We start from the raw sequence: 288358 nt of genomic DNA, 5'->3' as shown, positions 1-288358 counted from the left end.
ATTAATAAGGACAATAAAGCAGGTTTTGTAGACCGAGGTAAAGGGATAAAAATGAGGGAGTCGTGCTGAAGGCGGAGAGGCTGCACGTCAGAGGTAACGAGCATATGGGATAAATGAGGAGAAGAGACAAATGTAGCAAAAGGTGAATCCGAGCCCCTGACTTATTTCCGGGGAGGGAGGCCCACCGACAGATGGCGGAACATCAGGATGTGGGATTAAGAGCGATTCTCAGAGGACAGGTGTGCAGGACAGAGTGGCCTTTTCTGAGTCGGAGACGCGTTCCCTCCGTAATATTTCACTGCCGGCTGGATGCCAAGGTGCACCCCCCAGCCCTCTGTCCAATGTGCCCTTACAGCTGTGCGCCGTGTCCTGTCTGCATCACAGGCTGAACTTTCATCCCTTCCGAGATGTACGGCTCCCTCCCCACTTTTCAGCAGGATGTTCAGGCTCCTGAATTCAGGGAGAAACTCCATTTGGAAAACATCCTGCTGGCGCGTAGCTGGGCTGTAATCAGGTATCAGAACAGAGTGCCTGCGCATAAGACGCCAGACGTCACAGAAAAAGACTCGTCTGACTGTAAACAGATGCAGTAACACTGAGCATCAAAAACACTGTGACAAAATTAAATGGCAGATGAAAAAATACCTGGTCCATGTAACAGATCAATGTCCTTAAAATATAGAGAAATCTGACAAACAAATAAGAACAAATGACTGACAAGGAAAATAAACGGGTGATTGAAAATATAAATGGGCGATAAATATGTGAAAATGTTCAAATTCATTAGAAATATAAATCAAATGAAGATAAAAGTTGTGCCCTGTGCCTATCAAGTTGATAGAGACAAATGCAAATGAGTAAAATAAACGCAAATGAGTATTTCAGAAGAAGTGGAAAAATAAATGTAATTCTCTTGGATGTTTGTGGTGAGACTATAATTAGTATAGAATTTCTGAAGAGTAATTTGGCAGCTACTATCAAGAGCCATGTAAGCACCCACACTGTTTTGCCTAGAAACATTGCATTGAAGAACGTACCCTAAGTTAACCCCAAAAATACACCCAAAGATGTACATACATGTGGCTTGGTGCATGGCACTTAAAACGTGTGCCCGTGGAAGACTGGTTTTATCCATGCGTTCATCCAACAAGTATTTGCTGGGTTTCTATTTCTGTGTTCTGGGGACACCGCAGTGGAGAGCCTGGCTGTGGTCTGTGCTGCTGGGGTCTCTCTTTCAGCTGAGGACACAGACGAGAAACAGCTAAATACACCGTAAAATAGCACCACGAAGAAAAACGTGAAAAGGAAAAGAGGTGGAGAGAGACGCGATTGTTCCTTAGCAGAAATACTAGGCAGCCACAAAAATAGTATCATAGAGACTATTTAATAATGACACAGAAAGCAGCCCAGGACATTTTAAGGTATAGAAGGAGATTGTGAAGCAAAAACTTTATGATGATCGCATTAAAACGCACACAGAAACTAACTCTACAAGCAGGAGTCGCACTCACTGAAACGCTCCGTTAGCTGAGTGATGAGGCCGCGTGTGATTCTTTCAAAGCTGCTTCCTGTATTTTCCAAGGTTGTGTGCTTTCCCAACGATGGCGCCTCTTGTGAAATAAACGTGTTTCACACTTCACATGGAATTTTCAAGTTGCCTGTGGAAATGGGGAAAGTAAGCCCATAAAAGACCTCAGGCTTCTTCGCAGATTGTGATGAGCTTCTCTAAGGGGCCTGTTGTGTGTGCACTGCTGTGTGAGCTGGTTCAGAAGGAAAAGCTTGAAAGGCCAGAGGTGAGGGGACAGCTTGGGAGGCTGCGTCTTCTCCTGTCTGTCAGGCGGAGCAGGCGAGACAGAGACCTCTGCGCAGCGGTGGAGGCCCCGTCAGGGCAGGGTGGGGGGGGTCCCTCCTGGGGACAGGCCGTGCCTTTGCGGGATGCCTGGGAGGACCCGGCACGCGGTGAGAGGACCCAGATGCTAGGATCACGCACAACTTCGGGGTCCAGGAAGGGGGTCCTTGTGGCTCGACCTCAGCTCAGAACAGCCCCAGCCAAAGAGCTTTCGCTCGCTCGTCACCAAGAGCATCCTCAAAGCTGGCTGTACTGCACCACTGCACAGGCTGCAGAAACATAAAACTATGAAAAACATGTGGATGGAGACAAGCCTGGCTTTTAAGGAAATATGAGTGTGCGGTGACAGCCCAGCCACGTGGACAGACTGTCCACCCAACCTTCCAGACGTTAGTAACACCTCGGTAGTCTGACCACGTCAGCTCGCACTAGCTGTGCACATGCACAGTTGGATTTATCTACGAACAGCAGTGCAGGTGCAGAGACTCCACAGGGGGCACCTACCCCAGGGATCCTGACTCTTTGCACCTATGCGGCGGCAAAGTGATAGACGCTGGAGGCCAGGACCTGTCTGGCGGTGCTGGGTTAAGAGCGAGAACAGATCAAGAAGCGTCCAGGTGCCAGGCGGAGGGCTGTTTACCTTGTGCTTTTGTTTCCTGTAGGGTTGAACCTGGCATTTTAAATCTTCAGTTGTGGCCTCTCGGGGCTCGGCGTGAGATCCTGAGAAAATGGATCTGAAGCCGGGGTATCCCTGCCCTGTGCACAGGAGGAAGCCTCCAGAAGGGCTCGCCTCTCACCCTGCGTCTCCATGGACCCCGATTGCAGAAGCTCCTTGGGTGGGGCTGCCTGCCGCCCGCCCCCCTCCCGCCGGCCCCAGTGCCGTGCAAGAGGCCGTGGAAGACCGCCAACCTCGGCTGCTGTTAGCACTTGGTGGGAGGTGACTCCTAACACTGGCTGTAGACACTGCAAAGGAAAGGAAGGCTCGATGGCCTTGCAAAGGCAGGAGGGGAAATCCAATATGCCCTTGGGGCTGCCTGTAAGGAAGTGTGCGTGCTGAAAGCATGCAGGACCTGCTGCAGGCGGCGTTGAGCTGCAGGGAGGCAGCCAGCAGCGCCTGTGAGGAGCCTGGTCCCTCCTTCCCTTTGCCCCGCCCTTGTCCTTCTGTCCGTGGGATGCCTTCCAGACTCGCCTCTGGCTCTTGAATCTTTTATTTCTGCACTAACGCCTGGAGGGGCCTGTCCAGCCTGGGATGCCAGGGAAAGTCATGGGTGGCACACGGCTCTGAGTGCAGACCGGACCCCCCGCGGTCCTGAGCTCTGTGTCCTCGGCCACCTCCACCGGGATCAGCTCAAACTCAGGACATGGAGCTGGAGCCGCACACACACACACACGCACACACACACACGCCGCCCCCTCCTAATAGCCCGGCGCCGCCTGCCGTGCCCCACAGTCCAGCTGCAGCTCAGCGTGTCCCCTGAGCCACTCCCACTTCCCAGGAGCCGCCTTCAGTCCTCACAGCCACCCACCCAAGAGGAAGATTCAGAGACCGGCATGTTTGCCCAGCGTCGCAGAGCAAAGCGGCCAGCGTGGCATCCGTCCTCCGAATCCCTGCCACCTCTGTCCCCCGGCCCACGCCCACGCAGCCCTTCCAGGACTCAGCGGGGGCTGCGCTTCCCCCAGTGAGGCTAATGCGGGCCAGGGGACATGGCCTGAGCACCTGGGGACCCAGCCCGGCCTCACACCCGGTGGAAACCCCCGATTTCTGAGCCCCCTTCTCTCACTCTCCTGGGGGAAGAAGCTCACAGAGCAGGAAACTCCCCTGATGTCTGCGGTCTCTGCGATCCTCACGGTGACCGCTGTGCCCGGCGGCCTGTGCCCCCAGGCCCCCTTCGCAGTATCGCCTGTGCCCGGGCCAGTCACACCCACCTACTCCTGGTGTTAGTGGAACTGAGCATGGAGAAGGCCCGACGGCTCTGGAGCCGAACAGTCGAAGCCCCGTCTTATCCCTTCCGGACGCAGGTTCCCCCTCTGTTCACAGGGTGGCCATAGCTCCATCTGCACGAGCCGACCGCAGCCCCGAGGGAGGGGGGTTACAGTCCCTACAAAGGGGAGAATAGCAGCAGCTCCGACCGCAGCCCCGAGGGAGGGGGGTTACAGTCCCTACAAAGGGGAGAATAGTAGCAGCTCCGACCGCAGCCCCGAGGGAGGGGGGTTACAGTCCCTACAAAGGGGAGAATAGTAGCAGCTCCGACCGCAGCCCCGAGGGAGGGGGGGTTACAGTCCCTACAAAGGGGAGAATAGCAGCAGCTCCGACCGCAGCCCCGAGGGAGGGGGGTTACAGTCCCTACAAAGGGGAGAATAGCAGCAGCTGCCCGGGGGCTTTCGGCTGCACATCACTGTGGGGGAGTGAAATGATGAGGGTTAAGACTGGCAACGTGATCTATTAACATGTTTAAGTTTAAAGAGTTGTTTCAAACTAGGAAGGCTTAACAAGCCAAGAGAAGAGGGGCTTGCACCAAAAAACCCAGCAGAACCCCAAATACAAAGATGGTGAATAATAAAATAGGTCAGACTAACAGAGACCAATTCTATAAAATACAACGGGAAGAACGCAGCCGACCTGCCCATTTGAGTCAGAAATGCACCGGCGTTTGTACTGGACAGAGAACCAGCCATACCAGGGGCACCCGCAGCCAGGGTCTGCTCTGGAACAAGCAGAGGGGCTGGTGACCGGCAAGGCTCTCCGGGGCACGTAGGGTCCACGCGGGGGCCCAGCCCGGGCCCGTGCCCCTTGCCCAGGGCGCTGCAAAGAAACACTAGAAGAACACAGAAAATAGTCCTAGCCAGAGGACAGGCTGGGGAGTCATTCCCAGGGTGGCGCAGGGCCGGGCCGGGGGTCGCTGCCCCAGCCCAGCTTTTCAGGCCATGTGAAGGGCTGAGGCAGGCGACAGAGCAGGGACAGATAGCAGCACGGGGGGGTGCCTGGCTCACGGCAAGCGCTCAAGGCCCCATCATCTTCGTGCTGCTGTCCGTCTATGTGCTGTGAGTCCGCCCTCCCCGCCTCCAGCCCAGGCTCCCAGCGCCCGCCCCAAATCACCCCCAGCAACGGGAGCTCGGCCGGGCTCATGGTTGAATCGTGTCCCCAGGGTATGACCAGGTCCTGGGCCCCGGATCCTGTGATGGGAGTCTGCTTGGAAACGGGGTCTTGGCAAACGTAGTCAGGATAAGCTTAGGGTGCGCCTAAATCCTGGGGCGCGTCCTTACGAGAGGAGGAGACATGGAAACGTGCACAGAGGGGAGACAGAGGCAGAGCCGGGGTGACGTGGCCACGAGCCGGGAGCCCCTGGAGCAGAGGATGCAGGAAGGTCCCTCCCACGGGGCCTCCAGAGAGGGCTCATCCTCACAGAGCCTGCACTGGGGACGGAGGCTGCCTCCCAGACCGCGAGGCTCGTGTGCTCCAGCTGCCGGGCAGCCCTTACAGCCAGGGCCTCCTCGTGTCCAGCTGAGGGTTTGCTGACCCTTCACTGAGGCCTGGCATTCCTGCCTCTGAAGCCTCCTGACCCAGGATTTAGAGTAAGACCACTGCCCAGAAAGCAAGGCCTGGCCTAAATGCTGCCCTGGCCGCCTCTGGAGGAGACCCTTTCTCCATCCCCCCGGAGGGCCGCCAGCAGCCACCCTGCACTCCTTCAGCATGGAGAGGCCACTCCAGACGCACGTCCACCTGCGTACCCTGGCGAGGGTGACGGCTCCCACTTACCTGGGTCCAGCTTCTGTCTCCCTCCCTCTCCCACCCCCAAGCTCACACCTGCACCCTCCACAAAAGAGCCAGCTCTCCTGACCATACCGTCCCCAGGGAGCTCACCGTCCAGGCCGCAGCCACCCTTCCAGTCTCTAGCGGTCACACCCTTACAGGGCAGGGGCAGCCCTGTTGTGAGGCTACCCCCCCCCCCCACCAGGGACCCAGGCTTTGTGTGACGGGAGTGGAAGCAGCTCAGGAGGGACCCACTTTCCCACCTGGTGATTCAGCTTCAACTGCTTGAGGCCCCCAGGGAATCTCCCAGGAGAGCAGGCCTCGCCCATCCTCTCCTGGGTCTTGAACTCCAGAGGCCACCGTCCCCCACTGCTGTCCCCAACCACTAGGCAGCTCTACCCATCCCAGCAGAGGCCACACCTGGGAGCTCTTTCCCAGACACTGTCCAGGTGCTCCCAGACCCTCCACAGTGCTTCCTGCAGCCTTGGCAACCCCTCCCTCTTCAGGCAGCTCCCCAAGTTCTGGAATCCCATTCAGGGGGCGGGGAGGGGACAAACAGCTGCATTCAGTGGGACACAGACCGGGTCCCCTAGAGTCTCGGAGTCTCTGCTCTGAGAGGAAGCCATTTTCAGGCCAGCCGCCATCAGCCAGGACTTTCTCTCCTGACGCCCGTGCAGAGCGCTGGGGAGTCACCTTCCGGTTCAGGAGCGCCCCACCAGCGTCTTTCTCCCCATGGACTGGGGCTCCCACGTGCCCATCCCCCTGGTGCTGCGCCCACACAGGTGGGAGGGGGTGAATACGGCTCCACCTGAAACTCAGCACCTCCACTTTCTTTCAATGGAAATAAAAGAGAGTGCGCCCTCCGTGGACCACCAGGGAAGAGTGCCTCGGATCAGAGCCAAGGACGGAGAGCCTCCACCTGGGCACTGTCCCTGCAGGCCAAGCCCGTCCCCCCTAAAATCTGAGCTGCATGTTGAGGAGGTGGGAAGGTCTAACTCCCTCCATCACGGGCTCTCCCCAGGCCACCTGGACGTGCCCATCCTCCCACTGTTATCCATACTCTAAATTGTACCTGCTGCATCTCACTTATTTCCTTCTTCTTTTCTCCATTAATTTATCCTCAAATGGCATATTTTAGACACAGCTAAGCCACAGGAAGATTTCTATTACTTATCTTCCAAGATGTGAGCTCCAGATTCTCCCCAGAGCCAGATGTGGGGTGTATTTATAGCGCACCCTGAACGGTCTGAATCGCAAACGGAACATGTGCGACACACCATCCTGCAAAGGTATCCCTCCTCCTGGGAGAGGGACGCAGGCTCCCCACCGAGGGTCTGGCCCGGCGCCTGACCTCGAGGACCACAGCTGCTCTCCCGAACTTGAGCTGCTTCGACCATTGCTGGCCTTCGGAATAACCATTAAGAGTCTGAGCTGAGACTGGCCCACTTCAGTGAAGTGTGGATTGTTCATTGAAGCTGATGGAAAACTGATGGAAAGCTGAGTGTAAAAATGTGAACTTGTTCGATATTTCTTCTTCTTATGTGAAGACTACAGGGAAACCCGTCTTCACCTGCGCATCCCCACACCCTCCAGCAAGGGCGTGCTCTGAGCCCCACAGGCAGTCTGAGGCCACGTCCAGTAAGGCCAGCATCCTCCCTGGACGCAGATGTGCCGTGCAATTCCCGACCCACATGGGTGCTCAACGTCAGCCCCTGCTATGGAACTATGTGGCCCATGTTTGGGAAGATAACCCCGGAAACGGGGAAACATCAGCTTTGGGGTCAAAGGATGTTGCATTTGGAACCTCCTTGCTGCCAGAACTTCATCCCTCTGGGTCTCAGCTGTCTTGTGAGCCGTGAAGGTAAGCCCCTCGCTCAGTCCTTGTTGAGATTAACTGCGAGGAAGCCGCGTGCCTGCTGCACAGAGAAGTTCCGTAAACAACGACTTCCTCTCCTTACGGAGAGCGCAGGTGCACACCTGGCCACTCTGGGCAGCATCCCACTGGGTAGAGCCCCTGTCTCAGACTTGGCCCCTTTGCACCATCCTGGTCCATTATGTAGCCCTGAGCCCCGCCAGCCTGGTTAGCCAAGCTGTCCCCTGGGCTCTGGCTGTGGTCCGGGTACCAGGTGGCCCATTGTCACGTGCAGAAGAGTCTAGACATCCAATGAATTAAGTGCTTTGCTCTACCCAAGTCAGCCTACCACAGGCGAAGCCGGAAATCTCAAGGAAGTTAAAAAACAAAACCCTTAAAGGACCAAGATCTGGGAGACTCCGGAGTCACCCTATTCGTCCCTGCAGCTGTGCTGGGTACAGGCCCCCAGTCATCCTCCGGAAGAGAGGACAGGTCAGGCTGAGGGCAGCTCAGTGGCTCAGGAGAGAAAACTGACGTCCTGATTAATTCCCCTCTCAATGCCAAGTGCCCCGAACTCTAGGTCACCTGCAAAACATGACTGGAGCCCCCTCTGGGCGATGCCTGTCCCCGATTAAACTTGTTGTCTGGAGAGAAGCCACACAAGTGAAGAGGCTGGAGAAGCAGCAAGGGGCCACCTGCACCGTTGTCCACACCAAGGTTTTGTCAAGAACAGGGGTCTTCAGTGACAAAGGCCACCCTTCAGCTCACGTCACGGTGCGCAGCCCACCATGGGATTTGCTCAGAGGAATCTCCACTTGCTCTAAAGGGTGGCCCTCTGACAGAGTAAAACTTTTCCTAAAACAATGCCCAATGGTCCCAAAGAGCCTGGAAGGAAACTGGTCAATGACTCAGTCTCCAGGGGCCTCCATGCCCGGGACCGGAAGTCACACATCCACGCAGCCCGCAGGGTCTGCCCTGCCTGGTCAGTGTGTTCCCGCACACACACCCCTACCGCACCCCGCCTCACCTGCCATTGGGCTGTGCGTTTGCTTTTACAGAAGCAGGGTCCTTGTCCTCCAGCTTTCCATCCCCAGTTCCCGCCCCGAGGCCATGGGCCGCTGTCCCCACCTTGGACTCCACACGCCATCCATGCCCTTCAGTCACACCTGCTGTGGCTCTGAGCTCACCCCAAACCCAAACCTGAGACAGACGGAGAACAGGCAGTTTGCGTGAGGCAAACACGGTGGACAAGCCCAGGGCTGCCGGACGGACCAGCAGGAAGGGACTTCTGGATGGAAATGGGCATCCTGGCCCTGACCTAGTGTCCCCCTAGCCCTCATTGCAGGGACAGCCTCACTGTTGCCCCTAGGACCAAGGCCCACCATAGCTTACCCTGTGAAGAGACGCGTCCACCTGCCCACCACCGCGCCTCCCTTGCCTGGGTCCCGTCTGCCACCTGCATCCGTCCCTTCACCACTGCGGCCAGCCAACCTCCCCCCAAAGCCCCCTCTCACCATCTTTACAGGCTCCCAAGTGTTCAGAATCGGCCTCAAGGTCATCTCTGTGCCCTGCAAGGCTGCTGTAAGTCTACCTCTTCCCTGTGTGCACTCCCTCTCCCGTCACCCCCGGTCTCACCCTGTCCAATGCTGGAGCCACTCGCCCCTTCTTACTCAGGACACATCAGTGCACATCACAAAGGTCCTGCCTCACGGAGTTGGAAGGCGCGGAGTTGGAAGGGATTTGTTGGAAGGCACCTTGTGCCATGGAAAAGGAGACACAGAGCCGGCGAGGACCGGCACGCAGACGTGGGGTGACGGGACCCGTTAACTAGGGTGGTCAGAGCTTCCCTAGCGAGACAGCGACCCTGGAACAGAGGCTGGGAGGGCAAGGGGCGAGCTGGGGGATGTCGGGACAGCGGCCAGGCAGACAGATACCACAGGGACGGCCCCACGGGGGGCGCGTGGTCTCACAGCGAGGCCAGGGACGAGCGCGGAAGGTGAGGGTGGGAAGGTGAATGCCAGGGGCCGGGAGGCCATTACGGGCCTTTGGCTTTTGCTCAGAGAGAAATCAAGGCCATGAGGATTTGAGCAGAGGAGTGAGATGGTCTCACTGGCCTTTTGAGGAGCGGTCGCTGTGCTGAGACCAGACTGTTGGTGGGCCAGAGCGGGCAGGAGGTGGGCAGGTGCTGCCGGGACGCGGCATGACACGTTGGAGCCTGGGCCCAGGCAGGGCCAGGGCAGGAGGTGGGGAGTGATCGGAATCAGATCCCCTCCCGTATCGGGTTCCAGGTGTGAGACACAGACCAGGGAGAAGGCAGCGCCCCGGCTTTGGCCTGGGCTTCGGGGAGGTCGGCGGAGGTGGGGAGACTGGAGGAGGTGCTCGGTCAGGGGACAGCAGGGGCTCCACCTGGGGCACAGAGAGCGGGACACCCCGGCAGAGATGCTGAGAGACACTGGGCTTGGCGGAGTGGAGGGTGCATGGGAGCCAAAGGAGCGGCTCACAGATCCTCGTCAGAGTCGTCCCTTCAAACCGGGGGACACAGCAGGAGGGGCAGGGGTTGAGCCCAAGGTCAGAAGGTCCTAAAGGTCAGGAGGGACCAGTGAGGACCCCAAGAAAGGGCAGCAAGGAGGGGGAGGGAGACCGAGATGGTCTGGAGCCCAGGGAGCCGGGGAAGGACGTGTGCCGGAGAGGCCTCGGGTCACGACCGCAGGGTGGGTGAGCAGATGCCCAGGGGAGTTACTCCTAGAGCTCAGAGTCCGGTCGGCACCCAGCAGGTGTTGGAAACGGGCTGCAAGAGTGAAGCTCACGGCCTGGCAGCTTGTGAGGACTCAGCTACCAAGCAGCCCAGCCCCTGCACCTGCTGCACCAGCAGAACGAAGGGCAAGGAGGGAAGCAGCTTGACTGAGCCGACACAGGAGCCACGGCTCAGACCCAGGCCCCGACCACGACATCACAGCTCTGACCCCAGCGTCACAGCCAGACAGTCAAACGCGCGGACCCTCGGCGCTCCAGTCCGACTCCCGGTGTGCCGGCTGCTGGAGGGAAGAAGCCTCCCCGCACTGGTTCCCTGAGGGGCAGGCCCCCACTTCGGACTCAAACGTTCCTTTGGCCCCAGACTCCGGGGCCTTTGGAATCGGCTCCCCCATCCCCCGCTTCCCTGCTCATCATTTAGACAGCAACACCCTCCCTGGCTACTCCCCAGCGTCGGGAGAGGATGGACAGAGATAACGCATGGAAATGTCTTGCATATTGTGAGACGCAGAGATTTTTTGAACTGTCTTCTGTTCTCCATCTGCTTTATCTGTGTTCACTCCATATTCTCCTCGGCGGAAAGCCAGCAGCCTTCTTATTCGTTTTGAAGTCACAGGAGCTCCTCTTCCCGCCCCGCCCCAAGTGGCTTCTGCGGACGGGACCATCTTTTGAACGATCCATGTTCGGTGACAGCCCCGGTGCTCACCAGCTAGGTCTAGAGACCGTTCCTCAGCAGAGAGCCCAGGACGCTATTTTAAATAAATGTGCTGATTTAGAAAAAGGACAAACATCAAATAAATCTTGTCTATAATGGCCCATCAAGTAATATTCGTGAAGATTAGCTGCTGGAACCCGTGAATCTCAGGACGTGTAAATAACCCTGCTTTTGACAGGCAACACAGATACATTTTGTTTAAGAGCTAAATGTCAGGAAATTCATTTCTGGGGAGTACAGGGAGACGTGCACGTCAGCATGCTGCTACCTCTGTAATAAATTTGGGGACACAGAATGCAAATCCTGCCTTTGAACTTCTCACAGCCTCCTCAGCAGCCTGGAAGACTCTGAGCGGGGACTGGCCTCACCTACAATCAAGGGGGCAAATCCCCGGAAGCAGCCTCCCCTCTGCTGTTCTCTCTCCCAGACCCGGGCCATGAGAGTGGGAGGGGAACGAGGAACGGAACCAGGTTCGGACCTTCACAGGCGAACACTCGGAAAGGATGCAGGTGGCCTGCGGCCTGCACGGACTGGGAAGGACAGTGACAGGGGACACATGGCCCAGTTCCCACGGGGAGAGGCACCAACCAGCATGTGAAGATTTTTCTGTTGACCGTGTTACCGAGTGCACGTAAGGTGGATGTCCTAAAACAAAAATGCCAAGTGTGAACCCTTTCACCTAACAGCCTTTAATTTGCAAGTCCAGATTCAAATCTCAGTCCAAATGGACAGACATAATTCTCAAGTTTAAAATGTTGGTAATTTCTAACCCTTCTCCTTTTTAAACTCTGAAAGCTCTAACATCACCCTAAAAGCCTTGACACCTCCTCCTTCCTTAGGGGAGTAAAAAGATGAAGGGAATCTACAGAAAGCCTTTTGCAAGGCTCCCGAACGGGTTAATACAGGACACTTTTACTTTTAGTACGTAGACGTTTTTAAGAGCTGCTAGCATGTGGCTTAAGTCACACAGCGAGAGGGAGTTCGTGGCTGATGAAGTGGCCACAGCTGCCGTCCAGGCTGTGTCTGTTTGCTCACTCTACTTGGTTTTGCTCCTATCTTAAGGAATCCTTCGTACACGTTCGTTCATCTAGCCATGCATCCATCCTTCCATTTATTCATTTATCAAACACTTCTCCTGCTGCTGGTGATAACAGGGCCATTGCCACGTTGGCTGAATTCTTATAACCAGATCTCATGCTGGCAATTGTATGAGGTTGGAAACCACGGCTGCCCAAGGTCAGGGTGGTGCCTGGCTCGAGGAGTCTGACAAAGGGTCACGGAAATGCAGAGGGGGAACTGCCAGGGCACAGGGGCCGGGAGCACAGAGACGACGGACTGAGACCGGCAAGTACGGAGACTTCCGACCCTGCAGAAGGCTCAGGATCATTTCATCCCGAGGAAACGCTCAGAGGCGCAAACACAGACATGGTCACGCGCGCTGCTTCACATTAGCAAAAACTACAAACAACCAGTCGTCCGACCATAAGAGGAAAGTTACAGCAAGAGAACAACAGATCCACAGAGAGACGTTCTGTCACGGCACCGCGGCCAGGGCTGGGGGGCCACCAAGACAACAAGGCCGCTGCAGCCAGAGGCGGGAGAGAGGCAGCGCGAGAAGAGGACGTTTCAAGGTCAGCTGTCAGACGCGGGGCGAGGATCCGCAGGACTGAGGCTGGGACACACCTGCCGTCTCTACCGTCGTCGAGGACGTGGTGGGCTCAGCAAAATGCAGCAGGGGAGCTGGGAGGAGGAAGAAGGGGGTGGCCGCACTGGATGGGAGGAAGCAGACGAGAGAGCAAAGGACCCCGCAGGAAACAGGGCTGCGAAGACCAGAGACGGCTGCAGGTGGAGGGGACCCGGGGACCCAGAAAAGTCCTCAGTGTTCAACGTGCTAGGGGCCCGTGAGAAACACGATGGGAGCTGCAGGGATGCTTCCGACCTGGGAGCAGGCAGCGCAGGGGAGAGCAAAGACTGGCCTCAGGAAGGCGGCCTGGCCCAGGACGGAGGGGATGCCGCCCTCGGAAACTGCTCGCCCACCCACCCCCCTCGGCACTCCTGGTGGTGGAGTTAGTGTAGGTTCCAACTGCATTCCACAGGTAAGTGCGTCTGTCTCACACTTCCCTGACCGTTTCTAAGCCCTCGGGTCCGGCCCTCACCGGACACCCCCCCGAGAACCGCCTGCCCCCCCTTCTGAGATGGAAGCTGGCTTTCCAGGTGGAGCCCACCCTGCACAGAGAGCCAGGAGTGCGTGGAGGACAAAGCCCACAGGAGGGCCTCAGGGAAACTTTCTTAACCAGCTGAATGGAAAAGAACTTTGGGACAAATGTTAGTAAATAAAACCAACGGAACGACCAAGGATAAACTTGTTTAAACTGGTTTTTTTAGGAGTAAAACCCAAGAGAAACTAGAAGTTTTGAGATATGGTATTGCAAGTAAAAACATAATCGTGTGACTTGGATGTGACCCCGGTGAGCCTCAGAGTTGTACTTTCTGGGCCATTCTGTGTGACGGGTGGACAGACTTAAAGGTGGGACACTTGGCCCCAGCCCCTCTGGGTTCACGCCGTGTGAGACCCTCCACTCTACCCCACGGAAGATGCTGCAGGTGGGGGGACATCCCCTGTGTAAGACTCCTTTCTGGCAGGCCCTCCGGAGGCTGACCTTGCTGACTTGAGGGAATGTGGGGAACGGTCACACGGCAAGGAGCTGCAGATGAGCGTCAGAGGTGCAGGTGACCCCTAGAAGCTGTGGATGGCCTCTGGGAGCAGAGGGCAGCCTCCAGCTGACAGCCAACACAGGGCCAGGCCACTGGTCCTCCCACCACAAGGAAAGGAATTCTGCCGACTCCCGAGGGCGCTCGGAAGTGGACTCTTCCACCGCCAGGCGTCGGGGGGGAACGCAGCCCAGCACATCGTGGTGGCAGCTCTGCGAGGCCCTGAGCAGGTGGCCCAGCTCAGAGGGTGGATTTGTGGCCCAGACTCCTGACCGATGCACACTGAACAGTAAACGTGTATAGTTTGAAGCCACTAACCTTGTGGTGATTCGTTACACAGCAAGCGAGCCAGGATTCTCCAGAGCAACAGAAAAGGAGAGAGAGACAGAGAGAGAGGGAGGGCCCCAGGCACGGAGGATTAGATCATCGGTGGCTCTCTGCCGGGCGAGTGTTCCCTGGAGCACGTGTGTCTCTGCCTCGTCTGGTGTCTCTGCCTCGTCTGGGGCCCCGTCTTGGGAGCCGCACGCCCCCCCAGCGAGGCCTCAGCGCCGGGCGGCCTCGCCCCCGCCCTGCTCGCTGATTATTCTAACAGCCATCCTCCTCTGCTCCCCCCCTTGACTCCAGCCGCGCCCCGCCGCCCCCGGCTCCGGCCTAGCGATGCCCCACCCCTCCCGTGTCCTGCTAGTGTGTGTGACCCCGTCCCACTGTCGGCCAAATCAGGGGTTAATATTTATTACTTATTCCCACGGTTCCTCCTAGAAGCCGGGTCCTGTGGGTCAGGGTTTGGGTGGGCAGGTGCTCCTAGCCCTCCCGCAGCGCTGGTACGTGTCCCTTCTGAGCACGGGCGTTTCCTCTCACGTGTCCTTGTGCAGAAGCAGACATCAACACGGGACCTGAGATGGGCGGCGGCGCGGACGGAGCCCCCGATCTACAAAGAGCAAGGGTCGCGTCAGGACCCGCATGACCCGACTCGGAGTGGGTATTTGGAGAAAGGAATTACCCTCCGAACCCACCTGATGCAGAACTCCCATTGTCTGAATTTCCCAGACAGCGTCACCCAGGGCGTGGCTCTGGGGCAGGGGCTGGCCAGGGACCCCAGGGGAGGGCCCACGTTGGCCACCCCAGGCGGCAGCCTCAGAGCAGGGCCCTGCCTCCTGTTTCTGGGTTCAGGCCCCATGTCTCAGGGTGCAGTGGGTTTTCTTCCTGCCCCGTCAGTCTCCCCTCAGTGGGGTCTCCTAGTCAGGGTCCCCGATGACTGACGGGGCCGCACGGCTGCTTCAGGCCCCCCCAGTGCTCAGGTACAGACCAGGCCGACGCGTCCTTGCTGGGGTCCAGCCCCTTAGACAGGCACTGGGTGGGGAGGGGAATGTCCTGCAGGCAGGGTCAGGAGCCCCTGGGTGCCCTCGCCTGGGGAGCCGAACTGAGGCTGGGCCCCGATCCGACGGGTGGGCGGGCCCCAGCGCTGAGGTCTCTGGGCTGCCTGGCCCCCAACTCGTCACACCCAGTCATTCACGTGTCCCTCTGCATATCGGCTTCAGCACCCGTCAAGGAGTTGGTGCTCGATACATGTCTGAGGGATGAGTTGCCAGGACAACAGCCAAGGACACGGTTGGTTCTCAGTGATTTCTGAGTCCTTTTCAGTCTCAACCTCAGACAGGGGGTGGAGAAATGGGAGCAGTTGCCAGGGCCCCACCTGAAGCACTGTCTGTCCAAAGCCTTTTCCTTGTGTGTCTGAGCAAATGTCTCCCGGATAGAATCTGACTTTAGTCCCCTTCCTGGGTGAACAGGAGCTGCAGAGACCCCACGTGTGACCCATCCTCCTGGCCCAGAGCCCCACTCTGAACGCATGATCAGAACTTGACGCCTGGCTGGTAGATCGTTCAGGCTCTGGGGATGAGAAGGCTCTGGGGTTAGTCTCTCTCCCCAAACTCAGGCCCGTCCGCTGGGGAGTGCTGTCGATCTGCTAGACTGGCCTTTCTTTTCTAACCAAAACAGCGACCTTCTACCCCAAGCACAGCAGGGCTGGGGAGAAGCAGCCCGCAGCGACGGCTTGGGCTCCTCTGCCTGTATCCCTTGGACCAGGAACGCTGCTGGGGAAACAGACCAAGAAAGCCGTCAGTGTGGGCTGAACACACAGGAAAGGAGCGCTCATGCCCACACTCTCCTGCGATTCTATTCGACACGCATTCACTGAGCAGCTGTTCTGCCAGGATACGGGCTCTTAGGAGACGCTGCTGCCAAGGCAGCTGTCCTGACACTTCCTTCAGCTCGGCCTCCCCGGGTTTAAAGCAGGAATCCTTCACTTGCCTCCTACACGTCTGTCCCAGAAGGAGAGATTATGTAACAGAAACAAGGAAGGAACGGGGAGGAAAGGAGAACCCAGAAGAGACCAATAGGAGCCGGAAACTTAGGCGAGGCCTCCTGGGAAATTCCTGCTGAGGTCTGGGCTGCTCAGGGAAGGTGTCTCCGTGGCAACAGGAACACCTCGCGGAGGGAGGTGCCCAACCTGGCCTGTCCAGAGTCCTCCCTCCTCCTCCCCTGGGCGGATGCCTTCTCAACACCCAGACCTTCCAGGCAGCCGGATGCCGTGGGCTACCAGAAGTAAGACACAGGGTGCGATTCCCCACACGTACCTGTCCTCCTCCCCCGTATGCCTTCCATAATGGTGGCAGGTCCCACCCTGCACACACATCTACGTAGACACAGATGCCTGGCCTGATCCCAACTGGCTGAGCAGAGTTGGAACCCAGCAGACACAGTGGCTCTGTCCTTTACTCTCTCCCCTTGGTGAAAAGCAAATCTGACCTCATCCACCTTGGGAGGTCTAGGGACACCTCTGTATTCCAGTTTCCTTCCTCACCATTGTCCTGCCTCAATACTCCCGGGGGCTTCCACAGCAGCAGAAAGTCCTCTTGGATGGATTCAGCCAATTTTTCAGCTTTTGTGAAACTTTGTGCAAAATCATTGGTTCCCGGAACCCTCCATCATCCAAACCGTCTGCACTGTGGGTGGGGACACATTTTCTGCCTGGAATGTCCACTCTCACGTGGGATGAACTTGGAGTGAGGCGTGTGAATCTTCCAGCCCAGTGATGCGTGGCTCCAGCCACGGCTGCCGTGAATGACCACCACACAGGGACGCTGCCTCGTGCTCTGATGCGCCACTGAGACACTCTGCTGTCACACTTGCCTCTGTCACTTCCAGAGCACAGCTCTTCCCAGAGCTCCTCCCACAATCTCCCGAGCCCCTGACTCCAGCCTGGGCCTCCAGCCCTGGACCCAGTGGCCGTGCCTGTCTCTGTCACCCGTAAGTCCGAGAGTTAGGGCAGCATAGCTGCGATCACCGGGGCTGGGGTCCGTGCCCAGTTTCAGCACCAGATCTTAAGCTGACATGCAGGTGACAGTTCTCACCACATGCTTTCTGATTTCTAAATCTCTCTCTTCACTTCCAACTCAGAATTAATTGAGAATTGTTCTTCCTTAGATCCGAACTCTCCTATGGTTATAGAAGCCCATCTGCACAGGTAAGCAGTTCTGTGTACATAACTTTGCATTTTTTTATATCCACTTTTTCTCGAGTGGTCAAACGCCCTTTAAGAGCTTCATTTCTTCCTTCTCACAACATCGCCCTGCCTCAGCCAGGAGGAAACGTTAGACTTGGATGCAGTCCAGTGTCAGCCGCTGGGGCGGGGTCGGCCTGGCCTGTGTGCTGAGCGGACCTGTGACCACTGGACTGGACGCGGCTGGCAAGGCTAAGGCCTCTTGTCCTGAAGCCGAGCGGCTCAGCCTGCAGGCGTGATGTGGCATCAGCAGCTGAGTCCACAGGCACGCGTCGGGCTGGGAGAACCCACATGACCAGGGATTTCCAGTCCAAAGGGTCCAAGAGCACATGGTGGGGCATGAGAGGTGCTGATTTAGAAAAAGGGCTGGGCTCCCTGGGAGGGGAGCCCAGTCTTGGCCCTGGCTAGTTGAGGGGTCAGGGAATTGCAAAACAAACAGTGTCAGCAGTGGGGACAAAGATTCAGTTCCGTGACCTTGGGTTGAAGGACACGTTCGACGTGGGTGGACCGAGACGTGTGCAGCTGGGATCTTGTCGCCTCGGATGTCAGGCCTGGAGCAGCCGGTTAGTTCCATGCCCACTGGCTGTGGGGCTGAGTCTCTGATACCATGCTGCCTGCGGGGGGCGGAGGACCCCGAGGGGGAGGAAGGGAAGGCTCGTGGAGCTGCAAAACCATCCCAGGACGCTCTGGGACGAGAGCAGTGTGCTTTAAAACGAGGCACTTTCTTCTTCACCATCAAGTTAAAAAGAAGTCATAATACCAGTTGTTCCTAATGAGAGTGCGGCAATAAAGACGTTCCCGAACATCCCGGCGGAAGTGAACATTTGAAATAGACAGTATTTCTGGCAAACAGTAGGTATCAGGGAACTCAGCGTTCGTATCCTTTGGCCCACTCTTGGTAACTTTTCCTAATTATACAAATCTAAACCGAGAACGTAGACAAACCAGGACATTTATCACAGTGCTCCTCATGGCAGTAAAAATGGAAGCAATACAAGTGTCCACAGTGAGGGAAGCGATTAATTAAATGACAGTACTTGGTGCCGCGATGGAGAAGCAGCCACTGGCTGTCCTGCAGTGGCCGGACCCCCCGAGCCCCTGGGGATGTGTCGGGGCTGGACCCAGACTGCAGTGCCCTCCAGGCTGTAGACACACACACCCATGGGAAACGGAGAGACAGCGCAACACACACCAGCATGTTGATCTCTCCCTGGTGCACGTGTGCCCGCGGCTACTTTGACTGACCTTGAGCTGGAAGTAGTGGCTGTGTTGTCCCCATGTTATTTCCCGGGTTGGCTCAGTGCTTGGTGACAGCAGCAGACAGACACTCATGGACACGATGGGGAGAAACCCAAGTGCAGCTCAGAGATTTCTAATTGTTTCCACCACGCCCTCGAGGGGCCCATCACACTTTACTCATTCCAACAGCTCTCGCACACCTACTCTGTGCCGGGCACAGTGTCAGGTGCCAGGAGGTGCGAGGCCGTGCCCTCTGGTTTCAGGGAAGCACACAGGGTTCGCAGCTGGCTCTTCTGGTCGGGGCGCCTGCCCAGGGGTCAGAGGAGCCTGTAACCCTACCCCACCCCGGGAAGGGAGCTGGTCCCTCTGCAGACAAGATGGCTCCCGCCCTCTTTGCACAAGGGAACCACACACACAAGCAGGTGCTTACACTCTTGTAAGGAAAATAGACACAGTCAGGTAAATCCCAACAGAGCGGAATGTGTTCTGCTCTGTTACAAACTGGCCTGGGGACCCTCCGCGAGCCCCTCCCTGATGCTCAGTCCTGGCCCCCCGCACGGCGTCTCCGAAGAGCCGGGGAGAGAGCCCTGTCCAGGCAGCTCGTCTCTCCTCAGGCCCCAGAACATGCTGGCTGCTCTTCCTCTTCTCGCCAGGCCAGGGAGCTGGTCCAAAGGGAGAGCCCGGCGAGCACGTTCCCGGCTGGCCCTGCTGTCCTCGGCGCCACCCAGAGAAGAGTCTAGCGAGCACCGTCGTGACACACCCACCCCACCACGGGTTCCGAAGGGACGCAGTCAAAACCATGTGCAACTGAAGTGGACTGTTTCTCTTTCCTTTTCCGTTTTTCCTTTTGTTATTATTTTTTAATTCTACTCCCCAAGGCCGAGGGCTGCATTAGTGAGCAGAGAGCGGGATCTGTGGTGGCAGGAAAGGCTGCTGGTCGCCAGGGAGAGGGAGACCCCCAACAGCCAGAGCCATCTCTGCACGTCCTGCTCTAGGGAGATCCAGGGGCTGCGACAGCCGAGAGCTGGCCTGGCACGTCCCTCGCCGGCCCGCTGGGGATGCAGGACCGGGAAGTGGCTGGCAGGAGAGAGGGCCACTCAGAAAGGCCGGTGGGCAGGCTGAAACCCCCTGGATGCAGTGCAGCGAGCTGGGAGAGCGACCCCCACGGCTGGCAGGCAAACTGCTGCGTCTGGGTCAAGGGAGGCTGTGCTTCACCTCCGGGTGAGCAGGTGGGTGGGCAGGTGGGCCCAGTCACAGGGGAGGTCCTTTCAAGAAGACAGCCCACCCACGTTTCCTGCTAGAGAACTTGGGACCCTTGGAGATGTGGGCCTCTCCACGCACGACGCACAGACAGCTTCCAGGCTGGAGAAGGCTGCCGCCCGCCCCCCAGTGATGCAACAAAGACGAGCCCAGAGGTCTCTCTCAGAGGGTTTGGTGGCGGGTACTTCCTCCCTTGCTCCCACTCAGTCCCGCTTTCTTCCGCCTTAGAGCTCATCTCTGAGCTGCCCTCAGATATGCAAAAAGGGCGATTAATAATTAATAGGACAAGAGCCTCTGTCTGCATTATTAAATGCCCCAGCGCTGGCACAGACCAGCCCAGAAAGTAGCTGGAAACCTACCGCTCCTGCAGCTGCACTTAGCGGCTTCTTGAATTCTCTGATCTTTCTTCTGGAGACAGAGGTGAACCCAGGCGCCAGGCACTGGGGGGCTCGCGGGAGTGCTCCCCGGGACAGTAAGGGCCTGCCAGGCCAGAGCACCGCGGGGGCCTTGGGACTGCCCCCCGGAGACCCCGCTGTCTGCCCACCCGACAGCGGCCACAGGGTCCCCCCAGCACAGAGAGCTTTTGGTGGGGGTGGTGACCATCACCCCCAAAGGCTTCATGCCCTGGGAGACCACATCTCACAGCCTGTGAGATCCACAGAGGGTGGGACATTGTTATCTCTCCCATTGAACGGATGACGAAATGGGGACCTAGCAGAGTCTACCCAAAAGGGTGCTGGTTTGCCCCAACCGCGTACTGCTGGGGAGGTACTGCATCGAGTCCGAGGTGCACATGTTCTTTTTCATAGGTTAACATCAAAGGCATCTCCAGTTTTTGATGCCGTCTTTTTGGAGGAACATAAACTATGCATCTTAGGATTGATGGCATGAACCAAAAGCCACCCTAGGTCCCTAACTGCGCCCCCTCCCCCCTTCCTGCTCTGGTGCTGCATTTACTGGAAAGTAAGGAAGCAAGGAAAGGTTGACCCTTGAGCTTCCCCTCCCGCCCTCTGCCCCGAATCTCCCTCCTTCAGAGAAACCACAGTAGGGTCCCTCTGAAGAGGCAGCGGGCCGGAGGGGGGCTGTGGACTGAGGCTGTCAGAATCAGGCTGCAGGTGACCTTCCGTCACAGGCTCTGTGACTTGCGGTGGGCGGGGGGGCTGTGGAGGGTGCTCCTGGGCTCCAGAATTAACAAGAGCGCCTCCCCCTGGGCGAGTAGGGAAAGGCAGGTCCCTCTGCGCAGTCTCCCTGCTGCCCCCGGGAGGCCTCAGGCATGTTCTTAGGGCCCACAGGGGGGCAGACTCCAGCGGGTGGTCTCGCCTGGCCGTGAGCTCCTTGGCAGGGTCCTGACCCTGACCCTGACCCCAGCCCGCCAGCGCTCTACAGGCCCAGGACGGCACTAACACACCTTGCCCTACAGCTGGGCAAACAAACGCTCCTGGACACGGCCCTGCACGTCGTCGCGCCTAACCTCTGCCACCACCAGGCTGATGTCAGCGTCGTTTGTGTTGGCCCTTCCCGGCACAGGGGCAGCGCTAGGACAGCGTTTCATCCACAGGACCCCGCAGCAGCCCTGCCGGGTGGCCTCTGCTCTCAGCACTGAGCCCACTGCCCTGCCGCCCTCACTGGCACCGTCCCCATCTCCACCCACAGGCGTCTGGGGGCTGGGCTGACTCTGGAGGAAACGGCAAAGAGCTGCCTGAGATGACGTCCCCCTTTCCCCAGGGAGGGGCCGGGTAAACAGCGGCCCTGAGGCTGCACCTCAGCCCAGGAGAGCCGGGCGAGGGTCCCAGCTGGTGACGTGGCACAGGTGACCCAGCCCTGATCTTCTGCTCCAAGTCCCGCCCCTCTGAGAGTGGAGCCCAGGCCACTTAAACCTCACTCCCAGATGCCACTCCCGGCGCCCTGGAGGCCCTGCAGCGGGGTCCCGCCCCATCCAGGCTGCCTGGGGAAAGGCTCCCGGCCTGCAGCCAGGCACCCAGCTCCATCCTTGAGATGAGAGGCCCTGCACTCACGTCCCTCGGGAGAAGGGGAGGGCGATGACACCACCCCGCAGGCAGCTCTGAAGATCAAGGGCGTGACATGACCTGGCACCTGCTCGGAGAGGGGGCGGCGCAGACAGAGGTGCCCGCCGGGCCACAAGGACGGCAGGGCTGTCGACACCCCAGGCTGGGCCTCTGCTCAGCATGCCGGACTGTATCCATCCCGGCAGCTAACTCAGCTCCCACTGGCTCCTTCCAAGGGTTCTCAGACCAGCCGCGGCCAGTCTGAGGCGCTCTGAGCGGGGCAGCTAAGACAGGATGCAGGGAAGTGGCGGCCAGCTGAGCAGAAGTGGTCAGGGGCGGAGTCTCCAGTCCCCTCCTCTCTGAAGAGCTGGCCATTCCTCTCCCTCCTCTCTCTCTGCCTCCGGTCTCTCCGCCTCTGTCTCTGTCTCTCTCTCTCACACACACGTTTAATAACAGCTGTGTTGCCCCCAGCGGCTGGCGTCTTGGCGGGAGGGCCTGGGGTCCTGGCCAGCAGGAGCAGAGGCTGGTTTGACCACTCGCAGGCAGGTATTTCCTACCCCCGTTCCCCCTTCCCCGCTGGGGTCTTCCTTCCTCAGCGTGTGTAACGCTACCTAGAACTAAAGATGAGCCTAAGGTGTGGGTGCGAGTAAGATGCACATTTCTGAGTAGTTGCCACACGTCGGGCGCTGCTCTGAGCGCCAGCGACGTGGTGGGAGTCAATGCCCCCACTTCACGGACGAGGAACCTGAAGAGCTGCTGAGGCCGCACATCCTTTGAGGAGGAACAGAGCCCACCTGGGTGTCCCCAGGGTCTCCCGATCCCTGAGCACGCTGAGGCCCGGGGATGGGGGCTGGAAGGGGGGGCCGGCTGGTCAGAACCAACCAACCCCGTAGCTCACAAATTTCGCTCTTCGGGTCTGAACCTCCTCCATTCCCAGCCCACGCCCTTGGGCTGAAATTCCCCTTTTCCTCCCTTTTTATTCTAACATGAGACACCCTCCCTTCCCGGCTTCTTCCTCAGCAGGTGTCCCCTGGCGATGGAGAAGCGAGAGGGTGATGGCCCCAGGAGGAGGAACAACTGACGGAAACCGGTGGGTTTCACCACGTTCGGGTTGAAGCCACCAGCCCTCCTGCACCTGCTTTGTCGTCCTTCTTAGCAGGCGTGTGGGTGCAGAGCTGGCCTGCACGTGGTTCTGGGTCTCGGGGAGACAGCAGGCGCCCTGACACTCAGAGAAGGCGGCAGCTGCTAAGGACGTAGTGTGAACAAAGTGCTCGGAGAGCCAAGCGGGGAGGAGAGAAAGAGATGGCTCATGTCCCGTGTGGGGCCCAGGCTCCACGGACGCGCGGGTCCTGACACCGGGCCTTGGCACCAGAGCCCTAAGGAGGCAGTTACACGAGTACCGGCGCTGGGGTCCCGGTGGCGGGGCCGGTGGGCAGCAAGAGCAGTAGTGCCGTCAGCACCTCGGGGTCAGGGGAGTGAAGCCGCTTCCACGTCCAGGGCACCACGCACGGGTCTGTCTGCACTGTTCTCCGAGCTCCTCAAGAATGGGCTTTGGACAGAGGGTGGGCGCCGTCCAGGGGCAGCCACGTGGAGGGATTCTAAACAGGAAAGCAGGGACGAGAGAGGTGCCTCTGGGGTCCAGACCTGAACTCCAATAAGAAGATGCCATGGGGGTTCCTAACGGGCTGGAAGGAGAAAGAGCTGTCAAACCAGCAGAAACTGGTCTTTTGAGAAGCGCTTAGGGAGAAGGTCAACCCCAAAGGCCTGGGCGGAGAGAGGGAAACAGGGAGCAAAGCCCTCAGGGCTAGTGATGGGGCAGCTCCACCACTGAGACCGCAGGGAAGAGGTGGGCAGGCGTACGGTAAGGGCCCCGATGGTGTCCACACCCTGATCCCCAGGACCTGTCGAATATGGTCACTTCTGCAGCCAACGGGACTCGGCTGACGGCAGTGAGTAAGGGTCTCGAGGTGGGAGAAGAGTCTGGATTACCAGGTACCGTCACGGGGCCCTCACGAGGGGGAGGCGAGGTGAGGACGGAGGCTAAGGTGAGAGACACAGAGAGGGAGGGAGAGCCATCTGAAGACACGCCTGGCTTTGAAGATGGAGGAAGAGGCCACAAGCCAAGGAAGGCAGGCGCCTCCCGAAGCTGGAGAAGGCAGGAAGCGGATCGTCCCCTGAGGCTCCGCGAGAAGAACAGCCCTGCCAGCGCCCTGCGTAGGGACTGTGGCCTCCAGACCATAAGGTAGCCTGTGTTCACGTTCCGTGGCAGCCGCAGGAAGGTAACACCGAGGGGTCACGAGCACGCTGCTGGGGGCTGTGCCCTGCGGCTGAAGCACGCAGACGTGGAAACCCCGCAGCAAGGAGCCAGCACCGCAGCGGCGCTCCTGGCAGCGACCCCGCATAGGGCTCCCGGCCCGTGGATGCGATCAGAAGCCCGAGGCCGGCAGGGCCGAGGCTCAGGTGCAGAGCAGGTGGACAAGGGGGCAGGGCTGGGACAGATGGAGCTGGCCGGCTGCGCAGAGAAAAGGCACCAGCGTGCAGAGGGCAGAGTGGGGGGCCCACGTGGTCCAGGGGCAGCACCCGCCTGGAGGCTGTCTGGGCTCAGACCGACCGTGCTGCTCCTTGAATGTGGGGTTAAGCATTTAGCCTTTCCTCTCTCAGCAGTGCGACGGCTGTGCATCCTCTCCAGAGTGGGAGTCGATGCTCCACCTTGGGGATGCTGCAAGGAGACCCAGGAATTCCAGGAACACCACTTCTGCAGCTTCTGCCTCTCCATGTCCAGCTGGCAGCCTTTCTCACCCTGGGAGTGGGGAGACGGGGAACAGACCTTTCAGTATTTCCCATAATAAGTAGAGCTGGCAGCTCCAGGAATCAATGGGCATTTCTTGCAAAGCCATTAGCTATTAGCTTTGAGAGCTGAGGGTGGACACGGGGCGTGTCTGCAGACAGGCAAAGCCAAGGGCACACTCTGAAGCCCCCAAGAGAGGACCGCAGAGCCCGGGGCACTGCCTCAGCCACGCTTGGACCCCCAGAGAGGTGCGACCCACCAACTCGTCAACACGAGGAGGGCAGCCCCCCGAGGGCAGGAGGGATGAAGGGCTCTTCCAGCCACAGTTCCTGGGAGACCAGAGGACCTGCGCCCTAAGCTCTTCTCTGCTGGTGGCGTGACCTCTAGCCCTTCTCCAAGCCTCCCTCAGCACGCCAAGCTCAGTCCCCCTCCCCACGAGAGGACAAAGGGCAAGATGGGGCTTCTCAAGGCTGAAGAGCTAGAAACACAGGTAATGATTCAATGGGAAATCACATACACATGCCCACGTGTGCACACGCTCACACGCACACACACACACACACACACACACACACGCTCAAGCACACACACACTGGCACGCACAGCCCCAGGCTGCGTGTCTTCCTCCCCCGCGTCCTTCTCCCACCCCTTCCACTGCGGGCATCCCTATCAATTACTTATGTTCACAGATGTGCTCTCAGTAATCTCACCCTTTACTTGTCACGCTGGGAGAATGGTTAAACGACCCCAGGCAGCTTGGCAGGAAGTGGGGAGATGCTTTGAGAACAACCTCATTTGCATCACGCAGAGTGCATCCCTGTGTCATCGCAGAAGATTAAAGTTTGCCTCTCTCTACCTCTGCTCCCCAATTCAGACACCTGACCAGGCACCCGCTCTTACAGGGAGGAAAAGAACCACATCAGCGGCCTCCTCCCTCTCCTCTCTCTCTCTCTCTCTCTCTCTCTCTCTCTCTCTCTCTCGCTCTCGCTCTCGCTCTCGCTCTCGCTCTCTCTCTCTCTCTCTTTCCCCTTCTTGCCCAAATATTCTTTGACTGCATAATTGAAACCGAGGGAACAAAAGTGCACAAAAGCAAGTGGCACAGATGTTTCCATCACAGGTACCTCAAATAACTCCAAAGGGCCCTAACCGAGTAGCGCCTGTGCATATATTTCATGCCTGGCTCGCTGAGAATTAGCATTGGAAGTCATCGCCGTGAACGCAGGGAGCTGGAGGAATTTCAATCCAGCACAGAAACCAGCCGCTTCTGTTGCTGGCTGTCAGCGGCAGTCACATCACTGCAGATATCTTTTGCAAGACCAGCAGAAGCCAGCGTGTCATTTTTGACATAGCTGCTTGTCCCTTTTCACCGCTCAGCTGACAGCACGCCTAGCGCCTGCCTGTTGCTCTGTACTGAACAGACCCAGGTGCCCAGGCTTGAAGCTCTGGGGCTTCCCTGGAAGATGTCAGCTCAGCTCTGTGTCTTGGGCGGCGGAGCTGCTGGACCAATTGATCTGCCTGCCGGCTGCAGCAGGCGTCCAGGAGAGGGATGGCCGCGAACATCCGCGGAAATCTGATGCGTCTCTCAAAGGACAGTCACACCAGTTCTGGGAAGAAGGCGGGTGATGGGGGGGGGCGTGGCCTTGCCAACGCTGAGCTTATGTCCTACCGGGGTGCCTCTCATCTCTCCTTATCCCTGGAATAGCGGTTGTACCTGGGGAACCTGAAACAGAGTTGCCACGGCTGGTACCTCCTGCTGCACTGTTTTTCACCCTTGCTATGTATTTTCAGATTCTAACTTATTTATCATCTTTAATCGTGTGGAGAAAACATCAGCACAGAGGGAGGAAGAACACTCACAGAATCAGAATCTGATCAAGGACTGAGTCCGCTGCTGACTAGCTGTGTGGCCTCAGGCACGTGGTTTGGTGTCTCTGAGCCTCGGTAGCTCCACCTGCACGGTTGAGGCAGTGCCTCTCCCTCCCCAGCCTCATAGCATCAGTGCTCTGGGGACTGTGCAGAGGACATGCATTTCAGGAGCAGGACATTTGCTGCTGCAGCCTCCCCTCCCCTTTGCTCCACTCCTGGGAAGTTCACGGTGCTGCCTTTGGCCCAGGCCCAGCTTGGGGAAGGTGCGGCTTGGGGACCGCTGTGCCTGGCGCTCTGCCTGTGCCCCTCCCTGTGCCCTCAGGGTGCCCAGGGCAGCAGCACCTTATCTCCACCTGCAGGTGCAGCTCATGCAGCTCACGGAGAAGCGGTGACGGCAGGTCTGGCTGGGGGGTCCCTCGTCCCATGGCCCCGCCCCCACCCCGCCCGCTCTCTGCCCACAGGGCTGACCACACGGACCGCGGCGGCGGTGGGCTTCCTTGTTCTCCGTCTTCTCCTTGGGTCTGACCGGAGAGGAGCCCTGGCAGGAGACCGTGGGGAGAGAGCGGGTGGGGAGCGGGTCTTTGTCCCCCGGATGCATTCCTGCGTGGTCTCCGTGGACACCGTCACCCAGCCAGAGGCGGCCTTCCCTGTGAGACCCTCGGCTTTGACACCTGCTCCTTCCCGTGGTCCCTCCAGGCCCGGCAGCGCTAACCGAATGCCAAGACCAGCCCTGCGGTCGGTCAACCACTGTCACCTGCATTCCCCAGCACCCTTCTATGTGGCCCTTGGTTAAACGTTCCCTAACGTCTGTGTGTCGTCTGTGCCCCGTCGGCCCCGACGGACACGAGGAGGGGGCTGGGCCCCTGGTGGCCAGGGGACACTCAGGGACTGTGCCACTCCTCCAAGGACGTCCACGCCACCAGGAGGGCAGTGAAGGGGTCGACCGCGTGTCAGAGGAGAAGCAGAGCCCGGGGCTCAACACCGTGAACAGCCCGGGCGAAGCCGTGAGCACCTAACCGCTCCCATCCCAGACGCACCTCCCATGTCATCTGTCTCTGCATCTTCTCGCGGCCGCACCCGCTCCCCAGGCCTGCTCGGGGAGGGGCAGCCCGCTCAGCACCCCGAGTCCACTTCCACGTCCTGCTCCCTGTGGCGTCGGCTGAAGGGTGGGCTCCACGGCCGGCCCTTGGGGCCCCGTCCCTCCTGCTGTTTCCTGAGCTGCAGCGTCCAGCCTGCACCCAGCTGCTGCCTTTAGTGGGACTGGACGGCCCGCTTCCTGAGCGGAGCCTCTGGGACCTGCTGCCCATCTCCCTGGTGGGAGCAGTGCCCGAGCCTGCACAGAGAGGCCTGCACGTGTCCGGGGGCCTCTGACCCTCCGCTTCCGGTGGGGGGGGGGGGGGGACCTGATTGCCTTGCAGGTGTTTCAAATCAGCCACGAAGCAGAGAAGAATGGGGTTTGCCGTGGATTTCCTCTCTCGGCCGGGAGCAGCTGTGCATCTCCCCAGGGTCTGCTAGAGATGTTTAACTAGAATCTGGGAGCAACAAGAGAGAGGTTGTTGAAAGATGATTCCTGTCCTGTGATTTTAGTTAATGAAAAGAGGCTGACGGGTCAACAGGGAAGGAAATGGGCAGGGTCGACCCCGCTCCAGCGTGGATGCCCTGTTCTCTCTGAGGCCTCCCGGCCTTTAATCCATACACAGGAGCCCCAGCAAAGGGGATTTCCCTCCCAGCAAATGGCTACCTGCTCCCCCGGGGAGATGGAAAGAAGAGAGTCTGTATCCTGTGCTTCCAGTGGTCAGGAAACTAAGATCCCACATGCCACACAGTGCAGCCAAAAAGTGGAAAAAAGAAAAAGATAAAAAAGGATACTGACGTTAAGAGGAGGTAAGTGATTTGCCCAGTAACACATGTTTAGGTTGGGGGCTACGCGGGGCACGTGCACAGAACTGACTTTCCCTGAAGGGATTCGCAAATCCCACTGGAAATGTAACGGGGCAAAACCACGTGGACCCACGAGCTCACTGTGGGTGAGACACAAACAGCTGTTATGCACCAAAGCTCCATCTACATTTTCTTAAATCTCAGCCTCTTTGCAGCTCCATGGGGACACGAGTCCTGTCCTGACCACTTCTGGTCTGAAACACAGGAAAATCAGCACGAAAGCCTCTGTGTCCACGGCTGCAATGACTTCAGAGGTTGTGTCGCAGGTTTAGGTGCCCCTACGTCCCAGTGTCCTGAAGCATCCCCGTTCACACTTGTGCCCCACACTTGTGCCCCGCCTGAGGTATTGCCCCCAAATGTGCCTGGAGCACTACCAGTGCACACACCACAGATTCTGAAGCTCTTTTGGTCAACAGGAGGGTCTGTCCCCCACCCCTTGAATCTGGCCTGGGTGTGTCACTTGGTTTGACCCACAGGATACGGCAGAAGTGATGCCTGTGGGGTCTGCGTTCCAGGATTTCTGTTCCTGTTCTTGCTGCCCTGGGTCACCACGCCGCAAAGCAGCCCAAGCCAGAGGAAGAGAGACCAGACAGAGCAGAAGCGGGTCACCCAGTCAACACGCAGAAGCACCAGCCAGACAATGGCCGGAGCGAGGCCACCGCGACTCCTGCCCCAGCGCACGCCATCCCCGAGATGAACACAGACTCACGTGCCAGCCCAGGAGAAACGATGCGAAATCTAAACTGCTGTTTGGAGTGGTCTGTTGAACAGCAATAGGTAAGCGAATCAGTGCCTCATTGGGAAGATAAATGACAAGGACTTCTTAGAGATGGTACAGGTACGGAATGGTGGCTCTTTCCTTAGCCGGGGACCCTGAGCGCTTGTACAAAGCAGACTGCTCCCTCCACTGACCTGCAGGGGGGATGAAGCGAGTAACACGCCACCCGCCGTGTGGACGCCACCTGGCAGTAGAAGCCGGCTTCTCCTGGGTGGCACGCAGGGCATCTCCCACTTAGCATTAGTGATTGATTTCTGAACATCAGGTTTGTGTAAAGACACTAACCAAAAGTTTTTCTTCAATTATTTTAAGTTTTTTTTTTTTAATATGTGTTACCTGTTGATCCAAAACTCCTGATTGATTTTCCAAAGCAAAACTAAAACACAAAAATCTTTTACATGCGAGTAACAAAAGAACACACTGGTACACAAAACGCTTACAGTGTAACTCCATGTCCACAAATGGTGACCATGGCGTCAGCAAACAGGGCCAGCACCAGTGACTTCCTGAGAAACGCAGGTCTCCCAGGGACGCCTGCGCGCGCAGCTGACCCCGCACGGGCTGTATGTGGGGTGTCACCTGAGACCTTCCCCGGCACATGATCTGTCTGAAGTGCTGTGCTGAGTTTGGGAAAAATGTTTCTATGCAACATCAGCAGAAAAATACTACAGTAAAATTTGGTTTTTAAAGACCAAGAGGTATTCTATCAAGAATATTAACATTAACTGAGGAGATAGACTGACATCTGCACACGAGATATCAAATACTTTCCAAGGTCCATCACAGGCGACAGAAGATCTAGTGACTAAAGCAGTGAGGGAGTTCAGGGCCGAGAAGAAAGACCAGGACTAACGGGAAAGGAGTGGGGCAGAGAAATAGATGTGGTTATGAAGTTCTATTTGCAGCAGGGGAACCGTTTTAAAGGGACTAAAGCTATACTTAAAAATATAAAGTATTGAATTATCGAGATAACTGTATGGAATTTACTAAAAGATATATAAAAATGATGACTTTGAAGTCTTAATGGCCAAAGGGAAGAGCTGAAAGATTTCTCATCTTCGACCCCACGTGTGCCTGGAGTGTTCCTGAGGTTTAACACAGTTATTTGAGCTCGTGGATAACACCTATTAAGCTCGCCTTAATTACAGTTCTGGGGATCTGCAGTGGCTCTCGATGCCTGGAACTCTGAACCATGCAGCCTCCCCCCACCTAGGGTGTCGCGCAAGGGTTACGGAGAGCCTGCTGGCCTTGGTGCAACGTACACACGATGAAGGTGGGCCTTATCCAAGGCCAAAGGCTGAGCGGGGAGCCAGGGTGGAGGTTCATCTTCAAGGCTCTGAAACCCACACTGAATGTGACCCTGTTCCCTAATCACACTTCTCTCTCTTAGAGGAATTCACCCCGAAATTTTGCATCTCTGAACATCACTGTCAGCCTCTGAGACAGGCTTCCTTACTGAAGCCCCTCCGGGTTCATGGTTCTCTGCAGAGTCTCCCTATTCCACTACCAAATATTTCCTCTATTTCCCCAGAGGTTTCCTGTACCTCCATTAGCACCTATTTAATTTAAAATAAATAGTTCCCACAAAAGAAAAGTGCACACCCTACTTATTTTTAAAAAAGAAAGTATATCACCCATAAACCTACCACCCAATACTGTCTACAGCTTGTCATGAGATATGAGAGATTGAGCCCATTGAAAACTCAAAAATCATAAGATGTCTAGGCCGACACAGTTCCATAGTTGCTAACTAGAGCACCTCTGTTTATAGGATGGAATAAGTGATATTTATGACATCATCAATGAAAGGTTAAATTACGTTTCTCATATTCTGTATACAAGAAAGGGTGCAATCCATTTTAGGAATATTTTAATTTAAAATTCAGACTGGGGGGCTTCCCTGGTGGCGCAGTGGTTGAGAGTCTGCCTGCCGATGCAGGGGACGCGGGTTCGTGCCCTGATCCGGGAAGATCCCACATGCCGCGGAGTGGCTGGGCCCGTGAGCCATGGCCACTGAGCCTGCGCGTCCGGAGCCTGTGCTCCGCAATGGGAGAGGCCACAACAGTGAGAGGCCCGTGTACCGCAAAAAATAAATAAATAAAAATAAAATAAAATTCAGACTGGGGTGTGTGTGTGTGTTTAAGTTTTGCTGCCCATATTGGTAAACTTTAGTTATCTGCAAAATTCAGTTGGTTACAGCATCTTGTCACTCCCTGAAGTGGTTACAGCATCTTGTCACTCCATGAAGCTGGACAACTGAGGCATTTCCAAACAGCATTAAGCAGCGGGATAAATAGCTGTAAATATCACATATTTGGACTCTAATGAAGTGTCAATTATATAACCTTTCAGAGTTTCCACGAAGCTGATTATAATTGTATCTAAAATAAATGCAATGTAATGACTTGTGAACTGGCCTCAGTATCAAAGCAACGATGCTTTCACCGTGAGGCTGAGAGGGGCTCAGAGGCAAACGTGTTAACAGAACATCAGACTGGGTTTACCATTTTATTAATGATCTGGAAGAAAGAGCAAAGATGCAATTAGTGAAAAGCACAGATTCCAAGGTCATCCAAGAAACTGAAATGTTGAAGTGATGAGCGGGTGCATTTGTAGACGGTTCCCGCTGCTCCCAGAGCATTCCCCCCCTCTTCTACCTCCCTCTGTGACAGGTGTCACTGCCCCGCAGAAAGACTCTCAGGCACAAAGACGGCGGAGACTTGCCAGGACTCTTTCCCTTCCCCAGAGAGCACGCGCGGTGAGAGAGAGCCTGCCGCCCAGTGGGAACAAAGTAGGGGACGACGACCAGAGGCGGCTGACGGGCACAGCCCCAAGCTGCTTCACAAGTGGAGTTCATTTCCCATCTCACAACAGCTCGGTGACTGGCTGTCACTACCTTGTTTTCAAGACGAGGAAACAGGGGCTTAGAGAAATTAAACAACGTTTTCAAGTAGAGAGCAAATGTTGTGTGGTGTAATTAACTCACGCCGGTGTTTCTTAAGAACAGCGCTTAGGTGCGGTCAGAGGCCAAAGAAGGGAGGGTGTCTGTGTCACGTGCACTCCGAGGACTCAGCAAGGCCTGTGCTGATGCAGCAGAACACACCCTGGGCCCGACCCGTGCCCTCCTCCTACCCAGCCGTGCCATCTCGGGCGCCCAGACCCTGCTCTGTCGCCTGCAAGAGGAAGGAGTCTTTGAGAGAAGCCGGTGAGCTCCAGCGGGCGGGCGAACGCGTCCCCTATGGAGTGGCTGCCCCCCGCCCTCCGTTTCCCATCCCCAGGGTGAAGGGTTGCGGTGAGCACCCCATCTAGGGAACCTGGAGACCTCGATCCATGGAGCTCGGCCGTGACCCCAGGAGGCCCTGCCGGCCCCCCCTTCCCCCAGGCCCTCGTCTGTCTCCCTTGTCCCTCCTGGTGTGACAAGTTCCCTGCCGGGCTCCTGTCCCGCGCCCGGGGCTCGCCTTAGTGTTCTCCTGCCTCCGTGCTCTCCGGGGCTGGCGGGTGTGTCCTTCCCTGTCTCCCTCGGCTCCAGCCTTGATCGAGCTGGTGTCCCCAGGCAGGGAGGCGCAGCTGGGCGCACGCTGCCCAGGCGGGCGGGGGAGGCTGGGCGCCGCTGCCCTGACTCACCGGCCCGGGCCTGCCTTCGGCCCCGGTTCGCACTGTCGCCCCGGGGACCCCTCCCGGCCCCCGACCCTGCTACGGGAGGGCGGGACATGGCGCGGCTGACAACAGGCCGGCGCAGAGGAGGCGTCCACACCAGCCGGCAGCGCCTCCGGCCCCGCCCCTCAGACGCGACTCCTCCAGGCACTGATGCAGGAGGGCTCGCGTGGCGCAGGCCGCGCAGCGTGCATCCACCTGCGGGGCCCTGTTACCGCGAAGCGGCTGCTTCTGCTCACAGGTCACGGCACACTGGTGACAATGACACCGATGTCCACACTCAGTGACCTCATCCGTGAAAGACACAGCTGAGACCCAAAATACGAGAAAGGGGGGCTCCGAGCAGTCGGAAGGGAGCTAAGCTACGCAGCTTGTCCGGGGAGAGACTCCTGGGCCTGCGTGGAATCCCCGCTGACTGCCGGTTTCCATGCAGTTGTCACACACCTGCGTGCCTGGTCCCCAGGTAGACTGTGATGACACACAGCAGCGTAAAGACCGACAGACCGACAGCAGCAAGAAAAACAACTGACAGTGGAAGACAAACGAGAATGGAATCGGTGGGGCGGAGGCGTGGGGGAACCTAACCTGGATCCCGGTGGTTTGGGAACAAGTTCTAACAGCGAATGCCCGGGAGCATCACAGATTCACCCAGTAACTGAGGCTCCCAACCATGGTCTCGGACAGCAGGACGGTGAGCTATGACTCACGCATGCCATAAAAGATGCCAGGGGAGGGGCAACCAAACTTGGAAATCATTGAAAATTGTTAATGCAGTGAACAGCGCACTGTGGGTTACAGAGGGAAAATCCACACCGGTGGAGAAGGTGGTGCCTGCGCGGTCTGGGAGAGATGAAGTACGGCCTCTGTCCTTCCCGTGTTTAAGAATCCCCTCCAGGCCACGTGGTCCTGGAAGGAACCCAAGTTCAAAGTCTTGGTTTGAGTCCTGGTTCTGCTTCATAACTGGCAGCAAGATTGGATCTATGCAAGCCTCAGTGTCCTTACTTGTAAAAAGCACAGGCAGTATTTCTTTGTCTACTGATTCCTAAGTGTTTTGGTGAACCGTACGAGGCAGTAGCAAGGAGTACAGTTCGTGTGGCATAAGTTGCGTTGCCCAGTGAGGGCTTTTTATAATCGTACAAATAAATGCAACTTAGGCAGTAGATGAAACTAAGCCCGCTCAGCACTGGGGCGGAGGCAGCTGACTCCACAGGCTCTCCCCTGACCCCCCCCTCCCCACACCACGATCCTATTAACTGCATGCATAATTAACATGGTCTTTCAGCAGCCGTTCCCTCCGTGAAATACAGGGGCATTATCATGATATATTGTGAGATTTTGCCGCTTTGAGGTTACAAAGTGCATAATTAGCTTATGTCACTCTGCGTCATTACCTGAGAATAAGTGGCTTCATCCATTACCGTGGGCAGTGCCGTACCACAGTGAGGAGGGAAGCAAAGATCCCGCTCCTTCATTACAGGGACAGCAAGAAGCTAATTGTGAGAGTCCATTTAATGCAGGCGGTTTGGCAAATAAATTTTTCATAAAATAAAACCAAGTGTCCTTACAGACCACCCCTTGGCCCGAGATTCTGTGCCGGTGAAAGTGAGACCCGGAGGGCTTGAGTCCCACGTCCACGTCCGGGTTAGAAGTGAAGCTGCCACACGTGAACGGGAGACACACAGGTAGCACGTGCCAGGTGCTGTGCTGCGTGCTGCTTCTCGCGAGCTCACCTTGCTCTTGGGAGATGCCTGCAAGTGTGTGCAACGTTGCCTCCACTGTGTGCACGTGCTCCCGGGCGCCACGTCCCTGCTCTAAAGGAGCCTGGATGCGACTTCCAGCCTGGCTGCCGCTCTGCCCCCACTACACCCAGGAGGGAGCTGGGTCTCACCAGATTCTCCCAGAGTCCTAGCAGCTCTGAGCCACGTGAACCCCCGGAAAACCCACTCCCTTCCATGGACCCCCGGGAACAACTCTGGGCCATACACGCCCAGGGCGACCCGTCATGTGTCCGCTTAGGCCTCGACAGTAACGCCACCCGCCACGGCTCGGCTGTGTCCGTCCCCCTAGTCCACCCCCGCCAAGGGTTCTGGTGCCACTGGGGCAAGCCCAGCAGGGGCACAACGGCTCCACAATGTGCGGGGGCGGTGGCTTGGCTGTGTGTACAGATGGCCTTTCCAGTGCTTTGTAAATACACACGGCAATGTCATTTGTGACACTGGTCTGTAATCCCCACCCCAAGGAAGAAGTAAGTCCCTTGTTTTTGAAAGGCTACACTCACAGAGGCTCAGATTAAAGTAACAGACTATCGTAATTACTTTAAAATCATGCAGAAGGGCAGGGTGGTACTACGGGAAATCATAGCATCAGCTTTATTGTTTTTTCTTCCACTTCTATTGAGCTATAATTGATGTACTGCACTGATGAAGTTTAAGGTGTGCAGCACGGTGATTAGACTTACGTACGTCATGAAATGAGGACCACGGTGTTTAGTGAACATCCGTCATCTCACTTAGACACAACGTTTAAAAAGTAGAACAAAATATATATTTTCCCTGTGATGATAACTCAGGATTTAATCTCTTAGCAGCTTTCATATATAACATACAGCAGTGTTAATTATATTTATCATGTGTACATTACATCCCTAGTACCTACTTATCTTATACCTGGAAGTTCGTACCTTTTTACCCCCTTTATCCAATTCTTGACTGTATTCCCCACACTACATTTCATACTTGTGACTTTTATTTTGTAACTGCAGGTTTGTACCTCTCAATCTCCCTCACCTCTTTCACTATGGCAACCGCCTGTTGGTTTCCTGTATCTATGACTTTGTTTCTGTTTAGTTATGTGTATTTTTTTTGCTTTTTAGATTCCACATCTAAGTGAAATCATACGGTATTTGTCTTTCTCTGACTTATTTCACTAAGCACAATACCCTCTAGGTCCAGCCATGTTGTCACAAATGGCAAGATTTCAAGTCTTTTGTGGCTGAGTAATATTCCATTGTATACATAAAAAACTTCTTTATCCATTCATCTGTTAATGGACACTTCGATTGTTTCCATATCTTGACTATTGTACATAATGCTGCTATGAACATAGGGGTGCATGTGTCTTTTCTAATTAGTGTTTTTATTTTCTTTGGATAAATACCCAGAAGTGGAATTGCTGGATTGTATAAAAGTTCTATTTTTAATTTTTTGAGGAACCGCCATATTGTTTTCCATAGTGGCTTCACCAGTTGACATTCCCACTAACAGTGCAGGAGGGTTCCCGTTACCTGATATCCTCGCCAACACTTGTTATTTATTGTCTTTTTCATAATGGCCATTCCGACAGGTGTGAGGTGGTATCTCATTGTGGTTTGGATTTGCATTTCCCTGATGATTAGTGATGTTGGGCATCTTTTCATGTGTCTGTTGGCCATCTGTATGTCTTCTTTGGAAAAATGTCTAGTCAGGTCCTCTGTCCATTTTTTAATTGTATTGATTGTCTGTTTGTTTGTTTGTTTGTTTGTCTTGATGTTGAGTTGTATGAGTTCTTTGTATATTTTAGATATTGACCCCTTATCAGATAGATTGTTTACAAACATCTTCTCCCATTTGGTTGGCTGCCTTTTCATTTTGTTGATAATTTCCTTCACTGTACAGAAGCTTTTAGTTTGATATAGTCCCATTTGTTTACTTTTGCTTTTGTTCCTCTTGCCTGAGGAGACAGATCCAAAAAATGATTGCTAAGGCTGATGTCAAAGAGTGTACTGCCTATTCTTTATTCTAGAAGTTTTTTGGTTTCAAGTCTTACATTTAAGTGTTTGATCTATTTTGAATTTATTTTTGTTCCTGGTATGAGAAAGTGGTCCAGTTTAATTCTTTTACATGTAGCTGTCCAGTTTTCCCAACACCATTTATTGAAGAGGCTGACTTTTTTCCATTGTATATTCTTCCCCTCTTTGTCATAGACTTATTGCTCATGTAAGTGTGAGTTCATTTCTGGGCTCTCTATTCCATTCCATTTATCTGTGTGTCTGTTTTTGTGTCAGTACAGGACTGTTTTGATGACTATAGCTTTGTAGTATAGTTTCAAGTCTGGGAGTGTGATACCACTAGTTTTGTTCTTTCTCAAGATTGCTTTGGCATCTTTTGTGTTTTCATTCAAATTTTAGGATTATTTGTTCTAGTTCTGTGAAAAATGTCATTTATATTTTGATAGGAATTGCAATGAGTATAAATCGCCTTGGGTAGTATAGTCATTTTAACAATATTAATTCTTCCAATCCATGAATGTGATATATTTTTCATCTGTTTGTGTTGTCTTCAACTTCTTTCATCAGTGTCTTACAGTCTTCCAAGTATAGGTATTTTACCTCCTTAGATAGGTTTATTCCTAGGTATTTTATTCTTTTTGATACAATTGTAAATGAAACTGTTTCCTTAATTTCTATTTCTGATAGTTCATTGTTAGTGTATATAAATGCAACAGATTTCTGTATATTAATTTTATATCCTGCAACTTTACCAAATTCATTGATGAACTGGCGGGCAGGACCAGGTCCTGGCATAGCTGGCTGAAAGGCCCAAGGTGTCCTGGAGCTGGTGTCAACCTGATGCTGGGCAGGGCCAGGGCCCAGGGTGACCCAGGCTGGTGCCGGCCTGCTGGTGGGTAGAGCTGGTCTTGACACGGTTGGTTGGTGGCCATGGTGGTCCTGGGGCTGATGTCGGCCCACTGGTGAGTGAGGCTGTGTCCTAGGGCTAATGATGGCCCACTGATGGGCAGAGCCAGGTCCTGGGTTCTCTGGCTGCAGGGCCTGGTGATCCCTGAGCTAATCCCAGCTCACTGGTGGGTGGGGCCAGGTCTTTGGGTTTCTGACTGCAGGGCCCTGGGGTTCTGGTGTTGGTGTCAGCCCACTGGCGGATGGGTCTCAGTGGTCCAGGGCTGATGTCCCTCTGCTGGTGGATGGGGCCATGACCCATCAGCTTTCGGGGCTGATGTCCACTGACTGGTGTGTGAGGTTGGTTCCCAGGACTAGTGCCAGCCCGCCAGTGGGCGGAGTGGGTCATGCGTTCTCAGACTGCACTGTTGGTGGAAATATAAAATAGAGCAGTCACTGTGGAAAACAGTATAGATGTTCATGAAGACCTTGAAAATAGAATTACTGTGATCCAGCAATTCCACCTCTGGGTATACATCCAAAAGAACTGAAAATAAGATTTTAAATAGATATTTGCACACCTATATTTGTACAAGCATTATTCCACAAGGTGTGGAAGCAAAACCCACGTGTCCATGGACAGATGAATGGCTAAGTGTGGGCCATCCATACAATGGAATATTATTCTGCCATAAAAAGAGATAGTATTCTAACACATGCTACAATGTGAATAAACCTTGAGGACATTATGCTAAATGGAATGAGTCCATCACAAACAGTCAAAAACCGTGTCATTCCATCATAGGAAGGCACTTAGAAGAATCAAGTTCTTGAAAACTGAAAGTAGAATCGTAGCTGCCCAGGGCCGGGGGAGGGAGAATGGGAGATGCTGCTTGACGGGGACAGGGTTTCAGTTCTGCAAGATGAAAAAGTTCTGGAGATCAGTTACACAACAATGTCAGATCACTTACCACTACTGAGATGTGCACTTAGACATGCTTAAGAGGGTAAACTGTATGTTTGTGTATTTTACTACATTTTAAGAAAAAGAGACCCTCGTGTGTAAGGTTGGGAAAATAATTCCCTGCTATGCTATCATGTTGGAAATTGTTTAGAACATAACAGGTGCTGAAGAAATGGTTGCCATTGTCATTTACAATAATCAAAGAGCAAGTCCACTGGGTTAAAGGGAACACGTGCAGGTGGAGTGCTAATACCTGCCCGGGGGAGCTGCCAGGAGGTAGCCTGGTCTGACTGGGGAGGCACATTCCAGAGAAATTACTGGCTGGGGAGATAAAGTCACTGCTGAAATTTGGGCAACCTGGACATATCTCATCCCCGGGCTTTTTAAAAAAATTCTGGGCCAACAATTGAGGAGAGCAGAGAGTGTGTCCAGAGACATCTGCCCTGTAAGTACACAGGGAACAGTAGGACCTGCAGGGTGGTGACAGGGAGGAGCTTAGAGCAGAGACCAAGACAGATGGAGCCTACACTGCAAAGGCGTTTGAAGTCCCAGGGCCCTAAAGACATGGAGAACCATTCCTCCCTCATATATAGAGGTCATTTTTAGAAATAAAACAGAAAAACAGCAGATCCTCAGTTAACAGACATCAGACCAAGACAGAATTTTGCCACAGTGGACAATAATTAACACCAGAGGCTTTATGAGAAAACTGTCCAAGGGAGTCGCTAATAATCCTGGAGAAAACAGACTTTGAGCCATGAGAAAAGGTCAGGAAGTCAAGAACCAGCTCAGACGTCACACCTGGTCTTGCTTTCGGCCGTGGGGGTCATTACCCCCGTGCTGTGGCATCAACAGTGGCGGCAGCAGGAGCTGTTTCAAGGGGACTCACTGGTTGTCACAGAGCAAAGTCTCACTGCTCTGGCCTCGCATTTGTGCAGCAATAATGGGAGAGAGACAGACAGACGAGGACAGGCGTGCTCGGTCTGGGCACCTGGGCCTGACCTCCCTCCGTGCAGCTCAGGTGGCTGCAGGCCCACGGGTGGACTGAAACAAGAATGAACAACAAAGGAAGATCTAGACCGACACCAGGGATGGCAGTGGGCCAGGGTCTCCAGCCAGAGAGACTCTTAGCACCAACACCCTCCATCTATCCCCAAGCAGGAGTCTGTGCCGGAAGGAATTCGTTCCTGCTAAGCCTTGGTATTAGTCCGGGTCTTTGCAGGCAGGCCGTAGAGTCTGCTTCTGCCTCATTTAAGACACAGAATTGACTGAAAGCATTTTGGAGGGTCTGCAGGTTGGTGAACAGCGTTACGCTTGTGTTGATGCCTGTGCCTGGTTCTCCCTCGGAAGCTCTGCAGACGCAGACATGAGGGGCTCCTCGGCCAGGCCTGGAAATCCTGAGGGCTCTCAGTCAAGTCCTGCTGACTGACGGCTGGGGAACGAGCAGGTTGACCTCAAAGGTCTTTGCAGGGATCTAACTGCTACGTCATAGAACCGACTATCTCTAGGACATAGATTCCTTGTTTTGATTCTTACGCGCAGGTAGCCATGTCACGGGTGCTTCTCCCAGCCCGGCTCCAGCTAATGTGTGACTTTGACCCCTTCACGTCTCTCAAGCTCATTCCTCATCCCTCCCACCTGAACAGCCCATTATCTGCAAAGCCAACAAAAATTGTGGGCAGTAAGATGTGGCAGAGCCTGGATCGTGGGGATTTAGGAAGCCTGCACTGAATTCCGAGCACCGCCGTGGTCCCGTGGCCTCCGGCACAGCCAAGGGAAAGCCAAGGACGCGGAGGGACGCCCGGCCAGACCTTTCCTGACAAGGAGGCCATCTCTCAGGGGGCAGGGAGACAAATCAGGGACAATTGTCAATAGCAGCTAATGGTGATTTGCTCCAATCTTCCCAGTAATAATTACTCTGCAGTGCACTGCTAGCTCCAGCCATGAATATTTAACAAGAAAATATGTCATCAGTACAAGCCCCCATAGCAAAGGAATTAATATTAATGGGACGAAAATTGAGCCTCCTTTTGAACCCTTGGAGAAGACGGTGAAGGTAGTGATTTTTAAAGAACTCAGCCAGTCTCAGAGCTGACCTTGACCTGGGCAGGCTCAGCAGAAGCCAGGAGAGAAGCAATTAAATATTCAGTGTGGGCCTCCCTCCGGCCCTATTTGGGGCTTGGGAGCTCCCAGCATCTCGCATTTCAAAGCTGCTCTGCACAGAGGCTGAGAGGCTGGGATGAGGAACGTGGAGGGGCCTTGGAACAGAGCATGAAGCCAAGAGGCCAGCAGGTGACCGATGTCGTCCTGGGCCCAAAGCTGGATGAGGACCCAGTGGAGCTGGAGGTTATTCCAAGCCCTCGTTGGAGGAGTCGCCCATTTCCTCATGCTCTGATGGTGAGCAGTGCCCACACTTCTTAACAACAAGCCCAGATCTTCACAAACGCCTAAAATAGTCCCTGGCACAAAGTGGATGCTAAGTAAAGATGAAATCACTTCTTTACCGAAGTGATTTGAGACTGAGACTTGAACCTCTCAGTTCTCCTGCAAGATAACAGAAGGAGTGGAAGAGCCCTGAGCTCACCTCTTGCAGGGACAGCCAGGGACAGCCTTTGGCATCAGTGGTGTCGGAGGTTCTCCATCCTGCACGTGGCCATTCGGACTTCTCCCACTTCAAGTTTTGGTCAAGGGATTCCCAGGCAAGGAGAATCTGACAAATTTGATTTTTCCACACAGTAAGTGCTCAGCAAATATATGTGTAGTCATTCAGTTACTTATTCATTCAATAAATATTTACTGGACACTTAAATACTTAGATCTACTGATCTAGAGTTCAAAACAGACCAAAAGCATTTCCGTCGTGATATACGGGAGGGGAGAAAAGGAAGATAATGAATGTAGACTCCTCTTTCCAGGGAACTAGATAAGTGGGGTGTTAGCTGGAGGACAAAGAAAAGTCAAGGGAGGTTCTTCAGAGGATAAAGAAACAAATCATTCTATTTCATTACTTCTATTGGAAATAAGACAGTAGAGAGGGGGAAATTGACAATATAGGAGTTAGAGTGGAGGGTGTCTGGAAAATAACATCTCTGAGGAGGTGACAGTTGCGGGGTCTAAAGAGTGATGGAGGGGGTGTACTTGGCTAAACACATAGAGACCATCCTCAGTTGCATGGACGAGCGGGTAGATGGATGGGTGAGTGGCTGGGGGGATGGATGGATGGATGGATGGAAGGGTAAAGAATGGATGGTTGGACGGGTGATTGGTTAATTATTAATTCATTAATACTCACTTAATTAATTATTCATTCATCTTGGTGGGTTCCAGGACCTTAGCTGTTGCCTCTCACCCAGAGCACACCGAGGGCTCAAGGACCTAAAACCTAGAGAGACTGATAAAATGTGGCTAATGAACACCCAGGCAGCTGAAGAGACAAGGGGTCAGGGGTCGCCTCCTCGGGTACACTGGTGACGTCACCCATGAACTAAAGAATGAGACCCTCCTGCATGGCTGCGGCTCTCTGAGTGCTCAGAAATTATCTTTTTAGAATGCCAGTTTAATCCTATCATTTCACTGAATGAGCTCCTTCGCTGACTTCCCTTTGCCCTTAAGATAAAATATAAAACTCTTACCGTGACCTACAATTCTCACTACTGTATCCCTGTTTCTTTTCCATGTGGACGGAGTAGCTACTGCAGCCTAAAAATCTACTCCAACATTCAGTAGATCAAAATAACAACAATCTCTTATTTCTTACTGCATCTGTGAGTCAGCTGGGCAGTTCTTCTAATGAGGGCCAGGCTGGGCTGTTCTCAGCTGGGTTCACACATGAATCTGTGCCGGCTGGTGTGTCAGCTGGGGGCTGGCTGGTCGAGGATGGCTTTGGCTTGTGTAACTGGACCTCCGCCTGGGCTTGTTCACAGAACTGTGGTGGAATTAGAGAGAGAGAGAGAGAGAGAGAGAGAGAGGGAGAGGGAGAGGGAGAGGGAGCACAGTGGCCTCTTGAGTTGTGGTCACTTTCACCGTATCCTCATGGTCAAGCCAGGCCAGCCCAGATGCAGGGCTGGGGAGGAAGGCAAGCAGACCGCAGCCCTAGAGGGAGAAGCTGCACTGTCAGAGTGAGAAGACTGTCCCTGCCGGGAAGGGTGGACCTGGCGTTGTGTCCACAATCAGCCCTGCAGGCCACGCTCGGCACCTGCGCCCACAGCCCTGCCCCGCTGCCTTCTCTCCATCTGTCTCTCCTCAGAACCTTGGTGCACATTGCTGTGCATGCCTGGAACACCTCTTTTACATCCTCCGAGCCCCCATCCCTCCTCACAGGACCAACTCTCATTCGACCTGCAGGCCGTGTTTGGACCATCACTTCCTCAGGGAAGCTCCCACAGCTACCCTCAGACTGGGCGAGCCCCTGCTATTTTCCCACAGAGAGCAAGATATACATTTCCTTTCCAGAACTTGGCAGAATTCTGCTCACATACTTACTTGAGAATGGTGTGTTTCATGTCAGTCCACTAGAATGCAAGCTCAATGAGGGAAGTGTCCCTGTGGGTTCTGGCCCCAGCTCTTCAGACAATACCTGGTGTACAAGAGCTCCACAAATATTTGGACTGCAATCACATGAATTAATAAAGGAAAGACACTTCTTATTATCACAATAGGTAATAAACTCGGTTCCTATTTCAGGCGGTGGCTTGCCCACTATTTTTGTCTTTGCTCTCCTAAATCAGTTCTCACTGGAGAAAGTGAAACATTTCAGCATGGGCCCTTCTTTAAAGGATTTTATCCAAATCAACTCTACTGAGTTGTTCCTGACCTTCTACCCCGCGCTGCACTGAAAACCCTTAGGTGTAGATGAGTGTAGATGATGGTGGAATTATGCTTGGAATTTGCATCCCTGGGCTTCGATTCAGGTCAGGCCAGTTCCTAACTGTGAATACGGGAGGGGACTGACCTTGCTAAGTGAGCCTCAGTTTCTCCTCCAAAGGGAACAAAAATGGTGTCTCTCAGAGTTTAACGATGGCTAACTCTGCAATGTGTCAACAAGCCCATCCCATGGCAGGTAATCAATCAGTGTGAGTTCCCTTCTCTCCTGCTCATCTTTATTTTCTTGACGATCTGGGGGGGGAAAAAAAAACGCAGCACACAGGAAATGCTCAATTTACAGCTGGAGAATTAAACTGATGGCTCTCTGCTGTGGATCGAAACAGCAGAGCCAAGCGCACCCGTTTAGAAAGAACGGAGGTCAGCTCAGCTTCGGAGGCAAGCAAGATGAGGTGCAGTGGGCACGAACACTGGCGACACGGGCCTCTGTCTCCAGAAGCAGGTCAGGGCCACGCGGACAGACTTGGAGGGACCCACCTGGGCATGACAGTCGGGTCTGGACTGACACCAGAGGGAGAACCAACAGAGGATGTTCCCATCTTGCTTTTCTTGGCAAAGAAAACCAGGACTGGGATGCTCACGTAGGTGGAATGTCTCTGCCCCACTCTGGGGCCAGTGTCTCCAAAGAAATCCCAGTGAGTCAGGGGCTGACTCTGTTGTCCCCACGATGGGCTCACGACCTTCAGGTGGTGAATGAATCCCGGCTTTACAGACTTGGGGCTGCAGGGAACTTCCTCGGCGCTCACAGCTCCGGATGCAGAGGGGAGCACGCCAGCAGTGTGGAGTGAAAGACAGCAGGGGCACAAGTGGGGCCACCACAGGCCTCTGGTCGTCCCAACGTGACCTGATGTCTGAGAAGGTCAAGCCGCCAGTGCTGAGAGCTGGACCAGTCAGGGAATGAACACACCCTCCTTCCTGGGCCTGTTCTGAAAAGTTCGGTGGGACCCCAGGTCTCATCTTTCTATGGTTTTCCTCTCCTCTCTTCCTTGTGTTCCCCAAGCCCAGGGCTGCTCAGGGTACAGAGGAGGCCATCAGTGAGAACATGGGGGCCGCGGAACTGTGTTATTTATAGCTGATCCACTGATTCCTCCGAGGAAGTTCTCCACTTGTCACTGTCTTGGAGGCCTCCCACGAGACCTGAACCCGCAGAGTAAGCCTGGGCCTGGCAGCTCCCCCGACGACCCCAGCTGGTCTCACTGGACCGCACAATCCCCTCTCTTCCATCCACAGCTGTCTGGAGCACTTGGGGATTTTCAGAAGCGGCAGCAACTCCCGTGCGTTTGACCTCTTGCTAACCAGCGCCGTCAGCCATGTCCACAGCCCTCATCTGCACTGCATGTATCTCTTATTCACATCTTCTTATATGAACATAGTGTAGGTCCTGTTCCTCCTACAGCCCCCAATCTTAAGACTTCAAGAAAAGTAAAACTAGACTCTAGTAAGAAAAAGGCTGAGGACCCCGGGTCATGGAGGTCCATAACATGCCAATATCTCTGCTATGATGGGTTCATCTTTTTAATAAACATAAGACATGAAGATACTATGTGAAAGCCAGGGTTCTTTTTTAAATTCCCATTTTTAGGTTTACTCGTTTATTTTTGTTTCCATTTTTAAAAAGTTTTATACGTCCAGAAAAGCTGTGAAGAGGACACAGTGTTCCCATACCCACACTCCCCTCTGCAGGTTCACCCTGTTCCTCACATCTGACGTTAGTGTAAGATATCTGTCACCAATGATGATGAATGAACCAATGACGACGCATTATTGTTGCATGGACGGCAGTCCGTACTTCACTCCTTAGTTCTTACCCAGTGTCCTTTTCTGGTCTGAGGCCCCATCCAGGATCCCACATTACACTTACTTGTCATCTGTCCTTAGGCTCCCCTGGACAGTGGCAGTTTCTCCGAATTTCCTTGTTTTCATTGATCTTCACGGTTTGGAAGAGAACCGGTCGGGTGTTTTGTAGAAGTTCCCTCGGTTGGGACTTGTCTGATGTTCTCCTCACGATTAGACTGGGGTGATGTGTTTTGGAGCAAAGACCGTCGAGGTGAAGGGGTGTTGCTATCGTATCATGTCCAGGGTACAGCTATCGACCTGACTCATCACTGGGACGTTGACCTGGCTCAGGTGTGTCTGCCAGGTGTCCTGGCAGTGAGCTTATCGCATTTCTTTCTTTCCACCCTGTCCTCTTTGGAAGTGGTCAGTGCACACAGCTCACACTTAAGGAGTCGGAGTTACGTTCCACGTGCTTTGGGGCGGAATATCTACATGAATTGGAATTCCTCTGCACGAGAGATTTGTCTATTCTCCTCCATTTACATATTTGTTGAATAATTCATTCATATCCATGTGAGCTTGTTGGGTATATATTTCATACCTTGGGTTATAATCCAGCATGACTTTATTCTGTTGCTCAAACTGCACCAGCCTTGGCCCCTGGGGGTTCCTTCGGTTGTGGCTCCTGTGCTCCTTCGTCACACCCACATCACTGTCAGAGTCTGTTTTTATTTTTGTTTTTGAGCTTCCTAGCTTTCGGGCTCATCATATTTCCTGGAAGGAGCCATTTCTCCAAGGAGCTTAATGCCCTTTGAAACTACACATTGCCTTGAGATTCTCTGGGAGGGGATAAGCTGTGACAATGGATGATATCATCGTATTCAAGGCAATGGCTTCCTAGCTCCATTAGCAGGGCAGCTCTGCCTGGGAAATCTGCAAACACAGTCTTCTCCAGCTCTGGCCCCGCTCCCCACAGGGCTCTATGGCTGTGCGTCCAAGGGACAGTCAGTGAGTCTGCAGCGGGAAACAGGTGTCGGCACTATCACCAGTTAGCAGAAGCGCACACAGTCTGCATATTGGTGACTCCAGGACGTAACACCGATTCCTTAGAAGAATCAATGAATAACAAGGCTGACCAGGAATTGCATACAATTTTTCAGGAAAACAGATCTTGTTTTAAATTATGACTCCCGATCACTCATGTTGAGATCTGGCAAATCACCAGCTTCTCAAAACTATGATTCCCTCATCCTGAAACAGGGGCAGGTGGGCCCGTATCAAAGGCGTGATGAAGAACAAGCTCGAAACTGCGGCCCACGCACCCAGCGAGGACTTCACACGTCGAGGACACGGAATAGGTGCCCAGTTGTTTTCCTCTGTCTCACACTTTAAAGGAGCCTTTAGTCAACACCATCTGCAGGAACTAAACTCAGAGGAGGCCGAGGTGTCTGTGGAAGAGAACCTGGCTTTCCATGGGGTCCCTGGCCTTCCAGCGGGGACTCTGGGTTTACCAGGGCGTCCTGGGCAGATGTACCTCATCTCGGGAGGAGGAAACAAGTCCCCCAAATTCTCCCGGGGTAGGAGCACCGCTGCTCTGTGGGGCTGGGCCATGTCTGCCAGGGAGGAGCCACAGCCTGCAGCCCTGGCTTTGCCCGAGCCAGCCCAGGGGCAGCTCAGCTCGCTCGGTCTCTCTGAGACTCCGTTTCCCCTTTTGTGAGACGCAGCAGTTGATGGGCTTTCTGTGAAAATTGAATCGGCACGTGCGGAGTGCCTGGCAGAGGAGACCCTGGCAATAGCGGGGCTGGTGTCCCTCCCCCTGTGCCGCCCACGCCTGGGACACCAGTGCCCAGGGTCCTCCGCTCCCCCGCGGCTCAGCGGCCTGTCCCACCTCTGCCGCTGGATGAGTGCACAGAACCCTCACGGCCCCGACGGCCAAGGTTCGTGAATGCGGGTCCACGTTGCCGCGGGCAGGACCAGGCTGCAGGTTTCTCCTCCAGGAGACTCGTGCAAGGACAGCCAATGTCCTCAAAGCCAGCTGAAGCCCAGCCTCCCCGGCGAGCTGCCGGGGGTCGGGAGCGACTGGGTGTGTGGGCGCGGGAGACGCTGGGGCCGGAGCCCGGGCGAGGCCGGGCGGGCAGCATAGCCCAGCGGCTGCCAGGAGGGTCAGGAAGACGGGAGGCCCACGTGGGCACTCAGGTGGAGCGCAGAGCCTGCTCTGAGGACTGGGGGGCGGCCTGCCCGGTGAGGGGAGCTGAGGGCCCGGCCGTGGCCTCAGACCCTCAGCTCAGTCCTCAGGCTGCGCCCGTGAGGGCCCAGGCCCCAGAGCCTGCTGTGGAGTTGCTGCCACACCGTCAGGGTTCACGTGCGTGAGACCCGGGGGCTCTGAGGGCAGGGATGAGAGGTGACGGGGGTCCTGCCCAGCCCTCCACCCCGCACACGCTCCACCCTCCTCGCAGTCTGGGGCCAGGTGGGGCGGTCACAGGACCCGGGACCCCAGGAGCCCTCAGCCACGTGAGGCCTCCACATCACCAGCTCAGGGCGGTGGCAGGGAGCTTCTGACCTGGGCTCCCACAAGGGCCGTACCAGGCCAGGCCGTCCCCGGACCACTCGGGGCGGGGAAGTGGCCGGGCCCTCGGGGAATCAGCCCAGACTCACGCGCAGAGTCCTTTCCTCCCTGAAATCCCCGAGCCTCTGCACTCCCCGTCCTGCTGCTCTGCACGGCGTGAGGACTCTGACTGCTGGAGCCACGGTAGGCTTGGGGCCCCGAGCCTGTCCACTCCCCGTCCTGCGGCTCTGCACGGCGCGAGGACCCTGACTGCTGGAGCCACGGTAGGCTTGGGGCTCCGAGGCTCTTCACTAGTGAGGGTGTGCGCGTGTCTGTGTTTGTGAGTGTGTGTGTGGTCAGCAGCGTGTCCAGGGCAGACACCGAACGGTCAGTCAGGCTTTATTAGGTGAACTGAATTGCCCAAACTAAACCTAGACGCTACCGTGCTCAGCTGGAAGCTCACCTCGTTCAATAAGGAAAGAGAGAAAAACAGAACATTTGTGGAGCATTGCACACCAAACTCTTCACAGACATGATCTCATGTAACCATCATACGAACCTGGAAGACACATACCATGTGTCCTGTTTAATATTCCTCCCAAAGAAGCCGGCTCAGAGAGCCAGACCCACACGCTGGCGGGTGCCCGCGCGCTTGCGAGGCTGGCGCCAAGGACTCAGGTCTCCAGGATGCGGCAGATTCATTCGGTGACACCGTCAAAGAAGGCAAGTATGAGGGGAAGAGTGGGAAAGAGAGGACAGACCAGAGCTGGAGGAGAGGAGCCAGGTGCACCGAGGAGAAGCCGCCTCCGGCTCACCTAGACAATGTCACCATAAAAAGAGGAGGGGCTTCTGGATTTTTCTAACATACAATGCACAGAACTGAATGGTTCAGGGCTACAGGGAGCGGCCAGCGGGGCCCTTTCAAGGGAGCTGTCTGCCGTGAGTGCCTGAGGGCTGCAGACCAGGAGCACAGGTCTGCCCGGAGGACGGTCCCCTCGGAGCGGCCGCACAGGGCCACCCACAGGACACATCCGGATGCTGAGAGCCAGCAGGTCAACAACAGCTGGGACGTGGGTACCGGATGTGCGAGTGGAGCCGTCTGGGAAGGGAGAGCACAGGTGAGGGTGGAGGGGTGGGGACGAGGGTGGAGCCCCGTTCCTACTAGTTCCGGCGGGTGGAGGCTGCCACTGCCGCCTGAATACAGTGACGCGGGTTCTCAGCATCTGGAAAACAAGGACGTCATGAGGTATTTACTAATAAGACTACAGAGAGCAGGGAAAGACACGGGGGAACCTACATGCGCATCGTCAAGTCAGAGACGCCAGGCTGCAAAGGCTGCAAACTGTAGGATTCCCACCATATGATGTTCTAGAAAAGGCAAACTGTGGAGACAGTAAATGATCAGCGCCTGCCAGGGGGAGGGAGGCTGAATAGTGGAGCTCGAGCGGAGAGGAGCCTGTTCTATACGATGCTGCGACGACGCCGCACGGCGCCACGCATCTGTCAAAACGCACAGAACGTACAAGCGTAAACCCTGATGTAAACATGTAAACCATGAACTTAGCTAATAGTAACGCATCAGTAACGCTCACTGATTGCAACAAACCTAGATGCTAACGCGGGACGTGAACACCAGGAGGAACTGGGGGGGGGGAAACGTGGGGAATCCTCTGACCTTTAGACCCAGTTTCTCTGTACACTGGAAACTGCTCCAAAAATGAAGTCTATTAAGTAAAAAATTACATAGAGCAGGATTTAATTTTGCTGACAATTGAAGTGGTTCTTTGGGAAAATGCAGCCCTTTCCTTCCGTCACTCTGACCACCACCCACGATGTGTGAAGAGAGCAGCGATTCAGGGTTCGGGGGTTCTAGGGGTTCTTGTCTCTCCACTCGGCTAAACCACGATGACCAGCATCTGAGCTATGAAATACTTTTGTGTGTGTGTGTGATTATTGGTTTTTGGTTTTGTTTTTTTTTTTACATCTTTATTGGAGTATACTTGCTTTACAAAGGTGTGTTAGTTTCTGCTTCATAACAAAGTGAATCAGTTATACACACACATATGTTCGCATATCTCTTCCCTCTTGCGTCTCCCTCCCTCCCCCCATCCCGCCCCCTCCAGGTGAAATACTTTTCCTCAAGCGTAGGTGTGTCAACCTCGTGTCTGCACTACTACATTTTTTGTTAACTTCCCCAATTTTCCTGTTGCCCTGGAGGAAGCTGGTTCAGAGAACGTGGCACAGGTGAGACTCTAACCCCAGGTCTCCACCACTCAGAGCCCAGGTCCGCTCAGTGGATTCCCTCCCACAAGCCGCCCACACCTCCCACTTCCAAGTCCAGGGTCCCTGGGGCAAGCGTGACTCCGGCTGGCAGCCCTGCAGTGTGTGTGCCTTCTGTGCATCCTGCTTCTCTGGAATTATTCCCCTCAAAACGCCGCCCCCATGACCCTTGCCGCCCCCCACTCAGCCGCCCTGGACGGCGGCGCTGCCCGTGCACCCGCCTCGTTCCTGCCTTGCTACCCTCTTTCCACAGAACTCTCTGGTTCCGACACTACGTCAGCGCTAACTTCTCCTGCAGGGCAGCAGGCAGCCGCCCCTTCCAGGCAAGCATACGTGGGTTCACTGCTCTCATCTTTTCGTCCTGCCACAGTCCTTGAGTTCCTGCAGTTACTGCAGAGGGACGACAAGCCAGGTGCCAAGAGCACTGGAGAGGAATGTGATTCCCCCGCCGCCTGCCGTAGAGGCCCTGGCAGACCCGAGGCCCAGCCGGCAGAGGCTACGAAGGCGGCCGGCAGTCCTGGGCCCTGGCAGTTCCCCGCGGCCGTCCACCGCCGAGCCTGCCAAGACCCCAACCCAGGACGAGGTGGGAGACGTGCCAGCGGCAGCGGGGGCCGCCTCCAGGCCTTGGCCGCCCCACACGGGCGGCGCTGAGTCGTGGTGCCGGCTGTCCGCGGCTGCAGAGCACATTCCCCCAAACTTTAAAATGTCGTTCATTTTTAACTTAAAATTATTATTTTATTATGTCTCATGCCTTTGCAGGTCAGGAATTCAAGGACTGCTGGTCTGCCCTACATGGCAGCAGCTGGGCTCAGATGCTCCATCCACAGGCCTGGACCTTGGCGGGCACAGAGCAGGGTTGGGCCCCTGTGGGCCCCTCTCCTTCCCGGGAGGCCCAGTCCTCTCCAGGTGACTCCCAGTGGGTAGCAGGAATTCTTACTTAGTGTCCCAGGGCCGTCAGAGGCAAGCTTCCAAGAGGCCGAGGCAGGAGCTTCAAGTTTTTCTGAACCGGCCTCCGAAGCTCTGGAATGTCCCTCCTTCTGCATCCAATGGATGAAGCAAATTGCAAAGGCCCGTCTAGAGTCAAGAAGCGGGGAGAGGCTCCCCGCTGGAGAGAGGAACCGCAGAGGGCCGGGAACGCAGACGTAGGCTCTGGCTGCCGTGGAGGGCCGATCGCTGGAGTCCAATACAACCCGAACTGGCAAACCCCTGCAGAACCACAGAATACGCAAGAGGAAGGACAGTGACCCCAGGGAGCGCCCAGCACCCGGTCCTCCTTCAGGGCTCACCCTCCGCTCCCTGCCCGGCTCAGAGAATAGGCCTGGAGCAGCCCACACTGGGCTGCATAGCAAGGACGCTCAAAAGCCCTTTCCTGCAGGGGCTGGAGTGTGTCCCAAGTAACAGGGCTGTGGACACAACGCCCTGCAGATCCTGTTTCCCAAAGAGGCCCTGGCAGGCAGAGCTGAGGGCACAGTGTGCTCACAGCTTCTGAGAACCCGGAGGGGAGGCCAGGGAACTGGTGGGTCCACCCTGAGGGTTTCCTCGGAGCCAGGGACAATCTGCTTTCTAAGCCTTTTAGGTCTTTAAAAAATTCAGCATTTGAAAGGAAAAACTGGAGCTATATGATGAGATTAGCAATAAAGCATCTAGTAGAAACCACACACTTCCTACAGGTACGAAGCTTCCCGGGATCATGAAGACGGCAGGGAGCCGCAGGCGCAGGAAATGCCGCTCCTAACCTCCAAGGCCCCAGAGCCCCGCTCACCCCTATGGATAATCACCGAAGTCCTCCAGGCCCCGCTGTGCACGGGAAGAGCCCGGACCTCCCCCACCAAGGAAAGGAAAGGCCAGGAGGTGGGCAGGCAGGGGCACACGAGCCGGGATGAAGCCTCGGGGGGACTCAGTGCCCGGGGACTGGCAGGCTCTCTTCCTCTTAACACCGCCCACTCTGCGTCTCACAGCCAGGCTCCCACCAGCACACCTGAGGAACTTCTCCACACAGAGAGACTCTGGCAGCAAACGGAACTCTCCCCCCTCCCGGTCTCCTCTTCTGGACCCCACAGAAGGCTCCTAACAAGCCTGTCCCTGTCATGCGGCCACCTGAACTGCCTTCGTCACAGAGGAGATGGGCAGGTGGAGACGAACCTACCACTTCTGGCAGCAGCTAGAGCCTGTGACCTAAACCCCCAAACCCAAAGCCATAACCGCTGTTCTCAGTGACTTCAGACTGAATGACGTGGCACATGGAAGAGGCTGGTGGGCTGGGCTCATGGTGAGGATGTGTGTAGCATCGAGATGCCGGGTTAGAGCAGGATGGTGTCCAGGCGGGGAGCCAGGCTGAATGGAGGGCAACACGTGGGCAGAGAACACGTGGGCAGGTGCATACAGAGACCGGCCAGCCCCAGACGGTTACTTGCTATCGGGGTGAGCCCCGTGAAACCCAGGGCTGCAACGAGATCAGAAAGCACAGGGAGGGAGGAGCAGAGGCCACAGGGCCAGGCAGCACCTGAGGGCAGGTGGCCAGGTGAGGGGAGGTGGCCAGGTGAGGGCAGGGGGCCAGGTGAGGGGAGGGGGCCAGGTGAGGGCAGGTGGCCTGGTGAGGGGAGGTTGCCTGGTGAGGGGCAGGTGGCCAGGTGAGGGGCAGATGGCCAGGTAAGGGGATGTGACCAGGTGAAAGGCAGGTGACCAGGTGAGGGCAGGCGGCCTGGTGAGGGGAGGTGGCCAGGTGAGGGCAGATGGCCAGGTGACAGTCAGGCGGCCAGGTGATCAGGTGAGGGGAGGGGCCCTGGTGTCTCTTGGTGCCCATCCTCTCCCTGACGGCCTGAATCCACCAAAGCATTCCCCTAGACACAGCACCTGCACGTAAGAGGTTTTCAGTAACAGCCTCTTAGTCTCCTTCCCCTGTGTGCTCAGCTAGAGAGGGTGGGATGGTGCAGGGGTCTGTGTGGGTCTGTATTGGTGACGGGATGTGAGCATTTAAAATCAAGCCCTGTAACCGGTAGCAAATACTATGCATCTTTGGAGAAACAGAAGAAAAAAAACTATACCTTAACTCTACAATTTTCCCAAACTACCAGACAAAAAGATGAACATAAAACATCTTTTCTGTAAGATAATGAAAACAGACAAAAATGAATACCAAGCCTGTGTGATTGCTAGTTCCTCATCTGACAATACAGAAGCTTATTTTAAAGGGTAATATTTATCAAATGTCTATGAAAATACCTAGCAAATACTTCATGATGAGGACATTGCCTATGAGGCTGCACCACTTGAATTTTGGATCTAATCTATGACTTAATCGTGTTAATTACACATCTACCATTAAATAGCAAGTCATCTCAGCCTATACAGTGTATAAGAGGTGGTTCAAAATTGTATTTGTAATATGTCCACAGGCTTATTTGCCGTAAACTAAAGTATCAAATTTTATCAAATAGAGAATGTAGATGTTTAATTGGAAAACAAAGAGAAAACATAGCTGACTTTGCTTTCCATAAAATAAAACGCACACTCACACTCGTCACAAAGAGTCTTTCTTCTTCCCAATGTCAAGTGAGATTCTCCAAAACACATCACGTGCAGTCACTTATCGCGAGAGCGTCACCCGCGCTGTCACGTTTCCCTCACTGTTAGGATTATAGAGTCCTGGCCCGTGAGCTGCCATTTCCTGAGAGAAACAGCTTTGCCCAACAGCAGAATTAAATCCTATTACTGCTGCCCTTAGGTTCATGAACAGCAGGTAACCTACTCACGTCAGCGTTGCACCCACGGTTAAGGAGGACAGAGGGGCTGGGCTTCACGGCCTCCTGCATGGGGTTTCTCGGGCTCGGGGGAGAGCCCTGGGCGTGGAAGCTGGCTCAGTTTCTGTTCTGCCTCCTTTTCTGTGCACAATATTCACTCCCTCCCTCGCTCGCTGTGTGACCCTAAGCGAGTCTTTTCCCTCATCTATAAAACAAGGGCTCAGCTTGCAGTCACCAAGCCCCCTTCCAACAATTCCATCCTGTGTTTCTATTTAAGACAAGGAAATGCCCTTAAAATGAGGTTACAGAAAAAAGAATAAATAACTATATGGGAAGTCACTGCTGTGTCTGCAGAACAGAAACATTCCGCATTTTGCGGCCCATAATATTTCTCCCCTTATCTATTTCTTATCTGCATAAAAGCAATGAAATGTCACCTCATTCAACACACATTCACGGAGCGCCTACAGTTCTATGTGTGCTCAGGCCCTGGAGATGCAGCAGAGCCAAGGGACAAAGGTCTTCACCCTCTCAGGCCTCCCTGTGCTGGGGGGACAGGCAGCAGAAATAAACAAGGGAAACACGCCGAGGTTAGAAGGTGCAATGGCTCTTTATCACTGCCTGACAACCACCGCATGCTCAGCAGCTGCAGACACACAAGCTGACCATCTCCTGGTGTCTGTGGCCAGGAGCCCTGGCACCGCCGGGCTGGGCTTTCCGCTCAGGCAGCAATCCAGGTGCGGGCCAGGCTGCGTTCTCATCCCCATCTTCACTCACTCAGGCTTTGGCAGAACTTGCTTGCATCTGCAGACAGCTTAGTTATCCAAAGCAAACCACAGCAAGGCTCTAGGCTGAGTTAGCAACAAGGGGTCTCACGTCTGTCAATGAGCCGCGAGCGAGGCCCCAGCGCCCGGGGCACCTTCTGTAGGCAGAGGTGGTCACAGGTCCTGCCCACACCTGGGGAGGGGCTCACCCCAGGATGAGAGCACCAGGAGGTGGGCCTGCTCAGGCCTGTCTGCCACAGAGGGCCCGGGTCCCATGGAGGAAGGAAGGCCAGGGAAGGTGGGAGAACCCAGGAGAGGGCTGCGCGTGAACAGGGAGGGCACCTATCACAAAGAGGCAAGAAGGATGTCACAACTGTTGCTGCTCCAGGCGGAGGAGAAAATGCACAGCCACCCCCCCTTGGGAGAAGCTGCCCCATCTGTTCAGGACAGCAGGTGCCCATCCTTGCTGCAGGGCGTGGCCAGAGGTAGAGGCGTGGACGACGTCGAGAGCAGAGAGGCCAGACCATGAGGGCTGGTGGGCCCCGGGGTTTGCTTTGCGTTTATCGTGCATGAGACAGGAACCCCTGGGAGGGGCCCCACGGTGCAGTGACAGAGCTGCTTGGTTTTTACAGGGTCCCTCTGAGCGCTGGCAGAGACTCGCGAGGTGGGCACAGTTGACTAGCCAGGACACCATTGCAGGCTGTCCTGGCGCTGAGGGAGATGTTGACCGCGGTGCCGACTCTTGGGTGGGGAGAGATTTGCACGATGGCTGGATTTCAAAGATGGCGCCCGCAGGCTTTCTGGATGAATTAGAAGTGGTTTCTGCAGCAGTCAAGCCCCTACAACAACTCTGGGGCTTCAGCCTGCGCCCTCCTGCAGCACCATCACCGTGTCCCCACCACGGCCGGCAGTGCCCGAGCCGGCGGGCACCTGGTCCAGTCAACACGGGCATCTCGCTGGTCCCACTCTCACGCCTTCTCATGGAAAACAACCCTCACCTCCTCTCTCCTTACACCCTGTCCCCTCCAGGCCTGTGACAGGCCGTTGTCACTGCAGGGGACGCTATTCCCCAGGAACAAACCTTCCCTTCTCTAGGGCTCCCTCGGCCTCTCTGGGCAGAAGTAGCAGCCCCTGCTGCCTCCACTCATCACGTGCCTGTCCTCCTCCAGGCTCTGGGGGCACCATCTTCCCTCGTTCCAGCCTTCAGGGGCTGCCTGACACAAAGCAGACACACATTAAACCTAATAACGGCGCACCACAAAGGAAAGGTTAATGTCACCCCTGAATGACTAACCCAGCTGACTGGAGAGCTGCGTCTAGGGCCTCCAGTTCCCAGCTGACTGGAGAGCTGCGTCTAGGGCCACCAGTTCCCAGCTGGAGGCAGCAAGCCTCAAAAATTGGGCTTCAGTTTCCACCTGGAAGGCCAGTTAGGGACCAGGAGAGGCCACCTGGAAGGCCAGTTAGGGACCTGGAGAGGCCAGGTGGAAGGTCAGTTAGGAACCTGGAGAGGCCAGGTGGAAGGCCAGTTAGGGACCTGGAGAGGCCAGGTGGAAGGCCAGTTAGGGACCTAGAGAGGCCAGGTGGAAGGCCAGTTAGGGACCTGGAGAGGCCAGGTGGAAGGCCAGTTAGGGACCTGGAGAGGCCAGGTGGAAGGCCAGTTAGGGACCTGGAGAGGCCAGGTGGAAGGCCAGTTAGGGACCTGGAGAGGCCAGGTGGAAGGCCAGTTAGGAACCTGGAGAGGCCAAGGGAGTTCGGTGAAGAGAAGCTGGGCTGCAGGCAGGGCAGGACAGAGTGGGCCCGACGGGGCTGTGTCCACACCTGGAGTCTGGGGGCGGAGTGTCCACGCTGGGGCGAGAGCTGGGACGGGTGCCCCTTGGCCACACTCAGCCCCCATGGGCTCCATGTGCCTGGCAGTGTAAGCAGGTCTGGTTCGCGCTGAGCCCTGCAGCCTGGAGGCCAGGGAACTGGCCCCCCGAGAGCTCCCTGTCTGGGCCTTGCTCTGGGACACTGGTCACCCTCCCCCAGGACCCCTGCGCCTGGGACCTCAGCGCGCCTCCCCCAGCTGGGGCCCTCAGGCACAGCCCCGTTAAGCCAGTGAGTCAGAGTGACACCGGGACACCGTGGGCCGCTTAAAGGCCCCACCTAAGGCCCTCCTGGAGGGTTCACAGGCCGCACGCCTCCATCCCATGCCTGAGGGCAGCCTCCAGGAAGGTGCAGGGCGGTCACCTCACAGGACGTGGGCAGGTCCTCTGATGAGGAAGCCAGAGGCCCCGTGGGAGACTCGGCCACCTTCCCCTCGGCCACGAGGATGCCAACAGCCCGGGCCAGATGATGCATGAACCTATCTCTCACGCGGGCGAGGGTCATCCATCAGACCCGCTTTCCTCCCGGCAGGACGAGCCGGCTGCCAGGTGCCCGCTGCTCCACCGGGGGGCCGCCGGCTGTGACTGTGGGCAAATCCCGTTCCCTCCCTGGGCCCCTGGAAGCAGGCGGTATTTGACAGGTCCCTCTCCCTTCCCAGCGTCCAGCACAGGCTCCCCCAAAACCAGATATAAATAAATATGGATTTAAAACGTTCTTATTTTTAAAGAACCATAATTTCATATTATCCCAGGCATCTTATTTTCTAATATTAGAGGAAAGAAAACACTTTCAAGAAAACCCTTGCTCACCCTGAAGTCTGAATGGGTCTGGACAGGTCTCTTTTATAGGAACTAAAGGTACAGCCGAATGCCCATCTTGACTTTATCATGTTAAGCCCCATCCCTGGACGGCCCACCGAGAGCTCTAAGCTGGTGGAGCAGTGCCTCTACTGATGGGCATCTTCTGTGGGTTTGAACCCGTTCTGAGCACGGCTGCTTCCAGGACTCCAACAAGGTGGAAGACAGGGTTACTCACCCCAGACGTTATTGCTGGGACTAAAGTAATTTGGCACTCAACGTAAATTCGTGCTCACATGATGTGTCTCTTTCTCCTACAAGTAGAGGGCAGCCTCAAATGCAGGTTGATGGAAACATCTCACGTTTTCCCAGACAATGGGAGTTTGGGGTGTCTTTCTAGTTGATGCGTGTTTACCCCACAATAGCAGCTGGATCCACGTTTAATGCAGTGCAGCACACGGTTCCTCACAGAATCGCTCTACCTGAGGAATCACACAGCAACGTGGAATCTGGAGTCAGGTGTCACTTCAAGCCCTCGTTCCTCATCGTGTTGCTTAGGAGTCTTCCGGGAGACTCAGGCTCTTTGAATCGCTCTTGATCTGTAAAATGCGTCTAAAGACACCTGTTCTGTTTATTCCATAGACTTGCTTCAACGACCAAGATAATGCAAGTGAGGGCGTTACTGACGTATCCTCTGCAACAAAGAATCGTCTCTAACCGACAAGATCACACAGCACAGAGCAGGTTCTCAGGGACGCTCGTGGTTCCCCCTCCACGGAAAACTTGCGAGGCTGATACAGGAGCGAGAGCAGAGCCGGCCACCCTCCGAGGCAGCGCTGCGTCCCGAGGCCACTGCCCAGAGGCCTCTCGTCAACAGCCACTTTCACCAGGGCTCGCCCAGGGCTCGGGTCAGAAGTCTCGTCAGCGGTTCTCAGCGTCCCTGGGTGTCGTTCGAGAGCCCCTGAATTTACGGCCAGTTGATCAGACATGTGGCGACCCTGGGCTTGTGCCTGGCGTCTGGAGTGGGAGAGTCGTGTGGGCCTGAGCCCCGACCCGGCCGGGGGCTGACACGGAGGCCGGGCGGTTAGGTCAGCGCTGAACCGACATCAGCTGGAGTTGCAGAACTGCCGTTGGAGGAGTGCACCTGCACCTTCGGCCCAGAGCCGGGCCCTGCCCACCGGCTGTCATGGCCCGACTCCGCTGCCATCCTCCAGCAGGCCGCACAGGGTCCCCGCTCCATCGCCGCGCCGGCGGTCAGCTCCCGGCTCTCACAGTACTTCAGGGCCTCCCGCCACCTTCAGGACAAAGGCCAGGTCCGTAACGGTCACAAGAGTCTCTAAGAAGAGACCCCAGCCTTGGCATTGGGCGCGAGCGGCGCTCGGTCGCCGCACTGGCAGCGGCCAGGCCTGGTCCAGGGCTGTGGCCCTCTCTCCTGCCCCCAGATGTGGTGTGATGGGTGATCCCACGCGTCGCCCTGACTGGCCACGGGCCGCCCAGAGATCTGCTCAGCGTGACTTCCGTCAGCCTGTGAGTGAACTGAGCTCGTCTGCCCAGGGAGGGCCTGGAGAGCAAAAGGGCAGGGAGAGCACAAAGTCTCTCTCTCTTCTCCCGCCCTCGGACCTCGGTGCCTTGGGTCTCTGTTTTCAGACTCAGACAGGGCCTAACCCCAGCAGCTCCGCAGGCTCTGGGCCTCTGCGCTGTCCTGGCCTCTGGCTTGCTGACCGCAGGTGGGCCGTGGGACTCCTCGGCCTTCGTAATCACGAGACAGCTCCCGAAATGCTGTGCTGTGTCCCGTTCAGGTGCACTTATATGTATATATACCTCCGGTTGGTTCCGCTTCTCTGGAGACCCCTGGCCACCACACGCCACCATGCCACAGAAAGCCCCAACCAGGGCCAGGCGGTTATAGGTTCAGGGTTTCCTGGGACAGAATCCAATCCATGCAGATTGCGTGTGCTGGGCAAGCAGGACGGGGGACTCGGGGTGCCGTGCCCCTTGGTCTAGCTGACGCGACCAGGGAATCCCCAAGCCCAGGGTCCCGCCTCCCCGATCCCCATCACGTCGCCGCGAAGCTGTTGTCTCCGGCCACCGGCCGCCAGGGGGAGCCCTCTCAGACCCCACTCCAGTCCCGCGGTCACGTGTGTCTCGTCTCCGAGGAGCAGCCTCCACGCCCCCCTCCCCACGATGATGCTCTCCCCGACTCCTCAGCAAGCCCGAAACCCCCTACCCTCACCTGCCCAGCTCTTCCGAGACGTCTCCCCTGCCTGGCCACCATCCTCCGGAAGCTTTCCGCGAATCCCCTCCGGGGGGAGCTGCCCCACTTCACCCTCACATGCCCTGGGCCCACGCCCAACACGTGAGAATTTGCCCAACTCACCTCCTTGTTAAGAAGCGTGTGACTCTCCTCCGAGGCCTGGGCGCCTCCCAGGAGAGATGCTGCGTCATAGTTTGCACCCTTCCTGCACCTTAGCGCCCTGCACACTGGAGCGCTAACACTGCACGTCCGACAAAGGTGTGCTGAGCTCCGCCAAGAGTGACCAAGAACTAAAGGATGGGCAGGAACCAGAGCTTTGGCCGAGCCCAGATTACCGCAGCCTACCTGCAGCCAGCCAGGAACCAGCGCTGTGCTCCAGGGCCCACCAGGCACCACTGCCAGGATATCACCTAACCATCGCCCTGTTCCAGAGCTGCTACTAACCCAGCTGCCCCCCACCCCCAGATTACGAGCCCTCCAGGGTAAAGGCACCACCCCTGTGGGTGTCTTACTCGCCCCTGTATCTTCCAGGAGGGGGACTAGGGACCAGGAAGCGCCCCACACATGGGTGTGGCTGAGTCAGGTACCGAGGGCAGGTACCGCCCACAGCTGCGCTTCGTCTCTCATCCCCGTGGAGGCAAGAGGAGCCTGGACTTGGCGTCCAGAGGCACTGACTTGGAGCTGGTCCATCAGCGGGGCTCTGCACACCGGGACCCTTGCTGTCCACCCCTGCCACAGCCGGCAGGTGGCTGTGTGCAGAGCCGACCTCAGCGACGTACCCTGGTCGCAGAGGCCTGGTCACCGCTCTGCACCGAGCCCCGCCCCGTGGTCACATAATTAGTGTCCTAACACCATTCACTCGCTGACAGTATGCTTCAATTCCAGATGTTGCCACTGACAGCTCAGTCTTTGCAGGGTTCATTAGGTTAGGCTGTTCATCGAATCCGCCTAACTTCCAGCTATGCCCTGTCCTGTCGGAAACAAATGATAATGTGTAACGATTACACAGTTCGCTTGTTTAATGGAAAACAGATGTGTTATCATTCTCTTGCTGAAAATGGCTTTACCTCCAGAGAGTGCTCTGCACGTCCTGTAGTGGCCCTGGTGTGGGGTCCACGGTCCGCCCAAACCACTCATCAGACCCAATATCCCTCCTGCACCACGGGAGTCCGTCTCTGAGCATTGCTTTTGTTGGGTGTTTTCTGTGGAAAGAAACACCCAACGTGTTTCTTGCTCAAGGTGAACGTTCTTGTTCACCAAGAACGTTCATCGGTGTTGAGTGAAGAAAGGGTTCCAAGGCCAAGTGTGCGAGAGGATTGGCTTGAAAGTAAGTGTATGTGGTCCAAGATGCAAATGCACCATCGGCGAGCGGAGCACAGGGGGCAGCGCTCCACACAGCTGTCTGTCCCTAGCAGCCCCTCTGTCCCCCCCCCGCCCCGTTACTGGGGACCAGCTGCGGGGACAGAGGTCTGGAGAGCATCCTTGCAGGATCAGTGCCCTCGCCTCTCCAGCTCACGGTCAGAAGGTGACACGTAAGCAAAGATGGTGCCACATTCCTCCACGCCTCCGACGGCTCTTCATCCAATCATCCAATACTTCCTAGCAGCTTCTGTGTGCCCAGACGGTCTTCGGTCGGGCTGTCCGGCAGCCGGCCCTGAAGAGCCGCTCTGTGTACAGGTGCATCGTTAAGGAAGTGTCCCCAGAGGAAATCTGCATGGAGCAGGGCACATGAGACAGGAGCAGGGGGCCAAGCACGGGGGTCCTCAGAGGGCGGAGAGGGCTCCAGGGGAAGGCATACCTAGGTGCCCCTAAGTCTCAGGGTGGGGCAGCCATGCTGCCATACCAGCAGGTGGGAGGGGAGGGTCTGCAGGACATGGGGTGGCAACGCTCCAGGCCCCCAGCTCTGCATCAGCCTCCCGTCTCTCTGTACACACAGCGCCCTCCCAGCTGGAACCCACCCCCGTCTGCCCCAGAGCTGCCCGGTGTGTCCTGAGCTCTCTGCCGTCACGAGTCCTGTTTTGCTAGGACAGTGGCGTCTGCCTTCTCGCCCTGGATCCCGCACAGCTGCTGGTGAGGCACATCGCTCGAGGCGGTCCCTGGGGTCGGGCAAGAAAGGGGAGGGATAAGCTCGCCGGGCACCGGCTGTGGGGAGCGAGGACGGCCTGATGAGTCCAAGGAAGCGCTCTCTGCTTTCTGAGGCATCCGAGGAGGAAACCACGAAAGACGACAAGGTTTCAGCATCGTCTTGTCACGAGGTCAGGGGGACCTCGGTTCCATCATAACTGCATTTCTGAAGCTCTACAGTCTCCAGAAGACCAGACTCGGTCATTCAGTGTGGAGGCCCTAACGTCCCTCGGAAACCGAGAAGAACTCATTCAATTCTACCCGCACTTCTCGGAAACCTGCAGACGCCACCAGAGTGTTAGGCGGTCCGGACCGTCAGGACGGACAGCCCGCTTGAATCCACATGCATATTTCTGTTTCCGCAGACACAGCCATCTGCGATTCTGTTCCAGACGGCGGAGAGCCACCAAATTGAATTCCTGCCCCACGATCACTTCCCAGAAGCAACTCTGGGGCAACTCCCAGCCCTGCACAGAAGCGGGAGCCGTCGGGGGCCCTGAGGAGGAAACCAGTGCCCTGGCCTCGCCCCGGGTCTCTCCCCCTTGCCAGCCCCCGAGCTTTGGGGGAAAACGTGATCAAACACACAAAGGAGGTGAAACCAGGCGCGTCCCTGGGCTCCGCTGCGGCCCCTACCTGGCTGGAGATGTCCCTCAGATGGGGCATTAAAAGGACTCACGTGGGGCAAGGTCGTACCCAAAACCCAGCGTTCATCTGCCTAGTGTTTTTGACCTTATTCCAGGCACCAGGGACAATTCCAGCCGAAGGGCTTTGATGGGAACGATGCCACAAGGGCCTGGCCTCACCCGGTGGGTGTCCACTGGCCGTGAGGGTGGGGACAAAACAGTCAACGCAGAGCCTCAGTGTGTGGCTTTGGAGACCAGGAGGGCAGCGAAGGGCCTGAGTGGCCTCTCCCTGGAGCTGAGGTCTGAGCGGCTGGACCCCACTGGGCCCACATCGGGGCGGACGGCGTCTGCCCAGGGAGCAGTCGGTGCAGGGCCCCAGCTGGAAGCCCCCTGGCATGTCTGAGGGAAGATGTAAGCCAGGAAGAGGACTTCAGGTTTTATTTGAGTAAAATTAGAAGCATCGAAGGGCTATAAGCAGAAAGGCACCATCATGCAGTTTATGCTTCTGCAAAGCTCTCCTGGCTCCGTGGAGCACAGGTGTGGGGCAGGAGGGGAGGTGAAGGCAGGTGAGCAGGCCGGACGCTGTCCTGGGTCAGATGAGGGCATGGCCAGGACAGGAACAAGGCGGGGGGGTTGCGGGTATTTGGTGGAGGGTGTCACAAGAATGACAGACGGATTTGAATTTCAGGGGGACAAGGTGTTTTAGTTTACACAGCTTAGAGGATGCTGAGACGAGCTACAGAGACTAGGGGACATGCAGGAGAGGAAAATTTGCTTCTTGGGGGCTCGGGACGCACCGACATTTTACCACGTGAAAGCGATCCGCTCTGACTGTGAGGCAGCAGGCGCCTGGCTGTGACCCCACGCCTGGCTCCGCCCGGGGGACCTGGGCGTGTGTGCTCCATGGCCCCAGCTGGAATGACAAGATGCTCCTTCAATGAGACCGTCATCCATGCCTGGAACTTCGCCTGCTCCTCTGCTGTGGGCAGCAGGACAGGGTCCCCAAGACGGGCTGAAGTTCTGCGAGTGGGTGTGACACATCATAGGTCACACAAAAGCCTACCCCCATCCACTGTCACCTCAGTTAAGAGGAGAAGAGGGGACGTAGCCCAGGGAAGGAGAAAGAAGTCCGTGGGGGCAGTGACGCGTCAAGCACAGAGAGAAACGCCAGATTCTAGTGGAACGAAGACACGAACAGTAAAAAATGAAGAATCGTGAAACAATGGGAAAACAATGGGCTAATTCAATAAACGGCACTGAGAATTGTCTAAAGGGGAACAATTCAAATGCCAAGCTTTGCTTCACTTCATACGAAAAATAAACAGGAAGCCGAAAAACAAAATGAAATCCTATAGATGCAGGTGGTTGCCGTGTTCCCTAAAGAGCCTGGGAGCTAGAGGGTGAGCTGAGAGTGTGGGGCTCTAGGTCAGACAAAGGCAGGCTCCACCCCGGGACCCATTACACGTGACGTAGGAAGCCGCTTCACTTCCTTGCACTTCAGTTCTCTTCTATGTGAAAAGAAGAGAAAAGGTATCACAAAGACTAAATAAAATACTCCCTTTAAAGCACTAGCACATGCCATGTAGCTGGCAGGCTGTAAGCACCCACTTGATGTCAGCTATGTTACCGTAACTGTATGTATTTTATAAAAATTTTCAACAATAACGAGGACATTATTATTTTTGCCAGACAGTCCTCAGACCTTCGGAACCTTCCATCTGTCCGATGCCCATTGTGGTATAGTCAGATGAGCTTCGGACCCCCGAACACCCACTGCAGGCTCAACAGCTCCAAAGGCGCTCCTGACGAAGGGTCCCGTCGGGGGTCTTCATGGTGACATGTCAGGTCCAGAGCTCTGAGTCCCCAGCTCTGGCGTGAACATCTTGGCTAGGAGGGGCTGGGAGGAAGGGGAGGGGGTTAGGGATCCCGTGGTGGGCCCCGTGCTCTGTGATTTACAGACCAGATGCTGCTAGATCTCCATGACAACCCAGCCAGGAAGGCACCGCGATCCCTGCCTGACAGATGCGGAGGCCAAGGGTAAGTGGGTAACCCATGGCGGGTCAGCGCTGAGGTTAGATGCAGAAGGATCCCGGGCCGAGCTGTTCACTCTGACACATTCTCCTTCACTCTTGGGCGGAGCTACTGCTCCAGTCAGGCCCAGAGCCAGGGGAGCGGTGGGTCACTCGCACAGAACCTGGGCCAGCAGGAGACACTGGCCCCAGGCAGACCCCTAGACCAACGTTGCAGGAGTGTGGAGACGCTCAGGTGTGGGGGGACGGCAGTGACCATTTGAACTCAGCGTGGGCAGGGTCAGGGAGACTCTCATTTTAAGGAGATTTTTTTAAAAAGGAAAAAGCTAGGTTTCCTTTAAAAAGAAAATTGTATAGTACATGCAGTAAATAGGCTTTTGAAAACCTATAAAGGCTGTTCCGACACAGGCTGGCATCATCCACCCCAGGGAGCGCCTGGGCCCCTGGGAAGCTTGGGTGGAGTACAGCCCGTCTCAAACCCCCAGTTTCTGGTGGGCAGAAATCGAGGACGCCAGGTGGGGGGGTCCCCGGGATCCACGCCGCAATTCCAGGACGAACTTGATTGTGAAATAAGTCAGAGCCCACCTGTGCTGAGGGTGCGCTCGTGCATCTCAGCCCCGCTCCTTATTCCCCAGAGTCAAGGTCCCACGGGTCCGAGGCCTGAGCGCACGCGGTGCCGTGTGAGCGGGCGGGGGGCCCCTGTCCGAACACTCAGAGAGAAGAGAGCTGAGGCCACAGAAGAAGGTAGCTGCCCACGCCACCGTGAGGGGCAACCACGAGACCAGCGTGTCAGCCACCACCCGGAAGGACGGTACCTTCAACAAGCTGATACTCCAGCCAGAGGGAGCAGACGGCGAACCGGCCAAGCAGGGGTGGTTCCCATCGCAGCCCCCAGCCAGGACCCAGGCCTTGAGCTGTTTCCCCGATTCCTGCTGCAGGGCTCCCGGTGCGCAGTTCTGGGTCCCACTGGGGTGACTCGTCAGCCTCCCCAGCCCTGCGATCTCACCCAGGGCACCTGAGCCGCCTCTGTGCTGGCCGGTACCGCAGTGTAATCCGTCCCGCAGCGATGACCTTATTTAGGCGACAGAATCTTATAACTCAGATAGCTGCAGGATGGCCTATCTGTGCAGCACAGATAACGTATTTTCTGTCAACTACACCGTGAACCAGTTTTTCACCTCATTTTTTTTTTAGATCAGAAGCAAATGGAAAAGGGGACGACGGTATAAGATCTTGGCGGCAGCGGTGACTGAGTGTCTGCTCCTCGGAAGGGAGAGCTGACTCATGGGGGCCGCACATCGTGAAGAGGTTTGTGCAGGAGGGTCTGGCCCAGCCCATGGGAGGTCGTGGCCTGTGGGAAAAGAATAAAGCTCGTGGCAATACCAGCAGAATCAGGGCTCCCAATTTCCAGGGCGCGGAGAGGGGCACGGAGCGACACGAATTCGGAGAAAGGTGAGGAAAACCGTGTATGGCCGGAGACTAAAGGTCCTCATCGCTGGGTGGTAACCACCTAAGGGATTACCCTCACCTGAAGTTTACCCCGAGTTTCCTCCAGAAGACGGTACCCGTCCATCGCCAGTTAATGCGAAACATGTCTTTCTGTTTGCAGACGTCTGAAGAAAGCGTGCCTGAGACATGGCCCAAGGCCAGGCCCGGGTCTGGGGACCACGTCCAGGCTGCTGCCGGGGTCCCTGCAGGAAGCGGCGGCCCTTCCCACCTAACCGCCTCGGCAGCTCCCTCGGGGCCGGCGCCCTGGAGCCACACGCCTGGACTAACGGCCCCGTGGAAGCGACGAGCCAGAGACCTGCTCTAAGTATCAGCAACCACACCGCACGCTCCGACAGTGGACCTGCACGTGCGGCCCCGCCGGCGGGAGGGCTCTGTGCCGAGACCTGCTCGCCGGCAGGGCCTGGGGGGAAGAGGGAGGCGGCTAGTGACGAGGGACAGGACGGATGGAGGGGGACGAGGGGACAAGGGGGCCGGGAGATGGTGCATCTCCACCCAGGGGCTCAGCAGACAGGAGCCCGCCCCCCCCCCCCCCACCGGCCCGGGCTCGGCCTCCAAGACGTTCCTCGTCCCTTCGGGCAGCACCTTCCCACCACCCTCTGCCCTTCTCGGGCCATCTGGAGGTTGCGCTCCAGCCCTGAGGGACCCCACATGCCCCCGCCGGCCGGCCAGGCTCACCTCGTCTGGGAAACACCTGCTGACGAAAGCAGCCCTTGGCGCTACCTAAGCCCTGAACGCAGGGACACCAGCCCTGGCCCCTGGGGTCCCGCCTGCCCTGAGGTGGCCTCTGTCCCCAGCCGGGCAGGTGGGCTGCCTTCCAGAAGGTCAGCTGGGAAGCACAGTGGGTGGTTCTGCACCCAGCTCTACAGAGAGTGTCCAGGTCCCCGAGGAGCAGGGCCTCAGACACTGAGCCCCTTGTCCCAGGAGTCTCATGGGCCCCGTCAGCCCCCATCACGCTCAGGAAGCGCCCGCGCCCCTCCGCGTGGCCCGTGTGTTTGTATCTCATCGCCTCCACCTCCATCCCCATCACTGTGGCGTTAGCCCAGCTGTGCTTTTGCACCTGCCCTGGTCGGTTGCCAAAATCTGGTCCCCTCCTCCCGATGGAAAACACGTCTATTCAGTCTTCCAGAACCAGCCTGACCGTCACCTCCTGACAGGACACCCACCCCACAGAAAAGCTCCCCTCAGGCCTAGAACCGTGTGTTTCTGGAGGCAGGCGGAGCCAGGCAAGTGTGGACTCAAAGGACAGCCTGCCACCCTCAGTCGGCAGCACCATGGGTGCCGGAGGGCAGGGGCGGGACCGTGCAGGGCAGCTCTGCTGGAGGGTCCCCATCGGATGGAGACGTGCTCCCAGGAGCCCCCTAAGAAACGCACAGACTGCGAGCAGAGCTGATCCGCGGATTGGAGCTTGGAACCCAGGGCGGCACAGGACGGTCAGAGGTGCACAGGCCGCACCCAGCCTGCTGTCCATCCCAAAGGCGTTACCTGCAGGTATTCTTAACCGGCCCACGAGTGGGTGTTTAGATGCTCCCATCAACATCAGAAACGGGCCAAGCACGTGCTCCTTGACGTAATGGAACGCCACGAAGGAGACTCTCCAACACAGGCTCTGCCGTCACTCAGACGTGACCTGGCTGGGGCTCAGCTTCCGTGGGAAAGGACTCGCTAAGCGAATCGGTGCCGGAAGCAAGATTCCCATCACCATCTCCCCTCGTCCTTGCCTCACGTGCCCACTCCCTTTAAGGTTTCCTGAGCAAGGAGGTGCTTTAAGAACACCTGGCAAAAGCCTTAGCAAAGGCCGCCGGGCTCTATACATGCAGCTGTTTCACTGGGGTGGGAGGGAAGGAGGGAGGTCGGCGCCCATTCAGTGTTTGAACCCCGAAGCCGGGGTCCCGAGTATTAGAACTGCCCTGCAACGTGGCAGTGCCACTGGCCACGGGCCGTCCCTTCCGCCCATGCCCGCTATCTCCTCGGATCTTCACGGCTGCCCCGAGAGACCAGAGTACGTTTGTATCTGGATTTTGTACCAAGAAAACAAAGCCTGAGCCAGACCATGTGATTCCTCGAAGGCACACAGCCGGTCCAGGGAAAGCTGGACTCGGGCTCTAATCCCTCCTGACAGCCTCTTAATTCCAGGCCCAGTGCGGCTGTCACGGGGCGGCTGGCGGTGCTCTTCAGAATAGCTCCTATGTGATATGCACTGATCGATGGATTCGAATCAGTGAGATGCTCCGTACACAAGGTGACCCACACACAATAAAATCTAAATGCTGGACCGGCACCCCGAGTTCACAAGGTAACCGCAAAACCCACTGCTGAGCACAGGGCAGGGGCCACACACACTCCAGCTGGAGGCTCTCAGGACAAAGAGGAGGGAAGAGGGTGTGTGACAGTCACAGGCTCTCACGTGCACCTGTGTGAGGTCCCCTGAGATTCCGGGGAGGCCTGGGGGAGACGCACCAACAACGCGAGGGCAGCTCTGTGCTCGGCCACTGTCCAAGTCACCCTTTCTTTCCGCTCGGCGCCCGGCCAATGCAGAGTTCCGAATCCTTGGGGGCTGCCCCCTGCCCTGTAGGTCACTTCCCTCCTTTATAGCTGGGGGTGGGGGGGGGGAGAGGGCAGGCAGAGGCACGGTGCCCGGGGCAGCCTGGTAGCAGAGCCAGCGGGTCCCCGTGCGCCTCCTTGACCAGAACGGGACCCAGAGCCTGCGGTGCAAAGGCACCTGCTCCAGTGTCTCTTCCGCCAGGATGAGGAAGGACCAGGAAGACCCGGAGAGAACGTGAACCACGACAGGCAAAGCGAGGGGCCACATCCTCATTGCCTAGAAACCACTCCTTCTTTCCTCCCATCAAAACCCACGAAAAATCTGGTGTTTCCTTAACCCCAATTAGAACAAAGTGTAAGCATATGGTCTGCTTGAGTCGTGATTACCAGGAAAATGCTCACCTTTCACTGGTCATTCATATTTTCTCCACACCCAGAGACACCTAGCATCCCGACGTTTCCCCGTGTTCCCAAAATCACCACGTGAAGCCCCTGACATTTCCACCTAAAGTATAGCACTAAGGAGAGTGAAAGCAAGTTATATTGTTGTTCAGTGAGCCTTCACTCCACCTCGCCCCTCCGCGGGAGGGGAGTCTCTCCCTGCCCCAGTCCTGGGCACGACCACGGGTTTGCTTTGGCCGACGTGCCCTGCTCACCCCGTGTTGGTGAGCCTCTCAGGTCTGAGCCTTGGTCCACAGTGGCAGCTGACGCACCAACAGAGCAGACGCGAGGCTCCGTGTTTAGGGGGTTCCCGCTGCAACTCACTGACTCACGCTCACCTGAGGGCCCTCCCGATGGTGGACCACGCGGCAGGTGCAAGTCTGTGTGCACATCACAGGCTTTGAAACAGCTAGAAAAAACATGGCAACAGCAATTCATTCATTTTACTAGACAGGATCAAAGAGAAGTAACTCTCACGCCAAAGTCAAGGATATTTATGTCCCAACACCCTATTTATGTCCGGTTATTAAACTAACTGGACCTACCATGCTGTCAGTCCTAAAGAAAAATGGGAACTACACGCCCATATCTGCGGTAACTGCCCAGTCCCCTCACTCCCTCAGGCCCATCCCTCCAGAGCTATCTCCTCGGCATCCCGCTCTGTCCAGCCTGCGGCCGTCGGCCTGGGGCTTGGACCTGGCCTTGCCCCGAGGGCCTGCGGCGGGCGAGCACTTCTGGTGCTCTGAGCGGCCTTGAGTGCCGCGGCTGCATCCGCAGGAGAGAACTCAAACCACAGGAGGACCTGCAGCAGGCCTGGCCACTACAGTGGAAACTGCAGAAGAAAAAGGTACACGAACTTCAGAATTTCCGCTTCTGGGAGGCGACGGAGGGAGTGACTAGTTTAATTTAGAGCAAGTTTCCCGAAGGCATTGTTGTGCAAAATGTGATAAATCGGTGCTGGCGATGACCCTGCAGACATGAGACTGTGGTCCACAGTCTAATTGTGAAGATATAGAAAATGTAAAGTACGCTAGGTTGTTTATTTTTAATGAAAAATTATGCTTAAAACAGTTCATCTTGGTCAGCTGGCGAAATTATTTGCCCAAAGTATGTTCTTCCTCAGTGACACCTGATCAGCACGGTGTCCGCATACGCCCCCCCACCCATGAAGGCTCTTCTCAAGGACCCTCAGGTCTAGACTCACGTCCAACACCCCTGCTGGGGGAGGAGCGGTGGGCACACGCTCATCAAGACATTAAATGGACCACGAATGTCCCCAGCTTCACCAAGACTGTTCCCTTTCACTCCCTTCCTCTTTTCTGATCCTCAAGGCATCCACGCTTCACAGAAGGACCTCACGGCCCCTCCAGGCTGTCAGCCCAGGCTCCCCACCCGCTGCTGACACGTCGGGCAGGTAACTCCCGTGGGGACTGCCCTTTGCATTATAAGATGTTTAGCAGCGTCCCAGGTCCCTCCACACTAAATGACAGCAGCGTCCCTCAAACACACCCGGGGATGTTGCCAAATGTCCCCTGCGGGGCAGAAACGCCCCTGGCTGAGAGCCAAACATATTCGACGTCTTGAAGCAATTTATCAAGCTGGCTTAAGACGATGTTTCACATATTTTGGCTGGTAAAAAACCTGTATGTAAATTCCCAGGGCAGGTTGCTAAAAACACAGTTTTCTAGATTCTATCCCAGACTTACCTTGCTGATCCCTGGAGGCGGGTGTGTGAGCAGCTCAACGGTGTTCTGACGGGTCAGGGCCTTCCTGCTGTCCCCCGGGACAGCCCTCGACGACGGCCAGAAGTCCACAACCGTTCTAGACGCCTCTGTCAATGAAACATCCAGAAAGTGAAAATGGGTCCTGGTACCTCAGCATCTTCTTTGCTCTCCAGGGAAAGCCTTTCCGGGGCCCCACCCCTCTGGGCCAGATCACGCTACAAATCTGAGTCTAAAATACCCTCTGGCAAAGGGAAGGACCTGTTTCACCCCTGGGGCTGGGGAGCAGCCCTTTCCCTAGAGGACGGAGCCAGCCCAAACTTGCATTAAACTGGGGACCTGTAGGCAGGAGAATGAGAATAAATAGAATTTACTTAAGATTTTTTTCAGAAACATCTCGCTACCAGACCAAATTCCCACAGATGGTATCGCTTTGGACTGGGATTAGTTTTTTTTTAATATTAGGCAAAATACAGGACTGGTGAGATAAGGATGTGACATAAGAAACGGGAAGACGGCACACAAACGCCGGGGGAGCTTAGCTTCAGCCTCCAGGAGATGTGGCCAGAGTCCCAGGACATGAGCCATGTGACTCCAGTTTCCGTAAAGATGTGACAGAAACAAGTCATTTTCTGAGTTAATTTTAATTAGGAGAGAAATAAGAACACGTGTATTCCTCCGCATTCTTACGTGGACCTGGGTCCCCAGGAGACAGTCTGGGCTCAGGGATCCCCAAGGATGTCGGATGCTGAGGGGCCCAGGGTGGGGGAGGGGAGGAAATGGGGGAGAAGAGAGACTGGTGGTCTCTGGGGAGCAGGAGTTCTTGTTCCTGCCGCTCGCAGGTGAGCTGCTCGTCTGGACACACAGCCCTGGAGGTGGCAGCAGCAGCGTCCAGCCCGACAGGGACCACATCCTGCGCCCACCCTGGACGCCTGCTCCCCAGCCACTTAGCTGTCCGAGCAGCAGGAGGCCTAGGAGTCCCCCATCCCTGCTCTTTACTCCTGCGAGGAAGTGGTCGCCTGAGGATCGTAATAAAAGTGTAACTAGCTACCAAGGCCCACAGCACTTGGCCGACCTCCCCCTCCAGGGTGGGGAGCCCCTCGGGGGAAGGTCCCCACGGCGGGGACTCTGTGACGGCCACGCAGGAGGGACCAGAGGGTGGGACAGGCGACTCGGGACTTCGATAAACTCCATGCATGGCCTGGGTTGCGGACGCTCACTGGGACGCTGCCCTCTCCGTAACTGACCAGCCACATCACACGCTGTCCCCTGTCACCTACCTCTACCGTGTTTTGCCACATAATACGCTGACTGACTCAAAACCAGCTGATTTTGGATGAAAACACTCTTGCATTTTCAGAAGAAATAATACTAATTTGGACGGTGAGCATTTGATCGGAATTCCCTGTAAATATTTGGATCAAGCGCTGGGGGAAGAGAGAGACCCGGTTGACTGTAATTGATCATGGAAAACCTATTCCTTACAGTGTACATGTCGGTATCTCCACTGGGCTCAGCAGCTTAAAAGGCCCCAGGATGAAACTGGCGTAGAGAAGGTGGTGTCCTCGGGTGCCGGCTGACAGTGACAGATGGGAACGGGGACCAGCACGCTTTCAGCCCCGATGGAGGGCAGACAAGAAGCAGACCTCGTTGTGGGTGGGTTGTAATTCATTTCAAGATGCAGAGCGGCTCAGAGCTCAGAGGTGAACAAAGGGCCAGGGCTGCAGTCCCCAGAGAGTCTCTGCTCAGATCTGTCCCCGTCTGCTGAGTCTTCAGAAGGGCTGCTTAGCCATGACCTCCGCCCTCCAATACCGCGAGGAAGCTCTGGGCAGGGATGGGACCGAGCGTCACCATCGTTGGTGGAGAGGGACCCGATTTATTAAACAGGAGTGACAGGTCTGAACGGAATCGTCCCCCAAGACCGAAGGAAGAGGGCCCCTTTTGTGGACAGCTGCGGAGATTCTGCAGCACTTCAGACGGGGCGTGCGGGGCAACGCTGGGATGCGGAACACACGGTCCAGGAAGAGCGCGGGGGCTGGGGCGTCTCCTGGGGAAGTCTGAGAGGAGGAAGGAAGCACAGCTGCTGCCGCGGGTGTGGAGGAAGCCTGGGGAAGGTGCTGTCAGGATCCGTGGTTGCAGGGCTGCAGACACGTTCTGTTCCAGGGATGCAGCCCTGAACCTGGGTACCACAGAACCTCTCCTCGGCCTCAGCCTCCCGCGGGGCCTTGGCCTCCCCCCGACTCTCCTCCCAGCTCCGCACCCCCTGCCCCCTCATAGAGCATCACCTTCTCTCACTGGGATCCCAGAAGCAGACTTCATCAGGACCCCCCAGGTCCAGCACCTCCCCTTTTCATCCACTTTTATAGATGAAAACATCTACACACATCAAAACTGCAAGGCAGATCACCACTTGCTTTCCAAAACTCTTCAATCACTTCCAATAGCTGAACCCCCAGTCCAGGCTCAGGAGAAAGTCCTTTAACCCCAAGCGTGTCCCCAGCCCTGCGCTGTCCAGCTTCACCTCCACGGCCACCCCCGGCTCCACCCGATCGTGAGTCACCACCAGGCGGGCGCACAGCCGCCCAGCTTCATACGCGGTCAGTCCTTACTGGTCTGGGATTCCGTGTTGGTACATCTGCCTGCGCACCAAGACCTATTAGTGACCTGCAGTCAGCACTCGTGGGGCCTTCGTGGGCGTCCTCAGACATCGCAGAGCAGGGAAACACGTGCACGTCCAGACCCACCGCCCTGGCTCCACTGGGACAGGACCACATCCCGCCTTCTCCGTCCAGCTCACACGCAAACAGGTGTCCTCCTCGTGGTCTACTGAGAGCCGCGCTCTTCACATCTTGGTGATCTTGTTCGTGGTTTTCTGTCTAAAATGGTCCCCAGGCGTCACGCTGCAGTGCTGTCTAGCGTCCTAAGCATACAAAGGCTGTGCTGGGCCTCCCAGAGGAGCTTCCATACAGCACGAGTTACGGGCTGTTGGCCCCGAGTTCAATGTTAGTGCCTCAGTGATGTCTATTAAGTTGGGTATCTTCAAACAGAAACACAGAGAACAAGGTGGTGCACTGTTTGGTGGATGAAGCTGCTGTGACCAGACGTCGGCAGGACTCTGTGGTGGTTCACTGTATGTGTCCACTGGGCTGGGCTGCGGTGTCCCGATATCTGGCTAACCATTATTCTGGGTGTTTCTCTGAGGCTGTTTTTGGATGAGATTCCCATTTAAACCAGTGGACTGCAAGCGAAGCAAACTGCCCTGCCCAGGGTGGGTGGGCCGCGTCCCATCAGTTGACGGCCCGACCTGAACAAAACCTGACCGTCCCGAGCAAGGGGGGGGTTCTGCGGCCAGCTGCCTTTGGACTTGAACTGCAGCGCCCCCTCTGCTCTGGGCCTGAGGCTGCTGGCCATGCTGCAGACCGAGGACTCACCCGCCTCCACCGTCACAGACAGTCTGTGCATATGCACATCGTGCTGGCCCTGTTTCTCTGGGGAGCCCTGACCAACACACGGACCCTGTATCTCCCAAGAGCAACGGGCCAGGTTCACCGACTCAGCGCTTGGGCCCACTTTTCGGGAGCGTAACTGCCGTGAATAATGAGAAGAGACTGCGTCGTCCCCGCCGCCTGGTTGCTATTATTCAGGTCACACAATTATCCCAAGCCCCCATCCCCACCTCCCACCACGTGAAGCCCTCCCTGGACCCCTAGACCCTTGCCCTGGGGTCCCACAGGAGCCGGGGTCTCGCCCCTGTGGCAAACCTGGCACAGAAATGGCACAGAAGTACCTGCGAGTTCCCTTTCTCAGCAAACCATGGGCACTTAGGATAGCGCTGTGCTTCCCTGGAACACGGAGGCTCTAGGCGACCCTCTGATGCGCGACTAGCCCGTGAGAGCAGCCCTCGCGGGGGGACGGTGGCTCCCGACTGCAACTCCAGGCTGCTTTCACGCCTATTGAAACTGGTACCGCACTGTGCGCACGGCCACGTGGTTGAAGGTCACCCCATAGCCCTCCTACGGAAACGTCCCGGGTCCCGTTACAGTGCTGGAAATGCCTGCGTCTGTTCTCTGTATTTTGAGGCCTTGATGGGCACGGCGAGGACAGAGGTATTTTCCGGGCCAGGAGCAGGCAGGGTCTTTCATCAGCACTTCAGCTGTTCAGACCAGCAGGGCCTTGAGGAAATGAGGAAGGCGTGTTTTCATAGGTTGTAAACCAGACGACGTCATCAGAACTTGGGGGCATCTGGGCTGAGACAGCCGCTCACTGACGCATCTTACTGATAACCCGGGGTCGGTGGAGTGGCAGGGAGGGATCCGCACGCAATCTCCTGTGATCCCCGCCACGCGCCTCCTCTCCTGACCATCTCACCCGGAGCAGAAGACAGGGTGACAGGGCCAAACTGCTCTGGGGACAACATCTAGAAGCAGTGAGCTGTGAAAACTTCAAGTCTAGGGAGAACTTCAAGGAAGTAGATTTGGGTTCACTGACCTTGAAACGTTAGGAAGGTCTGTAACATTCCCAGCTGCCCCAGTGCGGCCGGAGAGAGAGGACGCCCTCCCAGAGGAGGGGCCAGGAAGCGGATGGGGCTCTGGAGGGCCCTGGAGAAGCTTTACGCCCCCCTGCGTCCCTCTAATGCGGAGACCTGGGTCACATCCCTCCTGGGAACCGTCAGCTTTGATCTGCTCCCTGGACACCGGGTTTGGATCTCAGAGCCAAGCACTCGATGCCTGTGCCGTGGAGGGACCCGTATCTCGGGGCAGGGAGACATGTGGCGGTCACACGGCTTGGCCGGCTTGCCACCTCCCCTTCCTCCACGCACAGACCACTGGGTGGGCCTCAGCTCCCCCCATCCCAGCCAGGCCCTCGGCCAAGCACAAGCACAGCCAGCCTGGCCGCTCTGCCCGGAGGTCCTGTTCTACCTTCCTGACTTATCTCAGACTCTGGCCCCAAAGCTCATATTGACATTGGCGACAATTTTACATGGACGGTGACAAGATCTGACAGAGCTTAAAGTTTCAGTGAAAAGATGACACAGCTGCTGTCCAAACACAGGCTCAAATCCGGGGCCAAAAATGTAACGTCTGCGTGATGCACACAAGTTGCGTCATCCCTCTGCCCTCACTTGTCCTTTCTATAAAGTACACGGGGTTGGTTTGCCAGGAAGGGAAGATGAACTCACACCTTGAACCATGAAACACCAGGCAGATGTCTGTTCGTTAACGGTACCAGGAGACGTAACTGTGTTGCCCACCTCAGCATCCTTGGTCACACCTGCAGCTTCATTCCATAACCTCTGGTCCATGCACAGAGCATCTTTTCCTGCCACATTCTCCATCCACTGGGGACAGGAGCCCAGGGCGCAGGTGCCCCTGCTTTTTACATGGAAACCAGCATCTGTCATATTTCTTAGGCTCTATTCACATCTGGTCAGAATAGCGATCCTGCTGGGAGTTTCAGCATCTTGCTCTTTGACAGTTTGAAGACTTCAGATGGCAGAGATCTTTTGCTTTGGGGAAGAGTCGCTCAATACTAAGCTGGGTTCTAAGGCTGGGTTTTGAAAAATAAAATCCTGGGAACATTCTATCTATTTTTTCCTAACTTTTCCTCTGCCATTTTGGGACCCAAAATGGAGGTGATGACTTATCCCCAGTGGCAGTGTTTGCTGTAACGCTCCCCAGTGTAACAATGGATAACTCTCACTACATATCACTGGTTTCTGAGCGGTACTGATGAAAATAATCATAATAAAGACCAAGGTCATTGCTTTGCGATGTGAATAGCTATTGGTAAAACTGAAATGCCAACTAGCCTTCAATGACCTTGAGGTAAAACCGTATTATAGCTCTGATGAATTTTAACGACCCAGTGCACACGACAGGGCCTGGAGAAAGCATGTGTCCTGCAGACTCTCGTGCTTTAGGCCAAATACACCTGCAGCACCACTTACCAAGAATATGACCGTGAAAACGTTACATCCACTCTGAGCCTGTTTCCTGTCTGGAAAAGAAGGGGGTTGATGCCATCACAGAGAGCTCAGTGAGCACTTGTGGACTTAGATGTAGGGGTCCAAGCTCAGGGATGGTCACATCCTCACACGCAACAGGGATTAATGTTCTCCCCCACACCGAATGCAGGGAAATCGTTATGGAAACAAAGTTACTAGACCTACTGACTTAAGGCTCCAGGGAAGTGAAACATCTAGAAACTTCGATGGAGACACCCATCATAGGATGGTCCACAGAGCAACAGGGAAAAGCAAGGGAGACCAGACACCTCACTCTGCACTGAGCCTCCGCTGGACCCTCTGTTTGTGAGAACAGGGCAGCTGGGAGCAGTCGGGTTATCCTGGTGGGTGAGGATTAGAGATCATCGTGCCTGGATTGGAGGACTAATTCTACCACTAACCAGCTGATAACCTCGGGCAGGTTACTCATCTGTGCCAATGCCTGCATTTTCTCAGAGGATCATTGAAAGGGTTAAATCAGTTATGCATGGATAGTACTTAGAGAACATTCCAAGGGCTCAGTTAATGTTAGTTATTTATCTATGTCAGGACTCGGCAAACTCTGGCCCTCTGCCTGTTTATATAAATAAAAATTTATTGGAACATGACCCTGCTCATTTGTTTAGGTGTCGTCAGTGGCAATTTTCACCCTACAACAGAAAAGCTGAATAATTCAGACAAAGACCACATACTCGCAAACCTAGGATTTTACTGTCTGGTTCTTTCTTGAAAAAGTTTGCTGATCCCTTGAAACTGTTACTTTTATGTGTCAAATTGACTGGGCTAAGCATGTCCAGATATTCAGTCGAACATTATTCTGGCTGTTTCTACAAGGGTGTTTTTTGGATAAGATTAACATGGAAATTGACAGACTGAGTAAATCAGATTGCTCTCCCCAGTGTGGGTGGGCCTCACCCAATCAGGTGAAGACCCAAATAGAAGAAAACGATTGACCCTCCCCTGAGCAAGAGCAAATTCTCCAGCAGATGCCCTTGGACGGCATCTGCAGCATCAGCTCCCCTGGTCTTCAGCCTGCCGGCGCACCCTGCAGACTGGACTCCTCGGGCTCCATGACTGTGTGAACCAATTCCTTAGACATGTATTTTACAGATTCCGTTTCTCCAGAGAACTCTGTTCTCAATCTATCATTCACTGGAATATTCAGGACATCTGAACACGGCCCTGAGACTGTTGTAAAGGACCTTTCATCTCTTTCAGGATGGCTTAAGGAGACATGGGCCTGAGCCAATGCCATCCCAGAGGATAGGACCCCTCACAGGTTGTACTCGTGGGCAGTGGAGGGAGGGGCTCCTGGCTGTCCCCACGTGACCTAAATAACTAGGTCACCAGGCCCCTTCAGGTCCCACCCTCCCTCTCTTTCAATCTTTGGGACTAGGAACTACAATTGGAGGTCTTAAACATTCTTAATTAGCTTGTTTCATTATCACATTAACACTTACCACTTTTTATAAAACTATTTTAGTTTTTAATCATCTTTTATGATGTTACTCCAATTAACTGTGTTGGAAAAATGCTGAACCTGAGCTTCCAAGAATAAGGTGCTAGTTTTTGAGGTAACTGTGTTTGATAGTGGGGTCTTCTCAGATTTCAGCACCTGGAAGTGGGCTGGTGCATCATTTTACGCACTGATATATGCATAACAATATAGATCTATTTGCACAAGTAAATGCATAGACACAATATGTATTGTCATCTCACCACTAGTCGGCATCTGAAGAAGCCATTGATATATACCTTCTACATTTCTGTTCGTTCACTTAGCCACTTCTTTATCACTTCTCTTTAGCAAAAATCGTAACATTGCGATTTCACTGGAGCCTCCTTCAGAGATCACTTGGTATCATGGAGTGAAGTTAGGAACTACTTAATGAAGCAACCCACCAGAAGCATGATGGCTCAAACACAGCAGAAGGTTACGTCCCACCACGTAACAGAGCGTGGAGGGCAGGGCCGTCGGGGGTCTCATGCTGGGGCTGCTCTGCCGTCTTCAGCAGGTGGCCCCCAAGGCTGTCCAGGCCCGTCTCCGTGTTGCGGGGAGGATGGGGCCGTGCGTGGAGCCTTCCTTGGGCCAGGCCCAAGCACTTGTGCTCACATCCTGTGAACTAACCTTAAGTCCCGCTGCCGCACCTCATTGCCGGGGAGGCTGGGAAACCCCATCTCGCCGGGCGCCCGCGAAGAAGAAAACAGGAATTTTGTGAACAGCCGGAAATCTCTGCCATTGCCGCTCAGCCGAAGTGGGGAAACAGAAGATTCCTTGAGTCTAATCACAGGTGGAAATGAGTATTTTCATGATGCAGAGAAGAGCTTCATGAATATTCAAGCAGCCTTATGAGAGAGGTAAATCAATACTAGTGTTTTTGGGGGGTGTAAAGTGGGGACTGTGAGTACATAAATTCAGGGGCTCCGTGGTGCTTTGAGGTGTCGCTGAAGAAAAACATGAGACTAAACTCCTGGGCTGAGCCCATCCCTTTATTCATGCCGATGTGGACCGGCAACCTCAGGGTTCGACATCGATCTACGCGGTAAGGACAGAGGACCAAGTCTCTAGCAGCTCGTCTTATACGGAGGAGGACTTGGGTCAAAGTGACCCTCAGACCAACGGCAAGCCCGTGGTCACTGACACCAGGACACGCAGGCACCTTTAAGGTACCTGCACGCTCAGAGGGAGAATCTGATTCAGGGGAACTTGAGACCTGAGACGTGAGATGCAGTGGAGCGAGGAGGAGGCACTGGAGCCCGAATCCCTGTCCTGCTGTCACATTTCTTCCATCATTCATTCATTCAACAAGCATTTGTTGTCAACCGCATACTGCAATGCTTCAAAATCAGCTCAAGCCCTGTTCTGTGGCACTTATGTTCCAGTGGGGAGATACACGGTAACAAATACACAAGCCAAGGGGAAACGGCAGACTGCTGTGTCTGTGCAGAGGATGAGCAGAGCCGACCTGAGGCCGGGTGTTGTGCGTGTCCACAGCCCCTGCCAGCCCAGCACCAGTTTGTCAGCCTCGTCACACTCTGCCCTTTAGAGACCCATCCCTCCTGCACCCTCAGTCCGAGCAGATCGGGGGCTGCGTGCTCGGCTCTGGGGTGGGCGCACACCTCGGTATGGACGGTCGGAGCGCAGCCTCCCTTCATGCTGAGGCTCCGCTCCAGGACAAACAGGCCAGGCGGCTCCTCCCGGGGCCTTTCCTCAGGAGAGCAGGAAAAGAGTCACTTTCTACATCAGCTGCTAGTCAGGGGCAATGCAAGCCTGAAGCCATGAGATCTCTGGTCCTGAGCACTTGGAGGGAGCCCCCCGCACCCCCTGCCCCAGCACAGGAGGAAGTCGGGCCCCGCCAAGGGCCCAGCCGACAGGAGGAGAGGGGCGTTCCGGTGAGTCCCTTCGTGCGGCCCACTTCGAACCAGCCCTCCTCTGGCTCCCCAGTTACGGGAGCTGATGATTCCCATTTCCCTCAAGCCTCTTTGAGCTGTGGTTTTGAAATTTGCAAGGAAGAGGCTTCGAGTACCCAGAGAGGATGGGGGCGGGGCCTAGGGGTGGGGAGTAAGGAGGGCAGGCAGTGGAGACTGAGAACAATGTGGTCAGGACGGCCTCTGGGAGGGGACAGCTGCTCTGGGCACACGGATAACAATGGCACTGCTGTGTGATAAGCCGGGTAAAGCAAATTCTAGGAAGGAGCGGCAGAGGAGAACACTTGGGGTGTTTGGGGCTCAGCGCGGAGTCCCCAGCAGCTGAGCAACAGAGCCAGGAGGACCGGGGGCCCACGTGCCGTCCTGGGGTAACGGGCAGAGACGTGGCAGGATCTCATTGATGTCGTTAAAGGGTCGCCCTGATAAGCAGAAACAGAGTGATGGTTCCAAAGACTAGACGCTGCTGAGGAGGGCTGACGCCGCGCGGGTCAGGTGGAGGTGGGAACGGGGTAGGCTTGAGTGGACGGAAGCGCCCTTGGCAGGTAGAGCCAATGGGACCTGCCGGTGGCTGTGCGTGAGGGGGAGGGGGGAGGAGGGGTCCAGAGGGACCCCGAGTCTCAGGTTGGTGGGCGCGGGGGCCTGGTGGTGCCGACTCCTGGGAAGGGACGGTGATGGAGAGAAAGGGCTCGGGAGGTCTGGGGTGGCCACTGGATTGAGATTCTGATTCTCAGGCCACAAGCTTGATAACTGATTAATCACTCTGAACCTTAGTTCTCCGAGAATGAAAACGTAAGCTCTATCGTGAGAGTAAGGTTGAGGCAGGGAAAGTAAAAGTGACAGAGGCAGGGCCCACGTACAGCAGGCACTCAGTGAACACTGATGGGCCTTGGATGTGCGTGGAACGGGGATCGCAGAGGCGGGGCAGCCCCGTCAGAGCCCAGACGCCCAGCACAGCGCCAGGGGTCCACGGCCGAGCTGGCCAGGGATTCAGACGCATCTGGGCGCGTGGGGCTGCCTAGTTCTGTTTGCAGGCGGAACTGAGCCGCCCCCAGGGAGAGGGCTCACGCTGAGGAGAGTCCGATGACGTTGCCGTTCAAGTTCATCTCACAGACCGAGACAGGAGTCCTAGGGTGGGGCGAGGAAAGGGACGGAGAAGCAGAAAAGCCATCTCCCTGCATCTCTGCTCCCCCGTGCCAGCATCCCCTGGTTCTCACAGCCTAAGGGCCCTGGAGCGCCCATGGGGCCCCAGCCAGCTTGGTGAGCTGCCCGGACGCAGGTGCCCAGCAGAGGTGGCAGCAGCCGGCCTCTCAGGCAGAATCCAGGTGGATTCCAGAAAAGGAGCAGCGCCCACCGCAGGCCTGGTGGGGCCCCCAGCACACCTGTCATTTCAGATGAGACACCTGTGGGGACCCAGAAGAAGAGGAAATGCCAGGGAAATTGCGCAGGGAGCAGAAACCAAGCAGCCCACCAAGCCGCATCCCTCTTCAGCCCCTCCCCACGGAGCGCCCCCTCAGCCCCGCCCCGGACCACCTCTCCTTCCGGCAGGAGCCTCTCTCCTTCCAGTTGCGCTGACTTCCTTGGGACGCTTTTGTTAGCTGCCTTTGTTCCCGTTCAACAGTTTCACATCTAATCCCAGAGACAAAATCATCCAGGTGTCCTCAGGGCTTTGCAGAAGTGTGTGAATAGCCACTTCCGCAGAGGTCTTTCCTTTGTACATTTCTTAAAACGTTCACGCAATTTTTTTAAGTTCCTTTGTAATAAAGAAGCTATTTTTAACCAGACATAAATACTGGTCACTTTATTGGTTTGGAGAAAGTATTTTTAAACAAGTCATAATGATTTCCCCGTAGAAATGCCTCAGCTGAACGCTGGGACCTAGACGGAACCTGACCATACTGAGATGCACTCAGCCCTTCAACAGGGGCCCGCCACCCGGTCTCCATTGTTGCCACCTCCACAGGACTGTCCCCAAAGAACGAGTGCCAGTCTGTGCTCCTGAAGTGTCTCCCCCTCCCCCCAAGGACCCCTCGAGGGATGGAGGAGGAAGTACCTTGATAAAGCTCTGCTTCTGTAAAAGCCATATTTGCTCATGGCAGAATGCTTAGGAAATACAGAAAAAAAAGCACGAAGGAAACAAAAATTACCCATCACCCTAAAACCAAAAAGTAACCTTAGCCTTTGTGAGCCTCAGTTTCCCTAAGTAAAGGGGGAATAAAGGTGTCCCAATCGATCATAAGAAATAGGGCGCCGTCCGGATGGGTAGCCCACCTCTTCTGGGGTGAGGCCCAGCTCACAGCGGTGCCCTTTTCTGAGGCCTGTCCCAGAGGTGAGTCAGACACACGTCTGTGTCGGTGACCCTTGGCCCCGGCCCTACCAGGCAGAGTGGGAACAGCGGCCTGACCCAGTGACGGGGGGTGCCCAGGGGCAGCCCTCTTCTCCACATCTCAGAGCATCAGAGGAGCCCTGTCTGCAGGGACAGACGGACAAGCAGACAGAACAAGGAGCAAGAGGTGAGAGACGGTGCAGCTGGGAGGCCGTCTGTCCGGGCACCGTCCTATAGGTTCCCCGGGCCTGTGCTGCCCCGGGGCCCCGTGCCAGCTCCAGTCAGCTCTCGTCGGCCATGAGGACTCTCCAGAGCCGGGACAAGGCCCAGCTGTGCCCTGGCTGAGGCCTGGTGCAGGCAGGATGGGCCCCGGCCTGCGAACCTCTCTGGGTGGGTGCTCGCCCAGGCCCCACGTGCAGGGGCACGGCAAAGCCCTCTCACAGCCTCCCCAAGGGGGATCCCTCCCCATCTCCACGTCCCCACGGTGGGGAAGCCCATCCTAGGTCACAAAGCCAGGGAGTGGCTGGTCTGGGCCCCAGAGCCTGTCCTCAGAGCTGCACGCTTCACGGCCAAGAGCTGCAGCTCCAGGGACAACAGATGGTACAGGTCTGTGTTCTGGAACATGCTCTTTCTTCTCTCTCTTTCTTTTGGCGCTGCGGCCTGTGGGATCTTGGTTCCCCGACCAGGGATTGAACCCGCACCCCCTGCATCGGAAACGTGGAGTCTTAACCACTGGACCGCCAGGGAAGTCCCTCTTCTCATTCTTCTAGTTTAGATGGGCTGCCAATCACCCGCCCGATCGAAAGCTTTCAGTGAATTCTGGCAGGAAACCACTCCATACCCATCACCATCCTAGACCCAGGAAATCAGCGATGAGATGGTGCTGCCCTGGCCCCGGAGCAGGCAGGCCCACGGGGAGGGGGCCGGCTGGTGGACATGGCAGTGGAGGGGTGGGGGAGGGGGCTGGGAGGAAGCCCAGGGGACCAGGCGAGCTGGCTGCCCCCACCCACGCACGCGAGCCCAGGACACCCCCTCCCTTGCAGCCCTGCACTGCTCCCCCAGGTGCTGGGTGGGGAGCGGCCACCAGCCCCAAGGCCCCGGCCTGACCTTGGAGGTGCTTCCCTCCAGGCTTGCCGACCCCAAGTCTCCCCGCTAGCCCCCCATGTCCCGCCCCAGCACGGGGCTGCCGACACCCACACCTGTCAGCCCACCCAGCCTCCGGGCGACCTGTGCCGGTTCCCGCGGGGACACTCGAAGCCCGAAGGGACGATCACTCGAACAGGTTTTCTCTCCGTGTCAATATTTTCGGGAAACAGCCCTTTTGCTTGAGTGCTCTCAGGAATACGATTAACATAATTTCCTTCGCTTTCTCGAAATTTGATGTTTACAAGGCTATCTTGGCAAGAGCATACCGCAGGCTGGCGGGACCCGATACTGAAACGCTGCTCTTACTTTTCATATTGACATTGCCATCGAATAACCTGGTGCTCTGCTGTGCTGTTCCCAGCCACTTCTCTGGGGCATTTTGAAGGGAAATGCAGGTATTTCCTGAATGGAAAGGAGCCCCACGACCTTTGGGTCTGCCAGCGGGGCTGGCTCTGTACACGCCTTGGCCATCGTACCCTCTGTCCAGCACTGGGGAGAGGATTTGTTCTTCAAATGTCAGTTCGTGCTTCACCTCCTCCAGGAAGCCCTCCTTGCCTTCTTGCTCTTGGCCCTTTGTCAACAGAGTTGAATCATTCTTTCTCTGAGCTACCATTATACTGCCTCAATATTTGTGTTATTTTGCTCATAACACTATACCAAAGGCCTCTGCTTATATATCTGCTTCTCATACTAAATGATAATGTCCTTGGGGCCAGAACCGAATCTTACTCATCTCTGCAGCCGCACGGCTAGAAGGGTACCTGGCACCCAGTGAGCTCCCCCGGCCGGCAGTCTGTAAACCGGCCCCAACACCTCCTGGTGCTCACATCCCTACGGAACCCCCTTGTCTTGCCTGCAGGCTGGACCTAGGGATGCTTCTCTAATCGAGAGAACAGAGCGAGAAGTGACCGATGACACTCCTGAGATTTGGTGACAAAAGGCGGTGACTGTCTTCCTCATGGGCCCACTGTGGTCCTCAGGGCCCGGCCCCGGGGAAGCCGCCGCCGTCTCATGCTCTCTAATGACCAACCGAGTCTCTGTCTTAGTGAGACTCTAGCATCTCGCTCTGATGGGAGCCTGGCAGCCGGGGCTGGGCCGACACAGAGTGCAAGCCCCCCCCACACCTCCCCACACGCTTTGTCGCGTTTGATTTCCACTGTGCAGTGAACATCATACCTAAAGACTTTTGATTATTTCATCTACAAAAACTAGTATGACCGACGGTGAGAAAGTGACCTTCTGTTCCGCACCCAGGCAAGCGCTGAGGGTCAGCCTGTACCCAGACCCAAGCCAGGGAGCGGGGCTCCGGGGCTCGATGGGCCGAGCCTTTCCCGTAACGAGGAAAGCGGTGCGGCCCAAGCACTGCTCCCCCTTCTCCCGAGGTCTTATCAGAGTCCCGCTGGGGTGGGTTTCTAGCGCAGCCGCGTCCAGGCTGGCGGGGGAGGGCGGCGCAGGGCCGCGATGTCCGGCTATGCCACCACCCTCCTACGCCACTGCCGCCTGGCTGCCAGGAACACTGAGAACAGCGCCTCGGGCTTCCCCCAAGACAGAGCTGAGGACCAGGGAAGTGGGGGGAGACTGCTCCTTCCCAGGGGCCCAGGTAGAGCCCCCTGCCCTCCAGATTCTGGAGGAAGGTCAGTGGAGAATGTCGGGGTAGCAGTCCTGCCCCGCGTGGGCCTGCCCCAGGCCGGAAGCATCCCAGAGGACCAGGCTGGAGCACAGGCTGGCGTTACATTTCCAAGGCAGAGTCTCTGGGCATGAAACTCACCCTCCAGTTACTTCCTTTCCTGCCAACATCGCAGTTCATCATCGGATAGTAACAAGGGCACCTCCCATCTTCCCAGCACGCTGACCTCGGTTGTCTTTTTGGAGCAGCTGGTGAGTGGACAGCAGGACTTGGAAGCACACGAGGGGGCCGCCCCCATTGCTCCCCGGCTGCCCTCTCACTCCGCCCGGGGCCCCATGCCATCCGTGGACGGAGGGACCACAGGCTGCCCTGGGAACGGGCCCCAACCCTGCTTCAGACGGCGTGGCGGGAGGGGGGGGCAGGAGCTCCAGAGCACGGTCTGCGCCTCCGGCAGGGGGTGGGCACAAAGGGCTCCGGAGGCCTGAGACCCAGGCCTGCCGTGGCCGCGCGCCCGGGGCTCTCGCCTCTGCCTGCGAGCCTCTCTCCCCTCCCCCACGAGACAGAGTGCACAGGCTTCCAGCCTGACAAAGAAGACGGCCACATGCGTGGACCGCCTCTGCTTCTTAGAACCGCACTGCCACCGCGGAAGTTCAAAGGGAAGAGAGGCAGAGAGACATCAAGGACTCTCTGGAAGATGCAGGCCGGTGAGGGGGCGGCTTGACGGAGGAGAAGAGAAGGAAAGGAGGAACACCCGGCGCCCCAGGCCAGAGCGAGAAGCACAGCGAGCCCAGCCCGTCCGTCCGGAGCCCAGGGAGGCCCCGCCACGGCCGCAGGTAGAGACAGTGGCGGTGCTGGGGCAGCAGAGGGCTTCGTGCAGAAGCCACAGCTGCTGCCTTCCGGCTCCGCTCTCCACGCTGACCACGTCGGGTAGCACACACAGTCCCTTGTTGTCACCGAGCTTGGATCCCAGCTGGGAAAATCAGATCATAAGTGAGCAAATAAAAATGTACATAAAATGGAATGAGGAAAGCACACGTGGTGCTAAAGCCGGTGGAGATTTCAGAGGAGGGCAGAGCGGGGACAGGCTCAGGGAGCGCGACATGCCAGGCGGCTGGGCAGGACTGGCGTCCGGCCCGAAGGGAGTGTCGGGTGTTTATTCTCGATCAGTGGGCAAGGGAGCCTCTCCACAAAGGGGACATTTGGGCCAAGAGCGGGAAGGAAGAGGCCAACCGGGTGGAAATCAGGGAGGAGACTCATCGGAAAGCAGAGATGTGAAGCAGAGGCCCAGGAACATGAAGCAAGACACGCTCAGCAGGCTCTCGGGGCCTGAAGTTGGGCCCAGCGTCCAGCAGCATCTCTGCACACTTTGCTAAGTGAATACCTCTCGAGGAGGCGCACACAGCTGGGTGCCATGCGTGAGGCCAGGCCACGCGGGCTCTGTGAACCGGGGTGAGCAGGCCTCACACCCATCGCAAACCGAACTGGCAGAAGCCACAGTCCTCACTGTGATGGGTTCTCCAGGTCATCGGTGGAGATGGGGGCATGTCTTGACCACGGAAACACACCCTCTGTGCCCTGCGGCACCTCTTCCCGGGGTCTCTCCCAGAGATGCTGTGAGAGAGAAATCGTATTTCCTGCCCCGTGCTCTGAGCACACTCTGCTCTGGTCCTCTCTACCCCTGCAGCCCTGGGCCGGCTGCTCCAGGATATCTGAGATGAACGGCCAGGTTTTGCTGGAAGGAGGTCGCTCTGGGGCACACAGCTAGATGCAGAGCTTGGCCTGGTCATGGGCCCACCAGAAGCCCTTGGCAAACAGACCTGCCAAATCTGGCAATTCAGCTGCTGGCAGTGATGCCGGTGATTTTTGCCTCCATGTCATTTGCTTATTTATTTTTTCATTGTGTTTAGAATCTAGATGGAGAAGGAAGGCACTATGTACTGGAGACGCCCTCAAAGATGCCAACAGAAGTGAAAGGACCACGACCCACCTATGGACATGTCCAACCACAGATGCTATCACGTGGATGAGTAACGTACAAAGGTTCTCACCGTGGTTGTTTTGGCCAAGAACTGGAAGTAAACTGAATTACATCAATTAGAGAGAAGCTGGAAAAATTGTATTACATCTGCACTAGAAACCATTATATAGTCATTAAAAATAATTAGCTGTACTGGGTAATTTAAGGTGATTTCCACAAGTTGATTTGGAGTGAGAAAACAAGAGGTTGAAACTATGTATTAGTGATACTATTTTCATAAATAAATCTTGAGTATATGTTGTACGTGTATTATATGGGGGAGATATGAAAAGACAGATCAGGTTATTGAATACAGCTTACGGCTAGGGAAGCAGGTTCACTGATCTTCTCATTTCTTTTGCTCTGTTTTGATAGATGTAGAGTCAGAACTCATCGTTTAGAGGAGAGAAATCAAGTAACAGAGACAAAAAGTACATTTAAAGATATAGAAGTAAACAGAGAAAAACAAGCAAATAAAAAGGTGATAATGATAAGAAGCAGAAGATGCCGACCCACCCTGGACCCACCTCCGCACACTCAGCCAGTGGGCGACCTGCGGGGCGCACGGAACCCGCACGGGACGGAGCACCCAGGGCACCCTGAGCTCAAGGCCGCCGTCCCACGGGCGCCTGGACACGCAGTCCCCTCTGCACGTCACCCTGGACAGGGTGGAGGGAGGCCTGGGGAGTGAGCCCTCCTGTGTGACCACGTGGTGAGTCTCCACCTCACTCCGTGGTGTCTGCTGACCAGAAGCATGTTATTAGGAACAGAAAGATAAATATTAAAAAGTCTAGGAGAGGGGCTCCCCTGGTGGCGCAGTGGTTGAGAGTCCGCCTGCCGATGCAGGGGACACGGGTTCGTGCCCCGGTCCGGGAAGATCCCACATGCCGCGGAGCGGCTGGGCCCGTGAGCCATGGCCACTGAGCCTGCGCGTCCGGAGCCTGTGCTCCGCAACGGGAGAGGCCACAACAGTGAGAGGCCCGCGTACCAAAACAAAAAAAAGTCTAGGAGAGGCGGGAAAAGACAGTGCACAGAAACTGCTGCTTCCGTGAGAAGCCGTTTGACACCATTGGTGCTGCTGTAGGAGCCCAGCAATCAGCACCCTTCCTCTTGCCAGAGCTCTGAGCTGCTGGGGCGCCGGACAGAGCCCGGACAGACGCCGGACAGACCGCGGGCAGGGCAGAGGAAGAGGGTCAGGAGTGAACGGCGGGCTTCTGATTCCCAGACCCAGCCTTAGACCGACAGCCCCGCGCAGTGACCTGCTCCTACACACCTCCCGGCAGGGAAACCGACCACTGTGGGAGGCCAGGCCCCAGGAGGGAAACAGAGGGAGCTCAAGCCTCATGGCCAAGTCACCAGCTAGTCGACCTGCCGCCCCTCTCAGAGAGGAGAGAGCCAGGGTGACGTGCGGGAAAGGCCTCTCTGGGACAGTCCTCCCAGCTGGCAGCAGGAGTGGGACCCCACGTTTTCCCCAAAATATACAACTTGATTTTCTCCTCTTTGCATATGGATTACTTTGCTTTCAACAAATATTAGCTCAAAAACGATGAAAACAAAGAGACTGGCCAGACCATTTCCTGTCCCTTCATCACTGGCCTTCCGTGAGTAACTGGGAGCCGTGGGCTCGCACAGCGGGAGCTCTGGCGTCCTCCCGAAGGACGTCCTGCTCCAGACCCCGCCCCCAGCGAGCCGACCTCGGTCCCCTCGGCCAGGCCTCCCTGATGGTTGTGACAGTGGCCTGCTGCGTCGTGGGGAAGCCGGACTTGGAACTCAGTGTCCCTGCCGATGTGAAATCGTGAGCTGAGCCGCCCTCGTAGGGTTCAGAGGGATCTGAAATGACCGCCGTGGCGGGCAGCCCCCGGCCCCTGCCACCTGTCCCAGCAAGGGCGCCCACACGCTCGGGAACAAGCACTTGCCGCCCCAAAACCAGGAGTGATGAGCAATTCATGTGAAGATCCTGGAGGAATCTGCACTAATTAAAAAGCAGATGGAGTTTTAAGAAAAACCTACCCAGGCTACAAGCTTCAGATTATTATAAACCCGGGTGCATTTTTATGAAACAATCCAAAATGCAAAGCAGAACAGAGGGCCCGTGTGGTTTCCGCGCCCTCGGTGCACAGCCGTCCTCAGACCCACTGACTGAGCTGGACAGGGCCCCAGGCCCTGCAGGAGAAGCGTGGCTCCCAGAGCAGCCAGGGCAGCGGGCGGGCGAGCCCCAGGGACGGCTGCACCAGGACACAGGATCCAGCTGCACGTTAGCACAACCTTCTAAAGAGAAAGCTCCCACCAGGGTGGGCACCACCTCACGGCCAATCCACCCCCAGCCCTTGAAGACCTCCTGGCAGAGGGGGGGACACCGCAGGGTGAGTCCTGAGCTGACTGGGGGAAGTAGGACGTCCCGGCCCTTCCTGCAGCCTGACCCCAGCCTCTGTGTCCCCAGATCCCTGCGATTCTCCTCTGGACTTAACATCTCACATCCGGGCTTTTCTTTCCCTTCACAAGCTCTTCTTTCGTCCCTGGAGTCCACAGCCTGCCCTGCAGTGACAAGTTTCTGTGTTACCTTGAGCCCAGGGTTGAGTAGGACACCCCCGAGAGCACCCAGACCTTGGGGTCGGCCGTGGCCCTTGGGTTCCAGGGGAGAGCGGCGCGTAGTCGACCCCTGTCCTCAGAGCACCCCCCGCCCCCCGGCAGGGAGATGCCAGGCGTGATGCCAAATACCCCAGGTGCTGTCACAGGAGAGAGCGAGAGTCATCAGAGCAGCAGTCTGGGTGGGAAGCACGGGAAAGGCTATTTGGAGTTGACAAAGGAAGGCCATAAGGCTTGGAAGCTGCACGGTGCTGGGAAGGCGGCGAGGGGAAGGGGGCTCCCTCCCCACTGGGGCTCATCCGCCCACCAGCCCTAAAAGCTGCCCCCACTGCCCCGCCTGAGACCCCCATTTTCCACGAAGCTCTCCTCTCTCATCCGACCCTCCCCTGAGCAGAGATTACCTGCTCTGCGAGAACTTTTCATGCCTCTGAACAGACCACGTGCACATTTTCACAGTTCCCTCGCAAAAGATGTACTGGCAGACCCCAAAATGAACTCGGGGGAGGGGGCGCGGGGGGACGTCCTCAGAATTCCTGGGCTTCCTGTAATTGCCCACACTCTTTTCTCGGCATCAGACATGCCTGGCCCTGCCCTGTGGTGTATGTAATAAGGCCCCAGGGCCCCGGAGGGGCACTGCGGGTTCTGCCGGGGGCCAGGTCACCCATCGGGCAGAGCCACCTGCTTCGGACCCGAGTCTCCTATCTACCAGCTGTGGGCCTGCGGGCGAGTTACTCGGCCTCTCTGTTTCAGCTTCCTCTTCTGCGACGTGGGGCAGATACCGCCCCCCTTGAGCTTCCCTGTGAAGCCGTGATGGGCACTGTCAAGCGCTGGGCTGGAAGCAGGGCTGCCGTTCATTCCTGGGTTTTTCCTTCCAGCTGCGCTGCCTGCGAACCTCTGCGCCCACGCTTCCCAGAGAGATCGCACGTCCCCCCCCCCCCCCGCCCCGTTGCCATGGAGACAGAGACGAGCGCAGAAAGGCAGGCTCAGCACAGTGGCTGGGCTCTCCTCCCCCAGGAGGGCTCCCTGTCAGCTCAAGGCAGTGAAGGCTCATTAGCAGGGGAGCCGCAGGCCGTCTGCCCACAACTTCCCAGGGCCCAGCCTGGCCCCGAATCGCCAGCCCCTCCCTCCCTGGTGCAGAGCTGGAGGTCACCCAGACACCCTGCTTCCATTTCTCTGTGTAAGTCCCTCCCAGAAAAGCCCAGACCTGCGTCTGCGTTGGCCTGAGATACAGCTAAACCAGCCGGAGCACCTCTAAGGGGGGCCTTGAGCGATCGGGGCTCAGATCTGTGCAGGGGTGCGTGCGTGTGCGTGCGTGCGTGTGTGTGCGTGCGTGCGTGTGTGCGTGCGTGCGTGTGCGTGCGTGCGTGCGTGCGTGTGTGCGTGCGTGTGTGTGTGCGTGCGTGTGTGTGTGTGGCACTCTACCAGACACCTGACATGCGTGCTCTCGTAAAACCCAGACAGCAGGCTGAGGACACAGAAGTAGCACCCCCAAATGGATGAGTAAAGTGAGGCTCTGAGGGCCCAGCGACGGCCCCGCTCACACAGCTGGGATTCCCAGTCCAGTTCCGCCAGCCCAGGAACACACTTCCACCTTGAACTCTGCCGGCAAAGTCAAGCTTTTTGTTCTCAGGTGCGGTCTCCGCAGGCCTCCGTTTTGGAGTGAGCTGAACAATGGCCCCCAAAGATAGCAGATCCCAATCCCGGAACCTGTGGATGTGACCTTACGAGGAGGAAGGGTCCTTGGAGACGTAATGAAGGACCTTGACGTGGAGAGACTGTCCTGGATTATCAGGGCGGGGCCTAAATCCAGTATAAACCTGCTTAGAAAAGAGCAGCAGAAGATTGAAGATTCAAATCACAGGGAAGAGGGTGACGTGAAGACGAGGCAGAGACGAGGGATGCGGCCAGCAGCCCGGGACACCCGGTACCTAAGAAGCTGGGGAGGCGGGAAGGACGCCCCCGAGCCTCACACGTGGACTTCTGCCTCCGCAGCTGGAAGGGACACAGCCTTGCCGTTCAGGGCCACCCACCCTGTGGCCATCTGTGGCGGCAGCCACAGGGCCATCGCGCAGAGGGTAAAGGTGCAGGCTCTGAGAACTAGCGCGGGCCCATCCAGCTCTGTCGCCTCTCCCCACGTGGCTCGCAGCGGCCAGCCTGCACCCTTTGTGCGGGAGCCCCACCTTTGTCCAGTTCAGAGCGTTCCTCTGAGCTCCAGGTGCAAATATCCCCAAACCAGCTCGATATTCCCATTGAGATGCATGAAGGACATCCCAGGTATGACACGTCCAGAAGGATGGACACACCTTTCCCCACACCCACACCTCAAAAACCACATTTTCTCCATTTTCCTGGAGGTGTGGGCTCGCTCCCCTTTCTTCACGCCCACTGGTCAGCCTGAGAACAAATTACAGTGATTCCCACTCCAGAACAGGTCTTACCTCCGATCCCCGCTTCGGGCAGCCTTGTCTCCTCTGAGCAGCCCCGAGACACCCCCAGGTGCCTCCAATCCCCCTCTTCCACCCGGCAGCCGGAGGCCACCCTGAAGCAAAGGTCTGGGCAGGCACCCTTCTGCACCGCTGGTAACACTGCCAGCTCCCTGACGCCCTGCCCCCTTCCCCGCCACCCCCGTTATCCCTCAGGGAGGTGACAGCACCGCCTCCCTCCTCGATGCTCTGCTCACAGCATGGGGGTGAGACCCCCGCCTCGGGCGCCCTAAAACCACACTGCCCTGGATGAGGGCACTGCTCCCCAAGGCCTGGGAGACCTCGAGAGGATGGCAGTGGAAGCAGGGTGACAAGAGATCCCAGTCAGAAAGGCCATAGCCTGTTTGGTTAGGGACAGAGGAGACTCACCTGCCGGCCCGCTCAGACCCTCGTGGCGGAACACGAGGACCGCAAAAGGGAGAGGACTCGACCCGCCCCCGCCGGCAGACTGCTCTGGGAAGCGGTGAGCACACGGGCCAGAGACCTCGGAGCGGACGGCCACATACCCTGTGTTTAGGGAACAGCGTTCACGCAGTTGCGCCCCTGTGCATCATCTAGCAAAGACTGTTTTCTCAGCAGAATCTGCTGCGTGAATGAATGAGGGGGCCCATCGAGGCAGCTCAGGGCCCCTCTGCTCTAGGACCAGCCACCGATTTCCGGGGAAATCGGGGTAAAGCAACCCCTAATTTACCAAACTCAGGATTGATTCTGTAGGTCGGGCATTCGGACCGGGCACAGCAGGGGGGCCAGCCTCTGCTCCCTGAAGACTCGGACGGCTGGGAGTGACTGGAATGGCTGGAGGGCTCTTCCCTCACGTCTGGCACCTGAGCTGGGATGACTCACAAGTGGGACTCGGCTGGCCTGTTGACCCAGTGTCCACACGTGGCCTTTCTCTGGGGCCCAGGCTCCCCCAGCTTGTAGGGTCCCAGGGGCCGTGTCCACACGAGCACCCCCAAACCCGGGCAGAGCGCCCAGCTTGGAAGGTCACCTTGCTCCCAGTCCTCTGTGGGTCAAAGCAGTCCCACGCCCACCTGGACCCGAGGCAAGAGGCCACAGGTCCCATTCCTGGAAGACAGACAAAGAGCCGTGGCCATCATTTTAAACTGCCAATACCAGGAGCCCAGAGGTGGAGGCACAGAGGCCTGCGCTGGGCGGCCGCAACCACGCCCCCTCGGCCCCTGTCCTCTGACCCCTACAGCTCGGAAAGGCAGGGAGAGGCCCGGGAGCCAGCGATGCCGCCTGGATTCAGAGCACACGGTCACAGGGAGCTGCTCCGTCCTCCCACGTGGAAGCTAAGCATTGCACAAGGCCGGGCAGGCTTTTGCCAACAGCTCGGCTTGTGGGATCAGAACCAGCGTTCCACCCGTTGCTCTCCCAGCGTCCCAGGCTGCAGCACAGATTCTGGGCAGGACTAAATCCGTCCCTTAGCTCCTCTTTGGTTTCCCCTACGAAATGGATACAACGGTTACAACAGTTTCGATCTGGATGTGTGGATATCTTCAGGGCAGGAATATAGAGGTGGACCCCACGTTGGCTGGAAATACCAGAGAAGCAACAGGATTCAGATTCTGCTTTCCAGACTTGGGAGCCTTGCTTGCTTTGACCGACTGTCAGCTGAACTGCTTGTGTGGTTCCCAAAAGCTACACGTGAAAAGATGAACCATAAGTCAGCAGTACGCCCTAGAAAGATCCTTAGCCTGTGAGCACTGAATTTTTTAAAATACTCATACCCAGAATCTTAAAATGCAGCTCCTCTAAAGACACAAGCGCTGCGTGATTGTCTCTTTTTAGATCTGCAGGCACGTGGCAGATTCACATGCCCGTATCTGAGCGCAGGCGCTCTGGGGCAGCTGGTCTCCGCGGTGTGCAGGCTGGCAGGGCTGGAAGGGAGACAGTTGTGTGCCAGGGCCTCCAGTGCCGGACGCCTGTCAAGCTGTCTGCCGAGCTCAGGCTCACGGAGCAGCTCTGCGGTTGGGGGTGGGGGAGCTGCCCCTGGCGCCATCCTGCGTCCTGGGCAAGGGAGTGGGACCCTCTGTGAGGCCCGGCCACTTGTCCACTCTGCCGCCCACTCCCGAAGGGCCGAAGTTGCCCTGGTTTGTCAAGATCAATCCTCTTCCTTAAATCACTATTGCTTGAGGGAGTCCATCACGGCTGGCCAAAATGACAGAGGTCAGTCTTAAAACATTAATTTAAAGCTCTAAAATGATCTGCTAAATTTAGACACAATTCCGATGAGCACCTAGTTTCTCTCTTAGAACATCGTTGGCTTCAGCGGGGAGAAGGAGTGGAGAGCTGATGATTTGCACGTGGGGAGCTCAGGACCAGCGGGAGCCTGTCTGGAACAGCTCCGTCTCCGGTTTAGAAGGTGCCCCCAAGAGTGGGAATCATAGATCAGTAACTTGGTGCAATTCCTTAGAGCTGAGGGAAAGCGTGCTGGGTGGCTCTGCGTGATGGGGAAGGGGAATGTCCTCCTGGCTTTGGGGGAGTCGGGGCTGACCAGCAAGATGCCTGCTAGAGGTGGGACACGTGGGCTCGAGTGGTGGCTCTGTCACAGCAGGCTGAGCTCTGCGGGCTCTGGGTACCTCGCCTCCCCCCACCCCCCACTCCCGGGCAGCACAGCAGAGGCCCTGTGCACGCTCGTCTCTGATGGAGACTTACAAGGGAGGCGAGGCCCGGGGACGGTGCGGAGAGACAGCCCAGCCAGCACCGCAGGGCAGGGAGCCGGGGGACGGCTGGACAGACTGACCCTGGGCATCTTCCGGGCGGCACGGGCTCGAAGCCAAGACTCCTGTGCGCCTGCGGCAGCCTGGGTGTTGGATGCAGCCCAGAGACAAAGGCAAAGCCCAGTATCCTGTCACCTTGCTTCAGGGAGGGAGCAGGTGGGAAGCAGATCTCGGTAAGCGATGAAGGTCGACATTCACGAGATTCAGGTCAGCCAAGGAAGATAAGGCAAGAAACAGAAGCCCACACACGTGCCAAGGTCAGTACGCAGGGGCCCACCCTAGGAGAAGCTTACCAGGTCAGCACACGGGGAGTCTTCTCACAGGAGGGCCCGGAAGTCCGGGAGCAGAGACTGGCAACCCCTGCTGTGCCAGGCAGAGCACCTGGTAGATTCTCCTAGTGCGGAGGGTTGGGGGAGGGAGGGAGGGAGGGCGACACACCACGGACCAAGGCAGAGGGGTCTCTGCACCACGACTAGAGGTGCTCCTCAAAGACGGAGAGCTAGGGGGGACCCTGGAGACGGCCCAGCTCCCTGCCACCAAGTGTGCTTGTGAGAAATGCAGGCTCCCAGGCCCCACCCAGCTCTGCCTTTGGACAGGGCGCCCAGCAGTTTCACATGCACTTCAAGGTGTGAGAAGCACAGACCCAGGTCAGCCTCTGGGAAAGAGGTAGGGCACATGCCCGTGGCCTAGAAGAGAGGGGAAGATTGCCCCCGGCCAGCCAGCAGGCTGTGAAACCCAGCCTGCGTCTCCCTGTGTGAAGGGGAGCTCGGCTGCAAGAACACTCAGGGGGACACCACAGGGCTGTGCAGCAGGAAAGGAGCTGGACACCACGTGCCTCAAGGCAGGTGACACGGACACAGAGCTGTGTATGAGGGAACAGTTCCAACAGAGCCACAGCGGAGGGAGCCACCTCTACAGTGGGTTAGAGCAGGGGTCCCCAACCCCCGGGCCTCAGACTGGTGCCGGTCCATGGCATGCTACGAACCAGGCCGCACAGCAGGAGGTGAGCAGCAGGCGGCGAGCAAAGCTTCATCTGTAATTACAGCCGCTCCCCATGGCTCCCCACCAATCCCCACTGCTCCCTCCCACTCCCCAGCGCTCCCCATCGCTCACATTACCGCCTGAACCATCTCCCCGCCGCCATCCGTGGAAAAATTGTCTTCCACAGAACCGGTCCTTGCTGTCAAACAGGTTGGGGGCCGCTGGGTTAGAACACTGAGCCCCATGCCTCGTGGCAGGACATGGCAAGAGGGTGGTCCTGCCTTTCCTCCAATCGCGGGTCAGGGATACAGGGTGGGAACGGTCATTGCACCCAACCACAGGTCAGGGACAGGGAGGCCGTGGAGCAAGCAGAGGACAGGGGTCACGGAGCCAGACACCTTCTCCGGGGCTGCGCAGCTGGGCTGTGCGGGGAGTCGGGAGGGGGCAGGGTGGACCCGAGGTCCTGCAGAGCCTGCGGTAGTTTCTGAAGGTCACGGAGAGCCCAGGAAGGATATCAGGCAGAGGAGCCCTAAGGACGGGAGGAGAAGGAGGCTACGTGGAGGCTGTGTGGAGCGTGGATTACAGCGTGTGTATTAGCAGGAAGCGGGCTGCAAGATGCGGCGGGCACAGACTGGGTGCAGAGACCAGTTTAGGGGTTTCAGAATGGTCAAGACCTGAGGTGATGAGCGTGGAGGATGGAGAGGGAAGGGTGCCCGCAGGAGAGCAGGACATGGGGCTGGGCTGCCGGACCCCAGTGCACGGGGCATGGGTGAGGGGGACGGTGGAGCCTTCCCCAGGATGGAATGCAGGGAGGGGCGCAAGTGGAGGTGAAGCCAGGACAAGCTCGGGCCCCTGTTGGCGGCTCCGGAGGCCGCTGGGGGGTCTCCTCAGCAGAGAGGTCCCGGAGGCTGGACGTGAAGTCCGGGGCTCTGCAGAGAAGTCGGAGGGGTGCGTAGAGACAGAGGTGGGGTATTTGCGCAGGTGTGACTGCAGCCAGGGGTGAAGCTGAGATCCCCAGACTGTGCCCAGGGTGCAGAGACCAAGCATGGAACCAACCCCAGGATCAGACAGAGAGGACGGACGGAGTGGGGGGCGACAGAGCGAGCATGGTAACCAGAAGCCAGGAGAAGGTTTTTCCACAAGGACGGAGTGGACGAGTGTCCGACACTGCAGGTCACTTAGGATCAAGGGTCCACTGGCAACCGGGTGACACCTGAGGCTCTGCCTGAGCTCCCACTCTCCTCCGCCCTCTTACAGGAGCACCCGCGCCTCTTCCCGCCTTCTCCGGCAGCGTCCGCAGTCCAGCCACCTGCACACGGGGGACCTCACACCTAGCGATCGTCACGGAGCGGACGACGCGTCTACACATCGCTTCCTCCCTCCCGAGGGAGCCCGTAGCAAGCCCCCAGCTCCAGCCAGGCGCAGGCAGGCCCCTCGGCTCCTGCTGTGCACAGACCCAGAAGTGCGGGCACACGGGTCCGGGGCCCAGCTACCCTGGGGGCACGGCAGGGGGAAGGGCCTGAAGCAGATTTCCTATGTCAAGGCCAAGGCAGGTACAGGTGCCACAAGACAACTGCAGGGACTCCAAATAGCCCGGGAGAGTTCCAATGCCACACCAGGCACCAGGCACGCGCACACACACACGCTTAAACCATACGTGCGCACACGTGAACCCTCACATACACGCACACACACGTGTGCACGCACACACACAGACACGCTTAAACCATACGTGCGCACACGTGAACCCTCACATACACGCACACACACGTGTGCACGCGCACACACACGCTTAAACCATACGCGCACACACACGCTTAAACCATACGCGCACACACATGAACCCTCAGATACACGCACACACACGTGTGCACGCGCACACACAGACACGCTTAAACCATACGCGCACACACATGAACCCTCACATACACGCACACACGTGTGCATGCGTGCTCGTGCACACGCTGTGGTATGGTGTCCCCCAGGCACGGGGACGTCCCCCACACACACAGCCCCTCACAGCCGGGACAGCCTCCTGGCTGCCGCCGCCGTCCCGGGCGCTGCTCCTGTGCGTGCTCCCTGGACGCGCAGCCCTCCCCGGCTCAGAGCTGCTCCCCTGTCATCTGGTCAGAGAAGCTGACAAGCGAGGACAGGTGGCCAACTTGGCCTGAACTCCACTTGGAGGCTGGACTGGCAGATAAATTGGTCCAGAGGCGGGTGAGGAGGGGGAAGCAAGAGGGGGGCCCAGAGGGGAGATTTCAGATTCGTTTTTCTGCTCACCAAGCGTGCGCTCTCCAAGGTTCACAGCTGTAGTCGGGAGGCCGACAGGGCGCCGGCCGGGAGCAGGCAGATGGCACGGGAGGGGCCGGGGCCCCGTGAAGATGGGGAGGAAGCTGTGGCTCTGGAGGAACGGGCTGGCCGCTGACCTTGGGGCATCTCTAGAGGCATGACGGCTCATTCCAGGTCACTCCAGGGCCACGAGAGCCAGGCCAGAGTCGCATCCAGCCTGGGAAGCGCTGACCTCTCGTCCTCATGCTGCTCGGGAGAGGACAGGCCCTCAGCCAGGGGCTGCTCGGACAGGCTCAGCACGCGCCCCTGAGCCCCGGCCCTCGATGAACTGATGGCTGGTGCCAGTGCGGCCGCTTACAACCAGAGAGGGAACGCGGACAACACAGAGAGAGCAGCTGCTGAGAACGCTTCTTCCTGCCGGTCGTGCTGAGAGGCTGCCCCAGGCCCTGGGTGAGGTCGGGGTGGCGGGGGGCGGTTACTGGGCTGGGTGGCCACAGGCACACAGTTCTCGCTCCACGGGGCGGGTTCGGTCATTCACTGCTCATCCTCTTGTTGTTTCAGTAAGGCCCAAGATAAAAGGACAGGACCCCTGCAGGAATGGCTGTATCCAGACACCTGAGCTCGCGGGACGTCACGTGACAGTCACCAGCAGTGACTCCAGGCCAAGGGTAACCGGTCCGGCTGTTCCTCCCAGGGCTGAGCCTCCCACGTCCCCCGGGGAGTGGCCGGCTCTGCAGGCGGGGGGATCCCAGGGCTGGGGGGAGCACGTAGTTACGGGACAGGCTTGGGGGCGTCCCCACCACAGGGGCCCCTCGGGTGCACCTGCCGGGGTAAGAACGGCCTGTTTCCACGTCCTGCCTTCCCGTCAGCGCCGCCCGAGTCCCCGGCACACGCGGCTGCCTCTCCTGGATCCTCCGTACCGGCCTCTGTCTCCAGCCTCTTCCCCTGCAGCTCACAGACTGCACCCAGTGGCCAGGAGAGGTCAGGGTGGGCTGGAAGTCTAGTTGGGGCATCGAGACAGACACTCCACAGACAGAGTGATATAAAACCGTGTGTGTGTGTCTGTGTGTGTGTGTGACGCCATCCCTTGGTCTAGGTGCAGATTTGGGGGTTGGGGGTCTGTGTTTACCAGGAGGTACCTCGAGTTTGCTTGAGCAGAACCACCGGAGACAGAGCCTGAGAAGACTGGGCATCCCTCCAGCAGCTCGGCTCCCACAGAGGGAAACGCCCACAGGAAGATGCGCTGTGAGCCACGTGGCGCCCGAGGGCCGGGGGATGGCTGAGAACCGCCCCCCTGCAACGCGCTGGGGACCTGGGTGTGCCGAGCAGGAAAGTAAGCACGGCACCAGCCCCAGACCAAACCGCCTTCCAAAGCAGCTGTGCTTTCACCGTTGACCTCCCCGGGTACCGATGGCGTCAAGGCCTTTTGCAAATGTCAAATCCATTCGGTCATCATTTTCTTCCTTGAAACAAACGTTGCAGATGGGAGAGGGGATGAGAGTAAAGGTCAGGTTGTGGTAAAACTGTGTCCCCCAAAAAGACGCCTCAAAGTCCTAACCCCCGTGCCTGCAGACTTGACCTTGTGGGAAGTAGGGTCTTTGCAGACGATCCCTGGTGCGACCCTGATCCCCTACGACTGGGTCCTTAAGAGAAGAGCAGACACACAGGAAGGAGATTCCACATGAGGACACAGACACAGAGGGAAGAGACCGGAGCCCGAGGGACGCCCAGGGCCTCCAGAAGCTGGAGCGGGCGGGAAGGACTCTCCCCACGGGGGGAGGGCGCGGCCTCCAGCGCTGCGAGGAGATACACTTCTGTTGTCTTAAGCCACCCTGTTCGTGGTCCTGTGATGCAGCAGCCCCAGGACACTAATCCAGGGAGCAAATAAAAGTGGGTGGCTGCAGGCGGGGTCACGCAGGAGACAGAGCAGGCCGAACCACCCACAAGCCCCTGTGGTGAGGGGGCTGGACGTCCGCGCCAGGTACACCGGACGTGCCGCGGGCACGGGATGAATTAACCCCACGCTGTGTCGCGGGGGCCGCAGGGACCAACAGCTGCAGTCCCCACCTCCGAGGGAGAGTCCCCCCGCCCCGCGAGCGCCCGATGTCACTAAACAGCTCCTCCCCAACCCGTCCTCCTTCTGTGGGTGCCGTCGGCTCACCGGCTGAAGAGGCACTCCCGGAACGGCCCTCTGTCACCTGCCCACCGTCTGATCGATAGGTGAGTGGGCTGCCGCGCTGGGGTGACCTCGAGATTGGCAGCGAGATCTCAGCCGCAGTCCCAGGCCGACCTTCCGGCGCTGAGACCTCGTGCCAGCGGCACTCCCTGCCTCACTCTGGAAGTCAGGGTCCCCTACTCACTGGAGGCTTAAACACATGTGAATCTGCCTCCTAAATTATAAAGCGGGATAACATACCGATTAGCATTTTGACGTGTTTATCAAAAATACATACGAAGCTCCCCTGAGTTCCCTACGGCTCACAGGGCAACCAGGAGGCAGGCGACTTCACCGCCCGCCACGGAGGGGATGGGGCAGGGGCCGTCGGCCGCCTCATCTCAGATCACACCTGAGATCGCGGGCAGAGGCCGGTGTGCGAGCCCACCCCGCTCCCAAGGGCTTGGCCCAGGGAAACGAGCACTCGGGCAGATGCAGTCTCTGTCCTCGAGTTGGGATGCCCTTAGAATCGTCAGGGCCCAAGCAGACTGCCAGCCCTTCCACCCCTGGGGAGGAGCCTCCACGGGAAGCCGGGCCTCAGTTCCCCCACCTCTAACGGGTGAGGCCAGAGCACTTGCGATGCTCACGGGGCGAAAGCAGGTGCTGCTGTGGACACGTCTCCCAGGCTCACGGACACACAGAGAGAATGAGCACAGTGCTGTGTGCGCATCACGGCAGCTTCCACAGGCCGTGGCGGGCGGACCGCTGGGCTTCACCCACAGAACATGAGCCAGGGGTCCCCACAAGCACCGTCCTGGGTGTGAACAGATTTCTTCTCCTGGTCGAAAGCTCTTCCCCTCGCAGGCAGAGCCCAGGCCTCAGGCCAGGGTGTGCGGAAGGGGAGACACAGCAGGAAGTCTGTGCTTCCTGGGGGATGGCAGGAGTGATAGAGGGTCTCTCCTCAGCAAGCAGGCAGACAAGCATGTGCCAGGGGCGGCAGACGTGAGATGGGGAGGAGAGCGGGTGGGCACCGGGGCCTGGGACGGATGCAAAAGCAGGCCTGCTGGATCCCGGAGCTCTTGGGGTCTTGCCTCAGCTGCTCAAAAGTATTGTGTTTTAACTCCAAAATATGCCAAGACCCCTGCCCGCCTCTGTCCCTGAGCCTCTCCAGACTGTGTCCTCGGACGGCAGAGAAGCACGACATCAACAGTCAGCCCCTCGGCCCTTCTGTCCTCGACGGGCCGCCCAGGGCAGGGGAGACCGCGGGGCCGCGCTCCCAGGTCCCCAGATCAGAACCACTCCCTCTTGTGCACGAGAACCCCTCGGACCACACGCAGGGCAGCAGGCCACTCGTCCTGGGACAGCTGAGTGGACACCAAATGCAATTGCCTTATGTTTGGAGGGTGGGATGTCGACCCGTCTACACAAGCACCCACGGCTCTGTGCCACGTGCACTGTGAGGGGCACGTGGCAGGTGGAGCTGACCTGGGCCGTGGCACGGCCGTGTCTCTCTGCCCGTGTCTGTCCATCCATCATCTCACGCTACAGACGTGCAGCTTGGCCTCTGAGCACAGGGCCGGCGCCCCGCAGCACCGTGAGATGCTCTCCCCTGCCTGTCTCTCTCTGTCTCCGTCTGTCTCTGTCTGTCTCTCCCTCACACACACACACACACACACACGCCACACGCCACACGTGTACACGTGCGTGTACTCACACGTGCCGTTAGTCCCTGGGGGTTACATCTGCGTGGCCACCAGGCACACTTCAGCAGAGCTAGGGAGGGGAACTCACCCGCCTTCCCAAAGCTTTGATCCATCTTCCTTATTTTGAGTACGTCTCAAACGAAACCCCCTGGAGATCACCCCTTCTCTTTATTCATCTCCCCTCTTCCTCTCCAGGCAGCAAGATTCAAAGGGAAGAACCCAGGTGAAGAAGAAGCCAGCAGGGGGCGGGGGCTGTCACTGCCCTGCACAGCCCACTTCAGGGCCTCCTCTCCCGGTGGGTCTGGGGGACGTCTCCCTGCCCAGAACCTTCTCCAGATAGGGGGCTGTGTCTGCTGGTGTGGCCTGGCACACTCCCGGTAACCTGCCCCGGGCTCGGTGTTGCGGGTTCTCAGCCTCCACAGTGAGGCAGGACCTGGAGCTCTTCCTGCCCGCGGCTCTGCTGCCCCTGCCAGGAAGCCCTCCTGCAAAGCCACCAGGGGGGACAGACAGGTCCCAGGTGAGCGGGCCGTTGGTCGCTTCCCTTCCTGCGGGCCCTTCAAGCTCGGCAACGGGAAGGCTCAGCCCCGAACGGTGCCTCTGACCCTTAGGCAGCATCTCTGACCCCCGGAGGGCAATCGAAGCCCACCCACCCTGCTCTGCTTCTGGGGCTCCGGCCCACCTGCATCTCTGCCCACCTGGGAGGACCCTGGAGGGGATGCTGGGCCCCAGGACGCCATCCAAGTCGGCGGCTTCACTGCAGAGCTGCTGGGAAGCGGGGGGCTGCAGCCCCACCAGGCCTGCAGAGCTGAGATGAAGCGCAGTGGCTGCCGTCCTGCCAGGGCAAGGTCTGTTGGGTTCCCACAGGTGGCCGACAGGGTGGGGACGACAGTCTAGGGGCTGCTGCCAGAGACCGTGACGGGCGAGGAATCGTGATGCTCTTGGCGGGCTCAGGTCTCACCCTGGGCCACCTGGCAGTGGGAGCCGACATCAGCAGCTGTTCCAGAGTCTTCTCCTCACGTCCCACCACGGGAGATGCACAACTGCAGGAAACAGTCTAGGCAGGTGGGCACAGAGGGCACAGACCCCGGGCAGAAGCCTGGGGTGGAGGGGCCTGGCCAGCGTCCAGGGTCCACAGCGGCAGGGGCAGAGCAGGGGCACGGGCCAGGGATCCACCTGGTCTGCGTGGCCTGTGCACGAGCTCCCAGGTGGGCCAGTGGTGGGGCTGACCCTCTCTGTCCCCGTGAGCACAGGAGTCGCCCAGGTGCTGCAGCTGGACCCGGCCCGGATTTGGTCCTGTCCACGCTGCCTAGTCAAGGCCCTATTCCCCAGCACACACGCGCACACACATGCACACACAGCACACACGGACACACAGACACACATGCACACACGCACACACGCACACACGCACACACACACTTGCGAGTTTGGGCTGGAGATTACGGGCCTGCCACCTTTCCTCTGCCCCTCCGTTGACCTGTGCCCTCTGGCTCCCCTGGGTCCAGACCGTGGGGTGAGTCAGGGCGTCACCAGTCCCTCAACAGCCCTCTCCCTGAGGGTCACCCCGGCCCAGGCTCAGGCCAAAGGCACAGGTCCCAGCAAACACCAGCGCCCAGGGCTGCCAGCTCTCTGGGCGTAACCACGCCGTCAGGCTTGGGTGGTGAAGGTCCCGCCCGCAGCCCACCTTCCGGGACAGCACACTCCATCGGGTGGCTGCTTTGCGACACCTCGCGTCTGCTGCTGGAACCCTCACCGATGCAAACCGCAGCTCACTCCTTTCCTTATTTGCTGTTGGGACACCCAATCCTAGGGAAGTCAAAGGATTCGCCCAACTCCCAAAGCCGGACAGGGACAGGGCTTTCCCTGTGCTCAGCGTGATTTCGGGACTGGCCCTCTCTCACCTCGCTGAGAGAGCCCCGTGTGTGTGTGAGAAACGGAGCGGGTGGAATGAGGGGCAAGGCTTGTCTGAGATCAGGAATTCTAGGCACAGAGTAAGGGGCACCTCAGAGGCCCAGCACTCCACCAGCTGAGAAGTGGGGACCGGCACTGGTACGCTGGCCTCCTCCGTCACAGGAGACTTTGTAACCTACAAAGCCAATCACATCCCACTTGATCCACAGCAAAGATTCTCAAAGAGAAGTGTTATTTCCATCATTTTAAAGATGGTCACACAGGCCCTGGGGTCTCCCCGTCAATGAAGAAAGAAGCGAGGAACAGAGGAGGGCACCTCCTGCCGGTACCCGGCTGACCCAGGAGTGGTGTGGCGCTCCGCGCGTCCAGGTGTGAGACGGGTTCCCATCAGACTATAAAATGAGGGGCAGATCCGATGGCCTCCACGGCCTCTCCCAGATCAAAGACGAGTGTAGGAAGTGACTGGCTGGAGACGGAACAGAGCTCCCAGAGGTCTCTCTGGACGTGCGTCCCTGTCGCCACAGGATGGCCAGAGCCCGGCTCGCAAGCTCTCCTCCCTGCCCAGGCCAGGCCCAGCGGGATGTCTGCGGTCCGGCCAGATGGCCAGCCGGTCCAGGGGCGAGTCAGTCTCAGCCCAAGGCCGCGCTCTCCAAGTGTGATGAGAGTTTCCCTCCTTACCCGCTGTGGTGAAGCCCTGGGCGACCCCGTGTGGAGCGCAGGTGTGGGCCTCTGGGAAGTCGGGAAGCGTCCCCTCCCCAGCCCGCCGCAGAGGAGGCTTCTGAGAGGACTGGACAGCACGCCGGGGTTTCAGTGGGGGGCGGCTGCTTACTCTTCCTCCTTCCACAGCGCAGAGCCCTAGCTGTGCCAGGCACACAGATGACTCTTCACCCTCCAGCCTCCTCCCCTGGCTCAGCCTCCACCCGCTGTGCAGAACCCGGGGGGGGGGGGGAAGAAAAAGAAGTCGAGGAGAGACTGACTCCAAAGCGATTCCCCAGGATGACGCTGAGCCATTAACGAAAAAGAAAAGAAAGAAAGAAAGAGCAGAACACCCTGAGCTAGGTAAGACCTTAGGACCAAAGCCGTCGCCACGCGCAGCTTCCTTCATATCCTAAGCTGACGTAGCAAGTCTCACTTCATGATTTCAAACACTCAAGCTTGTCTCCCAGGAAGGTGTTTACAAAGCCGGGCGTTTTGATTCAGCACATGTCCCATGAAAGCCAGGGCGCGTGGCGGTCAGCCCAGGGGTGGGTGGTGGGATTCAGGACACGGTGCATCCCCCGGGAGGGCAGGGCGGGAACCACCCTGCCCGCACCCCTTGCCCTCCGCTGCCCCGTCCCTGCCCACACGCTTCAGCCCCGCACGTGCTCTCCAGAGCCACCCTGGGGACGTGAGATCCTGCTGGCTCCCACAAGAGGCACTCAGCCAGGCACTGACCTCAGGGTCACTGCTGCCCCCACCATTTTTATTATCAGGGCCCCGAGGAGGAGGAGGATGCAGCAGCGTGGAAGCGGGCAGGTGCTTCCTTAGCTCAAGTCCCTGGTGGTCCCCTTAGAAGGAACCTCACACCCTCTGGAGGCCCCGCTCTCTGGATATCTGGTGGGGAGACACTCATGGACCCAGTGCCCCGAGGAGGGCTGCAAGGTCTGGGTACTGCGCGGGCCAGCCTGTCTCCATGCCCGTCCTGTGCCAGGCACGTGGCCTTCACCAGGGCACTTCACCCTCACAGCAGTGCAAGGAGGTGAGGCCTTGCACCCGTCCTGCAGAGAAGGGCGCCTAGGCATGGAGAGGTCCCAGGTTCCCACAGCCAGGAGGGGTTTGAGCCCAGGGGGTCTCTCCCCAGCCATCAGGCGGCAGGTCCTGCTTTAAGGATTGGCTCCTCCACGAGAGAATATTCTATTTCCCTCTGTGGCCCTACGGTAGGAGCCTCAAGTTAGAAGAAACGGGCGATGCTGACAAACTGCTCGCCTGTGTTCCAAAGTAGGTCCAGTCACAAGCAGAACTCAGCCTAGTGGCAGAGTCCTCGGGGGCACGTGAACGTCAAGGATTCACCCGGAGTGGGGGACTTCCATGGTGGTCCAGTGGTAAAGAATCCACCTTCCAACGCAGGGACTCGGGTTCAATCTCTGGTGTGGGGACTAAGATCCCACGTGCCTCAGGGCAACTAAGCCCGCGCACCACAACTACAGAGCCCACGTGCCACAACTACAGAGCCCACGCGCCACAACTACAGAGCCCATGCGCTCTGGAGCCTGCGCACCACAACTAGAGAAGAGAAAGCCCACAAGCCACAACTAGAGAGAAGCCCGGCGCTGTAAGAAGAGCCCGCATGCCGCAACAAAGACCCAATGCAGCCAAACAAAGAAGGACTCACACAGAGGACACACGAGCCCCACCCAGAGAAACACAAACAGTGCTGATGAAATCGACAAGAAAAAGGAAGAGGGGGAGGCCTTCCCCTGAGCTATTTTCACTCTGAGATTTCTTCTTCCAGGGGACACAGGTCGCGCCGGTATTTCCCAGAGCCCTTCTCTTCCTCCAGCACAGGACCCCAGGGCTGATTTGAGGGGAGATTCTAGGAGCAGAGCGGGGCATCCCCTGGACACACTCAAAGCCGGTCCCCGGCCCACCGCAAGCCCGCTGCTCGGCCATCACCCCTGAACCGGCAGTAAAACCCGCGGGACTGCGCCCCAATCCCCGTGCCTGTTGGGAAATTCTACCCGCCCAACAGTTCACGGCCCAGGAGAAAGGCGGGCTGTGATGCACTGTGAGCGCCCGCAACCCTGCTTGGGAGAGGGGAAGCCCCTGCCCCCGGAAGTGCCTGGCAGGCTGTTATCTGACCCGTCCGGAAGGTGGGACGTCCTGGAGGAGCCCAGAGCACCCTCCCTCCTGGCCACACTCAGCACCCGGCCTTGAGTGTCACTGAGAAGCCCCCAGAGAAGGGCCTGCCCACCGGGAGGGACCTTGCCCCGCATGGATACCGAAGCCCAGGCAGCTGGGGGACAGCACAGCCTGTGCTTTACGTGGAACAGGTGAGCTGGTCAGGCCCTCGTCCCTGGGAGCTGCCCCAAGCCCTGGGCCGGGGACACCTCCACCAGGCCGGTGCCGGGAACCCCGCTGTGTAGACAGGCAGGTTCACACAGGGCCGCCCCACCCAGCAGGGTCACTCGAGCATGCGTGGGCCGCGGTGCAGTACACGCACGGACACACCCACCGCACCCCAGCCTCACGGGTGTAGGTGCACGCCTCACATACCACGCGTGCCCCACACCAGAGTCACCAGGCACACTCGTCCCTGTGCACGCCGCATCTGTGTGCTCACGAGCGCACCCAGGGCCCGGCCCTTGGTTAGAGGAGCCGGATCCGGGAGCCCCCGGCTCCTCTGCGGTGTCAGCGCTGGAGCCCCTCGCCCCGCCTTCCCCACTGCCAACAGCTGCCCCGCTCGTCTTCCTTCCCCTGTCCTGCGGGCCTGGGGCTCAGAGCTGACAGGAAACCCGGGGAGGAGGACGGACAGGAGGAAGACAGATAAGAGGGTCACAGCTGCTGAGACAGAAGCGGGTCCCGTGCAGACGGAGCGGCAGATGCTGCCTCTGGGCCAGAGTCCCTGGGGTGCAGCAGTGGGGGAGGGGGCAGGTGGGGGAGGAGGACGGAGAGGGATGGAGGGGGGAGCTGGAAGGGGGAGAACCCGGGGGAGGAGGGGCCACGAGGGCAGGGGGTCCTGAGAGGGGAGCCAGGAAGGGCACCTGTGGCGGCTTGTGTCTGGGACCCAGGGGACGTCACTCGGGTCACAGCCCAGGGCAGGAGCGCTCCCGGAATGTCTGCTTCCCTCCTCCAAAGATCACCCTAAAGGACACTCTAGCACCTGCCCAGAACAGGCCAGCGTCCTGACCACCCACCAGGCCCGGACCCCTGCCCAGGGCGCATCGCTGATCCTGGGACGCCCGCAGGCTTGACCCCCACCAGGCCCTCCCAGCACCCACCCGGGACCTGCAGGGCCCTCGAAGCGTCCTCCAGCACAGCGCCCAGAAGGTCTTTCCCAAATGCTTGCTTACTTTTTAAAGACTTTACCTTTTCGAGCAGTCTTAGGTTCACAGCAAAATCGAGGGGCAGGTACGGCGAGTGCCCATAGCCCCTCCTCCACACGTGCGGGCTCCCCCTTGTCAAGCTCCCACCAGACAGTGCGTTTGGTGCAGTCAGTGAACGGGCACTGGCACGCCATCGTCACCCAGGGGCCAGGGCAGGTCAGGCTCACTCTGGGCGCTGCACCTGCTGCGAGCGTGGGCGGATGCGGAAGGACGTGTACCCTTCAGTGTCTCCTCTTTCCTCTCTCTCTCCCTTTTCTTTTTAAAATTTTACTTACCTGCTTCAAACTCCAGCCAGGCCCCCTCTAGCTGCCAGGAGAACCCCCAGGCCCTTCAGGACCACGCCCGGGACTGTACCAGCCCCGTGTCTCCACTCGCCTTGAAGAGCTGATCATCTAATTTCTGTCTCAAATCGGGATGCTTTCGAGAGTGAACAGAAGGACCGGCTGCCACGAGTAGCACTTCCGGAGCCACAGACAGAAGTCAGGACTGCTTCAGCAGGCCCGCCACGCACACCTGACAGGTACACCCTCACGCGCCCACGCGCCTGCAGCTCTGGCCCTGAACTCGTGCTGTCTGCAGGTACCTGGTGCCTCCCACGTGCCCAGAGCACAGGCCTCAGGTGAGAGGAGGACTCCGTCCCCAATCACCAAGACCAAGGCCTCGCCTGCCCCCAACTGCCACGCCCCTCCCGCTGGCCGGCCGGGAGCTCGGCTCAGGGCCGCCGCAGAGGTGGCAGTGGAGGGAGCCCGGGTTCTGCCAGAGGCGCTCCCACCAGCCCCGTAGGTCCTCACATGCCTCCCACCCCTCCTGGACCTGCTGAGGACAGCGGGTCCTTTGTCATAAGTGTCTACTGGATTGTTCATCCTATTTCCCAGGCAAAATAACGTCACCATCGGAGGGACGACCGTCCTGCGCAGAGGTGGGATGTGGGGTCTCGCCTGTCAGAGCCTGAGGGCGCTGAGTCGCCAGCCCTCCTCAGGTGGGGAAGCCACCAGAACACGACAGGCGAGCCGGGAGCCTGGGCCTGCCGGGGTCGCACCGCCCGGCACGGAGGGATACCTCAGGGCCAGATCGGGGGTCCGGCTGCAGCCCGCGTGCCCCAGGCCACGCGGCTCTCCTGAAGCAGCCCAGCACCCCTCCTGGGATGCCAGAGGAGACCCAGCCCGCGAGGCCGAGCCTCCAAGGGCTCCAGCTCAGAACGGGCCTGAGGGCCTGCGTGACTCTCGCCGCCAGGCGGAGGGCGGCGAGCCTGTCACTGCCGCGCCTTGTCCCACGTGCCTTTGCTCCCGCCGAGGACGGCGTCCTGCCCGCACCCCAGGCGCAGCCTGTGTCACTCCTTCGCGCCCCTGGCCTCGCGCACCAGCTGTGGGCGCCCCTACCCCATGGGGTCCTCGCTGCACCCGGCAGCACGGCCCCTGGCTTTTGAGTTCACCGTTGCCGGGTGTCTGCTGCGCACAGAGCCACACAGCACAGCGCGGTCTCGCGGGGGATGTGGAGACCCGCCTCTGGCCCAGAACCGTGAAGGCGGCATGATGGGGATGAGGCTTGGCCCCCGGGGCTCCCCCCGCACCTGCCCCCGGGGCCTCCTGTCACTCTGCCGCCTAAATGCCTGCTCCATCCACCGTGCGATGCCCGCAGGGGCCTGCATTTTAAAGAGCTAGTAATGAGGCTTTCCTTCTGAGCAGGCAGATTGCCATCCCTATCGGGGGAGGGCACGGTTAAAGGGGCAGCTCCCTCCGCAGAGTCGCACCCCACGGGCAGGCCCCCGGTCTGCGCCTTAACCTGTAAGGGCCCCCCAGGCCCGCTATCCACAGCGGGGCGTGGTCGGGACCACGGTGTATATCGGGTCACGGACCCACTTCCCCGACCCCAGCCCCATCTGTGACCGGACCTCGGGGGCTGAGGTGCCCACAGCTCACTTTGGGGTCGTTTCTCATGTCAATTGGGGCGGCCTCCTGACTGGCTGGTCTCACCTTTGGTCGACTTGCTAATCTACCGAGAGAATTATTTTTAAACACAGACCTGGTTGTGCTTCCTCTGCTGTCGTTCCTTCAGTGACTCCCCAGGCTGACACAAAACAGAAAGGTCCCCAAACCTGGCATCTGAGGCCCTGAGGGATGGCTCTCTCCTGGGTCCCGGCCGGTGTCCCCCACGTCCCCCCGCTGCCCTGACAGACTCCGTATCCTCAGGGCCCTGGCCGTGCACGGAGCTCCCTGGAGGCGCCCCTGGAGGACTGACCGGGACCCCAGCTGGTCAAAGCAGAGACCGGCATCCCAGGTGGGAGTGGGACTGAGCGGGGAGTGAGGGTGAGGGCGGCTGTGTGGACGGAGGACAGTGCAGGAAGGGACGGTAACAGAGCAGGACGAGGAGGGAGGAGCTGAAAGGATAGACGTCCTCCCTGAGGACAGCAAACCCTGACTTCCAAGGGAGGCCTATGTCCTGGTCCAGGCGTCCCTCCTGGAAGCCGTGTCTGGGCCGCTCTGGGGCCGTGCTGGCCACTGACCAGGCGGAAGGCCCATGAAGCAAGGTGCATACTCAGGAAAGAACTAGAGAGCAACTTGGGCGTCACTGGGTCACGACCCACGCTGAGAGGGAGACAGAGTAACTGCTCCGAGGTCGCGGACGTGGCCGTCTTGGGCGTCACTGGGTCAGGACCCATGCTGAGAGGGAGACAGAGTAACTGCTCCAAGGTCGCGGACGCGGCCCTGACCTGGCACTGGGCAGAGGTGGGGCCTCAGCCGGGGAGGGACCAGGTGGGGTTTCAGGGGGTGGAAGAAGGGGACGGAGTGAGAAGATTGGATGAAGGGACCGTACGATGGGGCGGAGAGGACCCTGAGGTCCACAGGAGAGGAAAGGCAAGGGGCCCCACCCTGAACACCGTGCTCCCGGGAGGAAGTGCGTCGGTTACCCGCTGCCACGCACTCTGCTCCAGGCTGTGGGTCTGCGCGTCAGCTGGGCCCCTGCTCCATCATCCTCCTCTGCCTGAACCAGGGTTGCGGGGAGGCAGCTGTTCTGGGGGGAATTGTGTCCCGCGTCCCGTGCCCCGCCCCCCGGCAAAGGACACGTCGAAGTCCTAACCCCCGCGCCTGCGAACCTGACCTTGTGGGAAGTAGGGTCTTTGCGGACGATCCCTGGGGCGGCCCTGATCCCCTACGACTGGGTCCTTAAGAGAAGAGCAGACACACAGGAAGGAGGTTCCACGTGAGGACACAGACACAGAGCGAAAAGACCAGAGCCCGAGGGATGCCCAGGGCCTCCAGAAGCTGGAGCGGGCGGGAAGGACTCTCCGCAGAGGGGAGGGCACGGCCTCCAGCGCTGCGAGGAGATACATTTCTGCTGTCTTAAGCCACCTCGCCCCAGCCCCCGTTCGTGGCACTTTTTCTGGCTGCGCTTCCTCTTCTCGTGGCAGGAGAGGTCGTGGAAACTCGGGGTTCTGAAGCTGTGGCCTGGAGCCGGGACCCGGCTGCTCCCATCCACAGGCCCCTGGGCAAAGCCGTCCTGCCCACATAGAGCGTGGGTGCAGACGGCGAAAGGTGGGGCAAGCACGGCACCAGCCACTGCTCGGGGCGCTGCTCGTGTCCGGCTGTGTGGCCACAACAGAGGCCGTTCGAACCTCCTACATCCCTATGGACACACACGCATACACACACACAGGCACACACACGCACGCACATGCTCCAGTTACACAGAAAAGAAACAGTTCCACAGCATCATGGGTTTCCAGGACCCCTGCCTTCTCCACGTAGAGGACTCTCTCCAGGGCCACCTGCGTGGGCCCAGGGCAGCCCCTCATCTTCTCTTTCTTATTTTGATGCCTTTGGCCCCACAGCTTTCGCCGCCTTCCCTCCTGATCCTCCCCCTAAACTCGGAGCGGAACCCACCCTCCTGCCGCCCAGAGCCCCCTAAGTGTCGTTACCACACTTGCCCCGCTTCGCTGCAATCTCTCTGTAACGTGGGTCTTCCCAGAGGCCACGGGCTGGGCCACTGCATTTTGTGCTCCCAGCACTTCACACAGAATAGGACCCAAAGAATATTTACTCAGTGAAATACTGGATAAATGAAATAAAGAATGAATAAATGGATGAATAAACGGATTAAATATAAATTGAGACCATATGATAAAGAGTAAAAGAAAGCTTTGTAAGATAAGGAATTTTAGAAAATAGATTATTTAAAATAGATCTAGGAATGGGTGTTTGGAAAGGGGAAAGTTTTGCAGAACGAGAATAGATAAATGGGTTCCAAGAGGAAGCCGTCATCCCGTGAGGACTGAGGACGACGGTGGATGTGGTCCCGCAGCCCTCGGGCTCGGTCTGTGGATGGTCAGGTGTGGAGGGGACATGACAGAGGCCTGGGGACAGTCGCCAGGTGCACGAGGAATAGAAGGATCCCGGGCTTTGGTGGCTGACCGCCCGGAGCCATCGTTGGACACTCACGTGTTCGCAGGCGAGGCCTTCCCCCCGCACCCTGTCCTGGGCTCCGACTTGCAACACAGGCCTGTGAACACCCTCCAGAGTGGTCATAAAACCACTGCAACAACAGCTGAGCGCACTGAGCCACGCCTGTCTCAGGAGAGATGCCCTTGCCTCGCCTCCCCCCAGCTGAGCCCTGGGAACTCAGGGCACGGGCTCAGCGCACGATATCCAGTCCTCACGCTGCCTGAACGACTGGGTGACAATCACACCTTCCATCCCCGCCTCCCGGCGCCGGCCCCGGAAACGCAGTGTTGGACGGGGTGGACCTTACGGCCGCTCCTTGCAGCGTATGCTTTTGTGACTCCATCCGACACTCTGGCCACAGGGCAGAGTCTATAATATGATTTTGTCAGACATTCCTAAAAGGTTGCTGGGAATTTCAACCAAGTCGCTACTGCAATTTAAGACTGAAAGGGTGAAGACCGACAACAGGGAGGGAGGAAGCCAGGGAGGAAGCCAGGGACGGACCCTGAAACCCTCAGACTCTTATTTGATTTCAACTTTCCTTCTAGCATGCCACTGCACTCTCTGGACCACAGCTGCGACGACTTTGAAAACTGCAAGAACTTAAGAAATCTATACCCTTCCCTTTGCATGCAGACCCAGCCATAATAATTCTCAGCATCTTCCACTTTCACACGCAAAAGCCAACTTCCAATTATTCTGAACTTATAATTCATGCTATTGCTAACAGTGCTGTAATTACCTATTGGCACATTCAATTTCCTTGAACACCAATAAAGCTCTAGGTACCTTTATCTTTAATAAGTGGGAAACAATTCCTGTGTTGTTCTCACTATTTTGTGAAGCAATTGTGCAAAAATTCTGGGGGTCATTTGACATTTGACCACTTCAAACCCTAACTGTGGATGCGGGGCTGTGACATGTTTAAGAAGAAAGAGGAGAGAAAGCAGAGGAGGATCGGGTTACGGCCCTGAGCCGGCTGTTCACTGGCTTCTGACCCAGAGTCTCTAGGCTCTACTTTCCTCATCCAGAAAACAGAAGAAGTCTTTGTGGGCCAGTGGTGGGCAGAACACGTGATTGTGCTTTGTAAATTGCCCAGCTGTAGGAAGCAACTGGCTATCCCGACAAAATTCTGGTGGATAGAAAGTCACCTCGTGGGCTTCCCTGGTGGCGCAGTGGTTGGGAGTCTGCCTGCCGATGCAGGGGACACAGGTTCGTGCCCCGGTCCGGGAAGATCCCACATGCCGCAGAGCGGCTGGGCCTGTGAGCCATAGCCGCTGAGCCTGCGCGTCCGGAGCCTGTGCTCCGCAATGGGAGAGGCCACAACAGTGAGAGGCCTGCATACCACAGAAAAAAAAAAAAAAGCAAGCCACCTCGTTTCTAAGCTCTGCTACTCGGTGAATTCTGAACCAGGTGTACCTCCCTCTACAAGCTCTCCCTGGCTGACCTCACCACTCTCACCTCCACATACCCCCAGAAGACAACCCGCTCAGCAGCTGGGGTCCCGCCCCCCGCCCCGAACTCGAGACACACTGCCAGGCTCAACTGTCAAGTCACTTGAATGCCCCACAGACACCCAAAGACCAACAGTCCCAAACATAAGTCCCTGTATTTTTTACCCTTGTTTAAGCTGCTGGTACCAGCACTGACTCATTCAAACCAGAAGCCAAAGGGTCCACGACAGCACCTCCCTTTATCACCCCACCTTCACCAACCCAGTCAGCTTGAAGGCTGTGTCCTGGTAGTTCACGCCCAAATGCTTGCTAAGTGCACGCCCTCTCCAGGCCAGCATCCAAGGCTGGGTCTTCATCATCTTCTGCCGGAACTGCTGGTTTCCATGATTCTAGTCTATTCCTACGTAAAGCCAGCTTTCCCACTGAAACTAGAGAGAGCGTCCGGAAAAACCAAACCCGACCTTCACCTGTCTGCCCGCACAGGTCCCTCTGCCTGGGAGTCCACGCACATGGCTCCAACCTCGCTCGGGGTCTTCTATGCTGGGTGCCTCCGTGCACATGTCTCTCTTTGCACCTACGTTTGACTGGAAGCAGCTCGCGCTTCCAAAACTGCGCTGTCGGTTGTCCACTGATATTCGTATGACCCTCCCATCTTCCCAGACTCCCTTACAAACCGGGATCCAATGAGAGGCGTGCAAATGAAATTTGGGAGACAGAAAAGGAGAAGCAGTATCTTCTCTAGCAGCCATGGTGGACAGACATATATCAGAGCGTCAGCTGACAGAGGTCGGATTTTTCTAGTGGCTTCCACGCACCCACCCGGGGCCCTAGGTCACCAGGTATTGGTGGTGGCTTCCCTGCGAGTCCCGCAGCCTCGTCGTCTCCTAAAAGTCTTCCATTAATTCACACACGTCCAGGTGTCCTGAGAGCTTCCAGTGGCCTTCCTGGCCTCACTCCCAAGAACTCCCCACAGGTCTGTAAATACCGAATCCCCCTGTGTGTCAGCCTTTCCTGCCTGAGACCCCAGAGGGGGTTCTGTTCTCCTGACGTCCAGTCCTAGGTGTGTTCCCACCACTCCTGCTTGTGCGGACAGAGCCCCGACCTGAGGAGGACCCAGAGGATCTCTCAAACTGAACAGAATTGCCCACGTTCACGCATCTCCCCAGAGCTTTCCGGAAACAGGCAGGTGCTCTGCCACGTCTATGATTCTAGGCATGAGGATGACGAGGGGTTGAACGTAGTGAAACCGGGAGGCACAGCCCCGTGGGATCATCACCGACCCCTCGCCTTTGTTAGGATCAGAGCGCTTCGGGGGACCTTCCGTCGTCTCAGCTCCCTGAGGGGCGTGTTCCTCCTGCATCATCAAGAAGGCGTGGAGTCAGGACCTGTCATGGACCTCGTGCAGGGACACGGCCTGGAGGGGTCACCGGCAGATCTGGCCCACAGCCAGCGCTCAGCGACGTCAGCACGCAGTGTTAGTATCGGCCCCAGGACCTGGAAATGTCCCGTTTCCTCCACTACCAGCTGTGGAAACGTGCCCATCATGCAAGAGGGACACACATGCTTAATCAACATACACAGAACATGTCCCTCCATTGACACAGAAATCGTACTAAGACAAAAATGTATATTTTTAATCGTTGATTGCCAATGTTAATAAATGAGTATGGAAACAAATTTTCCCCAATGGTCTCTTAGATACTTCTGGGAGATCTATGGGGGTTTGTTGGTTTGTTTGTTTTTTGCGGTACGCGGGCCTCTCACTGTTGCGGCCTCTCCGGTTGCAGAACACAGGCTCCGGACACACAGGCTCGGTGGCCACGGCTCACAGGCCCAGCAGCTCCGCGGCATGCGGGCTATTCCCGGACCGGGGCACGGACCCGTGTCCGCTGCATCAGCAGGCGGACTCTCAACCACTGCGCCACCAGGGAAGCCTGAGGATGGTTGTTTTTTACCTGCCTTCTTTTTGTGTTTCTGGAATAGTCGTGTTCCAATGAGGGTGTACTGGTTAGGTGACCGGAAAGTGAAAATTAAAGTCTGAAGAAGCAGCACACGAGCATTGCTTTTCTGGCGCAGCTGTCCTGCAGCCTCACCCTTACTCTGATTTGTCCATAAGTTCGTAAGCCTTTCCCTCCGAGGGAGCAAGGGTTTGACCCCTAAGAAATGCAGCCGAGGCGCAGATGTCTGCAGCGTCAAGCAGGCCCAGGAGAGGCCCTCGCCACAGAGAGAAGGGTGTTCAGCAAGCTTAGGGAGGCTGGCCCGTGGGAAGGGAAGACGGATGGAAGCCCAGGCCCTCTCGGGAGATGGAAGACCAGGCTCCAGGCCTGCAGCGGGGTGAGGGCGTGAGCTCCCTGCTCTGAGCCATCATCACCACCTGCCTCTGGTCCTCCTCTCCTGGTTGCAACCTCCCTGCCCCAGTCTGGCAGCTGGAATCCTCCAGACACACCCAGAAATGGTGTTTGACCAAACGTCTGGCCCTCCCACGGCCCAGTCACGTTGACTGACACCGACCAGTGGCCCTCAGAGGCAGGGACTTCAACCCGCGCAGGCGTTTCAAGCAGGCCCCGCCCGGCACGACTGGCTGCACCCTGCGGGCCGAGCACGGTCTGGAGGTTAAAATGAATGGAGCTGCAGCGGGTCCCCAGGAGCAGGGGGCAGCCCCTCGCCCCAAAGCCCCTGAAGATGAGCTGGCGCAGGAAGAGAGCAGTGGGGCCCAAGGGTCCCCAAAGTTTCTATAATTCTGACATCAGTCAGGTGGTCACCGCCCCCGTTCATGGGAAGCCTCCCTTCATCACCCCGAACGGCGTTCGCCTATTTCCATCTGATCACGGAATCTCATACTAGAGCAGGCATGCCCCTCCCAGAATCCCTAAGGGGCCAGAAGGACTGAGACGCCAGGAATTTGCTCAGGGATCCGACCCTTTCTGTGTCTGGCGCAAGAGAACCCTCCCCAGCACAGAGGCTGCTCCCACCCGAGCGCCCGGCGGGGCTGAGGGGGGCACAGCGGACTCACCGCGTGGAGGATGTGTCCCCTCCCACCTCCACGCCCTTCCAGCCTCCTGCTGTCTCTTGGGGGGCTGGGACACCCAGGCCCTTGCAGTCAGGTCGGGCTGTGGCGTTCTCACCAGCAGCCCTAGAGCAGAAATGGCTCCTGGCCTGAGCGCTGGGGCTGCACCTTCTCCACGGACATCGCTCTTCTCTGCTCCCTGACTCAAGGCCACGGGTGCCCTGCAGCCCAGATACAGCCGGGGTCCCTGCACCACCACCTGCAGGAGGCCCGGCATCAGACTGTGACACGGGGGCCAATATATGCTTTTCACTGAGCCTCTGGGACCTTGGCATTAATCTCTCTGAACCACATGTCAAATAGAACGATGTCAGATCAAGTCACCCCACTGTTCAAAAGAGGCTCCCATCCCACTCAGGTAAAAACCAAAGTCCTAAATGTCCTGGGAGACCCTGTGACCACCCCCATCCTTCTTCCAGCCTCGTCTTTCACCCTTTCTCCGCAGGCTTCCCACGTCCCCCTCACACGTACCAAGCATGTTCCTGCCTCAGGACATTTGCACCTGCTGTGAACCCTTTCTCCAGGTGTCCATCTGCGTGACTTACTCATCTGCCTGTTCTAGGGACTTATTCAAACGTCATCTTCTGTTAAAGTCACTGTAAACATACTCCCCATCCCCGTCCCCGAGGAGTCTCTGCCTTAATCCACATCAACACCCAATGTGGTGTGCGGTTTACGGGTTCTACCTTGTGTCTTCCTCCAGTGGAAGGTGGGCTCCATGAGGGCAGTGACTTGTGTGTGTTTGTGTGTGTGTGTGTGTTTTGTTCACTCCTATCCTCTTAGTGCCTAGAACCATCTCTGTGACCTGAAAGGGCCTCAATAAACACCTGCTGAATGAATGAGCTGGAATACATGAACCGATATTACAAACAGAGGAGACAGGCAGGAAATGGGAAGAAAAAATTCAGGAAACCCTTATTATAAAAGGATAGTGCTTGAGCTAAACTCGAAACTGAGGGCCCGGCGACGGCTCCATGGAGCAGGGGACTCCGGGCCCTGCTTGCAGAACAGCCTGCTTCCACCCAGCCCGGGGACTCGGGAACTTTCCCAAAGTCCAGTATCATGCCCGTGGGGAAGGGCAACAGGACGCACACAAGCAAAGGCAGGCAGATGGGTAACACTGTGCCTGCCATACCGGTGCCAGGCTGGGATTCTGGTCCCGCCAGTAATTTGCTCGGCACTTACCCCAGGTCCGGGCAGGCAGTGGGCGGCTTCAGAGGATAGCTGACGCACAGAGCGGCTGCGGGGGGCAGGCGGGCCCCCGGCAAGAGCCCTGCTCCCAGCTGCCACCGGTGGGTGACAGGGGCCACCTCCAAACTAGCCAGGGCTTCAGCGGGGAGACGGGCGGGGCTCCAGCAGAGGTCTGGCGGCACGAACGGCCAGGTGGAGGCCTAGGCCGAGCACCTCGGGCTGAGCTGGGTCAGCTAACGGAGGAGCGAGACAGACAGACGGCCAAGGTCTCTAGTCTGCGGGGGGGAGGGGGAGGTCTTTGAGGTTCCTTCCAAGCCTGCCGACCCCTAGCCCCCTCTCCTTCCTCTCGCCACCTGGCTCTGGGCGAGGGGAGGATGAGAATCCTGGATAAATACATGGCCTGAGCTCTGCAATACGGTTATTCACAACCTTGAAAATCAAATAAAAAGTTGCAGCTTCCCCTGACGGGGAAACCACTTCATCACTGTGGGCACAGTCCCAGAGGCACGGGTGGCCCCAGGGGCAGCCCTGGAGACGCAGGACCGCCCAGGGCCCGGAGCTCTGCTGCCCCTGGCCACGGCCCCCGCCCCACCCCGCAGAGAAATGAAAGGCCTCTCTCCACTCCACTGGGTATGGAATTGGCTTCTTTGTGTTATTTGTTTCTTTTCCTACCAGAAGGAGTTCAAAAGTTGAGAGCTGATTAGTATTCCAGGCACCAGAACTGCTGCAAGCCAGCTCCAGGGCGGGCGATAGAAGCCTGGGCTCACCGCCCACCCGCCCCGCTGGAGACCCCGCTCCCCGGACGGGGAGCTTTCCGGCCGCCCCTCCCCTCCTGCCTCAGTAATCATCCTTCCCACCCCTGCCCTTCCCCCTGGTGATGAGAACAGCCGTCCGGGCAGTGGTGGGGTCCAAGGGAATCTCCCAGGAACCTCACTGGCTGCCTCTGCAGGCAGGAGTGGGCACAGTATTTGCATTGCAGCAAATACACTTCTCTTTAACATTGCAACCTAATGAAATCACTCAGACAGCACATTAAAAACACGACTTACTCTGGGAAGAGTCTGACCCTTTCCGCGTTAAATCATTTGAATGATCATTTGAATATATTTGCACAAGTGTCGAGTTAAAATGGCCCTCGCCCGGGTTTTCAGAGTTAATGGGGCAACTGGGCCACCTTTGGGGGATGGGGGGACGTGTCCATAGTCTGCCCCAGGCTGCCCAGGGTTCCTGGAACCTCGGGGGCCACAGGCGCCCCCAGCAGGACGTCGGGCGCTCCCGGGCACGAGGAAATGAGCTCAGAGTCCCCATAAACCGAATTCATTTCACGGGGCCTCGGATGGCAGTAAATCTGCGCCTCTGCAGAGACGTAAGGGCGTGGAGAAGAGTTAACACAAGCAGAGCCGCTGTGGGGAATCCTGGTGGAAAAGGGTGTCAGGGAGCGGAGCCAGAACCCCTCAGGAGCAGGGCTGCGCTCAGAGCGCCTCGGAGACCCGGGAGCTCAGCCCACCTCCGGGGCTGAGGCCTCTGGCCTGGCCGCCCTGTAGAGCAGCCCGGAGCACAGCGCCCCCCCCCCCCCCCCCGGAGGACGTAGAGGCAGCCTCGCTGCGGCTGAACGCGTCCCAAGGTCCCGCCACTCAGGCCCATCCTCCTCCCGCAGAGCCAGCATCAGAAGGTTCTCCGGGGCAGCCAGCTGAGGCAGGTCCTGGGGGGAGGGCCCAGGGCCAAGGGCCCTAGAACCCTCGTCACACTTTCTAGTTTACAAAGTGCATCTTCCACAGACACAATTGTTTTCACTCGCTTTTCACGAGAACCTTCAAATACCAGAGAGACAAGCTAGTCCATGACGTATGTGACCAGCACGGGGTACTCAGCTAATGGGGGCAGCACGACCGAGTCCCAGGCTGCCCCTCTCTCTTCCTTGCCCGGCACATCCCCAGCCTAGCATCCGCTCTGGGAGCAGCCCCCTGGCTGGAAGCCCCTCCCCCAGGGTACCTTGTCCACAGCAGGAGCTGTGTGGTTGGGCCCCATCAGCTGCTGAGAATTATTCCTTCCCTCAGAGTGTGATGTGAAGCCGGCCCCAAGGGCAACGCCCCTCAGACCACCCGGTCCCTCAGAAGAGCCGGCTTTTGTCCTTTCATCGCATGACTCCCGAATCCCTACAGCCCCAGAATGGATAAAAGCCCAGCAAGTCAAACCTGTGTCCACGCTGAGATAGTGTATGTTCCTTGACCTCCCCTGCCCTGGGCCTGGAGGACCAGATCTCTGCCCTAGCTGATTCCCACAGAGCAGATGTCTGTGCCTTTCTAGAACCATCACTCTGATGAACTCTCTGCAGATCCACTGACTTATCTGGAAGCAGAACCCTTGCCATCTGGACCTCAGCATCCTATAGCCCTCCATCTGCACATCCCAGTCCGGCCCACTCATTGCACTCAAGTCAGCAGAGATTTATGGACCCGCACGGCATACAAGCCACCGTTAGGATCCGTGCTGGGCTCAGGCCAGGAGACCAGTGGTGTGGGCTGTTGATGAGCCTGTCCGGGCCAGTGGGATCCTCGCTTGCTGGGTTTACTGCCAGGATGGGCAGACGTTTCCCAGCCACTCTAGCCAGAGTGAGTATTTCCTTTGGCAAGATGTTCTCACCACGGCTGCGTCAGACAGGCAGCCTCGTTTTCAGGAAGAACAAGAATCACCTGTCAAGCGTGATCCCATCTCACCCTTTTTTAACTCAAAGTGCCAACATGTTTTGGGTTAAAATGACTCATTCTCCTTTTCGAGCAAAAGATCTAGGTGTGGGGAGGTGAGGTCAGAGGCTGCCTGGATCGCTTTGTCCCTGAGTTTCACACATGGCCGCTGCCCCAGAAATGCATATTTCATGCCACGGGACCCTGCCCGTCCTTGACAGTCAAGGCCAGGTGCCCCTGTGGTACCCACTGGCGGAGGTACCGCTTTCCAGGGCCACGGGGGCTCAGCCCCAATCCAAGAACACAGGCTGTCAAAGGGAGCCCACAGTTCATTCCCAGTTAAGTGGGTATTTTTTACCACATGGAAACGCAGATTTTCTGCCCATGGTAACTGCTCCGTAGTCACTACAGGACAAAGAATTGACAGCACTTTTTGCAAGAGAGCTCATACTAGGTATTGTATCAAAGAAATAGCACTGTTGCAAATAAAATGATACATAACTAATTTATACTGTTGGGATGGAGGTCAGTTTCCTCCATGTGAGCTGAGTTGGGATTCCGCGTGAGTTAGTTCTTTGGATGAGGTCTTCCCCAAACCCAAGCTGTTTATTGCTCTCCCAGATTTCGTGTTGCTCACATAGTTAACACGGTCCAGTGCTGGCAGAATCGCCATCTGATGGCGGGGAGGTCCTGTCCAGGCCGAGCGCCGTGATAAGCTCTGTGCTTGACCTTGTGACCCCCAGCCCAACCTCCCAGTGGCTGACCAGCGTTCAAGGTGACCCCGTGCCCCAGGACCCACCCCCGGCCTCGCTCTGCCCCTCCCACCACTGCTAGCTGTGGGGTATGTGGTTTCGTGGAGGAATTATTAGAAACCACTGATTTTAAATTGTTTTAGAAAAACCCGAAAATAGGGAAGACTTCTCCGGTCCGTCTCAGCTCCTACAAAGTATGAAGTGTGCACAGCAAGCTTCTTTTCACATCAAGCACTCTTTAGATTACATTCTCACTCCCAGCATTCAGTACTTGGTGATGAAAAAGGTACTTCCGATTATGGAATAAAGGAAGTCAAACAAAATCAGGTCTCCCGCTTCCTCAACCCCGCGTTGCACTGATCCCCAGACGCTACATGCTACCCATGGAATGTGTGTTCCGCGCAGCCCGAGTATCCCCTGCCCACTGCAACCGGCCGACCGGCTGGCCCTCCTTTACCTTCCACCGCCCTTTACCTGGAGAAGTAACCCGCGGCTTGCTGCCAAAGCTGATTCCCTGCTTCACTGCTGGACACCACCCTGGCCGACAGCAGGGTTAGACACCTGGCCACCCCTCCGCTCCCCGCTGGCCTCCAGCTCCCTCCCGGCTCCTCCAACACAGCACACCCACCAACTGTCACCCTGTCCCCTCTGTGCCTTTAAAATCCTAGTCTAACCTCGGGAGGCCCGTCAGGGTCCTGCCCATGCCTCTTGCTCTGAGCTACCACCCAGGGGCCACATTTCTCTAGACCACCGACTAAGTCCTTTCACTTGTTTGGCATCATAAGCGAACGTATTCGGTTTAGTGGGAAAGCAATGAATTTTGGAGTCTAGCTCACCTGCATTCAAACCCCAGCCTGTCAGGCCGACACAGCTGGCCTGTCGGCCACAGGAAGCAGGATTCCCTCTTGGTCACAAGTCCACACTCAGCTGACGGCGCAGTTATCCATCTTTCACTCTTTGCCTCTCACGGTTCTAGGCACTTTCCAGGAATTTTTCTGTCCAGTGTGCAGAGCGGCCATCGTAGCAGTAGCCAAACACCCTGCCTTTGTTTTATTCTGTTTTTGCATTTTTCCAGCTCATCACCTGTGCCCGTGATCGAGTCCTTCCCCCGCCCCAGCCCACCTCCTGGAAGCCACTCCATGTGTTTGGTTTCCGTCTTTGAATAAGTTTTGTGCATGAAGAATTGTCTGGTCGGGCTGCTCCGGATGGCTGTCCCCCTGCTCTCTGGACACCCCGACTGAGCAGTGCCTGCTTCACCTATGCCCTACGCACGTGACTGACATTCCTGCGTCCTTGTCCCGGCCCCAGCTGGTGACGGTTCTTACCAAAGGGCTGGTGAAGGGCGTGCCCCTCTGCTGGTTTCCCTGGTAACCGATGAGCCCACCGGACGTCCACTCCCCTGTAACTGGTCGTCTCCCCTGCCCCCGGGAGCGAAGGCTGCCGCCACGTCCTGCCCACCGTCCTCTGCACACAGTGGGGCGTCGCTCCAGGACCCTGCTGCAGACGTGTAAGCCCCCATCCTTTAAACCACTGATGTCTCTGTCGCTGACTCCGGACTCTCTCTTCAGTCTTGAAGCTGGGCAGGCACAGGTGGGCACAGCCCAGAAAGAATATAGAGTAGAACCTGCCTATTTATGTTTCAATTGACCAGCTGGCATTGGGCTGGGCACTCGCTCTGCTTCCTACGTACTTCACTCTAAGTGTTCTGTGACGGGTCTAGGCGGGTCTAGTCCACGGCTGATGCCCAGGGTCCCTCCTGTGTCTCCACTGCGTTTACCCCCTGCCAAGCCATGCAGACTTCGCCACCACACATTCTGTTTTCGCTGCACTGGACGCTGTTTAAACGTCACTAGGTGCCTCCAGACTGCTGTCAAAGCAGGTATCCAGGCCCACTCCCACCCCATCACCTGTGCACATGGATTTCCTTTCCTATCCATCCTTTACCAGTAATTGGATTGATGTTGAAAGTCCAATGGGTACACAATGAAGGAGCAATGCAGTTCAATCTGGCATTTCTCTGATCCCATGAGTGTTGTGTTTCTTCATCACCCGCCCTCCCCAGCATTCAGCTTCCTCTCTTCTGAACCGTAGACTCATTTTCTTGGCACATTTTTCTTGAGTTTCCTCCTTTTTTCCTTCTTAATTTTAAGAAGTATCCCACCTACTCTAGTTGGCCAGCCCTTGTCGGTTTTAGATGTTGACAGTGTCTTCTAATCCATCACCCATCCCCTCACCGTGCAGTATCTTCCATTGAACAGAAATACAACATTGTAAATCATCAGATCCGTCCCTTTTCATGATGGGTTGTACTTTTGAAGTACAGTTTAAGAATTCCCTCCCCACCCAAGATTATAAAGACACTCCCACATTTTCCTCAGCTGCCTTTACAGCTGTATCTGTCCCATCTGGGTCTTCAGTCCTTCCAGAGATGACCTTTGTTCGGCCTGAGGCTGCTGTCCAAGGATACTTTTCTCCATAGACTATGTCACCTCTGTGCCATTACCAGATCACTCATCCTCTCCTCACTCGTCTGTGCTGTCACACGCTGGGCTCCCAAATTTCTAAACATGTTTCTGAAATCTATTTTCTATCTCTTTTGTCTATAAGTCAGTTCTCCCTCCAGATGCAGAATTTTCCTTACTACCTCTTTCTAGTGTGTCTTAATATCTGACAGTTTAATTCCCCCCTCTTTTTTCTTTTTCAAAATGTCTTGTTTATTCTGGACTTTTATTGTTCCATGAATTTAAAATGGTTTGATTTTTTTAAACAATCATACTAGAATTTTTATTGGAAGAACATTACAAGGGTAGATTTATTGGGAGGGGGAACAGACTTCACAATGCCAAGTTGCTTCATCCATGAATATGGTATATATCTTGCCTTTGTTCGTATCTGATGTCATGTCCTTTAATAGATTTTTAAAAATTATTTCATAAGTTTCTTAGGCATTTAGTGTAAATTCTTTGATCATTTGTAGCTATGGCTGCTGTTGTGAATGAATTTTCACTTTCCACTTTATTTCTTAGTTGATTGTTGCTGGTTGAAATTTTTTATAGAGTTTGCACAAGTAGAGAAGCTTCTCATGAGACATAACTGAATAGAAAACTCCTCAGCTTGCTTGGGTCACGGGATTGAGCTTTTAACCACACAGACTAGTGGCGAGCACAGCTTGCCCTGGGAGCAGACCTGACCCAATGCACAAACACGGTGAGCAAGCTGATGACCCTGCAGCCGACAGCATCGCCCCATTGTCACAAACCTGGACTTTGTCCTCAGGGCTGCCTGAGCTACTCCACCTATTCCTGTGTCCTGTTGAGAAAGCATCTTACCCTCCTGAGCAGTTTCCTCCTCTGTAAATGGGAACACAGCTATAACAGGCCCCAGGACGCTGATTCGATGATTAAAGAACATGGTGCCCATATAGCGCTCAAGAGTGCCCAGCCTACGGTCAGTTCTCAGTACGGACTAACTTTACTATCACTAGCTGTGAGACCACAGGAAAATTATTCAATCTGTCCGGGCTTCACTTTCTTCATCAAAAAATAAAAATAAAAACCTTGAGTTTCCTTTTCCCACCTACCTCAGAGTCCTGTCACAAACACGAAATGGGAAAATGGAAAAATCACTTTATACACTGTAAAGTGCTATGCCCACCTAAGGTTATGATAGCCATTGACACCCCTGTTCGCTCCCTTTCCATTTTCTCTTCAGAACCACTTTGTCCATCTTGCTTTTGGGTACATCTGTCCATTGTCAGCAAATAATAATTCAAACGCACTGGCTGGGTGTCTGCTATCTGCCCTGCAAGGTGCTAAGTGATTCCAAATTTACAAATGCCCCCTTCCTGCTCATCCTAACAACCCCATGAAGTGTCACAGAGCATGTTTCACATGGACTCTCAGATGACCAGTGGACCAGGACCCAGCCCGCTTGATTTTCTTAATAGTCACGAAGAAAATGACTCACCCAGGAACATAGATTTTCCTCCTGAAAACAAAACACAACCAAAAAGCCTTGCCTGAGGAGTTTTGATCCTGTGGCTAAAGGTTCTCAGGACTGACGTCAAACATCTGCTGGAGAGCAGACGTGTTGAGAAAATGCATGATTCAAAGGAAGAAGAGGACATTGGGCAGGGAAGAAATGTTGATCGTCTCTGCGTGTCAGTGTGGTGGCAGTGACACTATTTACGGTATCTTCTTTAACGATACCTACAACCCTACGCACACACGCGCGCGCGCACACACACACACACACACACACACACACACATGTTGTCCATCTGTAACCTCATTTTACAGAAGAAACTCAGAGTCAGACATAGTCATTTTCCTTGAGTCACAGAGCCAGAAATGTATGGTGTGATTTTGCTGCAAAGCCTATAGGACTCCCCAGGTTATACAGTCATACATGGGAACAGGAGAATTTAACTAAATGGCTTGTATTAGTTTAGAAACCTTCAGAGGCCACTCCAGATAGTTCACCCAGAGAGAGGTCTAACAGAGGGAGTTGTCTGCAGGCATTTTTGAAGAACTGAAAGAACAAGGTGGTGGTACCCACGCCAGGAAGCCCCTGCTCGCCCTGGGATGGAGTCCATGTCCTGGAAGTGCTGATCTGCCCCTGCTGCCTGCACACTCACCAGCTGGTACGTAACTTCCCTGTCATTGCGTTCCAAGGGGAGAACAGAACCAGAACCCCACGAGCAGACCAATGTGGGGCTCTTGTTTTCAGGCTTCCAGCTCCCACCCTACAGAGGAGACCACAGAAGGACAAGCATGGAGCTGAGCTGCAACAGGACACGCTGGGCACAGTGAATGGTTTATTGAGAGCGCTGTTGCAATCAGAAATTTACTTGGAAAATTCATGAAACTTTGCTCAGGAACAAAGAAAGCAGGGCTTTGAGTTGCATGTGAGTGTGTGTGCGAAGAGACCCAGGTCAGCGTCGTGTTTATTTCTTCCACTGCCTTAGGGAGCATTAAGCACAACTAATGTGATCACTTAGGGCCGGTTGAGCCGAATTCAACGGTAGGAACCCTAACTTTCCATGAAGCTACAAGATAAAAGGATGAATTAAAGTGGGCATTAAATCACCGACTTCTGATATTTCACAGGGTGGAGGAAGAGCTCAGAACCACAGAGCCCAGTAAGACACGGCTGTGCCCCTTGAGCAGAGGCCAGAGCCGGAAATGCAGCTCCAGCAGGCCTGGTCCCCTCCATCTCAGCCCTGAAGGAGCATCTGCTCCCAGTGTGTTTCCAGCTCCTGGCCAAGGCCAGGAAGCCCTGGTATCAGCTCTGGTATCGGCTTTGGTATCGGCCCTGGTATCAGCCCTGGTATCGGTTCTGGTATCGGCTCTGGTATCGGCTCCCTGGTACCATCCTTGGTATCAACCCTGGTATCGGCTCTGATATCAGCCCTGGTACCAGCTCTGGTATCGGCCCTGGTATCAGCTCTGGTATTGGCTCTGGTATCAGCTCCCTGGTATCAGCCCTGGTATCAGCCCTGGTATCAGCTCTGGTATCGGATCTGGTATCGGCTCTGGTATTGGCTCCCTGGTACCATCCCTGGTATCAGCTCCCTGGTTTGGGTTCATCACGCCAGGCTCTGCCTCTGTCATCACAGGGCCTTCTCCCTGTGTCCTCACGTGGTCCTCCCTCTATGCGTGTCTGTGTCCAAACCTCCCTCTTTTTCTAAGGACACCAGTGGTATCAGACTAGGGGCCACCCTCCCCCGGTATGACCCAACAGCCCTATTTCCAAATAAGTTTCCACGCTCAATACTGAGGCTTAGAACTTCAACACAGCTCTGGGGGACACAGTTCAACTCCCGGCTCTCAGGAAGCATATGAGACACCACGTGAAAGTTCCTCCGTGGGTACAACACCAGTAAGTCATCCAGGTGATGAGGAGGCTCTTTCTGGGGGAAAGCTCCCGATTTCCCAGACATTCTGGGAATATCTAAAATAGACAAGTTTTATGTACCTATAAAATTAAAATTTGTTTATTAATGGAAAACATTGCATAAAGGAACTTCTAGTTTTCTAATGCCTACTTTCTCCAGAAATCACACAGGATGCTTCACATATGCTGTTTCATCTTCACCATCACAACTGTCCTCCAAAGAGCTGCTAGCACCCCCCTTTCAGAGCAGAAGAAACTGGGGCCCAGGTAGCTGAGGAAGGTGACAGGTTAGTAAGCTGAAGAGCTACAGTTCAAGTCCAGGTCTGCCTGACTCTTGAGACAGAGCCTCTCCCTGCCATGTCCACCAGGTCCACTAAGAGCTCCTGTGGCCTCTGCCTGTCATTCCCCTCCTCCCTGCCCACCAGCAGAGGCCCCTAAGTTCCAGGCTGCCCTGCCCCGGGTCCTGAAAGCCTCATGCCTCTCTGTCCAGCCTCCCAGCACCCAGTCTCAGAATCAGGCAGGAATTCTCGCCCCTGCCTTAGTTGATCCACAGATGCCAGGAGCCATACTGCCTGCCTGGCCCCCCTGGTGGCTTGGGCACCCTCTCCCAGCAGCACCTTTTGGAAAAGCCACAGGCGACACGGGGGCACAGATCATTAAAATTGTTTTGGATGTTGCCAAACGGAAGAGAACTTAAATATCATTTGCTGTGGTCAACATCATGGCCCAAGATGTGAGACGGGGGCTACTGAGAGCCCCCTCTGCCCCCTGAGAGTTTTGTGCCCACGCTTTCTGGCAACCAGAGGCTCTCAAGCCCGTATGTCATGGTGGCGCAGTGTGAAAGTAGCACACGGGTGAGTGGGGAGAGACATGGCTGCCATCGTTAGCGCTACCCCTAAACCCCAATGATCTTCAACGTGGAGGGCGTATTTGGCTCCCGGAAGCTTACACATGCACCAGGCGAGCTGCTGAGGCCCAGCGACGCCCTTCTGTTTTTCATGCAAAGACTCCAAATATTGGATGACTCTATGGATAACATTTGGAGGTGTTACATTTCTTGGATGAGAACGGGGCAAGAAAATCAACCGATTTCACTTTCTGTTTTTGTTTAAGGAGTTGTCGAAAGATCTACCCCCTTTCCAAGATGCCCCGGCCCTAGATTCAGAAAGTCTCCTTTGTCCTCCTCTCCTGATGAGCGAGGGGTGTGGGAGGTCTTTATGAAATGGCACATGTAAGAGAAGCAAAGAGGAAAGCATCCCGAATGGTGTTTTTAGGCATACCTATGTTAATTTCATAGTTTAGACCGGTAATGATAGAAGTCATTTTTGCAAATTAAAGGTCAGGTAAAGTAAAAATTATGAAAGTACGTTCACAGCATAAACAAGTGAAAGATGCCGAAGACTCCATCGGGGCGGTGGGGGGAAGCTGAGTGTCCTGTGATGGGCACAAGGTGCTTTGACTTGTGAACCTGAGACACGTCAGTCCCCTGCCTTTTTCAGCCTTTGGAATCCAGTGTGAAAGTTGCAAATGTACCCACCTTTCATTTTATTTCAGTAACCTGCTCTATTATTGACAGACACCTGGGCCATGTGGTGTTTTCTCCTGTGCATAGAATCTAAGAAAAAAAGGAAAGTTTGCAATGCAAAGTTTCCTTACCCAATGGTCCCCGTGGGAAAGGGAAAGCCAGGTGTTAGCATCCTGAGGTCTGTTCAGTTGGAAAGAATAGCGGAGAGAGGAGATTGAAAACAGCATCACAAGAAACGTGACCCACCGAGCCCACTGCCCGGTCCTTGCAGCACCTACTGACAAACTGGTCACTCACCCAGTACCTCTCTCCGCTCTCTAGCAACCTTGGGAACCGGGGTTACAGAGAAGCCAGCATTCAAACCCGGGTCTCCGGCACCCACTCAGGAGACTCCACCTCTATAGCTTCGTGTCCCGATTCTTTATCTGCACATCTGTCACCATCCATCTCCAAGGGCCTTGTCTTCACTCACAAACCATCTGACCAGGCTGCATTTTAAAAAAGCAAAACAAAGCTCAATCCGAAAGATAGAATTCAGGTTTTTAAATTGGGTGCATGTTGCCTGTGTGCAGCCAAACGACCAGCTTCTGTTGAGGCCCCTCCTGAAGCCTGGGTGTGTGACTGTGCAGAGAGCCCAGGGGCCAGAGCTCAGAAAGGAGAGCATGCGCAAGGCCAAGGAGGCGGGAGCAGGCCTGGGGGGCGAGATGTCCCTCTGCCGCCATTGCCTGCAATGCTAGATGCACAGGCTGGCAGAAAATGCTTATCAAAGAGAACTTCCCCCAATCTGATCATAATTGATGCAATGTTCTGTGTCAAATCACTTCCTGTTTCCTGATTGCGGCTAAGAAAAATGTGATTTAATCAGAGCGTTTGCCACAGTTCAGAGCCCCTGCAGCTGAAACCAGGTGCAGCCCCCCACCCCGCTTCACGGAAACACCAGGGCGGCCCAGGATGCAAGACTCCTCGCTCACAACTTCAGCCACAGCCACGGGAGGAAAAACTGCAGACGCTGTGGGAAGAAATTGAGGACGACTCCACAGCAGACACTCAGCCTTGTCAGAAGTCAGCTCATCAAACCACCAGTTCCTAAGAGACTCTGGGATGCGTTCTCTCTGGATGAAGACGGCACAGGGCTGAGCTACGATTCCCACCCAGGGACCTTCTGCTCTGCCCCAGGGTGACCCCCCACCAGGTCCCACCCATCTCACCATCCTCTCTCAGGAATGTTGACCACAACCCACACTCATTCGGGGGAAGCTGCTTGTTTCACACACACGCTTTTATCCCCATTTCACACCTGAACGAATCAAGAATCAGAGAAGGGACCTGCACAAAGTCGCGTAGCCTGAAGTCTCGGGGTCCAGCCCCTCCAGCAGTGTCATCGGGGAAAAGGCCCTTCAACCTACAAGCTCCTTCCTAAACCTCGAGTGTCTTCCATTCCTTCTGAAATGTCCCTTGAATACTTCATACGTCTGAGGCATTGTTCCAAGTGCTAAAGATACAGAAGTTTTAAAAGATGAGCAAGCTCTCTGCGCTTATGCCACTTACACTGTAATGAACAGAAGTCAATAATAAAACAATACTAGCTAAGGCACACAGGATGGGAAAATAGCGACAGAGGAAACGTGGGAAGTGACGGAGAGCTGTGGGTGCGGAGGACCACCCTCAGAACAGGGGCCCAGTGAAGGCCCCCCACGAGGAGGGACCCGCGAGGATGCCTGGAGGAGGGGCATCTGGAACAAGAGACATGAGCCCACACCAGCCCCCTGAGCGAGAGTGTGCACGGCCAGCAAAGGCCAGGGGGCTGGGCCGTGTGAGGGAGGGCAGCGCGGCGGGCGGTGGCCCAACCTCGGGCATCGGGGACCATGTACGGGCTGCAGGCTTCTCCCTAAGAGGGGTGGGAGCCACCGGAAGGTTTTGAGCGGGAGGTGACAGTACCTGGCTGAGCCCACAGCAGGCCCGTCTACGTACTAAAAGTGCAAGGGCAGCAGGGGGACCCCTGGGGAGGCCGTGGCCACAACCCAGGGGAGAGATGCTGATGGCTGGACCAGGAGGTGAGAGGCAAATTCTAGATGTATCCAAAGGTGGAGTCTGCAGGATTTGCTGATGGACTGGGTATGGCAGTGAGGGGGACAGTCAAGGGTGACACCAGGATTTCTGACTTAAGTGACGGGAAGCATGGGGTGGCCAGGAAGTAAGATGAGGAAGGCGTTAGGAAACCCTCTTCTTCTGCAGACGATACATGGACTTCATCATCCCTCCATCACATCTGTGCACGTTCACAGGACTCACACCAAACTCCTTACCGTTATGTACAAAATAGGAGCACCCTTTAAAAGGTCCACATTCTCATTCCCTCAGAAACGACGAAAAGGTGTCTTTTGGCTGAAAATTGACCCGTAGTTATTTAATGTTTATATGGTGAACTCATTCCAACGGAAACCACCACGTAATACCAGGAAAACAAACTCTACACGTGGAAAACATCTTGTTTGTCAACCATACACTCTTTTCTCAGTATAATCTAGAAATACAAATTCTTCATTTCTACCAACAGTCATAAGTTCTACTGCTTTTTATTTCTGGGTAAACATAAAGAGGGCTGAAAGCCAGCAGTGTGGGTAGAGACGACCAAGTCCCTAAGATCAAAATGTAAGCCTCTCAGTAGACATGGGAAGGCTGGCAGAGCCAGCCGTCACCTTAAAAGTTGCCGTCACCTTTCTCTCCGCTCGTAATCCCAGCCTCATGGGCTGTTTCTCATCAGGACCACGCAGTCACCTTAGAAGTCTGTGGGCCCAAGTCTCTCGCTCTCCCCACTGTAATCCAGCCTGATGCTGCACCACATGTGTCTTTTTAAAATGCAAACTTGGTAACTACACTCGTCAATCCCTTCCCATTGCCTACGAACCAGAGTCCTGATTTCTGAATGGAGTACAAGTCCTGCCGGCTCTCTCCACACTTGGCTTCGCCTCATTTTCTCTTGCAGACGCTAAGCTGAGCCTCAGTAGACTCTGTCCTCTTTCCTGAACATGACCCAGCAGCTGGTGAACCTCCATGCCCTCCAATTCCTGAAGCACCGTCCCCTGTACTGCTACCCCTTCCTCATCCTTCAAGACCACGTCCTACAATACAATCCTGAGATGCCTCCCAGATTCCCCTTGCGAAGCTTGGTGCCCCTCACAGATGCGCTTCCATCACCACCCTTAGCATCATCTCCATCACCTATGTCTTTGGCCCTGACTCACCTGGAAGCCCCACCTCCTCCAGGCTCCAGCCCGATGCACCTGCAGCCTTTCCATGGAGCAGGTTTCCTGCCCAGAAGCGCAGGACACTTGAATGTCTCTAACTTGTGGTATCAGTAAAATTCAAAGAGCTTGTTACCCTCAGACCTGGAGCCATGATCCAGAATCAGGAAAAAATACATAAAATGTATAAAACAGGCATCTCAAATTAAAGGCTGCAATATAGGCAGGAAGGGGCAGATTGAAATCTTCAGAAAATTAACCGACGAATTAGAACCACGAAGGAGAGCAAAATAAGCAGATGTGAATTATGAGATGAAACCTAAGAGCAGGCGAGCCTCAGAGAATTCCAGAACAACTTAGAATTCCAGAAGTAAGCAGACTGCACCTGCTCAAGGTTGAGCACATCCTGCTCCGAGGGGGAGACTCAAATCTCAGGCTCAAGGTGGGTCATTAATATCATGGAAAAGTTATTAAAAACCTTGGAGTTATGTTGACTTCATATATATATATATATATATATATATATATATATATATATATATATATATACTACGTCACATTAGCAATGAGGTCATAGATTCCCTACAAATGAAAAAAATCAGGTCACCGTTAACTATGATATAAATAATTTTAAAACTTCAAAGAATATTACTTACAAAAGGTTACATTCAAACTCAAGGCTGACAAAAAGACCTGGCCAGAAAAGCAAAGAAATTATAGGAGTTATGAAAGAAATTTTTTTGAAAACAATCCACTCAGAATAGAATTTAAAACTACAAGTATGAGGTGAACCGAGTATCAAAAAGTGAGAGTAAACAGTGTAACAAGTAAAGCACAAGATTGGCCTAGTCCTTAAAGAGTAGTAGAAACAATACAACCATTAATTAAGGACATACGGACCAACAGCTCTGTCAATAGCCAGGGTCTGAAATGACAGCGTCGTCACTGACTGAAGGATTTATTAGAAAGTACTAAACATCTCATCTTAGGGACAGGCACAAAGACATTCCTGATGTCGACTGCTCTGAAGAAACACGTTACCTCTCCAAGATAAAAGTGCATCGTATATATCAAAATGTAAAAAGAAAACGCTCAAACACTCATTAAAACATACATAAAACCAGAAAGCACAAGTATGACAAAGACGTTTAGAGTGAAAAAGTAACCACACACGAGGGCGGTGCCGAAGAGATACATCTAAACCAAAATGACGAGGGCACGGTTCAAAATTAAGAAATCTGCAAAGAAATATCAAGTAAATATAAGCAACAACGTAGGAGAATTAAGACCAGGAGTAATAAACAACAAAGATATGAGAAAATTGCATTGAAAGCAATCCAGAGGGTCATTATAATTTCGTACTAGGAGCAACACGCAGTGAAGTTGTGTTATATGTGTTATACAGGCTACAATCTCTACCTCAATGCAACAAAGCTAAGACTTTTTGAATGAACCAAAAAAAGGTGAATTTGGAGAGAATTCTAAATAATTTTTAAGTTAAGGAAATAAAGCAAAAATACCACTGTAAACAACTTAGAAATTAATGATGATAAGACTACAGATGAAAATTCATGATCTGTAGTCAGAAGAGACTCAAAGCCTTCCATGCCTGCATTATTGTTCAAAACTGAAATTAAAAAAATGCAGTTCAGAACAATAGTATAATACTTTCGCCCTAAAATGGGCCAAAATTATTTTAATAATAATCAAGTTGGGTAAACTGTAAGGAAATGGTCAGTCTCATGTCATACTAGTGGAAATGGGCATGAGTAACACGTTGCAGAAGAGCAATTTGCCAATAAGTCGCCGAAAGCCCTTAACCTGTAAGCTCCCTTTGTGACCCAGCAGTTTCACTTTGAAGAATTTACCCGAAGAAGATAAATTATCACGGAAGTATAAAAAGATTTATCTCCAAGAATTTTCATCACAGCATTGTTTATAATAGAAAAATACCGAAATGTACTGGAACAAGCCATAGGAGGAGTCGAGTGACACGCTCTATCCAGGGGAGGCACACGTCTCCTCGCAGCAATGGCGTGTGACACTCCTCACGCTGAGTAGAAGGGACTGGCTGTGTCGTGCAGGTGAGGGGGAAAGGCAGCTGGAAAGCAGGAGGCATGGCGATGCCAGGTTAGTAATAAACAAATTTGCACACAAAAACATATGCCCGTCAAATAATTACCATCCGTTTACTTCCTCAAAACACATATTGCTACAGAGCAGAAGCGAGAGATTTTTCAGTATTTGGATTTCTTTCTTCTAATTTTCTAGCGTGAATATTAGTAATTTGCAATCCTACTGGTAAGAGTTATTAGACACAAACAGAACATCTTGAGCGAAGGTAGTTACCATTAGTAATCGACATGCACAGTATCCCTCTTCTGTACCCAGCTGAGCTAGTCCCTTTCAGAAACACCCAAGAGACAGAATTATGGGCTGAGAACACACTTGGACAAGTCACTCCTTTAACTGATGAGAAAAGGGGTCTCAGAGAAGGCAAGTGGTTCACGAGGCTCACTCGGGGTGTTGGAACAGAACGAGGGTCAGAATCTCCACCGCCGGACTCAGCCCAGTGCCTGGAAAGGGCCCTGCTCTGCGGGAAATGAATTCTATTCGTGTAACTAAAAAGAAAAAGGGGGAAATTCGGTAGCACTGCTTTTACCAATGTGAAAACCTCTTCTGGTCCTCTCTCCCATTGCTGAACAGGACGCAACGGGAGGAGTGCCGGTATATCACATCTAACTGGATGCAGCCGTAAAGCCACGGGCGCTGGGCCTGGAGACAAGTGTCTCTGCTGTCCCCAGTAGCAAGGTGCATTCCACCCTGGCCACACTGTGCAGGCGAGCTGCTATTTCTGTGTTCCAACCCCAGAGGAGCGGGCTACTGAAGCACCGATTTCAAATTTGCTTTTAAATCCCACTTGGTTGCAAAGGGCAGTTTGCTGTCTGGGGTGGGGCTGGCAGTTAGGATGCCTGTCAAGTGGCTGGGGGAAAGTGGTGGTGGCCCCCCAGCTAGAGAGGAACTGCACTCGCGGCTTGTGGCCGGACATCTCCCACTCGCGGGGTTTTGAAAGTCTTTGTGAAAAGAGAAGGCTTGAAAGGGAAAAGGAAAGACTTCCCGCAACAGCCTTGGTGGGAGCTCCACCAGGACGCGTGTCTCCATGGAGACCAAGGTCAGCTCCGGCGCCAGAGAGGCAGCTGTCTCAGCCTCGTGTTCAGCGGGGACAGGAGCTGCCAGATACCCACACGGAGGACAGAGATGCTGCAAAACCTCCCGTGGGTGTTCTCACTCGCCTGACGCCACAGCGAGGTCTGAGCAAGCTTCATGGAACAGGACGTGACTTAGCTCACGGAGCACAGGTTCCCCAGGTGAGGAGGGAGACGCAGGCCTCTCCTCAGGGAGCCGGGAGGCTCCCGGAAGATCATGGCTACAGAAGCATCTGGCCAAGGGCTGTCGGAGACGGCAAGATCAAAGGCATCCCTGCATTCAACCGTTATTCATCAAATACAGAGATCCGAGGACCAAACTGAGCACTGAGTGGTCTCAACAGGTCACCAGAACCCAAGAGAAGAGTGAGGGGCCTGGACCAGGACTCGGGGTGCCAGAAGCCGAGGGTGACAGGCGGGGGTGACCGGGCACCGCTGCCCGAGGCTGGGCTCTGCCCCCCAGAGGTGAGGGCGTGGGGCGGGACCGGGGCCGGGGTGCGGCCTGGCCTGGGAGGAGAGGTGGCCAAAGGGCCACAGGGAGCCAAAGCGAGCCCCCGGCTCCAGGGAGGATGACATGCGGGCGGAGACGCTTCTGGTCCGCGGGGAGCCGCTGGCCACCCAGGCCGCGCTCAGCCCCATCTGTCACGCACATACACACGCGGGCCTTCATGGATTCATGCGGAAGTCAGCCCCGAGCTCCAGCCCTGCCCCGGCCGCCCCGGCCCGGAGCCGCTGCCGAGAGCCCCTCCCTGGCTTCCCGCCCAGCCTCCAGCCACAGCTCCTCACCAGCCCCGCCCAGCCTCCAGCCACACCTCCTCACCAGCCCAGGGCCTCGGGCTCCCTCCGGTCCTCTGCCGTCCGTGCTCCGAAAAGGTTTTGGCTTCGAATATGGTGCGCCCGTGCCTCGTGTAGAGTTTCCATTCCTCAACCTCGTGCCCCCTTCGGGGTCCGCAGGAGCCCCCCTCTCCTCTCGGAGTCTGTCCCTGCTCAGCCCCAGTGCGGCTGGATGCCTCCCTTCCGTGTTCACCGTATCCCTGCACAGACCTCAGCCGTGCGTCTGTCTGCCGCACCAGCTGGGACTTCTTTGCGGGCGGTTTCTGTCTGTGTCCCCAGGCCAGACCTCACGGGGCCCCTGCACGACAGGCGTGCCCAGCGCACACTGCAGCCACACTGAGTGTAGTCCAAGCTAAGCCCCACTGGCTTCTTTGTCCCCTGCACGGCGCACCCCACACAAGGTAGACGGGCTCCCCAGGAACGCTTCTGCCCTCAGCGCTCGGCCCCTGGCTGCCTGAACAGCCAGGGCGTGCGGACTGACCGGGTGAGAAACACACGCCGCAGGGCAGCCACCGCTGCCCGTCCCGCTCCCCTCTCAGCGATTCAGCCGTCAGCTCGGTGCTTCTCACTGGAGGGGCTCAGGAAGGATTCGCTGAGTGAATAAGGAAGGGTGTACGTGAGTTCCCGGCCTCCGACTAGCGGTCAGACGCGCGGGAGGTCAGGAGACGCGGGTCCGGGTTCGGTCCTGCCGCCACAGCCTCTGTGTCCTGAGCTCTGGTCTGACACTTGGGCCGGTCACTTAGCATTTCCAAGGCTCAGTTTTCTCATCTCGAAGTGGGATAATCACCAACGTACATTTCGTTTTCGTGGTTTTGCATGAATTGTAATATAAGACCACACGTGTGAAAAGTCATTATGAGCTCCAGAGCACTTCATTCATTCATTCAACACACGTTTATTGGGTGCCCACGACGTGGCAGGCACCGATCGAGAAACCGCGGATACAGTAGTTTTTAAAAAGCCCTCCAGGGGCTTCCCTGGTGGCGCGGTGGTTGCGAGTCCGCCTGCCGATGCAGGGGACGCGGGTTCGTGCCCCGGTCCGGGAAGATCCCACATGCCGCGGAGCGGCTGGGCCCGTGAGCCATGGCCGCTGAGCCTGCGCGTCCGGAGCCTGTGCTCCGCAGCGGGAGAGGCCACGACAATGAGAGGCCTGCGTACCGCAAAAAAAAAAAAAAAAAAAAAGCCCTCCAAACACCCTTTCCCTCTAAGCTTTTACATAAAGCAAGCCCGGCTCATGGTCCTACGCTGCTTCATGATAAGCACATCAAATGTTCATTAAATATTTGCTGAGAAATCAATGTATGCCCGCAACGAATTCCTTTACAATGAATTTATCTTCTCAACAAAAGACTTTCCTTATCTAAAGTCACAAAGAAATCAGTTACTTTATTCACCGAACGTACATTGAGTACCTACTCTTTGTCAAGAACCTCTAGCAGTGGAGGTGAAATGAGAAGCCGGAAGCTTTCCTGCTCCCAGCGACAGCACATCTATTAGGGGAGGTGGACAAGTCGGCAGAAACAACCCCAGGACATAAAATGCTAGAAACACCACAGCAAGGCTGGGGGTCAGGGCAGGCTTCCAAGTGGAGATGAGGACCCTTGAGCCAAGTCTCGAAGGATGAATTTGAGTTTTCTTCAGAAATGAGGGCAAGTCAGACCACAGAGCAAGGAAAGGCGCCGAGGAAAGACAACGGGGGTCGTGGTTGAAGATGAGGTCCGGGTATCAGAAATTAGGCTGGAGAAGCCAGCCCTGGGCTGGTACCCACTTTACCCAGGGGGCCGTGGGGACACGGGCGGATGCAAGCAGAGGAGGAGCCACGTCAAGTTCATAGATCAGGGAAAACCCCTGCCAACTGTAAATGGTGTTCTCATTGGTGCGAACGGGGAGACGTGTCTAGAGGCAAAGAGATTAGAAATGAAATACTTTGAAAAGAGCCAGCTGCTTCCATATTGACAAATTCTGAGCTAAACCCGACTCCTTCCATTTCTTTACCTCTGTGTCCACAAGAAGACATCCTTATTCAGCTCCTCCTCAAGCCTTCAACACGCAACCAACTGTGGACACTGCAAATTATCCTCAGGCCAGAAGACATGACATGGAAAGTGTCTGGGGCTTCCAGAGAGAGGGTGAGGAAAGCGGCATCCACCCCACGCCCTCAGCACTGCCTCCTGTCCCTTGCCTCTTGGTCACACCATGGCTGGAACCTGGCTGGGCTCAGCACACCTCCCCGTGTCCTTGCTGCCGGTTTTTCATGCTCTAAGGTGGTATGAGACAGTGTCTGGTTTAACGTAAAATTATAGATCACAGCAATTTTAAAAAGTCCACTGTTTCGGCACATGCCTTCCCTTGAAGACACTATGACCTCAGTGCTGCACGTCCTGGACAGGTGTGTAACCTCATTCTGAGTGAGAAAAGCACAAGACACGGGATAACACGGCGGAACTTCACTCTCACAGCAGGTTTGTTCCAAGAAACTGGATTAGGTGAGTTTCGTGTGACTCCACGTTACTTCCCAAGGTCCACTGGGAGACACGTGGTCCCAGCCTCAGCTCCCGGTCACGCTGCGTGCTGCTGGGGTCCCCTCCCGACAGGCGTGTCCTCCATCCCCTTGGTCTAGGACACGCTCTGACCCCCTGGTCCGTCCCTCCACACTCAGCACCCAGCCGCCCTGCAGCCTTCCCTGCCATTCCCTCCCACTCCCTACCGTGCTGGTTAGAAGGGCTTCCCCCCAGTGAACTCCCCCCAGTGACCAAGTGTAGGTTTTGGCTTGAATCTGCTTTTGCCTGATGTAAAGTCATTTGTAGCACAGGTTCATGCAGTCACCAGTGCCCAGAAAGGAACCACAGAGTTCAGACCTGCAGCTTAGACTCATGTGGAATGGAGACCACGGCCTTGGGCACGTCCCTGCAAAGACCTGAGAAACCCCCCATGATTTTCAGGGCTGCCCCGGGGAACCAAAGGCGGCGGCCCCTGACCTCTTAATGTGCCCCTGAGAGAGCTCCCGGGTCCATCATCCCCAGGTCATGGTCAGGACACCTGAGACCACACTCTGTTGGGCGATTCCTGAGCTGAATCTCAGACCTTCCTTCTGGGGCCTGTCAGTGCACTTGAAGGAGACTTCAGAGCCTCTGGGAGATCTGCTGGCCCAGCACCCCCCAGCCAGGCCGGAAGACTGCTCCTGAAACAGCACAAAAGCCAACTCTTAGATTGGTGCAAACAGGGGACGCCATGTACTGAGATTCCCTGAGCAAACCTGAAGGGCCTCCATTTACCATTTGCTCCAAAAGTCTACAGATCAGGAGAATCTGGCTCAGAGAAGTAAAATCCCTGCCCCAAAGCCAAGCACAAATTCAACTGACTTCCACGGCCGGAGAGCTTGGCCGGGTGGGGAGAATTCCCACTCTGCACCGACAGGCCACGAGAGCTTGGGAAGCTCCCCTCTGGCCCTGCTTCACCCTGGAGGAGGTGCGGTGACGGCCTGCTCGTGGCCACAGGAGCAGAGTGCATCGCAGGCTCAAACCTGGACGTGGTACATCACTCCTCCGAGAAGACCAAGCCCACCACACCCATCTGTGTCACCCCCTTTCCTGCCCCCCGGGGGCTGGCTTCCGTTTGTGGTGGTTGGTTTGGGGCTGCGGCAGGGGTGCCCCCCAGCGAGGACAGGTGCATATATCTGCTTAGCCTGCCTGGTTGAGCAAAGGTACGAAGGAGGCAGGGAGAACCCCAGCGTCCCGGCTCCAGGGCCCCCTGTCACCGGGCACATGTTCTCACTGAGCCCTGCCCGGTCAGGGCTTTGCCTTCCGCTGTCCAGGGTCCTGAAAGTTAATCCATAGCTGTTCCTCCTGCCTGTGTCTTGTGCATTTCTCTCGTTTCTCCTCATCCATTCCTTCCCCAAACTTGAGTTCACCATAACCACGGCTCCACGTGGGCCTGGCAGCCCAGCGTGACTGAGCCCTCCAATGCGAGGACGGGGATGGACTCAGAGTCAGAAGTGGGGCCAATGCTGTGGGCGGGTGTCTGTCCTTCCCGCCACCTGTGTCCTCCCTGCCCCTCCCTCCAGCGATGAGGCTGGCGGTGAGTGGGATAAACTTGGCAGCGCACTGTGCCTTTCCCAGTGATGACTCTTTTGTTCGAATAACCCCGGCGCAGATAGCTTAACCCCATAGGAAAAGGCTGAAGTTCCCAGAAGGGAGCTCTGTCCTCCTGGATGTGGCTCTGCAGGGCAAATGCTCACTTAGTTTTCATTTTAATTACAGCCCCTCTGCTCCAGCAGAGAGTGGCACAGATGACGGCCACTTACTGGAAAAGCCCCAGCCGGCATCATCTTCCTGCCTTTAATGGCCGGACTCAGGGGTCCTCCACGCAGAGCTCTTTCCAAAACAGGGGCTGGCAATCATGGCAAGACGGGCATCAAACGAGGGACTCGAAAACTAGATCCCACGGTCACCTGGATTCCCACCCCCTTGATCTCCTTCACTACAGTTCACACATTTTTCTTGAGCACGTCTGTTTGAGAGACGGCGCTCCAAACACTTAGGGGAGGAGGGTAGGCAGGAGGGGAAGGAATAGGCTGCAGGGAGGACCCTGATCTCCAGAAGCTCGTGACCGGGAGGGGAGACGTTGCCCAGAGTAACTGCTGACCACTGACGGGCAGGGCGCTGGACGTGCAGAGGGGACCCCGGCCATCCCTTGGAGCAGAGCTCACTGGATGGCGTCTAAGAGAACGGGTATGGTTTGAAGGGCATCCTGCTGGTCAGAAACCCAGAAAGGTGGAGGCAGGGGAGGGGGCTGGAACCATGACAAGCAAGGATGAGGCAGAGACGGACAAGGTGAGACACGCTCCATGTGTCTGAGGCCGAGGAAAGAGCGCCTGCAGTGGAAGGCACATCTGGAGAGGGCGGAGGCCAGCTTTATTACAAACGGCAGGCTCACCGCTCTGTGTTGAAGGTTCGGGCGGGCGTGTGAAATGAGCAAGACCATTTTAACAAGATTCACCCTCCTGGTGAGATTCAGAACAGATTGAGGAACCGTCAGGAACCTCACGGGAGACTTCAGGGGCGAAATGCTGAGTCCAGGAGCCAGGGCAATGCTGTGGACACAGCTCGGGAGCCAAGCTGACCGTCCGTGTCCTGGTCGCCTGCCTGCGAGCGTCACCCCCTAGAGGAGGCACAAAAACAACCACTCAGGTGTCACTGTCAGAGAAGGGCAAAGGGGAAGAGCCTCTGAGAGCAGCTCGCCCAGCAAGGAGACGTTCACCCAGCAAGCCATCAGTGCAGAAGTCAGAGGAACTGGGCAGAATCACTCCTCTGCTGAGCTTTCATTGTAGCCTCCTGAAGAATAAACGGAAGGAAAAACCTCACCACGCAAAACAGATACCACCGCCTTGTGTATGTTTAAGACGGTGCAAAAACTGGACACTCGTGGCCCTGAAGCTGCACATCTATAAGTTTGTTTTTGGTTTTATTTTTTTACATCTTTATTGGAGTATAATTGCTTTACGATGGTGTGTTAGTTTCTGCTTTATAACAAAGTGAATCAGTTATACATATACATATGTTCCCATATCCCCTCCCTCTTGCATCTCCCTCCCACCCTCCCATCCCACCCCTCTAGGTGGTCACAAAGCACCGACTTGATGTGAGAAAGCACCTGGAGGTTGCAAATGCCGTCTCAGCTGATTTAGTGCCCTCAGCCCCGGGGGAGGCGCCCGGAACCTCTAAGTGCTGAATAAATGGCTGCTGAGGGGATGGGAGTTCACGTTGTGAGTTCCAACTATGTGATACTAACAGCCACCACTCACCGGCGTTTACCAGGAGCCAGGCGCGTCATCTGGCTTCTAATCCCTGCAACAACCTAACGGGGCAGATATCATCCCAATCGTACAGACGGGAAAATGAGTCTCCGGGAATTAAATCTCACAGCTGGAAAGGCAGGGGGCTGCCGCTCAGCCCACCTAGTCTGGGCGAAGTCCACGTGCACGACTGTTTACCAGGCAGCTGGCCCAGCACGTTGCTTCACAAAGGGGCCTGGGGCGACGGTGCGGATGACATCATGATGCGGACCTCAGGCCCGGGTCCTCGCCGCGACCGAGCACCGACCCTGTGGCCCTGTTGGCAGCATGGGGAGCCTCGTCCTGACACGGGCCCACGGGTCAGGACCTCGGCTCAGGCCCTTCTTGCCCTACCGTCGGGAGAGGGGCACCATCCAGGCAGCAGCTCAGGACAAGACCCTGCTTCCTCGCTTGCACCCGGCAGACCTGTAACCCTTCACCTGTGACCCCTCAAATACAATCTCAGGTAAAGGCCTGGGGTTTATCTCCATCCAAAGAGCCCCATGAAATCTTTAACTCCCCTTTCAGAAAGTGACCACGAGGGACTAGCCTGTGGCGTTTGCAGGTGAAGTGCGCTGACCGTGGCACCAAGGGCGGCTGCAGGGCCCCAGAACTCCCCGCACCACCCCCTCCAGCCCTGGGTGTACCTACAGGGAGGCTGCCCTCCCTCCCACCTTGGCTCCAGAGCCCCAGACCCCGCAGGCTGGCCTAGCCCAGGAGGAAGGGCTGCTCCCTCACCTCTGGCTCCCAAAGCCACCAGCGTTCGCAGGGACGGGGGTGCGGAGGAAGGAACACAGGCCCGGGGGCCAGAGCACACTCACCGTCACCCAGCCAGGCTCCGCGGGGCACGGGAAGGAGGTGCTGCTGGCCCCCGAGAAGGAGCTGAACCTCTGCCTGTTCCTCAGGTTAGCCTATGTCTGAGCACGTGATCTCACAGTCCCTCAAAGGCCAGTGGACATGTTCCAGCAGCAACAGGTCCCCTCCAGACACAGGCACAACCTGAACCGCCAGGTCGGGGATGAGCAAACCTCCCAGCCCTTTCCGCGGTACATGGTCTCGCCTTCCCGCGAGCTCCTCTGGAAGCTCACACACCAGCTCTCCTGCACTGCTCCTTCCCATCAGCTTCTGGGGGTGGGAAAGCCAGTCCCATGCAAACCAGACATGTCCCCAGGGTCCCACCAACACCTCTCCCCACCCCCGCCTCGCAAGGAGCGAATGCACTGCTCCCCTGAACTTAAAACCTAACTGTGGATGTAAATATGACTAAAATGCAACGCACCCTTCCACTATTTGATGAGTCAAGAATGCAGAAACTGTAAAAGATAAGTTATGTCACGTTACTATGGGCCAGAGTATTGCATCACGTGGCGGCAGCCCAATGCCAGGGGCCGTCTGTCACCGCCTGAGGTGTGCACAGATGCTTGTCCCACCGTGAAGGCCACAGACCCTTGTGCTGTTGGAATCGGTGGCCGGGCTCCCCTCGCTAGTGGACACCAGGGCTGCCTAGTCTTGGCCCTGAAAGCTGTCCCCACACAGGGCCACAGGGCTCAGCAACTACCAGCTGTTACTCCGTCGGCTCCGCACAGACGGGGACTGCAAGTGGGAGGGTAGAACTGCTGGTCGTGGGTGGACCCGTCCTCAAAGCAGGCCCCGAGCTCCCAGGCCCTGGTGCCCTCATCAGTGTGTGTTCATGCAACCCTGCCCACGTGTGTACCTCTGCACACCTATAACAATAGAAGTTCATATCCTTCTCTAGAGTTGATCCCGAGAGGAGAAATTGGCAAACATGCACATTCTAAAATACAATATCCTAAATAACATTTTACCCTCTTATTTTATTGTATATACAGCAAAAGAACTTCCCCTTGGTAATTGATCACAGCCAGACCCTAATGTTCTTAAAGATAAGAGCAATTATAATTATTAGAGAAAATGCAAGTCAAAACTACAGTGAGGTACCACCTCACGCCGGTCAGAATGACCATCTCTAAAACGTCTACAAATAATAAACGCTGCAGAGGGCGTGGAGAAAAGGGAGCCCTCCTACACTGTTGCCCTCAGTAAATTAAAGTATCCAAATGCTTTGTAACGTGTCGGGATGTGTTTTATTTTTTTGTACTGGAAAGTTGTTGTTTCAGATGGCAAGATCTATAAAATGAAGCATGTGACCTAAAAAAGAAGATCATCTCAATAAACTTATAAAGGAAGGGATACACAGAAGGCTGGTTCCTGTATTTGATCATTGATCTCTTCCCTCAGGAGGAGATCAGCATGGAGTGGGGTCATGAGCCATGATGACGCAACTGAGAATAGACAGTTACTAAACTACCACATTACAAACCCACTGTGCCCGTGTCCTCTGGGGACATGACGGGGGGAGGGACGGGAGTCAGGGAGGGCCTCTGGGAGCAGCGGGTTCCTGGGCCGAGCACGGGACCCCGCACAGGTGCGCTGGGGGCACGTGCGGAGCACCGGCCCCTTGTCGAGCCCCCCAGTCTAGGGTGGGGTATGAGCTCTGGGGAGTGTGGACACAGAAACCAGGACCCGGGCCACGGGGCCCCCGCACCTGCCCTGGCTGCAGAGGCCCACGGGGCAGAGGCGCAGAGCGGCGCCGAGGACAGAAGAGCAAAATGAAACAGATGCATCAGGAGGAAAGAACTGTTCGGGCATGAATTTGCCGCGGGGGGCAGGACAGGTTAATGGAAAGCGGCCTCCGGGAGACAAGGGCAGGGATTCCGGCTGCGGGGCAGTGTCAGGGGACGACACAGCAATGAACAATCAAAGGAAAGTCATGGGAGAGGGTCTATATGATAGAGCGTGTAATTAATGTGACAGTAAATCCTGTGTGCAGCCCAATTCCAGTTCTGCGTTATCTCTAGCAGCGTCTAATTTTACCTCCCCTATTAAATTCTAGCTCTTGAGGGCAGGGAATGTGTCTTACCCTGTGTGTGCATTACCGTTCCATAGGTCCTGCCTCAGTGATTTACATATGAAAGCTGCTTGATACGTGTTGATGGATTTTATCTGATGACTCAGCAAGGAAACTGAACCAGGGAAGCTGGCAGATCCAGAACAGATATAAATAAGGTGTTAGCTGGTGGGAAGGCGTCTACCCTTATCGCTACCTACCTAGCTAGCTACCTACGCTACCCTACCGTACAGGGAGATGGCGTCTACCTTATCGCTCACCTGGTGTGTGTCCGCCCTGAATAACACGGAGCAGATGCGGCCCCTGGGCCCGAGGGACCTCCTTCTCCATGGAACGGGGGTTGGAGCTCGTGGGCCAGGTCAAGGAGCTGCCAACGAGGGCCTCACGACAGGCGACACCTGGCGAAGACATCATCCCCACAGCACCCAGGGCCCGGGCCCCTTCTGGTCATAAACATCCGTAACCTCAGCTGCCCTGTCTCCTCTGTCCCCGAGAACAACTACGCTGCTCATTCTTATTTCAGTGACGTTTTTGTTGTCATGATGGAGAAAGTGGGAGAGAAAAGAAAAATGAAGCACATGGTGACGTTCACTCATGCATCTGTGCAGACAGGGACTCTGTTTAGCTCACGGCAGATCCAGGTGGTCCACTAAATGGCAGTGTTTGAGGTGCTCTGATCCGGGGCCCCACAAGTCCCCCAACCAAGCCCACACTGGACCTCGTCCCACATTCTGCGTCAGAGCCTTTTTCCTACAGAGACTGTCTGGCGTTCTTTCTCCCAGCCTGGTCCGTAATTAAATATTTTTCTTTTCACTTTCCATTGATTCCCTCTCCTCCTCTACCCCAAAGCGGCAGGTCACAGCAAGGCAGGGAAGAGCCGGGGGCATCCCCGTGTGAGACCCCGACACGCGGCTTCTCGTGGAGCTGGTACTTCGCCTGCCTGCGCGGTGCTGACCAGAAGTGCATCCCTTCCCACGCCTTCATTCTGCCTCTTTGGAATACGCTCATTGACAGTTACAGACGTGTTCAGGGATTTCTTCACCTTAGCAACCTACACGATTATAAATAAAAGTTAATGATTTCTTCTCTTTCATAAGAAGAAGGTGTACTTTAAAATACTTCACTGTCGTCTATGCTACTAGGATCAAGGTTAATCAGTCAAGAATACACTGACAGGTAACGGGAAGGTAGGACTGCTCCTTGATATTCTGAGACCTGGGTTTTACATCAGACAACTATGTTTTTTCCTCTTTGTTTACAGGGATAATGATAATATTGATACGCTTTTTTAAGGACATCATCTCTTACTGGTCCGTATCAGAAACCACCACATGCAAACTCCCTTCCTTTCTAAGAGCAAACGCAGGACTGGGCATCCAGCAACATGGGCTGTGGGACTTTGGACAAACAGCTTCCTCTCCCAGGACCCCAATTTTCTCACTTGTAATTTAAAGCAACTGGGCTGGATGGTGTCTATGACTACTTCTAGCACTTTCCACGAGCCTAAGAGCGGTAGGACACCCGGCTGCCCGATAGCTTACACTCTACCGTGGATGCTAGGATGGCCAGAGTCTCCATAGGTCAGTGCCTTAGAACAGGTGCCAACGAAGATGCAGGAAACACAAAGGTAGGAAACGCTCCCCTTTGTCACCCATTGACACGTTATCACAAAGAGCATATTACAAGGCATCCTGAAGGAGGGCTGGGCTCTTACAGCTCAGGCGGCGGCAGTGCGGGGAGAGAATACCGAACACTGTGCGCCAAACCTCAGAGGTGAGAAGGAAAGAGTCTGTTCAGGAGCCAGCAAGAAGACCCGCCCTTTACTGAGCCCGTCAGGCCAGGAGCTGTAAGCCAGGGACGCACGAATGAAAGAGCCACAGTCATTAGGACGCAAAGGAGACTTGATCCGAGCGACTGGCCGGGAGAGGCGATGCTTGGGTAACCCAGTGACCGCTCGCACATTTCCGAAGCACTCTTCTTTTCTCTCGGTAAACAACAATTCACGACCGGGCAGTGGGTCAGTGCCGGGCCTCCAGAGAGGAGCTGGACAAGGGGATGCAGGTAGACGGGCCCCGGGTCTCGAGAGGACCCTACCGGGGAGGGTCTGAAGTGCCCGAGAGGAAGGCTCCACCTAACTGAGGGACAACGGGGGAGATTTCCAAGCAGAGAGCCACAGGGGCATGCTGTAAAGGCAATTAATCTGAGCTGTGTCGGGGGGCTGGGACGGGTGTCGGGACCCCGGCAGTGACTCCAAAGACGACAGACCCGGTGGAGAAGATGAGAGCAAGGTGGACTGACACCGGGCTGCAGATGGAAGTAAGCCAGCGGGGCTCGAGGGGTCGAGGCTGTCACCCGGGGTCTGGCAGCTGCTGCGAGGGCGCTGAGGCCCCTCCCCGTCCTCCCTGGTGGCGGTGGGGCGGGCCGTGGGGAGGGTCCTCATTTGACGCATTACCAGATCAAAAGGTGCCGGGGATGCCGACATCGCCCCGACGTCCCTGGACTCGGTGTCTTTTGACGGTGCTGGATTCGACACTGCGAGACTTTTGTCCTTAAAGCACAATCGATCCTATTTTCAAGTGCTCCAGAAATACAGTAAACGCATAGAAACCGGCCACCGTTATCTGAGGGGAAAGAGAGCAAAGCAGAGGGAAGCGAGGCCGTCCTTCCTCCTCTTGGCATTTGTCTGGCTCCAGATGGGATCCCTGAGCATCTATTTTTCAAAAACCCCAGTCCCTGAATTCACCGCCTGCGGCATGGCCTGAGCGTCCCCTGAACGAGAACCACGGCCAAGGGCAGCATCTGCAGGCTCGCTCCGTCCCTGTCACAACAGAGCTGTCAGCCGCATGACAACCGGGCTGGAGAAACACTAACGTCTCAAGACTCCAGACCTGCTGTGGCTTTTTCATAATTGCTTAGCTCTCCATTAAGGACAAAGAGAGCCGTCCATTTCAGGGAAGAGAATCTACAAACTTCCACTTTTCCTCCTTTCAAAAGCATTGTCCTTGTTTCTTTCTTTCTTTCATAAATAACAAGCTTAATCAATTATCTTTGCTTTATCTGCAAGGAGATTGTTTCTTTCAGGGTGAACTGTTGTCATATTTTTAAGTGTGTGCTTTTAATTTGTCAGCAAAATGACATCTTCCCCAAGGCTCTCCCGATAGTAGGCTTGAATCCTAAAAATTCTCATGCAGAAACCCCTAGCTAGGAAGGTTAAGTTGGGGCATGTCAGATGGTGATGGAACGTAGGCTGGTGCAGCTAACCTGCTCTCAACAGGAACAGTGGGCCGGGGACCCACGGCCCCTGCCTCTGGTTCTGTGACTGAATGGGAGGAAAAAACACTTTTTTAATAGAAACCAGAAAGTAATCCAAAACCAACAAATAAAGGGATAAAATGAGGAACTTGTATAGCGTTTGGTGGGGCTTCTTTTTGCATCTTTCCTTGGCCAAAACTTGTGAGAGATGGAATTCATGGTGCTGACCGGGATCGAATCATTCCATTCCACAACACCATTGGAAGAGAATGACCATCTTTCCTGGATTCTAGGATGCCATCAGTTATAAGATGCCCCGTCTATTCATGAACAGCTCTTCAGGGGAAAAAAAAGGCTCTGTTAAAAGCAACCATCAATTACCAGCCACATTCAGATTTCAGAAACACTCCCAGGTGAAAACTATGCATCTTAGAATCAAGAAATACGGTATTTTAATTCAAAGGTCATCATCAATTAATCATTTTAAAAGATCTAAGCAAAATGGGCTCATCGGAATACAGGTCATTCTGCCCCAACAGCGGCAGGGCTGAATTAGAGACGGAAAGCAGAAATATTTGCAGAGACACCAAGGAAAAGAAAGGATTCCAAAGAAGGAAGCTGTGAACAGTTTACATTCACAATATTCATAGAAATATTAAGATTTATCTCTAGCATGTAACTTCCTGTGAACAACCCTGATTATAAAATGTGAAAGCACATAGCAGGCACTCAACAACTGAAAAGGTGAAAATGAAAAGCAACAATGAAAAGAAACGATCTCTGTTTTATTCACTGTTTTATCTCCAGCCCCTGCCTCACGTGAAGTGAACACCGAATGGACATGCATCTGTGCCAAGTGCAGCGCCGGTTTAATCTCCAGGTCTAGTGATTCCACATCCTACGGATTTCAGGGCTGGTCCCTCGCCACCTAATCTGGCGTCCCTGCTTTGCCCCCCCACCTCCCAGCGCCCCCCATGCCCTCCCGTCCTCCCGTCCACCGCCGCCCGCTTCATCTCTGCGCAGAGGCAAGGCTTCTACGTTGAACTTGCAGGTCAAGCTGGGAGGAACTGGCATCTTAATCATGTTGCAACTTCCTGTACAATAACATGGATTCTCTCTCCATTTACTTAGTTCTTGGATTTCTTTTATCAGAGTTTTATAGTTTTTCTAGACCTTGGGCATATTTATACCTAAGTACTTATTTATATATATATATATATAAATGTAAATGGTGTTTTTTATTTTGAATTCTAATTGCTCACTGATGATATATTAGAAAACAATGAACATTTGTGTGTTAACCGTGCATCCTGCAACTTTGCTATAACTGCTAACTTCTTCCAGGAGTTTTTTGTTGTTGAGTCTTTTGGAATTTTCTATATGGACAATCATGTCATCTGCAAATAAAGACAATTTTATTTCTTCCTTCCCAGTCTGAATGCCTTGCATTCCATTTTTTTGTCTATGGCAGTAGCTAGGAATTCAAGTACAATGTCTAATAGGAATGATGGAAAAGAACATTCCTGCCTTGTTCCCAATTTTAGGAACAAGCATCTGTCTTCTCACTGTTAAGTACAATATGCTAGTTGTCAGGTTTTTTGGTAGATGTTTTTTTATCAAGTTGAGGAAGTTCCCTCTGCTACTGACAAATTGTGTCCTCCTAGAATTCATATGTTGAAGTCCTAACCCCCAATACCTTAGGATATACCTGTATTTGAATATAGTTCCTTTGAAGTGTGAATTAAGTTACAATGAAGTCATTAGGGTGGGCCCTAGTCCAATACGATTGGTTTCCTTACAGGAACAGGATATTTGGACATAGACACATGCAGAGAAAAGGCCATGGAGAACGCAGGGAAAGGATGGGAACCTGCAAGCCAAGGACAGTGGCCTCAGGAGAAACAAGCCCTGCCGACTCTCGGATCCCAAGACATCCAGGCTCCAGAGTCACGAGACGTTCTGTGGTCGAATCACTTAGTCTGAGGCACTTTGTTATGGCAGCCCTAGAAAATGAATACATCTTCTATTCCTAGTCGCTGACATTTTTTATCATGCGTGGATGGTGGATTTTGTCAAATGTTCTTCTGCATCTCACATGATCATGTGACTTTTCTATTCTAGTTTATTGATGTGATGATTACATTAGTTGATTTCTGAATGTTCAACCAGGCTTGCATACCTGGAATAAATCCAACTTGATCATGGTGTATAATTCCTTTTAAACACTGTTGAATCCAATTTGCTAGTAATCTGGTGGGGGTGGGGAGGGATGTTTACACTTACATTCTTTATGTAGATGCAAGTTTCTGACTAATTTTCCCTTTATCCAAAGAACTTTTTTTTTAACTTTTCTGGCAAGGCTGATCTACTGGAGACAAACTCCCTCAATTTTTGTTTATCTGAGAAACTCTTATTTTTGACTAATAAATTTACTAGATACAGAATTCCAGGTTGATGGGGGGTTGGTTTTTTTTTTCAGCTTCTTAAATATTTCACTCTGCTCTCTTGCTTGCACAGTGTTTGAAGGAAAGTCCGATGTAATTCTAATCATTGTTTGGAAGCCATAATTTTCCAAGAGGAACCAAGGAAGCTGGTCCAGCAGAAACACCAGACCGTCATCAGCTGGAGCTTCCTGACAGCCCCACTCTGGGGTTATGTAGGGCATAGCTCTCTGGCCTCTTTGATAAGGGCCCTAACCCCATCCATGAGGCTCCACACTCATGACCTAATCACCCCCAAAGGCCCCACTTCCTAATACCATCACATGGGCTTAGACTTCAACGTCTGAATCTGGGCGGGGGACACAAACTTTCAGCCCATCAGTCTTCCATCCCTATATTGCTGTGAACTCTCCTGGTGTAGCCAAGGTCCAGAAAAGCTACGTATCAAGTTACTACTAAATTATAATCTCAAAATAAAGTCTGAACACACTCTATTCCTCCCAGATCACTCCCTCATGCCTGGTCTCAGGGGGCCTCCACAGCACTGCAGCACCAGAACCAGGGCTATCATACGCTTTACAGATCCCTAAGAACCCGAGGCCCGAAGGTGACGGGTTTGCCCAAGGTCACTGAGCAGTAACCAGTGGTCCAAATTCCTGCTTTCCAAAGCGTCCCACTCACCACACTAACGCTGCACAAGGAGCGTTTGGTTCACTTTGGGCTTCATCCAAGGAAATGTATGACTAAAAACGCCAGGCGGGCCTCAGCCTCACACTTTTATTTCTCTAACGTGACGCAACTTTTGGCACCCAGTAGGTAACCAGGGCAGTCTGTCTCCCCCACTGTGATGCATTTTTTGGGTCAGGGAAGAAGAGAAGCCGCTCTGTGTTGTTAAATATCCAGATGGTACCGCGCAGCTCATCTCCAACCGCTTCTGCTTTAAACTTGGGGAAATTTTCTTGGCAAAGATACTGTCGATCCTATTGGCAAGCAGAGCGATTTATTCCTTAGTATGTCAAAAGCCCCTCTTTTGACATTAACATCATCATTTTTATTATGGGTAATGGACATGCTATTAAAAATCACTTGTTTGCTGCCCATTTCCTCAGCTTACACGTCTCCCTGGGGGCCTGGCCGGCCAGAGCCTCATCCTCAGACAGAGGAGACACAAGACGTGGGGCGGGAATGGGTACAAGTGTGCGTATAACTGAGTCACTGTGCTGTACACCTGAAACTAACACAACACTGTTAATCAGCTAGACTCCAACATATGAAAACAAAAAACGGAGCCACAACACTTTTAAAATCAGAAGGTAAAAACTGCACTTTTAGACTGAAGAGAATGTTTTCACATATAGTGTGAATCTATTCATCTTTATACCAATGAAGTCATAAAATACAGTTTGGACAATTTTTATTTTGATTGAACGTGAAGCTGCGTCGTTGAGGACAGCATCTCCCTGGTCTGTGATGCTCTCCTGGGATATAACCAGAGGGCTTCCCAAGTCACGCATTTCTGTGGCCCCTCCCCCAGCACTCAGAGAACCCTGTTTCCTGGTCGGGAAAGGCCCTGCCGCCAGCGCTGATAAGTGAGCATTTCACTCAAGTCACGCGGGCCTCCCGGGAAGTCGTGCTCTCCCCCTCCTGCAATTCCGTTTCAAGGGGCTGAAGGAGAAGAGAGCAGGCAGAGCAAATGGCTATTTCGGAAGGAAAATCCTGATGTAACGAGAGGATGAACTCCGAGTTGCCGTGGAGACCTTTTAAGATTAGCTGCTCTCGGAGCTCTTGGGAAGTTTAGAAGGAGTGCAGTGACAGTGACATGCTCACAGGTGAGGGCAAGGTCTCAGGTGATACCTTCACCGCCAGGCTGCCCACGGGTACAAGAACTCACACAGCTCACATTTCACAACCTGGACGAAGAAACGCTGATGCATGATCGGGGCACAAAAGCACTGAGGGTTCATTCCTGGCGCCTCGGACAAGTGCCCTGACACCTCGGACAAGTGCCCTGTCTTCAGCATGGGAGCCAAGACCCCACCTTGCAGAGTGCTTGGCACAGTCAGGCCCCCAACACGGGTTCACCAGACTGTAATGAAGCTACAATCGCATCCTATTTATCCAAGAATCCCCCCCAATCTACCACAATACCCAGAAAATCGGTGGGAGCCGTCACCGTGCCCACAGGCGGGAGGTGGCTGCTGCCACCAGTGATAGAGGAAGAGATGCACAATGGGGTTCTTATTTTTGTCCCCGCAAAGCCACAGACGATCCCGTGGCAGCTCCACCTGCCAGAGACAAACCCCTCCCGGCATCGCCCCGATGGGAACACCGTCCTCCCCCGCCATCCACGTGCTCCAGGTCGCCTTCCCCAAACCCAGTCACAGAGGGCTCTTCGAAAACTCATACTGGAAGAAGCCCAATTAAAGCACCAGAGCTCCACAGACTCACGCACGGGACGCCCTTGATTGTGAGTGTGTGTGTACGTGTGTCTCTGACGCATTCCCACAGCAGCTCTAGTAGTCCTGTTGTCAGGACGCCAAAGCCACGTATGCAGCGTCAGGCAGAGCAGCGTCACGGCTGGGACCTGCACACACACGCCTGCTTGGAAGTGTGCACCTGTCCCCTCAGCTCTGAGGCCGCTACCTCACCACCGAGGCCAGGCAGCACCCCGCTCTGCCCCTGAGCACTTCCTCTTCGTCAACCCCTTCCTTCTTCCACAACAATAGATTAAAATTGTATTTTATGACTTCACAGTGTTATGGCAAATATATTCAGTGTTATTGGTTTCAACGTTTTCTTCAATCTAAAAGTTCATTTTTGAACTTTCGCCCACTGGAAACAAGTACATTCAAGAAAGCAAACCGTCAACTAGAACAACACAAAAATCCTACATACTAGAGCCTGAAATTAACCCATTCTCCGAATTACAAAAGGCAAAAATTCCAGAAATGGACGCGGTGCTTGCCCCACGTGCCCCCAGCTTCTGGGGCCCAGCCACAGCAGCCCCTCGGCCTTTGCTGGGCCGCTGCACCCTGCACGGCGGCCTCCATCAGTCCCTGCCGCGCTTTCCGCGCCGGGACCACTCCTGCATCCACACTCACCGGCTTCCGCTACGGGATGAGGGCGTCTCCCTTTCCCGTCCCCCTGGCCACGTCCCACACAGGCGGGCGGTGGCTGATCAGACCTGGGGGAGAAGCCTGAGCTCCTCTCAGGCCTCAGGCCCCGCTGTGACTCTAGCTGAGGGAGGTGACCACCCAGCCACAGCCCCGCCCCAGAGAGCTTCTGGGCCTGAGGCTCGCCCTCCCTGGTCTCAGCCCACTGGCCTCACCTTCGGCAGGCCTGTTCTCCTCTCTTCATGGCTAATGAGCTACGCAGGCCGGGAGCATTCTTCTGCATTATCGATCACACTTCGAGCCACAAGTCCCTGCTGCCCAGTCTTCTGCGGCCTCCCGGGGACATTCGGCAAATGTCAAGGAGGGAGTTTCTAATCAGCTCCACCGCTGGCCGCGGGGGGCCTTGCCGCCCAGGTCTCGCTGCGCTCACGTGGAGGGGAGGGAGGTGGGCTCGCTGCTGCGGTCTTCCTTTCTGCCGGGACTCCGTCTCCGAAAGGAGCCCCCAGCCCACCGACAAGCATCGGCTTTGGTGGCCGGCTGCTTAGACAACCAGATTCCGGGAGCCTGGACCACCCCACAGAGAGGAAGCGCGGCTGCACTTGGCTTTCGGACTTCCGCCCTTCGAGGCGGTGCTTTGTCTTTTCCCCCTGCCTTGTTGGACTCTTCACGGCCACCGCCTGTGCCTCCCCCATCTCCGTCCTCCTGCGATCACCCGACCCTCCAAGACCCCGGCCGCCCCTCCGCCACACCTGTGGGAGGGGCCCCTTCCGGGACTAGGGAGGAGCCTCACGCGCCCTCCACACCCCTACCCCTGCACTGCGTGAGCCTGACGGCGCTGCTTCTCTTTCCTGCGTTCCAGGTGGCGGTGCTGGGACTCACCGCCTCGGAGCAAGAAGCCCACCTGGCCGCCTGGGCTGACCCCTCCTTCCCAGCACAGCCTCACTGTGACCTTGCGTGCGGTGAGCGCCGCTCAAACTCAGGTACGTGGATTTGAACCCACAATGCACCTTTCTGAGCTTTATTCCTGGACCCACGGGCGAACTTTCAGACCCAGCTACTGAGAACGACCCTCCATCCTCCTGACACACACATGAAGTTACGGCCACTCTGGCCGGCAGCTCACTGCATGCGGCAGGTGCCCACGCGTAGCTGTTGAGTGACGTCAGCATCCCTCTTCGGGGTTCTCTGGGCCGCTGTGGAGAAGGGGCCCCAACAAGTGTGGGTGCAAAGACCCTCAGACGCCACTTTCCCTCGTGACCCGGGGAGCCGACACCATAGGGCTCAAATCTTTGCTCTGACGGGCGCTACCCCGTCCCTATGGGCGATCCGAGACGACCACGTGGTAATTCTGCTGATTAAGTCACGCCAATCACTCACGAAGCACCCCCCCCCCCCGTCCCCCAGCTGAACACCGTGTGACCAGGGCCACGGGCAACCTGCACGTCCTGCTTCCTGCACGTCGGCACAGGGGCAGGGAAGGAGGCCCCGAGGGGGAGGTGGGCGCCTCAAGGCCTAGGCTGGAACCTTCCCCCGGGTCCGCCAGAGGAGGCTCTAACCACGGGGTGTGGCCGTAGGGCCGGCTGATCTGGGGACACAGCTGAGGACACCGCGGACATGCAAGCAGGGGGCTGAGATGGAGCCAGGGCCAAGCTTCAGTCCCGCCCCTTCCTGCTGCTTTGAGACGCCCGACGCAGCTCTGCACCCACACCTCCCATCCAGGCCGGGCCCCAGCACCTCCTGGACGCCCTCCTCCCACCTCTGCCTCTCACCCAGCCCGGGCTCCTCTCTGTTCCACGGTGTTTGTTCTGTAATAATCTCTAAAGGATGGAAGTATTATTTTTCTTCCCTTATCTTCACAAAGCAAGAACAAAAACAAAAAACAAAACCCCACACCCCCCACCGGCCCCCTGGAGCCCTCTTACTCTCAGTTTCCGAGATGTTTTGCTCTGAGCTCTCACTGCAGCCTAGAGCAGATGCCACCGCAAACGAGCTCAGCATTTGACCCCTCGCTGACCCTGGAGGTCAGACACTCCTGGCCTCACGTCATGACCCGGCCAGCCCAGCGCCGCTCGGAACGCTGCTCTGCGGTCACTGCCTCAAATTCTTGACCTTATCTCTGAATCTGTGTTTTGTGAGTGAAATCAGAGAGACCAGGAGGCTGGGACCCGCCTCGCACCGTCCCCTGGACAGGTTCCTGGCCACCAGCGCCCCAGCCTGGGCCTCCCGGGCCTCGCTGCCCTTGCTCCCCGACTCTGGTGACCACTGAAGCCCCACCTCTGCGGGCCCCCTGCACAGTGCGGGGGGCATGTTTGTCCACACCCTCAGGCCACACCCACAATACCCGCATTGGCCAAGGCAGCGCCACCCCCACGCCTGCTGAGCGCGCCCTGGGCAGCCGCGTCCTCTCACCCCCGATCCAGGTCACACCGAGGGTTAAAGACTCTGGGGGTCACGTGTCAGCAGTGTGTAAAGGAGGTGGGCACGGAAGGGGAAGTGCCTGGCTCGACGTCCCCAGAGCCTGTCCCCACCCGGGTCTCAGGCGTCAGTGTGGACCCTGGGCGTCTGTCAGGCCCGAAAATATCCTGGTGCCTGGGGCAGCGCCCTCAGCCGGCTGTGTTCCCAGGGGACCCTCGTCCTCTGCGCCCTTCCTGAGTCCCCTTGTGTTGGTCTCTTCCAACTGGCTGGGCGCCCACCAGGGACAAGTCACAAACACGAAGCGAGTGATTTCATGATTCTACACGTGAGTTAAGTTCCCATACATTTGCATTTAAAACTAGCATTGCCCTGTAGAAAGATGAAAGGTAAAATTCATGATAATAATTCAAAATTACGATTTTTCTATACTTAAAACCACGCTAAGTAGCAAATAAAAGCAACACGGCAAGTCGAGGGACAGACCATGGAAGACAAGAGAAGTTATATTTTACTGACTTTAATGCACTCTGTCCGGCTTTTGGAACAAGGGCCACAATTTTATTTTGCACCACGTCCTGCAAATAGCGGAGCCAGCCTTGCCCACCGGCACCCCAATAGTAGCACCCCAAGAATCCTTTAACACTCCGTCCTCCCCGCCCCCAGCTAACAGCAGCCCCCCACCTGCTCCCTCAGTGGCCAAGCACACGGATGCGGCAGGAGGGTCCCGCCTCCGAAGTCCAGACCATTTGCTTGGGCCCCGCCTGGGCTGAGGCCCAGGTCCCGGGGGAGAGCAGCGTCTCCCAGAGTGGAGTTGCTGACGGCAGCGGCAGCTCCAGACGGATGGGGGGTGCCGGCCTGATTAGATTGGCCCGAACGCTTTCCACATCAAACCAGCTGACCCCTGACAGGAGACAGGTTGATTTATTATCCTGCCAGCGCCGCTGACAACACGCCCAGCGAGCTCGCCTCTGTCTGGTCATTTTTCAAGCTCTCTGCACACGAGTGGCACCTATATCCTCTGACACATTAGTGCAGACGGCCCCGTGGAATGCTAAGGGCTCCCGTCCAGATGCCTCTAACAGGTTCCGATGAAGAATCTAATCGGGGCAACCGAAATCGCTGGCTGAGCGCGCCCGGAGGAGAACATGCGCCGCTTTACTAAAAAGGACGAGGCGGGTCTGAGCCCAGGAAGCCTCCGCACAGACCGTTAGCGCTGGACAGGCCTGGAGACCGCGAGGCTCCCGAAGCCCACAGTGGAAGCGCCAGCCGGTCGCCTGCCGCCCGACGCTCCAGCCTGCGAGCGAGGCGTGGGAGGTCCCATCCCACAGCCGTTAAATGCTCCAGCCAAGCCCACTTGGTGTGTTTAACTGTCCATTCATCCAGATGTCACTAATTCAGCATTTGCATCCACGCAGAGGGCGTGAGAGCGAGTTCACCCGCAGCCTGTGGAGCGAGAAATCGGTAGCACCGCCGAGGTGGCAGAGACAAACATCACCTCCTTAAGGCCGCGGTGCCAACTGCTCGCAGGTGCCGTAGAGCCAGGGGCTTCCAGGAGCCGTCAGGTGCCCAGGAGGTCACCTTGTCCACGTGTGGACAAGGCAAGGGTTTCTGTTTGCTAATAGCGCTTGCCCACCCTGAGTTCACACGGGCGCCTGTGTGTTAGGGTGACCGTGTTCTGGTCACTGAGCTTCATCCCAACCAAACCCTGGGTGCCACGGCTCCCAAGGCATCAGGACTCGCTAGAGGCCGTGCCACGTGGCAGGCCCGTCCCTCAGCCACGTCTCTTCAACTCTTGGGCCTCAAAGTGCCCACCTGTCTAATGGGGGCCTTGAAATCCTCGTAAGACCAAGAGAGGACTCACAGTCAACATTTCTGTTTCTTTTATCCCAGCGTCAGCGAAAGCCGATGTAGCCTGCAGAAAGCTAGCAAAATGTGTGTAAGTGATCAGGGTTAGGATCAATGTTCATGTTCAGCAAGGTTCTCTAAGTAACAAACCAGGAAACACAGGATTCTGAGATGCAGACGGCAGAGCCTGGCAAGACGCAGACCCGCACAAATGCAGACAGTGGCCATGGAGACAGCACCGCACGGCCATGGCCTGCATGTGCCCAGCGCCGGGGCCTGTCCCCTCCTCAACCGTGAGTACTGTGGGTACATGTGAGCCCCTGTGTCCCCTCAGAACGGAAGCTCCCACCTTCTCAGGAAAGTCTGAGCTCCTGCGAGGTGCGGGTGTGACCACAGATGCAGAGGCGAAGCAGGGTTTCCCCCCATGCAGGGCAGGTGATGTGGCCCCTTCACTGTGGCTCCTTAGCCAGCTGGAGCCGTGCAGTCCCGTGACCACCCACGGGGCCCAAGGGAGCAGCACAGAGAAGGCTGCGCTCTGAGCGTGAAGGTGTCACATCTGCTCTCCGGGAGGTGACATGAAAGGAGGCGCGAGGCCACGGGGCAGAGTTTCATTGCCCTTCTACGTCTACATAGGCATTTGAAACGAGCACCAATGTCCCCAGCTTTGGGAAGGGAGTAATAAAGCAAGAGGGGAGAAGTCTGCTGCGGAAAGACAGTCATAAAATCCCTTTGTCCTGTACACAGAGCCCTCTGGGACAGAGTGAGGGGCGCTCGGCCGCCGAGAGCCAGCCGGGCCGGTTTTCTGCGTGCAGGGGCCGGTGGAAACGGCTGGGAAGTCTGATCACCACGTGTGAATGAGCACAAGACTACAGGGGGGGTTCTGTCAACCCATCCCCGCCGCTCTCCAGCGAGGCCCACACTCGACCAGCCCTGCCCACGCACTCAGCTGCCCAGGGACCGTAAGCCTGCCACCCTCAATCATGAGCAGACGGTCAAGGAATACCAGACGGCCGAGGAATGCTTCTAACAGGGAAGCCAGCGACCAGAACGCTCAAACAGGAACAAAGCAGCTTGCAGGAAGCAGAGACCGTGTAGGAAAAGGAAACAAGAAAAGACTCCATCGTTAGTGTCCACAGAGATGCAACAGAAAACACTGCATCCACGTGGCAAGCTCCGGATGCTCAGAAAGAAACAATTCAGAGGACGAAAGACAATTAAATTATTAGCGATTAAACCACGAGAGCGGATTTCCGGCTTCTACTTATAACAGGCTGGAGGGAGCACTGCCCTCACCCTTACAACAATAAAAAGCAGACACAGAATGTACAAAGGGCCTTTACCTGACTCCAGTAGAGCTGAAGTCGGAGTGGGAACAGCTCACCCAGACCCTAGGGCAACAGCCTTGACGGGCAGCATCTTTTTTTTAGGCAGATGCCACAAAAGTCTTTAAGAAGAATTCAGCTGAATTTTGAACAAACTGCTGCAGGACAAGCGTGGGCTAGTGGGAGTGTGGAACCCGGGAAGCCAAAACCAAGAGGGGATTCACACAGACTCCAGGCTCTTTTCCTGTCCTCACCAAGCGGATAGACAGTAAGAGAGAGAAGCTGGCGTACGTGTGAAATACAGGACCAAAAAGATGGACGTTGGATTAAAAGTGAAAATATTCACATTTTGGTGCTTGCCCTGCCCCCAATCAGCTGTGTGGTCTTAGACAAGTCATTTCCCTCTTAGAGATTGAGTTTCGTCACCTGCAGTTTAAGATGCCAGGTTAGGTTTGTGTTTTTCACACCGTCTGGGCAGGAGTGCCTGGGGAGGCGAGGGGTGCAAGACTCCCAGCCAGTGCCGACCTGATTAGCTGAGCACCTCAGCTCTTCTGTAAAGTTCCATGTACAACACTACTGCTAAAATCGTAATTGAAAGTACAGACCAGGCAATCCTAAGGCCCTTACCAGGCTGTGAGTTTAAGGGTTGACTGTTTGGCCAGTTCTGGGCACCCACTCCCCATACCTTAGAGGCCCCTGAGATAGAGACCCCAGGCATGGGGTGGGGCTTCCCTAACTACTACCAACAGCCACACCAGTCCCATCCATGCCACGGCTGTAACCTGGCACCGGCACTGTCAGTAACCTGGTGCCTGACACGCCGTTTCTGCCCCATAAATGTTTGATGAAGGAAGACAAGAAATGCCATGAAATAGGGTTCACTCATTCACTCAACAAACTATCACTGAAACTATTAGGCACCAGACAGTATGCTAGGTGGGAGCAGTGAGAGAAGATGCAACTCCCGCCCAGATGCAGTCCAGTAAAATGCGAACTTAGAACGCAGTGATGAGTTACGGGCAGGAAGCTGCGGAAGCAAGATGGGGTGGCCCCGAGCCTCCACAGCTGGGTGGGGAGACCAAGAAGGAGCAGGGGTGGAGGAAGTGGGCTCTTCTGCACATGGAGCTGGCTGGAGCCGACGTGGAGAGGGAGGCGGGGGGCCCAGGAGGCTTTGGAAGAGCCATTGACAGTTCAGAGGGGCTGGAGACGTGGGCTGAGCCCGCCCACCAGGCGCCTTAAGTGTTGGCCCTGGGGGTGACCTCCCTCTGCAGGGGACGGAGCCATTGGCAGGTCAGACAGCACAGGAACTGGTAACATACATGCTTTTTTAAAGCCCACGCTCGCTTCATGGGGGAGTTTAGATCAGAGATTAGAGTCTGGGTGATCGGGTAAGAGAGGATGGTGGCCCCAGATGGGGTGATGGCAGTGCAGTGGAGGAAAACGGGTGGATTCAAGAGATATTAGGAGAAAAATAATTTAGTCATTAATCACTTATTTTGAGAGAAAATGATCTTGGTTGTATGGCCGAAGCTGTGTGTTTGAGAAGCTCGCTATCATCAGCTATTCATCTTTGAAGCCCAAATTAGTATCTCTTTAAATCAGGAGGATACGCCTTGATCTATCATCAGCAGGCAGACAAAAAAAGCAATTCGCAATTGAACTCTGTATTTTTAATGCCGCTTCCTCTCTTTCTTTTAGGCAGAAGATCTATTCTCGCTAAGCTGATTGAAGACCTGGGCCGTGTGTTACACATGAATAATAAACGGGGATGACAGGTGTGTGCCCGGCCTGTGGACACCTGCTGCCCCATGTGCATGCAAATCGTACTTTGGAGCGAGTTTGTGTAACTGATGGAAAAAGGCACAAGGAATTATATTGCTGCTTTAAAACCATTCAGAGACCCTGCTGACACATCAACCCCACATTAGAGCAGAGTGATGCTAAATAGTGAGAAATGTGACATAAAAACGCTCTTTACTCTGCAGGAGAGAGAGCGTCTCTGGAGACAGAAGCCCGGGATTAAAATTCCAGTTCTGAGACTTCCTCAACATCCTCACCTGTGAAATGGGCACCTCCCAACTCATGGTGTTGTTGGAAAAATAACTTCAGCCAGACGATAGGCACGAAGCCCCTGCTGGCAGAAAAGCTCCCCAGACGCGCGGCCCCTTCCCGTTCTCTGTGGTCCCTGCTGATCACGGTCTCTCTCATCTGCGTCTGGAGCATTTGAGCCACACGCCACACGTGCCACTTCTGAAACCATCTTCCCATCTAGAAGGGAAAGCGGCATGAAATCCAGACCTAAATTAGTTTCATCCTCTATTTGACCGTCAAAGACAGCTTTCCACTCTGAAGCAAACCGGGAGCATCGTTCAGGCAAAACTGGATTCCTGAACCTCACCAACTCTCTCTGCATTGATGTGCCAGCCGTGGAGCCGGGTCTCGGCTTGCCGAGCGCCGTGTGGTCCCGCTGACTCCACGGAGGGCTCAGGCCATCCGGGCCTCTGGGGTCATGACGCGGAACGCCAGCTGCCTCAACTGTTCAGGCAACGAGCACGTTGGAAGACGTACACCTTCTATGCCCCCTTCCAAAACCCCTCTCGGCCATCAAGGGTGATAACTCTCCAGCGGGATCGTGTGCCAGGTCACAGCTGCCCCGTCCCCCAGGGCATCCACGTGTCTGAGACCTCGAGGGCAGAGCATACAGCTTCACTCTGGTTCTCGCCCCTCTCCACCTCCAGAGACAGCGCAGGGCACGGAGCAGCTTAGATGCTTCTCCCAGCAAGGTTCAGCCCAACAAGAACCCTCTCCCCAAGCCCCGGCGGTGGTCAGGCACCAGGGCAGAGCTGGGTCCGGGGCACCGGGAAATGCACGGTGGTGTTTCCACACGTTGCTTTACCCTGCACGCAATCCTGTCAGCTACTTAGCATCGCGGTGCCGCACAGAGCTGGAAACGGAGGCCCCGGATGGCCACACAGCTGCACAGGGAGGGATTCGTACTCAAAGCCGATCTGCCCAGCTCCCGTGCTAACGTGCCCCCGCACAGGCTGCCTTGCTTTTCCAGGAGGCATGGGTTGCTTTGATCCACCCACCCATCATGGAAGATGCCTGCCGACCACCAATTTACACCTGACTAGGAAACCTGGTCTCCATCCCTAGGGGCTAGAGAAAGGTCTGGTCTGTGGTGGAACAGAGAGGGCGACACTCAGCCCCGGAAGCCCAGCGTCTGGGGAGAAGGAGGCCTGCAGCTGTGACCAGCTCTGCCCCACAGCTCTGGGCCACCTCCAGCAAACCCTTCCACCCCTTTCACCGGGTCCCCGCTGATCTCCAGGAAGGAGATCTGGTGACTATCTCACACCTTTTGGGGCTTCTGGTCCCATTGCTTTTGACACTGAGAGGAGGGGGATTATAGCTCTGTCAGGGGCAGGGCGCCAAGCAAGGAATCAGTGGACCCACCATCCGCTCCCAAGACACAAGGCCGTGCCTACCACCCCCCACGCCTGTCCCCAGGGCGGGACGCACCAGGGACACATAGGGCCTGGTGCACAGAACCGGCTGGAAACAGCAACAGAAGCACGCTTGGTGTCGCCACAGCGCAGCCAAGTGTCTGCTCTCCCCACGCCGTCCCTCCTCACGCTCTGCTTGTGTCTCTCTGCCCGTGTGAAGTCCACGTGGATGCACGTAAGTCAGTCTTAACTAACTTCAGGTCAAATTCCGTGAGGCGTCCCGGGAGCTCAGAGTCTAGTGTACAGCACTTCCCATGCCCTCCACCCGCCCGTTTTCCATGCTCCCAAGAAAGGGGGCTGTGAGGGGAAACCAGCCTGGCCCCGCTGGACCTCTGTCTGAGGCCCCCAGGCTGTCCTCTGCCTGTTACTCCTTGAGTCCCAGACATAGCAGGTTTCGCACACGTCTCTGATGTCATATGATTAAATCAGGTGGCAGCACGGAGGCTGGGGTCACGCTGTGTTTTTCTGTAACAGCCAGTGCCGTGACCTCTTATTTTTAGAAGAGCACACATCCCTGTTCTAGAATAAGCGTAACCACTTATACTTTGCAGAAATCGGAAGGTTTGGAAGCTTTCCAAGCACGCTGTCTTTGGATCCAGGTAAGTTCTGAACCCCCTTCTCATCTCCTACTCAGGACAAGTCGTCCAGAGAAACCCGTCTTCACTGTCACGCCTCCTCCATTCACCGCCAGGCTGCCATTCCCCCAGCCTGGCGCCCCCACACACCGGCTGCCCCACGCACTGGTCCTGCACCTGTCCCGGCTCCGCAGATGCTGGTGCAGAATCACCCTCGCTGGCCTGCATCAAGATACCGGCATGAAATCTCCCATTTTCTTGGTCCCTCACACGGACGTCTGCCTGGCCGGGCCTCGGGCTCTCTGCCCTGTGTCTGCACACTGTCATCGCCCCATCACAACGGGACCTCTGCAGACCTGTCCGGATGCCCCTGAAACCTTGCCCTGCGCTGGGCCCATCACTGCATCATCGCAGAGTCCCCGCGGACGAAAGATCCTTCTGCCACCACTGCAGCTGAGCTACAAACCGCTGCCCCTTACTCCTTCGCTTCCAGGCCCAGACTGACCCTCGCGGCCACTGAGGATAATGAAGGCTGCGCGGGCTGTGGCGGGGTTCATCTGCATCGCGGTGCAGCAGCTCTTGCGGCTTAAGTTCCCCCTGCACTCCTCTTTCTAAGCCAGCTCTCCCCACGACGCTCACACACCACAGAGACTGAAAAAGAACTTACTGAAGCCAGATCGATATAAGAAACAAGAAGTAGCACAGCATCCATCTGTACGAGTCCGCTGAACATGGAAAGACAATGCTAAAAGGAAGTGGGACGGAAAATCGCTCACTGTGTGCAGGGCAGCGGACAGGGCACTGGGCTTCATGGTCACAACAACCGTCATTTCACAAGTCTGTTCACCAAGACTGAGAACTTCAGCAAAGGTTCAACACAGAATGTGGGTGCATAAAGTGGCTTTCTAACCTCATTTCATGTGACGCCCCCCCCCAAAAGCCTTTGTGCCTTCACTGCACCTCTTCTGTGAGGTTCTCCTTGCCAAAGCTGGGCTTGGTCCCAAGTGAAAATGGACGAGTCATCGAGGCAGTGCTGAGTAGTTTCCCAAAGGCACAGGTGCACCTCAAAGGTACCAAAGACCCAGGAAGGATATGCATGGTATTTATTACCCAAAGTCAAGTGGCTTAGGGCTCAAATTCTGAACCGAAGCTACTCTTTCTTCACTATTTTTCCTGATGGTGGCCTTAAACGGCACCTTTTTAGTTATTTCAAAATATTTACATTTCCAATCTATTTGTAAACTTACTGAACTATGAATATGTTTCACCTTTAAATCATGCACATGCTTCCCATTAACCACGAGCGTGTTTATTTCATTTCTACCTGATCTCATTGGTTAACACTCAGGAAGTATTTGACCATGGAAATTCACTTAGAGAATGTCTACTTACACTGTCTGGGCTGCCCAACTAGTCCCACTACTAGCTGAGATCTAGCAGCTGGTGTAGAAGAATCCTCCCTCAGGGTACAAGTTCAAAAGCTGCATAATTATTTTTAAAAGCATTGAAAGAACCAGAGATCAATAAAGGCAACTGAAATTTAAAGGGGTCAAGACTCTAGAGAGGAGAAAAGCAACTTAAGGTGATCTGGACTTTCAACCCAGATGTCTCCTCCATGGTAGGCATAGAGGCTAAAGAGGAAACAGTAGCCTGAAAATGATGGAAGGTTTACTGAGTTGGAGAGATAAAATTTGGAGTTCAGGACTACCAGCCAGATCTGGAAGACCAAAGATCACAGAAATAAAGGGAACATGGAGAAGTGAGTGTGATTTTCAGCATGCAATTTCCTCCTGAAGCACTTTTCTGACCCTTAAACCGAGCATGCATTAATTAGCCAAGAAACAAAACAGAAAGCATCTGCTAAGATGCTAAAATGTTATGTAGAGATTTCAGAAAACACACAGAGTGGAGGAGACAGAATTTAGAGTGTAGATCCCACACAGGGGGAGGCAGTATCTGATAGATGTTCCAAGCTTTCAGTCGAGACACAAAAAATCTGTTCTTGAAATAAGATCCATGAGACACTGTGCAGATGCTCATACATGGGTCTTGGACACCCAGAAAGACGAGAGAGGAAAAATGGAGTGGAAGCAATATTCGAAGAAGTACTGACCCAACATTTTCCCAAAACAAATGAAAGATACAGATCTATGGATTCAAAAATATGCATGAACTCTCTGAAAGATTAAAAAACAAGCAAACAGGCAAATTCTATAGAACATTTAAAGAAGAGTTAACACCTATTCTTCTCAAACTATTCTAAAAAATTGGAGAGGAAGGAACACTTTTGAAGTCATTCTACAAAGCCAGCATCACCATGATACCAAAACCAGACAAAGACATCACAAAAAAAGAAAATTACAGGCCAGTACCACTGATGAAAGTAGATGCAAAAATCCTCAACACAATATTAGCAAACTGAATTTAACAATACATTAAAAGGATCACACATCATGATCAAGTGTGATTTATCCCAAGGATGCAAGGAATATTCAGTATCTACAGATCAATCAATCTGATACTCCACATTAACAAACCAAAAAATAAAACTCATATGGTCATCTCAATAGCTGCAGAAAAAGCTTTTGACAAAATTCAACACCTATTTATGACAAAAGACTCTCAACAAAGTGGCAAAGAGGGAACAATACTCAACATAATAAAGACCATATATAACAAGCATACAGGCAACCTCATACTCAATGGGGAAAAGCTGAAAGCATTACCTTTAAGATCAAAGAAAGACAAGGATGCCCACTCTCACCACTGTTATTCAACATAATATTGGAAGGCCTAGCCAAGCAATCAGACAAGAAAAGGAAATAAAAGGAATCCAAATTGGATAGGAAGAAGTAAAACAGTCACTGTTTGCAGGTGACACATAGAAAATCCTAAAGACACCACCAGAAATCTACTAGAGCTCATCAATGAATTCAGTACAGTTGCAGGATACAAAATTAATATATAGAAATCTGTTGCATTTCTATACACTAACAAACTATGAGAAAGGGAAATGAAGAAAACAGCCCCATTTACAATTGCATCAAAAAGAATAAAATAGGAATGCATAGGAATAAATCTAACTAAGGAGGTGAAAGACCTGTACTCAGAAAATTATAAGACACTGATGAAAGAAATTGAAAACAACACAAACAGATGGAAAATATACCATGTTCATGGATTGGAAGACTTAATATTGTTAAAATGACCGTACTCCCCAAGGCAATCTACAGATTCAATGCAGTCCCTATCAAAATACCAATGGCATTTTTCACAGAACTAGAACAAATAATTCTAAAATGTGTATGGAAACACAAGAAAGCCTGAATAGCCAAGATAATCTTAAGAAAGAACAGCAAACCTGGGGGTATCATGCTCCTTGAATTGAGACTATACTACAATGCTACAGTAATCAAAACAGCATGGTAATGGCACAAAAACAGACACATAGATCAATGGAGCAGAACAGAGAACCCAGAAATACACCCATGCTTATATGGTTAATTAATTGAGAACAAAGACGGCAAGAATATACAATAAGGAAAAGACACGGCTGTTCAATAAGAAGTGTTCAGATAAGTGGAGAACCACATGCAAAAGAATCAAATTGGACTACTTTCTCACACCATATACAAAAATAAACTCAAAATAGATCAAAGACTTCAATGGAAGACCTGAAACCATAAAACTCCTAGAAGAAAACATAGACATGCTCTTTGACATTGGTCTTAGAAATATTATTTTGGATCTGTCTCCTCAGGCAAGGAAAACAAAAGCAAAAATAAATAAATGAGACTACCTCAGACTAAAAAGCTTTTGCACAGAGAAGGAAACTATCAACAAAATGAAAAGGCAGCCTACTGAATGGGAGAAGATATTTGTAACTGATATATCCAATGGGGTTAATATCCAAAATATGCAAAGAACTCATAAAACTCAACATCAAAAATAATCAGATTAAAATATGGGCAGAGGACCCGAATAGACATTTTTCCAAAGGAGACATACAGAAGCCCAACAGACACATAAAACAATGCCCAACATCACTAATCATCAGCAAAAGGCAAGTCAAAACCACAATGAGATACGACCTTACACCTGTCAGAATGGCTGTCATCAAAAAGACCACAAATAACAAGGCAAGGATGTGGAGAAAAGGAAACCCTTGTGCACTGTTGGTGGGAATGTAAATTGGTACAGCCACTGTGGAGAACAGTATACAGGTTCATCAAAAAATTAGAAGTAGAACTACCAAATGATCCAGCAATTCCTGGGTATTTACCCCCCAAAAACCAAAAATACTAATCTGAAAAACCCTATTCACTCCAATGTTCAATGAAGCATTATTTACAACAGCCAAGATATGGAAGCAACCTAAGTGTCCATTGATAGATGAATGGATGAAGAAGATGTGGCATATATATATATCTATATATATATAATATATATAATGAAATATTACTAATATTATATATTATTATTCATATATATAATTAAATATTACTCAGCCATAAGGAAAACATGAAATCTTGTCATTTGTGACAACATGGATGTACCTAGAGGGTATTATGCTAAGTGAAATGAGTCAGACAGAGAAAGACAAATACCATATGATCTCAGTTATGTGTGTGATCTAAAATACAAAACAAACAAAACAAAATGAAAACAGACTCTTAGATACAGAGAACAAACAGGTGGTTGCCAGAAAGGAAAGGGATGAGGAGAATGAAACAGATGAAGGGGATTAAGAGGATCAAACCCCCAGTTATATTATACATAAGCCATAGGGATGTAACATACAGCTTAAGGAATACGGTCAATAATGTTGTAATAACTTTGCAGGAGAGAGATGATTGCTAGACTTGTGGTGATCATTTTGTAATGTATGCAAATGTTACATCACTATGTAGGACACCTGAAACTAACATAATATTGTAAGTCAACTATATTAAATTTAAAAAACAAAATAAAAGGGCTTCCCTGGTGGCGCAGCGGTTGAGAGTCAGCCTGCCGATGCAGGGGACATGGGTTCGTGCCCCGGTCCGGGAAGATCCCACATGCCGTGGAGCGGCTAGGCCCGTGAGCCATGGCCGCTGGGCCTGCGCGTCCGGAGCCTGTGCTCCGCAACGGGAGAGGCCACAACAGTGAGAGACCCACGTACCGCAAAAAACAAAATAAAAAATACAAGTAGTAGTTTTCCATTGCTGTATAACAAATCAGCACAAACTCAGAAGCACAGAACCTCACACACTTACTATCTCAGAGTTCTGTAGGACACAAGTCCAAGCAGGGCTCGGCTGGGTTCTCTGTTCAGTTCTCATAAGGTGCCAACCAAGGCTGTGGTTCTCAGCTGGAGTTTGGGTTCCTCATCCCAGCTTTCGTACGTTGTGGCCAGAATTCACTCCCCTGCAGTTATGTGATAGAGGTCTCGTTTTCTCTGTAGCCGCTGGTTGGAGACCCCTCTAAGCTACAGGCACCTGTATCTGTAAACCGTCCACAGAGTGGCTGTGTGTTCTCCCTCCCAGGCCAGCTGGAAAAACTCAGCTTTTTAAGAGATGGCCTGATTAGGCCAGACCCAAGCAGGACAGCCTCTCTCTTGAGTAACTCATTGTGAACGAATATGGGGCCCTGATTACATCTGCAAAATCCCTTTATATATAACATACCATAATCCCAGAAGTGCTATCTGGCCATATGCATGAAGAAGGGGGGATTATAGAAGGGTGAGAATAATCCACCTACCACAACAACTATTCACGTCAAAGTAAAACTGCTAAGAAAAGAAAAAGAGAAAATTCTTATAAGTGGTCAGTAGAAAAAAAGAAGCCTGTCCTTCAAAGGAGCAACAGTAAGACTGACAGATGTCTCTACAACATAAACAAGAGAAGATAGAAGAAAATTACATGAAAGTTTTAAAATGCTGAAAAAAAATCAACTGGAACTGAATACATACCAGAAATAGCCTTTAAATACTGAGTAAGATGAATGTACTTTTAGACAAACAAGAATTGAGAATTCATCATAAATAGAACAATACTAAAAGAAATAAACTAAAAGGAGTTTTCAACAGAAGAAAAATGACCCCAGAAAGAAGCATATAAAGGCAGGAAAGAATGAAAAGCGCTAGAAAGGTAAATATGTGGTTAACTCTAACTGAATATGGAATATCACTAATACAAAGATTAAAAATTTTATAGGACTTAAATTACATGAAGAATTGAAACATATGATAACAACTGCACGACAAATGGGAGTCAAACTATCGCAATGTCCTTGATACTTCAAAAAGCAGTGAAAGTAATATTTTAACTTATACACTAATTAATCAAGGATGCATGTTATAATCTTTACTGTAATCACTCAAAGAATAATAAAACATGTATAGCTAAAGAATTAACAGTCACTGTAAAACTAAAAATACATACTGTTCATTAATTAAAAACAAAGCTAGAAAGGAGAAAAACAAAACAAAGAACAGATATGCAAATAGGAAAAAATAGTAAGATGATAGATTTTAAACACAAGAATATAATTAATTATGTTACATGAAAATGTAAACAATATAAATAAAAGACAAAGGTTTTCTAACCTGTGTTTTAAAATCCAAATACATGCTGCTTATAAGAAATATGTTTTAAACATAAAAATACAGAAAGTTTGAAGTAAAAGAATTGAAGAAGGTATACATTGAAAACACTAACCAAAAATATCTGTCATAGCACAACTTCTATCAGATAAAGTAGACTTTAAGGCAATGTGTATTTTTAGAGATAGAGACATTTCAAAATAAAAAAAGTAAAATTTAATAGGAAGATTAAATCCTAAATTTATATGCACCTAATAACACAATTTAAAACATACAATTCAAAAGCTGAAAATTGACTAAAAAGAAAAATTGTAGCAAGAAATCTCTTAATAAATTCTCTTAATAGAAGTTAAAATGAACAAAAAAAAATCAGTAACAATATAAAAAATGTGAAAAACACAATTTAAAAAAATGGACCTAACTTTTCAAATTTGAGTGGAATATTTACAAAAATTGTTTATATTATGAGCCAAAAAAGCAAGTCTAAATACATCTTAAATGATTTAATATATTCTCTAATCACAAGAGGATCAAACAAGAAATTAATAACAAAAGCATAACTAAAAAATTTCCAGATGTTTTACAAATTAAGCAATATATATCTAAATAAATCATAAGAAAAGTTACAAAGGAGATGAAAATGTTTTTTTTTTTCTTTTTTTGCAATACGTGGGCCTCTCACTGTTGTGGCCTCTCCCACTGTGGAGCACAGGCTCCGGACGCACAGGCTCAGCGGCCATGGCTCACGGGTCCAGCCACTCCGCGGCATGTGGGATCCTCCTGGCCCAGGGCACGAACTCGTGTTCCCTGCATCGGCAGGCAGACTCTCAACCACTGCACCACCAGGGAAGCCCGAAAATGTATTTTTAACTAAATGGTAATGAAGGTACGACACATCAAAGCTCTGGTGTACAGCTGACAGACTGTTAAGAGGAAAGTTACAGGTATAAATGCACATATTAGGGAAGAAGCATTTGTTGGAAATAAAGGGGTCAGATAGCCATTGCAAGAAGCTATTTAAAAGAAAAACTATAAATCATACCAAAAGTAGTAGAAAAGAAGATATAATAAAGAATAGAAAAATTGTAATAGAAAGAATTTTTTAAAAGCTGGAAGTTAACTGTTTGAAAAGGCAAATAAGATCGAAGAATCCCTAGCAAGACTGATACTGACAAAAAGAGCAGGCATACACTACCACATGAGGAATAAAAATTCAGACATCACACAGGTGAAATCTTCTCTTATTTCACGACCTTGGATTAAGCAGCAGTTTCTTAAATATGACACCACGAGCAACAAAAGCAAAAGCTGATAATTTGGACTTCACCAAAATTCAAATCTTTTGGGCATCAAAGGACACTATCAGAAAGTGAAAAGACAACCCACAGAACGTGAGAACATATTTGCAAGTCATGTATCTGCCAAGGTTCTAGTGTTTGGAATATATAAAGGCCTCATCCCAAGTGAGTCAACAAACTGAAGACAAACCACCTAAAGGAAAAATAGGCAAAGGACTGGAGAAGGCATTTCTCCAAAGAATGTGCCATAAGCACGTGCAAAGATGCTCAACAGCCCGAGCAGAGAAGTGAACACGGAAACCACAGTGACATCCCTTCACACCCACTAGGACGGCCGCGCCCAAAAATCAGAAGATAACAACGGCGAGCGAGGACGTGTAGATATAACCCTGACACACTGCTGGTGTGAGTGTAGAGTGGAGCAGCCGCTATGGAAGTCAACTCGGCATTTCCTCAAAAAGGTAAACATCGAATCACCATATGACTCAGTAATTTCTCCCCCAGGTATTTACCCAAGAGGAATGAAAATGTGCCCGTACACAAACGTTAACAGCGGCATAGCACAATAGCCAACAAGTGGAAACAGCCCGAATGTCCATCAATTGATAAATGGATAAACAAACTGTGGTAAATACATACAATGGAATATTATTCAGACACAAAAAGAGATGAAGTACTAATATATGCTACAAAATGGGTGAACCTTAAAAACATTCTGCTGGGTGAAAGAAGACAGACACAAAATGCCACACATTGTATGATTCCAGTGATGCACAACGTCCACAAGAGGCAAATCTTACCACAGAAAGATCAGTGGTTGCAGGGACTGGGGGAGAGGAAATAAAGGGTCATTGTCTGACGGATACAAGGTTTCTTTCTGGGTGATGAAATGTTCTGAAATTAGATAGTAACAATGATTGCACAACTTGTAAATATACTAAAAAACATTGAATTAGATACTTTAAAGTGGTTAGGATGGCAAATTTTATATTATGTGAATTTTACTACAAAAAATTAATAACTACATAAATAAAAAAATATATTAAGTTTGTGGATTGAAGACAGTATTTTAAAGGTACTAATTCTCCCCAAATCAATCTATAAATTCAACATAATTCCAATCAACAGTCTCACAGGGATTTCTGTGTGTGTGGAAATTGACAAATGTATTCTATGTGGAGATGCAAATGGCAGAGAATATCAAGGACAATCTTGAAGAAGGAAAACATTGAAGACTTTACAGGCCTGGGTTTCAGACCTAATCCAAAGGTACAATAACTAATGTAATACAGTACTGGTGCAAGAGATCGACAAGGATAGATATTTTATTTTTTAAAAAATCTTTAACATGTAAATATTTTAGAAGAGGGAAGCCTAATTTTCACTGGGGAAGAATAAATGCCTCCTTCAAAAATATCTCCCTTCCACGACAGGTGAGCCGCAATCATCGTGATGTAGGTAACTGTTGAGGCTGAGTTTGGGTATGAGGGCTACTCATTTATTATTTATTATTTAATCTTTCTACTTTTGTACATGTTTACATTTTTCACAATAAAAGGTTTTTTAAAAGTGTATCGATTATTTTAGAAGTAAAAATGAAAAACCTCCCTCCCTAGTAATTAAAATCTAAAAGTCTCAAGGAATAAGGATCTGTAGAACCAACCTTTAACATTTTCATGTGAAACCTCATGGAAGAAAATAAATATGAAAAACCCACCAAAGCCAAATCCACTTGGGAGCCATCTGATCCCTCCAAGTCCATGCTCAGTCTGTCTGGGGAGGCATTTCTGGAAACATATGGCCCGTCCTCCCACTGAGCTCTGCTTGCTGGGTGCGGATGGCTAGACACACAGGCAAGAAAGACTCAGAAAACAGAGTGACACCATCCCAGGTGGCACTGCAAACTGTTAGCACCGCAGGCCCGAGACCCCCGGGCCTCCTGGGGTTGCTGGCCGGTGGCTGTGAGTAGAGCCTTGGACAGGATCTGCGGACCTCCGCTCCTGCCCTTGCAAATTCTGGTGGCTTGACAGTGAAGGAAGGAACGGCAGTGTGTGGTCGGCCATCAGGCTCAGGTGAATGTCATCACTGCTTTAGTCAGTGGAGGGAAAATCAGCTAAAAGCTGAAATGTGAACAAGGTACAGCAGTAACTAGACAGAAGGAAATGATGACCCCGTGTGTTGGCTGTTTGCCTCCTGGTGGGAGGAGGCCAGTCGGCAGTCTGTGTGGACACAGGGGGACACGGCAGTCAGCAGGCTTGCAGCCTTCCCGGGCCACCTCTCTCCAGCCCTTTTCACCCTCAGGAAAGAGGTGAGTTTTCTGAGTTACACTGTGGCAGAGATGAACCCTGCAGGCCGAGTGGCCGGTTTCCCTCTTCTCAGCTGAAAGAGAGCACTGCCACTCTCGTCACTGACGATCATTCCTTGAGGTCGTGGTGGCCAGCTTCAGGCTCCACCTGCCCGAAGGGACCACCCTGGACAGACGCTGCCTCTGCTGGTGACTACCGGGGACCTCACACAGCTGTCGGGCCGCCTGAGAGCCTGAAGCAAGGGCCTCGTTTCTGAACTATTAGCTTCACTGTTTTGTTCTGCTTTCAGATCAGAAGAGATGCCAGGAGCCAGCCCATCTTCAGATGCAATAAAATAAGACCAAGCCCGTGATCTCCTCTCGCCATTTGACACGGAATTGGACCCGTTCGCCTGAAGCGTAAATGTGATTTGTTATTGATGCGTGTCAAAAATACACCCCTGGGCTTCCCTGGTGGCGCAGTGGTTGAGAGTCCGCCTGCCGATGCAGGGGACACGGGTTCGTGCCCCAGTCTGGGAAGATCCCATATGCCGCGGAGCGGCTGGGCCCGTGAGCCATGGCCGCTGAGCCTGCGCGTCCGGAGCCTGTGCTCCGCAACGGGAGAAGCCACAACAGCGAGAGGCCCACGTACCGCAAAATAAAATACACCCGTGCTGTTCTGGGGAGACATTTTGTTGATTGCATAAACCGCAACTTTGACTTAGAAAGTGCCGTGAGTGTGCAAACTTCACGAACAAGGCTTCCAGATGCTCGTTGACATAACAACCTTTTACTGCACCCTGCTGTGTGCGGGTGACAGGAGTTTCCGGAGCGCATTCCCTGCCGCCCCTAGGAGCTCAGAGCCCCTCGGGAGGAGCAGAGGCACACAGGTCAGTTCAGGGCGGGGACTGTCTCAGGGGCGCTGCGAAGGGACAATTAGCGGGTTCTGTTTCCAGCCTCCTTGCAAATGAGTTCAGTCTTTTACCAAGTTCCTCTGGGAAAGCTGGTCTCGATGACAACCTATCGCTCTGTCCTTACCAGGGAAAAACGGGTTTTGTGCACTTCCCCCAACATGTAACATTCTGTCTGGCTCCAGGGTGACTTCAAATATCCCTGAGGGCATAACACCACAGACTAACAAAAACGAGTGGACCCGGAATATCTCAGTCACTCCCTTAACTTAGCGGGATGTGGGGGCCTGCGGATAGCCCTCCCCCATGCCATGCACACACACGTGACACATGCGCACACGTGTCCCTGACTACAGATCTGCAACGCAAGTGCATTCCCACCGTACCGCTGGAGAACCAACACAGGCTCAGACCGGGAGGAGAGGTTTTAAAATGAAAACCTAACTGTAAAACTCGTCGACTTTTATGGACAAAAGCTCAGCAGTGTCTGGACTTGCACACAGATGATGCTAACAAAGGGGGGAAGCACACACTTTGGGGTCTGGCTGAACGTGTGGTTCTGGGTACAGTCGGCAGACTCTGCATCCAGGGAACTCGCTCGAGGAGCCAGTGGTTCTCGAAACATGAGCTTACTGCTGGTCCCCATTAAAAAGCTAAAGTCCCAGAAATGTCTTGGAATAAGTAGACTACACAAGAATAAGGAACTCAAAGACTTTGAGGGATGTGGATTTATCATGAACCACGAGGTCACTGCCTTGTACGCTCTTTTCTCCTTTTATTTTGCATAAGATGCATTGGTTGTGGTTACCTTTACACTTTTGTCCTGAGTTGAAGATATTACAGGGGATCTGAGCTAGGAGAAGAATAGGCATCCCCAGATCAGGTAGTGCGGATGCCGAAACAGCTGAGGGCAAGGCTGCACACAGCTGTCTGAAGGGTAGTTGAAATGTATAAGGCAATTATAAAATGTGTAAGTTCTTGTACATACAAAAAGGTGAACTTTGATGGATGTTTTCTGTTCCTTTTTTTTTTTTTTTTGCTTTGCTTTTATATATATGTGTGTATGTATGTATTTATATTTGGCTGCGTTGGGTCTTCGTTGCTGCGCGCGGGCTTTTCTCTAGTTGCGGGGAGCGGGGGCTACTCTTCGTTGCGGTGCGTGGGCTTCTCATTGCAGTGGCTTCTCTTGTTGCAGAGCACGGGCTCTAGGCGCACAGGCTTCAGTAGCTGTGGCTCGCGGGCTCTAGAGCACAGGCTCAGTAGTTGTGGCACACAGGCTTAGTTGCTCCATGGCATGTGGGATCTTCCTGGACCAGGGATCGAACCCGTGTCCCCTGCATTGGCAGGCGGATTCTTAACCACTGCGCCACCAGGGAAGCCCCTTTTTTTGCTTTTCAACATCCAATCTTCTCTCCTTTGGGTAATATTTCACATTTAATATATTAATGCCCAATTAATGTATATTGATTATATAATTGTGTAAAATGTGCACAATTATAGAATTGTATAATAATTATGTAAAAATAGAATCGGGCATTAATATACATAGGTATGCCCACCTCCCTCCAGGCGGGGGAGAGCCACCTGCCCCATCCCTGGCAGCCAGGTTTCAAGCAGTGACCTAGGCTCATAGATTGGATATTCCTTCTTGGCCCTACGAGCCTGGAGAGAAGGATACTCGGGATCTATTCAGTGCAGCAAACAGCATCCCAGTCTGACTGATCCAGCCATTAGATCTCCAGATGCCCCTTGGAATCTGCTAGTTCACAAGCCTCCTGGGGGTTTTGTGGGTCCCCTATGACTTTAATGAATTTCCTCTTTAAGTTACACAGAGTTGATTTTTATTTCTTGGAATCAAGAAACTTCGGGTGACAGGCCTTTGAAGAACCTGCACAGAAGTTCGGGAGTCCATCACCTGCTTGCTCTGTACCCTTGTCGCCCAGCCTCTCTCGGCCACAGGTCTCCTGGTTGTAACATAATAAACGATGGCTTTACATCTGTGGTTCCCTGCTGTCACTAAAATAGTGGACGCTTGTATTCCAAGCTGACAGACTGTAGACTGTACAATAAAATTTTCAAAGATATAATTTAAAGAAGGAAACACACAGCACAATGGCTGCTGATAGAGAGTCATCCCTGGGCTTTCCCTTGGTTCTGACATCAGTATAAACATTGTCTGTGTCACCAGGTCCTACGAGGCTCACCTGGAATCATGAGATGCTCTTTATGGCTGGACAATGCCATAAAGGTCGGGCTCAGAAGTGGGGAGCACACGGTGACGTTGTCACAGACGTGGGTCTGTTTTTAAAAATACAACAGTAATAAAAAAAACCATAGTAATTCCTGACTTTGTGCAATGCTTTCAGTTGTCAAAACCATTTCACAGCCACCCATTGTCTCATTGGAGTCTCACAGGAGCCCTGTGGATCACTACCCCCGCTTCACAGCCGAGAAACCAAGACCCCCAGGGGTTAACTCACTTGCCCGGGGCCACCTGACTTGTCACTGGCCAGGAGGGGCAAGACCGAAATCCTCCGAGTCGTAAGTGGCGCCCCTCCCGCCACGCCAGGCCCCTCCCCCTCCTTTGTGGGTCCCGAGCACGAGATGGGGCATCCTTCCTACCCTGCTTTGTGTTCACTCCCAGGATACAGGCCATCACGATTCTCATTGTTCTCCTTTCAGAATAAAGTCCGGCCCTTTTTCAACAATGCTTTCCTTAATCAACCTGGATTACAAAAGGAGCCAAAGCTAATATTTCCTTTCTGGTTTAATACATCTATTTTATCCATTTTTAAAGAGAGATTAGCTTGTAGAATGGCATGTAAATCCACAAAATACACAGTCACCTTCCTTTGGATTCCAGACAAATAACCTGAGAATAATCCTGACGACACTGTGTTTGCAGAACCAGAAAGCGCTGCGAAGATAAATAAATAAGGGACCCAGCGCCCCTGCAGCACTCACTCAACTCCCTTCCCCATTCACGGATGTGAATTTATGGCTTTCCTTCCCAGGTCAAAGGTAAAAGAATTCATCAGCGGAGCCTATAATTAGTATGAGTGGTTAATTCTGAGGGCTTCACTGCACACTCTCGATGACATCTCGAAGCATTAAGGGTGGCCATTATGAGGAAGTGCGCTCACCAGTGAGTGAATACTGGAATTAGCAATAAAACGCTTGAATCCCCGTTTCACTTACAATTTGGCCTGAGAAGAATAGGACAGATTCTGTGGAAGGGCAGCCACTGCAAGTTCTTACACAACGTGAGAACATCGGGGCTTTGTGGGAATACACGCCTAACTCCTCTTTCAGGAAATCAATGCATCAATTACCCCAAAGAGAGAAATTAAGGACACATTGTTCATACAACAAGGAATTTCATTATAAAAAATTCCAATAACAAGTTACTAATTTCCCAATTTAAATAAAACAAAAACCACTCTGATTTTTATCCATCTCTTAAGGAATTCAGAATTTGTACAAAGAAGGATACACCTAGATTTTCAGGAGACAAGCACATGGTCAAAATATAGATTATACCATGAATATATACATTCGTTTACTTTTAACTTAATTGTGTGCAGTGACAAAACTTTTATTTTTCAAGGGTTGAACATTTAGCCACACAAATTTGGCCTCAATGCTTAGCTTAAAAAAAAATGTAATAAGAAATTCAAAATAGTCTCTGATCCAACCCTAAATGCCATCAATGTCTCCAGCCAACAATTGAATCAATGTCCAGAGGTGGGTTATATTTTTTGTACATAAAATATGAGATTTAGCAAAGAATTATTTTATTCACTCATCCATCATATGTCCTTGAACATCATGAATAACTATGTTAGGTGCTAAGAATACAACTCTGCCTCGAGAATGATTCTGTGATCGGAATTTTGAAATGGTTTGGTCCAGTGTATCAGTTGGAAGGATCACTCTGGCAGCGGGATGATGGATGGGCTGGAAAGCAGAGGTGAGGTTGCTGATTGGAAGGCAGTATAACTGACCCGTAAATAAATAATGAAGCCTTTAACTGAAGGAATGTCGGTGGATTTAGCGAGAAAAGGGTGGATTCAAGAGATTTCGAGCATCTGGAATCAACAAGACTCCTGGTTTATTTTGGAAGTGAAGGAAGATAATATTCTGCACTTAGATGATGCTGGCATTGAGGGAGGCCTTGCTGCCCAAGTGGACAGGGGTGGCATTCTTCAAGGAGGAGGAGACAGAAAGACGAGTGGGTTTGAGGAGAAGTGGTGGGTTCAGTTCTGGACGTGCTGGGTTTTAGTTGCCTCGGAACACGATGGAATAGTGAAGATCTTCAGTCTAATGCAATAAGTAGCTTCATCTTCTATCTGAGAAAAGGGAAATCACAGAGGTAGAGTCACTTGCCTAAGGCACAAAAATAAGCATGAAATTAAGTGAAGCCCAACACTCAAGAGACCTGGATTCCATCCTTTCTGCCCTAGAACAGAGGTGTCCAGCCGAAGCCCTTGAGCTGTGTCCCACGCACAGAGGTGGTTTCTCAAACCACATGGCGTTTCCTAAGGGACCCAACATTTTAAAAAATAGTTATTTGACAAAAAGAAAATGTTTCTGTGTCTTGAAAAATTAGAACACCTGGCACTGTCCTTTCCTTACGGCACCAATCAGCTGGAGGCAAGGAGCCCGTGTGGATTGCCAGCGCCTTCTCCAAAAATCCGCACCTGCCTGGTCCCTTTCATCCTGGGAGCGGGCAGTGTCCTCAGGTCTACCCCATGCTGGCTTACTTTTACGTTTTCTTGTCATCTTGCTTTGTGTTGTTTCTTGTGTAGACGTAATTGACAGCAGAGGATTAATGTCCTGAGAATCTATACGCTGGAGACGTTCAAAAATAGAGTAATTTTAAAGGACTTTAAATAATTACTTGTATCCATTTTTTTAATGGGAAAATTGAGTTTAAAATGTGCTATAATGTGAATGGTGACTGACCGATCAGGGCTGAAAATAACCCACTAGCAATGTACCCAGAGGCCCAATCCATGTGTCATGGTTAATTTTTTGCCAACTTGACTGGGCCACAGGGAGCCCAGATATCTGGTTTAACATTATTTTGGGGTGTTCTGTGAGGGTGTTTCCGGAAAACATTAGCATTTGACTCTGCAGACTGAGTAAAGATCCGCCCTCACCAACGTGGGTGGTGACATGCAGCCCGTTGAGGGCGTGAATCGAACACAGCGTTGGAAGAAGGTTGAATTCTCTGTCTGTCTGGCTGCTTGAGCGGAGGCTCGTCCTCCCCCGACCCCGGGTTAGGAGTTACAGCATCGGCGCTCCTGGGTCTGCGGCTCGAGAGCAGCCAATCGTGAGGCTTCTCGGCTTCCGTCTTGTGAGCCAATTCCTTACGGTAAATCTCCTCTCCAGATACACAGGGCACACAGAAGCACACTCCGCTGGTTCCGTTTCTCTGGAGAACCCTGACGAATGCTCCACGTGGCACGGGCAAGGTGATACGGGGCGTGCGGCTGCTCGGCACAGGCCGGGAACCCGGGGAGCTGGAGACGCGCGCTGTGATCGCAGCCAACCCGACTCCAGGCCACACCCGGACTCGTAGCACAGCTGAGTGTCAGGACACAGAGCTCCGACTCTCCCCTGAGGAAGACTGTGACCACGCCCCCCCCATCTGCGATGCTGCCCTCGGAGAAGCCCAGAGTCCTGGGGTGCGAGGTCCACCGGGCCGCCCCCTCCAAGCCCCCACTCCACCCCACAGGCTGGTCATCCTCTCCGAGCAAATCTCAACCACAGAAGAGTCTTTACTTTTCACTAACTCCTCCCATCCTTAAATAACCCAAGAGCACGTGAGAAGATTAAAGACGGCAGAAGAGGAAAAATGCCCGCCGGGCATGGGTGAACCTTGAAGTCCTTCCCAAGCATCCTCCAGCCTCTGCTCTTCACGTGGAATTGGAGCCCAAGGCCCCCCACGTGCTCCTCGGGGTCAGGCAGGTGGAGCAAAGAGCATATGCGCTCGGAAATCCGACAAATCTGGTATCAACGGTAAGCCCTACAACCTTCTAGCTCTGTGATTCAGAGAAAGGTATTTCATCTCTCAACCTCAGATTGCTTGTCTGAATCATTTAGCCTTCATAAAAAGCTATAGAAAACGTACTGACATCTAGAACACAGCTAAGCTGGCTGAGGAGACCAGGAGGCCACAAGTGTGAGAATAAAGAAAACATAAAGACGGGAAAAGCCTGGCCCCAGGAGGACATGGCCCAGCAGCTGTAGCCCCACGCAGCACCCGCCTCTGCCTTCCTCTGAGAAAGGCCACCTGGTTTCTTTACGCTGCTGTCACCGGGGCATCACATGCAGCTGGACACTTTCCTAACTGGCACAACAAGACCTAGACTGCAAGGTTGTTATGAGATTTAGAAATAATCCGCTCAAATCGTATTACGTCCTTAACAAGTATCTTATCACAGATTTTAGTATCTTTGTTAAAATTAACAAGTAAAATTCCATCTGTGACCTTTGATAACGTCCAGTAAAAAACAGCAGTTTTATTACGGGTCAATTATGGCCAAAGTTAGCATTTGCTTATGTTATTTCTCCCCCATTAGCTAGAAAGGCTCCAAAATTTGAGTGGATGTACTTATGATACTATGGGCAACCTGCACTCCAAGAAATGATCAGAGTAAAATGGAAAAGTTAGTGATCCTACAAAATTATCAGAGGAAAACATACGAAACACATAGGAAAGGATTTCGAAGGAAATATATATATATATATATATATATATATATATATATATAAAACTATATATAATATAAGAATAATCAGATAATAGAGACCTATATTCAGAAATCAAATATGAAATGAAGTTTCTTAGCGGATAGGTGTATCTTGCCCCTGAAACTCAGTCATAAGAAGTAAACTCTTTCAAATTAAAAGTAAATTACAGGGACTTCCCTGGTGGTCCAGTGGTTAAGACTCCACACTCCCAACGCAGGGGGCCCAGGTTTGATCCCCGGTCAGGGAACTAGATCCCGCATGCCGCAACTGAAGACCCGGCACAGCCACAGAAATAAATAAATAAATTTTTTTAAAAAAGTAAAATACAAACAAAAAAACAATTTCTCTGAAAATGAAGATGAAATTCCTTCTTCACAATTTTTAAAAAGCTCATAAAAGCCTACTTATTTATATTGCTGATCTTATCACCTCTCTTAATATAATATTAAACAACTGTGGAAATTCTGCCAATGGTAGAAACCTTAACAACGTTAAAGCGATAACATTATAAACACAAAAATCAGAGGGGAAAGGAGAGAACTCGGCAAGAATTGTAGAAGTGCTATAACCCTCTCATCTTTCATAGCCAGAAGTTGATGACATCTAAAATTAAAACGCAGAGTTAAAAACATAAGAATTCCATTCTCTTAGTCAATGTTTCATAATATTTTTCTTAGCCTTAGAATAATATTTTAGGATATTAAACAATGTTTTTGGCTCTAATTTCTGTTCTCATCTATGTTACTTGATTGTTTTTATAATGTGTGTTATTATTTATATAAAAATAGTAAAGTCATTAGAAATTTTAAACAGGAAATGAACACTTCTGTATTAGTCTGGGTTCTCCAGAGGAACAGAACCAACAGGAGATGTAAATATACACAGAGACTTACTTACTATACGGAATTGACTAAGTGATTATGGAGGTTGAGAAGTCCAAGTTCTGCCGTTGGCAAGCCGCTGACCCAGGAGACCCAAGGGTACAAGTTCCAGCCCAAATCCAAAGGTCTAAGAACCAGGAGGGCTGATGGTGTAAGTTCCAGTCCAAGCCTGAGCCCAGAGAAAGGAGGAAACCAATGTCCCAGTCGGTGCAGTCAGGCAGAGAGGACAGATTCTCCCTTCTTCCTCCTTTCCGTTCTACCCAGGCTCTCGATGGACTGGACGAGGCCCGCACACTGGGGAGGGCCATCTGCTCTATTCAGCCCACTGATCTATGTCAGCCTCGTCCAGAAAACCTTGCAGACACACCCAGAATAACGTCTGAGCAAATGTCTCGGCACCCGTGGCCACAGCATCACTCTCCACTCTGCATCTTAGCAAATTACAAGCGGATGGCCTTGAGGCTGCCCCTCAGCAGAAGGACCCTGTCCAGACCCCAGGAGGACCAGCACGAGGAGACTCCCGGGTGTGCAGGGGCCGAGCACCCCACTTGCTTTCAGAACTGGCACTGTTCCCGTTGTCTTCCCCGTCACTGCTGTCTTCCCTTCCTAGGAGCTGGAGCTCTGCATTCTAAGGACCAGGGCTACATCTTTATCCTCAGTTGAGTTTAGGAGCTTGGAGGAGGGGCTGGTCTCCATATTAAGACTGGATTGTCCAAGAATCATCTCTCACCCTGTATCTCAGCCCCGCTGGTCACTTCCCAGGGGCCACACTCACTCTGACCTGGGGAAATAAGGATAATGCCCCAAGCTAGACTCTCCTAACCACCTGTGAGGGCAGCTGGGACTCTCGGCTGGTCCTACCGCCTCCCCTCTCCCTGCTCTACGGTGGGGACAAGCTTGTCTATAGATCAGCTCACATCATATAAACCACTTCTACTGAACCCCTGCAGTGGTTCCCACCACTAGCAGCAAAAACTACAATAAAGTTCCAAAGCCACACTGGCACTGCAGGCCAGGTGTAACGTGATCCCCTCCCACCTCTGCAGCTACTGCCCACCCCACGCCTTCTCAGGCCACACAACTGTCACCCAAACATGCCGTGTTTCAGCCCTGACTTTGCACGGCCCGGACGCCCCTTGCCTCAGTTCTTCCCCGATGGAAATCCTTGCCATGCGTCAGAGAGCGACACAATGGTCACTCCTCTTGGAATCTCTGGTTTCCCAATCAGAATGGACACCCCCCTTTCCCACACGACCAGATGTCTCCGTGCCTTGAGCACAATGGTTCCTTTACCTGCGTGTATCCATGGCCCCCGAAGGTCCAGGGCAGTGTCGTGTTTGTCTGTGCAGCTCCCCAGCACTGCTGTAGTTCAGACTAGGTGCTCCAAGAATTCTGATTTGCTGAACTTACTTCTCAAGGGAAGAATTTTATCTCGTGTATCAGCAGCTACATAAAGTCTCCAGAAATCTGGGTTGTGGTCTTCCTGTCACCTTAATCAGGAGACTTTAGACATAGCTTTTACCAGTTTATTTTTAAGGTAATTATAAATAAGGATGCTCCTGTCAATATATTTCGTAAGTATGAGGAAAAAATCGACTGGATGTAGCATAATAGGCTTCAAACCCTCAAAACCTCTTAACAAAGCAGCATCTACAATATCCAAGGACAACGTGCAATTCCTTTTTATTCTAACAAAAAGAACGCGTTCCCTGATCTGGGGCGGGGGAAGGTTGGGATGAGACACCTCGGCATCTTGCTTCACTCGTGAGCATCTGACTGAGGACAGGCACAGACTCTCCGGCAGCAGGAGGAAGCCCGGCTCTGCAGAGGCCCGGCGACGTCTCCTCCTCGACCCTCTCACACGTCGCTGTGCAGAGACGGAGCCGGGCCCTAATTGCAGCCGATGAATCAAAGGGGTTTAGAATTGCAGCACGGCCTTCTCCGGCTGGAGTTAATTAAAACGCTGGCGTTGCCCAGACTGTCGTTAAATGGCTGCTTAGGAAGACGTGCATATACATCCGGGGGCAAATGCAGGCTGTCGGGCTCCTCAACAAAATACCCCCGGACCTTGCTGGTTCTTTCACCAAATACCACCAGTCAGTGACTCTTACCCTCCTCTGCAATGCCCGGTGAAGTGCCCAGCATTCATCTGAAATGGGCGTAACTCATCCGTATCCTAAGAAACCATGCTTCTGGACAGTCACGTTCTCTGCAATCCAATGAACAAGGAAACCGTGCTTAAGCCACGCTTAATAGAGCTTCTGAAGCACAGGGCAGTGGAGGTGAGGACGCAGCCTGCTCCTCCCAGGGGGAGAGGCCCAGACGTGACACTGGAGAGGGTGCCGGCCCCTGCCCTGCCCGCCTGGGAGAGCGCAGAGGCTGGGCGGGCAGGGGGAGCGGACTGAGGCTCAGATGCCACCGACCCTCAGGGTTCCCACCAAGATTTACCAGCTTTCCTGGAATGAATGTTTCTCCCTTGGCTCTGGGCCCTCAGGGCAATGCCCAGAGACTTAAACTGGTTTTGATCAAGTTCACCAAACGTTGCTTTGCTGGGCCCGGCGCCTTACTTGGACTCTTAACCAAATCCTTCACTAAGGGGCTCCTTAAACTTCATTAGTGTTTGGAACGATGGTTCAGGAAGAAAACGAGGCAGCTCCCACCGTACGTGTGCACCTGGCATTGGCTACACCTGACTTCAGATTAGTCTGGAGTAGACAGGGCAGGAGAACAGCCAACACAAGGTGAGAACGCGTGAGGCCTCCTCTCTGCCTCCCGGGCTCCCCAGCCGTCTCCTCCAGAGACACGCCGTGTGGCAGGAGAGGACAGTCCCTATGGGAAGGTCATCCAGGCCAGCATGGGGAGGGGGTCAGTAGGACGGGAGCAGAGGCTCAGGCCAGGACACCGCTTGGAAGCCGGCTCCATCCTCCAGCCCATGGGGCGGGTGGGCAGAATGAGGCCATAGCGGTAGGGCTGGGGGCGGGGGGGCAAGGAGGAGGTCCTGGCATGGGCAGCGAGGGTCCATCCCTCCAGGCACATGGGCCGGATCGTCAGCCAGCATAAAGCCCCAGCTGCCCCAACCTGCAGGACGAGGGAGAGGAATTCCAAATCCCTATTTCTCGGTGTCCTATATGTGCCTTTTCTTCAAACAATTTCCCTAAGGAATGATCTCATCCTGTCTCATTCCTTCTCAAACTCTTCCACCCTTGTAAACTCTTCATTCATGGCCCCTGGCCGAGCTTTGCAGGCGAAGTGCCCAGTCAAAGGGCTGAATCATGGCACCTGACCAAACCACTGGACCAGGGCCGGCTGCCCTCTGTTCCAAAGGTGCACGTATTCCTCCCAGATGAGGCGGGGCCGCCTGGGCCTCGATGGCAGGGACCTGTCCTGAGGGTGAGTTAGCCACCAGAGGCCCTGTAGCCGAAGGAAAATCTTCCCTAGCTCACTGGGACTTTGGCCACACTCTGACATCAGAGGAGGTACCTGGGCGTCAGGAAAACCTGAACGTGCACCCTTCCAGTCAGACTTGAAGTGGACTTCCAGCCCGTCAGAACACCTCCAGGATCTCAGACAAGGCGGCCGAACAGGAACTCACATAATGGTGACAACAGTCTGAGCCTTCTGAGGGGATGACCTAGAAGCCTTCCCGTCGCCCAGGCCCACCACTGTCCCTTCGTGGGCAAGTCGGTTCTACGTGCAGTCGGATGACCTTAACTCCAACTGCAGGCTCCTCCCCTGAATCAGACTCATCCCAACTTCCCTTCCACCTGCCCTGCCCTCACATGCTTTCCCACGTGACTCCAAAGGCACCCATTTCACAGAACCCTCTGTGATGAACCAAAGGGAGCCGGCACCCCTCCACCAGCACTCTGTGCAGGAGTAAGAAAGCACCCTGGCCCGGCTCTGCGGGCATCTCCCCTGCCCAGGCAGACACAGAAGCTGTCCTGGAGGCAGCGGTCAGGGCAGGATACCCACACTGGGGGGGACAGCCGGGGGACCACAGGGGCAGGGAACCATCCGGACGACTGCAAGCAGATGCTCACAGGGTACGTTAGGACCAGGAGGTAAGGCGAGGGTTTTCTCCTCCCTTCTAGCTTTCTATAGTTCTGTATTGTGGTCCTATTATTTTGCAATGAAAATAATAACCAATTGATTTAAGTAAAAATAAAAAAAAAGAAAGTGCCTGAGACCCGCCTGTTGCCTGGCGGCCACGGGGTCATCCGTCCCTCCGTGGTGCCTGAGACCCCCTGTTGCCTGGCGGCCACGGGGTCATCCATCCCTCCGCGGTGCCTGAGACCCGCCTGCTGCCTGGCGGCCACGGGGTCATCCGTCCCTCCGCGCCTCACCAGCAGCCCCAACTATGGCCAAAGCTCACTCTGCAACGGGGCTCCCTCTGATTTCATTCCTTCAGAAATCCAGCATCTTACATCTAAGTCCCACACGACTCCCCAGCTCTCTTCGTGCCCATTCACCAACCACCGAGAGAAGAATCGCCTTGACTGCCAGCACGAGACTCAGAACCGAAGAGAAGCACCGTGTCTGTCACGTGACTCAGCTCAAACCCTGAGAAGTCATTGCAGTTTCTAACCCTGGTTTTATTCTTTGGGGGTGGGCTGGCTTCTCCTTGCCTGGACCTGTGGGCCGACGCTAATGCATACCTGTATCCGATTAAGGACAGGGTTTACTTCTCTGTTGGAGACGAAAGCTTAAGGCTCCACACCTCATCCCTGAAGGTGTTCTGTCCTCAGTTTCCCATAAGCTCTTCCCACGGACCCCATCATTTCACAACCTCTCTGCAGAAAGAAGGCATTTGGACTCCTATGAAACGTAAAGGGCTAAGAACATAAATTTATATCTTCTCCCTCCTGTGACCTCACCTCCAAAATGTTAAAGGAATCAAGAGGTGTAAATCCTCAGAGGCAAATGGGAAAGGGGACAAGCAATTTCAGCTGACATTTGACAGGCAGGCAGCGTGAGGAGTGGGCCAGTGCGGGGTGGGGGTCAGAGCCGCACAACGAAGCACCTGCAGAGACGCTGGCGAGGGCCCAGCTCCGCCTGCAGGGCTGGGAGATGCGCGCGACTCCCACAGGACAGCACCAAACCCAGGTGAGAGCCAAACCCACCACCTGACCCCGGGGCAGCAGTTTGATACTGACCATTGGCTAGGAGCCCAGGTTCTCACTTTCTGCAGCATTGGAATGGGAACGCATGGAAAAAGTGGGTGTAGGATGTACAGGCCAGGGGTGCAGGGTGCAGGGCTGGCGCTGGAGAGATGGCAGTCTGTACACGGAAGAGCTAGGCATCCGGACCTCCCACACACACCCCCGGGCAGATCATCACACAGTCCTCTGGAGAAAGGCAGCGTGCTCGGGGGAAGAGAAAGTCACCACCTACGGATGTGGAGCGGTCCCCTGACGAAATGACCGGCCCAAGAACATTCAGCCTTTCATGATGGGATGACCATCCCCCCCACACACACACCCAGAGCTCCGGGACATCAGTAGGTGGGTAAATGGATGGATGGACGGATGGGTGGATGGACAGACAGACAGACAGACATAGGTACACAGATACATAGGTACGTATGTACATACACGATAGATACGTAGATGACAGAGAAAGAGGAGGTAGATGGATAGATAAATACACGGTCTACTAGACGTTAAGAAAACACAACACAACACTCTTCTCTAACACAAAAGACAGAAAAAGAAAAAGCATAAGGAAGAGGACGCAATGTAGAGAACAGAACAAAATTCAAAAACATCTTAAAATACTGCCTTCAGTATTACAAAACAAGGTTAGGAACACTTGAGAACAGAAAAAATCCTAGAAATTAAAAAGTGATAGCAAAATTCAAAATTTTAATACATGATTGAAAGATAAAATTGAAGAAATCTCTCAGAAAGTAAGACAGAAAGATGCAATTATGTGAAAACACATTAGAGGCGTAAGCGGTTAATTGAAGAGATTAAATACGGAACCAAGGGATTTCCCAAAAAGGTGATAGAGAAATCAAGTGGAAGTTATTATGGAAAAAGTAATTCTAGAAAATCTCACATATTGAAAAAATATAAATCATGAGAGAGAATGGTCCAGCTGAGTGTCCAGCACAAGGATTGGAAAGTCTACAATAAAATTAATTCATTGATTAATTGATTAATTAATTATCAGAACATCAAGAAATAAAGAAAAAAAATCTTAGGAATTTCAGAGAAAATGGGAAACCCCGTTTCTCATCTCATTTTTATCACAGCCAAAAGAATGAGAATAAGAATGAGATGGGATTTCTTAACAACAATTTTGGATTAAAAAACTCAAAAATAGTTCATACTTTTTAAAGGCAAGCACTTAATTAAAAATTCTAAGGAAATTCTCTACAGACCCAAGCTACCAACCCAGGGTGCATGCTAATCACAGTACTTTGAGATGTAGAAAAAGGTAAAAGGTTGACCTTCAACGGACCATTTCTCTGGAAGCCGCTGGAGAGTGTGAACCAGTAAGACAAGGGAATAAATCAAGGAAGAGCTCAGGGAAACAGATCCGGTCCGGGAGGGCAGGGAAGAGAAGTCTGAGGGTAACAAGAAGTGGTACCAAAGACAGAAGGCTCCGGGAAAGGGCTGGAGAGAGCAGAGGCCTTGGGAATTTTACACTGGCTCATCTGGAAAGAAGAAGGGGATATTTGTTTAGAAAACTAAACAAGGGGGAAATTATGCAATTGTTAAATCAAGGAAAAACAAAACTCTATAACAGAAAGAATATGATCATGGTACACTACTTGGTACTACAGAGTGCAATACTTATACAGTTAAATGACATGATAAATTATACGATAAAGCATCTGCAAAAAGTAAGGATATTCATCTGAAAGATTACAAGTAGAAAAAATGATGCAATCATAGTGCACGTCTTGGTTCTACAGAGAGCAACGTTTACCCAGTTTAATGATATAAACACTGATTTAACTAAAAATAGTGACATAATAATATTGGAAGTGAGGGAGCTGGGAAGGAGAGGTAAACCAGAGCTAAGTCCTCACACATAAGAAAAAGAGGTGAATAAACAAGGTCTAAACTTGATGAACTAGCTACGGCAACCCAAGCACACCATTCAGGAAAATTAGGAAATCTCCCACAGCGTTGGAAGTTGTCTATTCTGGGGAGCAGAACTGTGGAAGGGGGTTTGGGACCAGTGCCATTGTTCTCGTGCTGCTGTTTGCTTTTTCAGACTGTGTGTACGTATTATTTTTACTAAACATTCAATTTAAGAAGAGGGAGGGCAGGACTTCCCTGGTGGTGCAGTGGTTAAGAATCCGCCTGCCAATGCAGGGGTCACGGGTTCGAGCCCTCGTCCGGGAAGATCCCACATGCCGCAGAGCAACTAAGTCCACACGCCACAACTACTGAGCCTGCCCTCGAGAGCTCGCGAGCCACAACTACTGAGCCCACGTGCCACAACTATTGAAGCCTACGCGCCTAGAGCCCGTGCTCCGCAAGAGAAGCCACCACAGTGAGAAGCCCGCGCACCGCAACGAAGGGTAGCCCCCGCTCGCCACAACTAGAGAAAGCCCGTGTGCAGCAACAAAGACTCAATGCAGCCAAAAATAAATGAATAAATTTATTTTAAAAAAAAAAAAAAAGGAAGAGGCAGGGCATGTTGGAATACCTCTCGCGCCAAGGCCATGGTCAGGGCCGGACGGGCGGATTCCTTACATTTGTTTGCAGCTTCTCAGTTTACAAATGCTTTCCTGTGTATTGTTACTTAGTTTCACGACAATCCTGCGAGGTGGATATAATTTTCTTATTTACAGAAAAGGCAATGAGTGCAGAACACAGGAATAAAGTGTCCAGGGGTGTGGAGCAGAGCTCCCATCCTGAGCTTGGAACACTGTGATCCATTCCACTAGAGCCACAGTACTGGGCGAGGAAACATTTGCTTTTCCAAAAACCATGTGCTGGGGGGGGGAGGGATAAATTAGAAGTTTGGGATTAACAAATACACGCTACTGGGAATTCCCTGGCCATCCAGTGGCTGGGACTCCAAGCTCTCACTGCTGAGGGCCCAAGTTCAATCCCTGGTCGGGAAACTAAAATCCTGTAAGTTGTGTGGCGCAGCTGGAAAAAAGAATTTTTTTAGTTGTTTAAAAAAAAAAGAAAAGTACGCACTACTCTATATAAAATAGGTAATCAGGGCTTCCCTGGTGGCGCAGTGGTTGGGAGTCCACCTGCCGATGCAGGGGACCCGGGTTCGTGCCCCGGTCCGGGAGGATCCCACATGCCGCGGAGCGGCTGGTCCCGTGAGCCATGGTCGCTGAGCCTGCGCGTCCGGAGCCTGTGCTCTACAACGGGAGAGGCCACGGCAGTGAGAGGCCCGCGTACCGCAAAAAAAAAAAAAAAAAAAAAAGTGTGTTGTTTCACGCTGCTAAATTTGTGATAACAGAAAATAAATACAATGTTAAATATGAATATAAATTTGAATAAATTAATTTTATTTATTAAAGAAAGCAGGTGCTAAGAGAATTTCTGGCCTTGTGACAGTTGAGGCTGCCATAGTGCATGCCACTGGGCCTTAATCCATTTCCCAGAAATAGCGAACTTCATCATTTTCCCTCTGAAGCCGCCCACTCTCCTGAGACCACCCTCAACTCATGGCCAGCAGGGGAGAGGGGAGGGTGCCCAGGAGTGACCTTGTCCCTCGGATCAGCAGATCCCCTTTCTTTCCTGATTCTCAAATGAATTCCACTTTCCTTCATAGGTTTGTGTCTACGCCGCCCTTTCTCAGGCTCCCCTTGCCTCTCCAACATTCAAAGGGTTAACACAGCTAAAGGCACACCCTGTTCCCCAAAACTGCCTTGGTTTTCACTGCCCCCCCCCATCGCCCATGCCAACCCGACGCCTTCACCCCAGGCCTGAGTGACCAGGTCGTGGCCATTTTGTGCCCAGAAAATTCCACCTCAGCTTCATGAAGCTTCAAAGGCATTGTTCCCGGCACGGCGAGAAAGCAGACAGACGGGGGCTGAGAGTCAGCGGGGACCAGGTGTCCTCGGCGGGGAGACGTGGCCTCATAAAAGCCACAGCGAGCAATTAGTGGCAGCCAGGGTCCTTAGGAAATTTTTATAGCTCCAGTGCACTTGAGTGACTGCATGGGAAAACTGGTCATTCCGTGGGGATTAATGAACACTTTTCTGTCAGAGGACAAGGTGCACCTTGAAGAAAAGAATGACAAAAGGAACTCAATTCCCAATGGTTTCGACTTAACCATCCTTTTCTTTCCGCACGTTGAGAAGGAAATGTGGGAAAATCGTCACCTGCCAAGAAGAACACTCTGATTTATTTTCCTCCAAAATATGAAACGTCGGCCAAAGACCCAGCACGGCAGACTGGCTCTCAGGCTGCAAGTGACCGGGCCCGGCCAACCAGGTGGCCAGCAGGCCTTTTAGACAAACAAGCGCCAGACATAGAGGCGAGGGTTCGTCTAAATCGATCACAACAGATTAATTGGAACTGTTTCACAATTGTTGCTCAAATGTCTCTGAGCAGGTATTCCCTTAAAAAGCACAAAGATTCAGGAAGGAGTGGCAGTTTTGAGAAATCTAATTACGGGCGTGAACACCGTGTCACACCAGAAAACCAAAAGGAAGTTTTCACTAGATAAAATTGTTGACAGCGAAGAAAATCTACAGTTGTGTTTACAATTAAAAATACTATTACTTCAAACAAATTACCTTAAAAATATCCTCCAATTTTCCAATATCTTTATATCTTTTTCCAGTATCTCCAATATCTTTCCAATATCCATATATTTACTACAGAAATAAAGTCGAATGAACCAAAGTCAATATTTTCACTTTGATTTTATTAAATAGCAACTTGGCCCAGATCCCAAATGGGTTAGATGTAGGTGGACTTCAGTTCACACGACGAGAGAATTCCAAACTTCTGCTAAAGAGTAACTTCCTACTGGAATGGTAATTTTTCTATTTTATACAAACATGTATTCTAAGACACAGCTATGACAGTGGAAAAATGGGAAAGCAAGGAGAAAGCGTGGAATCCAACTGAAAGAAAAATGGGCAAAGATTTGAACAGGTGATTCAGGAAAGAGGAACTAGGACGGCTCCGTGTAACCGTGTGAAAGGACACTCGCCTTCTCCAGAAGAAGAGAAAGGAGAGACATACACACTTATCGTCAGATGAACCAAACTGCTTCAAAACTGGAAGAATTCCAGTACTGGTGAGGATGCAGGCAAACGAACACAATCAGATTTGCCGATTAGAGATTGGCCTTGGGAAGCTGTCCTGAAACACCCGCCTCACTTAACATGGCAGGTGCCCTGTGATCCAGCCATTTCACCCCCGAAAGCCCCCAGCAGGATGAGCCGTTTAGACACAGGTACGTGTACGTACATCTGTATTTAGATGCAGAGATACACAGATGTGTGCATAATGCCAAGTGTGAAACTGCTTGTGAGGAAAAACACCCTGAATGCTGAATAAATACTACATCCATACTCTATTAATTAGTATAATTAGTATATTTAATTAATATGCTATTAATTAGTATAGTTCAGGCTACAAAAGTCCAAGCAACCCAAAACAGCTCAAAGATAGAAATGTTTTGTCTCCAGAACAAGAGGTGGCAGGGTGCTGGGGGCAGGACTGCGGGGGTCGGGGGCTTCCCATCACTGAACCCCGGTGCCCCAGCAAACCCGTCTTCCCCCTCAGGCTTCTCTGCTCATGGCAACAAGGAGACTGGAGTGACAAGGACCCCAGCCCCCCTAAACAATGCCCAAAGGCCAGAACACGGGCCATCGAATTGCAGTGGTCAGAGCTGTGTCACAGGCCTGTTCTGAACCAGCTGCCAACAAGGGGATTGAAAATAGCGCAGTCCCCGTCCCCAGGGATCAGATTTCACGCCCCAGGCTAGAGAGGACCAGCGTGGAAAACAATGAGCTAGGAGGTGCCCGCGGGGAGGGGGTGAGGGCAGCCTTCAGCTCCTGCCACAGGCACCAGGAAGGGACACTCAGCGGCAATTATGGCTTCCAGCGGGTCCCCGCAAATTTGCACGTGGGTCCTAACGCCCAGTATATCAGCACGTGACCCTATTTGGAAACACGGTCTTTGCAGACGTAATTACTTACGACAACGTTACAGAGTAGTAGGGTGACCCCAATCCAGTGTGACTGGTGTCCTTATAAAAAGGGGAGATGTGGACACCAGCTTTGAAGTTCCTGCAGGAATCTTCTGGGTAGGCGTTGGGCCAGCACTACAGAATGGCGGTGGAAATGGGAAGAAATGATGAATTCAAGATTCTACAGAGGCCCGTGTGGAAGGATGCAGGCGCGGAGCCTCCCTTGCCTTTCCTCTCCACATCCTGCCCTCTCCGTAGAAGCTGGAGAAGAGGGACCTAGGATTCTGACCCGTGTAGGCCAAGCATCTGTCATAAGCAGAGGCACTGGAGTAGGAAGAAGGGAATCTAAATTCTCATCGTAGACCCACTGCCAACGAACACTGACTCGGGCGGTGGACTTCACCTCACGGCCTCAGCTTCCTGGCAATAAAATGATGCCGTTTTGGATGCTTTCTCAGACCCATTCAGCTCATTCTCCAGTCCTTTATTCCAAATGCCTATGTCACAGGTTAGCATGATTTTAAATAAACTCCGTATCAGAAACAAAAAGTTTGGGGGAAATGTGGACACAGAGACAGACACACGGGGAGAGGCCATGTGAAGTTTGCAGTACGGCTGCCCTAGGCCCAGGGACCCCCAGGAGCTGGGAGAGAGGTTTGGGATAGGGGGCCCTGAGACACCCTGAGGTGGGACTGCTGGATCCAGAACTGGGAGGGAGCACACTTCTGTCGCTGAAGCACACGGCGTGTTAGAGCAGCTCTAGCGAAAAATACAGCAGCCGAGACCAAAATCCTCGTTCTGTATTTCCCTCTGTACCTACTGGATACAGCGCTGTCCCAATCACAAAGGAAAAAAGCTGGAGTATGTTAATGATATCCCATTTTTCTAAGAAAAAATACATATGCATATGTATATGTGTTTTTGTATGTGAACTGTGTTTTTATGTGAGTTATGTGGGTTTATATGTAAATTGTGTTTCCATGAGGATTCAGAAAGGGGGGCTGTCCCCACCGGTATTGTTAGCTTGCAGGAGGCTGTGAGGGTCAGCGAGTTTTTCAGTTAAACCCCCTGCACACACCTGCACTGTCTTACTCACCACCAGTACTTTAAAATTCTTAATCGAGTTAATACTTCCAGAAAGAAGGGAGCTTCAGCGCAAGGATCTCCAGGCTCCCCAGCCAAGGTCACGTTCACGTGGAGTCCCACAGCCTCGTAGCCGTCATGTCAGGTCCTGGCCTCCCCAGGACTCCAGGACCTCCCCTGCAGAGACCAAGGGCCGGGCAGCACCTGTCTGCTGGTTCTCAGCAAACCACAGCCACAAGCACGAGCTTCTCCAGCACCCCCGCGCCCCACACAGCTTTTCCCGTGACCCCGAGTCCCCTAGGACACACCTCCACAGCCTCACTTCAGCCGTCTTACTAGGAAGCGTCCATACCGGCCCCAGGCACCACCTGCAGAGATGGACCCCAGCACCCTCCTATACTCAGGCAGCACAGAATCCCTTCCCTCATCCTCCTTTAGCCAAAAAGCCCAGGAAACCTCTCCGTGGGAGCTGGGAGAGAGGGCACCTGCCCCACGCACCTGAATCCCAGCTCAGCCTCAGGTTGGGGCCTCCACAAACCAGGCGGCCCCCTGGGCTGGGACCCCTGAGCTTCAAAGCTCTGAGGTCAGGCCCCCGCTGGCTTCGTCTGGGGCTGACGCTGTGGCGGTTCCCGTTTCTGTGTCTATTTGTCACTACTGACCAAGCTCGTCAAAACAGTCCAAATGGTTTGCGGGTGTCAAGCTCAGACCTATGAAGGGAGGAGAGGGCATTCACTGACAGGCATCCACCACCTTACATAATCATCTCACTTAACCCTCAAGACCACCAGACCCTCCCTTTGTACAAGAGGAAGCCAGGAGGGCTAGCTGCCTGGTCCCAGGTCTCTCAGATGCTAAGGCGCCCCCTCTCCAGCCAGCCAACAGCTCCTGTGCTGGGTGTTTCACAAATGACAGTTGTTCACCTTCATTCGACTTTGCTTTTCCTATTTCAGTTCATACTGAAAGAAAAGCAATTCACAGACGGCGGCAAAAGGCCCCAACGCTCTGTTTAAGATAAAGCAGAGCCCCACAAACCCTGTACCCGACTGTTAGTCCGACCAAAGACAGATTCCACAAGCAGGACCTGGGACGTCTAAGCCTCGATATCCTGGTTTCCTGTTGTTACAATAAAAATAACAGAAATCATCCTGAATGCTTGGCCAGCCCCAACTCATTTATCCTTTCACAGTAAATCCACGGAGTGTGAAGTATTCTTATTCTCTGTAAAAGTACGCATTTTACAGAGAAAGAAACTCAGAGAGGGAGATTAAGTAACGTTTCCGATTTCATAAAATGAGGAAGAGGTGCAGCCAGGGTTAGAACTTAACTTCTAACTCCCCAGCACTGGGGCACCCGCACAGCTCCTTAGCTCTCAGCATCGCCAGGTCTCGTGTTGGCACCTCACACACAGGGAACGAGACACAGTCTTTGCCCACCAGGATGCCCTCGTGAGACACCGCTTTGCGCGTTCCTCGCACATCTGCAAATTGAGATTGACAGCCACACATTCCAAATACATGAGGTTAGAATCAATCGATGTATTTATTCCACTGCAATTTACTATAACACACTGAAAATAAAGTAGCTGACATAGAAAACGAACTTAGGGCACCAGAGAGGAAAGGGCAGGAGGGATAAATTAGGAGTTCGAGATTAAAAGATACACACTTCTATGCATAGACTAGACAACCAATAAGGACCTACTGTAGAGCACAGGGAACTCTACTCAATCTTTAGTAATAACCCATAGGGAAAAGAATCTGAAAAAGAATAGATATATGTATAACTGAATCACTGTGCTGTACACCTGAAACCAGCACAACATTGTAAATCAAGTACACCTCAATTAAAAACTAATAATCAAATAAAATAAAGTACCTAGCAGATTTCCAAGTCATCTGGAACCCCAGCGTGAAAGAGAGGGCAAAAACTCAGCAGGGACCAGGGCCGTCCTGTCACAGGGCCTCGTGCCCGCGCAGGACCCCGGCTCGCCCTGCCAGCCCATGCCCGTCTCTCTGCCGTACAGCGCGGTCCGTCCCAGGGACTCTCCAGAGGCAGGGTTTCCTCGGCTCACAGGGCCAGCCAGCCTCCACGGCACCTCCAGAGCCTGGCCGGCTCCAAGCTCAGAACCCACGTTTTCCTTGTGTACACACTGAGGTCTGTCAGTCATTTCCTCTACGATGGGACAACAGGGAGTGAAACCGCCTACTCGCACGTGACCTTAGGATAGCAGCACCCTCACTGCTTCTCGTTTTTCAGCAGACTGTGTTTTAATTGTAGAGGTGGTGGTGAAGCTAAGCGCTCCACCAGCCGTGACTGCTGGCTGATAGGAGCTCGCGGCCCCGCTGGCGCCCGCGGCTCAGCGGGGCTCCAGGTGCAGGGGTGCAGGGAGGCCTGCACGGTGTGCACCCTGCGCGCCAGCCACCGCCGGAATCGGACGTGGCTTGTTCAATTTTACGTTATTTTTCATTCCTACGAAGAGGAGAACAGTGCAATTCCCTTCAGACAGCAGCAAGGACCCGCACTCTGTCCCTGGCCTTAATCTGATCTCTAATAAAGGAAAATCAAGGAGAAGAGCCACTGAGCGGCCCCCAGCCCGTGGGCAGCGAGCCACAGGGAAGCCGTGGAGCAGAGCCCCTCGGTGCCCAGGGACGGGATGCCGCCTCACTGGTGTTTGCAAGACGCCTCCAAGGAAGCGGTCACTGCTTCCCCAAATGCATCAGCAGCGGCAATTAATAACTACCATATGTTCCGAAAACATTAACAGTGTTAGAATTTGTCTTGCAAGGTGTTTTTTTAATCCGATCTGAGTATTTCCACTCCACAGTTAACAATTCTTCAGAGCCTCGGTAATGCTGGTGAGCGGAGACGCCCCCAAGAAGGTGGTTTTCTATTTTCTCCTTAAAATCAAAGGGGACGGCCAAGGCACTTTATGTACCTATTCAACAAACACAGAGGGCTCGGCTTCTAGCCCTCAGAGAAAGGAGACGCGTATTTACTGGATCCCATTACATGCCCAGCCCAGCAGAAAGCACCTTCCGCCGCGAAGGTCAGTGGTTTCTCACGGCTGCACGGCCACCGCGATCCCTGTTTTCAGACGAGGACTGCTGACATTCAGAGGGGTCTGTTCGAGAACCTGTCTCGGGAGCTGGAAGACAAGGCTTGGAGTTTACTGGGGAAGGGCCTCCGTGGGGAAGCGGGAGGGGCCAGTGGGCATCCACTGACGGGGAGCAGCTGGGGCTCTCGGTGCAGCCAGAGCCTTGGAATCCCTTAGCCGAAGGCGAGATCACTGCAGAGGTGGGCACCAGCTGCCCCCCACAGATGTCGCTGCGGAGAAAGCCCCAGGACAGAGCCCGCGGCTGGAAGGGTAACCGCCCTTCCCTCCAAGGTGACCAAGTGACTGGGTCGCGAGGTAGGGAGAGGAAGGCTGATTAGAAAGCCAGCCACCTGGCCTCAAGCCCTGTCCTCCAGGTGGCCTCCCCTTTCTAAAAACCACCAACAATTCCTGACGGAAGGTGCAAAATTGTTTTGACAATTTAATGACAATAAGCGCCAAACGGTCGCCGTCCCCCCTCAGCAATGCTCGTTGCTCCCGTCTCATCCGAGAGCAGCCAAGGGAGTTTTCCTCCCAGCAAAGCCTCCTCGCGAGCGGAGGCCAGGCCGAGGCTGCGGCAGCCGGAGCCTCCCCGGCCCCGTCCGTCCTGCTCTTCCAGAGCGAGGGCCGGACCATGGATGCAAGGAACCTGACAGCCTCGGTCAGCGCCTTTCCTAAAGGACCCGCAATGCTGAGGCAACTCAGCAGAACCACGAACGCAGAGGAGGAAGCCCCAGGGCCCCAGGAAGGCCAGGGCTCTGCCACCTCCTGCCCACCCCTGGGCACATGAACACGGAGGGGAAGGGCTAAAACCAAGCCTGACTTTGTCCTGGTGGGAGCAGGAGGGACAAGACAGCTACTTCTCTGGGTTCCTGTAAGTAGAGGACTGCGTAAGGTAAGGAGGGGGCCCAAGGACCTACTGTCCAGCACAGTAGGGAACTATACTCAATATCCTTGTAATAACCTATAAGGGAAAAGAATCTAAGAAAGAATACACATCTATATGGATAACTGAATCACTTTGCTGTACACCTGAAACACAACATTGTAAATCAACTATATTTCAATAAAAATTAAAAAAAATAAGTGGGGGGGGGGGGTGGCCCAGATCATGAGGCACTAGGTTCTTCCCATTGACTACACCTAAGATTTGTTTAATGGTGAGCCTTAATAGAATAGGGCTAATGTAGTGCATTAAAGCTAAATTTGTTTAAAGTCCAGCAGACCTCTTATTTTTGAGCAGTTGGATCGTGTATTTGTTTCCTATTGCTGTGTAACAAGTAGCACGAGCATCACAGCCCACACCAACATCTATTTTCTATCTCGCAGTTTCCACAGGTCAGGAGTTCAGCCATCCTAATGGCCCTCTGCTCAGGGTCTGCTGAGGCTGGAATCAAGATGTCCACTGGCTGTGTTCTCATCTGAAGGCTCAGCTAGGGAAGTACCACCTCCAGGTCCCTCTGGCTGTTGACAGAGTCCATCCCCTTGTGGCTGTCTGACAAGGTCCCTCGTTCCCTTGGCTGTCAACTGGAGACCACTCTCAGCTTCATCACTCTTGGGTGCTGGTTCATGGCCCCTGCGTGGGCAGTTCACACCTGGCCCGTTCTTCAAGGCCAGCAGGAGATTCTGTGATGCTGGAGTCTTACATAATGTAAAGGTGTCATGGCAGTGAGTATCCTATCACCTCTGTCTTATGACATAACCTAATCCGGGAAGTGACAATCCCACCATAGTCCCAGGTGCTCCCATGCTTACGGAGAGGAGATTATGCAGGTCTGTACACCTGCATAAGGCAGGATCTTGGGGCCAGCTTAGAATTCTGTCCACCTGAGATGCTCATCATTTTGCCTTAGAAACTGTCTTCCTAGATGTTAGCTTACCTCCCAGAGCTAGACTGTCTCACCTTTATGGGAAAAACACATATTGAACCAGTTACCTCTCTCAAGGCATAGTTCAGAGCACCAGGCTTTTGCATTTATAAGCAATGTTTCTATCTGCACATAAGAGTTGTTATTCATGCACACATGTTTTTAGTTCTTTAAATGGGAATTTGGTACCATTTTGTCAAGAGAGAGTTCTTTCCTTCAAAGGAACGTAGTAGATTCTTTGCTAAAACTTTACCTGGGGACTGATGTCATACAAGCCATCTCTTGTTAGAAATAAGGGAAGAGGGGAAATGTTTGGGAATCATGCAACTTTCAGTCAAATAGAATTTTTATTACTATTGATCTTGTCAAACTTTAAAAAATAATCTAGAAAGTAACTGAAAAATAAATAGCAGAGATCAAAGAAGAATCAAAGAAACGGTCAAATCACCTGCCTGTTGTGTAAATTTGCAAGCTTCCTTTGGAGTTTCAACTCTCCAGAGCCCAAAGTATTTACCCTCTGCTCAAGCATAGAGCTTTGGGCCGCGGGGGAGGCGCTATGATAGAAGCCTTTTTTTTTTTTTTTTAAGAGCTAGTTATATTTGGAAAACACGCTGTTAAAAATTGGCCAGTCACATTGGCCTGGGTATGATCAGCCCTTTCTCTTAATTCAGAATTTTTTGTGCATAAACAACTCATTCCATCATTTTCAGCAAAGGAATAAAGTTCTCCTCTCTCAAAACCTTACCCGGGGTGGGGAAGTGACCCCGCAGAGCTAAGGGCGGGAGCGGCTCAGGCCCTCACGCTTCCTCCCTGCCGGTAGGTGACGAAGCTTTTTCTCTCGAACCGTGAACACACTCTGCCCGACTCCCTGCACAGACACTGATTTTCTCCCTATTCCTTATGTTTTTGCATCAAATTAAATGAACCGGTTGAATACTGACAGGCCACAAATCAATAGCAGAATGAAATCCTTGAAATATTCATGCGCTGGTTACTCTTGGGACCAATTCACAAGGAGCGATTAGATTGCCGGCCAGGATATTCGGGGCTGCGTCTGCTTAGGTATCTGGAGTCTTCCTCCTTCTCGCTTCAGGGTGTCCTCACGCCAGCTGTGCTCACCCACTCCTGCTCAGAAGACACTGAGCTGGAATTTGGAGACCAGGGAATCTCAACTTATTTGATTTGTAAATAGGGATGATGAAGAAAGGGGCCGTGAGCCCACCCTGAGCTTGGCTCTGATCAAGTGTTCAGAGCCAAACATAAACTAGGGCGATGCCAGCATCAGCAAACGTTTCTCAGGTAACGTGTGTAATAGACCACCTAAATGTCACGAGAGGCTTACGGGAGCCCAGAGATGCATTAAGATGCTCGTGGCCCAGACAAACGGGCAAATGAGTCATTGCCCTCCGTACCCCGCTGGGTTCCTGAGCACTTCTCGTGAGCCCGGGGGCACTGTGCTTCCTCTCCGACCCACAGTGCCCACAACCAGGCACACAGGGCTAGGCAAGACAGAGGTGCCCACGCCCTCCCTTCCCTCTGTGACCTCCACGGAATTTGCAGTTATGTGCTATGTGCGTTTGTGTGTTTCTAATGTCGGTTTGTATGCACTTTTTTCTCTTTTTGTTTGAATTAATATTTTCATTTTGATTTTTGGAAGAACTAATTTTTAAGCCATCTCTAGTGATCCTTAATTTTTTATTTTCATTTCGCCTTTGTACTTGTCAGTTTCTCCCTTACACTTTATTTGGAAATTATTCAACTATTCATTTTCTACTTTCTTCAACTGAACACTTGTTTATTAAGTAATCGTGTTTCAATGTGTACATTGAAGGCTCTGAGTGTCCCGCAGCTACTCAGCTGCATAGCGCATTCATTGTTGTTCAAAACAAAACATTTCATATTTCAATTTTATTTTTAAAACATAAAAACCTAGAGTTATTTTCACAATAAAAATTCTACAAATAAACCATATTCTATGGAAACAATGACTAAGTCAAAACTAATGAAGGAAGTTTTTTTAAAAGAACTAAACTTCACCACTCTGAAATGACCATCTACTACTTGCTGATAATTGTCCTTCCTGTGTCCTTGTGCACACACGTGCACACACACATAATGTTATGTAAATGGGATCGTATCATGACTACTACGACTTTTTAACAAATGTAAGTTTGATTTCCAAATATACGGTTTTAGAGGGGGCATAGGTAGCTTTTCATTTTTAATCAATAATTTTATTGTACTATTATCAGCAAAGACGGTTTTTATTATATAAATTCCTTGGGTTTATTGAGAATTCTCTTTTGGGCCAGTTATAAATACTTTTTAATCTTTTATTTATCAATGAACATGAACATCCTCTATTTGTTGCTGACGTGTGTGTATACAATCAGGGTTAATTGTACTATTTAAATAATCTATAATTTTACTTTTATCAACTTCATCTAACAGTTTCTGAGAAACACTTGTAATAACTCCCATTCTGATTATGGATTTTTCAATTTCTACGTGTAGTTCTGTTGAATATTGTCATATATTTTGCAAGACTATGAAGTTAGGTGTAGGGGCTTCCCTGGTGGTGCAGTGGTTGAGAGTCCGCCTGCCGATGCAGGGGACACGGGTTCGTGCCCCGGTCCGGGAAGATCCTACATGCCGCAGAGCGACTGGGCCTGTGAGCCACAACTACTGAGCCTGCACGTCCGGAGCCTGTGCTCTGCAACGGGGGAGGCCACAACAGTGAGAGTCCCGTGTAGCGCAAAAAAATAAATCAATTAAAAAATAATAATAAAAAAATAAAGTTAGGTGCATACAAGTTTGTAACTGTGGTCAGTTACTGATAGATTGTTTCTTTTATGATCCACTTTACCCATAATTTTCCCCAAAAATGTATTTCATTCCATATTAGTTATATTAATTTTGCTTCAGTTAATATTTTTCTGTGTACATTTTCCCATGATTCTCAACCTTGTATTTTATTTAATAATGAAGCTTCAAGCATGTCTCAAAATTGCATATAGCAGGTTTTTCTGTATCAAGTCTCTGTCTTTTAGACAAAACATATGTGAATTTTATGGTTTCAGGTATTGTGATTACTGATATATTTCTATTACCACCTTATTCTGTATTTCCCATTTACTGTTTTTGAATATTTCATTTGACTTCTCCTTTTCTGCCTTCTCTTAGATGAATCATTTTCTTTCAATCCTTATTTTCTTCTACTTGGAAGTCTTATATTACATTTTATTATTTTAGTGGTTACCTTTATATTTTCTAACTTGCATACCTTTTGCATTTTTCTAACGAAATACAAAGTTGGTCAGTCTCCATGTACTCCCTCCAAATAAGAGACACTTATGAACTCATTATTTTCCTGTAAATTCCCTCTCGCAAATTCCACGTTATTATTGTCCAGTAGTTTCAGTCCATCATGCATTATATTTATGAAAAGTATCTATTACATTTCCATACCAATGTGATTTGCTTATTTCTTTACTCACTATTGCTGCTTTCTGCCAATTCTTTCCACCTAGGTTTGGTTGTCTTCTTGCTGAAGTACATCCTTTAGTAGCTCTTTTACCAGGTCCCTTTTGTGTGTCTGAAGATGCTGTCATGTTGCCCGCACTGTGAAAGCTAATCACGTTTTAAGTGAAGTACGGTTGGCCCCCTGGATTCAACCAACCTCAGATCAATCTGCAGCTGGTGGTGAATCTGCAGATGTGGACGGAACCCAGGCTGTGGAGGGTGAGCTGTACTATGCCGTTTTATACAAGAGACCTGAGCACCCTCAGATTCTGGGATCTCTGGGGGGTCCTGGAACGAATCCCCTGGGATACCAGGGGACCACTGTGTCACCTGCTCTCAACCCTTTGAAGACGTCCCCGCATCGTCTCCTGCATCTGGTGATGACAATGAGGGGACAGCTTCCATTTTTATTGTTATTCCTTTGTAGGTGATTTGGCGTCCCCTCCCCCTCAGGTTGTAAGATTCTCTTTGTCCTTAATATTGTAACAGTGTCCCTAAGTACATCTGTCTTCGTCTATCCTGCTTGGAACTCAGAATATGGGAAGACACGTGAGATGTACCCGCCGTCCTCCCTCTGGCTCCCCAGTGCCTCTGCACACGTGTTATCTGTTGCTGGAGCAAGCTGCCTGCTCACCCCCGCAACGGGCTTTCCTTCACACTGGGTGTGTAGTAAAATTCTAGTATTTCACTGAGTCGTCCTTTTCCCTTGCTCTGCTTTGGGGCAGGTTCGGGCTAGGGAGCCGGCGCGGGGCTGTCAGAGTGATGCTCCGTTGCTTGTCCAACACCCATTTCAAAGTGTATGAGTGAGACGCCGTTCGATCACTGCCCGTTAATACTTTTGCAATGTTTGTTTTTCACTTTCATGTATGTCATTTGGTGCTGGCACAGGAATTCTAAGATTTAGCTTCCCTCCTTCATCTTCCACTCAAGTTTCCCTGCGTTACCTTCAGAGATTAACAAAAAGTGTGCATTTTCTGTCTCCGATTCCTCTGGTAAGATCCTCATGGGGAGAGACGCCATAACCCATTACCTTTGACTCTTTCCCTGCCAACCCTCTTACAGGACCCTAAGTAGATCAGACACTTGCAGGACGTGATTACCCAATTGCATAGCATTCTTAGGAAGTATGCTAAGAATTCTCTGGACTCCGACGTGGTTAGCGGTGAGTGACGTAGAGAACAAAGGCGGTCACCCGGCCGCCATGCGCACCTGACCTGGTGAGTAAAGATGGCGCTCAGAGGGAAGAGCCTGGACCACTTGCACCCAAGGTCTTCCTGCTGAGAATACTGCCCTGCAGATCAGCTCTCCTTGGCACAGGAATCCGCAGGAAGAGGTCAGCCTGATTTGTGCCACTTAACAACTAAACCAGCAGTGACTCCCGGCTCCTGCCCGGGCCCCCGCTGGGCTAAAAGAGGGGGTTTAAAGTACATCTGGGCAGCCTAGCCAGAAGGAGGCTGGTCAAGGGTGTGGCTATTTTGATCAAAAATGGAAGACAGCTCACTCAGAAGCCAAGCGCTGTACACTGGTAAGACACATGAGAGTTCATAATAATTTCAGCTCTTTAGGCAGGCGACGTATGAGCACACACTGGCCCCAGAGACAAATACACACACGCGCACGCACCACATTCCCTGGGAAACCTGATCATGGTCAAGAGTCCCGGGATTCAGAAACCAGCTGTCATAAGTTACGCTGTTAGCGGTACAAATTACACTTCAAGAAGTGCTCCTCTGTCTTCCCTACATGCGAAGTGCGAACACGTTTCCTAATCAACGTCTCTTCCAGTTATTTGCCCACACTGAAGGGCACTGCCGTGTTCTGTATTACACCCCATCAACACAATCCGTATATCAGACCACAGCGACATTTATCATTTTATTAGACAGTTTGAACAGGAAATGTGCCGGCTCAGGATCCAGGAGGTCTGAGTGTTCCATCCTCTGTCTGGGCTACAGTTTCCTTATCAGAGAATGGGGTCTTTGACTGGGAGGCTTCTCTGGTCCCCCACCCCCAGTGCTAAGACTCTGACAATCTGCTGATTTGCCCAGTGGATGTCTAGAGGTCAGTGAATTCCAGTTCCCGTGGTCCAAGGCATTGAGATGGAAGTCCCCTTGCTACGGAAAATGCCACCCCCCGTGGTGCACGCTGTTCCGTTGCTCTAGCAGTTACAACACTAATTGCCGCAACACCATCTCATCCTACAGCTGCTGACGGGCACGGCGCAAGCACACAGTAAAAACACATCCTCCTGGTTCTGGCAACATGCTCCTTCTTCCACTCACTTACAATGGGCGGACCATCCCCAATATTCCAAGCCGTGTTCTAAGTCCCGTGAGAAAAACAGAGCTGACCCCGACATGCCCTTCCCTTAAATAGGGCGCGTCCCCATAAACAGAGCTGACCCGGACATGCCCTTCCCTTAAATAGGGCGCATCCCCATAAACAGAGCTGACCCCGACATGCCCTCCCCCTTAACTAGGGCACGTCCCCATAAACAGAGCTGACCCTGACATGCCCTTCCCTTAAATAGGGCGCGTCCCCATAGTGTGGTTGGTGAGGCACTGTTTGCCTCTGTTGCTCTGGAGGAATCACCAGTAGTGCTCCCGTGACCTCCCTAAAGAGTCCCAACTGGACGGCAACTTAGATGGGTCACCTTACCTTGAACGAAGACCCCACGTCTAGAGCAGGAAGCAGAGGACACGCGATGATGAAGCATGAAAGGGAAAGTTGGTGCTGGGGGTGCAGGAAGGTGGGACATGTCCAGGCCCGGGGAAGGGTGGGAACCGAGAACGTGCAGAGCGGAAAGGACACCGTCCAGCAGAGGCAGGGATGGGATGCGGAGGAAGCAGCGCCTGGAGCCTCCAGGTTTGGGCTGGTTTGCATCACACAAGTAAACAGTGACGAGCCTCGGGAAGGCATGGACGCCCTCCTTCAGTTGGAGGGTGGGGACAAAGCAGTCCCCAGACCAGCGGAGGACGTCGCGTGAGCCCCGTGACCCCGCTGAATGGGGGACGACAGAGGCCCATGTGCCTCAGAGGGTGGCTACAAGGAAGTAAAGACGGCAGAGCGCTTAGAGGGAAACAATGCCTCCGCCACTTCAGAGAGAGGTTTTTATGGGGCGAGTGAGCGTCGGGTGCCTGGAGGTCAAGGGCAGTCAGACGAGAAAGGTGAGGCTGCAGGAAAGGGGAAGTGGCCAAACACAGAAGCTGCTTCTACACGTTTAGGTGTCATACAAATGGTCCGTATGATCAGCTTTTCCAGAAATCTTGCACACCATAGGCACCAAATAAGTGTAAATATGACTGAATACAATAATCATAACATACACATCGAAACCTTGGGATTTCAGACCAGCCCACCTGAGATCCGAGGGGACCACGGCTCAGAAGGGCTGCGGCAGGCGCCCGCTGGGACCCAAGTGTCTCCTGGACCCTGGCTTCCTCTTCACCACACAGGGGCTTCTCGGACTCTCAGGAGTGTCAAGCCGGACTATTCTGGGGGTTTTTTCCTTTTCTCAGAGGAGACTAATTCCATTGCTCTGCACCCCAGTCTTCCCAGACTTCTGACACTTCGATTTTTGTAACACGCATCTTAGACTCAGTGTGGTGTGGCATTAAATATGTGTGTGATTACCAGGAATTGCAATTAACTTTGCTTTGAAAACTTCCAGCACCCTTGGGATAATTCGAGGCATGGCAGGCTTTAGGAATCATTTCTCAAGCCCCTCCACTAATTCTGCTGGAAGGTGTGACAGGCATGAGAACGCAGCTAATGGCATTTCACCGCCCCGATCTGGGAGCACTGCTCTGAAGCTTCTCATAACACCCTGGCACATCTGTGCAGGATCCCATGTGCATGCGCTCCGAGCTGATGGGGGCTGGGACCGCACAGCTGAGGTGGAAGCAGAGTGGGGAGATGCCAGAGCAAGGTGGGGAGGAGAGGTGGGATGAAAGCGGCTGGGACTTCTCTAGCCTCGGGGCGTAAGGCAGAACGCTCCCATTTCTCTCCAAAGCTTCCATCCCTTAGCCCTGAACTGAACAATTTCACTAAACACACAAATAAGGAGGAGCAGTTAATATCCGCTTTAATAAATAATCTTTGAGCACCTTCAACATGCCAGACACTGCCTTAGGTACTGGGGTGGAGGGGGCGACGGGGAGAAACGTGAAGATAAATCAGTCATAATCCTGCTCCCGAAGGGGCCCTCCGCGGCGCATGTATAATTCAAGGCAGACGGGCTAAGTCTTCAAAGAGGAAGAGATGTTTATCCCCAGCTGGGATCCATCGGGGAGAACAAGGCATTTCATCTGCATCTTGAAGACAGAGAGGGATTTCAGCTCTGAGAGCAGCGCAGAGAGGAGAGACTTCGCAGACACAAAGAGCAATGCAGAAAGGCAGGGAAGCGGGGAAGCAGGGCGCGTTCCAGGACAGCGACAGGCCGGATTGCAGAGGGGATGCTGGGGAGAGGGGCGGCGCGGGGGAGACACGCAGGGTGGGGCCGGCCACTGCTGCACGCACACACGTACACATGTGCACAGGCACGCGCACGGACACACGCACGCACGCATGCTCACAGCGTGCACACACACACTCACTCCTGTGCTCCCACACACGCACTCACACTCGCGCGCGTGCTCTCCATCCCCTGCACTCACGGTCACACGCGCACCCTCCTGCTGCGGGGGGACCCCCGTCCAGAGCGGCGAGGCTTGCATCCCCCTGGTCAGCGCCCAAGAGCCCAGTCCTACAGCTCCAGTTGAGAAAGCAGAAGCCCTTGGGGTATAAGGGGATACTTGGTAGAGAGGCACTAAGGTGAGAATTGCAGACCACTCTAACGAGGGTCTTAGACAGGAGGTTAATTCTCAGATGCCAGAGGTGCCTCCTTTGTGGATCCCTGAGGCGGAGGCGAACAGAACCCAGGCCTGAAAAGGCCCTGCCCACCCCGCCTTTCTCCCCGCCGCGGGGTCCTCGGACCCCTCCCTGCCTCCCTCACCTCGCGTCTGAATCCGGGATTCGAGGCCCTCGGGGCAGGGAGCAGAGGCCCTACTGGCAGGCACACAAGGGCACCTGGATGTGACCGAGCCCTCTGGGGCCAGGGCTGGGAGGTCCCTGGTGAGGAGACCCCCGGGCGGCAGCCCGTTTCCCGCGACTCCTCCCCCAGCCTGGCTCTATGAGGTCTGCGCCTGTCCCTGGACGGGCCCTCAGGGTTATGGTGGCCGATCTTACAAAGTCCTGGACACCTGCACGGAGATGCACCCACGGAAGGAACCGCACGAGTGTCTCAGACTCTCCCCTCGACGCCCGCGAGAAAGAGGCTCAGGTTATACACGCTCACTTCTCCATCCACCCACAACCAGAACACACACGCCACACACACTACTGAAATATAAGTGGGTTCAGACAACGAGGTCATGAAAAAGAGAGAAATATGGCGCAGGAGAAACAGAAGCCGGTCTCGTGTACAAACACCAAAAGGTTAAACAAAATATTGCTAAACTAGGTGTAGCATATACTGAAAATGTCAAGTAAGGTTTATACCAATAATGCGGGATGGTTCCCATTCAACAGCATTATTGTAATTTACCACATTAATATATTAAAGGAGAAAAAATGTATAACCGTCTTAACAAATGCACAAACAAATTGTTTGGTACAATTCCAAACCCATTAGAGATTTTTTAAAACCCCGTGATTAAAAAAAGAGACCTTCCTTAGTGGGGGACAGGATAGCCACCAATAACCAGAGCAAACATCACAGGTCACGCCGCAGCTTCAAAGTTAGAGGACCTTACTGCTTGCACGTGTCTTTCTATACAGAACTACCCTTGTACAGGAGGGTCTAGCCGGCTGAATAACAAACGAAATAAAAAAGATAATTGGGAAGAAGGAAATTGAACTGTCATCATGCAGAGGGGTATGGCTGTCAATACACAAAATCAAAATAATTTCCAGACACCATTTCAGAACTAGTTGAAGAGTTCAGCAAGGTTGCTGGATGCGAGATCAATGCAGCAGAATCAGTTACACAAGCAACGAACAGAAAATGCGATTTTTAAAAGATACCACTTATTTCTCGGACACTGATTGGGACACAAAAAAGGACCCAGAAGCCAGCTTGCAGAGGGTCCCATGGGCTGAATTTGGAATAATTTGAACAACAAAATGAATAATGACACAGTGGACTGTAATCCTTGGAAGTAAAAAGAATTCATTAATCTATTCCGATACTAAAGTTATGTAAGAGTAGGGAAGAAGGTCTTCAGGGTAGGAGAATGCTGATAACAAGAAAAGAAAGAAACGATCGAACAGAAAATCACTGCTCTGCTTCCAGCACAGATTTAGCAGTGGAAGCTAAAACCACCAGGTGCAAGACTGTGGGGGAACAGGATTTCACGAAGCCTCAGAGAATCACTCCCAGATTACTCATTAATTCCAACAGGGAAAGATGCCTTTATAATGGAGGAAACTGGCAGCTGGCACCTGAACCAAGCGGGCAAGCCCCCCACGCCAGTAGTGAGACAAACTGACACCAGGTGGCGGCCTGTGTGACGGACGGGGGCCACGGGTCACCTGGGCACTCACCGGGCAGCGTGAGTCTGCTGTCCAGCCGGCAGCTCGGCGTCTCAGGAGCAGCTCAGCGCGGAGTGTAGTCCTTGATCAGCTCCTAAATCAGACCAGACAGAGAAACTACAATGAATATCATGCCTGGAAAATCGGCAGCCCTTGAATACGGATTACGTATTGGATAATAGCATTAAGGTTAAATTTCCCAAGTGTGATAATTACGTTGTGTTTATGTTTTTGTTCCTAGCTAACGTAAGCTGAAGTGAGGTGCTACGATGTTGGCAAAATGTACACATATATGGGGCGGGGAAGGGACAGAGAGGGAGAGAAAGCTGGGAGAGAGAGAAGGGGCAGGCGTGGCAAGATGCTAACAGCCGCTGAACCTGGGTGAAGGCATGTCAGCGTCTGCTGTGTTGTTCTGGTAGCTTTCCTGTAGGCTTTAACTTTTCAAAAAGTAGGAAACGAAAAGATGCTATTTAAATAGCAAAAGGAAGAAAGATCCCTAGTAAGAAATGTAATCAAAATTTCAAGGCTCTCATGGAGCGAATTATGCAGCCTCACTGAAAACCATAAAAAGACGGTATAAATGTAAATAGGTATTGACATGTGTCGACAGACTCCCTCGACTAAAGCCCAGCCAGGCCCCTCGAAGCTGGCTTCTCGACTAGCCCTCAGCCTGGGCCTACACAGACCTGGGCAAACGCTAACCTAGCCCCTAACAGCCCAAGGCCACTTCCCGGTGGTGAGCCTGGGCCTCCTAAAGGGCCTGAGAAAACGCCAAGCTGGTCCACGTTCCAGCCGACACTGAAGACGGGGCCCCGAGTCCCGGCCTCTGCAGGAGGGCAGGAGCCCGCCGCAGTGAGCACCAGGTGGCAACCCCGGTGGGCCTCACACGGGCCACCTTCCCGCAGGAGTCACTCCCCGACGCCCCCGAGCTCCCACTCACCCTTCCCCGCTCCCCAGCCCCTGCAGCACGCACAGAAGCGGGGTCCCCCAGTAACAACCTGACACCCCAAACAGTCCAGCACAGCTCTGTTCAACAATACCCATGAATCTCAGCAGCAAAATGTTCAGCGGAAAAAGGCAAGTCCACGATGCACTCGCTCAGAATCATTCACTTTACTCGTGGATCAAGTTCAGCAAAACCAAACAACTGAAAGTCTGAAGACTGTTACCCTTCGAAGAAAAGGCAGGAACCGTGTAACACAAAACTGAGACGATGGATTACCTGTCCCCTGAGGCAGAGGGACGCAGGGTAAACCGAGTCCTTCAACGTTCAGGTAAGTTCGTGGCGGGTACAGTTTACTCTTTAAACTGTACGTGTAAGTTATACGCACTCGTGTATGTAAAGCACATTTCATAGTAATTCTTAAGGGAGGCCGCCCAGTGGCCTCACGGTCGGGTGGTCAGGGGAGGCTCCAGGTCCACAGGGGCTGCAGGTGGCCTGAAAGGTGAGGCAGTGCCCATCAGAAGGCCTGCAGCAGGTACCACAGCAAATAGCAGGTGTGTTACTATTATTATTTATGTCTTAAAAATGAACAAGCGCTGCGCAGAGCCATCACCTGACCTGCCTACGAGCCAGCCCTATTAAATCCTGGGCCTCCAGGCCTCTCCTGTTAGATGTTCCCAGTGGGCAAGACAAGCGACTAAGAACACTTAAAACACACACACACACTCACACACACTCTCACACACTCACACACACTCACACACACTGAGAATCTGCCAAAGGCTGAAGGCACCAAAGCAGAATCACATCCAGTCCACGCAGCCCAGAGCGACTTTTCCTAGCCCTGCCGATCCCCACTCGACACCCCAACCTCAGAGCGCCCACGTCAGACCCGTGAGAGGGTGCAGCAGGCTGAGCGTGCCTGCGGAACAGTAGGTCCTAATCCCCGGTGCTGTGAATGTGGCCTTACACGGAAAAGGGGTCTTTGCAGGTGTGGTTAAGATAAGGATCTCGAGATGGGAGAGCAGCCTGGGTTGCCCAGGCGGGTGAGCATTGAAGGGAATCACAGGTGTCCCTCTGGGAGAGGCAGAGGGCCATCTGACACACAGAGAAGGTGATGTAAAGACAGAGCAGGGGGAGATGTGAAGATGCTGGCCTTGAGGATGGAGCTGGGAAGTGGGGCCCCATCTGCAGCCTCCGTGGGAAGTGCAGCCCTGCCAGAGCCAGGGTCTCAGGCTCCCGGCCCCCAAAATCGTGAGAGAGTAAAGCTCTGCTGTTCTGAGCCACCAGTGTGTGGTACTCTGTCGCGCTGGCCCCAGGACACTGACATGGAAGGCGAGATGGAGACGTGGAGAGGCCGGTTCCCCTTCAGTGTGGACCAGCCCGCCTGAAGAGCATGGAGCCGGGGGCTTCGACCTCTCCCCTGGGCAGACGTGCTTGTTCCTTACGCAAGTGAGACCAGAGGACTGCTCAGCATGGCTCAGAAGCGGGGAGCTGGGCTGGGAGGCCAGGCTGCAGACTGGACCGAAGGAAGGAAGAAAAAGAATAGGGAGCTCCGAGTGCAGGCCGGTGGACGCTGGGCTCACAGACCACGCGCCCCCAGGAGATGGCGGCTGCTCCGGGGAGAGGGCGGAGCAGGTCAGGAAGGATGTGGCGGCAGCCATACGTATGCTTTTCAAGTTAACGGACTTCATTTTTTACATCAGTTTTGGGTCGAAGGGGCAAGAGGTCCTGTAACGCAGGACCACTCCCCCGCTGCATACCTCCCAGGTTTCACATGGGCACGGAGGGCGCTGTGCCACGCACGGGTGACGGCGAGGACCCGGCATCTGGGAAGGGACGGCACTGGAAGGAACAGGCGTGATGGACAGGCTGCATCTGGACAGTGGGTTTGCGGTCGGAGAACCTTCCTCACAGGCCAGCCCCCCAACACAGAATGACAGAATTTCACTTTTCTTGTCTTCAGTTTAACTGTTTAAGCTCTGTTCTGAGCCTTTCACTTCCTCTTGCCTTTCACTTCCTCTTGCCTTTCACTTCCTCTTCCTGGGTCACTACATCACGACTCGTGGCACTGGGCTGGGCCAGGCTATTTGGCCCTGCACTGCCCTTCCTCCCAGGCCTTCCCTGGGGTGACCCCACTGCGGCCCCGGTGACTCCAGGGCCGTCTCTGCAGCTTCAAAGACCAAGTGAGGACAGGAAAGCCTGGCAACCGCCGTGGTCTCTCCGGTGCGCCGGCCCCTCCAGAGGAGCTGCTCGAGATCGGATGCAGGGTCTCCCCGCCTTCTCTGAAGACCACCTCCCCCCCCCCAAATTTTCTCTCTTCCCTCTAACCTCCCAAGCCTCGTACATCTCCTTCCATCCTGGGATAAAGCCTCATTCCCCCTACTGTTTGTGCCCCAAATTCTCAACTTCCTCTGCCCACTCGAGGTTTATCCATGGGGGAGGGAAAAAAGCCAGAAGAATCATGCCACGTCCGCCTTCCATCCTGGGGTGTCCCCGCACCCCGAGCTCAGACCAGACAATGGCTTGAAGGAGAGGATGGGGTGGAGAGGGACCACAGGGAAAACACGACAGACTGACAACTCCGTGGTGATGGGGGAGGCCTGGCTCCTACTTGGGTCCGTTCTAGGGGTGGGGTTAAGCCTGGTTGCCTCACCACGGGCTTCTGGACGCGGATAAAGATGCCCAGAACCACTTCCTATGCGGCACAAGGAGACCCATGGCAGGGTGCCGTCTGGACTCCAGCAAACACGCGTGAAAGGGATGGGGGACGGGGGGCTCCCAGGAGCCCCGGGTCCGCAGGGAGCGCAGGGACCGTGCCATCGGTAGAAGGGGCCAGGAGCCACACTGCACAGGTGCAGGAGTCACTGGGAGCCGCGAGTGCGAAGGTCGCTGGAGAAAAGAGTGTTTAGGGACACTGGGCTCTGCAAACACGTGACATCAGATGGCCGGGTCCTTCTGTGTCTGACCCACGTCGCTCAGCAGGACCGCCCCGGGCCCAGCCAGGTGCCCAAGGGCGTCTGCGCCTCCTTTACGGCAGGGTAGCGCTCCACTGCGCATGCGTGCCTCATCCTCATTCCCACTCCTCCGCCCGCGCCCGCGGCGCTTCCAGGTCCTGGCTGCCGCCAACAGTGCTGCGCTGAGCCCTGGGGTGCGTGTGTCCTTTCAAACCATGTTTTTCTCCAGATACATGCTTACATGCCTGTATGTGGAATCTTAAAAAAGAATGACACAAACAAAATTATTTACAAAACAGAAACAGACTCACGGACTTAGAGAACGAACTTATGGTTACCGGTGGGAAGGGTGGGTGGTAGAGATAAATTGGGAGTTTGGATTGACACGTACACACTGCTATATTTAAAATAGATAACCAGGGCTTCCCTGCTGCCGCAGTGGTTAAGAATCTGCCTGCCAGCGCAGGGGCCACGGGTTCAAGCCCTGGTCCACGAAGATCCCACATGCCGCAGAGCAACTGAGCCCGTGGGCGACAGCTGCTGAGCCTGCGCACTAGAGCCTGCGAGCCACAACTACTGAGCCTGCGCTCTACAGCCCGCGAGCCACAACTACTGAGACCGTGAGCCTAGAGCCCGTGCTCCGCAACAAGAGAAGCCACCGCAATGAGAAGCCCGCACACTGCAAAGAAGAGTAGCCCCTGCTCGCTGCAACTAGAGAAAGCCTGTGCGCAGCAACAAAGACCCAACACAGCCAAAAATAAAATAAATAAGTTTAAAAAAACAACAAAAAAGTTAACCAACAAGGACCTACTGTATAGCACAGGGAAGTCTGCTCAATACTCTGTAATAACCTAAATGAATTCTCAAACCTAAAAGAATTTGAAAAAGAATAGACACAAATATGTATATATATGTACATGTATAACTGAATCACTTTGCTGTACACCTGAAACTAACACTACATTGCTAATCAAATATACTCCAATATAAAAGTTAAATATTTTTTAATTTAAAAAAAAAGTTGTTAAAAAGAAACACCAGGTTGAAAGGGACGGGAGGAGGGTGGCCTTGAAGATGGAGATGGGCCCAGAGGAGCTGGGTTGTGCTTCCCCATCGGGATACCTGGTGAATTTTAAGGCCACAGGAAAGGATGAGGGAGGTGAGGAAAGAGAAATGATTTTGGGGGTAATCAACGGAGGAAGGAGGCTGAGAGCTGACAGGCAAAGCAGGAGATGCTGAACCAGGAGACATCATGGCGGTGACTCTGACACACCTGTCGAAATGTTGCGTCCACGCACAGAACAGCTCATGTCTTTTGCCACTAGGCACCTCTGACATTTTTGCTGTTATTAGCTCGGCCAGCCCTGCCCACTGGCCCTGTCACCTCCACTCTGGACACGGTGACTCTCGGTACCTGGACCACCTTGGCAGTGGTGCGTCCTGTCGCTGCTGAATGGTCCACTATCTGGGGTTTCCCAACCATATCAACAGTGGTGTAGCAGAGGGAGGGGAGGGGATCCAGGGAACATGGGGAAAAACGTCTCCCGGGGGCATGGGAGCAAAGGGGGTAGGGCAGGGGGTGGAGGGAGCACCTCCAGGAGGCCTGGCCCCGGGGGGACGCAAGGGGCTACCCTCCTTCCCAGGGGGAAGCTCCACTGGGGCTCGAGGATTTGGGAAGTTTTGGGGAGAATGTGGGTCTGGGGTCATGGGGTCACAGGGCATCGGGCTGCCGGGGCTCCCTCCATGCGGCTCCTGCAGGGCGGGCCACACCCGCTCTTGGCCTCGGAGCTCCGTCTCCCGATGCTCTGAGAGAGAACGAACACGTGTTTCCACCAGGGCTCCTCGGTCACCTTAAACACCCTCTTCAACTCCAACACATTTATACATTTAATTAAGCTTGTTGATCTGACTGATGATCGTGTCCTTTTCCCGGCCCTCTACTTCCCACATGTGGTTTGGAAAGATGCTGACTTGTATTTAGCGTAGAAGAGTTATAAGGATACAAGTGCCTGTGGATTCATCATCACAGCTGAGTCTTTCTTCTTTGCTGTAGTCTAGGCTCAGAAAAATCACAAAAGAAAGGAATATATACCAGGATAGCATAATGTATTGGGAAAGAATTTTTCAAAAACTAAATGAAGCTGTGGAATTAAAGAGGAAACACGAGTCTGACTCGCAGTGAAAACGCAGACCCAGCCCAGGTGAGCGGCCAGGAAGGGCTCACGCATTACGTGGTGATGTTTGCTCACGTCTTACCTCAAATGCCTACATCTAAGCAATAAAGGCTTCTCTCTCCTGCCCTTGGCAGAAAACTAAAGCCCCAAGGCAGTCATTGGAAAGACTAAAATAAAACAAAATCTACATAAACAAACCCGGCTCCCACCAGCTCCGAGGCACAGCCGCTCTGCCTCCATCACAGATGGCGATGAGAACTCAGTGTCCCACTGGACAGGAAGACACACAGGGAATGCCGGTGTGCAAAGCTCAGACGCCTGGCTCTGGGGGAGGGGGGCACGGGGCAGTAAAATAAAGAAAGGGTTTGAATTTTGGACACAAAATTTTGTATAGAGACAAAGGTATCTATCCCAAACCCCACTCATTGGTTCAGAACTTCAACTCTTTCTGAGACCATTTTAATGGTGCCCTAAGTCCTATTCCTGCGGCCAGGACCCTTCCCCCAAATACTCTCTGCCTTCTGCTGCTAGAGAGACGTTGCCCACGCAGTCGAGGTCCCAGCTTGGACGCTGCTGCTACCCTAGTTGTGGGGTGAACTGTGTCCTCCAAAGGTTATGTTGAAGGTCTGCCCCCAGGTGCCTGAGAATACGACCTTATTTGGAAATAAGTTCCTTGCAGACATAATTGGTTATGAGGAGGTCAAACTGGATTAGGGTGGTTTGGAAATAGAGTCTTTGAAGACGTAACTGGGTTAAAATGAGGTCATTCTGCATGAGGGTGGGCCCGAAGTCCTATAGCACTGGTGGCCTTGTAAGGAGAAAAGAGACAGACACGCCCAGGGGAGAACACCGGTGAAGACGAAAGTAGATATTGGAGGGATGGTCTCCAAACCAAGAGCCCCGAGCACCACAGGCAAACTCAGAAGCTCAGAGACGACATGGAACGGATTCTCCGGCAGAACCTCCAGAAGAAACAACCCTGCTGACACTGTGACTTCAGCCTTCTACCCTCCAGAACCGTGAGAGGATGAATTTCTGTTGTTTTAAGCATCCCCGTTTGTGGTGCTTTGCTACCATGGTGCCGCTAGACTAATATAATTATGTTCACACAAAAACCTGTCCGTGAACACTCATGGGGCTTATTCATAATAACCCAAACTGGAGAACAGCCCAGCCGTCCTTCAGTGAATGAATAGTTAAACAAACTAGTGTATCCACACCATGGAATACTACTCAGCAATAAAGAGAAACAAACTCTTGCTACAAAGAGCAATTGAATGAATTTCCAGAGGATTATGCAGAGTGAAAAAAGCCCATCCTAAGAGGTCTGATTCTACTCACATAAATTAGTGTAAGTAATAAGATTATGAAAATGGAAAAAAGAGGTTAGTGGTTGGCACAGATGAAGGAGGGAGTGGAGACGAGGGAAGAGATGTTACTGTAAGAGGCAGCAGGCAGATCCTTGCTGTGATGTTCTGTATCTTGCCTGTACCGCTGTCAGTCACCCAGCTGTGATGTTTGTGCTGTGGTTGTGCAGGGCGTTACCACTGGGAGAGACCAGGTGAAGTGTCCACAGGATCCCTCTGTACGATTTCTCACCACTACATGTGGATTTGCAATGATCTCAACATAAAAATAAAAAATCAGTCCACGCGTTACAGTTGATTTTAAATGTTTTTTAAAATATTGATTCTCTCGCATCTCCATCACTAAACAACCTATAGTCTCATGGCTAATTATGAAAACTTGCAAGAATATAGGACAGATATTAAAAATCATCCCATTTATGTTCCCAGAGCACGTCACCCGTATCCCCAGAACAGACCAGAACCGCGATGATTTCTTTACCCACCTGTCTCCAGTGCTGGGGGGCAGGCACCCTTCTTTCCTGAGGTTTGAATCATCTGATCATGACACGGTGCCTGGAAGCCTTGGGGGTCAGGCAACATTCACACCAAGCCCATAAGAGAGCCTAGTGTTCGGTAAGCAGACAAGAGGGTCAGTAAAGAGGAGGAGGTGGGTGCCCACTATTTACTGCGGACCAAGCTGTCCTGTTGACATAGGTTATCCCCTGGCCCCTGATAAGGTCACAACCACTGACGACTAAACAGAGAAGATGCTTAATCTCGGGGGAGTCACATGTCCCTCTAAGTGCCACAGGTCCTGGTACTATATACCCCAGATGTGGCGTCTAACCTCAGGGACCGAAAGGGTGAAAAGGAGCCTCTCTGGGAAGAGCTGGGGGCTTGGCCCGGGGGGACGGGAGGAGGGTGAGCCTTGAAGCAGGAAGGATCCTGGTGCTCAAGGAAGAGAAGGAGGCCACGGGGCAAGAGCCCAGGGGACCAGGAGACAAAGGGAGCTGAGGACGAGGCTTCCCCCAGTCCGACCAACAGGTCCAGGACACACAGGTTACACTTCCAGCTAAAATGCAGAGAAGAATTTCCCACAAGCCCCTGGTCCCCCTTACAAATCTCAAGGAAATACCGTCTGTGAAGGTACCTCAAGAGGATCCTTTGAATGGTTCAGATACGTAAGGGCCAGACCACCAATATGATTCCACATCGCACCACCTCAATATAACAACTGATACATAAACTACACCAAAATAATAATAACAACAACGGTAATGCTTAGTGGACAGAGCTAGAGTCGCCCAGTGAATTTTAAGGAAAAATCTATGCCAGGTCTCGGGTAAAGATTCTGGATTTTATTCCAAGTGGGAGAGAAGATTATTAAGAGGGTTTTAAGAGAAGCAGTGACGGGAAGTAGTTTACACGCTATGAAGATAATTGCGGTTCCCTCGTGGAGAGCGGATGTAGCTGCAGAGGGGCTGTTAGGACGCTATTACGGGGGGCCGGGTTCCCGCTCATGTTGGCCAAGGGCGAGGGTGGGCACAGCCCAGACAGCACAGGTTAGGAGGGGGAGCCACAGGACAGACGGCACGTCGAGATGAGAGAAAAGGGGGATCAAGGGTGATTCCATGTTTCTGCCCTAAGTAACCTGGTGGATCATGGTACTGACAACCAAGACGAGGAAGAGTGAAGGGGACCCGTGGGCGAGGCTCCCAGATGCCCACGGACACCAGGTGGGGAGTCTGTAAGGATGCTACTGGGGGAGAGTCGGGGCGGGAGAAAGGGATCAGTACGTAGACAGACGCCCAGCCAGGGGACCAAATGCCATGATCTAAGGAGAAAACGCAGAGGAGGGGAGAGGGTGAAGATGCAGCCCAGACAGAAGCAGCAGAACCAGACACGGGGTGGGGGGACACTGGAAGAGGGGGTGAGACCCACACAACAGAAGCTGTTCCTTTATCCTCAATTCCAAGAACTGGAGGGTCAAGACCCCATAAAATTATCACACACACACACACACACACACACACACACACACACAAGGTCAGAGCATAGTCTTTCTAACAGAAAAATAGTTAATGCCTCAAAAACTTTAAAGTAGTCATATCAAATAATTATGTGGGCAAAAACTGCAAAAATATTAGCTGCAGCAATCACATATCCAATCTCACTCACAAATGTTGACGTGGGCCAAGCAAAGGGGCAGAGCTCTTATTTTTATGGCTGGCCAAGCAAAGGGGCAGAACTCTTATTTTCACTAAACATTCAGTTTAAGAAGAGAGAGGCAGACAGTGGTGGACTACCTCTTGTGGCATGAAAATAAAGATGGATACTTTAATTGTATTTTTTTATAATTTTCGAACTCCAATGGTCTAGTATAATGTCTGGGGCATTTTTTTTACCATATTACAAATTAACCAAAGACTTCCAAAATATTTATAAAGATTTTTCCTTGTCTTAAGTTTAGGCATCCCGGCCGTAATTGCCCTTATAAGACTTCGTGTACAGAATAAGAAGTGAAAATGTGCTTAGAGTTTGGTCAAGATGAGATAAAGTAGTTAGCAGCCTATGATACTTGTTAATGTTATTAAATTTCAAATAGTATCAAATAATTTCTAAATAAGAAAAGTTGAGAACGTACACAAGTGAGGAAGAAAAGAAAAGGGACAACAGTATTACCAGTTTGAAAGCTAAGAAGAAAGCGGACTGAAGTTTACACCTAGTGCTCCTTCAAGCAGCACTGAAATAAAACAGAACTCAGGAGGGTCTTGAGTGGAATTTACAGGCATTTTTCTCCTCCCAGGCTCCTCATTTACAAGATGCATGGGACCAAACAATCAATAAACGGTGGCTCGTTGTCAGCTGTCCCCTCCAGAAGCACCATCCTGGTCTTTTCAGGCGTCCCGGCCCAGACCTGTGGTCTCTTGGTCCACATCCGCCACCAGCTGTGATGAAACGCAACGTCCATTCCTACTGGTTATGCAGCCATGGGTACCATACGCCCACCCACTGATCTGAAAGTGTTTTCCTGAAGCCACAGGCCTGCTTAACAGCCAAAACCATGCGTGACACTCACAGCCCTCTAAAATTGGGCCCGTTCTTACGTGCCAGGTGTCCCCGGTGGAAATCAGATGCGTTTATCAGATGCACTAACACGCACATTGAAAAGCAATGCACAGCACAAGACAGTTCATTACTAGGCCAGAAAACAGCCCCTGAATTTCAAGTTCCCCCAACGACCATCACAGCCTCCAGTCAGGAAACGAGCCTCGGGAGAGACCATCCCTGCCGCAGAGACCCCCCAGCTGCTGCCCTGTAGTGTGTGTGTGTGTGTGCACGAGTGTGTGTGTGTGTGTGTGTGTTGTGTGTGCATGTGTGTGTGCGTGTGTGTGTGTGTGTTGTGTGTGCATGTGTGTGTGCGTGTGTGTGTGTGTAGGTACGTATGAGTCTATGTGTGTATGAATGTGTGCATGTTATGATGTGTGTGTGTGTGTGCACGAGTGTACGTGTAGGTATGTATACATGTCTATGTGTGTATGAATGCGTGTGCGTGTTACAGATTTGTGTGTGTGTGTGTGTGAGCACGAGTGCACGCTGCCACACGCTCCTCCCCTGCACAGCCCAGCACCTCCTGCATCTCCTGCTCGGTTGCCTGAGGCCGCTGCAACACTCTGAGGTCGCACAGCCAGGCCACCCCCTTCCTGGCCCAGCACACGCACCTGACCATGGCCCGGCCATGTAAGGCCCCCCACGGCTCCCCATCGTCCAGATGCTGTCAGCAAACTCTTTCTGCAAAGGGCGCCAGAGGAAGGGGCTTGGGCGCTGCAGCCTCTGACCTCCAGGGAGGGTGAGCACCGCAGACCTCCGGAGGTGTCTGCTTTCACTCCAGCGGCAAACGGAAATGAAGCCAAGGGGCTGGGAGCCCAGGCGTGACACGTGTCCACCAGAGGCTGCGCCTGGCTTCCCTCGGGTCTGGCCCTGGGTCTTCGAGTGCTCTGTGACCAAGTCTTCCAGGGGTGGCCGCGCAGTGGCTGTGAAGGCTCCACACGGGAGGATGGATGGACAGTCCCAGCCGCTGCAGCAGGTCCCAGGTGTCATGGGCACCTCTGTCTCCCTACGTCCCTCTCCCTTGGCCACACCCCATCTGATCCGATCTCCTTGTGGCTGGGGTGGCCTGGCCTTCACACCCGACGGTCTGAGCCTGGGCTGCCGGCCTTCGCAGGTCCCGGCTGCTGCACCTGCTGACTCACGTTACCCCCCGGGGGGTTAAGATGCTCAGTGGGTCCCCAGGGCCCGGGTGTGTTTTCCCTTCACCCCTTCTTGGGGGGTAACCTTCATTGATAACCAAGTCAACTTCCCCTGCTGACACAGTAAGTCACCTCTTTGCCTGTCGGCAGGTGACAGGAGATGAGATCAAGGAGGTACCGAGGCCCGGGGCTGAGAAACCAGGTGACGGGTGACCTGGACGTCCCAGGTGTTTCGTGTGGAACGAAGTGAAGGAGGAAGCAGGAAGCGATGGGGTTGCTGTGAATCTGCAAGACAGACCGTGGGTGGGGCCCTGGGTTTTAGGACAAGAAGGTCCTACCAGGAGCAGGCAGGGTGCTGGGGTCCCTGCCACTCTCCTGCCCACGAGGCCTGAAGCTTCGGAGCACGGTGCTACCCAGAGCCAGGGTCTAGGGCAGGTGCAGGAGAGATCTGTCCCTTATTCCTCCACACAAGGATCCCACAAGGCAGATCGTGAGCCACGTTCTACAGAACGGGAAACTGAGGCTCAGTGAAGTTAAGGAACCACAAAGGCCACAGAGCTGGTGAAACAGCAGAAACATGATACAAATCTGGGTGTCCTGCTCCGCCGCCCTACACGCCCAGAGGGAAGGCTTATGCTCAGAAGGACCGCGGGGATGGGTCCCGATCAACACGGAAGAACCAGGGCATTCGAGTACCTTCTCAAACAATGTACTCTTCTCCAGAGACAAGCACTACCAAGGGCCCATCCTGAACTGTCGGGAAGAGAGCCTATGCCTCATGGCAGAGGCCAAAAGCCCGTCGAAGCCAGGGAAAATGAAGCACATTATGAAAATGAACATGCATCGAAAACAAATTAGCAATCCCCCTTGCTGGTACCTGAGTTGCTTTTCTCATGCGTCGACACCTTCCTGTGGGGATTTGCCTGAGTGACCGTCTGTGCCCCATCCCTGCAAAAGCAGATGAGCCCCCGTGATTTCCTGTCAGCCTCCAAGAGGCTCCGAGAGAGGTTAAGCGCTTCTGAGTTGTGAACAAAGAACTTTTCGTTCTACAGAGAAGGAACAAGTCTTTACTTGACTAAGAAAGATTTTTGAAAAAGAAGATTATATTTCTTAAGCCATAACAATGTGAGGATTTTTAAAAATCCAAGGAATTAGCTTTATTATTACTTCACCGAGACATTTTTTTTCAACTGAGACGCCCAGTCGTCAGAACAAAGATAGGCTTGGTCGTGGTTTTTGCTCATGAATCAGTGCATGTGTGGAGGACTCACCGAACCGAGCCCTCCCTAAATCCAATTTTTAAATGTCTATTGCATCCTTTCTCAACCAGGCTTCTGTGAGAGAATGAAGCGCCCGGGAAATGATGGGATGACAATTTCCCAATTTGCCCAGAAGGTACGGGCCAGCACCTGCACAGCAGGGAAATGGTTTCCGGTATCAGGCGTCAGGGCTTAACGCTCTCAGCCCACGAAGAAGGTCGGTGTGATATAGCCTCTGCAAGAGTGATTGTCTGGGGCGCATCAGAGTTACTCAGGAGAAGAATGTAAAGATTCTTCCTGTTTCTGTTTCTAGGTAACAGGCCCAGACACACAGCGCGCGCTCTCCTGTCTGCACCGAAGCCGCTAGGTAACAGGCCCGGACACACAGCGCGCGCTCTCCTGTCTGCACCGAAGCCGCTAGGTAACAGGCCCGGACACACAGCGCGCGCTCTCCTGTCTGCACCGAAGCCGCTAGGTAACAGGCCCGGACACACAGTGCGCGCTCTGCTGTCTGCACCGAAGCCGCTAACACAGTCAAGGGCGGAGCAGGAGGGACGGATCTTACCGGGGCTCTAGGTTAAAGGCCTGGATCTTCCGTTATTAGTGATTTAGAAGCAAAGACAGAATCTCTTCTTTGTTGACTTTGTTTTCGTACGTATATTCACTGCCAGATCATAAAACAGAACTTAAGAAACTGAAGGGAAGATTTTGGTGGGGTTTCTGTCCAGCTTTCCTGAGGTGTAATTGACAAATTAAATTGTAAGATATATAAATTGTACAGTGTGACGATTTGATGTGCATATACTTTGTGAAAGGATTCCCACCACCGAGTTCATTAATTCTTCCACTGCCTCACATATTTACCTTTCCTTTGGGTTGGGGGGGTGAACATTTAGGTTCCACTCTCTTAGCAAATTTCATTTATACTCTACACTGTTACCCACTGTAGTCACAACACTCTAGGGTCGATCCTCAGATGTTACTCAGCTCGTAACTGAAGGTTTGTACCTTTCACCAACCTCTCTCTATGTCTCCCGAGCCTGGCCACCAGACCCCACCCACCCTTGGAGGGCAGTTGTGTGTCTGCCCTGAGGGTAGCAGGTGGATCTCAGCAGCTCTGGTGTCAGATGGCTCTGACTGGGGGGAGAGGAGGGGATAGGCAGCCTCTCCTCCCCCAAATGATGGGCAGGACCTGCCGCGGTCAAGGGTGTGGAACCCCCGGGTGAGAGGCTGATCTGGGTCAGTGTGGGTCCCCTCCACCCTCTGGGTAGCACTGTGACCTTGAGTGAGATGTACTGAAGCTTCTTGGAGGCCCAGCTGCTGCTGGTCGAGTAGGAATGATGAGATGTGCGCCCCGAGGTATAAGATCATGGCTGGCACGTGGGAAAGCCCCTGGGTGACAGGACACAGCCGTCCCCAGACCTGCGGGCCACCAAGGCGGGAAGGACGTGGACAGGCGGACACCCTGGCTCCCCTGCGACAGCTGCTCCTGAAGCTCTGGAGACAGCCCTGGGGCTGTCCGCGTGCGCGCCCACTCTGGTGTGAGGGTCCCAGCAGCCCACAAAGTCAGGCTGCCCAGCAGGACGAGGACATGGGCTATAAACTAGCATGGAAGTTCCACGGGGCAAGGGTTTTTAATGTCTTCCCACTGCTGCGTCCCCAGGGCTTAGAACAGTACCACCAGCAGGTACTCAATAAATCTGCTGAATAATCTGTTGAATAAATGATTATGTGAATTAAATAGGTGTGGTGTGTGTGCGTGGTGTGGCCTGTGTGTGTGTGGTCTGTGTGTGTGTGGTCTGTGTGTGTGTGTGGTCTGTGTGTGTGTGTGTGTGGTGTGGCCTCTGTGTGTGTGTTCTCTGTGTGTGTATGTGGTGTGGCGTGTATGTGTGTGTGTGTGTGTGTGTGTGGTGTGCCCTGTGTGTGTGTGTGTGTGTGTATGTGGTATCGCCTGTCTGTGTGTGTGTGTGTGTGTGTGTGGTGTGCTGTGTGTGTGTGTGGCCTGTGTGCGTGCATGCATGTGTGGTCTGGGGTCCCACCCCCCGACAACGGCGCAGGCCTCAGAGCTGGGCAGCCGGTTGCTGGACCCCCAGAAGCACCAGACCAGGCTCTGCAGCTTCACAACAGCACCTTCTAGTCTGAACCATCCCTCTGGGGCCCTATTTCATCGTGTTTTATGCGGGTAACACTCCTTAAGGGGAAAGAACAAGGTGCGTTAACACTGCTTCAACAGTAGAAGCTCCATGACCTGGAAACACCAAAGATGCCTCCACGGCCGCTCAGGTGCGCCTCACCTTGCTCGTGAACCTGCTTGCTCCCATCCTGTTGCCATAGTGATGCCTCAGTCAGGGCTGGCAGACACGAGATAAATCACAGAAGGCGGCTGTGATGCCCGCCTCTGAGGGGCTCCCAGAACTGCAAAAGCCCCTCTCCCTGTGGGACAGCTGAGGCCTGTGGTTCAAACCCTGCCCTGGTTCTGCTCTGGACACCGGCCTGTGTTGTCACAAGTGCACTTTGATCCAACAGAACCGAAATTCCCCCGGAACCCACGCCCACGCCCACTCCTGCTGGCGACCCTTGAACATCAAAGAATCATTGACCTAAGCCCCAAAAGTGGTTTAAAACACCTGCCCCATTCCTCAGCCCTCAGACAAACACAAGGTTACTCTTCTCACATTAACAATCAAGTAACAAGGCCCAGAAACTCAAGAGTTCAACCAAAATCACCCAGTGACGGAGCAGTAGGGTGAGGACCACGTACTGACCCAAACTCAACTTCCTCACAACGGGCCCCTCCTCTCCCACTTGCCCTTGTCTCTACAGATACAAAATTATAGCAAATTATCTCCAAGGGGCAGCCAGGGCAGGTGCCATCCTGTGGTCATGTTTGGAAACATCCGCATCTTTTAAAGTTACATATTGAAGTACTGATATTTACAGGTGAAAGGGTATATCTAGGATTGCCTTGAAAATATTCTTGCAAAAGAAAACAAGTGGTAGGTGGATGGAATAAGGTTCCTGGAATGCTGGTACTGGTTGAAGGTAGGTGATGGAGGTGACAGAGGGGCTCTCTGTTTTGAGTCTATAGGAAATTTTCCACAACGTAAGGTTAGAAAGAGGTAGACGGCACGTAAAATAGAGCCCCTCCGGGGTTGTTCCAACAGTATTTCAGAGTTTACTGAGCATCTACTGTGTGCAGGCTTCGTGCCAGTGCTGGGGAACCCAGATGGGTAAGAGGGTCCCTGACTTCACATCTCTCACAGCAGTGAGGGCCCCGGGTGGCCTGGCCAGGAGTACTTTAGATAGAAACGTCTAAACGTTTAGACGTTTAGATAGAACGTCTGATGGACTGTGGAGGCCTGCCAACTCAGCTACTGCCTTCCATTTCATTGCTTTGGTCAGAATGTAGAAAGGAGGAGCCTTCTGTCGGGAAGAAAGCCTTAGGAGGGGAGGGGAGCCCACCCCAGAGGAGATGCTCCACGCTGCTCACTGCTGGAAGCGGGGCGGTGGGGACCACACTCTGCAGACTCCTCGATGGAGGAGAACCCGTGGCGGGAAGGGGAGGGGGCCAGGGAGGATGAGTTCGGCTCAGGAAGGTTCTCGAAGGAATTGTCACTCCCAGTGGAGATCCGTGGGTGACGAGGAACTCACCCTTCCATACTGATTACTACTAACCTGGTTTATGACCCCTCACTATGCCTCAATGACCCAGGAGGAGGACGCTGCAAAATGAACAAAATACGCTTCAGTTCCCCCAATTTTCCCCAAATAAGCCATTATCGTCACAGAAGAAGTAGAAAACACAGACGACCAACACAAAAGTCAAGTAGGCCACCCCAAATCTCAGTGCCCCGGTATCTCTCCTTCCAGACTGTCCCCTGCAAATATATTCAAGTCGGTATATTTCTACCAAGATGGGCTCACAGCACACATACAATTTATTACCTCCTTTTTTCCCTCAATTCAGTGTGAACGTATTTCCATAACACATATGTACATCCAAATAAAATATAATCTTGATTCACTTTCTTTTTAAAAAGAAACATACATGAATTTTGTGCTTCCTTTAGGATAACAGGGAGGGATCAGAAACCCCAGCGAAGGAGGACTGTAGCTGGTTGGACACGTGAGGACAAAGGGGACAAGAGGCTTGGGGGGGGGCAGTGGGACAGCACCTGGGGGGTCATGGGCCTGGCCCCCCACCCCGGGGTACAGAGGAGGAAACCGGGTCCTGGAGCGGGCAGGTGTGAGCTTGGGCCACACAGCCGCGTAAGGAGAGCCCGGTGCCCGCTGCCCAGAGGCCCCTCCCTCAGGGGCACCGACTGCCTGTGGTCACGTCACTAACAGTACGAAGAGAATGAAGATAATACGTGTTATAATATGTTTTACTCAGAGAACTTCCGACAGTGACTTGTACTCTAACACTGAAGAAAATAAGCCATCCATGCGGGTGGTTACATGGAACTGACCTACTTAGGTGGGGCTCCTGTCATGAAAACACTGAACTTCAGGGGAAAAGGGCCCGGTAGAATCCTTCACTTTTGAGATGAGCAATTTCAAGGCCCAGATCGTTTTATGAACCAGCCCCCATCACATAGCACCAGAGCCGAAACCGGCGCCCAGACCCCCTGATTCCCACCTGCCGGCCCCTCAGCGCCTTCTGTTACCCGGGTCTCTGCTCCTACTTCAAAACGCTGACAGAATGTCTGCAAGTCACCTTTATCTGTCAGAGGTCATCATCCTCTGGCGACTATCCGTAACCTACGTCTGCAAGAATCCAGGCCTGGCTAGGACAAGCTCCTTCTTTACACAAACACGGTTCTGGGCTATCAGGTCTAGTTTCCCTGCAAAATGGAACTGGCCCAAAACACTGCTTAGGGGACTGATCCAACACAACCAACGAAGAAGAGTCAGGCTACTTCACCTCGAGATGCTGAAAACAAAGGACTCGTTTCCCCAAGCCTGACCCATAGGACAGGACCCCATTCCACCCCTACCCACCAGACAGGACCCTGTCGCTGGACAAGGACCCTCTCGGTAAGAAGTGCTCACAGAGGCAACTTTGGCAGTGAGGACACCTTGGTTGAGTTACGTATGTGATGCAAACCCAGGGACCACGCTAAGCATGGCATCACGCCGGAGCGTGGCATTCTATGACGAAGCCGAAACAGAGCGGAACAAAATCCTAGTCAGTGCACGGCATGGACCACGCCGGAAGAAAACCACCGTCCATGTAGGGACAGGATGCAGAGGCCAAGCACAGCCCTGCAGAAGGGGCTCACCTTTCCCGGACCAGCCCTGTGCCTCCGATGTCTGGCTCGGAGCTCACCTTCTCCTAGGGCCATCGGCGGGGCTGCCGGGCCTGCATCCCCCATCACCCTCAACTCCACGGCACCAACAGAATACGGCAGAGATGCTGGCCAACAATCACCGCCTGAATCATATGCTTCACAGTTGTTTCTTTTGTGGTATAGTTATTTACACAACTTTTAGGGATGGAATCACATCTCGCTCTGATCGATCAGGAAGCTCACACAGGGCCAGGGACTTAATGGATACCCACTGATGGTCGATTATTATCACGAAACCTTCTGAAGATCGTTAGTGTGAAAATCCTGTACTCTAAATCAAATCAGAGTCCTGTCCTTCTGCTTGCAAAATACTTCAATCTTTCGTGGATACCCAAAACGAGTATTTGGGGCCCACTTCCCAGAGTACTTCTCCTTCTAAATTCCTTATTTTAAAAAGATGGTCCCTTTTGAAATAACATGTGTTGTTGCCCAGCCAGAATTCTTTCCTATGGGGAAAGCCCCTCCCCACAGATAATCCTGCCCCATCCTTTTTGTCCAGGTGCAGCCCACGCTGGACCTGCCCCTCACCTCCACCCCCACCCACCCGACGCTGTTTGCTTCCTGCAGGCATGTGACCCAACTCAGGCCAAGCAGAGCCGCCTTCGGACTTTGGGCAGGACGAACGTGAAACGTTGCTTCTCGCCTCTGAGTGATACCTGGCAGCCAGTAGCCACTTCACTGACCCTTAGAGAGGCCCGTTTCAGACTGAAGCCCAGCAGAGGTGAGCAGAGCTAGGAGGTGGGGGCAGGGGAGACGGGAGGACAGCCTGAAGCCGGGCACCCTGACACCCCAGGTTTTCTTAAGCTTAGATGCTGCAAATAAACCACACACCTGAGATTTTCCGTGAGCTGCACGTCCCGCAGGAAGCCAGCAGCTGGAAGACGAGCAGCTGGTACCAGCACCACCCTCCAGTAGGTCCCGTAAACCAGCAAGTGTCAACAGGGTGACTGTTTCCGGGGAGCAAAATAGTGAGGGTATCCTTAGGTAGCTTTCTGACAGAGTTTAAAAGAGGATTTCAGAATAGCCTCTATTTTTCAAGATAAACTAAGTATTCACACAGAGGCCATCTCAGCAGGAATTGCTCTGCCTTCACCTCTGCGACCCCCAGTGTAATCGATTCTGTAACTGATAGGGTCTCATGTGCTAGGAATTTACGACCACAAAAATGGAGGTGGAAAGAACCAGGGTCAGAGAGGGCAAAGGGAAGCGGAGTCCCCAGAAACTCTGCCAGGACCACGGTCCGTGCAGACAATTCAGCCCCAGTTGGGAGCGAGGTCCTAGGCTCCTGCCTCTGGCTTGTCCCTCACTAGCTCTGCCCTTGTTCTGGTCATCAGAACCCTCTGCATCCCCTTTTCCATTGGGTCCCTGCCGTCGTAAAGCTGAGACCGGGCTGCGATTGGGGCACAGAGAATCCAGGCAGGAAGACATCTTGGGGAGTGCAGGTGATGGGAGGAGTCCCAGCTCCAGGGACAACTCTGCACAGACAAGTAAATCCCAAGGCACTCCTCCAGCTCTTCAGAACCTGAGTGGAGGTGTATCAGTGACATGACTCCTGTTGGGTATCCCTCTGCACACCAGCACCACCACGTCCCAGGGAATCATTGGTTGTGCTAACATCAGCCTCTGTGCAGGTGAGAAGGAGATGGGCCATCCTCTGGCAGGGCTCACCTTTCCCACCACACCATCTTTCTCAACCCTTCTGTAACTGCTTTTGAAAATCTAACAATTGTCTGAGCAGAAAATAAATGTAGGGCATCAGGTTGAAGAGGAAGCATGATGGGGAGAAAGAGGAAGAAGTCTTTACCAGGGTGCGGAGGGCAGCTCAGGGCAAAGCGAGCCCAGCAGAGGCTCAGAGGCCCTCCCTGCTGCGCTCACTCAGTCCCTACAACCCCCCAGCTCTGCTGTTTCATGAGGCCCCTCCCCTCCTGTGTTGTAAGGTTCCAGTTATATGTTTTATTTGTTATCTACTGCCATGACAGCGCTGTGTAACAAAGCACCCAAACTCAGTGCTCTGAACAACCTCCATCTAATACTGCTCGCTGTCTACATGTCTGCTGGGCAGTTCTGCTGATCTCGGCTGGACTTGCCTGTGCTCCTGAGACCTCTGCCTGCCCCGGTCTGGTCTGGGACGGGCCAGCCCAGAGGACTCAGCTTTCCTCCACACATCCCTCACATCCCTCCAGCATGCTTGTATAGCAGTGGCCAGGGGCCAGAGGAAAGGTCCAGGCTGGCAAAAACTCACCACCTCGTGCATCTGTGGACATCAAGATGCTCTGTCCCGCTGCAAAGGAAAGAAGGTGGTGGCCAGGCCAGTGTTGGAGCAGAACAAGATCGTTCACAGAAGAGAAGTTACACAGAGAGAAGAAAATAAACAGTAGATGTCCCTAAGTGCCTTGGCTGGTTGCTGCAGCAGAGGGGCTATTCACACCTGGCCAACCTGCCTCACTGTAAGGGGTGATACGAATGAGATGCCAGCATGTGCACACCTGCACCACATACCGTACCGCAGCTTAACCATTAAGGGTACAAACCCTGGGGTCACGCTGCTGTGTTTGAATCCAAGGTCCACCACTGCCTAGGTGACAGACTTTGGCCAATTTACTTAATCTTCCCCGTTTATACGTCACATCCCTCATCTATAAAATAGGGATAAGAATCTACCTACCTTAAAAGGTTAGAGCAAAACAAATCTATTACAAGCAACACATCTCACAGCACCTGCCACAGAGTAAGTGATCAGTAAACATTAGCTTATCATTATTTTTATCACGATGATGATGATGATGGTAGTGATGATGATGGTGGTGGTGGTGGTGGTGGTGATGATGATGGTAGTGATGATGGTGGTGGTGGTGGTGGTGATGGTGGTGATGATGGTGGTGGTGGTGGTAGTGAAGATGATGGTGGTGGTGGTGGTGGTGGTGGTGGTGGTGATAAAAGGGTAATGACGGTGACAGTAATGATGATGATGATGTTTTCATTTGGTTTCCCCCACCCCAACTCCCTTACCTCTTCCCTCTACTTTTCTAAATTCTGTTTACTCTAACTTCAGTTCTTATAACGTTGGCATGAGTTTTCTAAATGAACATGTATGGGCACGCCTTTCCTCAGCAGGAGTGAAAAGCCACTAATGAACGGGCAACGGACTGAAAAACGCTCATCATTTCGTCCAGTGGAAAAGATAGTTAAACTATCAGCTCAGCAGAGCAGTTCACTCAGCAACCCCAAATTAAAGATACCGGGCTTGCAAGATAGGAAATGACAGGCTTTTTTGATTTTGAACATGGTGAATTACTGTTAGTGATCATCACATATGGATTTGTAGTATCTAAAATGAAAACATAAACGATATTACGCATGATCAGAAGCAATAGGAGAACTTCTATGCTCATTTTACACAGTTGTTTTCCTTTAACATAACAGGCAGTCTTTGCATATCGCAACACCCCGCCTGACAAATACGACGCACTCGGACAAGCTTCGCATTCTTGGCAACCTTCCATTGTTAAGGGTTTAGGTTCTACGGAACGTTTAAAAGCAGTGACAAGTATTTCACTTTGTCACTTCCATGAATCGCAGGTTATATTGGTAAACTGGCTTCAGAGAGGGAAATTACACAGTGCTGTTTCTGACAGGCAGACTATACCCAGTCTGTTAAAACCTGGGTTTTGGAGATCTAACAACGGAAACCGCGTGCAGCAGCGGCACCCGGACGTTTCTTTGTGGGGTCCGCCCCAGCTCCGAAAGAAGTGGAATTGAGTGTCAGCATCTCCTGGACTCAGCATTCATTCAGCAAACATTTCCTGGGTGCAAATCTGGGAGCCGGGTCCTCAGTAGCTGTTGGAGGGCACAGACGAATAACACCCAACCCTGCCTACCAGAGGTGCCCGATCCAGAGAGGACGGCGGGGTTAGCTCATCACAGCACGGCGGCCACAGAAGGCGGTGCGTGCGGACAGTCCATGGACGCACGCGTGTTCAGACTTTGCTCCACCCCGGACCGTCAGCCCCTGCAAGGCAGCAATGCTGCCTGACTTATATCACCAACCGTCCTGGCACCTTCTCAGCACAAGACAGGGCGGCTCCCAGGACCGGAAGATTTTGTGCTTCAAGCCCAGAAGGGAATGGCTACATTACCTGGAGGGGACACTGTTTCCTCACTAACCTCCTAAATCTATTTCTCAAAGGAGTAGAAACAGGCATCTTCTGAAGAAAGCAAACCACAGCCAGAGCGCTGTTAATTGTGCTGGTCAGGATCCCAGCACAAAGTGACCAGCACCTTCCAAAGGGGTGATTAAAAGGAGATTACCAAAGGCACTGCCAGAACATGTGGACAGGTTAAAAGGGAGCAAAAGAGACTGAGGAGGCCCCCAGGGGCTAGTGACAGTGGTCCCTCGGCCCTGGGGGCCAGGGGAGAGGCCGTTGCCAGGGAGACGCTGCCTGGTCGGTGCTGTGCCCTCCATCACGGCCTGGCCGGGAAGGAGCTGGAAGGACATCCACCCACCCCTCTCTCCTCGCTGGGCGCTCCGTCACTGGACGTCAAGGATGGGCCAGACGGTGCAGTCCTTCCAGGCTGCCCCCGGCTCAGGGCAGAGCGGCGGTGACACACAGTAGGGCAGCAGGGAAATGCACACCCCACCAGCGAACAAACTATGAATTCTCAAGATTTTCGAGGCTCTACCACTCACCAGGACAAGGGTTGGTAGTGAAGGCACGAACAGTGATGGCAGGTGACTTCTCAGCCTCGAGGAGCCCTGCAGTCGGGGGCGATGGCGACAGCCAGGCGACCCCAGCTCCACAACCCACCCCCATCCAGTCTCTGCCGCCACTGGCGGCAGCGTGGAGACGATGGACGGAGCTCCATCCATCGCTCCCCAGATCCGACCAGCTCCAAGGGCCTGTAACTTCCTTGCCTTTCGCAGGCGGGTGGTCCGGGGCGCTCCCCCGACGTGCGCACGCATGTGTGGATGGGTGTTGTCTGCTTAAAGGAAAACACACAGGGCTTCCCTGGTGGCGCAGTGGTTGAGAGTCCGCCTGCCCATGCAGGGGACACGGGTTCGTGTCCCGGTCCGGGAAGATCCCACATGCTGCGAAGAGGCTGGGCCCGTGAGCCATGGCCGCTGAGCCTGCGTGTCCGGAGCCTGTGCTCCGCAATGGGAGAGGCCACAACAGTGAGAGGCCCGCGTACCACAGAAAAAAAAAAAAAAAAACACACAACCGGAGAACTGAGACTTTAAGCTCTATTCAGGGTCCTACTGCAGACTACAGCCCAGGAGACAGCCTCTCAGTAGCTCCGAGGGAACTGCTCCCGAGAAGAAGAGGGAGAGGCCAGTCCATATATGATTGTTGGCCTGGAAAAACGTGTGGTCAAGCACACATCTTGGTAAAAGATCACTGCTAGTCGCAGAGAGAAGATAACTCGGGTTAATGATTTAGTGCTTTTCTACGTAGGGGAAGATGCAAGAATTAAAATCTTCCTGAGATAGACATGTAACTACCTAAGGGGCCTGTTGTCCAAAGCACAGAGGCCTTGTCCTGATTTCACCCTGAATCCCTCTCCAGGTGCCCCGCTGCCAGCGACGGCAGTGGCTGACGGCTCAGTCCTTGCAGAGCTGGGTGCTCAGCAACCCTCTCTGTTCATTGGTTACAGTGTTTTATTTTTTTGGGGGGGGGGGTTGGTATCACAGAGGGAAATGACAAGGAATATCAGATAGTTCGACTGTTTTCCACAAACACCCACAAGCCTCCTCTCCCAGGACCCCCACTGGATGTTCATGTGCTGAAATATCTAAACGGGCAGGACAGCCAGGCGGCTGAAGGGCATGGCTGCCCCTGGGCTCTGAGTCCTGCGTTCTTTCTCACCACATGTCTTGGGGAAAATTCTTCTCACTTTTCCTTTTAGGGAAGAAAATCACGTATAAACACTGCCCAGGAAAGTGGGAGGCAGGGGAGGAAGAGGGATAGGAGTCGGCGTGTGTGAGCCCATGGGGCCCACGTCCAGGAGGACAAACCAGCTGCGGGCCACATCAGCGCAAAGAAGGGTGGAAATCATCTGCGAGGTGGCTTTTCTCTTTTCCTAAAGAGCCCTCCAGGGAGGTGATCGTTACCCCAAAATCTTTCCTGCGCCCCTGGGTTCCACCCGCCGGCTTCATGGGGTGTGTGTGTCCTCCATGTGGGCAAAGGGGCGGCAATATTCACATCCCAGAAAAGAGGAGGGATGAAGAGACAGCAAAGGAGGCTACGATGCCCCATGATGGTCACGTCTGGTGATGCAAGGTGGAAAAGGAAAGCATAATTGCTTTAGAGAAAAGCACATTTTTCTAAGACTTTCTGATATTAACCCAAACCCTTTTATCAGTTAACTCTAAGCACAATTAGATCCAAAGACAAACAAGCCATTTGTCACTGTAGGGATAATTTTTCTTGAGAACATTGAAAGCAATTTTAAAAAGTAATAAAGTATTTAAAGGGGAACCGTCAGGTCAGAAATTAGACTTTTTAAAAAATGTTTTGTATCTCTATTTTTCTACCTTACAGTGCTAAGCGAACCCTCATAAAAACCACTTGTTTGTCGACATTTCTGTTTTGTACTTCGGGTGCAGAGGACCTGATCTCTACACACCCTTCTGATACCAACAGCTCTATCTCTGTGCCATCAGTCGGGAGAGCCTTGGAGGCAACGGCCCCATCCTTCAACTCCGGTGCTTCCGTGGGAAGACAGGCCACCCACTGCCTGGAAGACCCGGTCCTTCCCCACAGCACGCTCTGTTCCCCCAGACCCGCACTGTTAGGTCCACACAGCACCCACGTTCAGAGAACAGGAGAACAAACAGGCAGGCGAGGCCCCATAACACAGCCATCTGCGTGCAAGGAACCGAAGTCAGCTTGCAGGGAGCCCTGGGCTCAGCCCCACAAACACACCACACGCGCTGCAGAGATTCCGCTTCCACCCTCCAGCATCCCCGCCAGCCTCCAGCCCTAAACCCTAGCACGGCCCCTCCTCAACAGCCGACCGTAACCCACCAGGACTCACACAGGTTAAACGTGCAAATGTGCGGGACTGAGTCCCCAGAGGTCGGGCCCGGAAGGCCACGCGGATCTCAGGGACAGGGTCAGGCCTGGCCAGAGTCGGCCCCAGTGGAGAGCCGGGGACGGCAGCCGAGAGTTGGAGGGGCAGGTGACTCCGAGAGCCGGGGCAGGCGCTGGGGTGCAGGGAATCAGCCCTGAGAACCAGCTGATGGGGGAGGAGCCACCGGGAAGGTCTGAGGCTCCGGGCAAGTGTTTTCTATCCGCGACGTCGTCTGACTCCTCCTAACCCGGGGGGCGGGGTGGTAAGCATTACTGCCCCCATTTGACAGGCGGAAAAACCGAGACTCCGCTGAGTGACCTGCCTGAGGTCCCAGGTGGTCAGTGAGCAAAGAGAGCCGGGACCTGAACTCACCCCAAACCAGGGTCCCATTCAGGTCGATCCAGCTGAACTCCCAGCCAGCAGGGTGAGGCGTGACTCCAGCCCACCTCCCAGGGCGTCTGCTTTATTATGAGGGACTCCGGACATTTCAAAAGAAACTGTGGGTGCCAACAGCGAATTTTAGGTATCTCACCAGAAAAACACCCTGACCAGGCCCTCTTCCCATAAATCCAGGGCAAGAACGGGGCTCTCATCAGTCAGGGAGCTTCCCTGACCATAGGGTGCCCCAAATGTCCCATAACTGAAAGGAGGTGGCAGGACACCCAGCTAAGGAGTCGGGAGATGGGACTCCCTCCCACTGCCCCAGGGACAGCCGACTTCACCCCTCGGCACCCCAGTCCTCACACCTGTCAAGGGCAGGGTGAGCCCTGCCTTGCAGACTGGCTGGAACCCAGGGAGACGGTGCAGGAGGGCCCAAGTGGTAGTGGGCTTCCTTCCACAACACCTGGCTTTGTCCTCCCAATTTGCCTAAGACGGATGCCCCATGAGCTCCCTATTCTGAGAGGGGCTTTAAGGGTAACTCCAAACTGTAAAGGAGAGGGCTGGCCACCTCGAGGCTCAGACCCCTCAGCAAATGGGATTCTGCGTTGGTAGGAAATTTTCCCCGTGGTAAATATTTAAGTGAATGACCACATTCCAGCCGCTCTCGGGAAAGAAACCATTTAAGAAAATCTTTGAGGAATTCTGTCTAAACGAAAAGGAGCTTTTCCCCGACCACCTAGCTCTGTGCATGTGGACAGCCCCGGGCAGGGCCGCTATGAAGGACGGTGGAGGGTTGGTCCAGGTCACGACGCAGACGAAGACCTTCTGGGCTCCCCTGGCCCGATAGCTGCCCCCGACGGCTGAAAGCTGTGCGAAGGAAGTGACAAATTTTAGGGGCTGTTTTCTGTGTATGCGGCACCAGGGAGCATGGGAATGAAGAACAGAACAGAATTTCTGTGTATTGTGGTCACTGTTACCAGGTTTCCAGAAGCCATGGAGTAACTGGATTCTTTTGCCCCAAGAAGACTCAGAGCAGGCGCCTTCATTCATTCAGTCACTGGGCAAACGTGAGCAAGCACCTTCCCTCTGCACGTCCTGTCGTTCCATCTCCATCTGGAGACCGGACGCTGCAGTCAGAGGGTCCAGGGATTGCTGAAGACTTCGAGGGCCCGGCCCCACGTGTGTCTCAGTCCCCACAAGGGAACGGGCATCAGCTGGAAATGCACAAGGGAGAGAGAGGCAAACTTGTCCCGAGTTGCTCGGCCTGCGAGGGTCTGAACCTGGCCCCGTGACCCCAGCCCCCTGCTGTTCCCACCATGTGGTCCTCGGGCCCCTCCAAGGGGACGTGGCTCTTGTTCCCACACCAGCTGTTTGCAAAGTGAGCCAGAGCTCCCCGAGCCGAGAAGCTGGTGTGAGCTGAGTGAAAACTGAGACCGTAAACACCCACTGGAGGCTTAGGAGGACCTGTAAGGGTATGTTTTACTCATTGATGCAAAGGATGGAAGCGAATACATGAGGGATCGAAACAGCAACGTGCCTTCCAGAGCGCATGGTCCAACCCTCCCACTGTACAGGTGAGGAAACCGAGTCCTTGAGGGGCTTCTCGACCTCCACGCTTTTGCCACGCCGGGCGGGTAACTCTGTTGTGAGGGGGCCGCCTTGTGCACTGCAGGCGGCTCGACAGCATCCCTGACCTCTACCCCTGGATTCAAAGGGCACTCCCCGGCCGTGACAACCAAGATAGCTTCAGACGTTGTCACATTCCTGGGGGCAGTTGAGAAGCCAGAGTTGAGGCAACAGAACTGTTTACCAATAGAGGCAAGACCAGAAAGCAGGTCCGCCAGGCACCAGGCTGGTGTTAGTACTCAAGGCAGGGCTGATCTATAGTCCATATAAGGATCGCTACAACTCAGCAACAATGACGACAGCAACAACAAAGCTAACTTGGAAACAGGCAGGGGACCTGACTAGACCTTCCTCCAAAGAAGGTACATAAGTGGACAAAAGCCACATGCAAAGATGCTCGGCCTCAGTGATCGCCAGGGAAACGCAAATCCAAACCACAGGGAGGGCTTCCCTGGTGGCGCAGTGGTTGAGAGTCCGCCTGCCGATGCAGGGGACACAGGTTCGTGCCCCGGTCCGGGAAGATCCCACATGCCGCGGAGCGGCTGGGCCCGTGAGCCATGGCCGCTGAGCCTGTGCGTCCGGAGCCTGTGCTCCGCAACGGGAGAGGTCACAGCAGTGAGAGGCCTGCGTACCGCAAAAAAAAAAAAAAAAAAAACCACAGGAAGACACCACCTCACACCCACCAGGATGGTTGCCATCAAAAGACAGACAATAACACGCGCTGGAGAGGATGTGGAGAAGTTGGGACTTTTGTGCACTGCTGGTGGGAGTGTAAGTTGGTGCAGCCGCTGTGGAGAACAGCATGGCGGCTCCTGAAAAAACTAAACATAGAATCACCATAGGATCGAGCAATTCCACTCCTGGGTATCTACCCCAAAGAATTAAAAGTAGGGTCTCAAGGACATATCTATACACCCTTGTTTATAGCAGCACTCTTCACAAAAGCCAAAAAGTAGAAGTAATCTAAGTGTCTATGGACGGATGAATGCGTAAACGAATGTGGTATGTACACACAGTGGAACGTTATTCAGCCTTAAAAGGGTAAGAGATTCCGACACCCGCTACAACATGGATGGACCCTGAGGACCTTAGGCTCAGTGAAATAAGTCAGACACGAAAGGACAAATACTACAGGATTCCATCATGCGAGGCTTCCAGAGGAGCCATGTGCACAAAAACAGAGTAAAACGGCGGCTTCCAGGGGCTGGAGGAGGGGCCCGTGGGGAGCTGCTCCGTAACGGGTACAGAGTTTTCACTTTTGAAGATGAAAAGAGGTCTGGCGATGGTTGTACAGCAATGTGAATATACTTAACACTACTGAACTGTACACTTAAAAGTAGTTAATGTGGTAAATTTTATGTTATACGCATTTGTCCTAATTAAAAATAAAATAAAATAAGAAACAGGGTTGGAAGTGATGTCCTGGGGGCAGGAAGCCGTTGTGTCTTTCTTTTCCCCGTGCGTGGGCGCGCCACCTTGTTTTGAGTGGCCGCGTCCCCCAGGAGCCTCCCTGTTGTCCCAATCCACTGCTCTCAGTACTTTTGCTCTGTGCCTCTGAAGTGGGGCCTTGGCCAGCCTACCAGCACCACACTGGAAATGCAAGTTCTCAAGCAGCACCCCTGACTACTGCTTCGGAACCTCTAGGGTAAGGCCCGGCGACCTCTAGCTCAACAAGACCTCAAGGGGGTTCTGAAGCACCTGAGATTTTGAGAACCACGAAAGTGCCAGAGAAACTACAAAATCTCCTGAGACTATTCCGACCAAGGAGGTCCTTATTTTGCCCCAAGTGGCTGCAAAGGGCCACAAAAGCTAAAACACAGAGGAAGCATGAAAACACCTGGCAGTGATAGTAAATAAATGCTGTGAGCCGTGTTATTCCAGATAACATTCTCCAGGTTCCGACTCCAGCCAGTCCTGGAGGATTTACCAAGCTAATAAGAAAAACAGTGACACCACCACCAGCTTCTCCATTCCTAGTGCTTGGTGGTGCCAGGTCCTGTTCCGGCAGCCTTACACAAGCTGGCCCTCTCAGCCCCACACAACCCTGGGGTACAGATGAGGGCACTGAGGCACAGAGGTTTGGAAACCGAGGCAGCACCAGATCCAGGACTGAACCTGAGGTACATGGTCCAGGATTTGTGCTCTAGGTCATGACCTTATGCTGCCGGAACTCCTTCAGCAGATTTCAAACCACAGTGACCATCTTTTCCTTCCCCAAACCCTAGTTCACACCGTTTCTAGAACTATCTTCGAAAACAGGACTCCAGTCACCCCCTGCCTTGCACGGTTTGTGCATAGGCACAAACCTCTATTGTGAGGATGAAATGCACTGACATGCATAAAGCCCGTGGCACTGTGCCGGGCACGGAGGGCTGAGCTGAGGCTCTTCCTGCAAATATCGAACCAAAGGATAGGCCAGCTACACCATCATCTGAACACGCAGTGAGAATCAACTCGGGAAAGAAACAGGAGAGGAGGCGAGGACAGAACAGGGAGAGAGGGGCTCGGGGGAAGCCCTGCACCAGGCTCACGTCAGCCGTGTGGGTGTCCAGGGCCACAGGGCCGACAGACGGCGCGAGGACCCCACCTCCGTAAAAACCAGTCAAAAGATGAATTTGGCTTCTGTCTCTCTTGCCCTGTGTCCAGTCCGTTCACCAAATCCTGCTGATTTCAACCATAGTTGATAATGTTCTCGCTTATATTAACCAGTGTCCATCATTTAAATACATTTTTAAAATAAATCGACTTATTTTATTTTGGCTGTGTTGGGTCTTCGTTGCTGCGCGCAGGCTTTTCCATAGTTGCGGCGAGCAGGGGCTACTCTTCATTGCTGTGCGCGGGCTTCTCATTGTGGTGGCTTCTCTTGTTGCAGAGCACGGGCTCTAGGCTCAAGGGCTTCAGTAGTTGTGGCACGTGGGCTCAGTAGTTGTGGCACATGGGCTCAGTAGTTGTGGCCCGCGGGCTCCAGAGCACAGGCTCAGTAGTTGTGGCACACGGGCTCAGCTGCTCCGCGGCATGTGGGATCTTCCCGGACCAGGGCTCGAACCCGTGTCCCCTGCGTTGGCAGGCGGATTTTCAACCACTGCGCCACCAGGGAAGCCCACCAGTGTCCATCATTTAAAAGCCACACTCCTGCAGTGAAAGATCCCAAACCAGCTTTTCCATCCAGGTAATCACGAGTCAGGCAGTGAGAATTCTGCATCTCGAGGACAGCCCTTCCGTCCTCTCTTCCTCGCACTCACATTCTTTCTCCTTGTCACTCAACCTCTCATTCTTACTCTCTTTATTCCTTCTCATTTGCTGTTGAAAAGTTGACAGCAAAATTTAGCAGCCAATTTTAGCAACTTTCTCAAATCCTAAAAGGTATTTTTATTCTTCCTTCTTGTGATTATTAATTTGTTATTTACTATTATTTACTTATTATTATTTTCATTATTTCATAGATGATCTAACGTTGTAAGCCACCTTGAATCCTTTCTGGAGTCGAACAAACATAAAGAAATAATAGATTCATACTGAATGCAAGACATCCCCTGAAAGTATCTAGAAATAAAGAGAGAGGGAGGAAGTTGTGATATGAAGGCCTCATGAGTTTTATTCTTTCCCTAAAAATTACAGCTTTTCAAATATTGCTGGTAAACTGAGGGTTCCACTCACCTAGGTCCTCGGTCTTTGTCTATTAAGAAATTCTATGACCTTCTTGAAACTGAATGTTTTGAAACACCAAAGCATAAGAGTTGATAGAAGGCACTATTATTTGACGATGGTAACTACAGTTCAAGTGTAACAGAATTTTAACCCTACAGGGAGGCTCTGGGGCTGGTGAAACCCCCACGCCTTTCATGCTTCCCTAGCTGGCTCGTGCGCTGCACCACAGGGCACTGAGCTGCAATGCCGGGCGTTGACTGAAGACGTTTCGATGAACTCCAGACTGTCTGCCATCCACGGCGGAGCCAGGCCGCTGCAGAATCAATCCTGAATCCTGAGGACCAAGGAAACACTGCCGAAGGCAGCTGCCTTTATTTTGTGTTTTTAATTATTGCTGAACTCAGAGGGGGACCTAGATTACTATGAATGTTTTCTCAAAGAAAAGCAACATCTAACCCGTGAAAATAACAGGTAATTATATAGAAAGAGGTCTGAAATATCACCTCCCTCACAGAGCATCTCGGCGCCTGGAAAGGCCCTCCATCCTCTCGGGGACGGCCCCTCAGATGGATCAGTGCCTGTGGGCCCGGCACGTCCAGCCGTGACTACTGTCAAACCACAAGAGAACTACTTCCTCCCCGGACCATACGGATGGCGTCAACTCTGCAGAGGCAGAAAGCAAACCCTCCACAAAACGAAGTGCTCTGTCCCTTTAATTTCTTCTCCTTGACATCAGATCTCACCCACACCACAAGTCACAGGGAAAGGCGATCTTTCATCAAAGCACAGAGGAACCAGCAACGCAGGAGAAGAAACCACACTCACGTGATAATACTTGCAGCCTTCCAGAAAAAGGTTTCTCTCTGCGCCTGTGGACTGCACATTCCCAGGGCTGCTGCCACCAGTGCGGTCCAGCAACCCCTGGGGCGCCGTCCAGGGCTGTGTGCCTGCTCTCCCAGCACAGTCAGCAGCCCAGCACCACCAGCCATGAAAACAATCCACACTTAAATTAATTCATCAACTCCTTTGTTCAACACGTACAAGACAGGATGCTACTGCTGTGGGGAATCACCTTCCGCTCCAAGGGGTTCACAGCCATGGCTTCTAAGCAGTAGGACGAGTGTAAGTGAGGCATGTACTTGATTTCTGGGAGCAGCCCTTCAGTCGACGTAACTGGGGAGACTGCAGGTCACTGTCGGTTAGGAATTACTGACCAGGAGCCGGACGGATGTGGACCTGGCCCCTGCCCCGCGGTGCCAGCGTAGGGCGTGTACAAATCACTCACACCCTTGAGTCTCCACTCCCCTGGTGCCTGGAACTCAGTTCCTTCGCTCATTTTATAAGCGAGGAAAGTGAGGAAGAGCATGGATGAGAAGACCAGTGTCCCGACTCCACGCTCTGTAAGATATAAACAACCGATCTCCTCTTGCCCCCAGAGAAGGTGCGAACGAGGCCACGGAGCAGGGCGGGGCAAGCTCGTGGCCAACCTGGGGCTGGCGGGGAGGGGGCACCGGCCGTGACGGGCGCTCAGGCAGCTCCCAGCCTCTCCTGGATCAAGTCTCCACAATGCCGCTCCTCCTGGGAAGCGAATTTCTAGAATGGGCAGCGTGTTTGCACTTAAACAGGAGGATGAAATGCAGCGCAAGGTGCAGGTGCAGCGGTTTGGGGATTTTTCCATCATGAGACCGTGGGCAGTCCTGCTTTTTTCCATTACTGACATAATCAGGAGTGGTCCCTCGTTTTAGCACAGACTACCCCAAAGTCACAGATAATTGGCAAATCAAGTGCTAATTCTAAGCAATTAAAAATGGAGTCACAGCTAAACTGCAGTTCACTTGAAATTTTATTTTTCATACAGTGCAAAACAGTAAAAGCCTCATGTCGAACAGAGATACAAAGACCAAAGAAATTCTCCTCATTGCTCCAAACAGACGGAACATGGCTGTGCACGCCTGCCCATCAATGCCTCGTCTCGGTGAAATGGAGCCATTTCGTTTCCTGTCTCCTGCCTGAAATACATGCCAATAGAGGGGAAATGATGGGGGGTGGGCAGTCGGAAGCGAGGGGGAGGCAACGTGGCCGACAGAGAAGCAAGATTTAAAGCATCGCAGACGAGCTTCTCAGCAGCTGCACCGTCCCTTCCAGACAAAGGAGATGCTGGAGGGGAGAGGGCGATCCCCCCAAATCCTGTACCCCTGCCCTGTGCCAGGAAGAGGCTCTCGGGAGGGGAGGACCCCTCGTCCAGCCCCCAGCAACAGAGAAGGGCCTTGCACATCCTCAGCAAGCCTGCCAGGAGAAACAATGGATTCCTGGGAGGCCGGCCAGGCGTGTCCTGGTCCAGACGACACGCAGGTGTGACCCGCGCGCATGGGCCACTCCCGCGGCCAGAACCGCTGCAAATGGCAAGAAGGGAAAGACAGACTCGGGGACGCCGCGGTCCCTCCCTGGGACGGCAATTTCCTTCTGCCCTGGCTGCTTCTAAAACCCCTGTGCTCTTCACGGCTCCCCTTAACTGCGGTGGAGATGAAGCACGGAGGTCAGTGCCGCACGCGCACACACAAAAGCTGCAGAGGACAAAGAGCCCTCCGTGTCATTGTCTGCCCGGGAATGGAAAGACAGATGGCCTCTGCAACAGGCTGGGTAACGTGAGCCCGAGATCCAGGCCACGAGGACGGCCTATCACCAAAGAACAAATCTGAGCGCGCGGCAGAGTAATCACTTTGGATTAAGGCCACTTTTCCAGAGCCAGGAGGAACAAAGGCTGTTTCCCAGAGCCCGCAGAATAAATACCAGTAGCTGCCCTTGACGAGAGAGGCTTGCAGAGGAGACAACCAGCACGCCGACCAGGGCAGGGAGGGCTGGCCGCCACCATCTGCTGTGACCTTTGCGCCGTCCTCCGGCCTTCAGTCCCTCCCGGCCTCCCGCTCTCGGAACCCCTCCTCGTGGTGTAGGCCGGGCCCTTTCCCGGGCTGGAGCGCTCCAGGGAGCCCAGCTTTACACAGAGCCAGACAATGGGCGGAGAGAAGGAAAAGCAGCAGAACTGTACCCCTGTGTGGTCTCACGGTCCCCTGGGGGCCTCAACCCTCCGGCCTGCAGCTTTTGTCTTTCCACTTTTCTAAAAGTACCACATGCTTATTTCCAAATAAGAAGTTGTTTCAGCTCGGGGCACAGGCTGCCCTCCCCAGCCAGGGCTGATGGAGGGGGACCGCTCATTCTGGGGATCCCCACGTCCAGGGGCCCGGACGCCCTCGGTTAACCACCCAACCTCTGTGTGCTCTCAGCATCCCCAGACCTCCCACAGAGGGTCCCCCAAACTAGGAGAAGCCCCTCTCTCCACAGGCATCAGAATGTAGCCCAGAGTTTGACTGTTCAGGGAGCGCCAGGCCCTCGGGGAGAAGCTGACGGTACCGAGGAAACAGCGACTCCTTCGTGGGGACGGCGTGGGGATGCAGGAGCCGCGGGATCCAAACCTTTGGTAGACCTGCTTTTCTGGAAACCTCTCCACATTGGTTGCCTGCACCCACCTCCTTAAACAGAGCATAGTGATACCTCGCAGGTGACCTCTGTGATGAGCTAAAGCTGACCTGCATCCCTGCCCTGGGGGCCTCCCTCCTCTCGTTCCTAAATGCAGAGGTCACGTCTGCCCCACAGAGAGGTGGTCACGAATAGAAACCAAATGAGAGGGACTTCCCTGGCGGTCCAGTGGTTAAGGCTCCGTGCTCCCAGTGCAGGGGGCCCGGGTTCGATCCTTGGTCAGGGAACTAGATCTGACATGCATGCTGCAACTAAGACCCGGCGCAACCAAATAAATAAATAAGTAAGTATTAAAAATAAATAAATAAAAATAAAACTAAGTGAAATGTGGATGTGAGGCACCCAGCACGCATGCGCTAAACAAATTCCGGGCCCCTCATCTCTCTTTCTCCCGGCCTGCCGGCTCCCTAGTCCCCAGAGACTCTCTCTCTCTCTCTCTCTCTCTCTCTCTCTCTCTCTCTCTCTCTCACACACACACACACACACACACACACACACACACACACACACACGGACGAGCTGAAAGCAAGGCAGGGCTTCTGTCCTAAGCTAAGTGATCTCAAGTGGACGCGCTCTGGACAGCCCCCCGGATTCCCCCTACACCAGGCTGTCAGAAGTCCCTTCTTGCTGCAGCACAGCGTCCCTCGTGCCGGCACACACACAACGCTTCAGCGCATTCTCCAGGCCCCTGTCCAAGCCGCTAGGTGGCCGGAATTCTTAACCAGAGCCGAGATCGGGCCGGCCTCGGTGCTCCGGCCTGGGAAATTTAAGCGTAAGGACTCAATCTGTAGCTCATTTGGGCGCAGGCCTCCAAGGACCCCTGAGGCTGGGAGGCAGGCAGTTCAGCTATGAGAAGCAGGGCTGGTTATTTCGCCTCACTTTCCTCACCTGCCCCTGGGTATTCCGCGTGGTCCAGATTTAGGGACGAAACCCTCCTTAGGGGTGTCTTTCTTGCTCAGTTTTTTACTTTCATAAAATCTATGTCTCTGAGCACCTGAGAATTATTTATCAAGTACAATGTGTTAAGCACGTGACCACGTTTTAAGGAAACTTAAGTTGTGGAAAGAGAAATAATAATGACTTCTTTGAGGGGAGAGAGGGGCCAGGATCTATACAGGAAGGGGTTTACTTTTTACTCTCTGACTATCAAATTGACTTTTTTAGTTTTGAACGTAACTTACCTTTTCTTTAAAAAAAAAAGGAAAATTAAAATAATTTAATTTTCATGCCCTTTGATCCAACTGTCCGTGTTACCCTATGCATATCCTCAGAAATGGTTGCTAAAATGTACATGAAGAAAAGAAAGATATTCATTGCAACGTTTTTTGAAACAGCAAAACACTAAAACCACCAAAGTGTCCATAAATAGAGGACAGAGGTGGATATCTACAGTCATTAGAGATAAAGGAGGTGAGGGACTTCCCTGGTGGTCCAATGGTTAAGACTTCGCCTTTCAGTTCAGGGGGTGAAGGTTCGATCCCTGGTCGGGGAGCTAAGATCCCACATGCCTCTCCGTCAAAAAAACCAGAACATAAAACAGAAGCAACACTGTAGAAGACTTTAAAAATGGCCCACGTGAAAACAAAAAAAAAGAGAGAGAGAGAGAAGTAAAGGAGGTGGGAGGGTCAATGTGGGAAAATCCCAGGATGTTTTAAGTAGGAAAAAAGGCAAGTGGGGCACCGACAGTGCTGTAGATTACCTTTTTCCATTTAAATATTTTTAAAATAAGTGAAAGTTTTCTTTGGGAAAGAATCACAGGAACTCAGTAGGTGCCTTTGGTGAGATGGACGAGGGGGAAGGGGGTTTTACTTTGTATTCTGTGTTATCCTGAACTAGGCGAATTTTCTCCCTTTACACCTGTGTATCGGGAAGAAAACTGACGCGTTCTGTGGTTGGACGCGGTGCAGAGTCACACGGGGCTTCCGGTCCAGACCTCGGTTTCCTCCGAGGACCTCTAAGCCCACTTCTCGGGACCCCAGCACTTACCCGGAAGGCTCTGCACCTTGACCTCCTGTGGTTCAGCGTGTGGAAGCATGGACCCTGCTGTCTCACAACCTCCACCTTCCCTTTTTTTTTTTTCTGCGGTACGCGGGCCTCTCACTGTCGCGGCCCCTCCCGTTGCGGAGCACAGGCTCCGGACACGCAGGCTCAGCGGCCATGGCTCACGGGCCCAGCCGCTCCGCGGCATGTGGGATCTTTCTGGACCGGAGCACGAACCCGTGTCCCCTGCATCGGCAGGCGGACTCTCAACCACTGCGCCACCAGGGAAGCCCCTCCACCTTCCCTTTTCTCCCAAATTGCCCAAGGGAAGCTCTTCCGCTTCCTCTTCCTGTCGGGTGCCAGCTTCCGGATGGGATACCCACCTCCCTCCCAGGGGTGCGCGGGCTTCGTGCTGTAGCAGGGATGGAGGACGGGGAAAAGTGAGAGCAGCCAGCTCCCCTAAGAGAGCTGGTAAACGAAGATATTTCAAAATATTGTTCCTGTGCAAATATTTTAATTTTTAAAGAAAATGTCAACGAGGGATGCCTAAGCGGGGCTAGTTAGTGATTTCTTTTGTTCTCTTCTGTGACACCATCAATATTTAAGATAAAAAACATATGTTTAGAAAAGTCTACAATTATCAGTTTAATCAGAAGAGGAAGCTTGAAAACAAAACACATTCCAGCAAGTGAGTGAAGGCTTCATGGAAAGGAGGGGTCAGGGCTGAGTGAGGTTGAAGAATGAGGACGATCTGGAAAGATGGACCAAAGGAGGAGCATTCCAGGGGGCTGACCATGACCCAGGAACTGGGAGGTGGGGTGACATGAGGCGGATTCAGGGAACAATAGGTTTCTGATCATAATGCTGTCCAGACAAAAGATCCAGGCCAGAGGAAATGTACCTCTTCTTTTTAACTTTTTAATTTTGAAGTAATTGTAGATTTACAGACAGTTGGCGGGAAACGTACAGAGAGTTCGCACGCACCAGTCACCGGGTTTTCCCCAAAGGTAACACCTTGCATAACGACAGTGCAGTGTCACCACCAGGAAACTGTTATCAGTAGCTCCACAGAGCTATTCAGTGTCCCCAGCTCTACATACACTGTCGGGGGGAGTGTGTTGTCTTTTTTCACTCGGCATAGTTCCTTTGTGATCCAACCAGGCTGTTGCAGGAAAGCACAGTTCGTCCCTTCTTATTGCTGAGTAGTACTCCGCGGCATGGTACACCACTGTGAATAACCGTTCACCCACTGGAGGACAGTTAGGCGTTTCCATTCCTCGGTTATTATAAATGAGGCGGCTGTGAACATTCGTGTACAGACTCTGGCCTGAATAGCAGTTGTTGTCTTTCTGGGATAAATGCCCAGGGGTGCAATTGTTGGCTCCTACGATACTGAGCTGCATGTTTAGTTTTTTAACTAAACTGTTTCCCAGAGCAGCTGCACCTTTTACATTCCCACCAGTATCTTGTTTCACTGCATCCTTGCAGCAGTGGGTGTTGTCAGCTTTTTATTTATTTTATTTATTTATTTTATTTATTTATTTTTTTGCGGTACGTGGGCCTCTCACCGCTGTTGTGGCCTCTCCCGTTGCGGAGCACAGGCTCCGGACGCGCAGGCTCAGTGGCCATGGCCCACGGGCCCAGCCGCTCCGCGGCATGTGGGATCCTCCCGGACCGGGGCATGAACCCGCGTCCCCCACATCGGCAGGCGGACTCTCAACCACCGCGCCACCAGGGAAGCCCGTCAGCTTTTTATTTCACACATTGTGATAGGGGCGCAGTGAAATCTCACTGTGGTCTCATCTGCATTCCTCGATGGCTAACGATGTTGGGCATCTTTTCATAAACTTGTTTGCCATCTGTTTAGGCTCTTTAGTGAAATGACTATTCCTGTCTTTTGCCCATTTTCTAGGTGGATTGGTGGTAGTGGTTGTTGTTTTTTAAACTGATGTTTATATATTCTAGATGCAAGTCCTTTTTCAGATATATGGTTTGCAAATATTTTCTCTCAGTCTGTCATTTTTGTTCTCCTAACAGGAAACTTTAGATTTTGATGAAGTCCAATTTATCCATTTTTTCTTTGTGGTTCATTCTTTTGGTGTCAACTTTAAAAACTCTCGGCCTAGTCTTAGGTCCTAAAATTTTCTGGTTTTGTCTAAAAATTGTATAGTTGTGCATTTTACATTTAAGTCAGTGATCCATTTTGAGTTAATTTTTGTAATGTATGAGGTTTTGATCAGATTTCTTTTTTTCAAACATAAAGATGTTCAATTACTCCAGTACCATTTGTTAAAAAGGCTTTCTTTTCTGCATTGAATTGCTTTTGCACCTTTGTCAAAATTCAGATGCCACCAAAAACAGCAGAGTAGGGAAATCCCAAACCCCATCTCACCACTAACGCAATGATTAAATTGGCAAAAACAGTCAGGTTGACTTTTTGGGAAACTCTGGAATCTAATCAAAAACTTACAACACCCACGTGAAACTTCTTTCTTAACAAAGAAAGAATTTCAGTAGTTTTGCTGAATTTCATTAAAAGAGCATTGTGATATTTTAACTGACCTGCTTCCATCTGCCACTCCCCAGCTCAGTGAGGGCTGTGAAGGTGGCAGCCCCCAGAGAGCAACATGGACCTCATTTTCAAGGAACTGTGGCCATATTTCACCTTCCTAGCGGCTCCCTGAAGGACTGGCTCAAGGGCTTCCCTTTGTTCCACTGCCTTGGGCCTCTCCCAGGGATGACCCAACTCCCAGGTGATATTTGTCCAAAGTATTTAAAGGCACATGTGGTATCTGCAGCCATCTGGAGCAAGGGATGCACGTCATGGAAATCAATAGACACACCAAAAACTCCTGGAAGGAAGAGACTGGGGAAGGAGACATTTGGGGGAATGAGGGATCTGAAAAGCTCCTGCATATCTCAGGGAACCTCAAAGTCCACAAACACATGCAGGGCTGGACACATGCTCATAAAAACCTGAGATGACCCTACACTTCCACCTCTGCCTGATGTTTAGGCTCCATAAGAAGAGGAAGTGACAGTTACGGCAGAGCTGTAAACGGCCTCACTAAGCATTGAAGGAGTATTCCGACACACAGCCAGTCTGCAAAGACCAGGAGAGGTTTGTTTTGTTTGTTTGTTTGTGGCTGCAGGCATTTAAGAAAATCTCTGCCAAATCACTCCCAGACCACTAACATAATGGAACAGAGACTTCAGTGACCACACATGACAAAGAATATAGTCTTCACAAAAAATACTTAGGAAAAGTCACTAAATCAAACAATCCAAACAAGAGCAACAATAAACCCTGGCCAGGGGGTGGGGGTAATTTCCAAAGTTGCCACACTATAATATATTAAATGTCCAGTTTTCAACAACAAAAAACTATGAAATTTTTGCAAAGAAACAAGAAAGTGTAGCCATTCACAGGAAAATAAGAAATTAATAGAAAAGCGTCCCTACAAGACATTGCAGTTCCTGGAGAAAGACTCTACATTATCTGTCTTAAATGAGCTAAAAGAGCTAAAGAAAAGCATAGACAAAGAATTAAAGGAAACTAGGAAAATGATGTCTTATAAATAGAAAATACGAATAAAGAGATAGAAATTACAAATAGGATTCAAAAATTCTGAAGGTAAAACGTAAAATAATTGATGTGCACGTGCAGGCAGAAGAAAGAAGCAGCAAACCTGAAGACAGCTAAATCGACATGATCCAGTCTGAGGAGCAGAAAGAAAAATGAATGAAGAAAAATGAACAGTGCCTAAGAGACCTATGGGACACCATCAAGCACACCAACATACATGTGATTGGTGCACATGAAAAGATGTCCGGCATCATTTGTCATTAGGGAAATGCAAATCAAAATCACAATGAGATACCACTTCATATCCACAAAGATGGCTGTAATCAAAACTATGGAAAATAATTGTTGGAAAGGATGTGGATAACTTGGAATTCTCACACATTGCTGGTTATGCTTTAAAATGAGGCCAAACGGTTCCACAAAAAGTTAAAACATAGAATTATTACATGATCAAGCAATTCAACCCCAAGGTAAATACACAAAGGAATTAAAAGCAGGTGTTCAAACAAAAACGTATATAAGACTGTTCACAGCAGCACAATTCACAATAGTCAGAGGGTGGGAACAATCCAAATGTCCATCAGTGAATGAAGGGATAAACAAACTGTGGGATAGCTGGACAATGGAGTAGTCTTCAACCATAAAAAGGAATAAATTCTGATATATGCTATAATGTGGGTGAGCCTCAAAAATATCGTGCTGTGTACGAAGCCAGACACAAAAGGTCACAAACTGTATGATTCCATTTTTATAAAATATTTAGAATAGGTAAATCCATGGAGACAGAAAGCAAATTAGTGCCTACTGGGGGCTGGGATGAAGGGGTAGCAATTTTATTTGGGGACAATGGACGTATTTTGGAGCAGATAGAGGTGGATGTTGCACAACAATTTCAAGGTACTAAATGCCACCGAATTGTCCACTTTAAAATGGTAAAATTTTTGCTTCATGAATTTCACCTCAATAACAAAAAAAAAATAGATGGGCATATTTGTGGGTCTATTTCTGACCTCTGTTATGTTCCACTGATCTCTGTGTCTACTCTTCTGCCAATACCACACTGTCTCAATAACTGTAGCTGTATAGTAAGCCTTAACATCAGGTAGAGCATTTCCTCCATCTCATTCTTGTTTTTCAAAATTCTTGTTTTAGCTATTATAGAACCTTTGCTTTTACACATACATTTTAAAATAAGCTGTCTACATCTACAAAAAAAAAAAACTTTGCTGGGAACTTGTTAAGAATTGTGTTAAGCCTATACATCAGTTTAAGTAGAAACAACACCTTTATTACATTGACTCTTCCAATCCATTAATACAGTATGTTTCTCCATTTATTTAGGCTTTGTTTTATTTCTTTAATCAGCATTTTGAAATTTTCAGCATATAATCCTGTATATGTTTTGTTAGATATATACCTAAGTATTTCATTTTCTTTCCAGAGATTTATAGTAACGTGTTTTTAGTTTTGATTTCCACATGTTTATCATTGGTATATAGAAATGTGATTGACTTTTACATGCTGATCATGTAACCTGATACCTTCCTGAATTCATTTATTAGCTCTAAGAGTGGTGGGGGTGGGGAGAGTTGACAGATTCCTCGAGATTTTCTGTGCAAACAATCATGTCATCCGTGTTATTTCTTCCTTTCCAATCTGTATGCCTTTTATTTCTTTCTCTTGTCTTATTGCACTGGCTAGAAACTCCAGTACTGTGTTGAATAAGAGTGGTGAAAGTGGACATCCTTGCATTATTCCCAATCTTATTCAGTCCAGGGAAAACTTTTTAACAGAAAAGAAGTTAAGGACTAAAAATTACCCTCTAGTAAGACAGGCTGGATCTAGGATACACCAAGATTTCTAAGAAATTAACCTGTGGAAGGGGACTTGGAGAGAGAACCAAAAGCAGGTAGGAAAATGCTAAATTGTGGTAACAAACGGGAATCACCATTTCCAGCTTAAGCCAAAGGAGTGGGTGTCTCTCTGTGTAGAGAAAGAAGTATTTGTCCAAATAAGTCATATTTACACTTGAGTAAATACCCTCACATGGATCACTGTGAGTCTTTAAGATTGCATCTTTAGAGTTACTTCCACCTTATTTACCTAAAAATGACAAAATTATAATACACAGTCTCTTTACTTGTGCACCTTAAAAATCTAAATATGTTTCTTTATTTTGAAAATATCAAAGAATTAGAAAAAAATTGAATATAATCAAATATCCTGTGTCCAAGGGTTAAAAATACAATTATTTTCTCAGGGTTAACTGGGCTTTCTCATTACTCATTTCAACATATGTGATCAAATAGTCATCTTTTCTTAAACCTAAGGGCTTTCCTAGTTATTTTCATTGCCATGGATCCTCCCCTAACATTCTCAGCCATTTTACATAGTCAGGCTCTATTTTTTCTCCTTGTCACAGGATGTTGAACAGAAATTTGCTTGTGTCCTGAATTTTGGACTTACTGAAAAGTAGAAGAACAGGTTCAGCTGCTCTCACCCCATTATCTCAACCAGACCAAATAAAGAGAAAACAGAAATTCAAAAGGAATTCTTTGAAATAGGAGTGTTGGTGGCAGCCAGAGAAACAGTCCATCTGAGTAGAGGGTCCTTAAGGAAGAACTCTAGGGCTTTTCCCTCCTCTTTCTGTGAAGTAGGGGAGGGGTATCCCCATTTCCTGAAGTCAAGCAAGGAGGGCTCCCGGAGGAGCTGGGGCACCTACATGAGGGGCTTCTGGCTTCTTGCTCCCTGCTGGACACCAGCTGAACCCAGCCTGGCCGCCAGGCAAAGCACAGAGGAAGGTTCTAGACAGCACTGGCCGTGTCCCTGCAGTGCAGGGACATGTGTGAAACAAAGGCCTGGGTCTGCTCCTGTCCTAGAAATCTTGAAGATGCAAGTGGGGCTGGAGCATCCCTGACACCACCTTGATTCCAGCAACGACCGAGGCTATCGACCAAAAGACCACACGGCGGGCTCAGCCGCGTGAAACAATTTTCTGCCACCTTGATCTCTGATCCCCCATCATCCGGAAAAGCAAGAAGCAGGGAGCAAAGGAGGCAGCGTGAAAGAAAGGCCCTTCCTGCTGGAGGGTTCCAGGCCCCAGAACAGCCTGGGAGAGAAGAACTTTGCATCGAATGTGAGGCTGGTCTTTTCGTGGACTCTTAAAGCCTCAAAAGTGAGTGGTATTTACCCGGACAGGACTCAGCTATGAAGTCAAAAGCAACTTCGAAGCTGTGAGATCAGCCTGGGAGTTCAAATAAAGAGAACCACTATTAAAAGAATCTACGGAGAACAATAATACCATTTCCTGTTTGTATCCACTTATTTCAGCCCATTTGGAAATCAGTCACATATTATGAAAAATTAAACACATGCAGAAACGTGCAGAGAATGAAATTAAAAACACCCAAGTATCCTCCATGCAGCTCTACCATATGGTGACATTTTGCCATATATGATTTATATTAAAAGAACAAATATTTAAATATCAATGACACAATTGAACCTTCATTTTTACCTCGAAGTGTCCTTAACCCTCCCTTCCTGAGAATTAACCACTATCCTGAATTTGGCAAGTATCGCTCCAAACATGTTTTTATACAAGCACTGCATACGTACAGATCAGGCTGTAGGAACTGTTTTGTAATTAGCTTTCTTCAGTTCACCATTAGATTATTGAAATTTATCTACCTTTATACACATAAACACATATATGTGGAGAGAAAAAGAGAGAATTTAGGCTCATTCATTTTAATTACTATAAAACTAATCTCTCAATATACCATAACTTATTCATTTACCTATCAATGGCATTTAGATCGCTTTGATTTTTTGTGATTTTAAGTAATTCTGCAATACATGGTTTTCTGCATGTCTCCTCCTGCATATGTGTAAGAGTTTCCCTGGAGGTGGAAACCTAGAAGGTGAATTACTGGATTATCTCTATTAGATGTTGTCAAATCCATCTCCAAATTGTTCTCATTTATACCACCCAACAGTGACTGAAGGCTTCCAGCATAAACTCCCAGGTGCTCTGGGATAACCCCCTTGTTCTCTGAGCACCAAGTGCTCCAGGCCATGCACTTCTACGCACTCTGTTTCCCATAAAGGGGGGGTGTCCAGATCAACCAGTGGGTCTTCCGGCCCTTCCCTTCAGGCCCACTATCCTGGAACTGACATAACTCTCTGTAGCCAAGCATCTGCTGTGGACCCCCACCCATCCAAGCATTTGGACAACATTGATTTTATGTTATTGAACTTACTGATGAATTTTTATTATTTCATTTTATTAAATTTTATTCTTTAAGTTAATTTATTTATCTCTTTTTCTTATCCTTCTGCTGATGATTCAGTCATTTATTTAACAAATGTTGTCTTAGCGTTACCAAGTCCCAGGCCCTGCCCTAGTGACCAGGACTATGGATGAAAAAGACAAAGTTCCCACCAACGTGGGGCTTAGGATTTAGTGCAGAAGCAGGTAACAGAAAGCAATCAGTTAATTGAATAATGTGGTTTCAAGTGCTGATAAGATAAAAGCGTAAGAGTTAAGAGAACTACAGAGATTTGAGATGGAACACCTCTCTAAAGAGATGACACCCGGGAGAGGCTTAAGTGAACTGAAGAAATGAGCTGCGTACAGACAGGAGAGACCCTGCCAGCAGAGGCCACAGCAAAAGCAAAGATCTAAGACACACAGGCTCAGCATCGTCAAGTAACGAGCAGAAGGGCTGCACCGGGAGGAAGCAGGCAGGGAGCGCAGGTGACGGAGCCGCTGAAAGGTCTGGGCAAAGAGCCGCATGATCAGAGATACGGTTTGAGAGGCCGTCCTGCTCCAGAGAGCAGACTGGAAGAGGGGCGCAAGTGGAGGCTCCTGCCGTCCCCCAGTTCTGCCCTGGGGCCCCCAGAACAAGCCCAAGCACGAGGTGCCATGTCAGGCATTGCCCTTGCGGGCTGCTGTCAGCCACCTGCCCCGAGTCCTGTTCAGGCCTCACACCTCCCAGGACCCTCAAGACCCTCCCCCTCCTCTCCCCAGCCAAGCCTGCCACGCACTCGGCAGGAATTTTCTGTCCAGTCTTTAGAGCCAACGATGAATATGGAAACCTTCTCGGCTTCAGCCAATGATCAATATGGCCTGGAATCGATAGGCTCAATCGTGTGAAGGGATAAAAGGTTAATAAGAGTTTCCATTGACCCTTTCCTGGGGTACTTTTATATTTACCGACTTTTTTTTTTTTTTTTTTTTTTTTTGCTGCGTTGGGTCTTCGTTGCTGTGCGCGGGCTTTTCTCTAGTTGTAGCGAGCAGGGGCTCCTCTTTGTTGTGGTGCGCGGGCTTCTCATTGCGGTGGCTTCTCTTGTTGCGGAGCACGGGCTCTAGTCGCACGGGCTTTAGTAGTTGTGGCTCGTGGGCAGAGTAGTGTGGCTCGCGGGCTCTAGAGCGTGGGTTCAGTAGTGTGGTGCATGGGCTTAGTTGCTCCGTGGCATGTGGGATCTTCCTGGATCAGGGATCAAACCCGTGTCCCCTGCATTGGAAGGTGGATTCTTAACCACTGCACTACCAGGGAAGCCCCATATTTACTGTCTTTAAAACAAGAATGAGGTCTGAGAGGTGAGTAACAGGTGTCGAGGGCTGGCTACCACAGAGGCACGTGGGGGCGAGGCTGTCTTTCCAGCAATTCCAGTTCATTCAGGGACAGTAGGAGTGGGACCCCCAGCTCTCCTTGCATCCGGCTGCTCCGCTGGGTCAGTGCTGGCTGTGGGCTGGTGCTCTGAGCATCTGGTAGCTGAACAAGAAGGAGCCCCAAGGCGGGCAATGGCTGCCGCGGGCCAGGGATGAGCTGAGCGCACAGCAGCCAGAAGGTGGTCACCCTTGAAATCGAGTCTGCGTCTCTGTTTGCACACAGTTCCCACGTGGACCAGAAGAGCTTGATGCTCCCCTGTTGCCCTAGCAGAGCAAGACTAAACGTTGCCGTTAGTTTACCAAACCCATGACGCCAGGCCAGCGGAAGCACACTATGTGCCCCTCAAGTTTCCCAGGTAAGTCCTAGGCGGGTGTGCACATGCTTCCTTAGTCAACCAGAAACTTCTAGCTAAGACACTGGACTGCATGTCAGGATTTCTGGGCTTTAGACAGTGGCCTTGGCGACATTTTAGCCCCCACGATTCTCTGTTGTAGGGCCACCCAGCCCCTGTAGAATGTCTAGCAGCATCCTCCACCTCTACCCATTAGACGCCGGCAGCACCTCCCTGCAGCCACGACGATCAAACACCTGCAGACATCGCCAAAGGAGCAAAATCACCCCCAAATCGCCCCCAAATCGCCCCCAGCTGAGACCCACCGAGCCGGCGAATGACTGCGCCTATGGGGTCTTCATTTTCCCTTTGGGTCCAGTTAGTCTAGAGTGGCCCCCAGGCCACCCCACTCCATCAGTCAGGACCCCATCATTCCTCCACGGTCACCCTCTTCTCCAAGCCGTCAAAGCCTCCGAACCATCCTCCCAGCGTCTCCTCCCCGACTGCGGCCTGCGGACCACCTGCGTCAGACCACGGGGGTCCGACTGCGGCCTGCGGACCTCCTGCGTCAGACCACGGGCGTCCTGGTACAAACCTGCTGAGCTCGCACAGCTTGGGCCTCTGTCCCGACCCAGACCATTCTGACGACCTCGTTCTTTCTAAGCTGCGTGGCCTGCAGCTCCTGGACGACAAAGTTATTTCCAGTAGAAAACCCAGCAATCTGTGCACCTGTTATTAGGCCTCAAGGGGACACAGGCAGAGGGGAGCATTCTGCTTTTTCAATGTCTTCTAATTAAAGGATTTCATTTTATTCTGAAAAGTCCTCATTCTCTTATGAAAAACGTGCATGCAAAATGCACAATTGTAGAAACACAATCCTGTTCATTAAAAAAAAGAAAAATTCCTCTGACAAAAGCTCATTCCCTTTCAAGGGCTGTTTTTCTTAACCTTCATGGTGAATAAACATCATTTTCACCATAAGGAATCTAATTCCTACAGCAATTCTATAACAAATTGAGAAAGTTGCCAGGAGATAACTTGGCGAGGCCGCTGAGGAGACACCCATGTAGGCTCCGGGCCCCGGGCTGGGAAGAGGGGAGGCCACGGTGCTCTGCACTTCAGCCCCGCTTGGGGGGCTCCTCCCCTGTCTCCCTGACCCTCCCCGTGGTGAGCCCCCATCACACGCCCTCCGTGGGCTGACTCTCAGGTGGAGGGAAAAGCAGACAAAGGCAAGGGTCTCTGCTCTCCTTTGGGGAGAGACCCTCCCCTGTGCTTGGCTCTATTAACACACATTCACCACTGCTCGTGAGGGGCTGACAGCCTCTGTCTACCCTGGGCCCAAACGTCCCCTGGCACTGCTTGGCCTCTGGCATTTCTGTCCCATTCCCCGCCCACAGGAGCCACTCCCCGGCAGGCCCCATGTGGTCTGGCCCGGGCATGCGCAGCCCGGACCCCTAGGATCTCAGGGAGAGCCCACGCGTGGACCCCGGGGTGCCCCTCTGCACGGCTCCCTCCTCCCCGGCCCCCGCCCTGCTGACCCCAAGGGCATCAGCTTCCCCAAATTCTGACCTTTGCCTTCTAGCCCAGTGGGATCACCGTGCGCCTCTGGACTCCAGCTTTCTGGGCCAAATGGGAAGCTTACACCAGGGCAAGCACGGGCTCACCTCATCAGCTTCCCCCACTTGGGGTCACAGTCTCGCCCTGCCTGCTGTCCACACCCGAACACAGGCCTCGCATAAATGTCGCCCGATTTTATAGCTGTTTAACATGGGGGGTGGGGGGATTAGTCCAGGACCGGTTACTCTGCCACAGCCCAAAGCAGAAGTTCTCCCGACGTCCTTTAATCAGCTCCTTTCACCCAGCTCAGCTATGATCGCTGGCAACCAGGAACCCTGTCTAAGCCACGAAATGATAACACCTCAACATCTTCTTACAGCAGATAGGTGCCGAGGCACCGTCTCCCGTGGTGTCCCTCAGGGCAATAACATCACTGCAGAGCACAGCTCAGCAGAGGAAGTTTTCTGTAGGGAACGGAGGGTAGATAAAACACAGTCCCCAGGCAGGTCCTCGTTGGTCTGGCTTCATCTACGGAGAGCTTTCAAAGCACCTAGAGCAACAGACTCCAACCTGCAGATTTCAGAGACATCACACCCTCGGGGACCTGGGAGTGACTGTGAGGTTCCACTAACCCGTGTGACTCCGGGAAACAGCCACAGACTAAATTAACACTGTATTCAAATGTGCGTAGACGCTGCTGTACTTTATAAAACATGCCTCCATTTTAAAACTATAAATAGATGCATGGTAGTTTTATCTATGCTTTTTTCCTCCATCAGCAAGTGTTTGAAGATAACCCACAAATCGCTGAGGAGGGTGTGCTGAAAGGTTTTGAGGTGATCGAGGGGGCTCATCTTCTAAAACGTCAGGAAGGCTGGTCCAGGCGAGTACGCAGTCTGCACCTCTGGCCTTCCCCCACCCAGGACTGTGTTACCAGCCTTTGGTCTACATCGGCTCTGGCCACATCGAACACAAGGCCACGCTCCCGGCCAGAGACAGGGCGCAGGCTCTGGGCTGCCGGCTGACAGGCACCCTGGGCCTTTATCAGCAGGTGAGCTGAGGCTGAGGGCAAGCACCGTCTCCCCGGGGAAGATAAAGCACGTATTCAGAAGATCCGGCCACCAAGGAGTATCCCACGCCTCCTCAGAGGTCACCCCAAGGAGTAATGTGCACCACGCTGGCAACGCCGGCTGTCAAGTCCAGTTGGTGCACTCGCCCCATCTAGGTCGGCACATCTGACCACCAGCAGCGGCTGGAAATGTGTGCGGTGCATGAAAGCCTTTCTGGTGACCTGGCGTGACGCCTGAGTTCTCCTTGGCCGTGGCTGCGTCCCACTCTGCACACCTGGAGAGCCAGGGCGAGGGGCAGGGAGGCAGCGGAGATGCTGAAAGAAAAGATGGGGGGCACACTGGAGCTGGAGGGAGGGACCTTCAGAGCGAGTCCGCCACTGGCTCAAACTGGTGTCTTACTTTAAGGCAAGAAAGAGGGAAACAAGAAAGAACAGACCACAAATAGAGGATGAACGGGGGTAGGGGAGGACCAGGCGGGAGAAGCAAGAGAAGCAGGGGAGCAGGAGGGTGAAGACACAGAGCAGGGAGGAGGTGGGGGGACAGGGCAGGCGGCCGCCGTCCAGGGGCCGCCACATCTGGGCCAAGGTCGGCACGGTCTGGTCTGTCCACCCAGCGGGGAGCGCGGTCCCGCACTGCACAGGATTCCCACGATCATGCAGAGAAACCCAGCATCAGGGGCCCCGGCCAGACTCCAGGGAGTCGCGAGGATGGACACCACGGTGCTGGCGACTCCCCCCCTCGGTCTCACGGTCCCCGCCGTCCCCGCTGCCTCCACAAACCGGCCCACTCCCTGCTCTGGGTCCCTGCACCCTCCCCGGGGCCCACTGCACCGACATTCACAGCTGCGGCTTCAGGGCACCTTTCCTTTATGACTCACGTACATTTTATTTACACATATTTGTCTTCTCCAGGTAGCCTCACAGGAGACATTTCATTTTTTCCCTACTCCTGTAAAAATGCGTTTTCATGCATTATTCATGATTTATCAATTCCCAGAAATACCCGGCACAGTCGGTGGGGAGTTGAGGGGTGGGGGGCATGGAATGAAAGTCCAGCTTTGCCAGGTTTCAGTACGATCTTCAATAATTGGCTCCCGGCTCATTTTATTTAGTTAAAACCATGGATTCTTTCCGTTTCAATATGAAACAATGGTCGCTGAGAGTCAATAGTACCACTGTCCTCACAAGAGCTGTCGAGGGCTCCCTGGGGCCGTGGGCCACGGCTCAGCTTTCGGTCCTGAGAACGCGCCTTCCCTCCGACCGTGAGCCCCCGCCCGGAGCACAGATCCCGTCTTGGGGGCCTCTGCTCTCCCGCGCCCGACACCTGCCCGGGAGATGGGAAGTACTAAGTGACCCCGGATGAGTTAACGAGCTCACGGAGGACTCGGAAGGCCCCCCACCAACAGCAGCCTTGGTATCTGGAGCGGCCCCAGCACAGGACACACAGGAGATGCTGAAACAGGAAGCGCAGCCAAGCCGGAAGCCCACACGGTCGGTCCAGGGAGGACCCGAAGCACAGGCGGACGCAGCACGAAGTCCAGGCTGGACCCCACGGCCAGCGTTTCTGCAGGAAGGAAATGCCTCTGGGAAACGGTGCCACTGCCCCAGCTAGCGAAACGCAGTTTAGACAGAAGACTGCACCCATCAAAACTATAATAAGGAATTTAAACGCTTCCACAATTTCATGCTGATTTCAAAGGCCCACCGTCTCCACACACCTGGGGCCGCGCGATGCTGGGGCACCTGTTCAGGGTCATGGAAATCGTGCCAGTGAAGCTCTCATCGTTTGGAAGCTTCTCCCTCCCTTGGAGGCAGCCTGCTCCACATCCAGTTGGGAGAGTGTCTGTGAACGCGCGTGCGTGCGTGTGTGCGTGTGTGCACGCGTGCACGCGCACGTGCGTGTCCTCCCAGCTGCTCGCTCAGCAGTGGGCTTTGTGTCGACACCGTGCTTGGTGCTCAGGGCTGCAGGGACCGTTTCTCAGCAGAAACAGGAAGAGCTGGGTGTGAGTCAGCCCGGGAGCAGCTTCACGAGCTAACAGACCTGCTCTCAGACCACAGGTGTTGGCGAGGGTGTGCAGAAAGGGAGCCCACCTGCACTGCCGCTGGGAGTGTAAACTGTCACATAGCCACTGTGGAGAACAGTGCGGTGGTTCCTCACAAAATTAAGAACAGAACTACCACGTGACCCAGCAATTCTACTTCTGGCTTAAACTGGTGTCTTACTTATTACTTACTTACTTATTTTTCCAAAGAAAACAAAAACAATCATTTGGAAAGATATATGCGCCCCCATGCTCACTGCAGCGCTAGTTACAATAGCCAGGAGATGGAAACAAACGAGGCACCCATCAATGGATGAATGGAGAAAGAAGGTGCGGTGCATACACACAATGGAATATTACTTGGCCATAAAAACAGAAGGAAATCTTGCCATTTGCAGCAACACAGATGGACCTTGAGGGCATTATGCTAAGTGAGACAGAGAAAGACAGACACTGTATGATCTCACTCACATCTGCAATATAAACAGCCAGCAAACCAAAGCAAACATGTAGGTACAGAGAACAGAGTAGGGGTCAGCAGAGGGGAAGGGGTGGAGACAGGGCAAAACGGGTGAAGGGGTCACCTGTATGGTGATGGGCAGAAGCTGAACTTTTGGTGGCGAGCACCCTGTAGGGTATTCAGAAGTAGAAATATGCTGTCATATAAACAAAACTTATCTAATTTTATAAACCAATGTTGCCTCAATAAAAAAAAAAACAGTAAATATTAACAATAGAGACACAGGCCCCACGCGGCCGAGACCCTTAGTCACTCGCTTGGAGGCAAGGCCGAAGAATTAGGATTTTTAAGCAGCCCTGACCCTCTGCTGGTCCCTGGGCCACCTTGGGAGATGCTGAGCTCACGTGTTTTGGGGATCAGTCACTTCCCAAGCGCTGCCCTTCCCTCAGCAATCCAGGCCTTGAGGGGCACTATACTGGGAGCAGGGTCAGGATGCTGCTCCCAGGGGTCCCTGGAGGGGGAGCTCGAGGGTGGGAGGGAGAAGCCCGAGTCTGGAGGCCCCCAGCCAGACCCTGTGCCTGACGGGCAGAGGAGAGGCAGGAATGGGTCAGTGGTTTTCAACTGTGCTTAGCTTTGCCTTCTGGGGTGGGGTACAGTTGGCTCTTAAGAAAAAGTGGTTTGGATCCCCAAACAGCTCAGGTCATAGCAACAGCCCTGAGACCCTCAGGCTCGGGGTTCCCATGGTTACTCACAAGGAACACTGACAGGGAGGGAGCCCAAGTCCACCTAAATGCCCTCTGCACATTGCCACGTGTCCTTAGAGTTGGTGGGGGAGGCGCTCACTACAGTTGGCCCTTGCAGAGCAAGGTCCTTGTTTTGCAGACAGGGCTGCTGATAGCCAGAAAGGAAGCTGACTCCCCAGGACAGAGTTCCACAGCCAGGCGCCGGGCAGACGGAAGTGTTACGCTGTTCTCATAACCACCCCTTGAACCTCGGGGGCTACAGTGCTGCCCCCCTCACAGTCGGCTTCTCGTGTCCAAAGCCAGGCATCCGTAGGAGGTGACTCTGCGTGGCCTGGCCCCCCCGCCTGGGCCCTGCTCGCCACGGTCCCCCCTCGCCCTGCTCCCCTGCTCGGCGTGCACAGCTGCCTCATACAACCCGCCTCATGTCTGTAGGACTAAATTTTTCAAGAAGGGACCAGAGGGAGGTGGGGTAGGAGATGCAGACTGGATGCTTCTGGATGGTGGCCCCCTTCCTCCACCTCTCTTCCAGATGCTGACATCAAGGTTTACACCCGGCAGAAGTCTCGGGAATTTTTCCCTGAGGAAGCTGGCTAGCCTGGGGGAAAAGCCCTGCCAATTCTGTCAGCCGGGGCTCCATGACAAAACCCCTGGCCCCCCGAACTGACATCCTGCGGCAAAGCTCCCCACCCACCAAGACCTACCAGGCCCACAAAGCTGCCATCAGGTTTCAGTGAGCCGTTCGTAGACACGAGGAGAAGTGCTGATTATGGCCAGATATTTGAGGGAAACTTCTAACATCAGAAACAAAAACAAAACAGACAAACCCAGAACAAGCAAACAAAAAACTCAACTCAGAAAAAAACAGAGTGTGAACCCTAAATTATCATCACAAGGATATACATATATATGTGCGATGATATATGTATATGTATACAGTATATAGGTGAGATGCTATATATAGTATCTATGTGAGATGCTATATATATAGCATCTAGGTGAGATGATATATATATATATATAGTATCTATGTGAGATGATATATATATAGTATCTATGTGCGATGATGTATATATATAGTATCTATGTGAGATGCTATATATAGTATCTATGTGAGATGATATATGTATATAGTATCTGGGTGAGATGATATATATATATATAGTAAATATGTGAGATGGTATATATATATATATATATATATATATATATATATATATATATATATATATAGTATCTATGTGAGGTGATGAGCTAGATGGTGGACCATCCACTAAACCTATTGGGTTAATCACTGCATCATTTAAGTAAGTCAGATCATTATGCTGTTCAATGTAAACTTACATAGTGCTGTATGTAAATTATATCTCAATAAAATTGGGGTGGAAATTGGAAAAATTTAGAAACAGGAATACAAGAAAAATTTTAAAAGAAACTATCATTAATTTGCTCAGCAAGAAAAGAACAGAAAATGAATTTGTAAAATGAGACCACTATGCTATACAAAAAAAAAAATTCAGAGAAAAAGAAAAAAACTCTTGGAAATTAAAAAGCAGAATAACAAATATTGAAGATACCATAATAAGTTTGGATTATAAAGTAGAACAAAATTAAAAAGGTAGAAAATGGGAATGAAAATTCAAGAAAGTTACAGAATCAGTTCAGGAGATCCAACGTCAAAAAAAAAGTAGCAGCACAGGAAAGAGAGACAAGAGCATCAAAAAAAAAGAGAGATCCAACATAAAAAAAAAAAAAAAAAGCAGCAGCACAGGAAAGAGAGAGAAGAGCAGAGAGAAGGAAATTAACAGAGAAATAATGCGAGAAAGTTTCCAAACACTGAAGGGTAAGTGTCTCCAGCACTTATTAGCCCGGCCCTGCGAGCAAAAATGTCCACTGAAAGCACAACCTTGTGAGGGGTTCCCAACATCAGGCTAAAGAGAAGACACCGTGTGGCCTGGTGGTGAAGACACAGGCCCAGCAATCGCTCCACCCGGCTCTACCACTCACCACCTGTGCAAACTGGGACAAGTCAGTCCCTCCAAGTCCCAGGAGCACTTGTCATCCTATTGCAATGACTTGTTCAATTACCTGGCTCCCTTTATGTACTATGAACTCAGGAGGGTAAGGACTGTCTTATCCTGTTAAACAAAAGATCCTAAACTTCTGGGACAGTTCTTGGCACATAGCAAATGCTCAGTAAATATTTATTGAATGAATGAGTGAATGAGGGGAAGAGTGTGGGTGAGTCAAGCGGCAGATTGAGGACAAAAGTAGCCACCTAGCTGCAATGTCCTAATTGCCTAATAAATCATGAACAGTTCTTTAACGACTCACGCAACATTTGTAAAGTACCTACTGTGCGGCAGGCACTAGGAAGGCAAACACGAATGGGATGCAGTCCCAGGCACAGAGGGGCTCGCAGACTCGCGTTACGATCACCAGTCATTCCCTCCGACACACCCTCACACGCTTACGTGCGTTTCCCCAATGCCTGGACCTCCGGCAGCGAATTTGCCAGCGCTGAACATCGCAAGTGAAGTAGGACACCCGAGACAGACGCCACCCACTTCACAGAGCCCAAATAATCCTGGGATCACAGTGTTCGCCAGGAACAGCACGGGGTGAGGGCCCGGCCGTGCTGCACCCACGGAGCACCTGTGGTTCTCACCTCAAAGGGCTGCCGTCCAAACACCCCACCGGCAGACACCTGCTCGCTCGGCTTCAGGATGTGACGAGCTCACAGCTGGAGGAGTTTGCCCCCATCAGCCTTGACTGATAAGCCTCGAAGAGCATCTCTTTTCTACCTCATTACTGTGCAGCTACCGCTGCTGAGCTGCTGGCATAAATAAGAGTTATTCCTCCTTCACTTATCACAACCTCATTCTAGTTTCTTCTTCCTGAAGCAGTTATGGTGTAATGATGTCATGTATTTAAACTTGATAAACATAATCACTATCAACATTTAATTGATTCTTGATTACAATCAATTATATTTCTGAAACAGTCAAGCGTCCTACAATTAAAAATAATGGATTCATTAGCGCGCCCCCTTACTTGACAATTACACAAATGCATTATGTATGTAATTAGACGCATTTACAGTTCATTATTCCACATTTTATGCTATTGTTACAAAGCTACTAAACTCTCCGGCTTACTTTTTAATCTTCCTCTGGCTAATACTGAGACAGAACCCAAAGTTTATTCAAATGGATCCAGAGAAAAATGGGAAGTTACCTACAGCAGCACAATTAAGTTATAAGTCGGAAGCCTGAGTAGCACATCAATTCAAAAACAAAAATTACCTAATTTACCTCCCATATTTTCAGAGGAAGATGTGAGGGTCCGGGGTAGCTGGGATCCGATCACGTATTTTACCAGCTGAGCGCAGGCCAAAATCTTCCGAATGTGGAGCAGGGGGAGGGGATTAGAGAAACGGGAAGCAGGCTGACCCAGAGCAGCGGCTTCTTCAGTCCGGGACAGCAGCTGAATCTGCCCTTGACCCTCCCCCCTCCCTGCAGGGTCCTCTGACCTCCTGCCCCCAAAGGGCATGGCTCGCTCTGCTGGGCGGCCACCGCAGCCGACATCTCAGTCCAAGCCGTTCCCTGCTCTCCAAAGGCCTCTTTCTCCATCTCTCCCAATAACCCTTGCCCCACCGAGTTCTTTTTTCAAGACGGTCGAACTGGCATGTGCATTTTCCTTGTTCACTCCCAAAATTCTATTGCATGAAGATAAGAATTCACGGGAACCCCTGAGGCCACACTAGAGCGCGGCTCAGGGACAGCAGCCATAAGTGGGCCACAGGCATCGGGACAGCTTTCCGGAGACAGAAGGCAGGTGGGGTCGCACTAGGGGACGAGCTGGAGCAGGTGACACGATGGCTCCATCCGCTCCCGGGAGAAAGGGCACCAGAGGCAGAAGCCTTCATCCCACCGGGGCAGCGGGGCCGCCGGCACGGCGAACGCAGGGGCGACTGGTGTTAATCTGGGCAGCTAATCAGAAGAGTTTGTATGCAATCCCGAAACCACTGCTTCCCACCCGCAGAGTCACTGACTCCCACGGTAAAACCGGGGGCGCGAAAGAAACCAGCCATCACTCAGGAGACATGGGCCTTCTCCTAGGGGTGCAGTGCCTGTGAGGAACAGAGCAGAGACTGGCCGCCCCAGAGCATCGCACGGGAAGGCGAGAGGCCGGGCGTGGGGAGGAGGCGTCGCGCTCAGGAGGGCGGAGCTCTCACACACATCGTGGCACCACATTCACGTGGGCTGCAGGGCCCCTTTCACACGCCCCAGCCTCCTAACGGAGGCAGCTATAGCGGAAGAAAATGTCCTTGAAACAAACAAATCTGGACGCTTAACAGACATTCCACATGTCAGTGACAACTGATTCCGAGATCCATGTCAGAACATGGAGAAATTATCCAATTTTGTGGATAAAGCTTCCTTCGGCAATCCAGTGTTAAAAAATCGGTTTCTTTTTACAAACAAGTATCAGCCTGGCCTCAGTTTCCTTCCCACAACAGTAAACACTAGAAAAAAGTGAAGCAGGGACTTCAGGGTCTTAAGGAAAGTTGGTGACCCCAAAATTCTATACCCAGCCAAGGTTTCAGAGCCAACACCCACGGGCCTGTCCTCAGGAGTGCACGCCAGGCCACCAGCAAAGACATAAGGAGAAAGTCCCTCAAATATTGGCAAAGGGTGGCGTTAGAGCCACATCATCAAACTCTGGATCATTGTTATAAATTAGATGCACCTGTCCTGTGCATTTCTTGAAAGGGAAAACATTTAATGTAAAAAACAGCCTGGTGACAATGTAAGGGGGAGACACACAGGAGAAAGAAGGTGAAGTCAAAAAATAAATGTACCAATTCCCTCCATTTATGTAGGCAAGATCGATAAACAGGTTTCATTCTTAATGTCGATATTTAGACAATATATGCTTTTCTCTTTTCCAGGAAAATGAGTCACCACAATTGAATCAATAAGCAATGGCAAAAAGCTGTGTGAAATTGAACATGTTGTTCAAGAATTTTTTCGAGCAAGCTACCAGCCCCAGACATTTCACAGGCTAGGTTTTCTGACTGTTGTGGAACAGATCATTTCCATGCTAGATAAATGTTTCCAGAGAACACAAAAGGATGGCATGCTTCCCAATCGTTCATTTCCCAAAGCCAGCATATCCTAGAGACACGAGCAAAAACAGGTTGAAAAGGAACCTAAAGGCAGATGCCCTTTATGAAGACAGACACAAAAATTATATGTGAAATACGACAGCAGTGTGTTAACAACAGTACATCTGCTACAAACATGAAACAAAGTAAGGACTGATCCAGGGTAGGAGTCCTTTCATACTGAGTGATCACTCGTCACAAATACAAAGGAAAGGAGAAAAGCACCGTGATGATGTCAATAGATGGTGAAAACCATTTGTGAAAACTTTTTAATAAGCTAAAGAAGAGGAATACTTTCTTGACAAGGTTAAAAATACATCCTCACACCGCAAAGCCAATGGCCAATACCCAACAGCAAGCAAGGGGGAGACAAGGCAGCCGACTGTGGCCAACACTCTGCGGCCACACAACAGAACGAGAAGGAGCAAAACAGATTTTAAAAGATTGAAGATATAGATAATTTTGCTCTTTTTTAATTGGTAAAGAAGAGGCAAAACTGACATTACTCAAATACGATATGATTGTCTACCTGAAAAAAATCAAAAATGCACTAATTTTTTAAATTCCATGAACATAAACATAAAAAAGCAATAGCTTTCCTACATGCCAGCCTTAACAGGGCAAAATGGAAAAAGAATCCCATTTACAGTAGTAAAATTGAGTATCTGGAAGTTAACCCCACAACACGTACACTGAGCTCAAAGGCCTAAAGCCGCAAGCCAGGCAGAGCAACACAGGACAGATCTGGACCAAGGGCTAAATACAGTGTATTCTACAGCAGAAGACCCATGCTGAGACATACACGCTCGCCAAACCAACTTATGAATTTGGTGCAATGGACGAAAATTCCAGTGGACTTGTTTCTGTAGAGTTGATCATACAGGCCACCTAGAAGAAGGGAAAGTAAGGAGAAGCAAGGGAGCAAAGAATAATGACTTGGAGGCCCACAGGATCCTCCCTGCTGAGGCGCCAGGGCACAGAGAGGCCCAGAAACATGGCCAGTTGGTCCAAACAGTCAGCACGCAGGTGGTTTGGCATCCGGAGGCAAGGGCTGGCTGCTGGGGCGGGACCCTGACTCCACCTTCGCAGAGGTGGCCCTGAGCGGCCTGTGTGACTTCTCTTTTCCAGTTCCCTCATCACTAAAGCCAGGGTGACAGCATCTCCGCAGAGTCTGCTGTGCACATCAAAGAGGTCAGTACGCGCAAAGCCCTCAGCAGAGGACCTGGCGCCTGGGTAAGTCCTATAAAAGCATGCATGACATAACAAAGATAAATGGCGCAAGGAAATGAGTTAATGGGCGGGGCGGGGTGGGGGGGGACCATGAATGAGACCCACATGTGCTCACAATGCACACCCACTGCAGGGCTCAGAGTGAAGTGGCAAAACAACTGTGAAGTAGCTGTGGAGAGTGTAGATGGACCTATCACCTTGAGGGAATAAAGTGTTTCTAACCTGAGAGGGAGGGAGGGAGAGAGAGGGGGGGAGGGGGAGGGGAGGGGGAGGGGAGGGGGAGGGGAGGGGGAGGGGAGGAGAGGGGAGGGGAGGGGGGGAGGGGAGGGGAGGGCAGGGGAAGGGGAGGGCGAGGGGAGGGGAGGGGAGGGAGGGAGGCAGGGGATAGAGAGTGGTGAAATGCAAAACTGGAAAACTGGGAAAGGCAGCAGTTTTTAGAGTCAGAAGTCCTCAAAAAGCCGAGAGGGGTCAGCTTCCATTTGGGGGTCAATGCGATGGGCTACAGTACCTCCACAAACCCAAGTGAAAATAAACAGGTCGGGGCAGAAATAATTTCTGGCCTAAGATTAGGAATTCCTCTACCCTCAGCCTTCAATCTACAGGAACCTCCAGAAAACAAAACAAAAAAACTAAAGTATCTCCAATAAATGTCATCCTTTCTTTACATTAAAAAATATTTTCTAAGGAAGAGCATCTCCTCATCAGGGCTACAGAATCCACGTGAATACGAGAATGAGTGCTGTGTCCGAGAGGAGTGCGCCCCGGGCCCCGCGCTGCGGCTGTGACGGGGGAAGGCCTCCCGGTTCCCCTTCCTGAGTCCCGCTGCTGCGGCTTCACAGGCGAGAGCTGCATCCAGCAAATTAAACTGCAGGACATGAAGCACCGCCACTCCCGCCCTGCGAGCTCACTGCCCTCATTTGTAGGAAATACGAGGCACTAAAATTCTGACACCACATTCCTTAGAAAGAATGGCGACAAGAAGAAGAGATGGCACATGAATCCAGCCTCCCAGATGAGTCAGCCAAACCTTGACAACCGATCTGGGGCTGCTATGATTTATCCCACGAGATGCTGACCCCAAAGTCAAGTGGATGCCAAACACTCCGAGAGTGCTGTGCGGGCACCAGCAGGCCGGGGCTGCAGAGGAAGGCGTGCCCTTGGCAAGAACTGGAAGGATTTTTACAATCACCGAACAGCAGCAACTGACGGGAAATCTAGCCCAAGGCGGAGGCATTTGTTTCTGGTGCTGACCGCCCCCCCCATACCTCCCTCCTCCGTTTCTCCCCACCCACCCCACCCACCTAGGCAGCAGCTTGTCTGGTCCCCAAAATGGCCTGTTGTGTGATTGAAGACGTGACAGGAGGACAAGGGTTACACCATGGAAGATGCGGACGCGCGCTATCTCATCACAGCCATCCCGGAGGGAAGCCATGGCCCCACCTTTCAGAAAAGGAAACGAAAGCTCTACAGGCGACCGTGCCAGAGTTAGCCCAGGTCTGTCACGCTTGAGGCCCAGGGTGGAGGGCTCCAGGGAGGTGGTCGGAGCCCCGGGTGCTGGGTGATGGCGGGAAGGGGCCACTGCACACGGCCTCTCCCATCTGCTCCCCACCCGACCCCTGCTCTGACTGGCAGATCCCCCCATCAACGCCCTCCTGGTCAGGACCCTGCTTATCGTCAGGTAAGAGTTCGGTGACCATCACGCCGAGGCAGCAAGGATGGATGATGGATTCAGTCACTCCTGCCACTCCCTCGACCAGGACCACAGAGGGCTTAGGCAGGGCCGGGCCAAGCTCTGCTCCCAGGGGAGCGGAGAGGCAGGGGCCCGAGTGTGCAGACAGCAGGAAGTGGGAGGGGGACAGGGGTGTGTCCCACTGTCACAGGATTTGGACAAGAGGACTGAGGTTCCCTCCTGCCCCTTCCACCATCTAAGGATCCTGGCCCGGCCAGATTATGTGAATTTATCAAAATCCTTCATCTGTGAGATGAGCCAACGCCTACACACATAGCTACGCTGTATCTTCTCAATAAGGAGGCTGTGCGGGCCATACACAGGGGTTGTGAAGATCACGACCTGAATCCCGGAAGCAGTGGGGTGTGAACAGGCAGAGAGGAAATGAAAGGCTGATTCAGGCTTCAGGAGGACCAGAAACATAAAATGCTTGATTCCTGCTGGCGATGGGGTGAACGAGATTACAATATTATTTTCCGTAGAGATATGACTCTTTTAATTTCGCTGGAGTACCCAGCTTTAGACAGGAAATCAATTGTCTATTGTTATCAGCCTAGGAGAGGAAATAAGGGCCCACGTCCTTGGGCTGCTGTCTTGGATGTGATTTATTGGAAACAAAGGTTGACTCCTTGATACAGACGCCTGATGGTGGCCCTGGAGCCAGGCTGGTCTGAGCTCAGGCAGCAGTCGGCGGAGCCGCTGGGTGACGAGGGGACAGCTGAGGGCACGTGGCCTCCACTCAGCCGGTCCAGCCACACCGGGAACCAAACACCCTGGCAGGCACAGCATCCTTCCCCATCTGACCTGGGCCTCCAGCCTCCAGCCGTAAGTCATAAAGACGTGTTCCAGCTCCTTCTGCAGGACTCAGGGATGCGCCAGGGAGATGCCAGCCGCACCAGTGCCCAGACAGGGCACAGTCACAGCGCTGTTCCTTGTGGAGTTTCTAACAGACACGGGAGCGACCGCGAGCAAAAGGACACGTTGGGCCTGACGTCCTCCACGTGCCCATAACGACTGCTCCGTGTGTGCTCCCACGGGCACACTGTATACATACCATATACACATGGTGCAGAGCAGCTGCATCTGGAATGTTTCCTAGCTTCAGGAATTTCGTCTTTCGGAGGCAAAATCCCTCCCTCCGCAGAACTGGTTTTTCATTTGCTGGCGTTTGCCTCACAGGATGCACCTCCCAGGAAGAAACAGCGCTGTCCCATACGGCAGCCTCGCCCCCTCTCCTAAATTCCAAGCCGTCTGCTCCTTTAAATCCCACGGAGACCAGCCAGCTACCAGACAGCACTCTATCCCTGAAATTATTCCCCGGGCAACCGCGCTCAGAGCCCGGAGGAGCCCGAGGATGGACCTGCTGTCAAGGGGGCACACGGGGCCCTTACAGGGGGACCGGACGCACCCACGGGGAGCTGAGGTCACCAGGCCGAGCCACGGCCCCGGGATGGGAGCCTCCACCCGCCCCACCAGCAGCGTCCAAAGGAAGCAGGTCAGAGGCAGAGGAGCCTGCGATGGGGCGTCGGGAGGACAGCCGGGCGTCTGTCTACCAGAGGCCGAAGGCTGACTGGCAGGCGTGCGGGGACAGGCACGGGGACCGGACCCGTCAGAGTCTGGACCCTCCCTCCCTCCCTCCCTCCCTCCCGCAAGGCAGCTCACAGAGTGGCCCCTGGACAAGGCAACTGCATTTCTGAACCAAAAATTGAGATGCAGGTTTTAAAAAGAAAAAAAAAAGAGATTATTTTCATTTGTAAGTTTACTTGGGACGTCATAAAGGGATTTAACAAGTCATATGTACTTGTATGTTAAAGAATCAGGTTTATTACAAAAATGAAACATTATGAAATCAGAAAAAAGCCACTCACTCCTGTTCTCATTCAGTGCATGGCTGCCGTGGGGTCCCTGTCACCACGCTCCACCCTCCCGGGTCCACCTTTAGCTGGGGGGCTGCGGTGGAGGTGGGAGACAGACACGTGCACAGAAACGACCCCTTTAGCTCGGAAGCAAGAGCCATAAGGAAGCAGCCGGCCGAGGGGTGGGATTACAGGGTGACAACGGACCACTTGGTTTCCTGTTGCTGCCACAGCAAATGACCACAGACGCAGCTGCTTAAACCACAAACCCTTACCTCACGGATGCATGGAGCCCAGGCGGAACCCCCGGCGCGGGCGGGCTGTGCTCCTCTCGGGATGCTTGCGGAGGAACCGTTCCCTGCGAGGCCGCTCCCAGATCCAGAGGCCGCCTGCATCCCGGGGTTTGTGGCCCCTTCCGCCAGCCTCAAACCGGCAACGCAGGTAGAGGCCGTCACAGGGCGCCCCTGACTCACCCTCATGCCCCTCCCACTTCTGAGAACACTGGTGGTCCCGCCGGGTCGGGTAACCCAGGACGTTCTCGTTGCTCCCCTTCTGAAGCTCCATCCCCTCTGCAGAGACCCTGAGGGCGCTGCACAGCCCAGGGGCTGGGGGTGGGCGTCTCGGGGCCTTGGTCTGCCTTTCGCAGGGTTAGGTCAGGAAGGGGCTCCTCGAGATCCTGTGACGCTGAAACTCAGATTTGTCTGTTGGAGACAGAGCTGGGCCCGCGGAGAACTGGGGGAGGCACCCCCCAAGGCGAAGGGACAGCAAGGGCCCAGGGCAGGCTGGGCGGAGCCCTGCGGGGACGCCGTGGGCACCAGCAAGAGGGCGGGGCCTGGACGCAGGGCACCTAGGGCTGGGCTGCAAGTGCAACCAGACCATCAAAGGTTTTAAGCGTCAGAGTCACGTGATCTGATTTCCATTTTTTAAAGATCGCTCTGTTATTAGACATTGAAATGATATTTGCGATGTGTCTTGAGAGCACAGGCAGGATCGAGACATGAAAAGGCTGAGGAATGTGCTTTGGGTACACGGAGAGCAAGGACACAGGCCCGGAGGCAGGAAACCTAGACCAGAGACACAGACCAGGAGCGAGGGGCGCAGGGCTGGACGGAGGGGGAGGGGGGACAGGGGGTGCAGAGCCGGAAGGGCGGGGCCCTCGGAGTGGGGGGCAGAGCCGGTGGGGGGGGGCCCTGGAGTGGGCGGGGGGCTCAGGCACGGGGATGCAGGCTGTCGGGTGCCATGTGACTTTTTAGCACGCCATCAGTGGCACAGAAACTGAGTCAGCAGCTTCCTTACATCATCACTAGATGCCCTTAAAGAAATAATTGGAATAAAGGAGAATCTTTGCACAAGGTCAGCTGGGGAGCTGCTGGGAGTGGCAGCCCTGGAGGACCTGCCCACTGATGGCTCCCTAACACACACTCTGCCGGACCAGAAGTCGGTGGGAAGCTCGTTAACTTGAAACCTTGAAGTCAACCACCTCCTTTTCTCTCTGCCCTTCCTTTTTAAATTTTTCTTGTTTCCCCAGTGTAGGAAATTCCACCTCAGAAAATCAGCCACTCCCTGGGGCGGGGGCGAGGCCCACAGCCCTGGGCAGCCTGGGGCCCGTGGGAAGGCGCGGCCGAGGCTGTGTCTGCCTTGTGCTGTCTCCAGAACAAGGCCCCTGCCCACTCTTACTGTCGGGATCCAAACTGCGGGCCGGGCTGGAGCCGAGTATCACGGGGATTTGTTGAAACGGTAAAACGGAAAATGGAGAGAAAATAGGCAGCTGAGAATACAAACTTACCTCTTTGGGTTCTGTCCTGTCCAAGCACAGTCAGTACAAACTTCACACACATACACACGTACACACACACACACACATGCAAACACGCATACGCACACGCACACACACGCGCACCCAGCCAATCACTAGAACGACTCCAGTTTCCTTGCAAGTGTCAGCCACCCAGCCCCACGATACCCACCTCACTTGGAGAGATAAACAAAATGCGACATCCCCAGCTGTGACCCGAGGCTTTTTGGCAGGTCACCGCGTCGCAGCCAGCGGTCCGAGCGCAGCGTCGGGGTTGGAGGCCGGCCCTGCCGCGCCAAGCGAGCCCCGCTGGCCAGCTAAACTGAGGCTGGGAAACAGTTAAGGGCAAACCCACTTCTGAGCAGACATGGGTCCTTTAACCCTCCTTTCCTCCCACACACAGAGGCACCGTGGTTCAGACACCCATCCTGGGCCGGGGCCCCGAGGGCGCCTCGAAGCGCCTCCCTTCCCAGGCAGCGGGATTTGCTTGCCCGCCGGGGGCTGCTGACCCCTCGTCCCGGGTTCGGAAAAGGGATCGGGTGAGACCGTGTGATTCTAGTTTCAACCCCACCAATCCGCTCGAGAACACACAACGGACTAAACTCTTCACCGCAGGGAGACAGATCCAGACGGCCGGCGCTGAACGCTGCACGACACCGCCCCGCTCCCTCACCTGCTGTCACCCTGGGACCTGCCACTACCTGGGCAGGAGGCACCTGCCCTGCTCTGAGCGCTCACTGTCTTCCCCAGAGCCCAGGAGCTCACAGGCTGATCTCAGATTGTGGCTCCTGGACTCCTGGATGGGCCTGTGTCCACCCTTTCCTTCCAGCCCTAAATAGAAAACCAGGTCTGTATCTGTTATGCACAGCCGAAGGGAATGCAACACGGTGCAGCCACCGGAGAAAACAGTATGGATGTTCCTAAAACAAAAACTGAACACAGAACTGCCAGGCGATCCAGCATTTCCACTCCTGAGGGTACACAAAGAACTGAAGGTAGGGCCTCACGTTTGCGCACCCGTGTCCAGAGCAGCAGTATTCACAAGAGCTGAAGGTGGAAGCGACCCACGCCTGCGGATAAACGAATGGATAAACACAGTGCAGCCCATCCCCGCCAAGGAATAGTATTTATCCTCGAAATGGAAGAAAATCTGACGCACGCTACAACATGGATGGGCCTTGAAGACACTATGCCCAGAGAATGAGCCAGTCACAAAAAGACAGGTACTGCGTGGTTCCACTTACCCGAGACACACCTGTAGAGACACAAAATAGGGCGGAGGGGGCAGGGCTGGGGGAGGAGGGGAGTTAGGGTTTGTGGGCACAAACCCTCAGGTTTCCTTTTTGTTTTGTTTTGTTTTGTTGCGGTACGCGGGCCTCTCAGTGTTGTGGCCTCTCCGTTGCGGAGCGCAGGCTCAGCAGCCATGGCTCACGGGCCCAGCCGCTCCGCGGCATGTGGGATCTTCCCGGACCGGGGCACGAACCCGCGTCCCCTGCATCGGCAGGCAGACTCTCAACCACTGCGCCACCAGGGAAGCCCAAGTCTCGGGTTTTTAAGATGGAAGGTCCTGGAGGTGGATGATGGTGAGGGCTGCACAACCCTGTGGACGGATGGACATAACACCGCGGACCTGTAACATCTGAAAATGGTTAAAATGGTACATCTTATCAGGTGCATTTTACAGTGACAAAAATATTCAAAAAGAAGACCAGGTCTTAACCAGCAGAATCACGGGGAAGGCGTTCTTGCCATTTGAACGCCTGCCCTTACGAGGCCTCTGGACTCGCAGCCATGAGAAGAGTGTGGGCTGTGAGGTCAGGCCAGGGCCCACCACCCAGGCCCTGAGCAAACTGGGGCCAGCTTTGGCTTCCTCCCGCACAAAATGGCGAGAATGCCCACTGCCTCATGGGCCTCCCAGGGAACCCGCAGGGTCCCCGCGTGTGTCCAGGTGGGAGCACACATCCCAGCCCCCGCTGCCTTCTTTGGAGCCCCGCCGGGAAGGAGGAGTGCTGGCAGCCAGCTGGGAACCGCCACCACGGGAGGTGTGAAGGGCACCCTGTTCACGGGACTTGTAAAACAGAAATCTGACTGACGAAGACATACAAATGGTCACGAAGCACGTGAGGAGATGCTCACCGTCACTGGCCATCAGAAGAATGCAAATCAAAACCACAATGAGCAACCACAGCACGCCCACCAGGATGCTATCATCCAAAAGCGTGGAAAATGACAAGTGTTGGCAAGGATGTGCAGAAATTGGAGCCTCGTACGTTGCTGGTGGGAATGGAAACGGTGCAGCCGCTTCGGAGAACACTTGGTCAGTGTCTTACAATATCGAGCACATAGTTACCGTGTGACCTAGCGATTCTGCTCTAAGTATACGCCCAGGAGAAATGAGAACACACGTCCACACAAAAACCTGTATGCTGTGTCAGCGGCAGCTTTATCCACAATGTCCCCAAAGTGGAAGAAACAACTCAAATGTCCATCAAGCGGTGAACTGATAAACAAGATGCAGGCAGACCTCATTTTATTGCGCTCCAATAAAATGGGCAGGTACTGTGTTTCTTAGAAATTGAAGGTTTGTGGCAACCCTGCACCGAGCACGTCTATCGGTGCCATTTTGCAAACAGCGTTTGCCCATTTTACGTCTCTGTGTCCCACTTTGGTAATTCTCACAATATTTCAAACTTTTCCGTTATTACTGTATTTATTATGGTACCTGTGAACAACATCTTTGATGTTACTGTTACAAAAGAATTAGGACTCACTGAAGACTCAGATAAGAGTTGGCATTTTCAAGCAATAAGGTATTTTTAAACTAAGGTCTATGCATTGTTCTTTTAGACGTGCTATTGCACACTTAATAGATGGCAGGATAGCGTAACCACAAATTTTACACGCGCTAGGAAACAAGAAAATTTGTGACGCATTCTATTGCAATATTCACTATATTAGGGTGGTCTGGAACCGAACCTACAATATCCCCGAGGTGTGCCTGCGTCGTATATTCATATAATAGAATATTATTTGGCACTAAAAAGGAAGAAGATACTGCCACGTGCTACAACATGGATGAACCTTGAAAACATTATGTGAAGTAAGGGAAGTCAGACAAAAAAGAAGACATATTATGGGATTTCATTGATACTAAATGTCAAAAAACAAAAGGCAAATAGACTGAGAAAAAAGTAGATTAATAATTGCCTAGGGCTGAGGTCACGGGGGAGGGAGTATAAATGGCTTGATGTTACTTTTCAGGGAGACGGCAAAGTCCTGAAATTAGATTGGGGTTGGCTGTACAACTCTGTAAACATACTAGCATTCATTGAACTGTGCCCTTGAAACGGGTGAACTTTCTAGTATGCAAATTATATCTCGATAAAGCTGTTTTTAACAGCAACCCTGCGCCCTCCCGCTGACTGTCACGCCCCTCTGTCAGATGAGAATAATCCCTACAGCAGCAAAGAAATAAAACCTAGAGTCGTGAAATCTACTCATTTCGTAGGAGCATTAAGGGCTCGTAAGAAAATGCCAAGCCCTGCAGAACCCTCAGGTCTCAACGTTTCTTCTTCACTGATGATTTTCTTTCTTTCCTTTTTGGCTGTCATGTGAAATGCATACTTTACGAGAGAAGAGACAAAAGTTATAGCCCAGATGACGCCACTGGCTGAAATGAGGTAGCTGGCGGATATGCCCATGGAAACGCCGGGGGACGCGGGATCAGCAGGTTGCCTCGTGCCCTCCTTCAACACGGATCTCCTCCAACAAGGTCAGCGCCATGGCATTTAGATACAGGGCCTCTTGGGGATGATATGCCTGTGTGCAACATCACGGCAGAGGCAGCAGGCTGATAGGCTAGGAGGAGGAGCAACGAGAACGACGGAGCACTTGATGAGTATTCATTACACGTCAGGGATAGTAGTGCGGGCTCACCGAGGACTTAACTTCATTTAAACCTCAGAACAGCCTATGTAGTAGCTATCATTACCCCACTTTACAGATGAGGAAACAGAAGGTTCATTACGCGCTCCAGCGCTCGCAGTGCAGGGGGCCCAGGTTCGATCCCTGGTCAGGGAACTAGATCCCGCATGCCGCGACTAAGACCCGGCACAGCCAAACAAATAAATAAATGTTTTTTTAAAATTTATGTGCTCCAGGTGGTGAGGCTGCATTCAGGGTCAAAGGTGATGCTCGGGGCCTGGCCTCCCGGGAGGTGGCAGGTCCCCGTGTTCTGGAAGAGCTGCTGCGATGCTGTCAAGGACGTTATGCCTCACAAGGGGAGGCGGTGGAGCCGCATTCCTAGGAGAGAGGCCAGGAGAGGAGCAGGGACCGGCGCCACACACAGCCGAGGTCCCCGTCAGGCAGCTGGGAGAACACTCTTCAGATGACAATGAAGCTAAGCTCCTTAAAAGGAAACAAAACCGGGGCTCCCCTGGTGGCGCAGTGGTTGAGAGTCCGCCTGCCGATGCAGGGGACATGCGTTCATGCCCCGGTCCGGGAAGATCCCACACGCCGCGGAGTGGCTGGGCCCGTGAGCCATGGCCGCTGAGCCTGCGCGTCCAGAGCCTGTGCTCCGCAGCGGGAGAGGCCACAACACTGAGAGGCCCGCGTAGCGCAAAAAAAAAACACAAACAGAAAAAGGAAACAAAACCGAAACTCCAGGAAATCCTCATCTAGAATTTCTTAACCAATTTGTTGTTGGTTCAAGGACTCTGAGCTTCTTGAATTATTAATTAATAATTAATAATTAATTATTAATAATTATTGTTATAACAATTCTTAATCTACTTTTTTCTCAGTCTATTTGCCTTTTGTTCTTTGACATTTAGTATCAATGAAATCCCATATGTCTTCTTTTTTGTCTGACTTCCCTTATTTCACATAATGTTTTCAAGGTTCATCCATGTTGTAGCACGTGCTCAGTTTTACCTCTGAAACCGTCCTCGTCAGTAATGAGCACTAGGGACACCCCAAGCCCCCGTCACCGCCCTCACCCTGTGTCTGCAGGGAGGGCCGCGAAGCTTGGATCCCACACACTCAAGGTCATCCTCTGTCTCTCACCGGCTCTGGCGGCACCCAGTTGATTTCCAAACCCGGAAAGATCTACCCGGAAAGAGGCAGATCTACCCGCAGCCTCGCACGGACACAGCTCCTTACTCAGACACCTCGGCAGCGCTGCCGTGAACCCCACGGCTTCTTCAGGGAGCATCGCTCACGCAGACGATTGCTCCCCTCCTAGGGCAGCGGCACGGTACGTGAACAAGAGTAAAGCCATGTGAAGAGCATCCTGTCTCCAGCCTACAACACTGCCTTCCTGCCGAGAAAGCTCCTCCGTGGAAGCGGGGGCCTGCGTCTCCCCTGCTCCCCGCGGGTCCCAGGGAACGCAGCGTCCCGTGCGTGCTGCCGGGCAGGGCTGGGGAGTCCGGACCTCGCCACTGGCCTGCTCTCACTCCTGGCCTGTGGCCCCAGGACGCCGCCTCCGCCTGCTGGTCTGGGGGCAGAGGCGGCTGGGTGGGGACAGCTTGAAAGCCTTTCCGGGCTCCTTGCCAGTGCCGACCCTCCCCCGGAGCCATGTTCTGTCCTTTTCCGATGAGGAGTCCTCGGAAGCCTAACTCTCCTCTTCCGCTCGATGCCCGCTGGTCCTCCGAGTTCCCTCCCCCGCCCCCAGGACCCCGGGGCAGCGGTGAGGACCTGTATGCACCCTGAACCCACAGCAGGCCGTGCACAAGCAGGTTTAACCGTCCGTCTGTGCCCTGGGCGCCAGCCTCAGCCCCCACCCGACTCTCATCTGCCTGCCGTCCCCCCGCAGTTACCTCGTGGGGGGCTAAGTTACCTCTTACAAATCACTCCTCAATTTAGTGGCTTCGTACAAACACTGATTATCGCTCGAGATGCCGAGGGTCAGGGATTCCGGCCGGGCTCACTGCACGGGGCTTGTCTTCACTTCACACGGTGTTGGCCGGGCGGCTTACTGGGCTGGAGGGTCCGGGTGGCTCCTCCCATCTGTGGGGTCTGGACGGGGTTGTCCCGGAGCACATGTACCCTCCTCTGACGGCATCTCCCTGTGTCCACATGGTGTCATTCTCTAGCGGGCAGAGTGGAGCCAGACGCCCAGAGCAAACGCAGGGCTGCCAGGCCGCTCGTGGTGAGGCCTGGCTCGGTGTCAGTCCAGCACATTCAGCCGTCCAAGCGTCCCAAGGCCGGCCAAGATTCAAGGGAGAGGATGTCCCAGGATGGGAGGATGGCCTGGCACTCAGGAAAGGGCCCCATGGCCACCTGTGCAGGCCGGCCTCCATGTGGCCTTCTCGTGTCCCCACGGTCCTTGTCTGCTGTGGACACTTGCCTGAAGCCAGGACGGGCTCCTTCTCGATGACTCAGCCCCAGGAGGGTGTCCACGAGGACAGCTCCACTGCCGTGCATGCTCGACTCCCAGCTCTGCACCGACCAGTGACGTGACCTGGAACGAGTCAGTCACGCGCCCCGGTGACCCGACTGTAAATGGAGTTTGCCTGCGCACACCTTGCAGGGTTGTCAGGAAGGTCACTGGACGGCAGGCCCTCGGTGGGGGGAAGCGCGTCTGTGCTGGGACAGTGCGGCAACGTCCCTCCAGACTCACCGCCTGATCCCCAGGGGACCGGGACTCAGGCATCCTGCCCCCCACCGTCTGTGGGCTCTTCCTTGGCGAGGCACTTAGCGGGATGGGGGGAGGGGGGATGCGAGACTGAGCTGGGCCCCTGCCCCTGGGGACCTTCCACGGGGAAGGTGGTATAGACCGAATCAGGTCAGCGTGTGGCCGGGTGTGTGGCAACGGTGTAGACCTCCCTGCGCCTCTGGGGAGAACGAGAGCAGCGTCAGCCCCATAGGACCAGCGCACAGATGAGACAGGCAACGCGCACAGCACCCTGAGGACGGTGGGCACGTGACAGACGCGTGGACACATGTGTCCCCACCGCCAGGCGGCAAGGAAGATAACAGGGTTTCTCCCGCGTCCCTCCTCCGACCCTCCCTTCCCCTCACTCCCCAGACCCGGCCTCATCACTTATTTACAGCACGCTGTTTTACGCTATTTTCTATCAGCCGGGTGAACCCTCAGTGAGATGAAGCAGCATCAATAAGTGAAGACACTCAATAAAGCCTCGAGGTGCACGGACCCCCATCGATTGCCGGCGGCGCCCTCCGACCCCTGGCCCTCAACCCCTGCCCTCGGAGAGGACAGACGAGTCAGCACTTTCCCTGCTGCCCACGAACCTCGCTGAGCTGGTCCCCGAGTCCCCTCCCTGGCTGGCCCTTCCTCCCGGTTTCCATCTGGAAAATGTCACCGGCTCTGGTGATTTACGCCACTTGGGACATCGAGCTGCCCATGGCCTCATTCCTGGGGCTCCATCTCTCAGAGCCTGACTTGGATTTACTGTGAGGAACGAACGTCCCTGGAACGGGAACGCCTCCGTGCCTTTGCAGGGAGATCGATGCCCGGGGCTGCCAGCTCCTCCAGGCGGGGCCTCTGCACACAGACAGGCCTGGAGAGCCAGCTGGGGACCTGCAGGCGGGTGGGGAGGACAGGCCTCGTCCTCCCACGAGTGCGGGAGCCTCGCGGACGGGCCCGCACGGCAGCCCCCTCCGCCCTTGTCTCCCGCCCCTTTGGCCTCACGTCGGCCCGACCTCCCGACCCCTCACCTGACCAGCACGGGCCCTCTGAGAGCTCCTTCCTGCCTCTTACATTTTTAACGACTAAATACATGTTCTTCTGTTCCATTACAGCAACAGCCAAGTAACCTTCAAATGCCCTCTGTACACCTTTCTGAGCTCAGGGGGGCCACGGGCTGACGGCTGCAAGGGGAAGAGAAGGCTTTATTAAATATGCAACTGCATCCGGCAACGATTTTCCACTCCACTGCTGCAACAAGCCAGGGGTTCCCTGCAGACGCCCCGTGCTCGGCCCCAGCCCAAGTTTTCTCAACTAAAATCACAAGGACACAGCTGCATTTTCGGCCAATCGAAAGAAGATTTCCCGAAAACTCCTTTTCTTCCTCAGACCTCGCCTGACTCAGCGCCCAGGGCCCCTCCCGTCTCTCCCCGAGGCTCCCAGAGGCGAGGACCACATCTCCGGGGGCCTCGCACTTACCCGGGCCCCTGGGTGCTCCGCTCGGCCTGCCCGCTCCTCCAGCCTCGGGTCTGCTCCCCTGGGGACACCAGCCTGTCCTCAGGCGACAATGTCGGATGTCACCTCTTCTCTGAAGACTTCTCTGCTGCGTTCAGTCCTGGAGTCCCAGGAAGGGCCATGGCTCCCTCCTCGCCGCCACCAAGGCCCCCCATCCTATGTGACGGTGACCGCCAGCACTCAGGCCCTCCCGGGTTCAGGGCCTCTGTACACTCATGCGACCTTGGCCTGGTCTGGTGGGTTGCTAGGTCGACCACACCCCTCCAGCCCTTGTTAAATAACCACAGGACTTTGAAGTGATCACCCATCTCCACGTCACTCCACAGGGAGCTTCAGCTGGTTGGAAGGGCTGGCAGGACCAGGCCAAGGGGCAGCAGTGGCTCCGTAGCCCAGGAGGCGTGGCGAGGGAGTAAGGACAGGGCGGGGATGGCGGCATGTCCTTTGCCCGTACGTGAGCACCAGCCCCAGAGGTGCCAATGACACTGCTGCTCGCATGGCATTGGGACACGTGCAAAGAAACGCCCGTCTCGCGGAGGCTGTCGCCGCGTGGGACGCCGTCCCACCGAGGACAGGATGGCCAGTGACGGCGGGAGGGGCTCCCCTGGTGGCCAGTGGGGAGGGAGGGCAGCTGGCGGGGCTGCAGGCGGGTGTGCCCGAGCCTGGGCTCTTCCTGGTCAGCGGGGATAGCGGCATGGGCTGCTCTGCCTCCCCCAGAAAATACCTGCCTTGCTGCACAAGATCAACTATAGAGTAATGCTTCTTGAATAAAAAATTAACTGTAGGGCTTCCCTGGTGGCGCAGTGGTTGAGAATCTGCCTGCTAATGCAGAGGACACGGGTTCAAGCCCTGGTCTGGGAGGATCCCACATGCCGTGGAGCAACTAGGCCCGTGAGCCACAACTACTGAGCCTGCGAGTCTGGAGCCTGTGCTCCAAAACAAGAGAGGCCGCGATAGTCAGAGGCCCGCACACTGTGATGAAGAGTGGCCCCCGCTTGCCACAACTAGAGAAAGCCCTCGCACAGAAATGAAGATGCAACACAGCAAAAATAAAAAAAAAAATTTAAAAAAAAAGTAACCACTTAAAAAAAAATTAACTGTAAAAGGAACTTCATACCTCATTCTAAAGATTACCTAATTTTTATAAACTAGAAATAAGGTGCTGACATTCATGTCTTGATCGATTATAAAAGCCTCCCCCACCGTCTCTTCCGCTCGGGCAGCTGTAACAAGATACCACCCGCTGGGGCTGGAACATAAGCTCTGAGGCTGGAGGACGGAGACCAAGGCCTCAGCAGAGCAGCATCTGGTGAGGACCCGCTTCCCGGTTCCTGGATGGCGTGTTCTCGCTGTGTCCTCACCTGGAGCAGGGCGCTCGCGGGGTCCCACCTATAAGGGTATGGATCCCATCGTGAGGCTCCGCCCTCGTGACACCACCACAGTGGCAGTTGGGCTCCAGCCGGGCGGGTGGTCCCGTGGCCTGGCCTGGCCGGGCTGAGGCGGCATCATCTCACTCACACCGGACAGCACCTGCTCTCAGGGACCCGCCTGCACAGATGCAGGAGGGTGGGAGCTGCCCAGTGGCAGCCACCTGCACCTGCTCCGCCCACAGGCCGGCATCCACGGACACGTGAGCCTTGTCGCCCTGGAGCCGGCACTGCCTCTGGGCAGACGTCCTCCACTCAGAGGAGAGGGTTCCTAGTGCCAAACTCAAGTGGTTTTCCCTTCTCACAGGCAGCCAAGCATTCAAAACCGGCCCTTGTTTTTATTGAACCGTATCTGGGGCATGTACTTATTACGGAGTTTCTCACCCTAGAATCCTGAGTTCCTTTTCCTCACTGAGAGAGAATTAATAACCACCTTCACTGTCATCCCGACTACGTTTGAAGCTCTTCCACTTTTCGGGTGGCGGCAGAGCCCACTCCGTCCCAGCAGCACCTGTGCTGACTCACACCAGTTCTCGCCCTGCTTTGGACCAGCCGCTCCACGTTTGGGCCATAACTTCCGGTTTCCATCAGTTGAGGGTCAAAAACTCGTTGAACTCATCCAATTATATACCAAGCACTGCGCTGTCATTTTCATAAATTCTCTCATTTCTTACTCCTCAGGAAAGAAGGAGCATCACGTTAAAAATGCAAACAAGGAAACTGATGCACAGAGTTTTGACTATTGGGACAAGTGGTGTGGTCAGGATTAGAACCTGTGTCTGCTTGGCTCCAGAGGCAGGGCTCTTTCAAGCACATCAGAGCTGTTTCCAAATTCCCTGCTGTCACCAAGCTGCCACCACACTGCCGCCACGTTACTGTCAGCTGCCCATTCAGCTGCAGAAGACAAGGAGTCCATTGCTGGGAAAACACTGGCCGCATTTAGGACACGGAGGTCTGTGCTCCAGTCCCTGTTCCTAGAGGACCCAAGTTTGAGTTGTTTTGGTCCAAACCCACATGAGGCCGGGGTGACTGAACAAGCCTCTCACACGTGTCCCAGGAGTTCCCTTCCCTGGTGAGTGGCAACCAGAGACCAAATCCTAGCATCCCCAGAACATCTCCCTGGGAGCAGGGGGACACGTCCACTCACTGTCCCCTACTTCAGTGTAACTCAATACAAGTAGCCCAGTGGGCTACCTGGAGATGCTTTGAGTATTTTTAAAATGTAATGATGGAATGTAGACCCACCTACGTCTGCTTCTTGTCGCACACGCAGACACACTCCCAGAGAACCCCCGCTGTCAGACGCTGTTCACCACACATCGCGCACACGCAGACACACTCCAAGAGAACCCCCGCTGTCAGACGCTGTTCACCACACATCGCTTCATACCGTTTGGCCTGATTTGATGTCTCCAGGGTCTCATATATTTTGACAAGTGCTTCCTCATCACTCTGATTTGGCACAGAAGCCGACAGTCCCCACCACTGGGTGCCAAATGGTCCATTCAGCAAAGACTTATGGGGTCCTTCCCACAGCCCCAGAGGTGCTCTGGGCGCTGGAGATAGTGATGGAAATGTGCCATATCTGGTGGGTGCACACAGGGTAAAACCCCATATAACTGGATACGCACAAGCACAGATGAACACAAAGAAACCAGGGGCACCAGAACAAGACTGGGGGGGGGCCGTATCCATGCCAACATCTTGGGAAGAGATTGACTGTAGTTTTGCAAGATGTGCCTACTGAGGGAAGCTGGGTAAGGAGTATGGCGGGGTCTCTCCACGTTATTTCTTTTTTTTAATTTTAATTATTTATTTTTGGCTGCATTGGGTCTTCGTTACTGCACGTGGGCTTTCTCTAGTTGTGGTGAGCGGGAGCTACTCTTCGTTGTGGTGCATAGGCTTCTCATTGTGGTGGCTTCTCTTGTTGCAGAGCACGGGCTCTAGGCGCACGGGCTTCAGTAGTTGTGGCTTGCAGGCTCAGTAGTTGTGGTTTGCGGGCTCAGTAGTTGTGGCTCGCAGGCTCTAGAGCACAGGCTCAGTAGTTGTGGCGCACAGGCTTAGTTGCTCCGCAGCATGTGGGATCTTCCCGGACCAGGGCTCGAACCCGTGTCCCCAGCATTGGCAGGCAGATTCTTATCCACTGCGCCACCAGGAAAGCCCTCTCTGAGTTATTTCTTACAATCAGTGTGAATCTGCAACTACAACAAAATAAAAAGCTAAATAATAATAAAGGGGGGGAGCCCAGATTTCTTCGCTTATCTCCAGAGACTCTGACCCAGTAGGTCTGGCTGGGCCTGGAGATGGACACAGAATGAACTCCCCAGGGACCTACAGGTCACCAGGACTGAGGGCCACCCCCCGAGCAATGACGTCCTGCAGCATCGCCCTCCCGGCCTCCCATCGTGGGAGGGTAGAGGCGGACATTTCCCAGGACGCCTCGAATTCAGCCGAGCGTGTGTAGCTGCTTCTAACGTGACCACGCGGGTGAGCGACTCCCCTCACTTGTACCACCTGGTTTCTTTAAGAAGCTTCCAAACATTTTAACTGTCTCACTAACCAAATCGCGGGCAGTGCGGGCTTCCCCACCATACCCTCCTTGTTTAATTAACCCACATCTCCCAGCGGCAGGGGCGGGCCGCACGCACTGTGCTCTCCCCAGGCACATCCACGTCTCGGGCTCCTGGGCTGGGTCCTGACGGCTGTCGTGGGCACAGTGCCCGTGAACGATGCAATTCAAGGGCACCGCGGTGATCAAGGGGGAGGGTAGCGATCGGGAGGCAGAGCACCGTGCTTTTTAATTATCTGCAGATCTCAATGGCAAAAACAATATTCACGTTCTGTTCAAGTTAATATGATTAACTATGATTAATAATTTTTCTCTGTGTACTTGGTGGAGTGGTGCTCAAAATTACGATAATAATAATACCTTGTCTTACAGAGTCCTTCCCCCAAAGAGTTCAAAATCTTCCAGAGATTGCTTCGACTTATCTTTCAACATTGCTGTGCGAAGAAAAAATGTAAGACTATTGGCTCAGATTAATATACCCCATTTGGTTGGGGTTAAACTAAGACGAGAGATGGAAAGTAATGCATCAAAAGTCTGACATTTCCTCAGTGTCAAGCCAGGGAGAGCTTCCAACTGCCCGTTAAGACTGTGTCTGTCGGGATATAAAATCTGACTGCACAACAGACATCTCAGCATCTTAACCCAGTGACACCCACTCGCCACTCACGTCACAGGCCCACGAGGCCCAGGGACCAGGGACCGGGATCCCTCCAACGTGTGGCTTGACCAGAGTGGCCACGGAGGCCTTGCTGACCTCCGCGTTCACCTAGCCGTGAGCACAGCCCGACAGCAGGAAGGACAGCACAGGGGGTTTAGGGCGAGTCCTGGGAGAAACGCAACGCAGGGCTGCTCTCACTTTTGGCCCCAATCACGCGGCCAGAGGAACTGTAAAATCCTCAGAAATGCAGGTGTGCACAAGCACAGGTGAGCCTCTGCACCTAGAACAGCACATCCACTGCCTCATCCCCACACTTGTGCTGCCAACTGCAGCCACCTTCTTCAGGAAGAACATTGAAGGAGAGGAAACCGTGAAAACTAACTCATGCCAACGCACACAGAACTTCAAAGTCCCACGAGGAAAGAAACAAGCCCCACTTGTTTCTGCAGAGAATCTGCTTACCCCCCAGACTCACTTTCATTCCTTCCCTTTCTCCTTCTTAACAAAGACAACAAGACACTTCTGGTGCCAGCCGAGGTGGAGTAGGTCCACCCCGAGCCGTCCCTCCACTGACCACAGCTGGAAGCCCAGACGGAATCCAAACAGAGTGTCTGGGGCCCCTGAAACGTAGCCAAGAGCAGGCAGACTGGGGGGGGAAGCCAGACTGGAGGAGTGGTCAGCACAGGGGCCAGCTGCTCGGTCCTTTCCCTCCTTTATCTCGGCTTTGTCCTAATGCAGCCTGAGGCTCAGAACTCTCGGTGAGGGACCTCCCTGGTGGTCCAATGCAGGGGACCCAGACTCGATCCCTGGTCAGGGAACGAAGATCCCACATGCCGCAGGGCAACTAAGCCCGTGCACCGCAACTACTGAGCTCTCGCGCCTCAACGAGAGAGGCTGAGTGCCACAACTAGAGAGAGAAAACCTGCATGCCACAACTAGAGAAAAGCCCACATGCCACAACGAAGACCCAATGCAGCCAAAAAAAATAAAGAAATATTTTTTTAAAAAAGAGAACTCTCGGTGAGCAGTACAGTAACTCCTGGCCAGAGGACGTGCGAAGGGGGACCTGAGAGGCAGAGCGCTGGGGGAGCCCAGGGTCCTTTCCCTCTTCCCTCTCCTGGCCCTGCTCCAAGGCAGCTCCATCGTGAAGCCACAGCCACCGCCAAGGTGGGAGCTCCTAAAATGCCACGGAAAGCCCACCTCTCCGGGGCAGACTGGGAAGATGGGCCTGTGTCCCACAGGATTGGGGGGCGCATCCTGCTCACCTTTCCTCTTTCTTTTTCTTTTGCCATTTGCCCGAAAAACTACCCCAGTTCTGTGAAAGTGCAATACAGTGCATGGGGTGAGGCGGGGTGGGGATTGAATCTCAGGCTCCGAGGAACCAGAACTTTCCAGCCAAAGGACTGGGGTGTGGGGAGTACTGGGGAATTCCTGAGCGGAGAGGGTTCAGAAGATGCACTATTATGTGTGTGAGCCGACACATGTCCCCGACTTACTGCCAGCTGTGCAAGCAGGGGACCCACCTAAGGAAGAACAGCGAGGCTTTTAGACGGAGCTGATACTGAAATCACTTCCCACAGATGGTGGGAATGGCCCTGGGCAGAGGGTCTTACTCTAGAAAGTTTTAACATTATTTCTGAAAAGGCAGCTCCCTTCACTTTATCGCCTTTACCCCCAGCCCCGTCCAGCGGCCAGAGAAAGGTGAGGGTCACCACCGTGGGCACCATCCTTGCAGAGGACGGGCAGCAGGCGCAGTGGACTGAGTGTTTCTCACTAACAGACCCCTCCGTCCCACCCAACGCCATCCCAAACGTCCTTCCATACAAGAGCTCAGGTCACTGTTGGTACTTTCAGTGGACTGACTGCACAAGGTCGGCGACCTCACTCTGTAATCTCCAGAGTTTGCTCCAAATTTGTAGGTTCTATTCTTTGGCTCGTTCCAAGGCAGCAAATCAGAATTCTCTTCCTTTTAAAACCAGAAAAAAGGGACTTCCCTGGTGGCGCAGTGGTTAGGAATCCGCCCGCCAATGCAGGGGACACGGGTTCGAGCCCTGGTCCGGGAAGATCCCACATGCCACAGAGCAACTAAGCCTGTGCGCCACAACTACTGAAGCCTGCGCTCTAGAGCCCGCGAGCCACAACTACTGAGCCCACGTGCCACAACTACTGAAGCCCGCGCGCCTAGAGCCCGTGCTCTGCAACAAGAGAAGCCACCGCAATGAGAAGCCCGTGCACTGCAACGAAGAGCAGCCCCCGCTCGCCGCAACTAGAGAAAGCCCGCACGCAGCAACAGAGACCTAATGCAGCCAAAAATAAAATATAAATTTATAAGAAATAAACAGAAAAACATAGTTTATACACAGAAGGAAAAGGAAATAAATCAGAATTCTCTATCTTCCTTTTGGAAGGGGAGAGAAGGAAAAAGGTATTGAATTGTACACGATAACAGTTTACATCACGTGGGTGCTAGTTTTGTGGTTATAACGTTAAAGGTGGGTTAGTAAACTCTGGTGACTGGGGAGGCCGGCGGAAGGGAGCTCAGCTGATTGGATCATCTTAAGACAGTTAACTCAGCGGCCTTGTGCGAATTCCTGATTTC

The 288358-nt window shown here is 53.4% G+C and overlaps 1 long non-coding RNA gene across 1 annotated transcript; it reads right to left on the bottom strand.

The window, feature by feature from the left end:
• Positions 1 to 70060: 70060 nt before the first annotated feature.
• LOC307195795 lies at positions 70061 to 246130 on the bottom strand. The gene is made up of 3 exons (XR_013830953.1): positions 245711 to 246130; positions 209197 to 209278; positions 70061 to 70335 (listed from the first exon to the last, which is right to left on the bottom strand). It is a non-coding gene; the product is annotated as an uncharacterized lncRNA (long non-coding RNA).
• Between the last annotated feature and the right edge of the window lie 42228 nt (positions 246131 to 288358).

The sequence above is a fragment of the Stenella coeruleoalba genome (assembly GCF_951394435.1).
Source record: "Stenella coeruleoalba genome assembly, chromosome: 13".
NCBI classification, from domain to species: Eukaryota; Metazoa; Chordata; class Mammalia; order Artiodactyla; family Delphinidae; genus Stenella; species Stenella coeruleoalba.
Note: the sequence above shows the minus strand (reverse complement) of the source record. Positions and strands in the feature narration are given on the sequence as shown.